We start from the raw sequence: 279,440 nt of genomic DNA on the forward strand, positions 1-279,440 counted from the left end.
CTAGAATATACAACTATGTACTGGGGGGCTTTGGGGAGAAGAAGAAGAAGAATTAAAAAGGTTGGTAACAGATGTTAGCTCAGGGCCAATCTTTAAGAAAAAAATAATAGAAAAGATAGATAGATGATAGATGGATGATAGGTAGACCTACACATTATATAATTAATAAGGATATGAGTAACTTCTCAGTCTGGGAGAAAAAGAAAGCATAGTGCAGAAAGTTAAATATAGAAAACAAAGAAAACAGCAGAAAGGCACAAAATGTAGAAAATGGTGTATCAGACATGGGACTAAGCATATTTACATTAAACAAAAATGGATTAATCTTCCTTATATGAGAAGACTATTTTGAACTTCTAAAATAATGACAATTTAAACACAGATGTTTGATCTTTCTTCTATTTTTAACTGAAATGACCAAAGGAATATAGATCAAAGGAGAAGAGAAGAAAACCTGCAGAATTCCTAAATATTAGGGAAGAAACAATTCAACATCCTTAAACCTTGAAGAATTTGTGCCAGATACGTACAGAATGGGACCAAAGTGAAGAGAGAACACAAGCGTCCTTGCAGTTTACTGTTCAAACAGCAGGCAGAGGAGATTTTGAATGAAGATTCCTTAATTCTTAAGAGTAATGATTGGTTGTAAGGGCAGGTGGGATGGACAGATGGATAATACTCCCATCAGAATCTCTTTAGAGACTGCATCTCAGTGATGTTCGGTGGCAGTCATCCCAGGAAATCCAGAAATAGCCAGGTACGTCCAGTCCAAAGCCAGCACAGATGGTAAAATGGGTTTATTCTAATAAAACAAGAGGACTCTTCTCTGTTGTGGAATATGTCAGCACCAGAAAGGAAGCTGACTACAATTTGGGGGCAAAACCCTCTCAGGCCTTGACACAATTGGTTAGCAAAAATACATAAGGCTGGAAAGTCTTAATAATGTAATAACATTAAATTAATAGATAGCTTTCTACCCTAAAACTTCACCTTCTTTTCTAATATCCTGAACTATTTTAAAAAAATAATCATATGTTAGGCCACAAAGAAAATACCAAAAAATACCCCAAATCAGAAATTGTATAGTCCATATTCTAAAATGATATTAGAAAAATAGAATTAACAACAAAGTTATGAAGTAAAAGTCCCCATTGCTTAAAAATTAGAATTAGAACTGGAAAGCAGACTAAAAATACTTGGGTCAAAAATGCAAAACCAAAATTAAGAATATTATGTGATTTCCATGGCTAAGCAACAAAAACTGATCACATTAAACAAAATAGAAAGACATATTGAAAGAATGTTGACATAAACCAAGAATTCTCAGGAAAGCTGCACCAGGTCATCCTAGGACTGTCACAGCGGGAGCTAATGGCGCCTCAATAAGATGGCTGCTGAAATGGGGAGAAGTAGGTTCAGTAGACAAAAACCAGAGTTATTAGGATTCTGGAGATGAGAAAACTATAATTTAAAACCAGGGAGTCAGAGTCAAATCTGTATTCAGAGAGAAATTAAATAACATTAAATCATTTCATCTCTTTTTTATTTTATTTTTTGGTGAGGAAGATTCGCCCTGAGCTGACATCTATTGCCAATCTTCTTCTTCTTCTTTTTTTTTTTGCTTGAGGAAGATTTTCTCTGAGCTGACACCTGTGCCAGTTTTCCTCTATTTTGTATGTGGGTCGCTGCCACAGCATGGCTTGAGGAGTGGTGTAGGTCTGAGTGGTGTAGGTCTGTGCCTGAGATCTGAACCTGTGAATTTGGGCCACTGAAGTGGAGCCTGCTGGGCTTAACCACTACGTCATGGGGCCAACCCCTAAATCATTTCGTTTTTAAGAAGTAAAAAGGTAAATAAATTTCTCTTGAGTTAAAAAAGCAAACATCACCACCACACTATCCCCTAAAAGGATAGAAATAAGAAAGTAAAATGATAAAAGCAAAACTCTGAAATTTTAATAGAGAATGAATAATAAATCCAAGAACTGGTTCTTTGAAAAAAATAAAGAGCCAAATTATTAAAAGTTACAACAACAACAAAAAAACTGAATTAGACCACAAGAAAAAAAGTAGAAATTGTATGTAATTCTATGCCAATCAACTTGAAATTCTCAATGCAATGGTCGTTTATGTAGAAAAATTTAAAGTAATAAAATTGACACAAGATGAAATAAAAATCCTTAATTAATCAATAATATGGGTAAAACAAAAAAAGCTGTCAGAGAATTATCTCCAACAAAAGCTCCAAGCATAGAAGTTTTTATGAGCAAGTTTTAAATTTTTTTCAAGAAAATTCTCTCCTGCTATGTCAACTAGAAAATAATGACTGGATTTCAATTTATTTTATGATTCTACATATCCCTCAAGAACACAAGCTTGGTACTTCTAAAAATGAAAAATATAAACCAATCTTACTTTTGACTTGACTACAAATCAAATCCAGCAGCTTATTTCAGTGAAGAACACAGCAGAATCAGGAATGCAAAAACGGTTTGATGATAGACGATCTATCGATATGATTCATCATCTTTATAAATCAAAGGAGAGTGAGTCACATGATTATCTTACTAGATGCCAAAATACATTTGATAATTTCCAATATCATTCTTGATTTTTAATAAAAATTTTTAAAAAGAAATTTCTTAGCAGCAAAGAATAGAAGACTTCCTTTATCAGATAAAGAATATTTATGTCAAATTGGCCAATATCATATTTAATGGGGAAACCTGGATATTAAAGTCAGACCCAGACATGTGAGCTTGCTAGCATCACGACTTTTTAATATTTTCCTGGAACTCTTAGTCAACAGTACGTCAACAAAAAGAAATATGAAGTATAAATATTGGAAAGGAGAGTAAAATTGTTATTTGCCTCAGACGTGACTAGAATAATATCCTTGATGGGCTTGGGCTTTTGGAAATCCAATTCTCCTTATTTTCTGCTTCTGCCCAGTCTCATGTCTCCCCTGAGGCAATGAGCACACCACCTTCTAGCTACTCTAAGTAGGGAGAGAAGGAAAAAAGAGAGATGTAGCGGGAAGAAAGAAAAGAAAAACTGAGAGTAGCTCAAAAATATTACTGTACACACACACACACGTAATACACACACAAACACGCATACACAAATACACACACATACGCAGGAAACAAATTTGGAGAAAATGATAACAGGGCTTATTTCTCCATGTCAAAATAACAATTGATATTTTTCTTTATGCTTTTCAACAATTTCCAAATTTTCTACTTTTTGGACACTTATTATTCATGTAGTAGAAAAAACATTATTTTTTCAAAGCAAAAGGCAAATAAGGGGAACGAAGGCTTTCAATTGTACCAGAGACGTGGCTGGTGGGGAGCCAGGGAGCAGAATCAAAAGGGGACGGCCACTGGGATGTACTGAAAGGACCGGGGCTCTGCAACCAGAAGACCTGGATTCATTTCTGGTTGCATCACTTACAAGCATGTTAACTCCAGACAAATGACTTAACTCTCTGAGCCTTGATTTCCTCTGGGGGAAGCTCCTCTCCCTACCCCTCATGTTCCCACGTGGAGGGGCTTCCCTGGAGAAATAGGGCTTTCACCTTGCACACAATGGAGCTTCTGGCTCAAGTGACCACACGTGACAGTTTGCCTGGGACAGTTAACGCTTTTTGTCTCATAGTATTTATTCACGTCTTCCCTTTTCACTCTCAGAGGTGTCCTAGCTTAAGCAATAAATGAATGTGGTCACCCCACTCCTGGCAGCTTTATCTGTGGGAAAATGGCTATTTTGGTACAGTTTTAAATAAATGTGGACTTTAGCAAACTCTGGCTGCCAGACTGGAGCGAGCAGGCTGCTGGGGTCTGAGTGACGCCCACCTTCACGCCTGGCTGCTGCAGCGTCGCCTGGAAGTGCCCAGGCGCAGCCTGGCTGTTGGGCTTTGGGCACTGGCGGCAGATCTGTGCTTGCAGCTTTGACTGTGGCTCTTGGTCAAGTCTGCAGGCCAGTAGTTGAAATCATGAAGTCAGCACCTGAGCTACCGAGCACGAAGGTGTCTCGTGCCAGGCCTAGATAGAGCAGGGCGATATCAGATGTCCTAGACGTCATCTGTCTTTGTACTGTTTGGAATCTCATTTGGTGCTGAGGAAGAGAACCCTGGAGGGATTAAAAATCTAGTTGAATTCATGTGGCTTGTTCACACATTCCAGAATTCACCCGAGTTTGGCTCTGAATTTTTTAAATACTTAAACACTGACCAAGATTGTAGATTTCAGGACCCAAACGGTGACCTAACCTGTAGATTTTCTCCTTCCGCCAAATATTGCTGGGCCTCTGGCAATGCTAAATATTGGGTTCTGAAAAAATAATTGTGCTCAGACAACTTCTCTGGTGGCTGGAGATTTCTTATAGTTCTAAATTTTGTGGAATACGGGGCTGATACGATAACAATCTTATGTGTTCTAGTAACTTTGAACACTTTAAAAAATGGGGCTCCTGAGAGGCCAAGAAGGAGCCACACCCTGCCCTTGGAAAACAGCCCAGTCCGCAGCTGCTGAAGGCCAGGACCCTCTGGTCGAGGCTGAGCAGGACTGGAAATTGGGAAATGAAATTTTGGACATGAATTTCTTTGCATATCAAGTCACAGGAAAAACTAAAAATTTGAATTAAACTTTAATTTCTTTGGACTTTTAGCTGCACAAGTTAAGGAAATTTAACTTTGGACTTTAATTCATTTGGACTGAAACTTCTTTGGACTGTCCTTAGAAGAGGATTATTTAACTTTTGGATTTCAGTATCTCCCTTGGAATTTCTTAATGAGAGGGAGTTTATATTCAAATTTGGCCCCCTCTGTGCTGCTGGCGTTTTGTAATTGAGTATCTTTCTACTGTCACTGACCGCATGCAGAACCTCTGAAAAGCATTGTATTAGAGAACATGGCTGAACAGTTTTGCAGGGAGGAAAACGGAATAGGGAGTGAATTTGCACTGAGAAGATGAGTGTACCCTTCGGATCCATTCAGAGTCTTCTGAGGGCAAATTCTAAACTGTCCACCTGTGATCCCAGAAGAATTCTCTGAAGGAGCTGTGGCTAGTATGGAGGGGCTGGCCTCATAAAGTGGGAGTAGTAATGCTATGAGAAAAACTCCCTCAGGAAAAATAACCACACCTGGGATGACCATAAGCTTGATGGTTAAACCTAACGTGTTAAGAGAACAAAAACACTGGGATGTGTTAGGAGAAATCACTTCCCCTCCTCTCCTGATGTGTCCATGTGAGTAACATTCCTGGCTCTCCTGTCCCCCTCACCCATTCATGTTCGCAGAGGAGGCAGTTACCCCATCTTGAAATGGCAGGCTTCCGTAGATGCTTCTCAGTTGGGCGGAGCTCATCTATCAAAAGCCTGAAGGCACGGGGGATGTGCTCTCTTCCCTCTCAACCTGGATTCTTGGCAAATAAATCTGCTGTGAAGACTCAAACTTGCACGTGAATGTGCTGCCTCAGTGTGTACACTGATGTGTGTTCCGTGTGCCTATGGGCAGTGGGGCATGAATGTTAACAGGCTCATAGCCACGCTCCCTAATAACTCTGATCAGTAATAAAGCCAACCTTGTCCTCTTCGCTAGCCTAGCTCCTGTAGGTTCTGAACTTGGGCCAGAATAGGGCCATTATTTTTTTACGCTGTCGCCCCCAAGATATCTCATCTTCAAAGGGTGAATATTAAGCACCCCTATCAAATAAAGTTGTACGGAAAGGTTAAGTAGATAATGGATATGAAAATGTTTTGTAAACTGCTAATCATTACATAGTTTGGCCAATGATCATTGTTCCTTTGACTAGTTCTAAGATAATCATCACTTACTTTGAAATCAGAATTGGAAAGGGCACTGCTCGCTGGAGCGTATTAGTAAATGGTAGCCACTGCTGACTCCCTATTCTGAGGGGGGCGCTCCGGACAATTTCCTACTCTGAGCATTCTTGCTTTATTGACATTACAACTTTCCTCAGACTGTTGGGAAGAATAGGAAGTTCCTGGGAGAACGCTGTAATGTGTGCCAACAGGAGTCCCTGGATGTCATTTCTCATACATACAGAAAGGAGTCACATTTGTTACCGCTACCGCCTTATGCAAGAAGAGTCGTGAAGCAGCTGCCCCTGCTCTGTGCTCTTCTTCAAGGCTGAAAGGGGGCATAGGTTACCCACTTCCTCTCTTCTAAGTTGATATCTTTGTGTGTCAACTTCCCATTAGCTATTCTGTCGACACCCCGTACAGCCCCAGCTGCCCGGTGAACCCTATCCCCCAAGCAGAGATAATGAGATAGTGCTACTTATATAACCTGGTCTGATTAGAGTCTCAGATCTTTGCACCTCAACAGCTGTGTGTTGTCACCAATGGAAAATTTTAACTCGTCTGCCAATTCCCTGGTTGCCCAAATAAGTGGCTGAAAGAGTGGCTGCTGTTTCATCGTTTATTAGTACAGAATTTAGGTTCTGATAAACCCTAATGCTGAAAATTAGCTCCGAGGAAACTGCTGCTGCAGATCTTGGGCTCAGGCTGATAGGAACAAGTAGAATTTATTCAGGTGGGTTTTTTTTATCCTGTAGCCAGTTCAGCACACAAATTACTTCAGAGCTATTTTTAAAAACGTAATAGGACCAATACTTAAGAGAGCCACACGCAGTGTGAGGAGGATCAGAAAGCATCTATTACAGGCTCAACATTAGCTCTCCCTCAAAGCCTCGAATGATATTGAAAAATCTCTTCTTGGTCTTCCTGGTGGCTTAGCCACGTCGCCGGAATCCTCTGGGTGCTGGCAAGACTTGCCGTGGGTGCAGAAGTCATTTTAGCCTGCAAAGTCACGTTGGAATTAACTTTTTGATATGGGCAAAGTCAGGGGCATTGTTGGCTTTTCAGATTGTGAGTTTCATTGAGAAGTCCCCCCTGGGACTACAGAGCTGCCATCTACTCATTCAAAACTTTGGCACTTGAACATTCTTTTCAAGGTGTGCAAAGAAAGAATCTTTGCATCCTTGGTGCTGTGTTCAAGAGTCTCACACTCATTTCAGATAGAAAATTGTTTTTCAAAAGTGTTCTAGAACTTTCCTTCTTGTTCTGACATCATGGAGCATAAACTCTCTTCATCACCACTCCCCCTCTTCATCACTACTCTATTACACACAATTGTTGGAGATTGTAACGAATTCCATCCCCTTGGTCTTTTCTTTTTCAGATTGAAATGATCAATAGATCAACCAGAATACACTATGTTCCCAGCTGGGAACCTCAGAGGAAGAGGAGGAGGCCATTGAGTGAAGCTATGAGAGACAGTTCCTGGCCTCATTGGAACTTACCATCTAGTGAACAAATTCTTTAATTTTTCCCTCGTCAGGAAAAGATTTCTTGTTTCTCTCCCAAGCTTTTGTTTCTTTTGGCCATATCCTCCCCAAACCTTTCCAAGTTCTCCCAATTCTTTCTTCGTTTCCAAGGCCCAGCTTGAATCGCGTACAGGAAAACAATAATCTTATTTTAAAAGATTTTTAAATTCAAAAAAATACAACATCTTGCTTATATTATTTTAAAATTCAAATGGGAAATCAGGGGAATTAGAGGCAGGGTTGGATTCTGGCTCTGCTGCTGCCTTGCTGGGAGACTTCTGGCGAGTCCCTAACTTTTCTCAGCCTCGGTTAAGTCACTTCTCAACTGTGGACAGCCATAGTCAATTACAGGCTTGGTAGGAGTATTAGAGACTAGATAGAGAAAGCTCCTTATACTGATTTCTTTTTGTAAAGCGAAAAATTAAAAATATCTGAATCTTAGTGCCGTTTATTCCACGGCTCACAGCATCTCCTCCATGACACCTTTCCCCAGAGAGAGCTGGACCTGCCCCGCCGGCTCGCACAGCCAGTCGTTCATGCCTTTCCTACCTCGCACATGGTCTTGGAGCTGTGTGCCTATACACCTGCCTCTTCGGTGAGTAATGAGGCCCACAGGGCAATGGGCAGCGTTTCTTCACCTATGTGTCCGCAGCACATTTGTACTTGCCTCCCAGTTTAGAAAGCACTTTCACATGTACCATCATATCTCACTTAATCCTTTCAACAATCCTGTGAGCTAGTTACTTGGGCCCATTTTGTGATGAGAGAATATGCTCAGAAAAACCAAATAGTTTTTCCATAGTCAAAATGCTCATCAACAAAGTAACTTAAATGTGAATCTGGGACTTCTGATGGTAAATTTTGTGTTTCTGCAGCCTCTCTGTCCTAATGCCCTGAGGTCCTGTTTCCCACCTTCAGCATTGTCCCTTTTATACACACACAGACTCAACACCCTCGTCCGTGGCCTGGAGCTTAAACCACCCCCAGGTAGATGAAAGCTCAAGTAATCCTGGGTTTGTGAATTCCAGTAGCGATGCTCAAGTCACTTGCCCTCTCCAATGGAGGAGTACACGCATGACTGTGACCCATCCAGAGCGTGCCAGACTGTCCCCAGGAGTTTGTCCTCCTCTGTTGGCTTATTCTGGGCACAGAATCTTGCTTGAAATAGTTCTGTAGTTCTACGAAAACAGCTTGAGTAGTTTTAAACTCCAGACATCATGTGGACAAGAAGGGTGTAGCTGAGAATGGCTGTAGAGTCAATGGCTATAGAGACCTTACGGTGGCTTCTGATATTGTCTATTAAGGCCTGCTTCCTCCTCACCAAAGTGCTTAGCAAGTGCAGAGAAGGCGGGTCTCTGTGCTGATCCTGATCAGATTTTTTCCTGGGTTAGTATGTTTCTCTGTTGCTCCACCTTGTCTATCCTGGGACATACCCAGTGCTCTTCCTCAGCCTCCACCAGTGTACTTGCTCAAGGCTCTTACTGAGCCGAAGCTCGCTCCTCCACCCCCAGCCCCATATGCTTGTCACAGTGCTTGCTGCTTCCTCCTCTTGTTAGAGGAAAACAGCTCTTTCTGTTTCCTGATCCTGTTTTCGCCTCTCAGTTGATTCTGGAAGCTCTGTGTTTTCTGACCAGCTGTGCTTATGCTGTGGTGCGGGGACAGATGCTCTGTATTCCACTCCTTTTGGACAAAACATGGGTTCCACGATGAAAATGGATTCCCTAGTGGACAAAGCAAGGACAACAGGACACTTTGTCAACAGCCTTTCTGATTACAGCAGACTGGACTTTTACAGTTTTTCTGTTTTACCTCCAAAAATGAATGGGCTCACCGTGTGTCCAGGGAGCCGATCTTTGCTGGCATCTTCTTCTGAATTAGAAGAGGAACAGGATGCCTCCAGAGTCCTCGAGCGTGGCGGAGAGAGTTCCTTTTCATCTCCTGTGTTCCTTGTACAGCTGAGGACACCCACGTGGGGGGAGCAGGATGAAGGGAGAACAAAATAGGCAACACAGCCCGTGCTTTCCGCCTTAGTTCTTCTTTTGGATTTATTCTTCTGTGTCTCTCTTTAAAAAAAACACTTTATGAAGGTACAATTGACATATAGTAAACTGCACATATTTAAAGTGTGCTCTGATAAGTTTGACATGTGTGAACATCCATGAAACGATCACCACAATGAAGCTAGCGAATATCTCTGTCACTCTCCAAAGTCTCCCCACGCCCCTTTGCAACCTTCCCTCAGCCCCTGGCAACCTCTCATCCGCTTTCTGTCACTATAGGCTAGTTTGCAGTTTCTAGAATTTCATAAAAATAGAATCATACAGTATGTAGTTGAAAAAAACCAATTTTTTGAGATATAATCTACATATAATAAAATTCACTTAAGTATAAGTTCTCTGGAGAAACAAAACTAATATATATATATTAGAGGTTATATATATAATATTATTAATATATGTTAATTATATATTATATTATATTATAAATATATACTATTTATAATCATTATAATTATATATTATATATTAATGTTATATATATTATAGGTTAACCACATCTCCAAAATACCTTCACAGCAACACCTAGATCAGTGTTTGATTTAATAAATGGGTACTATAGCCCAGCCAAGCTGACACATAAAACTAACCATCACAGTGTACAACTCAATAGTTAGTCTATTTATTTACTAAAGTTGTGGCACCATTACCACGGCCTAACATTAGGACTGTTCCATCATCCCAGGGCCTTAAACACTTTTCCTTGGAGTTGTCTCTCTCTGTTTCTCTTTCGTCATCAAGGTCATCAGAGGAAAAGGGACCAACGCTACCTGTAGTCTCATTCTTCAGATCTTCTAATCTAACAAATTTAGCAAGCCTTTTCCATAATTGCCTAGTCATTATCAATTACTTATCAATATATTAGAACTGCAAAACTGTCACTCTCTAACATGGGCCAGCTCCTTGATTCACGTTCAAGAGCACTGAATTCTACGGATGGGTACGGAGTTCTGCTCTGTGCTGGGGGCATCCACAGGAGTCATCTCATTTGATTCTTACCACAACCCCACAAGGTAAGTGGGATTCGGCGCATTTTGCAGAACAGAGAATGGAATCCTGGAGAGGCCAAGAGCTGACACAGTCAATCAATAGACAAACCGAGATTCGAAAAGAGTCCTTCCATTGCAGCCCAGCTGCCCACTTTAAACACCACTGGCCCTATGTTCTTTAAAGAGCCTGACCCAGCATCATATGCACATGACTAAACCTTGCCAGGATGAAGAAATTCCTTGTGAAGGTCCTGAGTGCAGGAAACTTGGCTGGGACATGAGAATCAACAGGCAGCGTCACCTGGCTTTTCCACCCACACTTGAGAAAGGACACCACAAAGGGGCACTAGTGTATTTATGTTGTTTTCTTTGTTACAATTGTCGAAGTCCTTGGTTTTTAGAAAACTAGGTTACAGCATGTTGGGGAAAGCATCTTTCCCAGATTTATTCCCACCATCTTTCCATTGCCAACATCATCTTCTATTCGGCAGAAAGAACCCAGTGCTTATCTGAGGGACCTGGAGCATTTGGCCTAAGGCTCTGTGTCTCCTTTGCTCCTTCCCTGCCTCCTCCACCTGCTGCCTCTGCCACGGGTTCCTTCTCCTCTGCCACTCTGATGAATGTCAAGGTGAGGCTCCACGTTCTGCTGTCATTTCCCAGGAATGGATGCCATCAATCATATGTCCTGTGTTCTCACAAAGGAACAGCTGCCTCTTTACTCCCTACATCAAAATATGTCCTACAGGACAGAATCTTGGTGTTACTTCCTATTTCTCTTTGACTGCTTCTACTTGTGCCTAAGGCCTCTGAGAATTTACTTGACTGAACTTTTCTTCAGCATGATACTCAGTTCCATGCTAATACACATTGCTATGATAGAAAATTCTTTTCTGTTCTTTGTTTTAAGATCAAATACGTACTGTACTGCATATTTGAAAGTTGCTGAGAGAGTGATCTTAAAAGTTCTTGTTACCAAAAAAAAATTTTTTTGTAGCTATGTACGGTGATGGATGTTAACTAGACTTGTGGTGATCATCTCACAATGTGTACAAATATTGAATCATTTCATTGTACACCTGAAACTAATATAACGTTATGTCAATTATACCTCAATTAAAAAGAAAGATCAAATACATACTGTGTTTTCTCTCCATTTTATTTCTTTTCCACTCTCTGACATACCTACTTACAACAACAACAACAACAAAACCATCAAACAATTAAGTAGGAAAGAGAGTGGTAATTAAAATGGAAACTATATGCCATGCAAATCATCACAGGCTCACAAACCTGGAGCCTTTGGCCAGTATGATATGATTCAACATAGAAGAAAAATCTAGCCTGATTCATGAGCATTTCCCCAGGCTTCTGGGCACACCACTTTCTCTACCATCAATATGCCAACCCTGCTAAACCTGAAGAAAAGGCCAGTTTTTAGAAGGCTTGTACTACAAGAAGAGATTTCTTTTTGGTTTCCCTGAAAAGTCAGGGTGAGTTTCCCAGAAGAGCTGGTTTGATTTCTGTTCTCTCCTCTTGCATACTCAGTGAACTCAGAGAAGTGATAGATTCTTGGGCCTCAGCCCACACATGGATAAGGATGGTGGAGACAAGAACCAGTTGCTTTAAGTTCTCAAAAACAAGAAAGGGAAGGCACCAGAGCATCTAGTAGATGACTCTTTTGGCTTATGCCATAGAACTTCTGTTTGTCCTGGATTTTCCAGGATAACTCCAGTTTCAGATACATTTATACTTGTCCAATCATGAGTTCTGATTTTTGGCTAATAAAATATGATCACCTCGGTTATAGGTGAGCCTGTACTATGTGAAGTTATGGTGGTAACTATTTTGTCTTGGATGGCATCAAAGATGACACTGAGTTCTACCAAACTGTACACTAAATGAGTCATATTATTGAGATGATACAGTGCAGTTACCAGGTGGTTCTGCTAATAATTAGAAACAGGTTTTATATTTCATAGAACCAAAGAAAGGAAAACATCACCAGGAAAATGTTACATGTGGGGACAATTATTCAATAGGTCCTTGGCTGGGGTTTGTGGATATGAACATAATTCAGAGGCAAAAATGAAATACTGGAATAAAAAGGGAGATTTCTTTTATTGATGCTGAATTACAGAGCACAGGAATTAGCATTCAGCCAAGTCTCGATTATTCAAGGAATCATGACCCAGTTTGTAGATTACCAAGGCTTTTCCTCCCCTTTCTCATTGCCATGGTCCAGTGCTTCTCAAATTGAAGTAATGAATTTAGAAAAAAATCCTTAAAAGGCCACAGTGTTTCTTAAATCATTTATACTATAAAATTGTATTAAAATTTGCACAGAACTAAAATTTGAGATTAAATTCTTATGCTTTCATGTATGCTTGCTTTAAATAAAATAATTCATAATGTAAAAACATTCAAAATCACAAAATCAGTAAATTAAATATTAACAACATTAATTTACAGTGATGGGTGATGCTGTTTTGCTGAAGCAATGTGGGACAGTGCAATCTTTCCATGTGACCAGAAGCAGATGAGAACCAAGTATTAGAGATCAGTGGTGGAGATCACAACTCCCAACTCCTCCCACAGGACATCACGCTCCCAAACCCCCATCCCTCAAGATTTATGAATCCTAGCTTGAGGACTACTGCTTTTGTACGTGTAGAATTGATTTTCTTTTCCTGTTCCTGTATTCCAAGATCTGCAAAGTCAAGGAGACAACGTGAAACCAAAATGGGTAAGATAACCTTCTTGTTGGTAACAGTTGTCACTGAAGGGCACTTAGGGTGATTTGTAGATTTCAATTAAAGAAACTCTTGCCCTCCTTTCATTGGTTTCTCATTGCCCCGGCTATTAGAGGATTATCTATAATATTGCATCTCTAGAACTGGCTGGAACATGGCAGGCAGACACATGCCTTTTCCAAAGACTCCTGCACTGATTTTCAAATGACTGGAACACATCTATCAGGACTCCCTTATGTTGTAAGTAGATCCACTTGAAGGAGCAGCCAAGGCCTGTATTGTGATGTAAATGGTGATGTTCCACACCCCGCACTTTCATCTTCTAAGTGTTTCACAAACACTGACTAATTAATAATCTTCTTTTCAGTGCTGCCAGGGAGGAATTGTAAGGAAAAAGTGATGGGCCGTCTTCCAGATAAACACATGTTAATTTTTATCCAAGGCTAAGGAGGAAGGAACAGAAATGCATAGAGCTGAACAATTACTGTGTCTACCACTTTCACATTAATTAATTAATTAATTATTCTTTAAATAAACTTTTTTTTTTTTGCTGGGAAAGATTCACCCTGAGCTAACATCTGCTGCCAATCTTCCTCTTTTTTTTTTCCTCTCCAAAGCCCCAGTGCATGGTTGTATATTCCAGTTGTAAGTCCCTAGTTCTTCTGTATGATCCACTGCCACAGCATGGCAACTGACAGACAGGTGGTGTGGTTCCCTGACTGGGAAGTGAACCCTGGCCACCAAAGTGGTGAGAGTGCCAAACTTTAACCACTAGGCCATCAGGGCTGGCTCTCATTATTTTATCTAAACCTCACAACAATCTTGGCAGGAAAAGAATCTTGGCATAAAGGTCTCTCTATCATTTACAGAGGGGGAAATTGCAGCTCCTAAACATAATTTTCTGATAGTTATACAGTTATAGTAAAGGGTGGAAGTGGGATTTGAACTCAGGTCTGCTAATTTCCAGTACTCACACTCTTTCTTCTCCTCCACAGCGCATAGAATGGAAGTTTAGCATTTTCACTGTATTAGTCATTATAATTTTTATTGTTAACAAGTGTTATTAATATTTAGTGACTATAATATTTCAAATTGATGTAGTCACAATCTTTGTGGCACTTAGAGTTCTATGCAACTATTCTGCTCTTACTCAGTTCAGAAATAGTAAATATTTGGATTTGATATTAGAAGTCATCCGGGTCTCATTTCTGTCTTGAGAGCAATTTTTCATGGGTTCAAACTCTTGGACTTGCAAAAATCTGGAATTGAAAACAATGCTTGCTTTGTCCTCAAAAGTCAGATTCACGACACACCAGATGTTCTGGTCCACGATAAAAAATTCTCCTTAACTTTTATTGGAAGAAACATAGACTGGTGATTGGGACACATCCTTTACTCTTTTTTATTATCACTTACAAAGAACTGGACTGTGGCTTCTCTTGGGTGTACCACTCCCAAGTACGCAGAGTACTAGAGAACTATTTCCTGGGCATGGGGCCTGTTGTTCTATGCTAATTTCTACTGTTGGTTCAAAGGGTATCCATGGCCAAATAATGTTCCCATTGCTGTTCGCTCTTTTAACCACAAAACAGACTGGAGTGAGCCTTGTGCTCTGACAGCTTGCCTTTTTAGCACCTGAGAAGCAGCTGGGATGGTGTCAGAGGAAGATGTTAACCGACCCCACGGCAGGACCAGGCGCTGTAGTTCTGCTGTCTCACAGATGATGAACTAGAGAATGCTCAGTTTCAGTGCTCATTCCATCCTTGTACTGGCAAGTAGGAGAGCTGGGATGCAAATCTGAGTCTGTGGGACTCCAAAGCCCATACTGAAGCTGGCATTGAATTTACTGAGCCTCTATCACATGTAGGCAGTTTACATATTCATTCTAGCTGGACGATCACTTTTAATAGCAGTTTTGGAAATTATCTGTATCTTATTATTTGTATTTGGCAGAATCCGGTGGAGAAAGTGAAGAATGTAGCCACTGAGCTGGGCCACAGGAGCTGGTCATCAAGGCTAATCTACAAGGTCAAAGGTAAAATGGTGGTAGAATGAAGGAGTTCATGGCACTACACAGCAATCCTTTCTTCTTGAGTGACCATGGTGCAATGCAGAGAAATATGAGGACATCAGATTAAAATGCTATCATAAGATCTTTTCCATCAATTCCTACTCAGAAACACTCAAAAGAAAATAGGGAAACGAGAAACACAGGCACGAATTTCATCTTTGATGAAACAAGGAAAATTGGTTACCCCAAATCACAATTTATGAGGGAGGGATGGCAATGGCAGTGAGAATCACACAGGAATGTGTAGGGACTGAGAAAGGATGCTTCAGCTGCTAATGTCAGACAAAGCTGGTGGGATAAAACGTGACTATCCTAAGATTCAAAATCAACAGTCTGTAATTGAAACAATTGGAATGAACACATAGTCTGATTGTAGACATATCTCTGGACCCCATTTGGCAGAGACATGAAACACAGTAGGCAAGACTGATGGTGAGAGAGTTACCCAAACAAACCACATGTGTAAGAAGCAGTCAGTCAGTGAGGAAGAGTAGTATGTATTGGGAGCAATTGCACAAATGCTGGTTTATTTTGCCCAAGAAGTAGTAAATGCTGAAAGAAGTGTCTTTTGCACTCTCTCTCTCCCCCTCTCCTCTGGCACACACACACACACACACACACACACACACACACACACGTCTGAAATAAGAATTCCTGCTAGCCTGGTACATGGTCCTAGACCTTCCCTTCTCAAACTTCTGGCAAATAGCTGATCCAGGAAAACCTCATCTCAATCAAAGATGAGTATTATCAAAGAGGTATCAAAGTATGATTTACAAATGTATACCATGAGGGAAAAAGAAAAAGAAAACCAATGATAGATGAAGAACACTCACCAGAAAAAAAAGTTTTCATGGAGCTGAAGGTAATTTTGATCAAGCTCATCATCATCATGATCATCATGATCATCATCATCATATAACAAAATAACTTCTCTGTTAAATAGTAGATCAAAGCAGAGATACAATAGCTCAATGAAAATAAGAAACACTATAGAAACCAATGGGATATAAGCTGGCACATCTCATGAAAAAGTGAAAGAGAAAATAAAACCATCTGAGAAATTAAGACCACATTAGAAGGCATAAAAAGGAGGACGAGAGACAGAAAAGGAAGCATACAAGTGCACTAAGAGACAAGAGTGGCTAGAGAGAATGTGATAGCTTTGAATGATGGATACTAGAGATCTAGCATATGCATAACTGGTGTCTCTAGCAAGAAGAACCAAAATGAAGGAACAGAGAATATATTTTAGTATTATAATTAAAGAAAACTTCCAGAAATAAAAGAAGGCTTCAATCTACACATTGAGGGGGAACACTGCATCCCAGGGGAAAAAATTGCACAGAACAATCAACACCTAGACAAATTACTGGATTTCAAACACAAAGACTCTTTTAGGCAGGCAGACAAAAATATCAAGGGTGACCAACTGCCAGTTTACATCTCTTTCCCAGGCATAATTATTTATTGTGCCCCCTTTCACTCTGAAAAGCGTCATGACTTAGCAACAAATTATACGATTTCCTTGCTTATATAAGAGGACTAAAAGAGGAGAATGAGAAAGAGAGCCATGACTTCAGACATCATCACAGCAACATTTATTACTAGAAACTAGTGAAAAAAAAAACCCCACAAATAAATAAAAACCTCCTATGAAGCCCTCAGAGAAAGTGTAACCCCAGAAATTTTATACCCAACCAAATAGCTGTTCAAATAGAAACAGGGCAATCATTTTTTTGAACCAAAGAGTATAATTCTCCTGAGTTCTTCTTGAATAAATTGCCGGAAAACAATCTTCAGCTGACCAAGAGAGAAAAGGAGGAACTGTAGCAGTTGTGCCCCAATTTAAAAGCACTGTATCTTTCCATCTCTCACAATATGTTCTTTTATTCCCTACTTCAGTTCATGTTATCACAATATCCCATCATCTAACTAGCAAACTGAGGGTTATCTTACTCACGCCATCTCCCTCATTCCTACATCTGATCAGTCAATAAGTCCTGTCAAACTGCAAAGCTTTCTCTCAAATCTTTCCTCTACTTTCCATCTCTATTGTCAATTCTTAGTTTAGGTCTGAGTGTCCCTCGTCTGGACTATTGCAGTAGTCTCCTAATTGCAGGAATACTTTAAAAACATTTATCCACTGGATCGCACAGACCCTAACCAATCAGAATGGATACCAGTCACAGACACTGTAGAGCCCACTGGTCTTATCAGCTGTCTTTGATCCCTTGCCTAATTGGTCTTCTGGCCTCAAATATCCACTTGCTCCAATCCATAATCCACACTGTAGTTATTGTGATTTTTCTACAGCGTGAAGTTGATTGTGTCATTCCTTGGCTTAAGTTCCTTTAATGGTTTTCCATTACCTACAGTGCAGTCCTACAGATGAAGTCTAAATCTGGCAGGGTGGACAAGGTCCTTTAGGACCTAGTCCCTGCCTAATTCTTAAAGTTTCAAATCTCATCACTCTCTCACATTCAGTGCCCTACAACCGCTTTGAACTTATTGAAGTTTGGCAAATGCACTGTAAGCTCTTTGAGATTCAAGTGTGCAGTCAACAAGTCAAGTGTTGTATCTGGAATAGGAATGGAATGTACATTCCCCTGAAAGGCCCTGATTCTGGTTCTGGAATTACATCTGAGCATCATGAAAATCCACATGGGATAACTTTCAGCGCCAAGGGGCAAAGCAACCTACCCAACAGGCTACTGGCCTGTGGTCTCTTCTTGCTCACTTCCTCCTATTTTGAGTTTCCTATGTTTATTAAACAACCAGCCCCTTTACATTATAGACACACTTCATCATTTGTTTGATTAGTTGACTGACAAGATAGTCCCTAAGGAATGGATTCTCCAAGTGATGCTATTTCCTATCATTTGTGACAGATCAGCTACCTCTCCCACATGACAAGGCAAAGCTGCCTCTAGGGATCAGAATTCAGTCTGCTCATTCACTCATTTAACATGTATTTGTTGGGCACCTCAGGCACTGAGCTCAGTGCTCCCCATACAGTATTGAGACAGATATGGTCCCTGTCCTTGTGAGCCTTCAGTCTAAACTGGACAACAAATGAATACAAATTACCACAGGGATACAAACAGAGTTCAGATGAGGAGAATGAGTGGGAAACCTGCTTGGTGAGAGGTCAGCAAAGGCCTCTCTGCATAGAAGATACTTAAACTGAGGCCTGCAGAATGAGAGGCGCCAGGAATGTAGAGATCAAGGGGAAGTGCAGTCCAGGCAGAGAGCTAGTCTTCACAGACAAAAGAAAAACCACAACGGCTTTCTCAGATTAGTGCTTAGAACAACATCTCATCCACTTATGCAAGGAACACAGTTTATGTGGTTTGTACTCCCTCGTAGAGAGAAATGAGATAATCTAGTTATGAGTGTGCCTGTGAATAGTCTTGTTGAAAATCACGTTTAGGATCACATTCTCCCCAACGTGCCTTGTGAATTTCCCTTTATGCATCTTTGCTCCCAATGGCCTTCCCATCTGCAGTGCTCATTACCAACCTCTACTGCAAAATTCCTACCATTCCTTAAAGGCCCAGTCCAGCCGTGCCTCCCCCATGGAACCTTCTCTGACCACTCCGACCCTGTGATTGCCTCTGTGAAAAAACCTCTGTGATTGCCATCTTCTCTGAGCTCCAAAGCCCTTCTTATCTTCCTGTAAGAGCCATTTTCTATTGATTATTTCCTTCCACAGGGCATGTGTCTTGCTGTCTTCTATGATTTAAGAATAGGAATAGGATTTAAGAATAGGCTATATCCAGCGTCCAATTCTTCACCCACTGTCTGACGGGTCAGCTCTAATGTTTGTTCAACATGCAGTTTCAGATTTAAGTAGTCTACCCACCAACTTCAACAATTTCATACAGCCAAAGTCCAGCCTAGCAAGTAGGATCCTCTGAGTTCTTACAAAGAAATTTGACCAGATGGATATATAGATAAATACATACTGAAAAGTGACCTAAAGGAGATTCTCTCCTTGAAGTGAGCACCTCAGAACACTTTCTATGTAAGCAAAAGCTGTAGTAAGATTTCCTCGACCAGAGCTCAGGGACTAGCACTTATGAAAAAATCCCCAAACTTAAGAACAAATCCCAAAGCAATTTTTCTCCACTTGAAAAAAAAAAAGGCAAAGTTCCAATCATTTTTACAGTACAAAAATTTTATTTTTTGTTAGGATAATTTAAAGTTTAAAACTGAAGTAGACATATTCATTTTACAAACAAGATATTCTTTCATAAGTAAGACCATTAAAAACAGTAAACAAAAAAGCTGTCTTTACAAAAAGCTCTGTGCATAGCAACTTTATACCGTATATAACTGACAATGCAAAACAATAAAATGAAACTATACAGTTTGAAAATGAGACCTTACTGTACAAAAGGTAGAGAGGATAATGGTTTTTAAACCATGCATATTGAAATGTGCAAAGAAAAACTGGGAAAAAAATACAATGCTATAACAAAAAATGAGATAAATAATGAAGTAAATTGTCCCTTTAAATGAAAAATCTTACACAGCTCCTCTTACAAAGATAGGATAGAATTTGTAGTTACCTATAGAAATACTCGTCTTCCAAGTGGCACAAAAATAACCTGGGACTGGAATGATTCAACAGCAATGACCAAAGAGGACAGAGTAGCTTTGTTTTTAATTTATTAGTACACTAAAAATAATCCTTACACACATTTGTACAATTAAATAGATCTGCTGCTGCCAAGGTTCCAGCTGTATGGTCAAGGATGTCTGGTATTTAGTTACATTTTTCGATGTAAAGCTACCAAGAAATTCTACAATCATTTTGAAGACAGTACTGCACTCATCTTCATGCAAGAGTAAAATTCACAGATTCTAAAAGCAACGCTACTTAAAAAAACATTTCCTTATGTTGGATTGGCTCAAATCCAGGTCTAAACATGCTTAATTTTGTTCTGCCTTCACTTTTGGGTGGTAATGTTTGTGTTCCACACACTCGTCCCCTCCCATCAGATTTTTCAGCAGGGAACTTTCTCTAGTGTGTTTCCCCTTTTATGATGCTTTCAGCCCTATGAGGGACTGTCAGCAGTAATTATAAGCATGCCAGGTTTCTAAAACCTTGGATTCTCATGTGCATAGAAATATTTGGGGCATACTGGGTAATTCCAGAATAGATTAAAGGCAAATAAGACCGTTGTGTGTTGAATAGTTTTGGGCATATATCAACAGGGCAAACGGAAGGGAGGCAGAATGTATGATGTCATCTAAAATTGGCTCAGATGCACTAAAGATGTTTCTCCATGAGAGCTACACCAATTTCTAATGTTAGAACCCCAACCAGGAACCCCAAACCGAAGTCTCTGTATAGACTTTACTGTGGTGCCAATGAGTTAACAGGGAGAACCCTGACCTGAAAAAAATTACATCCTTATTGGCAATCCAAATAAATCTGGATACACCTCCAGGGTCAAACAGGCTTTCAAGACCCAGCCAGTTGCCAGCTCCTGCAAGCTTTCTTCCCCTAAGAGCTAGTCCCAGAACTGCGGCGAGCCCGTCGCAGGCCTAGGTAACTGTGCTGCTTGGAACACAGATGCCCCTAATCTCTGATGCTGCTGAGAATCTGGATTTCCATTTCTTTGAACATCAGGAGAGGGATTTAGGGCTTTTAACATTCATCTTCCACACCCTATCCCATTCTTGCCTGGAAACTGTGTCAAGTTGGATACATAATTTTTTTCAAAAGAGTTTAATGCCATGAAAGGGGAAATCTGCAGAGAGAAGAAAGGATGAGTCCAAGAAACAGAGTCATCTTCAAACCCTGTTTCTGAAGTTCTGTGGGCCTTATATCTCTGTGCTGAACCAGGTAACCAAAGAGGAAGGAGTGCGCGCCTCTGTCAGGGAAGAATTCCAAAGGGGCCACTTGATTGGGAAAGTTACGTGGCTTTGGCTCTTCTTCAAGGTGAGACACGTCTCTCCCTGGGACACAAAGCTGAGGGTGCACTAAAACGTGGGAATGCTCTGCGCTGCTCAGGGAGAACTGAAAGCTAATATAAATTTAAAAAATATATATTCACAAAGAGTGAATACCAAAAGGGCCATGTAGACTATTTAGAAAGCAGACAGAGCTGGGAATGAATTGATGGGCTTGAGCATTTGTGTACGTGCGTGGACTTGAACCTTTGTTTCTGCATGGCATTGTTCTGTAGGAATTTACATAAGGTACATGTTCTTGCACGTGGGTCAATAAAATGATGGAAAAAGAGGGGGATGCGGGATGGGGAATAAGAGTCTAGTAAGTAACTGCAGTAATAATCACACACCTTTTAAACTTGTTACTACATGTTTGCATCATTTTCATTTTACATCAGGAAGAGAAATTCCACTCTTCCAAAAAGGTCTTAATTTCTACCTCTACTTACAATAAGTTACACGTTTATTTATTTAAATAATTGTAAAACATTTTAAAATTTTTCCCTTTTTTTGTTTTTTTGTTTTTGTTTTTTAAAGAGATTAAACTATAAGCAAACACACATACAACAACATTTCATCATTCAATTCAGGTTTTGTTTTAAGAAAGTCTTCCATGCTGGTACCCTGTTTTGTTCAATTTTTTTTCTGCATAAACTAAATTGGTATCTGAAAGGCTTCATAGAAAATAGAAACTTTCAACTTTTTTTCCTACAAAGAAAAACAAATAGTATCCAAAATATTAAGCATGAATTGTTTGCCAATTTTTTTTCTTAAATATTTTACAAACATAGGAAGGTGGTTCTCATAATGTTCATAACAAAGAATTGCATTTCTGCTCTTTGCACTGACTATGTCAATGACATCTTTTGTCCTTGTCCCCAAGAGGGTCAGTTTGTGTAGCCACCATCAGAGCTACACAAGAAACGTGAGACCAGGTAAGACGCAGCTCCTTGCATACCCAAACCTGTCCATCATGTTCATTTGGGGGTACAACTCTCCCCAAAGAGCTTATAGTGCTTTCTTCATCATTGGTCCACAGAGTAAGTAGTTTTGTGCTATAGGAAAGCAGTTCGTCTTCTTTACATCGGGGGCACGACAAGTCCGGTCATGGCTGCAAGGAAGGAGTGACACAGGAATGAGACTCGGAGACTTTTTACATTAAAGTCTATAACCCAGAGAAAGGGGCAGGGGATGCGAGTGACAGAGTCTGCTACAATGCAGGGAGATGGAGCCCTCGGCTGATACGGGAAGCCATGTTCTCCAGGTTGGGTCGGTCTAGCGGGCAGCCTATGAGAGGCACTGAAGCTTCGCTGAATCCCCAAAATACAAACGAATCTTGGGGAAGTTTTGCTCCGGAGGCCAAGAGTTAGGTTTTGTCTTGTTTGATATTAGTGGGTTGTATTCAATACATAATAGACATGAACATGTAAACTAAACGGTAATATATGTGTGATATATTTTTCATTATTAGACTAAAATAATTTCTAGATTATACAGTTCCAAATCACTTAGTTGGAGAAGGAAAGAAAGCTCCAGGTGCCGAGCCTACCGCGTTACTTAGTAGGCATTGTCTATAACAAATGAGACTGCTATCTGTCCCAGGTTTCCATCCATTCTAGCTGAAATTTGATACACTTGTTTTCTTCTGACCAGCTCATTTTCTTTTGGTGCTCACTGCTGCTAGGTGATGCTCACTCACTAATGAACGCTGATCCATTGGAAGGGAAGACCTAATTCAGTTCCTAATTTGAGAGTCACCCCAATGTCCACTCTTCAAGCGCAGCACCCAGCATCTCCTTCATCTAGTCAAAAGGATAGGGACAATGCCTGTCTGGGTGGCATCAGATCCAAGGCTTCCCCTTGATATAGGAAATAAAGCAGCATCAGCATATTGTGGAAAAATCACACAGCAGAATGCACGCCTCTAGCCTTGGCATTCAGGTGATGAACCCAGAGAACTTTCAGATTCTCGGAAACTGGGAGAATAGTTTCTTTGCATCAAAACTTCAAACCATGTTGAGAATTTGTTCCTTTGAGTTTTGTTGTCTATATCTCATCTAGGGCTTAGTAAATATCATAGAAGCATTTTGCTGAGTGGGACTTACTAAGCTTATAAGCAAATGGACAAAATTCTTTCTGCTTCCCCAGCACACCTCTCTCTGTCTCTCTTTCTCCCCCCGACTCCCACCCCCGATTCCCCTTCCCCTCCATGACAGCTAGTCTTCTTGGGCAAAATTGACAGCCCTCTCTTTCCCTGCCCATATAGCCTTTATTGAATGTTTGTGAGATCTGGATTAAGGTCTTACACAGCTAGCAAAACCTTAATTATTTTTGCCTGTATTCCCATATATTGAATCGATGTAACTTTTCAATAAAGGCAGTTCAATTCTGGACACTCCCTGATGATTTGGAGATCTAGCAACCCTGGTAATTATTCCAGAGTGTAGGAGGTTTTTTATTTTATTTTTCTTCCTAGAGGGAGCTGGAAAATGAATCAGGCACATAGTGCATAATATGATCTTGACAATCTATACTCATCCACTGTAAATGCCTGATAAATGAGGTAGGAGGTGGGACAATGAATGCTGCACATGAACTCTCTGGCAGTAGGAGTCTGGCTCATATCTTCAACTTTGACTTGTCTGTTACACTTGAAACTCCTCAGCCCCTTCCTTCTTCTGGGTTCTCAGAGAGTTACCTAAGGAGCTTACTAAAAGGGCAGAGCCACTCAAAGAACAAGATCCACCGCATGCTGGAAGAACAACAGATCTCACATATTTTCCTTCTTCCGAGTCTCATATTGGGCACTGGGCGGGCTGGATCTCTGCTCCGTTGTGACCCTGACTTGTTGTTTGTAGAAACCATAGCCAACAGACAGAAAGCAGAAGTTATTTGGAGAAAAAGTAAGCATTTTCAGTGGGGGAAAGGGAAAATGCCTAAGTGCACTTTGTCCAATTTCTTTTTACCTTTGGCATTTCATGGGAAAGCAATCACGCCCCCTTGTGCCAGGTGGCAAGTAGGTATGGGTGAAGGGGGAAGAGAGGAATTGCACTATTCTTGTCCCTGAAGAGACAGCAGGCTGTCAGAGCAGAGGCTCTGGAGTCAAAATGTCTGAGTTCAAGTCATTAGTCCCTCGCTGTGTGGCTTTGGGCAAGCTACGTAACTAATAATGGTGGTGACAGTGTGACCTTCCCCTTTGGGTCACACGTGAGGCTTCAACAAGAGAATTCATGTAAAGCACTTGGCTCAGCGTCTTGCCCGTGGTGCTCAATAGGGTTAGCTAGTCTTAGAGAGAGTTGGTTGCACATGCCCTCTGCAGACAGTTAAGACCATTTCACCTTACAAGTTGAGAGAAAAACTTGTCCATCAGCCTGTGATCACCCAAGCACCTCACCCCACATTGTCACTCCCCCCACTGTTTGTTTCTAAAGAGATGGAGCTTCCTGCTAATCAGTCCCTGCAATCCCAGGATTCCTTCATTCAGAGACTGTGGGTAGCACATTCAGTGTCAGCTTGGTTTCCTCCCTCTCTGCATCAACGGGACACTTCATAAAGTTGGGCCTTGAGCTTCTATTCACCTGGTCCAAAATGGCGAAGAGTGCAAGTCAAGGCCTCTGGAAGGCATCCTTTGTCAACTCCAGCCTTCTCTCTGCCGGGCTTTTTACCTCCCCCAGTTCTTCACGCAAATTGCCTCGCTACAGCCTTGGAGAGAGCCATTGTTTCCTATTTATCAGACTAGGAAACTGAGGCTCTCAGATGGTAGTGACTTGAACAGGTTCACACAGCCTGGAAGGAGCTGAGCTAGAACTCCAGCACACGTCTGGTGAAGCCAAGTCTAGTGTTCTCCCAATGGTGGATACTCTGAGGTTCTCATCAGAATTCTTTTATTTCTCCACACATTACCTTACATTTTAATAGTTCCTTGTAATTTTTTGAAGTCTACAATTAGGGGCCAGTCTGGTGGCACAGCGGTTAAGTGTGCACATTCTACTTTGGCAGCCCAGGGATTGCCAGTTCGGGTCCCGGGTGCCGACATGGCACTGCTTGGCAAGCCATGCTATGGTAGGTGTCCCACATATAAAGTGGAGGAAGATGGGCACAGATGTTAGCTCAGGGCCAGTCTTCCTCAGCAAAAAGAGGAGGATTGGCAGCAGTTAGCTCAGGGCTAATCTTCCTCAAAAAAAAAAAAAAATACAATCCTAATTTAAGTGCTCCTCTTCTCCTTTCCTCCACTTCCTTCTTAAAGTTCAAATGGCCAGGGAAATTTGGAAGGAATTGTGGGATCCAAAAGAAGCTGGAGACTTCACAGTGATTCTATAGAAATGAAACTAGAGCCCAGCCTGTGTCTTCATGCAACCAACTAAACCATCACTCGGACAGACACATCAAGAATGTGCAGCTCAGCCACTCTCTCAGCCTCAGTCGTGGGGAAGGGGAGGCTACAGTAAATATTCAGCAATTGTTTTCATTTCCCAGTCTGGAGATGAAGCCATCATGGAAAGAGTTCTGAGCGTATCCCCTAATGATGGATGGAAACCACTGGTCTTTGATGAGAGATGGGGCAGGTGGAGACACTTAGCCACAGGCTGAGCCTGTTTCTCTATGGATCAGACATCTGGATGAAAACCAAGAAAAAAAAATCTCGCTCAAATATACAGATGTTTCCAACTACTCACATGTTGGGTGGCATGTAGACCCAGCTGCTTTGTCTAGTTAGAAGTAAAAGAATTGTCAGGGACTCTTCTGAGTTCTGGGTTTCAACTCATTTCACAGTTTCTCTGTCAAGACACTTGACTTCAAGGGGTCACCCTTGTCTCTAATGATAGGATGGGACAGGAACATAACGAACCTCCCAGAGCTCTGCTCAGCCACAACTGGTAAATGAACCCTCACAGGTGTCCCCAGAGGATAGGAACCCATGCACAGTCATAAAACCACTTGGCAGATGTCGTCCCAGGGACAGCCAGCTCATCCAAGGCTCTGCTGACCTCAGAGGCTTTGGAACCACAAGGGGTTAACTCAACCTCTGCCCTTTTGGGTTTCATTCAACATTGCTTGTCATGAATGTTTTTATATCAAGATGCCACGAGCAGCCTAAAAATAATGTGGGGCATCAGGATCCACAGCGTTCAGCAGTTTCCAATCTGCTCTTTTGCCATCAGCTGCCTCCCACTCACATGAGATGATTAGATTCTCATGTACTCATCACGTTTGTGTTACGTCATGTCATATTATATTTTAGGATACTGCTCAAAAGTGAGTTTGACAGGTGATATTAATTTTTGTTCTTAGGCACAGTATGTCTTTTTAGATTTCTTCCCTGCCCCACCCCTGATCAGGCACCTGCTATCAATTTGACTAGCATGTAACCAGAATTCTCAGAACTTGCTGGTTGCTCCTGATGGACCCTATCCACTTATGCCAGGGGAATGTGTGTGCACTGCAGATGGCAAGCCAGTTAGGTAAGCAATAATCGCCATGTGGCATCTGATGTGGTGGCTGGGCACTGGGAAATAGTGACATGGTCTTGTAGAAAGTAATGGTCTGGGGAGTCTGGACACTCCTGGAGGGTATGTATGGCTCCACCATAGTTAATTCTGTGACCTTGCAGAGTTGACCAACTTCTCTGTTTCCCCTCATTTTGCTCTTGGATGGAGTACTAGCCCAGCGATACAAGCCATTTGTGCCCCATGATGAAAACACCAAAGCATGTACACAAAGTTGTAGGTAAATGGCTAGAGATACACAATGATGCTGTGTGCTTTGCTCTTACTTTGCTGGCTCTCTGGCACTTGTATCATGCTTACTCCCAAAGTGGTACCTTCACTTACCTCTGAATCCATTTCCGTTGCCACTGGAGCAGGCAGGCGAAGGGGAGCCTTGGGGCCTGATGACAGGGGCAAAGGCACTCTTCTGTTTGACAGCAGGAAAAACCGAAGAGGAAAATGGGAGGATGGAGGATGTGCTGGAAGATCCAACAGTGGGACTCGATGACATGACTAGAAAGCAAATATACAATCCTCTTTTAGAAAGGGACATATCTAGAGTTAAGTTATTTCTTCAGTACATACAACCTGTACTCATTTATTGAGAAATTGCAAATTTGTTCCAGGCATTGTTCCAGATTCTAGGGATTAAAAAAAAGTTAACGTGACAACATCCCTGCCCTGTCCAGTGGGAGGAATAGACAAATGAAACAACCAACAGTAATAATCCTATTGGAGGAATGTACACAATGCTAAGGAGACCCAGCAGGCAGAAGCTTCTTCTGCCTGGGACACCAGGATGGCATCAGCAGGAGGTGACATTGTGATAGGTCTTAATTCTTGAGAAGAACCTTGACAAGAGAAGACTAAGACCAACATCTGAAAAATCATCGTCTACTCAAGAACAGAAACCTCTTCTTCACCCTAAAAAGAAGTCCTGTGTGGGAGTTATGTGCTTCTCCAGCAAGTCTTAGGGCTCTAGGGGTTTGATCTATAGGGTTAACATCTTCTCTGAGAGTGCCATCTCTATGGGCCACTTCCTTATTACATGTAAAAGTTTATTAACATTTAAGAGATTACCTCCCTGTCCCTCTATTTTCAGAGCTCCTGGGAAATAAAGCTGCAAGTCAGCCTCCTCTGATGTAATGTGTAGAAAAAGGACCAATATTAACAATATTAACATTAAAGTTACTTGAAGCCAAAAGCTAAGTGATACAGTTTCCAAGAAAAATAAAGGCAATTTACACAATGAAGTGCCCCACCTCTTAATGTCAGATACTTCTCCAAGTGACATCATACAAGGAGATAATTTTATCTTCTATGTTCAGCTTGCTCAAGAAAAGGGTAAACTAGAGTTCACAAGGGGGTAAAATTGTTAGAGATAGCATGTTATAGTAAAAGGTCAATTTTCAGGGACTCATTTTAGCATATTCTCGAGAGACCTGAACTGTTCAAGTAAAAGAATTGCTGGAGAGATTCAATGGAATCCCAATCAGAATCCCAATGACATTATTCACAGAAATGGAACAAATAGTGCTAAAATTTCTATGGTACAACAAAAAAGCCTGAATAGCCAAAGCAATCCTGAGAAAAAAGAACGAAGCTCGAGGCATCGCAATCTCTGACTTCAAAATATACTACAAATCTATAGTAATCAAAACAGCATGGTACTAACAGGAAAACAGATACACAGATCAATGGAACAGAACTGAGAGCCCAAAAATAAAACTACCCATCTATGGACAGCTAATCTTTGACAAAGGAGCCAAGAACATACAATGGAGAAAGGAAAGCCTCTTCAATAAGTGGTTTTGGGAAAACTGAACAGCCACATATAAAAGAATGAAAGTAGACCATTATCTTACACAATGCACAAAAATTAACTCAAAATGGATTAAAGACTTCAATGTAAGACCTGAAACCACAAAACTCCTAGAAGAAAATATAAGCAGTACACTCTGTGACATTAGTCTTAGCAGTATCTTTTCAAATACTCACATCTACTCAGGCAAGGGAAACAAAAGAAAAAAATAAATAAGTGAGACCATATCAGACTGAAAACCTTCTCCAAAGCAAAGGAAACCATCAACAAAACAAAAAGACAACCCACCAACCAGGAGAAAATATTTGCAAATCATATATCTGACAAGGGGTTAATTTCCAAAATCTATAAAGAACTCACACAACTCAACAACAAAAAAACAAACAATCTGATCAACAAGTGGTCAGAGGTTCTGAACAGATATTTCCCCAAAGAAGATATACAGACGGCCTAGAGGCACATGAAAAGGTGTTCAACATCAGTAATTATTAGGGAAATGCAAATCAAAACCACAATGAGCTATCACCTTACACCTGTCAGAATGCCTATACATAACAAGACAAGAAATAACAAATGTTGGCGAGGATGTGGAGAAAAGGGAACACTTGCACACTGGTGGTGGGAAGGCAGACTGGTACAGACACTATGGAAAACAGTATGGAGATTTCTCAAAAAATTAAAAATAGAAATACCATATGATCCAGCTATCCCACTACTGGATATTTGTCCAAAGAACATGAAAGCAACAATTCAAAGAGATTTATGCACCCCTGTGTTCACTGCAGTATTATTCACAACAGCCAAGATGTGGAGGCAACCCAAGTGCCCGTCAATGGATAAATGGATGAAAAAGAACTGGTATATACAATGGAATACTACTCAGCCATAAAACAAGACAAAATTGTGCGATTTGCAACAACATGGATGGACCTTGAGGGTATTATGCTAAGCCAAACTGCCAGACAGAGAAAGACAAACACTGTCTGATTTCACTCATATGTGGAAGATAAACAAACATATGGGCAAGGAGAAGAGATTAGTGGTTACCAGAGGGGAAGGAGGTGGCGGGGGAGGGTGAAAAGGGTAAAGGGGCACACAGGTATGGTGACAGATAAAAACTAGGTTATTGGTGATGAACACGATGCAGTCTATACAGAAACTGATATATATAATAATGTACACCTGAAATCTACACAATGTTATTAGCCAATATGACCTCAATAAAATAATTTTTAAAAAAATAAAGAATTGCTGAGACCTAACGGCAAAGCACATGATAAAGCCCAGGAGTGCTAAATCCTGCTTCGTACCTTCAGTGGCCCAGCTACTCCTCAAAGTAAATTTGAAAGTGAGGACACAAGGGTGACTTACGGTTCAAAGACCAAGTATAGAATGAATTGAAGGTCAAACATTCTGAGGTCTTGTTGAAGGCTCCTTCCCTGTTTTTCCCCTCGCCCTAGAAAGACACACTTTGGGCTCTGTTCAGGCAATTGTGGATATAAAGCAATCATACAGCAGACCTCCAAAGGGATGACTTTTACAGCCAAACTACAAACCAAAGGCTTCAAAGAGAGAGCCTTATCTAAATACTACTCATCCTTAGGTAGTCTGGATTTAAAGAGCCGTTGATAAGGAAGCACGTGAGTACATCTCAGTCTTCCCTCAAGTAATATTAATCAAAGAAAAAACTCGAAAGAGGATAAAGTCCTGGAAGAATCTCGTGCAATATTTGAAGATATGAATGAAGAAGAAATTGGACTAACTCACTATTATTATAGGATAGGAAACAGGGTTCAGCACTGGGAATGGATCTTATTCACAGTTCTAAGCAGTCTCCTCTTCTAGCCTTGGTTTTAGCATCAAGGAAATGTGTGTTGGGGGGACTATCTCCCCTTTCTGTAAGGCAGAGAATTGAGGCCAAAGAAAGGCTGAGACTCAGGAGGCCCTGATTCTGAGCACAGTCCCTTCTCTACCATACTATGTGACCTGTGCTGTCAGCAGAATGGCGCCGGGGTTCCTATGTCTGCAGCAGCGGAATCTCCCTCGTACGCCGTGATAGAGGAAGGTTTCTAATGTGAATTAGGTACACTCGATTCCATTCACATCGAGCATTTTACAAATATTTACTCACTTTTACAAAATTCCAAAAAATTTAAAACATCTACTCACTTTTACAAATATTTCTTTTCTAATAACAGATTCCAACTAAAGGGGCTCATTAGATCAAACGTGGTGGCCTCTCAGTGGAAGAGGAGTCACCTCAAGCTTTACTCAGTGATATAAACTATCATTGCTGTGTTAGATAAGCACAGAGCTACAACATGTCCATTTAAAATATTTTTTACAAAATTTTTGTAAAATGCCAAGTTACATCCAAATTAAAATTTAATGCAATTATAACGAAAATCCTAAAAGGAATTTTAATTTGTGTATGTCAACAAACACAATTTCTGTGTTTATTTAAAAAAACAACAAAACTGTAAGAGCCAGAAAGTTTTGTTAAGAAATTTTTTTAAGTAATAAGGAGGCATCTTAACAGTTATTAAAACTGAAGAAAAATCTACATCAATGAAATCAGTGCTATCTTAGCATAGAAATAGGCAGATAAATCCTTGGAGAAAATAGAGTCCAGAAACAGACCTGGGTATATATGAGAATTAAAACTTAATAAAGGTGACATTTCAAATTAGTAGGGAAATAAATGCATGGGAACAATACACTCACTATTTGGAGACTAAATTTAGAGTTCTTCCTCATGCTAAACACTAAATCTAAGTGGATTAAAGAGTTATTTGTAAAAACAAAATTATAAAGGTGCTAGTAGAAAAATTAAGAAGGTTATATAATTTACACAATCCTTTCAACCCTAAAACCTAAGCAGAATGTCACAAGATCAATTTGCCACATGACAAAAACTTCTGTAACACACACAGAAAAAGCAAACCACAAATTAGGAAAAATACGTGTGATAATTACCTAGAGATGTTCATATCCTCAATAGCTAATAAGTTTTCATAAATTAATTAGAAAAAGAAAAACCTCCCAATAGAAATATGCACAAAGGACACGGCAAGGAAAGTCGCAGAAGGAGAAACGAAAATGACCCAAAGACCTTCATAGACCTATCAATGTTCCAACCGATTAGTAAAGTGCAAATTAAAACAGTAATGAGATGGTATTTCCCACTTACCAAATTGATAAAGATTAAGGAAAAATGAACAGGGCAGGAAACAGAGAGCCTTCCTTTTCTAGGGGATTGTTAACTTGTCTGGAGGGACTTTGGCAATAGGTATCAAAGGACTTGAAAATGTGCATATTTTTAACCCAGTAATTTAATTTTTAGAAATTAATCCCAAGGAGATAATCATAAATGTGCAAGAAAAAAAAATCCAAGGGCATTTTTATAATTGTGAAAAACTGGGAAATAACTGATTGACCAGCAATAGGGTAAACTATAGTAAGTCCATAAAATGGAACATCATGCAAACATTAAAACTAATACTGGAGAATATATTCAATGACATGGAAAGATGTGCCTCCTTAGATGAATAAAGCAGATCACGGAATAACACATACATCAAATCCAATTTTTTTTTTAATTTTTTCTGAGATCCACCCTGAGCTAACATCTGTTGCTAATCTTCCTCTTTTTTTGCTTGAGGAAGATTGTCGCTGAGCTAACATCTGTGCCAGTCTTCCTCTATTTTCTGTGGGATGCTGCCAGAGCATGGCTTGACGAGTGCTGCTAGGTCCGTGCCAGGATCTGAACCTGTGAACCTTCGGCCGACAAAGCAAAGTGTGTGAACTTAACCACTACGGACCCAGGCGGATGTCATATACATCCAAACTTTTAACAATGTTACCTCTGGCTGATGGGGAATATTCTTAAATTTATCCCTTTTACTTGTCTATATTTTCAAAATTTTCTACAATGAACTTGTATTCCTTTTGATGTAACAGAAACCAGCCAAAGTTGTTAAAATAAACAGAAAATTTCTATTTCTTGGGTAAAAAATAATATGATCCCTAGCAATAAGCATAATAGCTTTCCTGGGTGTTAATATTCCTCTTCACTTTAGGGCTTTCTTCCTGCCTGTAAACAAGGTTGTCTGTTAACCTTTCTGTTACAAAAAAGCAAAGACTAAGAAATTCTTAAATTCCTGGGAAAAGTTTGTTGATTGTAGTTGATTTTGCAAAGCAAACGTCACTCCTAATATCTCTTCTTCATTCTTAGGACACAGGTCTGCAGCGTAGACAGATTTTAGGAGCCTAGCTTCAGAGCTGTGACTTAGGTAGTTTTGCCACTTTTCTTCTACTCTCTTTCACTGATCTCAGGGCAGAACCCCAATAGCTGTGCATCAGCACAGACGCTGCAATTTCCAGAATCCATCTAGCCATGATTGTAAGGCTATACTGTAAAAGTCAACAACGGTTATCTCTGCTCAGAAATAAAGTGTGTCCGCGTGTGGTGATGGCTTCTAATTAGTCTTTGGGCGGTGAACGTGATGTAATCTACACAGAATTTGAAATATATTACAATGTACATCTGAAAGTTACATAACGTTACAATCCAATGTTACTGCAACAAAAAAATTTAAAAAGGGAATAAAGAAATAACGAGTCATTTTTTTTTCTTTTTTACATACGCATGCTTTTCAACTTGTCTATAATGAGAATGTTACTATGTAATAGGATTTTTTTTTCTTTTCTGAAGAAAAAAATCAATAGAAATATATCAAAATGTTGGTTTTTTAGTGGGAGTGGGCTTTCTTTTTAAAACTATTCTCATATGTTCTAAATTCTCTATTATAATCATTTAATACTCCACAATAGAAAATGCCTTGATATTTCTTTTTGAAAGTCTAGAAATATTGAGGGTCTACTCTAAGACTGTGAAAGTGACGTAGGAATCGCTGAGGACCCGGTGGATTCCCATCTGTGTGGATTGTGTTCCAAATCTTGCATTGGCTTGGTGGCTATTCGGCTTTGGGAGCAGTGGTTCCACGGGTGTTGCAGGCTTCTTGAGTAGACCATCTTTGGGGACACCGGAGTGCACCATTTTAGGAAAGTTGATGATACATACTTGCAATTGAGAATTTCTCTGGACATCTCTCTCTATGGAGAGAGGCCAAAGTCAAGGCAAGCACGTCTGGCCCAGAAATCTCTGTGAGCATGGGGAGTTAAGGAAAAACTACTTTTCTTCTTCTAAGGATTGACTGGCTTGCACAGTCCCAGCTGGAACTCGCCGGGCACACATCCTCCTTTGCATCGAGCCATTGCATTTGTTGGCGCTCAGGGGTCTGTCAGCATTTCATTATAACCCCCTATTGTCAGGGGTTTAGAATTCAGCCATAAAAACTTGCACTGAGCTGGAACTTGGCACACACTGCTACCGCCAGGAAGTGAAGTTTGTATGTGAAATTGAAAAAACATCTGTTTGGCCATTTTTGAAGTGGTGCGAGAGCAAAAGCAGTAAAGATGCAGGTTTTTGATACTCTGTGTTGGCCATAATGCAAGTCAACTTGACCGAGAGGCTTGGCTTTATTTCTTTTTAATGTCTCTGGCAAGTGATTGCTCCATGGCATGGCCTGGCCACATCAGACTAGTTTAAAAAATAAAATGAAAAATCATAGAATGGTGTTTTCAGACACAAGCAACTGAATTGATGAAATGGTTTCTCCTGGGCTTTCTTTGTATTTCTCAGAGAAGTTAAGACTTAGCTGGTTAGAAATACGGTCAGATGCTACTGTAATGAACTCCTTGGGGTAGTCAGTATTTTTGCAGTTGTCGTTAGTGCCGTCAGGTAGACTCCTGGTGGGACCCTGTGCGCAGCAGCGCGGAACCCTGCCCGGTCTTTCTGCGCCATCCTCTCACCTTCCAGACCTATATCAGACAATGCTCTGCTGTTATTCACAGGGTTTTGATGGCCAATAGTTTGGAAGTGGGCGGCTAGGTCCTTCTTCCTAGTCTGTCTTATTCTGGAAGCTCCACTGACACCTCTCCACCACGGGTGACCCTGCTGGTTTTGAAATACCAGTGGCATAGCTTTCAGCATTACAGCAACTCGCAACCACCATAGTATGACAACCGATAGTCGGGTGGTGACAGGTGGTGTGGTTCCCTGACTGGGAAACGGTCTCAGGCTGCAGCAGTGAGACCACCGAATCTTGACCACTAGACTTCCAGGGCTGGCTGTTTTTGCAGTAGGGGATTTTATTGTAATAAACGCACTGTTTGGAATCCCATTCCCAGTCTGTAACTCCTTCAGAACCTCCTTCAGAAAATGAAGGCGCGAGGGATCACACTGACCCAGCAGGACCAAGGAGGAGGCTCTGTGCTGTGCTGCTTTGTCCCGCTGGGCAGGGCGCCTTCCTCTTTCTGTTGTGTGTGCTGTCTTGTTTGAATGGGTGATTTCAAGATTGGGGGTGTTAGTATTTTTCCTGTGGCAGTGGGATTGAGTGATCAAGAGAGGAGATTGGAAGGAAGTTGCCATTGGTTGCAGTGGGAAGGGTCCCTCCCTACCAAATGAATTATCTGGTAGGAAACATCAAGCAGCTAACACCCAATGGGCATTTTCATTCATCTATTCTTTCTCTCTCTCTCTCCCTCTCCACCCGGCCCACCCCTCTCTGTCTTTTTTGTTCTTTCTCTCTTTCCTCCATCACCACACTACACACTGTACTATTATATTGACTATTTTTGATCTACAAAAATGACAATTTCATATGGTTCAACCGAATACACACATTTTATTACAGATGCATGACTGAACATATGGAATTGCCATTTTTAGAAATCAAAAAGAGGTAATTTCATATGGTTCAGCCTATTAATGTATTATAAATATATTAAATATTTCTTATATTATTGAATAATTTTAAAACATGGTATTTTGAGTCTGCTGACATGTATTCTAGTCCCATTTTTACTATTTACTGGCCATGAATCCTTGAGTAAGTTATTTAATAACCCTTCATGTCTTAGAAGGGAAAATGATAGTAATAATAATTATTATTATTATACCCACGTCATAAGATGGTTGTGAGAATCTGACTAGACTCTATATGTGAACATGCTTTTTAGGCTGTAAAGTGGAATTCAACTGTGAATTATTTATTGTTGTCACCATCATTCTGTGACATTATTTACACAATGGCTCTCTTGCTGGGGCTGTTGAAGATGTGGTCCTTTCTGCATACAAGGTACCCTCTCCACAAGCATGCATGGGAGAAACCTCTTCAAGGTCTCAGCAACAGAAAAATCAGGTTTCTCCTGAGCTACTAAAAAATAATAATGATAATAATGTGTAGATGTAAAATCTTATATAACAAATAGTGTTTCTCCCTTTGCTTTCCCATCTTGTTTGCCTCTGAACCAATTAATGGCTCCCTTGAATAGACTGAATGGCATTTATACTAGCCCTTGGATTCATCTAATTTTCTGATCCATATTTTTTTCTTTCATCTTAGTTTCTTATACTTTCATACTACCCATCCGAGTATTAATATTCCCCCAAACATTTTTGCGACAAGATAAGGTTAGAACAAGTAAAGAAACAAATAGTTCAAGAAAGCAACAGCTTGTTTTCCGAGATCACTCTGATCTAATTGATCTGGGCCATCTGACAAGACACAACACAGAACTCATGTCTTTGCAGCAACAAGATTTTAGTTGTACCAGAAGAACCAATCTCTACTACCTCTGCTACTTGCTATCTATGTCCTCATCACACTAAGTAAAGTGTGAGTGTGACAAATCGAACAGATAACCCAGAAATAAGTCATAGGTGCGTGTCCCCAGGAAACCACAGGCCGGGAGAGTGAGAGAGGCAGCCTCCAGGCCTTGGCAGGTCACTTCCCGAGCTGTAGTGGAAATGGCTGTGGGTCCTCCTTGACTCGCCCTTGTTCCTGGCAGGAGGGAACCACTCTGGGTACACAGAGGGCCTGCTGCAGAGCCTTGCAACAAGATTCAGCATTTCAAGAACACTCCACTCAATCACTCAGACTATCCATGGTGGCTTCTCCCCTGGCCAGCAGTGTTCCCTAAGTAGGTTTGAAAAACATGTATTCTCTCAGGCTCTTGGGACCATTGTGCAAGTTCCTCGCTTAGTCCCCAAAGCACACTGAATGAGTTTTCATAACTCCCTAGAACATCTAGCTTGCTGCTAGCCCACAGATAGTGATTAAGAGGTTCTGTCTCCATAGATCGCACTCTCACAAGCAGTCAAGTTCCATCTCTCTGGAGGTACACAAAGGAGGGGAGAGCTACGTAACCAAGTAAGAAGGGAGCATGGTGTGATACACACAATAACTTGAAGTCATCAATTCTGGGTCCAAATTATGGCCCTGCTCTATCCTAGCTGTGTGATCTTGGGTAGGTCAGTTAACTGCCATGCATCTCAACCTCTTCACCTATGACAGGAGATGATAATACTGACCTCAGAAAGTGCTTATGAAAAGAAAATAAAATGCTACATCTGAAAGCACCTAACAAAGAGTGTACATGATGTTAACTGAAATGGAATCTCAATTCCGCTCTCCCATCTACACAAGCCACATACGTTCCTTCTCTGTAAAGGAAGTAGCGTCATTCCTTTTCTTTCCCCCAGAAGGCTTTGAGTAATCAAATGAGTCCAAGTCCAGCTAAGGGATGAGAACAAAAGGTAGGAAAGACATTTCATCAGGAAATTGGGCTACTCCTCCACGAGTCAGTAAGATGCAGGAATGCAACTCTCCCTCACAAGGCTTAATAGTAAAACCCAAGGGAAGAGGGACAGGGAGAGCCAGACAGAAGGACAGGGCACTTACTTCCATAAGGGGAGCCAGTGGGGGAGCCATTTAGAAATCCTGGTGACCCTGGAACACCCAGGTTGGCCATAGGGACATTGCTGTAGCCATTCATGCTGTTACTGGAGGTGCTGTAATTAGACTGCTGAGGGGTGGAGCTGGAAGAGTAGCCCCGTGGAGAGATGCTGCTCGTGTTGCGGATGTATCCTGGACAACAAAGAAAAAGGTCAGACAAATGACCCAGTGCACACACACACACACACACACACACACAGTGCGGGCCAAATATGACAGCCCAGGTCCACATGGCCCCAGACTATAGATACCCGCAAGTTGACCCTGGGCAGTAGTGGCAAGTCTGCAGTTTGTCTTCAGCCTTTTTATAACTTCCTCTCCCTTCCCCATCCTACACAAGGCCATGTCCCTGATGGTCCCTCCTTCCTCCTCTTCCACATTTGCAGTTAACATCTCTAAGTCATGCCAAGGAATAAATGACTAATGGCAGTGTGCAGTGACATCTCCCAAATATTTCATAGAACACCAGAGCCCTACGAGATGTTAGTGTGTAACACTCAGAAGAGCATTCTATGGTCAAAGAAAGCTTGGCAGATGTTGTGTACTATAGCCATTCCTTGAACATTCGCTTATGAAGAGCCTAGAGCACAAATAAACCAGGTTAACTTTGTTAACCTAGAACTGTAGTGCAGGAAGATCCAATCTGCGAGTGGGATGGGGGAAGGGACGATGAGCCCTCTCCATACTTCTGAAACCCGAGCACAGAGACGCCACCTAATCTATCCTAAAATAAACCATTTTAGATAGCTGTCTCTAAAGCTATTTAAGAAATGACCCAAATTTGAAAAAAAAACAAAAAGTAATGATATGTCCCACCCATCTTTCTGTAAGAAGAACTCACCCTGGGCATGAGAGTGAGGAATTCCCTTGCAGAGGATGAATGAAATTAGAAATACAACTATCCCAAGGTTAGGGACATCATTAGGAACATTTAGTCCTTTTAAAAAATGATTTGTGATAAATTTAGCACCTTAATAAAATCAACGTCAGTGACAAAAATCTTTACACAGTATACTTAACATGTAAAAGTACAGCCAACTGTATGAGGGTGTTGCTATATATTTGTATATTAGATGGCACACAAATAGAAGTTACCAAATAAAAGCAAGCCATTCACCCTTGGTTACTAGAAATAGAAAGTTGGGTATAATAAATGATAACAGCAATAACTCAGCTTCCTTCCATTATTCAATCTGATGAGTACAATAGCAGAAATGTACATTTTATTCAAATAATACCTGTAAATCTAGTTTCAGTAAGCCTAAACCCTTATAAATTCATAATAGCCAATCTTGTTCTTAAATATTTCTAATTAAAGAGATTCTGCCTGGTAGCTATAAAGCTCAAAGTCTAACAATACACCACCTATAATGTTAAGATAATCCATTATATGATTGCATTGCTTATCTGGGGACACACTCTTTTGACGGCATATGAATCAAGCTTTAACTCCTTCCATTCCAGGAGAACCAACCTTATAAATGTATAAGATGTTTGAATTTTGACCCTGAGAAAGGTAATACCTTGATTATTTCCTTGTGTTGACTCTGAGATGCTGACTCCAAGCTGGCTGCCATAAGAATTGATGCCCATCATGCCACTGTGAGCCGGAGAGCTAGAGAGTGCTGGGATCTGGCTGGGATTCCTGGGGACACTGTAGAGAGCTTCAGCAATGTCTGCAGCTCGCTTCAAAATGATGTCCTACAAAAGGGCAGGTTGAGGTGAGCATTTTTCTACAGCATGAAGAGTCAAACTCAATAAAGTGCAAGATGTGTGCGTCTAACCTGGTTATTGTGTGGTGTGCCATAGAGGGCCTCCACTAGATCTGCAGCTCTTTTCAACAGCATTTCCTAGAAAAAGAAAAGAAAGGGTGGGCGTATAAGCAAAGGTAAACCCCAAAGGGCAAACACAAAGGAAAACTACAGATAAAAATCCAAAGTCCCAGGGCTGCCCTGTGGCATAGTGGTTAAGTTCGCACGCTCCACCTTGTTGGCCCCGGGTTCACGCGTTCAAACCCCGGATGTGGACTATGCACCCTTATCCAGCCATGCTGTGGCAGGCATCCCATGTACAAAAATAGACGAAGATGGGCACAGATGTTAGCTCAGGTCCAATCTTTCTCAGCAAAAGGAGGAGGATTGGTAGCAGATGTTAGCTCAGGGCTAATCTTCCTTAAAAAAAATCCTAAACTCCAGACAACCCCCTAAAAGGTAAAGAATGAGCCAAGGGGTCCTATATTTGTCTTGACAGGTAGAATATAATTATATACATAAATCCCTCTATAAAGACATTTCTACATGGAATTCATCTTGATAAAATGGCTCCATAAATGGTTGCGCTACCAAAACAAAAAATAACCAAATGAAGGGTGAAGTTGGTTAAAATTAATAATGTCATGGAAGTTCCATTAAAAACTACTTTCAGACCATTCCATTAAAAAATCTGGTACTCTAATTAACCAAACATTCTTTACATGATTGATTGACCTGAGTTTAGCTGCTTGCCAAGGAGTTGTCCAGAGTACTGAAATTATCTTGGCATGCCTTCTGCAAAATTTTATTCTAATAAAGATGAATTATTTCAATAATATTTCCCCCGTTTACTTTAACCAGAGAGAATTAGTAATCAGTAATCCCTTTCCTCTCATTTTGTCTTTTCCACCTCCTGTTTTTAACAGCCTTTTAAATTGCTATTAACCTACTTTCCAGATATCATCTAATTTAATGGTGGGGCTGGGGATTTTTCCAAGAGGAAAATAAAGGTGTGATGTAGAAACAACTGTAGTACTGGAATTTTACTCACAGCACAGAGAAGAGAACATGACATTTTATAACGTGCTTACTTGAAATGCAAAAATAAATGTTAACATTTAATAACATTAATTGAATACCTTATAAATTGATGTATTTTTAAAGCAAGCTAAAATAATAAGCCAGATTCATGACATAATTTCCACAAGCAAATTCATTTAAAAGTGACGCATTTCACTGAAGTTTTATATGGAAGTGTTTTTCACTTTATTAAATATCTGTGTGCACAGTAGGCCCTCAAAGAATACTTGATTGTGGATTAATGTGTCCCCGCAATTTTGGGTAATTAAATTATATTTAAATACAAAGGAGTGGGAACTCACACTTTTAAGCAATTACACAAATATTTATTTTCGTAAAGTTGGCAATGTTTTATAAGCCGAATACTCGAAGTGTATCTGTTGTATAGGTCCAAATTTTCAGATTTCATATTTCCTCAGAGATTAACCATAATATATTTCATAGTTAGCAGGTATTTTATGTACACCTTGTATCTAAAGCTTAGCCAAATTTCACAGCCTAATTTAATTTTAAAGAGACTTAATTGCTGGATTTATCTAGGTTTGCTGAAATCCTACAAGAAGGTTACCACATGTCACTTTCTAAAGCGTTTTACCTTGGCTAATCTCTCCGGGTCTCCGGGATGCCTCGGGATGACTTTCTGCAGTCTCTGGAAGCCATAGTCTATGGTGGGTTCATTTAATGCTGAAAAGTAAAAGTCCGCTTTTTGAGTATGTATCCTAGCCATAAAGCAAATTTCTTTATTAAATCTTCCTCAGGTAATAGGAAGGTTCTGATATTATCTAAGAATTGATACATAATGGATACAATCTGTTAAGGAGTTTTGCTATTGGCGTTGGTGAATTCACACTTATAAGTTTGGAATTAATAGTAATTTGGTGTTTTTCCACTGGAATGATATTTCAAAATTTCAGTATTATTACAATTATTTTATCCTTCCTGCCTTAAGTGCACACACACATAATTCTCTGCTCACCCTCAAATAACCAGAAGTATTATACAATCAACCATACCCGTTTCTTATGAGGAAAATAAACTACCTTTATAAGCTTTTCCTTTCTTCCTCCTCTTCTCTTTGCCAAGTATGCCTTTGCCATCTATTAATCCTTTTCTTAAATATCACTTTTTCTTAATTATTTTCACAAATATTTACATTCATACACATATAAACCTTCTGTGAGTTTATTCTCATAAAGCCCCATTCTTATGTGTAATACACTTTCAGAATTTCCAATTATATTTCACTACATGTACACCATTTAATGTGAGGCTCCACCACACACTGCAAATTCCATAGGAGCAGAACTCATACCTATTCTGTTTTGTGTTCGCATTGTTGAAGACAGTGCCTGGCACATAATAGGCACTTAGCGTCAGCAACTGTGAAATAAGTGAGTGAGGGAGTGACGGACGAATGAATGACATAGTCCAGCATCTCTACTCTGCTAAAGAGCTTTCAGAGCTGATTCTTCTATCCTGTCTCCTTCTTCCTCTCTCCTTTACTTTTCAGAAGTTTGTTGTTTAGATTTTGTGGTGCTAAGATTAATGCATGATCGAAGTAAAGAAAAAAGATACAAAGAATAAAATAATCACCTTACTCCTACTAGGAAGCCGTAAACACAGGAGGGAGTTTTTTAATTTTCCTTTTTGCATATATGTTTTATGAATATTTATTGCTATTATTCTAACTATCAAAGCAACACCTTTTGTTTAAGAAATTATAAAAAATTTTATAAAAAAATTTATAAAAAATATATAAAAAATTTTAAATATAGAAGTAAAAATAAAATCCTTCATAATCTCAACATTTTAGAGATGATCTGGGTTAACATTTTTGCTTATATCCTTCCAGATTTAAACACACACACATAACTTAAAATTATTCAGAGATATACTATTCACACTGTTACATAACCTACTTTTTATCCATTTAACAATATATCAAACTTTTCCCCAGGTTATTAAATATTCTTTTATAACATTATTTAAAATTCTTGCATATTTTTCATGACATGGGCTATAATTTATTTAAGTGGCTTCCTAATGTTTGGCATTTAACGTAATCCTAATTTCTCTTTATTATAAAAATCAGAGCAATAATTATCCTTTGTGCATAACTTTAATTATTTCAATTGGAAGATTCCAGGAATTAGAATTACTGGACCAAGAATTATGACTTATTTTTAAGGCCTTTCACACATACTGTCAAATCATCCCTCAGAAGGATAGACAAACTTTTACTCCCTCCAGCAATGCATGTGATCATTTTAACTTACGTTTCTGTATTCATGAGTGAGGTTGAAGAATTTTTCCGTATATTTGCTGATTATTTTAATTTCTTCTTTTATGAATTGCTTATTAATACTTCCTGCACTCTTTTCTATTGGGGATTAGTCTTTTTTTGCTTGTAAAAACATTTTATTAATATTTTTAACACTCTGACTGTCACCATGTTACAATATCATACCCCAATTCGCCCTTCGGTATTACGTATAGAGAGACCATCCCAACTCCAGGATCTGGTACGTACACACACACACGTGTGTGTGTGTTTGCAAAAACAGACATATACATACAGATATGAATTCTTCTTCTTTCAGTCCACCAATAAAATGTGTACTGCTCATCACATAGGTAATAAGGTTTTCGTTTTTCATTTTATTTTTCGTATGCATCTCACTTTTTGTTGTTTTTCTTGTGAATATGATTACTCCCTCATCACATTTTCTAAGTTTTACTAGCACCAAGAAACACTTTGGGCTTTTATATGTCTGTGCAGGCAGTGTACATGAGGGTAGTACGTGGTGTAGCCATTAAGAGAATCAGCTCTAGAGTCAAATAGATCTTGGGTTTGAATTTCAGCTTCACCATTAATTTCCGTAAGCTTCTGTTTAAAATCCTTCTCATGGGTTTGCTGTCAAAATTAAACAAAAACAATGTATATAATGCCCTCAGCACAGTTCTCGGCACATAAAAGATCTTCACCAATGGTAGCTGTCAGTTATTTTGTAACCAAACCCCTGACAGAAGTCACTATTTTTTCTGTTCATTCTTAGGCTTGCACACTCATGGCATCTATGTATAATGAGCATTTTGTCTCCTTTTGACAGGTATATTAATCCCACTTAGTTCTTTTAATACCATCTTGTGTTGGCTAAAACATCTAAGTGTCTAAAATGAGGATCATGGTGGATATTCTTGCTGTTTTTCCTCTAAATGAGAATGACACTAACATTTCATCACCAAACGTGGTGTTGGCTATTTGAGATAGATATTGTTACTATCCTTCAATAAGGGCTTTTATCAGGACTTGTTAGAATTTTTAGAAAATTACAATCATGAATTTTCTCCTTTGACCAATTTATATTGTATTTTATAATAGATTTCCCAATATTTCAAAATTAAACGTTTACTCATGGAGGCAGTATATAATTTGCCTAGGATATTTCTGGATTCAATTTGTTAATATTTTCTAAAGACTACTGATATGAGGATTAAATCAATTAAGTTACTGAGAATTGTGCCTGGCACATATTGGGCACTCAACAAATGTTAGTTATCATTGTTGCTGGGGATTTATGTGTTCATATTAATAATTGGGATTATGTGCGTGGTGTTGTCCAGCTTCCGATTGATTTTTATTTCATACTAGTCTTGAAAAACAAATTGAGAAGCCTTCTATATTTTATCCAATGCTCTATAAAACTTATATAGCATGGATGTTACCTCTTGACTAAAAGTTTCAAAGAACTCCAGTGAAATTGCTCTTGTCAAGATCATCAATAACATTTTAGCAAAATCAAGAGGAATTTTTCCATTCTTATCTTAAACTCAGCTTAGCACTTGACATTGGAAATACTCTCTTGCTGGAAATACTTCCACCCATTGGCTTTCCTGAACTCGCAGTGCCCTGTTTCACTCCCACCTCTCCAGCCATGCCATCTCAGCCTACTTTGAGGACTGCTCATCCTCTGTCCATCTGGCAAATGCTGATGCTCCTCGCTACTGTTGCCCAGGCAGTCTTCTGCTTGACATTCTCCCTTGGTGACCTCATCAGTGTCCCGATGATTTCTATGTCAAGCTACATCCTATCACAAATCTTCATCTCCAGTCCAGACAGCTTGCCTGAGATTCAGGCTTATCTATCAACTATTGGCTGAAACCTTGCACCTGGATGGCCCACAGACTCCTCCCACTTAAGATGTCCCGAGTTCATGTGATTCTCAGTGAACAGCTGTCACCCACCAGACTGCCAACCAGAAACCTTGGACTCATTCTTTATTTCTCAATATCATTTGTATTTTTCTAGAAAAATTGTGCATTTCATCAAGATTTTAAATGTTTTAGCATAGATTCTGCATGGTACTTGTTTAAAATTTCGAATCTCCTATTTATGGCTCACCCCTCCTCCCACCCTCACTTGGTTATAACTTTCTGAATAGTTATATTTATAATTTTGTCTTCCTTTTGTTCCAAAGAAAATATCCTAAAATCTCTAGGTGGGTTTGGTATTAAATTGTTAATTATTTATTCTAGTTAATTGCACTATATTAAAAAAGGTGGCCTACAGAATGTCTGCCTTTTGGAATTTATTAAGTTCTTTGTAAATTAACACATATTAGTCTTGTGTGTGTTCCATGGGTAATGCTTTAAAAGTATTATTTAGTATATCTTTTGATCATATTATTTAACATATTTTATACCTAATTACTACTATAAATTTATCCCTCCTCATTCTCCTCGTATTTCTAATAGTTTCTTTTAATGCATATGCTTTTCTCTAATGATAAGGAAGACATTCCATTTTAATTTAAAGCAATACCTTTACATTTCTCTAAAAATATTTTATTTTTTCTAATTATTTGAGTCTGTCGAGCACTCCACATATAAGGAATTTTGGCTACCTTTAATTTCCCCACCTCATACCCTCCCGTTTTACATTTCTGTTTATAGTTTATCATCTTCAGCTAATATTACTTTTATTAGATTTTCTATGATCTGTATCTTTTAGACATTAATTTTCATCTTTATCTTAAGCTGTATCATCGTATTAACAATAATTTAGATACTCAATATTAACTCTGCTGACCAATAGCGCTGTGATACCGTAACTTTTCCATGTTTGCATTCTTCATTGACTCAATTCTCCAGCAGTTAGGTGACATCAGTAAGAATAAGAGATGAATTCTATTGGTGCCCTTGAAATAAATCCCCAGCAACGATGGTAACTGACACTTGGTAAGTGCTCCTGTGAATAGGAGCACATCTTCTGTTTTCCTCACACATAAGTGACAACTTTTCTGGATACAGAATTGTTAAGTATATTCTTTTCCATTCAAGATCAAGTTTCTGCTCGTGTTGCTTATTCTCACTGTTTAAGGTGGGGACAGAGGAGGCCGAGGGGTTTGTCAGGGTCTCCTCCATCACTTCCTGGCCCTGCCGTCCTTTCTCAGGAGGGAATGACAAGTCCAGCTTTCGCAAGTCCTCCAACACAACCCTGTCTGCACACACCAGCTCAGTGCCACAGAATTTCTGGCATATTGATGACACCACTGAGCTTCAAGCATGAATGTCAGATTTCTCTTTTTCTTTATGTTTTCTTGAAAATACCCTCTGCTATATTCTGGGGGTGGGACAGCTTAAACACTTGCACTCGCATTACTATCTTACCCAGAAACATGTGAGAATAGCTGGGTTTGTGAGGGAATTATTCTGTAAACATTTTTTCCCACTTAGCATTATAATGTCAGCAATTTTTGAAGTGTTTTTCTTTAATAACAGGATTTTGAGTGGCTATAATATTCAATAATGAAAATCATGGTTGCCACTCTTCGAATTTACTGAAGGCGTACTATACTACGGCCATGATGGTAAGCCATTTACATACATTAGCTCATTTAACCCTCATTACAACCCCATGACATGGGTTTGCTCCCCATTCTAAGCGCAGTTGCAGGCAGTAAAGGTGAGATCTGCAGCCTGGTTTCCCTAACTCCAAGGCCTGTGCTCTTGACCTTTTCTGCTGTAGAACTAGAGATGCTGTTCCAAGCCCCAGCCGGAGGTACCAGCCCCTGAGCCAAAGGCTGCCCCTCTGGACTTAGCTACTGGCCTGGAGCTGGTGAACAGCAGAGAAAGTGTTGAAAAGTGGCCATGCCACTCTCTGCTTCCTCTCATCCCCTCCCTGCACCCCTTTCCAGCCCTCCGTGTTCCCCCCCCACTGCCCCCGCCATCAGCTTCTAGCTAAGGGCCGCAGGTCTGGAGAGTGAAGCCGGCTGCCTGGGTTGCCTGACTTCTCAGTCATGAGTGTGGGGGAAGGCCCCATTTGGTATCAATCAACAAACATAAACAGCTGCCTGGTGCCGCAGGGCGAACAGACTTGGTGACAAAATGTTCTAAATCAATCATTGCCTCATCTTTTTTCAAATATGCAGCATTTTGTTACCTAAGGTACCAATTTTCTTGAGAATTTTCTTGAGAGAGAGGTTCTCTCTCACCAGAGCTCTAGTGGTCCAACCGCAGGCCCACCGCTCATCTCCTTATTCCTTGCCCTTCCTTCTGCTCACAGAGGAATTCTCTAAAGCTGGGCTCTCATCAGCACACAGAGGTGGCATGGAGATGGTGGTTTCTCTTTCAGAGAATTTCTCACACATTTGTACCCACTGTTCTCCCCTACTGGGAGACAAGACCAGGACACAAGAGTAACGCCTGGCTGATATTGCCTACCCTCCCCTCCTCATTCTCCCCATGTTAGAAATAGCAGACTATCTTGACCACCGTGGGTTAGCAATTCATGTTTTAAACTGAATAAGCAGATTAGGCATACCCATCTATTCCTTATGTTGATTGCTTTTTGGCAGGCCCCCACCAGACTTCACAGGGATAAACTGTGGGATAAGTTATGTGTGCATGCAAGATGAGAAAGACTGTAGTGGAACACACTGTCGTCTGTATCACACGTGTACACACGCGCGCGCACACACACACACACACTTTCATTTAGCAGGAGCACTTCTGAAGTAAAAGTCATAAAGTCGAAACTGTTCAGACAACACCAAATTGTAATAGGAAAAGTCAGTCAATCCCTCAAGTGTTCAACCTTCAAAACATCAAGGTTGGGTTAGACAACTTCGACTTTGGTTCCAAACTGACTTCCCAACTGATCAGTTGTTTTTACATCCTATAGCTTCAGCCTCACCTGGAATCCCAGCGTCCCTGCTCCCTACCTCCCTGGGTGTTCTCTGACTCTTTAGGCCTGGTGTGAGCCAAGTAAACCTCAATTAGCTAATGAGGTGCCCAAGACCAACACCAAGACTGTCTCTAAGGGCCAAACAGATCATTAACCACCATCATCAATGTGAATTTACAACCTCTCCTACCACATGGAGTGCGGGGGTGCTGTGAAGTTCTGCCAACCCCTCAGCTGGCTGACAGGGACACAGAGAAATGCTGGCAAGGCAAAAACAGAGTAAATTAAAAATATGCTTCGATCTATAGGCTCTGTTTATCTATGTCTTTCTTTAGTAACATAACATTAAGGTAAAAGGTCATTTCCCCACTGAAATATAATTTATATTTACCTTTTATTAAATAATTATGGCATGGCATGAAGTTAAATATTACAGAAGCTAATCAAGGGGGAATTCAATAGAGAAAACTCAGACATGAGAATTTCGTCTTTGCTATACATAGAATGTCTTAATCCTCCACTGGGAGTCATTCGGGTTTGCTTAAGGAGTTTAATAATACACATTTCAACTGCCACAGAATCTAAATCCCATTTGGATCAGCCTTGGAAAAACTTTCATCAATACCTTGAGATTTCATAATATTTCTCCTGAGAGCCTGGATCTTATGTGTCATTTCTCATTTTGATTGCGGGTGTAATATACGAGGTTACTTAAATATCTTAGACCCAACAAATAGATATAAACTATAAGCAATGTGAGAAGGTTTTCTTTTATAAGTAAATAGTATTAAAAAAATATCTATTGGGAACTACTCATTAAAAAAAAAAGGCTGGCTGGTGCTCAGTATTAATTTTCCCAAAGGGTTGGTGAAATGTAAAAATTCTATATGATTTTTTCTTCCCTTCAGAGGGGGCACAGGGACCAGATAATGCTTACTCCAGCTTATGCCTCTACTTCTGTTTCCCAAAAATTTACGGGACACTGGCTAACGTGGAAAGGGGACTCTTTGATAGAGTCTTGGTCAACCCTCAATAAAGTCAGCATTGACATTGCAGGCAGGCGGTCATTTATGCCCTTGACCAACAGGAGTCCTGATCACAAAGACGGCAACGTCAAGGGCCGGTAGAGTTCCTTTGCAGAAATTTGAGAGGAGATGAATAAGACAGTGGGGTGAGAGAAGATCTGAGCGCTCTTCTGGCTGCTGCTCTGGGATGTTGGCCTGGGGTTCAGCTTTCCTCACTAATAAGTCTTCAGTTGGAGCCTAGGATCATTGTGGAGTCTGTGGATGGCCATCAAGAGGCTGATAAAAGTCTAGAAAGTCTGAGCCTAGCTGTGTATTTGCACATATGTGCATTTGTTTGCAGCAAAAGCTTTTCACTTTTACCAGATGTGTACAGAGCCAACAGAACTAGAGGATCTTTCCAGTACTAACTCTAAACCCCAAACTTCTCCAAGCATAAAGACAATAATGGAAAAGAACCCTGCTCAAGAAACCTAAAAACTATGTAATGTGACTGCCAGATAAACAGCAGATCAGAAGGTGGACTCTGATGTGCAAGCAGAGGAGAAAACATGCCTCAGAAATACCTCTCCATGTGGCTCTGGTCAAAGACACACTGTCTGTCAACAGGACAGGAAGGTGTCCTAGCTTGAGGAGGAATTTAGATACATGCAGACTGGTCCCTGCCCTCATGCCCCCTTTAGGACTTCTCCATGCTGCTCTTCCTTCACAGTGTCTATGTTCTCAAAGTGCTGTGATCATACGTATTGGCTCCAAAGGGTCTCCTCCTTTGTGCTGTGATTTGGGCTCCTCTCTCTTCTTTCTCTTTCTCCCAATTTCCTGGTTCAATCATCTACCTTCTGCCCTACTCCTTATATCTCCAACATTCAAAGGCTATGTTCAATTAGCATTTAATGCTCCCGAGTTAAGTTTTTTCACAGCGTTTGAGGGTGTGATGGAGATAAAGCTGGCCTGGCCTGGGATATGCCTTAGTTCCCGTCCCTGGCCAACTACGCCACCTTCAGGGCTAGGTGGACTTTGGCGTATTTCTCTGAAAAGACAAAAGGTCAAGCTAAATGGCCTCCAAGACCCCTTGTAAGCTCTTGCATTATATGATTCTAAGACTATTTATTTGGAGTGGTCAATGTCTGCTTTGAGAAGTAGAGATGGGTAGGGTTGAATCCATGGGCTGTTGAATTCAACAGTCATTGCTACATTGAAATCTCTCCCCACATTCATTTGTTTCAATGAAGCAAAAGTTCAGTGTCACCAATTAAAAAAAAACAATGAACAAAGATAATATAGGAACACGTTATGAAGAGGTGGTACCTGCCTTTGTGGATACAGGAACCAGAACACGCAGTGAGAACTAGCCGTGCACAGTGAAAGATTAGACAGAAGCCTTTGATATTTAATTTTAAATGAAATATTAATTTAATATTTAATTACGCTTTGGTTTCAAGAAAAACTGCAGCAGCAAGACAGATTGTTTGAAGAAGGGAGTAATATACATGGTTAAGGAGACAACTGTAAAAATTAAAGATAAATTTCAAGGGTAAATCTAAATGCCACAATGGAGCAGTTATGAATATGTGCACACTCTCTGTAATGTGTATTTAGAATATTATAGCTGAGAGCACCGGGCCATTAAGGGGCTGGGGCGTCTCTAGCGAAACAACAGCCCCGTATTGCAGGGCTTCCAACGGAGACGTCGTTCCTCAGACTCAGCTGAATGACGGATCTGAATTTCAGGAGAGGTGGGGCTGGAGGCAACTTCAGTAAAACTACAGGCTACCAGGAGGGCCGTTGATTCAATCTGTTTCCAGTGTGAACAGGGAACAATTGTACTCGGGCCAGTTTTTGATGTCTGAATAGGGTATTTTTAACTAAAAATCAGATTCATTTCTTAAATGGGATTTTTTTTTTCCAGGATAATGCTATTAAAAAAAAGAAAGAAATGTGAAGTGGATGAGCTATTAACATTTGCGATCCAGCTTGCACATCTGTGCAGTGCAGCTTTATGAAAGGAGGACCCCACACCCTGCGCTGAGCCTCAGCAAGGAGACTGTTCAGGTATGATTTGGGGGTTTGTGGAAAACTCTAGGCCTCCCATTTCTCCTCCCAACTGCTGCCTGTTCTTGGTCATTTTCTTGTTAACACTGTCTCCCAAATAATGAACAGGGTATGCAGTCAAATGCATTTATTTGTGCTATAGTAAAAGATAAAAGTGTTCTGACATGAATTCTTTGGTTTCTCAGTGTGTCTCGATTAGCCAGGCTGTTTCGCCAACTGCTAAATTCAGCCACACACCTTGCGAAGCAGCTCCTCTGCCTGCACTGAGCCAGCCGGCCCAGTCTCTCTTCTGCTCTTCCTCATCCTCCTTTGAAACTCTGCTGCCCCTGCACCCCACCTGCAGAGTCCATGTTCTCAGACTGCCTCCGCCCTGTCTGTCACCTATAAAACCCTGATTTGTCAGCTAGACCCAGATATTAAGGGCAGAACGTGGCAGGGCTTAGAAAAAGAATTTACCTTTTACAGAAGAGAAGACATGCAAAAAAAGTCCACCCTTGCTCAAACAGCTGTGAGGGAGGGAGCCACCCAGAAGTTGTCCCAGACTTCTACTACTGTGTGTCCCTCTGCCAAATGTTTACAAAGAGAATTTTGCTTATATTTCTATACAAAACACTTTGCATATCTATATCATTTCATCTTTCCAGTAAGATAAAGTCTTCCTATTTTTTAGGTTAGAAAACCGAGGCCAAGAATGGTTAAGTGATTTGCCGGAACATTGGGTCTCAACTCCAGGCCTCTAAACTCTGTGTCACTCATTGCCTGTGTCCCTCAACGCTAAATTCTCTCAAGTGTAATTACAAAGTGGAGTTTGTACTCCTTTGCCTTCTGCAACTTCAGTTTCTCATGGAGAGGATAATTTCTAGGACTTCTAAGGAATTCAAAGCCCTTCATAGGCTCTAAGCCTGTCATATCACACTGAAATAGAAATCTCCCATTTTGTCATCTGGAACCCCAGGGTGAGGGTGAGGCATCGTCTGAGCCCCCTCCATGCTCACTGGCCAAGCCTACCTTCTGCATGCTTCCTCAGAGTAACAGCCAGAGAGCCAAGGCCATCGGCATCTGCCAAGTAAAACTACCAGACGAAGCCAAACACATGGCCTTGGTGTAATTTCTTCAAAGATGCTCTACAGTATAGCTAAGTAGTACAGGTTAGTGGTTAAGAGCACAACCTTGGAATAAGTCAGCTGGGAGAGGACCTAGCTTGCTGCCTTAGGTGGCCAGATTCTCATTTGTAAAGCTGAGCTACTAACAGAACCATCATAATGGCAAAAAGTGGTCATTATAGGAGTTCATAAGACAGGCATGGTCCTATGTGGTCAGTAGATGACAGATGTGGTAACTGAATTATCATTTTTTTCTTACTAGTTTTATCAGATGGTAGAACTTATAGGAGACTTCTTAATGAGCAATCAAATGTTTAGCCCGGATTCTGCAAAGAGCCACAGGAACAATGCTGACAAGGTGTTCTTATCTACCCCCACACCCTCAATGACTTGCCATCAGCTCTCGCATCCTGACTTTTCACTGGTTTCTGTGGATGGTGCAGATTTTACAATTATAGACAATGGCAATTCCGCCCCCAAATGCCTTGCTCCAGACATTCTCTCCCCTCATCCTCAAGACAGCCAAGAAGTTCCTGCACAACCAATAACTGTGGTCCCACTGGGCGCCTCTAACAGAATTATTTTTTCTGCACTTCCAGTTCTCTGTGGAAAAATCTGTGAGAGGAGTAGAGGATCTCCTCCCCTCCAAGCCTGGGCTGGCACACCGCCTCTAGTTCTCAAACCAGACAGAGGCAATTGGACCCTTCCTGATGAGCTGTATTCTCATGTGGATCTCTCAATTCTGCAGCAGCAAGCTACACTTTAGCAAACGACGGTTAGAGGAAAATAGACCTGCAAAGTCACACGTGTGAAGAAAATGTGTTGTTTTTCAGAGCCCTGATGTTGTTTATGCTGTACTTGGCAGCAACAACCATGGGGAGCTGATTACTGCCTTTTGGATAATTATACCAGGTAAGTTAGATCTAATAGGCTTGGGTTTATTATGCTAGTGCGTCCTTGGATACGGGAACCGTCAATGGTTGGACCAGGAACCACAGCATGTGTATGGTGGAGTAGGGGCTAAAGGAGGGGAGGTTGGCTACAGCCTCTCTTCCTACCTCCTGCTTTTTGAGTCTCCTTCTAGAAAGTTCCACCTAAGAGAAAATACTGTTGTGTTCATGGTGTGATGACTCGGTCTCATAAGAACTGCCCCATGTGTGGAGTACTTTACAAGCCAGAAAGTCTCCAGAGCAACCTGGTGAGCAGAATCCAGGTTTCCCAAACTCATTTCTTTGTTTAAAATACAGATTCCCAGACCCTCCCAGAAGAGCAAGATTCAGTATGTCTGGAATGGGGCCAAGCATGATTCTCAGGCTCAGCCAAATTAGGGAAACACCTATGGGTAATAGTATAATTAGTACCAGAGCTTAACAGATGAAGAAAGCGAGGCTAGATAGGTTAGGTGACTCGAAGAAAGGACAAACAAGTCATTGACGACACGGCTGGCGTCCAAAAGCAGGTCTTCTGGCTGAGTCCAGTGCGTCTCCTCTTAGACCCCATCCTACGCTGGGCGCTCACTCTGTCCCCACTAAAGTCCTCTGGGTTTCGAGTTTTTCTTTTCCTCTGGAATCAAGATGATATTCTCCACCTCCGCAGCAGAGCTGAGCATTTTGTCCAGGCCTACGGCGGTCTCTGGTACTCTACCCTGCAGCTAAGCACTGGATGCGGGACTGGAGGGGCTGATCCCCAAGATGCTCAGGAGGCCAGGATGGCTGGAACGCGAAGAGGTCTCTGTGTCGCCTCCCAGGGAGAAGGCTCCCCATGATCTCCAGGCTCGCTGCAGGTAGGCCTCAGCTCTGGGCAGAGAAGCCGCAGCTTCAGTCACCCGGTGAAGCCACGGTCTTTCCAGCCGTTGGACTAAGATGCCCAACAGGTTGTAAATTAGCTTTCCACGTCAGTGGCTGCTTGTTGAGTGGGCAAGACAAGAGGCCACCAATCTATTTCCTGTGATGTCTAGAACCCTCCATGGATAACATCAGCCACTTGTCTTCATCGGCCTGAGTCGCATTGGGCCCAGTAACCTCAACGTGGAAGTTTTTAGAGAAAGTGACCAGCCTCCTGAGCCATCCTGGACAGTGTTTGTATTTCTGTCTCTTCTCTGATTGTGAAAGAATGTACTACCACCTCCCCACCCTTCTCACCCCATCTGCCTCCCAAGGTCCTTCCTTCTCAAAGGCAGGCTTCTGGGAGAAGCTTCACTGCTCCCCTGGCTGTGAATACTTTCCTTGTACCTGAGGGATCAAGTTTACCAATGCATGCTGCTTCAGTATTTAAACGTGTGACATTAGATTTTTTGTATCATATTTTCTTCATTTAATTTTTAATTAAAAACTACTTAATTTTATTAGAAAATAATAAATAAAAGTAAGCAAAATGAAAAAAATTAAATAATAACACCAACACCCAGAAACCACTATTGTCATCACCTTGGTATGCAGCCTTCCATACCTTACTTGGGTTTTTTACACAACTATTCTTTTTTCATATATATAAAAACTGGACCATACTGTGCATACAGTTTTGAAGCTTTTTTTTAACCTGTGTCACAGACATCTTTCATGTAACTAAATATCCATCCACAGCATTACTTTTAATGCCTAAAAAGTGTTTCAGTGTAAGGGTGTTCCATTATTTATTTAACGAGTTCCCTAATGGACACTAAGGATGTTTTCAATTTTTCACTACTATAAAGTGTTCCAATGAACAGACTTAAGACAAATTCAGTCATGTCCTAAGTATACATTCCTAAAAGTAGAACTGTTGGCTCAAAGGGTACATACATTTTTAAGGTGAGTACCATCAAGTGACTCTCCTGGAGCCACCTACCTTCCTACAGTGTGTGTTAGGAAGTCCCCACTTTCTTCTAGTTTTGCCAACCTGGGTATTTTCATTTGTTTAAAAAAAAATTGTCAACTTGCTAGGGAAAAAACATTATCCTACAGTTGCCTTAATCTACATTTATTTGATTATTAATGTGCTTGAGATTTTTGAAAATATGTTTATCGTTTACTTGTATTCCTTCCTGAATTGACTCCCGACATTCCTCGCCAGCTTTTAATTTAGGTGTTTTTCTTTTTCTCCTTAATTTGTAAGATATCTAACGTTCACCTCTTTATCCACAATGTGTAACCTAGTGGTTGACAAGTAGTAAGCCTAAAATAAACTTTTGCTGAACAAATGAATGAATCTCTTCATCCATAGATAATATGTCATATATAACAATATGTTCCCAGTCTGTCCTCTTCCTTTGGATGTAGGGACCAGCACTTCGACATGTGAAAATTCTCTTTCTGTAATCACATATTTATGCTTAATGGTTTCTGTCCTTGGGGTCAAGATTAGCAAGGCTCAAGATTATAATAATTTTTTGAAATGTCTACATTTTTAATAAAAATATTTAATTCAAATATGTTTCAGTGGACGATATGAAATTTGATAGCTAACCTTTTTTTTCATACTTAACTCGTTGGCCCAACACCGTGTGTTAAACCGTCCATTTGTTCCACACTGACTTGAGATGCTCCTCACCTGTCCAACGACTTGGTTATTCACACTATTCAGGTGTACAGACTGCTTATTTTTAAATGTTCTCTTCTGTTGCATGACATTTCTGTATGTTCCTGGAAAACCCCATATTCTTTTAATTACTCAAACTTAAAATAGGTTTTAATGTCTGGTAGGACAAGGCTTTCTCATTTTTCAAAATGAGGGGGCCCATTTTAGCACCTTTACTTTTCCAGGTGACCTTTTGTAAAGTTCCCCCAAATATTTTGTTGGTGCTTTGATTGGCATTGTGTTAAATTCATTCATTAATCGACATCTTTACAATATTAAATCTGCCCACCTCTCCGCCAGCTGGAAGTATTTTGTCCTTCCTCTGAACTCCCTTAGCACTTTATACCTTTTTAAAAATCACTTTCTAAACTATACCCACCCAATTTTTCAAACCTGAAACCTGAGAGTTGTCCCCTTCCCTCCCTTCCTCAACCTTCACCCCATCCAATCCATCATCAGGTCCCGTCAATGCTACCTCCTAAATTTCATCCACTTCTGCCTGTCCCCACTGCCAGCACTCTAGTCCAAGCTGCTATCATTTCTGACCAGGGCCACCACAGTGGCCTCCAACCGACCTCCTCGAATCCACCCTGGCTTCCCAGCCATTCTCGACACTGCAGTCAGAATGATCTTTAAAAGGCAAATCTGATCATGGCACTCCCTGGCTTTAAAATACTCCAGTAGCTCCCCATGGCACTTGGGGTCAAGCCAAACATGCTGGCCCCACCCTCCCTTCCAGATGGAACCCAGCCTCTCTTTAACACATTCTTTCTGCTCTGTTCATAGTGGCCATCAAATATATCCCATGTTCTTTCCCACCCCAGGGCCTTTGCACATACTGTTTCCTGTGTTTGGACTGTTCTTAGCCTTCCCTATCATCTCAGTTTAAGAAGGGTCGATTTCCCTGCCATATATTCCCAGTATCCTATACAATTTCTTCTTAGTATTCATCACATTGGTAATTCCTGGTTTAGGTCAGTCTTCATGATGAGAACACTAATGGTAACAATAAGAAGAATATTAATAATAAATACCTTTCAAATAATAAGATGTAGTTGCTCTCTGTCCCAAGTGCTTTACATGCAGAAGTGTTTTAGATGTGGCTCATACCAGCTCGTGAGAGCAAGTTCTTAAACATCCAGGAATTTTGTGAGTTGGTCAATGTCATATTGATAGCTTGAAATCAGCCATGCTGGGAGTATTTGCACGATGGGAATCAGCAAATGCTACAAACCAATGCTTGCTTCCTCCCTCTCCCGTCTTTCCCTGGACAGCTGGTTGTTAAACCTTTACTAGCACACCACTGTTTCCATGCACTGTATGATTTAGTCTGTGGGGTAGGTAGCCCATTTTATAGATGGGGAAAGAAAGAGGTTAAGTCACTTAGGCAAGATTTAAGAACTAGTTAGAGGCCAACCCAGCTGTGCGTAGTTCACTGTTCTATCACCACACCAGAACGTGAGGAAGGAAGGATCCTACTGGTCTGACTTGTCTGCAGTGTCCCCAGGACACAGCACAGTGCTGAGCGTAGTGGGTGTGCTCAATCCATGTTCACCTCATGAATTGGTCAGTACTGTCTCAGCACATCGGGAAATCACAGCTATTTGCTGACGCTACATTGCTAAATCAGAGACCCCAGGCAGGATGGCCAGAGACCCGAGTCCTTGTTCTGACTCTGCCTTGAATTCAGTGGGCAATTGTGAGCAAGTCACTTCTCCCTGGGTCTCGGTTTTCTCATCTGCAAAAGAGGAAGTTTGACCAGAGGATCCTCGATGTCTCATCATCTTTAAAATTGTTTGAATTTACACGAAGCACAACATATATTATTTTCACAGTGATGTGGGCTCCGCTTTTACCAGGACTGTGTTTCCCCAAACTGTTCTGCCTGGCCATTTCCCACTTTGCTTTTGAAATGTCACTCTATTGTCACCTCCTCTGGAAAGGCTTCACTGATTCCCCAAAGTCAGCCACTCCTTGCTCAGTGCTCCTCCCACCCTTTCTGCTTTTACATCTCTGGAGACTCAGCCCAATTACTGTAATCTGCAAGTGTCTCTCTCCCCTTCTAGGACGGTGAGCTGCTAGAGGCAAACTGATATTACTGATTTTGTGCCTTCAGCATAATTTGGAGCTGATGTTTCTTCAATGAATATATGGGTTACTGATCCCTGGGTCGTACCTTCAGAGATTCAGATCTAATTAGTCTGGGGTCCAGCCTAGCCGTCCGTGATTTAAAGTGCAGCCCAGGGTGAGAACCTCGGCTTTCAGAGGAAGTTTACACGCGTACGCACACTTACACACACATGCATGCGCACACCACACCTGACTCCAAACGTCTATAGTCCCACTGAGTATCGAGCTTGTTTGACACTTTGGAAGAGAGCTGCAGATGGTTGCAGTGTGATTGTTATTAGTCCTGTCCATCTCCTCACAGGCCAGACCTGCCATCCACAAACAGTGGGTGCATTTGAGAAAATAGAGACACCAGAGCCCTCTACATGGGAGCATTGAGGAGTGAGACCCGTTCCTCACCTGACTTCAGGGACAGCCCACGCTCCTGGTTTCCTCCTACCACTGACCACTCCCTCTCAGTCTCCTTCTCAGGCTCCTCCTTCTCATCCTGAGCCCTAGCCATGTTGGTGTTCCCGAGGCACCATCTTTAGACTTCTTCCATCCTATAGCTATGCTCCCTTCCATGCCATCTCATCAGCTCGGTAGCTTTAAATCCTATCTGGATGGTGACTGCTCCCTTGTTAACATCCGCAGTATCTTCCCATCCAAACCCCTTGTCCTTCCTGCCTCTCCTACCTCATGTCCCATCGTTCTCCTCCCCACCGACCCCACTCAGGCTACACTATCATTCCCGCTCTTCCCCATCTACACCAGGCTTGTTCCCACATCTTAGGCTGTAATCTGTTCTCTGCCTGGGACCCTCATCCCCAGTTCTTTGACTGCCAGGTGCTGCTCTCGCAAATGCTGTGAACGAAGCAGAAAACACAGCCCCGAGGAGTTCCAGGGACAGAGGGAAGGCAATGCGAGTGGGGAGGAGAGGTCTGAGGGATATGGAGGAAGGGGACAGATTTCCACGCCCGTGATCCAGTCTCCACTCAATGTCCCTTCCTCAGAGAGGCCCTCCTTCATTCTCTATATCTTCCTTATCACTATCTGAAATTATATCATCTATTTTCTTTGTGGTCTGTCTTTCCCTCTAGAATGGAAGCTTTGTTAAGACGAAGGCCTTTATCCTGTCCCCTTCCATATCCCAGAGCCTAGGGCTTTGCCAGCCCATGGTAGGCATGCAATAAATACCCATTTCAATGAATGAATAAACTGTGTCCCTTTGGGAGCCAGAACAGTAAATATTTCATTGTGACTGCAACAGAGTCTTCCACAGATTCACACACACAAAAAGTAACCAACCAAGATGCGCCTATCTCAAGAGAGGAAATTCAAAGGTGAAATTTGAAAAAATATCCCTAAAAATTATCCTTTTCTATTACTCCTAGTTGATATCTAATCAGACATTTACACTTAAGCAAGAATAGAAGGCTGAGTACAAATGAGAGAAGAATACACTATAAAATAATATTAACAGAAATTCATAATACGCCTGATACATTTTCTTAGTTCATGTATTTTTTCTCTATACTCCTTATTTCCTCTTTCAAAGTACAATATCCTAGTTGTTCTCCCCGCCTGCAGTTGTGCCCCTGACTAACTCAGTCTGTATAGCAACAGCATCAGTTTCCCTAAGGGAACACCTTTGAGTTACTCTTCCTTGCACGGGAACCCTCAATGTCATCTTACATCTTGCCAAATCAAGTCCAAATTCCCACACAAGGCTTTCTTTCTTTTTTTCATTTTTTAAAATCGTGGCAAAATACACACAATAAAATTTACCATCTTAAACCATTTCTAAGTGTACAGTTCAATAGAGTCAAGTACATTCATATTGTCATGCAACCAATCTCCAGGACTCTTCATCTTGCAAACATGAAACTCTGTACCCATTGTACAACTGCTCTCATTCTCCCTTCCCACAACCTCTGACAACCAGCATTCAACTTTCTGTCTCTCTGAATTTGACTACTCTAGGTACCATTCAGGGCTTTTAAGCTGTTTTATGGTTTCCTTCCCTCCAGTGCCCAGCTCATCTAGGCTAAGTTCTGGTTTAAGTTCTACCCAAATGCATTGCCACAGCTGTTGAACCAGCCCTCTCTCCTTCAGACACCTGCCCATCTCACCCTGTGGGCCTTTGCACGTGAGATTCCCATAGTTGGAACATTCTTTCTTCTTTTCTTTGCTTATCCAGATGTTCCCCATCCTTAAAAATAGTCTTCAATTTCCATCTCCTCCTTGAGATCCCATCCCACTACTCCAGTCCACACTAAACTCTCTCTTCCTAGAACTCATATTCTATTCATTGGAAATACCAAACATTTATATTCTAATTCTCTGGCTATTCTGTGCAATATACTGTTACCTCCTTCAAAAGTTTCTAAACTTCCAAGTAGGGACCACGTCTTATACATCACTATAACTTCCACCTAGCAAAGTATTAGAAACAAAGTAGACATTCAACAAATATTGAACTAAGAGATAATTTCTACTTTCATAAAATTTTAAAATAATTTGAATCACTCTGCAGTATCATTGCGCAACTTTCTTGAATCCTTTTAGACAATTACACTTCGTCTAATTTTTATCTCATTGCTTGGATGGAAGTCTGTTCCAGCATGATTCCAGCAGAGTTAAATTTACAAGGATGCATTCCTGAAATGAGCTGCAGAGACCATCTCCCAGACTACACAGAAATTGCTTAAGCAAAATGCAAACTTAGAATCAAGTCTACACTTTCCCATTCACTGCTATAATCATCAGTCCACTCTTGCCACACTACTAGAAAGACCTGGAAAAGTTGGCGTGATTATAAAATGGGAAGACTGGGAACTAAAGCAAGGGTGAAGCAGGAGCCAGTCTCCTTTGGAGTCATTTTCTCACCCACCTGTGTAAATGAACCTCCCTGGAGCTCCTTTGCAGAACTGTTTGGATTTATAAGATAATGTCACTTCCACTACTCCGGGGATGTGTCGAGGAGGAGTCTGCACTCTGATGGCATGGGGAGTTATTAGCTGAGGAGTGAACGGGCAGCAAAATAAAATACCTGTTATACAAGTTATCACTGAGGATACTGCGGACATGAACACCTCTCACTACCACCCCCCTGGAGCAAACTAGCATCCTCAGGGTGCCCCGAATGCCCTGAGCGCGGTGTCTCTGTGTCTCACGTGTTTCTTTCTCTCACTTTGGAATTTCCTCTCAACCCAGCCTCTCCAGGGTCCTGTCCTTCCTACTAGCCCAGCTCAAGTCCCTCCCACCTCCTGTGCCCACCCCACTCCATCCCTGTAATCACTCCCTCCCTGATCCCTACACTGCTATGACCTCACATATTGATTTGGCAGTTTCCATATCCAACTTGGCACCGCTACTCATCTCTTTGTAACGTGTCTTGTTGGTTTTCTCATTATGAAAGTAGAACATATCCACTTTATAAAATTTGAAAATTATAGAAAAATATAAAGAAAAATACTAACATTGCATAACCCGAAGAAAACCAATATTAATCTGTGATGTGTTTCCAGTGCTTTTCTATGGATGTGTGTTATATAATTAGATTTTACATCCATACACACTGCTGTCTTGATTTTTTTCATTTAGGATCATAGTGCAAGCATGCTCCCTACTCCTGTGTCATTAGAACTTTTTCAAAACATAATTTTTAATTGTGGAATGATATTCCATTATTTATTTAACCATTCTCCTATTATCCAATATCTGGGCTATTTCTAATTTTCCACAATTATAAATAATACTGCAATGAATATTTATCTTTTTAAGGGATCCATGCCTGCAATAAATTGTGGTTCACATGTCTTTTAATCCTTGGTGCCCTGCTCAGAGTAGGTATTCAATAATGTATGTTCATGTTGCTGATGCTCCAGGAATTACTAGTTTTTCCACATCAAAACAATCTCTGGGCCAAAGAAAATTAGGGAAGCAAGTGCCTTTACCTACCTCACTCCATACAAGCATGGTCCCAAACACCACTTGGAGGCCATCAAAGAAGTTGTCCCCAATGATGATGACCATGGCTCCTCCTGTGGTCCAGCCTTCACTGGGGCTAATGGCTTTGATGCAGGGAGTAGCTAAGCAGATAGGAAAGAAAAAGTCAGGTCTGCCCATTGGTAGTTGAAGTTTGGAGTTTTGGGGACTGGCTGCTCTTGAAAGCTGTTGGTCATTCCAAGAAGTTCAAGTTGAGCTTTGCTGACTTGCCATCATTCCCTAATTGGTTGTTGCTTTTCACCAGGTCATTAAAGCCTAATGAGTTGACCACTATGTATGAAAACATGGAACACTTAGCTAATTGTGCAAAGGGTGTTTTTAAAACTCTGTTGTTTTTCCCCATATTTTTATAAGTTGATCACACTGGAAATGTGTAAATCCCTTTTCTCTCCCCACCTCCTCTGCCCCAAGATGTTAAGATTTACAAGGCCTGTTAATGTGCTAGAGAGAGAAGGAGAAAGCAAAATCTATCATAATTGAAGGTTTTTTTCAACTTTATCAAGAGACAATTTCTAATCACTTTCCTAACTGTGTAGGAAGGATTTTCCCCCTTTCTTCCATATGTTCAAGGCCTCTGGACTTTACATCCCAACAGGAACCAATATGGTTTTCAGGCCATAACTAAAGTCAATCCATCACTCCATTTCCAAAGTTGACAGGGTCAAAGGTGGAGGAGAACTTTGGCAGGACTCCAAAAACATGAGCCCCCTTTGAACAGCCAGTCAATCACATCCAATCAGTCAAAAGAAACTGGATGGGTTCCTAGTTCTGAACCCTGGGATTTTCTTCTCCCCTTTCAGTGCCCACTGTGGGAGAATTAACACCACTCCAAATTCTTTACTGATTCAATCATTTTCTTTCAGTTCATTAATTCCTATTTAAAATGATACAAGACACATTTCAAGGGCCGAGTTGGGGTGGGGGCTGGTGGGCAGTATTTAGCAAAACATCACACCAAAGTAGTAGCCAAGTTTAGTCCTTCATTGTCTCTTGCAAGGCCTTCCTACAGCAGTGAGTTGGGGGCTGGAGGGAAGAAGAACTTCGATGGAATTTATTCAGGTTTGTCAGTTATCATCCTCGATATACTTTAATTTTTCGGACAACTTGAAGTTTAACAGTTACTGTTATTTCTAATTACTTTAATGCACTTGGAAAACTACCCAGAGCAGACCAGGATTTCTTCTTGTCCAAGCAAACAAAAATCAATTAGTGTCAGTTTCATTCTGTACATTGTTTTGTCTTGCCCACAATCTGTTTAAGGGCACATCTGACACTTATTCATACACGTCTGGCCCTGTAATGTTCCTGTTTAACTAAGATGTCATAGGCCTACATTTGCCTGAAATGCCCAGCTAGCAAAAAGAAAACCACAGAACTGAATGGAAGAGACAGTGGGCACAGGGGCCTGAACATCGGCTGGGAGATGTGTGGGGGTTACAACAGAGCTGGCAGGAGTCTGTGTTTATAGCTTTCTTTTAAAACCCACATCGTCTTGTGTACTTTCTCCACTCCCACTCAGTGACATAAAGTTGAAATTCAGACAAGGAAGTTTTTGGAGAACTCATTTGTCTGCCATTCTCAGCCCAGACAGCAGACAGCCTACCTTCTGATGGGTCCAGTCTTCTTGCTCTCCGCCCGTGCTTCGAGTTGTTATGAACAAACATATTGTCGGAAACAGCTAGCACATGTCCATCCACATTCACCGTTGTTGACAGCACAACCTGCATATTTAAAGTAAAAAGGAGGGGGTGGATTTAGTTTCACATAAAGTAGTAAAAGTGGCAGAATTCTGTTTTGCCAGACATCCATATGGCTAATGAGGGACGGACTAGAATTTGGGGACAGGGCCATGCTCTCGGTATCTCAACAGGTGATCTGCCTCCTGTAATTATGGCAGAGTTTTATGGAAAAAGAGGCCACCTTTCGCCCATTTGTTGCCATGTATTTGTATTCAAACTATGCCCAGGTGATGAAGTGGGGAAACTGGCCATCTGCCTGTTGGCTCTAGAAACCTACGTCTCTATCAAAATACTTGGACTATCACTTCAGCTGACTTTCGAGGGGTAGTCACAACAAGGAGGTGACTGTGCGTGGGTCAGGGAGCTGAGATCTAAACACCAGCTGGGAGGTCATTTCTCCAAGCTCAAGAATGGGTTCTTGCACTTCTGCCACGTGCTAGAGTAATGCTGGGCATGGAGATGCTGCATGATGCGTTGTTTGCGGCATCCCCATCTACTAGAAAGCAGTGGCAGAGAAGCTCAGATTTTGAGTGAGAAGATAAGGTTGCTGGAATTTGGTGTTGGAAATGAAGGAAATTTAGTATCTCACCAGAGGGAAGAGAAGAGATGGGTGTGGAGTAGTGAAAGAGCATGGATTTGGAGTCAGACAGAACTAAACTCAAATTCCACAGCTGCTACTTCCTAACTTGTAACCTTGGACAAATTACTCAACCTTTTCGAATCTCCATTCTTTCCTTATCTGTAAAACATAAACAATAATGCCTATCTCAAGGGCTGAATGAGATAAAATAAGGATAAAATGAGACTGTCGATGTAAAGCATTTGGTGCAGGCCCTGCCACGTGCCAAATTAGGATGAGTTCCCATCCTAATCGCCTCACCTCTGCCTTGTTGGACCAGTCAATAGGACAGATTACAATACTCATTGAGCCGCTCCCTAGTCTAAGCTCTGGGGGAGGCTCTAGAAAGGGGAACACAGGGGCTACATAGGTACCAAAAGTTACAAGCTATGGCCCCTACTTTGAGCTTACTTTCAGGCTGGAGACACATGGCTGACACATAAAACAAGCAGCACACAGGATGGGATCAAATTGAGTTCTGTGTGTGCTGCAGATCAGGAGTGCAGGAGGTTCAAAGAGGCGGAGATCAGCCAAGGCTGGAGCAGTCAGGAAAGCGCAGCAGAAGTAAGTGGACTTGAACGTATCCAGTACCTACTTATTTGACCCAGGAAGATGAGCAATCCTAGATATGAGTCTACTTGTCGGGTATGCATGGCAATTATTTTTTTGAGAAAGGAACTTGTTATATATATATATACATTCATACATATGTATAGGCTTTTTGAGGAAAGAGATTGAATAGGTGCATAATGAGGAGCTGTGTTTAAAATGACTATTCCTGGGGCGGGCCCCGTGGCAGAGTGGTTAAGTTTGCGCGCTCCACTTTGGCGGCCCAGGGTTTTGCCTGTTTGGATCGTGGGCGAGAACATGGCACCGCTCATCAGGCCATGCTGAGGCGGCGTCCCACACAGCACAACCAGAAGGACCTACAGCTAGAACATACAACTATGTACTTGGGGCTTTGGGAAGAAGAAGAAGAAAAAAAGAAGAAGAAGAAAATAAGAATGAAAAAATAAAAGACTGGCAACAGTTGTTAGCTCAGGGGCCAATCTTTAAAAAAAAAAAAAAAGACTCTTCCTGTCTACTCCCCAATTAAATTTGCTGATATTCTACTTATAATTTTTCTGCCACTTCTTCCCTGCTTATTCAATGAAGTGGGGAAAAGTCTTGATCCTGTCCTACTTTCTAACATGAAATAAGATTCATTAGATAGGCCTTAAAAATTTTTCACTATGAATAATTTCAAGCAAACAAAATAAACAGATTAGTATAATGAATTCCCCACTTTGAGGTGAAATTTACACGTATTGAAATGCATAAATCTTAGCTGCACAATTTTGACAAATGGATACACGCAGGTAATACACACCATAACCCAATATAGGACATTTCCATCTCCCCAGAAAGTCATCTTGCGTCTCTTCTCAGTCAATCCTACCCACTGCACCCAACCAAGGCAACAGTCTTCTGATTTTTTTTACCTTAGATAGAGTTTTAGGTGGTATCTTTTAAATGTGTGTGTATATATATACACATATTTTAATATAATAGGGGTTTGAGAGAACCCCTAAAACTATGAGTCCACAAAACATTTCAACTAGCCTAGTCCATGGGCATGACAGCAACATACAGGAAGTTTTACACGGACGTAAGTGGGCTTCAGTCAATCAACCCAAAAGCATTCATTGAGCTCCTGCTACGTGTCAGGTATTATGTCAGGCCCTGGAGATTCAAAGACGACAGAATAATGTGTTCCTAGCCAGCTACGTGTCTCTCACACTTCAGTTCCTCACTTGTGAATGCACTACCACTACAGTATTCCTGCCTCTCTATGATATCGGAACGAACTTAAAGGAACCTCAGTTGTCATTCAGAAAATTATCATCAATACAATTGCTCACAATTCAGGGATGCGGCCTGTCTAGCTCCAGGTCTTTTTGAATTGTATCTACGTTAACATGTTAAGAGTCTGGGGAAAGTTCTTCCAGAAAGCTCCTGTCATGTGGTGACCACCATCAGATGGAGACATCCATCGCTCTCTGCAAGTGTACAGAGGAACGAGTTCTTATCAGGGCCACCCCAGCAGAGCACAAGATGGCATCATAGTCAAAGGGAGAGCGAGGCTGAGTCTCCTGGTCAGGCGGTTAAGGTGAACACGAACATTGCAAGTGCCCACCTCTGTCAATGCCCCCTAAAAATAATAGGGGAACGGGGAGAGAAAGGAAGAGTGAGACCACATTTATGACTTGTGTGTGTGAATGGACTTTCAAAGACCTAGCTGTCATCTCTGGAAAAAACCAAAAACGAGAGGGCGTTTTGGGCTTTAATTGCTAATGGGCTGTCCGCGGCACACTGAGGGGACCCTCGGCCTGCCTGAGGATTCCAGGGAAGTGAAGCACATTCTCCCTGAGACCACTTTAATTCATCCCACAAGCTCCTTGTCCTACTGTACTTTAAAGTTCCTTGTGCTTTCCTGCCACAAAATATGGGGTTTTCTCGAGCCAGCTGATTTCTTCATTGTCCATTTGGGTGGAGTGAGACTCAGTTCCAAAGGGAACATTTCCCGAATGACATACCCTGATGGTTCAGATGCACTTCATTATTTTCTATTAACAATGGAAATAAATTTTAATCTCTTGCTGGCTAGCAATGCCCTCTCATGACAGCAAGGGAATTAACCTGAATTATTTCAGTGTCTGCAAAATTTATTACAAGATTTTAAATTATGTCCAAATGTATGTGCATGTGTGTGTATATATATAGATATGAGGCAAGTTCTCATTTTTAATATCCCAAATATCTTAGACCGTGAGGTATCTAGAAGAGACTGCCAATTAAACTGAATTTGCAAAATGTAAGGGATTTAATTCACAATCTCCACCACGTGAAACTAGACGTGTTTGGTGTTGTTCTTACACGAGGAGACACATACAATATTGACTTTTACATACATTCACTCTATTTCTGGAAGGATTAACTGCATTACAGAGGTGAAGATACACTTGGTACATTCAAAGCTTCGAATTTAACTTCCTTCACTGTTTTCTGATGAACGACGACAACAATGATATTATTCTATTCAGAGAAGTTAAAGTTTCTGAATGTTTGAAGACTAAAGGAAGTGGAATGTGCATTCCAGCATCGTCTCACTCCCAGGCCTTCCCCTTCCACAAGCCAACTTCTTTCCCCTAGTGAGTATTTCCTGGGTCACGAAGGCTGACCTTTTCCATCTGGAATCAATCAGTCAACTCCTGACAACTTCCTGAAACACCTCACTCCATTTCCTGTTCTCTCCCCCTTCTCTCTTTCCCCCTGGTTTGCTTCACTCTTCAAAACTGCAGGCCACAGCAGCTTAATGTTAGAGGGTCAGACACAGTTAGACTCCAAAACACTACACAAGGACACCTTTGACCTTCAAAAATCTTTACATCTTAGCTAAACAAATCAAGGTCAACATTTCTTACCATTACCTTATTAACTATTTGTATGCATCTTTGCCAACGATCTTCTCATCATATAACCATCAATACCACTTGTTCTCCTAAGATCATAAACTGATCTGTTTTAGAAGTAGTAAATTTAGTATTGACAAAGGGTGCCATGGGGGGGGGGGTACCTGAAACTAAAAATCATGAGCATTATAACAAACATTTGGACAGTATTACATACAAAAGAACTTCTATGCCTCATCAGTGTCTCCTATCACCCAAACCTGATCCTTAGGCATTTCTAAAGCTGTCAGACTCTCTTGGCACTGCCATTCTGCTGGCACAGCCCAAAAGGATGCCAATTAGGAATACAGATGTCCATAATTTGTGTGGGATGGACCCCCGGTTTTTGCTGCTGACACTGGTGACAGCTTTCATTTGTTTCTCATAGTTGGTGTATCTGTATTTTAGCTCAAGCTCCAATAAGAGAGCCTGTAGACCTGAAAACTAAGTCATCATACATTACAGCTCTCCTCAACTGATACATTTCAATTCAATACAAAAGCAACAACCAATTATATTCATGCAAATATTATTTATGATGTGGTACATTTAAGCCAAGGTTCCAAGAAAGAGAAATAGGGATCAAATGAAATTGCTTGCATTTTTTTAAGTGAAAGTAGTTTTTCACTTTTTGCAACTCCTTATTTTGCTAATGCAGTCTCTAATTTTTGGTGAGGCCAGATCAATAAAGATAGACCAATTGGAGAGTGACGGTGCAGCTTCCATTTTGAATCATCCAGTAAAACAGCAGTTTTAGCTAATTATACAGAAATAGAAACATGAATGAAAAGTTTGTATCTCCCCTTGAAAAATACAAGTTTTAAGAACAAAATCTACAAGTGTGTTAGCAATCTGCTAAAAGTACTCAACACAACTCATTGGCTTCCTCAAATTATATTTTTCTTCTCATTACCCAAAAGTACTCCCATGTCCTCACTCTAATAATTCATATAAAGCAGGAGCTGAGTTGTAAGAGCTCTTTCCTGCCTATAAAAGGCCACAGTGGGAATTATCCTTTAGGTGGACACATCCGTTAATCTGCCTGTACAACTAATTTTCCAACAGAGGAATTGTTTCTTTGGTATCAGAATGATAGCATGTGGCATGGAGACTTTTACCAAACCTACTTATTCCCACCCTTGGCTTATTTTTATGGCTCACTCTGAAATGTCTCTGGCTTTTTGGAACATCCCACTTTTTTTTTTTAAATGTCTATGTTTCTCAAGACTCTAACTGTATGATTTAGTTGAGTTATGTAAGTCAGAGGAATGACCAGCTTGGAGCCCACTCCCAGCCAGCCTGTCTCAGCTCATACCCAGGTGTTCCTACAAAGACCGTAAGTCTCACACAGGAGGCTAAAAGAAAAAGAGAAGTCCAAATGAAAAATGTGTGGAATGACTAAAAGATCTGCTCCTTGAAACAGACGAGAATCCCAGTGTCTCTAGTCACTGGAGAATAATTACATTGGTTAGAAACCTCCCCATACAGATCAGAGTTCTTGCTTTGAAAACACACCAAATTCTCCCACTAGTCAGACACATTTCCCCTCCATTTCAATGAGGATCATGCACCTCCCAGCTGACTGTGGGGCCTTTGGTAGTTTAATCTCGGTAAAGCTACAATATGCAGCATTTATAACACTCGGTGGAAGACTCTCTGATACCTACTTACAAACACACGTATACCAAGCTAAATAAAATGGTCTCAAAAATTCCTGTTATTTTGCCAAGTATGGAAAAAAATTCTTTATGACATTTTACATCTGGAAATGGAATTAAATTCATGATGTGCTTCTCCCTTATAACTGTTCAGTTGCTATATATGTTATTTCAGCTTTCCCCAAGCATACCTATTATGTGGGATTTTATTTTCCACCTGTGGACGGAGGAAAGAGACACAGAGACCATTAAAGGGACAGAGAAAATCAAGACAAACTTCTGGTTGTTGTGGGCAACCAAGTGTGGAGTCCATATCACAAGAAGAAACACCCCGTTGGTGTTTTTATGCCCTGGCAAATTCTCACAGTCAAGAAGGGGAATCTGATGAAACAGTTTTGTCTAAGCCTCCATTAATTCAACCCAGGCCAACTACAAACAAATTGGCTACTGTGAATTGTTTCTCCCTACCACTTCATTCTTGGCACACTTCATATTTTCAGACCAGATTTAAAGCCCAGATTCTTCTTGGTTACTGGACTCCAGAGTCTCCAAAATTACCTTTAAACACCTACCCCACAAGTATGGATTTTGTCATCTTTTTTTTCTTTTAAAGGAATTCCCAGAATTCTTAGCAAGCGCTGTTGTTTCATACTCCCTAAGGCTAAACTTTCTTTTCAGAGAAGTATCAAGTACCAAACGAGAGAACACAAAGTTGATTGCTTTGGGGACACATGTAGGGCATTCTGCAGTTGCTCACACCAAGGAAGGGGGGGCCGTGGCATTAATGATATAGCTCCTGCAAAGATTTTTTTTTTAATTATTTTATTGAGGTCCTATTGGCTTATAACTTTGTGTAAATTTCAGGTGTGCATTATTATATTTCAGTTTCTGTGTAGACTGCATCGTGTTCAGAATATATTTTCTACAGTAACCAGACAGCACTGTGTTTCAATCAGTCAGAGGTACTCTTGACACTCCCAGGCACTGTGCTCCATGCAATGGAGGCTTACAGAAACAGTCACCACCTCAAGGAGCTTAGCATGTAGGTGAGGAAGCACAACAAACACTCTACATAATCAGAAAATACTACTATACAGTAACACATAATCGAGGACTCAGTTGTGTGGCCATTGTATACTCTAGGAGTCCAAAGGTGAGAAACATTAACCTGAACTGAAGGCAGTAACAAATATTTCCATCACGGAAATGAGATTTGAGATAGACTACAAAGAGTTGAAAAACTTTTTTTATATAACTTGAGGTTACTGAAATGATTATTCTGGCACTTAAAAAAAAATTCTAATTGGCATAAGTGGAGTAGTGTGCCAAAGAGCATTTCTACTGGCATATTTTGGCAAATTTTGCTTAGGACGGATACCTTTTAGAGATTATTTTTTAAAAAACCAGTTGAATATGTTCAGAAACCAAGTGGCAATTTTTTTAAACCAGACTTTCATGTCATCAGGGAGCCCAAAGGCCATTAACCTGCTTTATAACTAAATTTCCCTTCATCCCAAAGGCCGTGGACATTTGCTCCTTCCACCTTACCTCATTTTTTCCATCGAACCCATTGCTTTTCCCATCTAAAATGTACGCCAAGCGGGATGGTTATGGTCAAGGGCAGTCTTTTACTAGCAAACATTCTGAGAGCCACAGGTGCGCCTTAACACATCTGACACAGTTCTAGATTTGGCCAGGCCCTTCTCTCCCACTGAATCCACCCTCTAGGGACCTCGGGAATCACCTGTCGTTCATCAAAAATTAGGAGCATGAAGAAGCAGTGTAAGAATCTATGCACTCTCATTGCAAAACTGAGAAAGCTTTGCTTTCCAGGAAGCTCTGCATCTGATGGTTCTGGAATGTGTTCAGGGATAGGTTTTAGGGCTCAAATGTGAGTCTCCTAAAATGTTTGAGCATTTAGGCTTTGTTTCCACCTAACCGAAATTCGACATAGCCTTTCCCAAAAGTTATGTAGGCAACTGCCTGCTTTCACTTCTCTTCCTTCTCTCTCACAAACAGCTCAAAACACATTCCTATGTGAGTTGGTCAAAATTCTTATCACCTTGATTCTTGTTCCTATTTGAGACACCAAGAGTGAGGGAGTGGGGGTGGTAGAAGGGTCTACTGCCAGAGAAAAGCTTGAAGTGACTGACAGAAAGCCTTCCCCAAGCTTCAGCATTACACTGAGTGAAAGATCCTCAGACCCTTGGAGGTGTGCTTCTGGCTCCAGTAGATAATTACTGTTTCTTAACCTGGACTATCTGGTTTGTTTTACCACCAGATAATGGACTCACCTGTTGATCAGAGAGGCCACAAGTCAAGTGATTTTCACTATGTGCTTTAAAACCACTGCTCGGTAGCACAGCAACCTTCAAACGGTGCATGAGATCACAGAGCAGCTGGAGTAGCTCTTGAACTGAAAGATTGGAACTGAAGAAACCTGCAGGCAGCTGGAGCTGTATTAAATTTTTACCATTTGGAGTTAATTTAAACTCTTGTTTCCCTCTTCAACCGGTGTGAGAGAAACATTCAACATTTTTTATTTAAGGAAAATAGACGGTGGTGCTATTAAAAAGTTTTATGTAAGAGCTGGGGGTTTAAGAATCGTACAGGTTTGTTGGCTGGATCTTGGCCCCGTTCCAAGACATGAGTAGCCCTGCCCTTTGCTCTTGCATCGTTTAGTCAAATAGACTAATGGCTAACACCCAGCTGTGTGGACTAGGTCTCTTTGTCATCTGCATTGATTCCTTATTGTTCCTGAGCATGTTGCATCCAGCATGTTGCATTAACAGGCTCTAGGCCTCTCACATTATCCAGCTACCCCGAGGATGTCAGCCAGTCCTCACATGGCCTCACTTCCTTTCTTCATTCTAATAGAGGACAGCTTTGTGTCTTCTGTCCCCTTCTCCACCACTGTGCACTTCTTCTCTCTTCCTCAGAGGTCTGACAGACCTGCTAGGTGTGTCCTCTCAAAGCGCCAACCCTCTCCCTCACCCCCTTCAAGTTCCCTCAAGACGCCCTCCTAGCAGGCCCCCCCCGGGGTGTGCGCAGATCCCTATAAGCAAACAGGAATCACCTCAGCACTGACGACTTTCCCAACCCGGCCCTGAAATGACTTTTCTTTCCCTCTCCACACATCTTGACCTCTTATCTCTTGGGGCAAAGGATGGCAAGACCTGTATATGAATCTCGGTCTTCTCCCTAGCCTAACTGTATAAAAAAAACCCAAAATGATGATTTGGTGGACCTAATCTAAAGAGGGAATAATTTAGTGGGTGAACTTGAGATACCCAAGAGTCACTCAGAAAAGTTCAGCAAATGGCAATAAGACTCTTTATCCTAATTACAGGAAAGCTATAAGTTTGAATGAGGGAGTTAATTTAAAATGATTCTAGGGTTGGAGATGTGTCAAGGCACCTGCTACCGACTCCAGAATTACTAATGTACAAGTTGGAGCTGCCCATATGATAGAAAACACCCCAGCCCTCTATAGTGGGGTGTTTAAAATAGAGTCTTTCCGAGGCGGAGGAGTAGGGGGATTGGTACCCAGGCCTCTAAGCATCCCAATCTCAAGTAAACCATCTGCTCACTTCAGCGTCCTATTACAGCTGACACTGTGGAAAACTCTGAAAACTATTCAGAAAGAGCATCCACACTTACTATTGTTTTTTTTTTTTTTTTTTTTGAGGAAGATTAGCCCTCAGCTAACTACTGCCAGTCCTCTTTTTGCTGAGGAAGCCTGGCCCTGAGCTGACATCCGTGCCCATCTTCCTCTACTTTATATGTGGGACGCCTACCACAGCATGGCGTGCCAAACGGTGCCATGTCCGCACCGGGGATCCGAACCAGCGAACCCTGGGCTACCGAGAAGCGGAACGTGCAAACTTAACCGCTGGGCCACCGGGCCGGCCCCCACACTTGCTATTGTTATAATGGTGGGTGTCATTTAATTCCCACATTTCCTGTACTTGAGCACACCACCGAGTTCCAGCAGGCAACACAGAGACAACCGGCCCCACGCTGGGCCCCTGTGCTTCCAGGCAGGTCACTTAAAGACCATAGAGAAGCAGAGCTCAGCTATGTAAATCACTCATTTATCTTATTTTCCTTATCTCCCCACTACCCCGGAAGTCCCTGAAGGGTAGGGAATTTTATCTGTTTTGTTTGCTGACGTATCTCCAGCACCTAGGATAGTACATGGCACACAGAGTTTCCTCAGTAACCTTGGTTGGGTGAATGAATAAATGAATGAGTGCATCCATGTTTTCACCGTGACTTGCAGCAGACCCAGGTAGCCTATCTAGGAGCGTGAGCTGGCAACAACAGCCCTGATCATTGTCAACATCCACTGCATTTTAGAATTTGAATGTGGGAAATGACAACATGGCTGACTCCTCCTTTTCTTGGCTTGATTTTCTTCTGGATTTTCCAACTACCTGATCTTTACTCACAAGACAGAGAAATAAAGACTGGGGTTCATTATGTCTTAACAGGCCTGTCAGCTTCAACTAGACATACATTTCTTTTCCTTTCCTTCACTGAGCTGTTAATCTGAGAGTTTCACCTAATTATTCGACTTCAAGGAAGGCAGAAGTGATTTTCTGCATTCACAGTTCATGGATTTAGATACGTTGGGGGTCCTGGAAATCTTTTGTTTTTTCCCTTCCTTCCTTTCTTTTTCTTTCTCTTTCGTAAAAATTCATTTAATAACAATTTATTGAGCTCTGTAGAGTGGCTGGCATTGTTCTAGGCATTGAGGAGAAATACAAAAATAAATAAAACATATCAATTACCCTCAATCAGCACATGGTCTATTGTATAAACAATAACTGCAAGACAATGTGCTCAATGATGTAGTCAAAGCTTATGGAGAATGGTATGTTGGCACAGAAGAAGGAGCCAATAGTTCTGCCAAGAAGAGTCAGAATATGCCTCACAAAGGAGGTGACACTCAGGTGTAGTCTTGAAGCATAAGTAGAAGTCACAAGTTGCAGAGGGGTGAAGTGTTCTCAGGCAGAGGGGCGACCATGTGGAAAGCTTCCAGGTAATATTCCATGTAGTAGAAATTAGTGAGGTGTGCCTGGTGAGTGGGGGGCATATGGAAACATTTGGAGATGGGCGTGGCAGAAGCGTTGCCGGGTGTGAAGCTATTACCAGCCAGGCCTTTTTAAATATGAGCTTTTGTTGATGGACAGTAGATATTTATAACATGTTTTAAGCAGAGGAGCGATATGTTTTAAAAGATAACTTTGGCAGCCGCGCTGAGGATGGATTAGACAAGGAGTAGGGGTAGGGCCTACTGCAGTTTTCAGGAGAGAGAGATGGATTTAACAGATACTTAGGAGGAGGAAGTGACACTTTGACAATAAATAAGGAGGGCAGGAATCAGGGAGTAAGTATTGAGTTCTGTTGTGAACATGTGCTCATTCATTAGTCATCCAAGGGAAGATGCCCAGGAGGGAGGTAGAGCTGTATGTCTCCAGCTCCAAGAAGGGTGAAGTCTGAGGATATGGATCAAGGAGTCATTTGAGAATAGATGGCATTTAAAGCCAAGAGAGTAGGAAGATCATCAGGAAAAGTTCTAAGTGGAAGGTCGCCATCATAAGGGTTAAATTATATGGCGGATGCCCGTTTGGTGTTGGATGAATTTCACTTCTTTAAATCAGGAGTCCATGGAACCCTAAGAGATGTTTCAAGAGGTCTGGGAACCCCTAACATTTTAAGTAAAATTTTGTTTAAACGTAGCTTTTTGTTGGCACAGAGACTCTAGCTTTTGCCAAATTCTCAAAGAGATCTGAGCCAAAAAAGGGTTAAAACCCACTGTGTTTCAATAAATATTTTATATGTCCATGATACTTAGAATTAAATTGAATTAAAGAGAAGTTTTCAGCCTGCAAAATAAGTGCTATATAATGGTTTTGTTCTCACTTGATCATTTTTAGGAAAAGAATCTAGGTTCCACCAGTGTTTTGGGGATGGGGAAAGTGGAGGGAGGAGAGAGGCAACAGAGTTTGGTTAGATTTATGATTTGGTTAGAAATATTTCATATTTCTATTTTGTTCAGATCAAAAAACCACAAAAGAGTACTTCAGATTAAATCTATGTTTGATCATAAAACAAAAGTGGACAATTGAAATAATTACCTGTGTGGTTTAAAATGATTACCTTTGTCATTCTGAATGAGAAATACATTCCAGGAATTCCTACATTACCATGCCTTCAGATCCCTCTCCCCACCACCACGACTACCTACTCTCTCTGGTTTCGTTTCATATTTTGAACTTGATCCATGTTTCTCATTTGACCATTATAGCACATAGTCAAGTCTTTCTCCATTTTAGCCTTCTCCATGTAAGAGAGCTTTCAGTGAAGGTTATATTCTTTTTTCAAAAACTTTTTTTTTTAAAAGATTGGCATCTGAGCTAACAACTGTTGCCAATCTTCTCTTTTTTTTTTCTTCTCTCCAAAACCCCCCAGTACCTAGTTGCATATTCTAGTTGCAGGTCCTTCTGGCTCTGCTATGTGGGACGCCTCCTCAGCATGGCTTGATCAGGGGCGCTAGGTCTGCGCCCAGGATCCGAACCAGCAAAACTCTGGGCTGCCAAAGCGGAGCGTGAAACTTAACTGCTTGGCCATGGGGCTGGCCCCGAAGGTTATACTCTTAATAGAATCTGAGTACAGTATAAAAGTTGCCAATTCTTTTGTGCACCAAAGGACATTATTAAGAAAGTAAAAAAGACAACAATGGAATGAGAAAAAATATTTGCAAATCACTTATCTGATAAGGACCTAGTATCCCGAATATGTAAAGACCTCTTACAACTCAACAATAAAAAGATAAATAACCCAATCTAAAAATGGGCAAAGGATTTGAAGGAACAATTATCCAAAGAAAGCATACAACTGGCCAATAAGTACATGAAAAGGTGCTCAACATCATTAGTCATTAGGGAAAGACAAATTAAAACCACAATGAGATACCACTTCATACTCTTAGGATGACTAGAATTTTAAAAAATTAAAAAATAGAAAATAAGAAATGGTAGAGATGTGGAAAATTGGAATCCTCATACAATACTGATGAAAATGTAAAATGGTGCAGTCACTATGGAAAACAGTTTGGCAGTTCCACAAAAAGTTAAAGATAGAGTTACCATATGACCCAGAAATTCTACTCCTAAGTATATACTCAAGAGAATTGAAAACATATGTTCATTAAAAAACTTGTACATGAATGTTCACAGCAGCATTATTTATAATAACCAAAAAGTGGAAACAATCCAAGGGTCCATCAACTGATAACATAGATAAACAAAACATATATTCTTACAAAGGAATATTATTCAGCCATAAAAAGGAATGAAGTACTGATACATGCTACAACATGGATGAACCTTGAAAACATCATGCTTAGTGAAAGAAACTAGACACAAAAGGCCACGTAGTGTATGATCCCATTCATACAAAACGTCCAGAATAGACAAATCCACAGAGGCAGAAAGTAGATTAGTGGTTGCCAGTGGTTGGGGAAAGAAGAGAATTGAAAGGTAGGGTGTTTCTTTTGGGGATGATGGAAATGTTCTGGAATTATATAGTGGTGATAGTTGTACAACATTGTGAATATACTAAAAGCCACTGAATTGCACACCTTAAAATGGTTAAAATGGTGAGTGGTACATTATATGAATTTTATCTTAATAAAAAATGCAAAAAGGGCTGGCCGAGTGGCATAGTGGTTAAGTTTGTGTGCTCCGCTTTGGCGGCCTGGGGTTCACCAGCTCATATCCTGGGCGCGGACCTACGCACCGTTCATCAAGCCATGCTGTGGCAGCATCCCACACAGGAGAACTGGAATGACTTACAACTAGGATATACAACTATGTATTGGGGCTTTAAAAAAATGAAAAAACAAATTGCCAATTGACTTTAGCTCTACCCCAGAAATAAGACAATCACAGAACCCACAAACTTTCTTTTATTATCTTTTCCATTGTCTTTGTAAAAGTCAAATGCCTTCACATAGGATGAGTATTTCTCATTTGAGGGCAGCAATATTTATTCTAACTGTTAAAACCTCAGCACATGGGAAACCTCACATGGTGAATACCTGAAGAAGCGCAGGCAGTACTGGGGCGCATTTGCTGAGTGAGTTCATTTCTAAAGTCGGGATAAATCAAATGACAAGGCATTTTATTAAACGCTTCTCCAAATTTATAAGAGTATTCTCAAACTTGAAACTCTTTGGAAGTGATGCTAGAGAATAAGGAGGGTAAGAACCCAAACCGCCAACTTCTCTTCCCGGCCTCCATTTCTTCTGGAAGGGAAAGCTAGCCTTGGTCATGGAGGCACTCTGGGATTCTCTTGAATTTCACACTCTTTGGGACTGAGATTATTTACACTCCCATGTGGAATACTGAGTACCATAAACTTCCACCACAGTGTTCCTGCTTGATCCCAAGAAAGCTCATTCCTTTTATTTCTACTTGTCTTCACATCGTACAGCAAAGGGGAAATCCGTGTGATGGAGAGGAGGGGCTTAACTTTTTTAAGAGAGGCTGGTGACAGTGCTAAATAACTAACAAAAAGTGTCCCGGCCCCAGCAAGATTGATAACCATGATGCGGTTAAAAAAATAACAAGAATTCCTTTTCAAAGTCGTTCTCCCTGGCCTTGTCTGTGTGCCCATCTTCCCTATTAACTCTTTAATGATTCTGTTCCTAAACCACAGAAGCTCTCTGAGTGACAGGCAGGAGCAGCTACATAATTTGTGGGGTCCAGGGCAAAATGAGTATGTGCGGCCCCTTGTTCAGAAATTATTAAGAATTTCAAGAAGGCAAGGCAAAGTACACACGTCGCAGACCCCTGGTCTGGGGGAAGGAGTTTGATCAGACAGATGTCCTGGCTCCTGGCTCCACCACCTCCTTCCTGTGATTAGAGGTGAGTTACCTAAACTCCCAGAACCTTGCTTTCCTCACCTGAAACCGAAAGCTAATAATGCCCACCTCTCTCATTGCTGCCAGGATTTTTCTTAGGGTCTCAAGCTTGAACACTATTGTTTAAGATGTTTTCAATTTTTCTATGGGGAAGGGAGCACTATGTATTTCGATTGGGCAGGAATGGCAGGAAAGCCATTTGGTGGATTAAATATGGGTCCTCCAAAGATTAAGGAAGGGGGCCAAGCGGGGCTGCGCTCCCTCTCATCTCCAACCTGACACGCTTTGCCTCGCCCTGTGTTTTTATTAGCTTGTATCCTCGGTACATCAGTGGCAAGGGTGATGAAACCGGTGGCAGATTTAACTGCCAGGCAGCTGGGTCACCGTCCCGTGGGTCTTGTTGTCATGCTGCGATCTTAAAGCGAGCACGGCTGTTTGGGCCGTGCTTTCCACAAGACTCCGAGAGAGCCCACTGAATAGTTAATCGGTGGAAAAGGAGAGGAAGAAGCTGTTGCTTGCAGAAAGCACAGAGAAGCTGCTTTGAAAAATCCCAAGGTGGCTGAATATCAAGAACACGGTTCCTGCTGTGGGCAGCTGTGTGTGCAAACGGCAGCCTGAGGGCTTAAAATCAAATCTCCAGCATGGGTTGGTGCCCCTCCCCTGGGGCTTTGGCAATGGAAGCAGAGGTCTAAACACTACAAAATGAAGAAAGCCTCAGCGCTATGGAGGAGGGTGATCATTTACAGTTAGCAGCATCACTGAATAATGTTTTCTAAAGGAAAAAAGAAAAAGAAAAAGAGTGCTGAGGAGAGGAAAAACTGGATGGCTTATTTAAAAGGAAAGCGCTGAGGGCCCCTTACCTGAAACCTTCTCATGTCCCTTGGGTTTCCCGCTGTTTTCAAACAATTCTGATTGCACTTGAGGAAAAATTTTAAAAAGAATCTGTGAAGAGAAAGCAATGTGTTACATTTTTACGTAAACATTTTTTCAGAGAGAATATATCTGCATTATATTAGATCTGATTCGAAAGTGATTGTGTTTCAGGTCTGGGGAATTTCAGCCGCCCTGCCTGTGAAGCAACACGGCTGACCCTCTGCAACTTGAACTTGTAAATGTGGCTGTTTTCAGTCCCAAGTCCTGCGCCGCCTGCTTCATGACTGTTGAGGACTGTGAACTGGTTCACAAGCTGGTCTGGTGCGTACGCCCACCCCCAAGTTGCTAGAGCATTCTCTCTCTCCAAAAAAAGCCTTCAAAAGCAGCAGTGACTCCTGCCGTGCAAAAATGTCTTACTCCAGAGGGTTAAAAATGGCACGATTAGCCCAGAATCCTAGCGCTCCTCACATCTGTGGCTTTCCGCTGGCCACACACACCTTCGTGCTCACACACCCTCATGCTCACACACCTCACATGTACACCCTCACACACAAAGCAGACCTGAGATTTTCAACCAATGTACATAAAGTCAGAAAATGGTACGTTACCATCCAAAGACAGAGTCTTTCTGTGAAGGCGTACGCCGGGGTTGTTATGATTAATAGCAAGTGTGAATGTCCTTTCAGACCCTCTATAGATTATCCAGAAAAATACAAAGGCACAGAATAACTGTGTGAGGTTATCATTCATAAGACATATTGTTTAAGCCAACATTCTCCTAAATAACCTGTTTGTGCAATTTTAAAATTAGGTATCTTGAATCAGACAAGTACATCAGCCAAGAAAAATGGCAGAAGTGGCCTTTTCAGCCACTTACCTATTTAATGTTTGGAATTTTGTTTCAAAATACAATAAGTTTTTCATTTATTTCACTTGCAGAGTCCTTTCCCTAAAAAAAAAAAAAAAAAAAAAAAAATCCAGCTTTTGCAGTGTTAAAGTCCCAGGTGAGCTAGGCCTCTTTCCCTTTCTGTTACTATGACAACGAAATTTTACCGCAGTCCCAAAGTCCCTTCAGAACTCTCACATCCATGCCTTGAATTAGAACTTTAAAGGAAAAGATATACATTTTCCCCAGGATTTACCAACAAAAATAAGGAGAAATCAACAATGCTTCCAAAAATTCTATTTTAAAGCAACGGTTGGTGAAATGCTCTCACGGTGATGGTTTATTTTTATTTATTTTTTTAACAATCACACAAAAGAATTAGAGAGCACTCCAATTAATTGTATTTATCACTTATAACAAAACCTGCTGGGAAGATAAACAGTAAATGATAAAGGAGGGGAGAAGGAACATGGCACTCTCCAGAGTGTTTTCGGTATCTGAGGTTCTTTAACACCGGATTTGGTAAACATATTTGGCCACGTGCTCTTGACCCTATCTATGAATGAGATTGGGTGTGAATTTGGAAATAACAGCTAAATATTTTTTGTTATTTTATAACATCTGCTTTTCACTTCTTCTGGGGTGTGTGCGAAGGGGTCCAGGGTCTGCATCTGAGCGACCTCCAGAAGGACGAGGAGCAGGGAGGGCTGTGCACTGCTCTTGGCGGTGTGCGCACTCGCAGCCTGCCCCCATGTCCTAAAGTGCAGTAAACGTCTGCCCGAAGCAAGCGGAGCGCCTTAGAAAGGACTGCAGCTTTTATTTAAGAGAAGATTGACCAGAATTCAAACATTTTATTTTTTTAAGGGGAAGAGTCTTCCATTTGCACATTCATAGCACAGTCAGCTATAGCCACTTACAATGCACAGAGGATCTCTCACGATATACTTAGAACTTGCCTTTTTCTCGCTTGTGTTTCTCTCCAAACAATAGCCCTCGACCCCACACCACATCTGTCCAACACCCCCGTCAGTGATTTACTTCTTTTCCTCTATTAAAACCAAATCGAGTTGCTTTTTCTCACTAACTCCTTGAGTTTGGGAAAGTTCTGCCACACTGGGCTCCTCATAATGCATTCTGTGTGTTATAGCCCCCCTTACCTACCCCATCCCTGCTCCAAAACGTATCTGGTGAAAACATTAATGTTCACGAAGGCACTATTATATGAATGGTGTGGTGGGTGGGAAAGTGCAAAGGAGATAAATGTTTACATAAAACAGAATTGATTTAAGGGAACAAGGGGCCTGCTGAAAGCCTTTATTCATTTTAAATTAGGACCCTTAACAGTTCTTTGGATGGGAAACACCCTGTGTTGACTGTTTCGCTGGCCTGAGGTCTGAGTTTGTAACCTACACAGCCCCCTGCACACTAAAGAGATACATTCTGTTCACAAAGGGGAAGAGGGCGATGGAAGAGGGTGGGAGTAAGGGAAGAGGGAGAGAGAAAATTCTCTGACATTGTGTGCTACTTTCTAAAAGAAGGCACAGCCACTCCTAAATGACTAGCAACAGAAATTAAGGCCTGGATATTTTATATGTGGGCCTAAAAATTAATTGAAAGAAATTCTGGGACTTTTGACATCTCTAATTTTTTGTCTCTTCCTTTTACTGATGAATTCCACCTCTCTCCCCATCACCCCCTCCACCCACTGTGCTCAGGGTCTTGGTGCAGAACCCTGTACTAACCATACCATTCATTAACCATGGGGTAACTTGCAGGGAACAAATCCCCTGGGTCTGGATCCCTCTGAAGCCAGAGCTGCCTGGAAAATGTCAGCTCTCTCCACTCAGAAACGGGAAACCAAAATGAATTACGAGATTCAGACCAAATGCGCAGATCCTCATCAGCATGGAAGTTGCTATTTCCACTTTCTCCAAACAACGTTGACTACATAAATATTATGACCACTTAGTGTGGTCCACTTTACAGGGCTTCTGATCCCATCCCTTAAGAGTAAACACTAACAACTCTCGGTTTATCCTTGCTTTACAGATAAAGAGGAATAGAGAGGTGGGGTCAAAACAGGAACTCAAGCCCTTAGATTTCAGTCTGGTTCCTAGGTCAACCGTGGCGATATAATGTACCAAAAGGCATTCTTTCATTCCACAAATATTTAGTAAATGCTGACAGTGTGCTCGTCTCGACTTGCTACCAACTAACTATGTAACCAAGTTACCTCACTTCCTGGGGCCTCAGTTTCTTCAGCTGTTAAAAAGAGGGTTTAACTGGATTATCTCTAGGGCTCCTTCAACATTAATATTCTATGATTGCAAAGAAAAATGTGTAGAGTTGAGAACCTTCCAGAAATGGCTACATTGGGGGAAGAAATCACTGAAGACAAAAAGACTATTTTTTACTTATTTTGACTATTTTGAACTTATTAAAGCTCAACAGGGGTGTGTGGGGGGGGGGTTTCTGCAATAAGTCAAACCCACTGACTGAGACTGAGAAAGAAGAATCATCAAGGATAGCTGATTGGTGGAAAACGGGGCATCTTGGCTGATGCTCTGGCCAGAGCTGGCATTGCCTCAGGGTTGATGGGCAGGTTATTCAGCGAGATGCACCATTCCCTTCGGATCCTTTCTCTATGCTTCTGAAGTAGGAGAAGGTGGCTCAAGAATATCACATCAGAGCCATCTCTGTCCCTGCTCACCAGCCTGTGTGCTCCAGCAGCTGAAGGGTACGGGGGTCACAGAGGGGAGGGGAAGAAGGCTTGCCAAACATCTACTCTGTGCCATGCTCCAAGCTATGTGCTTGATACACAATGCCTCATTTATTTCTCACAATATCTTTATGAGTCCAAATCATCTCACAGCTGGGAAAAACAAAGGCACCAAGAATTTAAGAAATTTACCCAAGCTCACACAGCTTGTAAATGGCAGAGACAAGGATTTGAACCTGGGTCTCTCTGGCAGCAAGGTCCATCTGGTGTTCTGTTCCCTGCACCAATTAGATTATGGTGATAGTTGTGCAACTCTGTGAATATACTAAAAACCAATGAATTGCACACTTTGAAAAGGTGAACTTTATTGGATGTAAATTATATCTCAATACAGCTATTTAAAAAAAAATCTTCAGAAAACATATTCTGAAAAAAGAAGAAGAAAAAAAATAAAAACCCAAGAAGGATTCTGGTTTCTTGGAAAGTGAGAGGATTATAGCAGCCCAAGAGGAAAACATTAGGTCAAAGATAGCTGCATGACAGTAAATGCCTACTATTGAAAACCCCTGCTGAATTTATTTATTTGCTCATTTGATCAGTTATTAAGCGTGTAGTAGGTGCTGTGAAGCTTCAGGCACCATGGCAAACGAGATGGACAAAATCCTCGCCCTCATGGAGCACACAACCAAAGTATTCAAAATATGCTTCTGTAGATTCCGATATGAATCTGGAGACCCCTGAACATGGGTCGAAGATCCCAGGGGATTACCTAGTACCCCCAAAATCTCTTCTGCTCCCAATCTCTGGAATATTGGAAATTCAGCACTGTTCAAGAACAGAACGAAAGCTCCTAGATGGCTCTAGATGCATCCTCAGCCCATTCGACATAGAAACTGAGATTCACACTAGATGCACAGATAGGGTGCAGAGTTAAGGCTCAGTGGTGGGGCAGCGGGGGTCTCTAAATCACAGGATGGGTAAGTACTTAATAGTCATGATAGACTCCAGGATCATACCCAATGATCTGACTAGTACAAAACCCAGCATAATCTTTCTCCAGATTTGTGGAAGAGGCCACTCAATTTTATCTCCAATTTGAAATCCCAGATATAGGGCATTCTAAAAAATTATAATACAAAAAAATCTTTAGGAAAAGTCTGTGGAGGGCATGGAAGCTTCTTTCAAGAAGAAGATTAGACAGGGATGTTTATCATAGGAATGTGAACTTGGCACTACTAACAGCTACCATTATGCAGAGCCTTACTCTATGTAAAATAGTATGTAAAATACCTTTCACTTGGAAACTTCTTCCCTTAAAAAGAATCTAATTCTGCCTTCTCTGGAAACAACTCCTGCAATGACATGGCCACATCTTATACATGTGGAGATGAGAACATTCCACACTCTCCAAGGGCCAAGAGCAAGGCTGCTCTATCTGGTTCTTTCTCTCTGCCACAATGGCCACATAAGCAGACTGGATCACTAAAGTCTGAGCCATCTATAGAGTTGATATAGTTTCACAAACGACATAGATGCTTAAAGGTCTATGTTCATTCATTTTTTAGGAAGACACACATTTTATCTGCATAACTGGTAAACCTCCTTTTCTGGAGTCCAATAAATTAAAATACAATTGGTTTCCACTGTCCGAGCATGCTTCTGAAAAGAAGATAAACCCGTTCCCTCAAAACACTCTCATATCATTTCTGAGACCTACCAAATGTAGGTATAGGCTGGATCATAAAATCATATTTGAAAGGAATTGGCAGTTGCTTCTCTTCTCCCAGGATACTCTCAAGCTTACATCCTTTGGGGGACTAGGCAGAGTGAGGGGCTGTGCTGGATGGACACCCATAAGGCCATTTTCTCACCCTGAAAATGGCCCACATGGCGGCTTTATATGGTAGGAAAACCCCTAAGTAATTGGTTTCCACTTGAGATCAGTGAAAAACACAATAATGATGTTCCAGCCTTAGTCTAGGTCTTAACTTTAATATCCTCTTTGAACCTTCTGACAACAGAGAGAACACATATTCCTCTCCCCAAAGCCTCCAACAGAATCCGAATCCAGGCAGCCCAAGTAAGGTGAAGGGCAGCAGTGGGCCCTGGCCTTGGACTCAAGACGTGCCCTTGATAAATCTGTTGATTGTTCAGGTGTCAGCCCAGAGAAGAAAAGGCCTTGATGCTCTAAGAACCTTGTAAAGACTCTTAATTGAGTCCACAAAATTGAAGAGATGCTGAGAGGTCAAACTCCCCATTGGCTCTTGCTACATCCTAAAAACTTGACAATGGGGCATCTGAGAACACCTGGTACTTGAGATCTGCCTGGTAAGATGGCCGCTGGCACAAAGGTCCAAGAAGATCCCTGCAAAGGGGAGACGATTTAAAATTTTTGACTGACTGGCTTCTTTAGCTTTATATCAAATACTCCCTTTTATAAGCTGATTTTCTATGTAATCCATTTTTTTAAACAATCCCTTAAAGTACAAATATAAATATATGGACAGAGTATATATAAAATCTTTAATCTCCATTGACATTCCTAAGGAAGGACCATATTACCATTAAAGCTTATTCAGCTAGGCTATTTCCAGGAAAGTCCATTTCAGATTCAAAAAATTTAAGTTTACGGAAATTTTGTAAGCAACAAACTTTCTTACTTCCAACTATGCTCAACTCCCCTTGACTAAAAGATTAATTATGATGATTATAATAATAAATAAGTAGCCCATATTCATTGACCTCATATTATTTGCCATGTATGACTTCCCTTAATCCACCCAACTCTGAGAGTAGGAGAATTAACATCCCTATTTTACAGAGGAGATGAATAAGGCGCAGAAAGTTCAGATGACTTGCCCAAGGTCAAACAGCTAGTAAGTGGAAGAGCTAGGAGTGGAACTCCGGTTTGTCTGACTCTTAGAAAAACATTGCTCTGGGGGGAGTTTGGCCAAACCTCTTCTGAAGGAAAAGGTGGGACAGACTGCCAAGCATCTCGGTTTCAGGGGACTAGTACCGCATTGTTCTACACGGGGGATCATGTCACATCCTTCATCTTACTCTCTGGAAAGGAGAGTAGAGTCATTCTTCATGTTATACCACAGAACAAACAAACAAAAATGTCTATCACTCCTATCAGGGACAGCATCTCTAGAAATTCTGTGGCTATTTTGGAGTGTGCAGAGGAAGATAAGCAAGTCCATCAGATATCTGGAAAACAAGATGTCTCAAGAACCCACATGGTCCAAAGATGGCACGGCCCAAATAGCTGCAGCCTGTCTCTACAAAGAGAATGCAAAAGTGCTGAAGTGGATGAGGAAGATTCAAGGCCATTTGTCCATCAACACTAAGGAGAAAAAAAATCCAGAACTTCAATGTATAACACAAGAAGTTGAATTAAATCTTGAAAAACATTTTTTGAGAATCAAGTCACTAAATACAAACTTTGAAAGCATTGCTCAAATGACAAAGGAGACTCTCCTACATTGGAGATTTTGAAATACACCAGCAAGCTAATTTCTTTGGAAGTAGATAATTTCAGTCCTATATGTAGCAGCTCATTGCGGGGGTTGGGGGGTGGGTCGGTGGGGGAAAGGAGGTCTTTCTACCAAGCCATTTCCACATAGTGTCGAGGCTTCTGCAATTATTATCTTTTTTGCTTATTATTTATTGTAAAACTTAGGGACCTTTAGTTTCTTCCTCTGTAACATGACCTCCTGGGCCAGTAGTGAGGATTAGTTACCCACGCAAAGTGTTTGGGTAGAAGCCCAGTTCATAGTAAGTTAGCTCGTTCACCTTTTGCAATGGATGCTTGTACCCCTCTCCCCTGAATCTCCTTCTCCCTGACTACATTTTAAAATGGCCCATTTTCCAAACAAAATTACACCAGAGGGAGTTGCCACAAATTCAAATCTGGTTCTCTCTGCACTGCTTCCCTCTCCAATATTAATATATATTCCACTTGAAGATTGTCCCTTAATTTTTAGGGATATTTTAAAGATATTTAAAGATATTTTAAAAAGAAAAAAAAGAACATGTAATTAACCTCTTACAACAGATTTCAGGAAAAGAACAACAGCAACAAAATGGGGGCGCGACATCCTCATCACTGTTTTCAGTAAACTGTGCTCAGGCAAAATAATGCAGAGCTTTGGTTCCTAACTGGCAATGGACCCATCGAATCATTTTCTATTGGCGTTCACTCCAATTACAAGCTCCTGGAAGCGGCATTTCAGTTTGGCAATAGATCCTTCGTTACCAAACACACTGCCGTATTCATTTAGGCACCAGGAGGGAGCGACTCCCCCCCGCTGTGTAATTCTGACTCCCGTATTGACAGACTTCCTTTCAAAGCCATTTCTTGATTTCTCCCGAAGTGAATGTCCCCATCGCTCCCCCGGCAAGCAATCGGCTGTAAACAGTCACAGAGGTGCAAAAACAAGGGGCCACTGTGATTCTCCACTTATTTCTGACACCACAGTTTCTGAGGACCTCGGGTTGTATGTTGGGACTTTTCTTCCTTCTGTATTCAGACACATCTTCACTCTCCTGCATTCCATTTCTTGGCACCATGAGGCTCGTAGGGAAGAATCTCTGAGGAAAAGTCCTGTTTTTGCACTCGGATGAAAATCTGACACCATTAATGAAAATAATAATTGAACACTTTGGGCTTGAATTGGAATGAAACCCAACACTAAGAGCAGGTTTGTAATTCCAATTGTTCTCATCAAATGCCTTTGGAGGGTTCTTTGTAATCAGCATAGTTCTATCTTTTCCTTTTTTGTTTTTGTTTTTATTTTTAACCTGCATCCTCTTTTTTGCCCTATCCTTTCTCTCCCTTCTCATCAAGAAAAGGAAAAAAGACTGAGTGAAACCGAACACGTAACAGACTGACTTCAGAAAACATCTTTCAGTGAGACTTCAGAATTAGAATACAAATCTATTTCCCTTTCTAATGCCATGACTATTCGGGTGAAGGAGAGAAATGAAGTTATTAGCCAGCCATCAGCCTAATGGGTCCTTCCCGTCCTATTTCCTTAGCGCCCCCTCCTCAGCTGCAGCCTTCCCTCCCCCTCCCATCTCTGCCCTCCCTGTGAAGCTCATCTATGCTAGGCTGAGCAGTGAACACCAATTACACCAAGAGCCCTTTGCTGCTGCCTGGTCCGCTGGTTTTACTGTTTTGCCAGATGGTTGAGGCCAATGTGTAAAACTCTCTACCCTACCATTAATTCATAACTCGGTAATAACTTTCCCACGGCTCCAGGAAATTGAAATGAAGTGCAAATGTGAATATTTGGAAAGGGAATCAAGGTTGGACAACTCTTTTACACCTGCCAGAATAGATACCAGTCAGCCAAAAAGATACCCGTCTTTACACAGGCTGGAATGTGACTTTCCCGAAATGAAGGCCGACTGACTCAATCTGCAATACCAGATAAAGTGGCAAACCAAGTTCAGAGTTTGGGCTCCTCCTATCATCACTTTCTTTCCGCAGTTTCCAGCTTTATACGTATTGTACCTATGGGTCCCTTCACTAATGACCTTGAGTTTGAACATCTATGTAACGCTATATTCTTATGACAGAGTCGTAGATTAGCAGATAGGAGTGCATTCTCTTGCTAAGACAGGACACCATCCAATGTTTGTTAGCATCATTAAACTAAAACTGACTTTTCACCTGCTCCCATACCATATGCAGCTGCAAATTTTTAAATTAAACTATGAAGCCATGCATAAATTTACATATATTACAGACTAGCCTCTCCATTTAACATGCAAATGTACTCCAATGTTTCAGAACACCTTCTGTCGCTAATTAATTTGCTGAATTATAATTAGACTAATCCTGCATAATTAATAAGCACAGATTTTTTTTTAATTTGTAAGCAGCTTGAGGAGATCATTCACTTCCTTCTATAAACTGCTAAGTAAGTGTTAAAAAAAATCTGGAAAGAACATGTGTGAAAAGGTATGTTTGATGTCGCATACAAACTCAAACTAGCGTGTAAGATACAGAAGTCAGTATTGATAAAGGTACATATTTGAAGCCAACATTCAAACAATCAAAAAAATCACATTCAGAGGATGGGGACTAATTCTCCCTTTGTCTCCTTGTATATAGTGTTTTATTCTTTGCTTTCTATCCGTCGGATCTTCCAAGATCACAGAGGCGGGAGAGGATTAAAGTAACCGTATGTTGTATTAGGAGAGATAATGATATTAACACTCCACTGTATATCAAAACACTCGTGCATGCTGGGTGCTTATAAGCCCCTTTGATGGTATTTGGAATCATTTTCATTTTGGCTGCCAAAAAACACCCGAGATCTATCTAGTGGAAACAATTAAGTTCCATTAGTACTGTATCCATTCGGTAATGATTACAATGAAGGGTCCCTCTTTAATGCTGAAGAGCAGAGTCTCGAAGAAACATATGCAACTGTGCACTTGAAAATGTGAAACGATGTAGTTTTATAACCAAGCATGAAGCTTAATTTTGACCCAAAAAATAAATCCGGATCAGGAGAGTTCAAGGTATGGGTAGATGACTTGTTAGAAAATTTGAAGCAAGGCGGGAATCTGGAAGGCCAAGGTAAGCTTAATAGATAGTCATGCAAATTGAGAACAAACCTAGAAAGATGAAGTGAGAAATGCACGTTCTGGCAGAGGAAGTTATTAAACCTTCAAAGAGAGGAGAAATATCATTTTAGAGAAAATAGAGAGCTCCTTGGCCCTTCCACTCAGCTAAATCACTAATATCAGCGGCCAAAAGACTGTTGGGCCAAGAGGATAGAGCCACTTGAAATGTGCCTGGCTTCCTGTCACTGCAATTTAGTTTTTTTATGGTGACGCTGTACACAGTAGAAACTTCTGATGAATGGGAGATGATTTTCCCAGGTTCATTACCATACCAAATGTACCTTTGCACTACTAGTCAGCCAGTATTTTCTTGACAAACTTAGGACATAAGCTAGCTTGGGAGTTGAGAAGAAAGTTGCAAAGGCCAGGAGCACCTCAGAGGCCTGTGGCCATAGCTGGGAGCAGATGCCAGGGGGCCAGCCTGAGGAGGTGCTTCCGCTCCTGCCCTGAGAGGTATTCACCTTGGCCTCCATCTCTTCTTATCTAGAAGGAGAACGGGGACAGCTGCCTTATGGGGCTACTGCAATGACTACCAGACTGAGAAAAATATTTTGAAAGCACCGAGAAAAAGCTGCAACAATTTTTCTGAGCTAAGCAATGTTGCTACTTGGATGGTTTGGAAACATAAGATATTTGGATAGTTTTCTGAGCCAAACCATAGCTCTTGCCTTTGGTCCTCATCTAAGAGATTAAGCGGTTCAGGAAGATTGTTAAAAGCCTAACAGAAAGGGAGCTTTCTGTGCCTTTTGTAGTTACTCAGAAGGAATATAACAACAGCTGGAATAATAGTACTAATAAGAGGCTAAAATTATTTTCTTTCAAAAAATATGAGAATGGCCACGGAAATCTTGAATATTGTCTTCACCTTTCAAGAAAAATCATTTTAATGTATTGTGCTTCTCTTTAAGACTCCCCATATCCCATTCTGAATGGTTATAATAGGAAATTTGGTTTCTCTGTAGTCGGGAATGTGTGCAGGTCTGTTTTTCTAAAGTAAAAAAAGTGCTTAATGGTTAAACGCAGAGTGAAAGGGAGGGTCTCCCCGTTCTTCTTCCCGTAAAGTGTTGAACTGAGCGCTCTACATACTATCCGAAGCAGAGCTTAGAGATGGAAAAAGCTGGACAGGTCACCCAGTCAAGTCCCACATATTGATAGGCAAGTGGTTTGGTTTTGGGTTTTTTGGATATTTTTTTCAGCCTTGTCTAGCCAATTTCAAAATATGTACCAGTGCAAGAGAGTAGAAAGGAAGTAATCGTGATCTTCGTGGAGTCAGCTTTTGAGAAATTCCTGACAAGTTATTAGGAAGAAAGAGAAACGACTTTGTGGCATTTAAACACTAAGGTGTAAAGCAGTTAGTTAACAATCATATTTTGGGGTAATGGGTACTTTCCCTTATGTATACATTCCAGGAAATTTATCCAATTTTATTTCTTGGCAGGAGGATTTTCCTCCAAGATCACTCGTAGTTTATTTTTGTGATTCTCTCTCCTTCCCTCTTTGTCTCTTTTCTTCTCTCTCTCCCTGTTCCCAAATTCATGATGCTATGTTGTGCTTTTTAAGGGCTACATAAACGTTGGTGGGGATAGGTGGATTGGGAAGAAGCGGGGACTGAAGAAAAGAAACCAAGATGATAATTACATCAAAGCTCTATTTCATCTGAAAAGTATGACGGCTTGCCTCCACCCTAGCCATGAAGACCATATTCACAGTTAATGTAACCTTCATAAGGAAAAAGGAAAAAAGAAAGAATGTGTAACCTGACAGGTAGCAGGTGGTACATGTGGAATTATCATTGACTATTAACACCAGGTCAGGCGTCATATTAGCCACTTTCAGACTACATTTGCCAAACCCACGTAAAAATATAAAATCAGGTATTTCAATATTCTGTTGCTCCCTTAGCAAAACAGATTTTCTTATATTACTCACGGTAAAGTCAGTCAGCTTTCATTAGAATTTTTTTGTAACTTTTTTTTTCTTAAAGGAAGAACTAAACCTAGATGATATAAAAGAGAAACTGGGACAAAAATCAGGTCAAGAATTTGATAAAAAAGGCATTCGGATAAAGCTAATAATATTCCAGAGTGTTGTCAGTTTAGCAGACTATGATTACACTAGTCTAATCTCAACCCAACCCCTGTATCTACATGAGGTTCCAGGAATCAGTCATTATTTCCAATGGTTTTTTTTTTTTTTCATTCAAACTTTATTGATTCTAAAAGCTCTATTAACTCTATGGGAATTGCTTACGTTTTGGACATTTCCAAATCTTAGTACCAAAAATACAACCTTCCTTTTAAACGCCAGTAAGAGATTTTTCTCTGTTCCACTTTTCTTCTTTACCTATAATACCATTGCATTTGTTCTAACTCTGGTCATTTCACACAGACCACTAACTAGTCAGTTTTCACTTTGCCCATGAGTAGATAACCAGAGCTCTTCTTTCATTTTCTCTTTAAAAACTGACGCTCCAATGAAAAGTCTCATGATGGAACCAGAACACACCTAGACCCGAGCACTTGCCAGTGGGAACAGAAGCAGTTCCCGGCACTTCTCTGGGCCCATTCTACATTTCTCTTTAAAGATTAGCACCTGAGCTAACAACTGTTGCCAATTTTCTTCATTTTTTTTCATTCTTCTCCCCAAAGCCCCCCAGTACATAGTTGTATATTCTAGTTGCAGGCCCTTCTGGTTATGTGGGGTGCCGCCTCAGCACGGCCTGAGGAGCGGTGCCATATCCACTCCCGGGATCCAAACCAGTGAAACCCTGAGCTGCCGAAGCAGAGGGCGCGAACTTAACCACTCGGCCACGGGGCCAGCCCCATTCTACATTTCTATACCCTATCCTACTCTATCATAATGTTGCTCAAAAATATGCTGGATTACTAGAACGAGGTGAAACTGAGCCACTTTATTTCAAAAGTGGAGGCTAGGCATAAAATCATCCATCCCATTTGAGTCACTGGGATTTCTCACCCCAGGTTCAAAGAAAGGCTAAACGTAAATGGGACAGATTCATGCGACGTCCATAAGTCAGCTCCAGTTTGCTTAAAACAAGAACTTGAGTCCATTTTAAGGTTTTGAAAGTCCTTGACTCAGCCTAGCAAAAATTCAGCTTTCCACATAACTTCCAAACTGAGATTTCTTTTTCTTTTTTTAACCTGGTTTTATGTTACACAGTGTTTTACAAGTCCAGACCATTTCTAAAGATTAAAGTTGATTTTAGGTACTTATTCTTGCCCTTCATTAAATGCGATCTCTCCTTAAAGATGGATGCATTAGAGTATGTGTCTACACAGTCCATTCACTTTAGACCATGTAATCAGGATGACTCAAATAAAGAAACCTTTCTTGAGAAAGAGAATGTGGGGGTATCGGATATCTATAAAGATCTCAAACTTTAAAATAATTCAACCACTCATTTCCCTTGCCAGAGCAGATATCATTGTTGTGTCAACACACACAGACACACATATAAAGTAAGAGACAGGATAGCACAGAAAAACACACAAAAGTTGCATCTAGTCGCCAAAAATCAGTCAAGACTTTCAGAGCCACTGGCTTTCTCACCCTCCAAAACGCCTTTGAAAGAAGTGCTGATGAGCCAAATGATCCTTCTCAAGTTCTTTTTGTAATACAGAAGAAAATCAAATAAATGACTAAAATGTTATCATGAGGGAAAAGAAAGGCCTGGATAATCAACACGCTCAATACCGAAGAATCTACAAAAACCAGAGACTTGGTTTTACCCAAATGAGCCTTCCCTGCCCTGGAGTTTAGAGTTGGGTTCGTGGTTTCTCTCCGTGCAGTGGATAATGGAAAACAGCCATTAAAGAAAAAAATGACTTCCCTTGGGAAGTTAGCAGCTGACCTGGAAGTAAAACATCTTGGCCCTTTACTCAGAGGCCACAGAGCCTGTTCTGCTTTCTCAAGAAACTGCCAGGACTTGAGCGAGCAGCAGGACTGGGTCCAGGAGCATGGGAAAGTGATGGCCACAGCTCCCTGGGGACGATGCACAGAAGGTCGTGCAGCCACGCTGCGGGAAAGGCAGCTCGGGCTCTGTCCATCCCAGCATTCCCCGCTGACTCGGACACCAAGGATCTGATTCCAGCCGCTCCCTGGCAAACCTGTCGACAAGATCGCCACCCCCAGAAATGGCCCAGAAACGCCTCTGGCCCAACACCATCACAAGGAAGTCATCTTGGCTCATACATGAGTCAGAATTTATTGGCTGCTCATTCAACCTGAATTAAAACTATAATTCCACCATTCCTCCCGGTAGAATCCGGCCTTAAAATATGACAGAACCTCAAAAATCAGGCCCAATTTTTTTCACCATCCCTCAGCTTGCCAAGGTGATTATGACAAAACCATGCTGAACAAACGGCTAGGCATCTCTTCCACGTCTCAAATTCTTTATTTTTAAGGGGCGAAAAAAAAGATTTTACCACTTTCAGTAACATGACTATTCTAAGTTTTCTTTTGATAATGCAGGTTCTAAGCTGATCAAAATGTGTTCCCGTCTTCCTGCTTTGTTATCCAAGGTCTTGAGTTGGGAGTGAGGGAGACGTTCTTAGTTCAAGTTTGATATAAGTCAACTGAAAGGCCCAGTGAAGTTTAATTCATGGTCTCTCACAGTTTGTCCTAATCTTTAAATTTATTATTTTGTTGGGAATATATTCTACCTTGAGGCTAGCCATGATTATAATAACACTGTTTTTGGTGAACGAAGCTAGGCAAATTGACTTTTACATTATAATTTAAAATAAAACAAGCAATAAAGCAGTTAGCGGACTAATTTTGTTCTAAACTCAACTATTTTAACCTCAGATGAATGTTTACCCTTCTCCTAATAAGACGACTCATTGAAAAGTGAAGATAAATGTCATCTACTTTTCATGTGATCTATAAAATTAATCTCCCATGCTTATGTTAATACCGATAATGTAATGTAGGAGGCAGTGTGACCTAGAGGATAAAACATAAGAGTAAGGGGATCATGTTCAATTACTGCCTATGTTATTGACAATATTTTCACCTCTCTCTGTTTTGCTGGCTACTCTCCCCTCACACACGTTCCCTCACATACCTTCCCTGTGAAATTGGGTAATACCTCTGAGAGATGCTGGCAGAATTACCCAAGTGCTTTGGGAAACAAAACGCTTTTTAGAACTTCCCTGTGAAATAGCAGATAGTGTTAACATCCCTACCATAGCATCAGCCTTCTGGTAAATAACCACGACACATTGAACAAATTGTCTTTCTACTCAATAAAAACAATCCCCTCGCAAGCTCACACAGGTGACCCTCCACCTAAAGGGTTCCGTTTATTTCCAGAGAATAAATTACACTGAAGGAGGGCATGAAGGATAGTAATTAAGTCACCAAGTTAAGAAGGGATCAATGCTTACACTTCAGGGGTTAAACCAAAAGCTGATTACATCGGGAAGGAATTCATGTTCTGTATTCAGCTGTAAAATAAACTGGGAGTTCTGTGTTTGGTGTCTGAAACATCTTTCGAAACACTAAATCAATTTAATATCGATAATTGCCAGATATATGCTAGATTAAATGAACCAACACAGATAGCTTTGTTCACAGAGAAAACAGGGCCAAATGGCTTTCACTGGTACGAGTAATCCCAGAGTCCTGTGGTTCGACAATCAGATGTCTGAGCCTGAATTTTGACTCTTGCAGCATGTAGTTTGGCACAAGACATTATAAAACCCAGCCATCCTCTGCCTTTAACATACATGCTGAATACCAGAGCAGTGAGGGGACATTTAAAGGGCCCATATTAGCTACAACTGTGCCCACTGGTCCTCGGAAACACACCAGATGCACAGAAAGCAAGGAACCTGCTCACCGACGCGGGGCTGAGGCTTTTCCCAGACCTGTTTCTGGGTGCTTTAGAAACACCTGCTTTGGCCTTGAGGGGACAATCTTAACAGTGGTTTCAAAAACCAGGCCTGTTTTCATAGCTCTCCAGCAGCCCCATAACGCTGGTCATTTTCCTATTGTTGCAATTACAGGACTGAATGGGGCCCAGTAACTTGGAAGGTTGGTATTTTTTCACCTCAGCCCCTCAGAATATTTCCCTTTTTTGGGAATTCTGACATATCTTCTTTCCTTGTAAGTCTCTCAATTTTGAAAAGTTACAACAAATTCTATCCCTAAACAACTCTGTGAATTTCAGAATTTCTCTCAGGCTCTCTCAACTAGAAAAGAATGGGCTTTTCAAAAAACCAGGGTGTACGAAATGAGCCAAGGAAGGTCATCGGAGTGACTCGTGAGGGTGGAAACGGGAATCGTCAGGGCCGGGTTCCGCCGCGGACTCGGCACTTCCACAGCGCGTCTGCAGATGTGCAGGAAATTATTGGCAGAGCACTTGGAACCCTGCAGAAGGGGGCTCTGTGAACGTTATCATTTGTCAGCCTTCAATTCTCTAATTCCCAAGTCCACCCCCTCACCCCCTAAGCCACCATTACATCACTTCAGCCAGTCCTTGTGAATACACTTCATCAGTGGCCTTTTGAAGTGTGTGTGTGTGTGTGTGTGTGTGTGTGTGTATCAACTGCCAGAAACACAGAATAGCTCTTCAGGGCCTAATCACTGGGCGGCCAAGCCTCTGGACAGGCTCCTTTGGAGGTCTGTGCAAGCCTCGGTTCAGAGCAGCTGCCTCTGAGTCACGATGGGCTGTGGGGCCCCAAATCCCTTCATAGCCGATCTGGGGAAAGGGAGAAAGTACTCAGCTTTTCATTTCCACGATAGAAAGGAAGAGTTTTTTGCAAAGCCCTTATAGTCCATACAGGGAATACAGTTTAAAGTGAAGAGTGACCATTCCTATAATTTGGTTTTAAAATTGACTGATTATAAATGTTTCTGAAGTGCAACTAATAGCTGAAAGTACCAGCCAATTCCTTGCGGGCTCTACTCTCTTTTGCTATGTGTGTGTGTTTGTGTGTGTGTGTGTGTGTGTATGTGTGTGTGTTGCTGATTTTAATGGTTCTCTTACTTTCCCAATTTACATGATTTCAAACTATTCCTCAACTCCCCTCAATCCAACAGGTGTTCTAAGTAGTCTTGACTCAAGCATGCAATCAGCTCAGAGGGGTGAAGAGAGTTGTCAGTCCTTCTACTGTGGAGCAGGACCATCAGTGAGGGCTCCATGTCCCCAGGTACCAAGATGCAACTGTGTGAGGAGGACCTCTTAGTCCTCTCCACGTGGTAGTCTGATTGGGGAAGTCAAGGGCTTCTGTGAGTTCTCTGAGACTAAATCAAAAGCTGGCTCACCCACTGTGGAGGCCGTTGAGAAAGAGAGGTATCTAGGAAACATCATGTCCAGCCTATGAAGTCTCTCCTCCCACCCACACCTTTCCTGTCTTTCTAATGTTCTTCCCAAGTCTTGCTAAGAAATAATACCCTATTGCTTGGATTGGATGGTGATCAAATCTCTTAGGAAATAGCCAGAAAGATGGAGAGGACTCATGCCTCTGTGAGTTGAACTTCAGTCTAATTTTTTTTTTTAAAGATTGGCACCTGAGCTAACCACTGTTGCCTATCTTCTTCTTCTTTTTTTTTTTTTTTTGCTTTTTCTTCCCAAATCCCCCAGTATATAGTTGTATATTTTAGTTGTGGGTCCTTCTAGTTGTGCTATGTGGGACGCCACCTCAGCATGGCCTGATGAACAATGCCATGTCCATGCCCAGGATCCAAACTGGCAAAACCCCGGGCCGCCGAAGTGGAGCGCACAAACTTAACCACTCGGCTACGGAGCCGGCCCCCAGTCTTTCTATCTTGACTTTGACAAAGGGGACCTAGTTTTTTCTCTAGGCATCAGCTTCCCTGATTCAGAATGTGCCATATTAAAGGTTTTCCTTTAGTCAGAAAATCTGCATTGGTCCCATTCTCCATGACGCGCACTGATTCCTCCCACAGGTTCCACTTGTTGAAAGTTGAGGCATAAAGATGGATGGCCAACTTGCAGAGGCACAAGTCCTCCCACGTTTCTGGGATATTTTCTAAGAAATTTTATCACCATTCAACCCAGGCAATAGTTTATTTTTTCATAGCTAGATTTGAGCGGTACACTAGAAAGTTCTATCCATCACCTTTGAAGCAATCTAAATCCACCAAACTACATGGAAGATATGAGAAGAAGACATTGATAGATCAGATGATATCCTGGGATCAAGAAGAAAGTCCATGATCTTTTGGGGCCAGCAAGAGGATTTACAAGTCCCAGATTCAGGAAATGGAAGGGAGGCTCAGGACTGTGATGGCTCGTTCTGAGTGTTGACTTGGTTGGGCTACAGTACCCAGTTATTTAACCAAACACAAATCTAGGTGTTGCTGTGAAGGTATTTTGTAAGTGTGGTTAACATCTACAATCAGTTGACTTTAAGTAAAGGAAATTATCCTTGATAATGTGGGTGGACCTCATCTAGTTAGTTCAAGGCCTTTAAGAGCAAAAACTGACCTTTCCCAGAGAAGAAATTCTGCCTCAGGGTTACGGCATCAACTCCTGCCTGAGTTTCCAGGCAGCCAGCCTGCCCACCTGCCCGATGGGTTGTGGACCTGCCAACGCCAACCCCACAATTGCATGAGCCAATTCCTTAAAATAAATAAATTACACACACACACACACACGCATGTAAAATTTCCTATTGGTTCCTCTCTAGAGAAAACTTCTGTCATTACAGAAACTTGAAAACACAAAAGAATCTAATAGTACCAAATAGTAGACACTTTCTGCCTGGGTGGAGAAGTCCTGGGTGAGCTGTCCTGTTCTTGGTGCTTATTAAACCTCCTGAGACATTCCTTCTGAGTGTTAGAAGACGGAACGGGAGAGTGAAAGATGGACTATCACTGTGATTCATGCTGCTGTGGCCTTACAACACTTATTTTTACATATCAGACTGAAAAGTACTCAATTAGAACTTAACTCCTAAACACAGCCAGTTTACATGATGTTGCTATTGCTATTGCCCAGCTATAATTAAAGTGTGTCAAGTATTGTGGGTTTTTTTTTTCCCCTTCCCTGAGAGATCCTCTATTTTTCCAGAAGGGTTACACTACTCTGATAAGGAAACCTTGTCAAGAATAAAACCTGGCCTACATAGCCTCAGGAAAAGCTCAGAAGGTACTTACTCCATTCAATGAAAATAGAAATATCAGGAATCGTGCTCATTGTATAAAGGAAGATGCTTGTCCCCTTTCCTCCATACAACTGTAGCCAAACTTTAAGAAACTGTCAGAAATGGTTTCCCCTAATTAATAGGGAAAAGAAATGAGTTAAAAGGTGGTTGGAGTAAATGTTTTTCTTTAGGGTGAATTCAGTCAGTAAAAAAAAAAAAATGCACTGCTAGCATGGGTTCCTGCTTTCTTGGGCATCTAAGATGCACACACTGAATTTCCACATTCTGCAGGAAGAGAAGAACCTCTTCGAAACCTGGTCTTGATGAGGTTAAGTCTTATCTATGAAAGAGTAAGAAGCTCACACATTTGCTCCCATCTGACACATTCCACCATGGAGACGGAGGGTAGAAATGAACTAGAGGATGTCACTTTTCCTCTAGGAAGTGGACCAGACCTGGCCAATCTACAAACAGACCAGGAAGTTTTCTCCACTTTCCAAGATAAACCTGCTACATGGGGACATGGGAGGCCCTTACTACACAGATGCTCAGCGAGATGCCTCCATATCAACAGTTAATACATGATAGTTTTTAATATTATTATCAATTCAGAAAAAACTGCAGAGAGAGTTCAACTGAATACAACTAATGCTTACTGAGTGTTGACCAGTGATCTGCTTGTACTAATTTATTTGAATGCTCACAACGATCTTGTGAGATATGTAGCATTAATATCCCCATTTTACTCAGATGGGGAAAGTGAGGTAGGAAGAAGTTAAGGCACTTGCACAGGTCGCACAGCTTTCAGATGGTGGAGAAGGGATGCGAGCCCTGGCACTACGCCTCCAGGGTTGACTTAACCACTGCACTGGCCTAACTCCCATTAGGGGAGAAGTGATCAGTGTGATTTCTCTTTTTCTCTGAAGCATTTTATCAGGGTCTATGGTGACTTAAAGCAGCTAAGATGATGCCTATTGAGAGCAGACTCTCAATAAGGCTATTTATTGTGTGCTTATTCTGTTTTTAAGGCAGAGAATTTCTCTATTTTAACATTTATTCACTTTGTTCCTTCATTCCTTTCTTTGGTGCTTTTGAAACCGTTTAAGTTCTACCCATCTTTCAGGGCACACATGAATGTTACCTCCTTTACAAATCTTGATTCTTCGGTCCACAGTGTTGCTCTGTCCTCAGCATATCTATGCACACTCATGAAGAAGGTTAATACTGATCCCAAGGCAGTCTTCACAGCTCCTTTCTCCATCCCCTACCCCACCACTAAAGCTCCAGGCTGTATCTGGATCCAAATAACTACAGACGGTCCTTGATTTACAATGGGTTCAACTTATAATTTTTTGACTATATGATGGTGCGAAAGCAATAGGCATTCAATAGAAACTGTACTTTGAATTTTGACCTTTTCCAGGGCTAGCAAGATGCAGTATTCTCCTCTCTCGGGATGCTGGGCAGCGGCAGCGAGCTGCAGCTCCCAGTCAGCCACGCGATCACCAGGTGAACAACTGACACATTGACAACCATTCTGTAACCAGACAACTATTCTGTTTTTCACTTTCAGTACAGTATTCAGTAAGTTACATGAGATATTCGACACTTCGTTATAAAATAGGCTCTGCATTAGATGATTTTGCCCAACTGTAGGCTAACATGAGTATTCTGAGCACGTTTAAGGTGGGCTGGGCTAAGCTAAGATGTTCGGTAGGTTAGGTGTATCAAATGCATTTTCAACTTACGATAGTTTCAATTTACAATGTGTTTATCGAGATGTAAACCTATTGTGAGTCAAGGAAGATCTGTAGTGGGAAGAGGAATAACAATGGTGGAGTTGTGTTAGAAAGGGCTGAGGTTGGGGCCAGCTCAGTGACATAGTTGTTAAGTTGGCGTGCTCTGCTTTGGTGGCCCAGGGTTTGCAGGTTCGGATCCCAGGCATGGACCTATGCACTGCTCACCAAGCCATGCTGTGGCAGCATCCCACATACAAAATAAAGGAGGATTGGCACAGATCTTAGCTCAGGACCAATCTTCCTCACTAATAACAACAAAAAAGAAATGGCTAAGGTTTATGAGAGAGGGTAGGGGTGGGAAGGGAGAAAGAGAGAGAGAGGGAAAAAGCGAGAGGGGGGAGAATTTAGAAGAAGGGAGAATGAGGAGTGGGGATACAGACTTTATGGTAGATGAAGATAGGAGTGGGATGGAGAACAAAACAATAGACAAGATCTTATGAATTGAATTCCCTTTAATTATTTTAATGTTCTTTGAAAGATGCTTAGAAAAAACCCCTAGAATTGCTTTCAATTACTTTTGGCTACTGAAATGTTTGGATGTGACAGCATGCTCAGACAGGCACACATAAGCTTTTAGTTTTATTCAGATCACATCTCCAAGGCTCATCCAATGTCACGTACACTTCTTGACTGTACTACTTATTTGTTATTTAATCTTACTCTGACTCACATTGACTCAAGCAGTGTAGGAAAAAGTGTTCTGGAAGACCTGGGCTAGAGCCATTACTTCACAGCTGTGTGATTATAGGGACATCCCTGAAATGCTCTGAGCCTCGCTAATAATATCTGCCTATAAGAAGCAAGCAAAACAATATATATGAAAGTGTGCTGGGAACCGTAAAGTGTACATAAATGTTACCATCGCTCAGTGCCTAGCAGGGACTCATTAAAATCTTGTTGACTGATTGACTGATTGATTAACTCTGGCCAGCTTCCTTAAGTTTCCTCATTTAGTTGAGAAGTGGGATAGCTATGTAAGTCAAGCGACATCCAAGAAAATCTACTTGGCTTTATAGCAGCCTAGTCCAAGGGATTTTTAAGTTTTTAAATTGACTTGCAAACAAACCTCTTTCTGTTGTTCAATGACTTTCACTTTGGTGGGATGATGAGATCTGTCAGAAGAAATAAGGATGTCATTTTGGCTAAATGCACATTTGAAGTTGGAAGAACTTGAATTCCAAAAATCTAAGTGGAGAAGTCAGGGAAGCCACCCCCCAGCCCAGCTCTGGACGCACCATAGGCATTTCTAAGAACACTGGGATTGGACTGAGTCTTAAACCCAACCATCCATCTACTCCTGAGTACACGACAGCCTGGTAAGGGTTTTGTGAAACATCTCAGCACTTACGTGACCCCGTGAAAACAAAAATGACTTGAAGTTGAATAGAGTTGAAGCGAATGAAACTTCAAACTAAATTTTTATTGAAATTCTCCTCATTGTCAGCCGACATTTTCAATTTTCATTTCCCTGCCTCAGCCCATTTTGCCATAGAAACTTGGATGTTTTCATTGAACAGCAGCCAGTGAACATTGGACTGAAGGGGCACACTATAAATTTGGAAAAATAAATAAATGCTTCAGAACTTCCACTTGAAAACCACAGCTAAAAATGAAATCAAATCTGACCCACCCCTTTTCTTTTAAATTGTGGGAACAGACTTAGTCTGCCTCAATTTTTAAGCTCATATTAAATTTTACATAAGTACCTTGGAGATCGATGCATGGCCTGGTCTAAAGCAATGTGGAACCTCTGGCTTGTACAGCAAGGTTTGGACAACTTGAACCAGAAGTGTCATCCCTACTACACCATGTTCCTTAATAAACATGTGTGCTTAAAAAATAAAAAGGCAAGAAAAATCGGTTTATGGGCATAGAGAGAATAATTCACTCCAAATTGCTCCTTGGATGAATGTGGACAAAAGAATAAAATTTGTCACCCAGCTAATATTACCATCAATATTTTGTCCAGCTACATTCCTTCCAATTTAAAAACAGTTCAATATCCCTTTTACCTTCAAGTAGCAGCACTTAATAAACAGTGATGGATGGTTTTTATTTTTCTTCGCATTTCAGTCTTCCCTGCTTCTGTTACAAGGGGACTATTTTGCTTGGGGGAAATGTAGATCTTCCGTCTTTCTTGCATTGACATGCATCCCTCAAGGAAAGACGGCCATATTTAATTCATAAACCCCATCGGCTACACAAACATACAACTTCCCATCAATTAGGCAACACAGAGATGTTGTTAAAAATCAATGAGCTTATTATTAAATATATTTTTTTCATGTAGCAATAATAGTTATTGCCGCACTATTGTTATTACTGCAATGTCAGCTGTTTAGGCAGCTTTCAGAGAGTTTGATTGGTTTTGATGTTGCTAGCAAGGCATTCTATAAAACGAGGGATCTGGGTTAGGCTTTCCTGTTCTGCCTCCTGTCATACTTAGAAGCCATCAAGAGAAGGGGAGAAATGAATGCTGTAGTGGAAGGAACCTTGGAATGGAGGCAGAAGATGTGGGTTCTAGTCCAAGCTCTGCGCATAACTAGCAATGTGACCTTGGGTAAGTCCCTTCTCCATTCTGGCCCTAGTTTCCTCATTTCTAAAAATTAAAAGGTTATCCTACAATGAGCACTGAGGTCCCTTCTATTCCAAAATTTAGGATTTTTTTAATAACTGTTGTTTTACTGGCAGGGGGAACAGGAAGAAATTGGTTCAATTCAGCAACTCTCAATTGTCCCTTTTGGAAAGACTATTGATTTTTTAAAAAAGAAAGGGATAGAGTGGGAGAGAGACTACTGAATCTGGAACAGACGTCAAATTGATCCAAAAACCAAATATGCCCATATTTGTGTTTTCATCCTCGTTGTGTGTTTATTAAAAATAATTTTGATATTTTGACACATGCCACTACTGTGGGAGCCTCCTGCCTACAAACAGAGATGTTAAAACTGTGCCAGCACATGCAAAGGTTAAAAACAACATCGCACAGATTTTGGCAACTACATCATATGCTGTCTGGCCGCAGCTGATCTGAACTGAGTCCCCCGTAATTACAGGAGAAGGTGGAACAGGTTTGCTGCTAATTGGAAAATTCTGCAAATGGCAGCACTGAAGTAAATTGACAGTCGTTAGAATATTAGCAAAATGAGAGTACTGATTAGTAAAAAGCTCAGATGCAGACTTTTTTTTTTACTGCCAGATTCTACTGGCAAATTGATAATAAAAGCTGAACTTAATAATAACAGCTGTTATTTGACCTGGTAATATTTTTTTTAATCTGTTGCAGTTCCCAGACCAATAACACATAAAGAAGGTCTGTATCCACTGTTGCAAAATTATTTTGAATCCCAAAAGGTATATTCAGACTCAGCGAAGGAAAACTGCGCTTAAAGGGGCAGCCCATCAATAGTCACGTTCTAATGAAAGTGCATTCACTTGAAAAGCCGTAAGTTATCTTGTTTTTGCCACCTTCCAATGGGTCTTGGTAGACATGCTGGAAGTTCATGTGTCCTTTTCAGAACTGAGCCTGAACTCTATTTCCAGTTCACTTTAAATCTATGACTGGTAGAAATGTCAAAAGTTAACTTACTTTTCACTTTAAAGTGGACAGGAAGGAAAGTTGGATGTTGCCACTCTGAGGCTTCCATCAGAACTTAGCTGTTTGTACTTATTACTTTTTGACCCTTGCAGGCAGAGAAATACAGATGGGAAGGGATTTGGGAATGGAGATATTAATTAGAAATGCTGCCATGAATCTATGGAAATGGCACCATAACTTCACCACACATAGTTCCACATTATGCGGGGACACATGAATATGCCCAGAAGCCTTCTATTTTTGGGTGCTCTGATCCACTATTGGTGGGAGTATAAGATGGTACATCTTTCTGGTTGTATGGCAATATAAATCAAAAATTATAAAAATACATATGGCCTTTGACCCAGAAATTCTATTTTTAGGGTTTGCCCCAAAGAAAGAGTCAGGAATATGCCTAACACTTTACCTATAAAATCCATTCCTTGCACCATTGTTTATAATAAACATAATAGTGGAAACCACATTTGTCCTATAATGAACAATTGACTGACATACAAAGGAATACTATATAATTATTTAAAATAAGTTGTAGAGTAGTTAATGATACTAAAAGATAGTCTAGTAAGTTAAAAAATAGACTACAAAAGAGTAAACATTGGATAATCTCTCTTTTTTTAACCACAGAGAGACAAGACTGGAAGAGAGCTAACCGGGGGGGAATAATGGTTATTCCTGAGTGGGGGGTGGATGGGTAGTTTTCACTTTATTCTCTCTTGTTAATGATCAAGCATTGTTTCAGTCAGAAGAAAATATATAAATTATTTTCAGAAATAAAAAAGTCTCTAGAGGGTCCTGGTTGTTGTTTTAAGTAAAAATTCAACCTACGGCAGTGGGAACAACAGCGCTCCTGAAGGGCAAGTCGGCTTCTCTGACTTTAAGGCTCTACTGCCTTATACGACGTAAGTCCACTTCTGCCCCACGAAGGGGAAGGGGCAGCTGAGAGCAAATCTTAACACTTCAGGTGAAGAACTGGCCTGCTGATTATGGGTAATTTACACACACACTCACACCCCAGCCTTCTTTTTGAGATCTGCTCTCTGAAAATAGGTAGGTCAGCAACACTTTAGGCCCTGATAGAGAATGGATTTCTTTTCATGACTTTGGACTTCACAGTTTGGTAATTTTGCCATTTTCTTTGCCTTTACTATGATAATACAGAACCTCATTTATTTTGAATCAGTGTAGGAGGGAGTCATTGCAATTTTCAAATTTTGTCTATCCACTAGTCAATTGGAGGGGAGAGAGGGGTTGGACCCACACAAATCCAAATCCAGACCTGGCCTCACAAAGCATACTCTGTCCGTGCATTACAACAAGTTCACTCCTAACTAGATGCAGTCACGCTGCATGGGGCCCTGTCGACCGACCTCTGCGTATTTCACCGCAGCAGCAAAATGTTAGTGGCTTGAGCTCTCACGACACTCCCTGTACTTGAACATCAGCCAAGAAGTTGAGTGAGGCTGCAGGATTTCAGAGCTGGCCTTAGAGTATGTGTACATTTGCTGGGGCAAAGATGGATGCACTGTATTTCTTAACAGGTCCACTTTTTTAAAAAAATTCATATTAACATCCTACGGCACCATGGCCAAAAACATAAAATTCCAAAGGCAATCCCCTAAGTTCGAGCCCTGCGAGAACTGGTCCGACTAGGCTCTGCCCAGGGACTGTAAACTGCCACAGTTGTTGCTAGCAAGGAGCACAAAGCCCACCCCATTAGTTTCAACCACAGGACCAAGCGACTCTCAAGCTGTTTCTCGCCAGGAGTGTGGGTGGGCAGCGGGCTGGATCCCAACGCGACAACTAGACTCAATTGACTGTAACCCAGAATTTTTTTTTAAGTGGCTTTTTTGGACGCTGGTACCCAGGCCCCCCATCCTTCATTCTTCCTAACAGTTATGCATCGGGAAAACAAAGCGATGAGGAGGGGGGAGGTGGGGTGTTGCTGCAGCCAGTGCGTGCCAAATACAGTTAAGGGTGGAAAGGGAGGTAGGATTGTAAAGGGGGGTAAAAAATCAAGTCACTTTCAATCAAGTGTCACACCTTTAAATAGTGGTTAAATCTTTGCATTATGCAGCTCATCCCTTTACAACATGGGGTTCCCTTAGAGAATTCCCTGTTTACACTGGGAATTCCTCCAGGGCCGCATCAATAAAGCTGAACAGATGTCAGGGTGGAATGCCAGCGGCAGTGGCTGTTGTCAGGGGTACTGGGGAGGGAGGCACAGAACAATGAGAGAGGCATCTGCTACACAAAGCCCTCACGCGTGGGTCAGGTTCTGCCAGTGTGTAGAGATTCCACCCTACCCTTTGTCTGGGCACATTGCCTTTCTTGTTTCTCGATGACAAGGGTTGACACATGTCACCCGGCCCTATCAGGAGTGTTATTTGTTTGCCACTTGCATATGCACCAGTGTTTCTGACCTCCACCGCATCTCCGTGGCATGCATTGAGCAATGCTGAAACTCTCCAGTGCTGCCCCAATCTACAATTTCATTATGCACTTTGAGTCGAAAGTGGGATGTAGATGTCCTTCTTTTTAATTAAAAACATGATTGATGAGACTTAACTGACAGTAGGAAATGCAATTTAAATATTCCTTAAAGAGGCACTCACCCTGTTTGTGTGGCGCGGGTTGTGTTCCTCTCCAAAGTTGCAACCAGCGGGAGAAAGGAAATTAAAATAGAAGCCCGTTAAAGTCCGCTCGGCTGTGCGAGGGTGGTAACGTTAGACAGCATCTGCAGCCGTGTAACCAGAAACTTACGCGCATTAGGAGCTAATGTGAGGTGTTACTCAGTAATGGTAATGTTCAGTGTGATGAAAGGCAGCAGATGAGTGGAGAAGAATATGAAATCATGTGGAAGCAGAAAACAACGAATTCACCGAGTTTTAAGGGACAACCAGCTTGTGAAAGACCTTATACCAAAACTCTCCATTTGCCTGTTCTGCAAATGTGGTTTCTCCCCTTGCTGCTGTGTTGTTGGATTTCTCCAGCGTTGGCTTCTCTCTTGAGCTGCTTTCCCTACACCATCCTTTTAAAATACGGATTGTAAGAAAAGTCCTCAGTACCCGGGACCATTCATCTGCAGCCTGGACCTAGGCTGCATTTCGAAGGCAAACAGGAAAGCATTCACAATTTTGTCTTAAAGGCCTTCTCAGATTTATTCCCTCGGTGACTGCTAAGTTATTAGGGAAAATTATTCAAACCACAGAATACAGTAATATACAAATCACGGGAACCCCAAAACTCCATAGTCAGAGGCAGGAGTAAGTTTTCCTGATTACAGGACATCAGCATTGGTATTTTCAATCTAGAAATAATGGATGAATCTTGGTCTGTACCTAAATAGCGTCACTTAAATACCAACAACAATAGCAATTTAAAATTTATTTTCAAAATAAATCTCCCTTCTCTTTCTTGGTGTCATTTACAAAGAGATTTTTGTTATTGTTGTTTCAGGATGTTTTGTTTTGTTCTCCACGGAAATAGTTATTTCCTGAGAAACAACAACTTTGAATTAAAAAAAAGAATCATACTTTCTTAAATGTATATACAAGAATAACCAAGTCCACACTCTGGGGACCTACTAAGAGTATAATCTTCATATGTTTTTCATGCCTAAATATTTTATTCTAGGTTTTCAAAATCCCCTTAAGAGCAGTAGATACCCCACAGTATAGCTCTTTTCCACTTAATTCCTAATTAAAGACTGATAAAAAGAAGAGCTTTTACTGAAATGCTTGGATTAGAGGAAAGGAGGTTACAGTGGGCGTTGATTTTTGGTGAGTATTTAATGAGCAAAGGTTAATTAGAATTGTAGCAATGAGATGTAAAATAGCAGATTCTGATCAATTGATTAATGAGATGTCAGAACATACAAGAATTCACCTTTGGGAGAAACATATTAAAAATGAAATATATTTGCAAAACTATAATGCCTTTCCTCTTATTTAGTTTATTAACACTAGCAGCAAGTGTGATGTTTTCCCATCTCTGACAATGTACAGAAAATTACAGTGCCCAAAATCTACCAAAAGTAGTACCAAGATGTTATCCAGTTTCTCCTAATGCCTATAAAAGTTAGCAAAGTCTCTAGAAAGAGGCCAAAATCTTCAGCTGTCCCCGCTTCTGTTCCTCTCTGTCCTCTCCCCCCATTCCCTCTGTGTTATATATTCAGATTAATTTAAAAGATAAGTGGTCTTGAAATTCTGGATTTGAAATTATTAAAATAGGGCATGTTATGCCCATTCTGGATTTATCGATTCATTAGCCCAGTATCAATTTCACTGTTGACACGGGTGATGGGGGCGGGGGGATGGGGGAAGAATCTCACGAACGTTTTTCCTTTCTCATTTGATGGCACTGATGGACAAACAGATCCCCCTATTTGTGGCATAGACGTTCTTTGTCACAATAAACCACACTGTATTATGTTTATATATGTCCTTCAGGCATGTCACAACAGTTTGGCATTCTGCGCAGCTCTACCACTGTGTACATTAAATAGTCATGTAGTTACATTAAACAGTGGGGAGTTCACACTTCACAACCACTCAGTGTTTTAAAACAGATGTGGGCTGTCTGTTGTCAGACTCTAGTGGAAAAGCTCAGAAGGATCTTGGTGGGAATGCAATCTCCAAATGATTGAGGGCTCCCCAAATATTCCACCCAAGTTCCCTCATCCCCCCATACTAAAGGGTGTGGGGGAGAGAGATTTCAGGGAAAGGAAGAGAAGGGGGGCAACAACTTTTATGTCTTCTAGTACAGAGATCTGAAAAAAAGAATTCAGAATTCGGAATAGTTTGTGGCATGGAATATTTTGAGCGGGGTGGGCTTGCTGGGGTATCGTGGGATTTACTGACAGGAGAATTTTTGACAGTTGATGGACAGATGAATTCCGTCATGGAAGCGTTAGTCGAAAGCGGCAAGGCCAGATGGAAACTCACAGCTTGTCTTTAATATTAATTTTCTTTTTTTTCAGGAGATCAGAATTCCCTAATTCCCTAAAATGTTTCAATGCATCTTGAGGTATTATTTTTCAGATGCCTTTCTCCACCTACTCTTAGTAAGAGTGTTCCTTTGTGTTAGTGTTATTTTTCCTCCCTTACTTTGAAAAAAAAAAAGGCTAGTTCATTTTCTTTCTCTCTCTCTTTCTTTCTCTAGTTATACAGCTGTTAAAATCCTTCCTTCGTTGATGGCAAATATAGAAGACAAATATCTTAACCTTGTAAGATACTAAATCTAAATATGAGAAACGCATCCGAAGCAATTGTGACTTTGAGCTATGATAATTAAAGGAGCCAAGGATAAGATTTTCTTTATGGCTGAATGAAAGGCATAACTTTCTATGCTTTCTGAAGGATGCAAGGGGCCATTGTTTTTAGGGTGTCCATCTTCTGGACAGTAAGAATTAAGTCATCTCCTCTGTTTGGCGATGCAGTGGGCAGAGTGCGCACTGAGCTCTAGTCTTGGCTCTGCCTAGTTCCCTGAATGGTGTTCGAGAGTCATTACAATTTCCTGGGCCTCGTTTTCCTTACTTGTAAAATACGGTTGGTATTTCGAGGATGCAGCGAGTCCTAGATGATCTCCATGTCTCCCTTTAGGATGCTGGGAAAGTTCTAATGGAAAAGCTCACTATTTACCAAGAAGTCACAGATGCTGGTCTCCTTCTCTCACCCAAGCTTCTCAGAGACCCAGGCAACCCCTCCATGGAAGCTTCGGAATTGGGACAGTGCCCCACCTTTATCCTCGCCTTTTTCCTGCTATTCCACACAAAACATAACTGCTGTGCTATTTTCTGATGTGGTGACCTCACTCTTAAGACAAATATCTAAAAATAAAAAAATGAGTGACCAAGGGTGATTTTCCATATTCCAACTAAATAAGGCTCAACTGCTCCTAATGTTTCTGTCATCTTTTTTCACTAATTCCTTTATTTTACATCACTGGATTCATTCAGATTGAGAGCATTACTTTAAAACTCAGAAATATTTCGTCTATGTCTGCGTATTATCTATTTTCCTAATATTGTTTCAAGTCTAATGTAAAAATATTAACATAGGACAGCTTTCCCCCAGAGTTTCCTGACACATCACTTTGGTTATATATGTTGGTTCCCTCTATGTGTGTGTGTGTGTGTGGTTGGATGCACATGTGTGTTAATGAGTTAGTCTTGGTCAACTGGAAGAACCATTTACAATTAATGTAATGAAAACATCTAAACAAAAGAATCCAAAACAAAGCAATGGCTTGTGGTTTGTTGGTAAAATGAAACAGGGGCTTCCCCACATCAGTTGAAGACCATTTCTCTGTGGCTGAGGAGGGGTAAACAGTAGGTGTGAAACCCACGTGCAGAAAGCTCTTATCATACTCTGATGTGTCCCACTGTGTAACCAGGCACGAGTCACTTAACTTTGTTCTTTCTCCTTATCTGTGAAGCAGAGAGAAGATTATGAACGTAGACAAGAGAGGAGCTTGAAATAGAACTAATACAAATAACTTTAAAGGTTTAAGGATTCCAGAGGACAGGAAGTAGGACCAAGGAGCGGGATTTACCAAGGAGCAGATCTGGCTCAATATGAGAAAAACTTGCTAAAGTACAATACTTCTCAAAATCAAAATCAGCTCCCTTGTTAGGCATGATTTCCCTATCATGATAACTAACCCACTGTCAAGGATACCATAAAGACAACTGCTGCATGACTTAGCAGGGTGGACCAGATGACATCTAAGCCCCTTCCAATTAAAAATATGTGTGTATTTGAGATTCTAAGATACATAGCTGACCAATAGGGTGTTCTGCAAAAATACTTGGAAATATCATCATGAAAGAATAGACTATTAAAACTGAAAGAGACTTTGAGGGAAAAAACTCTGGGCCGCCCCTACATTCCACTGAAGCTGGTGGCAGAGAAAGGGTTAGCAATGACTTATATCTGAGAAGTATTTTACAAAATATTTTTTCATATACTTCTTTTGAGCCTCACAGCAATCTTCTGAGGTGGGACTTATCAGCCATACATTTTAGTGACGTAGAAACCAAAGACAGGGAGGTTATGTGTCCTGCCAAAGTACAGGCAGTTAGCAGGTGGGAGAGTTGGGGCTGGAACTCTGAGCAGGTTCCATCCCCAAGCTGCTCCCTTGTTTCTTTGGCACTTTTCTTGCAAGGATCTCTGAACATTTCTTTCTTAGTTTCATTATTCCCCAAAGCACCCAGAGATAATACTAAGTATTATTAGGTGCAGAGACTCATTAATTACCAGAGATGGAAAGGAATCTCTGTGGTCATTTCCCTCCATTCTTTCATTGACAAAAAAGGAAACTGAGGCTTAGAGAAGGCATCACTTAGCAGGCCATTGAAATGAAAACCTTGATTTCTGCTTGGTTCCTCAAAGACTTTAAAATAGGCACCCGCCCCCTTGACCAGGCAAGTAATGATTCAAACCAGGTGAGTGCAAGAATGATTTCATTCATTGCATTTTCCATGTGCCTCTTGAGGGAAGGCATGTGGAACATGTATACATAGAGAGAAACCCGCAACCACCGTTGCCTCCCCCTTCTCCCACACATAGTAGACTAGTAAATGTTTGCTAGCTATTTGTAAGGCTGACAGCAGGCATTATTTTTCCCATGCTCCAAAGAACTCCATCCTAAAGGAAATATTTTACTCTGGCAAGATTTAGTAACAATCATAATGATGCTTTATACAGCACTCTATCTCTCAAATATTTTTTCAAGCATTATTTCATTGGTTAGTTGATAGAGTGTGATGCTAAACCTCATGGATGTGAAGAGTGGGGTGGCAGTAATGACAGGGGTAGAGGCTGCCCCTCTCCGGTCCCTGCAGCCTCCCCACCCTCATGCTTCCACTGCTACTGAGCTGGACGACAAATGCTATCCCCAAAGTTGTTGCTGCTCCTCTCCTTTCTGCTCACCTGTCCCATCTGACTTTTTTTTTGAGGGGGTGAGAATGGGACAACAGTACCACAGAAGAAGCAAAGGAGTCTGGGAAAAGAAGGGGCAATAGAAACCATGACTCCTCCATCCTCTGACCCCCTAGTCTGTGCCCTATGTCATGGAGAAGCATTAAAGACACCCAGGATGACCAGAAGGATCCAACTACAGTCCTGGACCCACTGGCTGCAGTCAGAGGAACCAGACCCACATCCGCATCACCCACTGGTCCGGTCCTCTTTCTCCCTTCTTTACAAAACTTCCCACTCTCACCAAACCATTATTTATAACACTCAACAAACTTGTTAAAATGCAAAAGAGGTGTCGAGAGTGCCACTTCCATTCCTCAGATGGCCTGGGGTTTTAGTCCATTTGAATCCACACTGTGGCTAAATTATGGATCACTTGTTCATTCAATATATATTTATTGCTAAGCACTGTTCTAGAGGCTGGAAATAGAAAGGCATGCTCCTGCCCTCAAGAACTCATGGTCCAGTGGAGGAAATGAACACCGGAGAGAAAATTTAAGATGATGTGTTGAGTCCCAAGATGGAGGCAGGCCCAAGATGCTTTGGAAACACATAGGAAGAACGACGAACTCCACCAGGGAACACAGAGTAGTTCTCCAGCATACCTGCCAGTTTGAAAACTAGGCATATAAAAGCCACCTCCAACCAACCTGCATTCAAAAATAACTTTTTCCCCGCTGAATGTGGTGTGCGTCTTAGAGGAAGGAGGTCTGGGTAAATGGTAAGCTAAATCAGGCACCTTTTTTTTGAAGAACGTGCAATGCAGTCTCTTTCAGTATAGTTGGTCTGTTATCAGTCCTCAATTTGTGGAGTAAATGAAGCCCACGAGAAAATGAGGTATTTCCAGAGAAGTGGGAAGCAGAGGACTGGGCATAAATCCTATCATTATGCATTCAATTTCTTTAACCTTTTTAAGATGTTGTGTATTTACGTTTGGTTCATTTGTAGGATATTTTTTGGACACATTCACAATTTACAGTTTTGAAAAGTGGCAACAAAAACCATTTTCATTTCATTAAAAAGCCTTCTGCCCCGGCCAGTGGGGTGATCACCAGCTACCAGAACAGTGCAGGCCTGCAGATTCACTCCTTTGCAGTCACCCTGGGCACTCATTTGGGAGTGTAGACACTATGCAATCTGACACCATGAATGGCTTGCAATTCATGTCTGTTAATATGCACACACTTCAGTCCTGGGAAATGTTGAAGGAGTCTTCTGAGTTTGTTGGATTAATAAATTCACCAATATATTAATTAATTGTAGCAGCTCCCTTTCCAACACCTTGGATTTTGGCAGCAGCTCTGACATAGAGGATCTTAAAACCATCTCCTCCCTTTGCTTGCTTTCTTGGATTCTCAATGTTCCTCTAAATTCTTATTCTGAATTCTTCTCCCCATTCCAGGGCTGACTTCTTTGTTATCCAGAAGTTCCTTCCTTAAATAGTTTGAAAACTGTTCCACCTAATTTTGCTTCAGGATTGAGAGAAGCTGCAAATTCCTGCACCCAGTGACGAGAAAGTCTTTAGGCTGCAGTGTCCTGGAAATACACTGTTTTCCTTTTCCCTTTGCTGGAAGCAGCATTCCTCCAGCACTTGGGGGTTTTCAAAGCCTTTTACAGTCATTAGTAAACTGACACAACATCCCTATGGGGCTCATCCCCCATTTAGAGAGGCTCCGTGGAGATTAACTGCTGTCTAAGGTCACACAGGGCAGAGTCTAAGCCCGAGCCCCCTCCTCAGGCGGCTTCAGACATACATATATGGCAAAATCACTCTTGAAATGGAAACTGAAAGCCTTTTCTATCTTGACCTAAGCCTAAATTGGAGATTCTACACATATCTCCTTTCCTTGATAATTAAGTGAGAAGGTTGGGGCTGCAAGGCCCAGAGCAACCGTGAAAACTGGAACACCCCTTCGTCCCTGCCCCCAGACCACTTCCCAGGCCACGGGCTGCTTCCTCTTGGTGCCACAGGGCTTGATGACTATTGGATACGCTCTTCTATTGGTCACAGGTCGCTTTGCAGACTTCTGTGTGGGATGGGTCGGAGGATGGACATTTTGTAGATGTGTGTGGTGTGTTGTACACATCCTACCTCAGTGAAGGGCTAACTTCCTTGAGCACAGGATTTTCCTCCTTGAAACTTGTTTGAAGACTCAAGTTCGTCTTCAAGAGGAACAGCACAGGGCTCTTTTCTCTTCAAGCCTGAGCACCTTGTCTCAACTGTGAGGGGATGAGTGAGACTAATAGCTATATATTTGTTTGTTCTATGGAATAAAATTGTCAAACTAGAACAGACTTCAGAGGCCATCTGGTAGAAACATCTCACTTAAAACAGGTTTCCTGCCTCCTAGCTCTCTGTCCTTTCCTCTCTACTGTTTTGCTAGCACACAATCTTACACATGGTTGGCCTTCAAAAAAGTAGAGGGTGAAACTGCCTTAGTTCTGAGACCTGTCTCATGAGTTAGGGGACAATTCTTCACCTCTTGGAACAGGAACAGCTGTGTGTAGCTAGAAAGCTGGACAGCCCAGAAAAATGCAGTTCTTTCCAGTATAATTCCCAACCAAAACACTATGGAAGGGGCCTATTTTGACTGGGAATATTCTCCCCTCTTTCCCATTCCTTGTTGGAAATAGAGCAGAAGAAGATACCAGAGAATGCCACGACTGCCCTCAAATCTTGAGGGATCACAAATGTCCTTATCAGCTTTCAGCCAGAGGAAAAAGACCTAGAGGAGAATAGGACCCAGTGTGCTCTAGACTCACGGCCACAGCCACATCCCAAACAGGCTCTAGTTCCCCTTGGAAAAAGTCTCTCTGAACAGATGAGCTTTAAAAAGAGGATATCTCCATAAAAAATTCATCTCCTTAAAATGTTTGATTTAAGTTATGCTAAGCACTTGTTATTTGCTTGGCTCATGTTGGGTACTCTATGGGGATAAGAGGAAAGCAGAAGGCAGGGTTCCAGCTTTCCAAGGAGCCATAAGCTAATGTGAGGAAAAGACACAGACGACAGAGAGGTAGAAATAAATTTATAACCTAGAGTTTATAAACAACTGTGTATCCTAGCATTCAGCTGAAATGATCTTTCTCATCTCTAAACTCATAAGAGCATCTACCATCCCCATCTCTCTTTAGACCTCTAGTATATTGCCTACTATAGCTGGTTCGTTCTCAGGGGTGTCAGTCTTCTTTCCCCTGATAAGACAAGCAGCTTTTTCAGGCAGAGGTCAAAGTATGCTGTTTGAGTCTCCCTTAGCATCTAGCACAGGACTTTGTACGAGGTTGGCCTACAAACAAACACGCATTGGCTCAATTATTAAGTTCAGTGGCATACGCAGCCAAGTGATTGTTTCACTCCGTGGGCTTCAGGTCTCAAATGTAACACATAACAAGGGACTAGATTTTAAGGCTGAAGGGTTTGACACCTGTCCTTATTCTTGTGATAATCCTTCAGGCATGTGAAGAGTGTCATGTTCTCCCCTCTCCTCCCACCCTAGACTCCTCTGCTCCAAGCTTCTCCAGGCCCTATGACCTGGGCCGTGGGTCCTGTCCCCTGTTTTCATGGCCTGCATGATTCTAATTCTCTCTTTGTCAGAGACCCAGTTTGTAAATATTCTTCTGCTGTGGCCCCAAAGCTGAACTCAATACCTCCGTCTTATTTCACACGAGTTTCTTTTAGGCTGTATCTCCCTCGTTCTATATTTATGTGGTGGTTTAGACCAGGGAATTTCTAACATTTCTTCTCCTCTATAATCCTGTGGGTTGCTGACTTTGGGACAGCTGGGCTACAGGAGCCCAGGCAAAGATGCCACCCTCTTCTGTAATTTTCCTGCATTTTGTTCAAGCTCTTGGCCTGAATGAAGCTTCTTGCACAACCTGGTTAGAGGGAAAAAAAAGAGTCGGCCTACGTTCATCCAATACTGAGTGTCTCCTGTCCCAAAATCAAGATGTGAGAAGAGTGGCATTATTTAAAAAGAAACAACTATTTCTTCCTTCCTGTACTTTACGTCTCCTTCAGCTTAAGCTGTGTTTGGCTTCAGGGGCACAGTGAAAGCCTGTGGAGTTGGTTTCTGATAATGCAATCCTTTGAGGGCCCCTGAATATTGGGTCTATAACTGGGGTTATGGGAGAAAACGGAGAGAGTGGGAGGGAAGGTGGTTCTGATTCCAGCTCTAAGTTTTTAATGCTGCTGGAGGATAACTCAATGGATTGGGGAAAGGGAATTTGTATTCCTGGTGCTATGTAGGATTCAGGACTCCTAAACCTCCTGAAATGGTCTTTCTTTCATTACAAAGGTGGGAGAGCCTTTCATTATTAATAAATGCTGACGTGTGGTCTCAGAATGGGCAAGGGGTTGGAACTGGAAGGACAGAGGGCAAAGGAAGAGCAGTGGCCCTCTTAGTGGTTTGCCTGTGGAAGCACCAGGAAGTTCTCACAGACCAAAAGCATTAGAATGAATATTCCTGAAAAGGAGTTCTTCAACTTCTGGAACCTCCAATTAAAGTTCACCCACTTAGAACAGCCAAATCTCCTAAACCTTTATCGGCACTGTATTTGGAATGAGGCAATAGGTAGGAATGACTTCCCTTTGGGAGTGGGACACAGGAAATATGAGCACAGGATAGGGCAGGCCAAGGAGAGTATATATGAAAGAGGCCAGCATGTAAACATCTTGGGAACGGGACTTGTACCTCATTCATGACTGTATCTCCAAGGCCTAGCATGGCATCTTATACCACATATAAATATGCTTGCTGAGAGAGAAGTGACTGAAAAGAAAATGGAAATGTTCCAAAGACTTCCCAGTTTTCCCAACAGTCATCTGGAATGGTGGAGGAGGAGCAATGCCCTAATGGGAAAGATTTATTCTTCTGGATTCTATGGAGATGGCATCATTTTCATCCTTCTGTGCCCTCCCACCTCATCTCCATTACCTAAACCAGCAACGTACTCCCAAACTATCCTTACAAGTGACACCACCCTTTACATCCAATCCATCAACCAAGGCAGAAACCTAGAAGGCATCCCAGACTTCTCCCTCTGCTTCGCTTTCACATCTAATCAAATCTTGCTGACGACCTCAAAATAGCTTTCTCGTCCCCTGTTCTCTATAGCCACTGCTATCGCCTTTGTTCAAGCCTCCATCACTTCTAACCTGAATTATTGCCAATGGTCCCCTAATTGGTGGCTCTGTCTCCAAGCTCTCTCCCCCATGTGTAATCCACACTCCACATTCTAGTTCTAGGCAAAGGCAAATTCAGTCCGGTCCCACCCCACTTAAAAACTTTTAATTCTTTCCCAACCATCCCCAACCCCACTGTGCTCAGACCAGAGTCCATACCCCTCTGCTTGGCCTAAGAGCCCCTTGATAATCTGGCACCTTTCTCCCTCCCCAGTGTCAGTGTGAACCCCACTGGAAGTTTTTCAGTGTAGCACCCTTCCCCTTACCTGGATGCTGTTACCTTCTTCGCTGCCTTGATAACTCCTCTTCATTTTTCACCCAGCCTAGGCATCACCCACTCTGGGAAATTATCCAAGATTCTACTTTTTTCCCAGGCAGAGGTAGGTAGATGCCCTTCCTATAAATTTGGTGCAGACCTCTGATAAACACTTCCATGCTCCTCTGTCACGTTTGGTTTCCTCTTTTGTTTCTCCAGCAGAACTGGGACGCTCTGGAGAGCAGGGACCGTGACACTCAACTCTATCCACAGAGCAGAGAGTCTGTTACATGGAAGAAGTGTAATAAGTCTCTCTTAAGGGCATGAGTGATGCCAGAAAGTTCTTCCAAAGAGCTTAGTTGGCTGAGCATTCATTCATTCATAGAGTCATTCTAAAGGCCTCCTTTACTTTGGAGGTAGGATCTGATTAGAGGTTAATCCTAAGGGAACTAGTTTTCTAAGTGATTTGATTTCTCCTTGGCCTGTCTTGAAGAAACCAAAAATGACAATGTGTAGCGTCTCTCCTACCAAGCACACTCCCAACTCAGGGGTTCTGTAGATGAATGAAAACTCTAAGGTATTATTTCTCTGGAGATCAAGCGTTGTTACTCTGGGGAAAAGAACCAATTCTATGACTTGGAGCAAGCAACCACATAGAGCAGCTCAGAAGATGATCGGAGACAAGGCACTCCTTTTTCAGATACCCCTCGGATCCAGAGGAAGCAAACTAGCTCATTGCTTCACCTTCCCCAGTTACAAGGCCTTGTGAGGGATGGGCCCAGAGTCCCACTCTAATTATACCCTGTTTGACTAGAAAACGAAGCTCCTGATCGCATTCCTAAATCTCAAACGGACGCGACATTTATAACTACATTAAAAAGGAAATGCTCTTTGCTGTGTGCCTTCACTCAAGATAATTGTACAGTGATAACACTGGTGAGGGGCCTGAGGCCCTTCCCAAAGTGACAGAACAGATCCAGGACTCATAAAGTAAAGGAAATAGTAGTTCCCTCCTTGAGCCCCTGAACACAAGGGAAATAAACGGAGCCTTAAGTGAAAGATGAATGTATCTCACAGAACTCAAGGGTTTGGAACCCTGGGAGCTCCGAAGTCTAATCCTGCATTGGCTCTGACTGCCTCTGCCTTTCCTTATCTCTGCTAAAGGAGGCCAGCCAGGGTGTGACTTTAATCCAAACCCCAACTATGGCTGCAGACTCCTGTGCAGCCAGCCGTTACTGCAAGTGATTTAGGAATCCAAATGCATACAGAAATCATGGCTAAATAAATAATAGGTCTTGCTCAAATATACCCTTCTACTTTTCGAATGTTTGAAGTTATCATCTTCATGGGTCTCCCCCTCCGCTTCCTCATCAATACCACGTATTGAGCGCTTACCATATGCCAAGCACTTTCCAAACACTGTCTACGTATTAACTCATTTAATCCTCACAACCACCCAGTGAGGTACATTACCATTATTGTTCCTATTTTATAGATGGGAAAACTGAGGTACAGAGAGGTCCAGTAACTTGCCCATGGTCACACAGCTAGAAAGAAGTGGAGTTGTGATTCAAGCCAGGTCATCTGGCTCCAGCATGCCTTATAACTACTACACTATGCTGCCTCTTCCATTTCTCAACTAACAGTTATTAAAAGTAACCCCATAATCAAGTTTGGAGTCTGATGATATTTCTGTATATTTTTCTGTTTAACAAGGGTCCTCATGTGGTTTGGGCTGAAGAGAAAGGTTGCAAGAGCTACTCCCTGACAAAACATCCCCCTACTAACGGCTGAAACAGTTAACCATTGGAGATCGTTTCCTCAGGTTTAAAGGTGGCTCTCTTCATGTCCTTTTAAAATGCAAGTGTCCTAAGAAGGGTAATATCAGAAGTCACTAGTACCTTCGTACAAGCGAGGTTTCCAGATCATTCCTTCATTAGCAGGAAAGAAAAATCAAGGGCATTAGAAGGATATTATTAGACGTGAAGGAAGTGGGGCTCGAGAGTGGGTGAAAAGGAGAAAAGGGAGATGGTCCTGAAAAGGATGGAAAGTGACCACAGTTGGAGGCAGCCAGGGAAGTCGAAAATAAACTTGGCCTACTTCACAGTTTTGCCTAGAGCTGGCCTAGGGGCATTCATCAGTACCACATGGGATGGCATTTTTGGTGAGACATTTTAAAATCAGTTAAGGGCTAAATCATTATTTCTAGAAATACTAACCTCAACATCTTTTGAAATAAAAACTGTACCAATAAGCAAGAGGCCAAGCAGATATGGGATTTTACTTGAGGAAGACAACAGGACACAGCTTGTCAGTCTAGAAATGTATTGATGGACATTGTCTGAAGACCAACTTTGATAAAGGGCGGCCTCCTTAATCAGAGCATCTGCAATGAGCCACCCCACTGAGCTGGCTGTTTTCTCTTTTATCACTGACTGACAAATAATAGAATGCTAAGTTCCATTATTTTTGCAAAGACCCCTCTTCCTTTAAGCTCATGCAACGGCTTCTCAAATTCCATAGTTGGCTAAAAGAAGATGGCTGCCATCACCAACGCCCACCCCATATCAGATTTACACTCTTCTATTAAAAGGAATAATGGAAATATACAATAAAATTGGCCTCGTTTTTCAATTACAATAAAAGGCCAGAAAGCACATGCAAAGTCTTTGCATAAAGGATGCATTTGCAACACACAGGTCCTCAGAATCTAAATGCTCCTATATTCCAGAACGTTTCTGGCTGCTGAGGCAGGTAGGCAAGTCACCCTTGGCCACTGTCCTGAACATCTCAACCAGTTTCGTCAAAGAGGGACAAAAGTAACCATCAATGACACCTTATCCATTGCTGCATCTGAGTATTGATGCACAGGAATAAGATTTACCAGAGCTAAATAAACAACGAAAAGATTGGGTCTCCTTCAGGGAGGAATGGGTTAAAGTTTGTTAAATCGTTGACCCAGGGTCAAAGATGTCATCATAATTGTTCATCATCTGCCTCAGGCATGGAACCACAATCTCAGGGTTTGGGCAACCTTCAGGCAATCTTTTAATGCCTCAGTGCTCTAAATTGTACCAGAAACGCATAATTCACAGGCCAGTTAACAAATGAGACCAATCCACCACAATTTTAACACAAATTGATAAGAAGAAACCAGAATAAAAATAAGTGCAACTCAGCAATGAAAGTAAAAGGGTTTTTTTCTCCCCCTAACCTCACCCTGGGCTGATACTCCAGCCTAGGATAGAGTCATCTTTATAGATTTTCAAAGAAAAAACAATCTCTAAGCATGCTATATGTCTTTCTCTCCAAATGAAAACCAAAAATAGATGCTGCTTCCCTAATCTATCTGATTTGGAAATTATTTGGCATTTTAGAAATTAATTTTTTCAGGCAATTAAATTAGCCAGTAATTTGATACCACCATCTCATTTCATTACATAGAACACGTGCTGAAATGACACACAACCTCATTTTCATTTATTATTTTTGCAAATCTAGTACTCATAAAAAGGTGTTGAATAGACAGCGCCAGCAACTAGAATCTTCCCTGCTGGCTGGAAGAGAGCCTGAGGAGTGGTTATGTGAGCTGGAGCCCAGGCCAGTCCAGGCTGGGATTACCAGCTGTGAGAGCAAGATCAGGTCCCACATCGTACGGCCCTTTATTCTCTGCTCCAGAATCCTAGTTGGCCCATCCAATTGAACATGATAAATGGCACCACCACGGGATGGAATCCACCCCCTCACTTCCCAATAGCCACCTGATATTTCTATGATGCCTCTGTCCAAAGAATTTTCAAACCCTTTCCAAGTCATCCAACTCAGTTCTCTAACCCTTTTAGACAAAGACAGATCTCTGAAAACCTGGAAATTCACTTGGGAAGACAGAGGACACACACACTCGCTAGCACGGAAATGAGTGAGTTTCTACTTCTCTGCAGCTTCTAAAGGTGAACTGTTATGTTCTGCAAAGGGGAGAATGAGGTTGAAGATTTCTTTTGGTTCTGTAGGTTCCTAGAAAGAAATGAAAGAACCAAGTGTTTCATGGGTAAGCGGAAGCACAGAAGGGAGAAGCAACGGCTTCAAGTATGGACCCTAAGACACAAAGGCAAGGTCAAGATTAACACTCAGGGTTTATCAGATATTATACCTTTGCTTAGTTATTTTTAACATGAATATTGTGAAGAGTGTTCAAAGGGGGCTCTGTTAATAATTACTCCAGGAAAACAGGCAGGGAAAACAGAACCGTCCAGGACTACCTGAGATATGTGCTCACCTTGTGTGCACGGGAATTTACAAACTAGCTGGACAATCCTTAGATTAAGAATTATTACAAATCATTTCAGCCTTTTGGCTCTTCCCCAATCTGCCATGTTCTCTCCTTCTTGCAGCCTTTGTTAATCTCTCCCCAACTGCCATGCCTAGAGTATAATCCCCAACCTGCCCTTCACCTACGCAAATCTTACGCTTCATTAAAAACCCACATGATTGCCCATCTCTCCTGCACAGCTCTTTCTGCCTATTCCAACTCAGTCTACTCTTTTCCCTTTCTGAACTTTTTAGTATTTATTGTATATACTATATAACATTATATTTTATATGTTATATAGTCTATATGACTGCAGAATGCTTTGGATTTTTTTCCTATTTGTTCTGTAGGTATGAAGTTCTTTTCCCAGTTGGGTTTTAAGCCCTTGGAAGGCTGAGATCTGTCTTGTGCTTCTCTTGCTTCCTTCACAGGACAGCCTCACACCTTATTTAGGATGTTAGGACAGGAAAACAAACAAGCAAGCAAACAAACTTTGCAGAGACCACCTAACCCAGTTGCAGATCAAGAACTGGAGGCCCAGAGAAAAGTAGCCTTCTAGGCCCAATACAGCCTGGGGTGGGATCCCCTGCTCTGTGCCCCCATGGGACATTGTGTGCTTAACTGCACATCACGCACCACTGTAGTATTTATTTATTTTTTTTTAAAGATTTTATTTTTTCCTTTTTCTCCCCAAAGCCCCCCCCCCGGTACATAGTTGTGTATTCTTCGTTGTGGGTTCTTCTAGTTGTGGCATGTGGGACGCTGCCTCAGCGTGGTCTGATGAGCAGTGCCATGTCGGCGCCCAGGATTCGAACTAACGAAACACTGGGCCGCCTGCAGCGGAGTGCGCGAACTTAACCACTCGGCCACGGGGCCAGCCCCCACTGTAGTATTTCTTTACCGTAATAACTGGACCGTAATGACTTGTTTAGGACTTAGCTGTCCTTCCACGATATCAGAAAGCTCTGGAGGAGATGAACGCTGTTGGATTGATTATTATATCCTTAATACATATTTACAATACATAATAGACACAGTAAATGTTGGTTGAATGAATGATTGAAGAAATGAATGAACACATGGTTTTCCTTAAGGTAGTAATATGGACACTAACTGGATTTAATCAAATTACTAAAACAGGAGAGAGGAGATGAGAAATATTCTCTTCCCTAGAAGAGTCATAGGAAGCCGATGGAGGTGTCTGATTCCTAGCTTCTCCTTGCTTCCCAGACTGGCTGGCAGAACCCATTTCCAATGGCCTTCCAGCCCCATGCCATGTAAGGGAAAAGGCACTGAATTCAAAGTCAAGGCAGGGGATCTGGGGGCTGCCCTTCACTCAGTCTCTGTATCACCACCAGCAAGACTGTGCTTTCGGCTTCCGACTCCCCAGGAAGGCTGGCCCCAAGGACTGCAGAGGCTCCTTCCAGCCCAAGCAGTCACTGACTCTGAAGCACACTCACTGAGTACCCCTCCAGGCAGGGCGACACACCCCTGCAGGGCTGGACCACAAGGGCTCCTGCTCTCCACAGTCAGAGATTGACAGCTTAGCAGACAGATTCTCTGATTCTCCCTTCAGCTGCTTCCCAGTGGGAAAGTGAGCCTCACAGTAGCACATTAGGTTGCATATTAAACAGATGGGACACAGATTTGAGACCTCTTAAAGGTTGGAGCTTTTCCATTTTTTTAAAATTTAAGCTGCTGTCAAGGTGTGTTAGTATCTCTTTATTTAAACAACCTCCTTAGTCTTGGTACACAGAGCTGGCACTCAAAAAAAAAAAAAAACTGAGTTCATGCTAGCAACATAATTATAAGAACATATGTTAGCACGAACTAGCTATATTCTAGTCATATTAAGGGTATGTGTGGGAGAGAGAAAGATAGCAGGAGCGTCTCAAAATAGTTCAGGCGGAGGAAGAGTGATATCGGGCTGCTCGGAAACCCAACCTGCTTTCCCGGAGCCTCCATCTTGGCATCCACAGCGTCCCAGAGGGTTGTGCTTTGTGGTTGCCTGCCGTTGAATGCAGCCACCTGAGTCTGGAGCTCCAGCCGGCATGTCGCTGCTCCGTGGCCCCACCTGAGCGCGCAGACCAGGAAGGGAGACGAGAGTTCCTGCTTCACCTGGTCTCCAACAGATGCAGAGATAGCACCAGTCCAGGAAGAAAGATCCCCAAGACACAAGAGCAACGAACAGGTCTTGGTTCTCACAAATGCCTCATGCTCTGAGGCGCTAAAGAAAAAATATCCACGTATTTTGACAGCCTTCGTCAAGGGAGTCAACAGGAAAAATATGTATCATGTTGTTTCCACCACCATTTCCTCTCTGCTCATCTACATTTCACCCATACTGTTCAAGACCCCGCACAAATCTCGCTTCTCATCCCCACCCAGCCCTCCCCCTAGGGAACTCTGGCTCAGCTTTCAGGCCTCCTTTTTCCCTTTCCTCCCCACAGGAAGCCTTTCCTGCTCCCTACGCGGGTTTGGGTCCCCTGGCTATTTGCTGCCATAGCACCTTGCAGTTCTAGATGACACTAATACTCAGTGCACTTTTAATTGTACCATGTCTGTCTTCCCCGAATGGATTGCTGCCTCCGTGAAGGTAGGAGCTGTGCCTAATTTGTTCACCACGGTGATGGTTGCGCTGGCTCTGGGACCCGGGGTCTCTGCTCTGAAGACGCAGACACAGCATGCCAGCCTGTGAGACAGCTGTAAACAAGGTGCCCTGAGAACTGCCCTATGCTGGGAGGATCAGAGAAGGCTTGCAGAAGAGCACCCGGGGCACGTCCCAGAGAAAAGCATGGTGCTGCAGCAAAGTGAGAAACCTGGCAGATGACTGCAAGCAGAGCGAGCCACAGCTCCATCCAGGGCGGGCAGTGTGGGCTTCCCTTGCAGGCACTAAGGGTTGCTGCTAGGTCCTTAAGCAGAGGGTAAATGCCGAGGCTTGTGCTCCAGGAAGTTAATCCTGGAGCAGAAGAAGGGCCTGGAGACAGGAAACCAGCTGCAAGGCCATTATATTTGCCGTGGTGAGAGATAAGGGCCTAAATTAGAGTGGAGGCCATGGGAATAGAGAGGAGGGAGAAATTCCAGAGACATTTTGTGGATGGGATTTTCACGTATTTTCTGAGACTCTAAGCATTTAGGGGGCTTAAAAAGTTAAGGACATAATAGAGATTCAATAAATATTTGCCAACATGTAAAATATGTATACTCGTGTGTCCAGGAACATACAAAAATGAAAACAAATTTTTATAAAAATATTTTAAAATATTGCTATTTTAACACATTTTCTGTATTTTTAGATAGTCTCTTGATGTTTTTAAAAGGGGAAGAAATAAAGGATAGGAAGGGAGGAAAAAGGAGAGTGCATGGGAAAGTCAACTGCTTATACTCTCAATATTTCATGCACAAGCCCCGTTCCACGGCCCTTGGCCCTAACTGTTCCTGTCGAGGTTGGAGCCCTTTGAAAGCTCTCATTTTGGCTACACTTAAGTGCTCCCGTCTGTGTTTGGTGAGTATAGATAAGAAATTGAGGTATTAATGTACCTTTTCTCCCCCCAAAAAGCATGGTACCATGTGGTAGGATGTGCAGGTAGGTCTGCAGATGCATGGGGAAGGGAGAGCCATTATTTCTGATCCAGGAACATCAGAGAGAGGGGAAAGGCAATGGGCAGTTGGTACTGCTGTGACAAGGAAGTTTTAATGGTCACCCGCCCTTCAATTCTCACCTAATTTTCATTTTTAAATGAATGCTAACATTTAAACAGTATTCTTTCCCAAGATGATACACAATCAGCATTGACCGTAATCCAGACTATTATGTCAACAGCACTGATATAGAACAAATGACATTTGTGCTTTTCCCCAAGGAAACGCCGCTCATCAAGTGGAGGAAAGCAGGAAGTCCAGGCTGACATATTAGCCACCGCTGTGCATTCGCCAATATCCACATTAATAGATTGGAAATTTTGGCAGGGACCTCAGTTATTGCTACATCCACCACTGCTCTTAAAACACAGACAGAGGGGTCAGAGCACACCTCAAAAAGCACTCTTTTCACTCTTTGAAAGAAACACGGCAGCGAGATTTCTGTGCCCGGGCTGCCTTCCTGCCTTGTGACGCCTCCCCTCTGCTAAAACTGCCGTTTCACCGCCAAGAGCAAACCTTTCTGCCCCTGGGTGATGAAGGTGTACTTTGCATAAGGAATACTCTGTAAGACACCTTCATACATACTTCCTCACAAGCGTCTCACCAAACAAAGGCTCTGAAATACACTGGGTGACTATTGTTAGCCCTGTTGGGAAAATAAGAAACTGACATGTAAGGACGGCAAAGTGACTTCGTCCAGTGTCCCCCCTCCTAAGAGTCAGAGACCTTTCCACTCCCCGACGAGCCGCCCCTTCACCACTCCCACTGCATCCCATCCCCACAGCCTATGGAACACTCGTATTGGGCTGGGTCCCTCACAGGATTGAACTACACCCAAGGTGATTAAACTCAAGGATTGTCCTGCAACTCATGGACTGCCTTCAGCCAAAGAGGGGTTCAACCCAACACTGCCAAACGGGAGTGAGAAAGGGGGTCAGAACCAAACTGGTCAGGCTTCCCTCCACAGCCAGCGGAGAGGGTCCGACTTCCTTGCTGCATGTCTTCCCACGAGCTCCCCAGAAAGAAAACTATCCTGCACAACGATTCAGGCTCTCCAGAGATGCCCAAGTCATTTCTAACTAAAGAGGAACTGACGGATACAGTTCCTGAGCAGACCCCAAACGGTAACTCCCACCTGGATTCAGCCTGCCCAGCACGGAGAGAGCCTCCCAGCAGAAACAGCTCAGTCAGCCCAGAGCAGGAAAAGGTAAAAGTAAATAAACGTTGCTTAATCTCTCCTGTAGATTGGAACAATCTGAACCAACCTGTAATTTCATCCAGACATGCGGGGAGAATAATTTTTAAAGCTTTGCTAAACATTAATGCACCTCCACTCATTACAATTTCCCCGGCATTTTTTTTCTTCCTGCCCCCTTCTCCATCTGCACTTTATTCAATGAACACATCTGCATTCCTTCTCTCTCTTTTTTTGGCCAGAAACTCTATACAACCTTATCACTGACACCTCTCTGCAGTTTCAAATTCCAACTTTGTGCCAAATCCCCATTTCCTGCTGCTTAATTTCCATTCATTTACTCTTGTTTTTGCTTCTTCTGCCATTCCCAGCATGGACCAGCTCCAGCCCAGCTTCTTCTAATTTTTTAAGGAAGGCTCCCCATCGAGTGCTATTGGAATCTGAGCCCACGCTCCATGCCAGTGACTAGCCATTGTTTATACTACCTAACAACAGTTGCCAATAGAACTGCTTCTTTCCTTTTCTTTCTTTCACTCCCTGAGTGTGTATACTAAGGCCCAAGAGAACTTTCCCCACATATGGTGACCCAGTAGGTCTGGTTTTATTATTATTTCAGTAGAATCTGAAGTAGCCTCTTTCCATCTCTTTTTTGAGAGGAAAAATAAAATAAAATCGAGTCTGGAAGCATTGCTTACCCTGCTCTTAGCGGCATGATCAGCCTTAGCCCGTGCTAACCTGCTATAAGGACTGGGTCCTGGGGAGCATCATCAAGTTAGGCTCAGGGAAAGGACAAGAGAAAGGCAGTGGCAGAGAAGAAGCTGAAGCTGAACTTTACAGAGAAGTAGAGGAACAGCTGCCCAGTATTTCATGGGCTCAAGGATGTCTCAGATTTGTTAAGATTGTTCTGCAAAGCCAGGAGCACCCTAGGGTTGGTTTTCTGGCTTCCAGGGGGAACAATTCATGTTTAAAATACGCTCTTATGAGCAAGTGAATTGTGGTATGAAAAGGTAACCAACACTTTTTTTCTCACAGTGGGATTAATTCTAATCTGTTGTTTGGAGAGGTTTTGTATTTTATTTTATTTTTTTTGGTCTTCGTAAATCCATAGCTTGGTCCTTCACACCAGAGCCATTTCACCATGACTGGAAATATCTCTGCCCCAGGTCCTGACATCTCTGCCCCCAAGTTCTGTCCCCCTTCCTTTCCCTCTGGGTTTCAATACTTAGAATTACACCCCTGAAGCCCCAGCTAAAACATGGCATCCAAAATAGAAGGGTTAAAAGTCAGGAATAAGGATGCCTCAGAAGCAAATGTCATGGAGGAGCAAAAAACGAAAATCGTTAGTGGTCACAAATGCTTAAGGGACGCTGACACCCCTGCTCATCTCTCCTCCCATCTGTCTCTGCCGCAGACCCTACATTGTGGAGCGGCTGAGGTCTATTTGCGCGTCAGGCCTTTGGCCTCCTGATACTAAGGTGCTCCCACGTTGTGTTCCTTCTCTGAACCTTTTGTATCTGAGAGGAAACTCCATTCCACAAAGGCTGAAATGTTCTCAGACACATTCTCTCACCCTAGCTTGCATGGAAACATTACTTCTCAGGAGACAAAGGGAAGCACCTTCTTAGATGGTTTTATGGCACAGACGTGCCTCAAAACACTACTTTTTGTTGGTGTACTTCATTCGCATTTTGAAAGCAAAGCCATTTTCCCCATCGAGCAGTTGGGTTATCCTCCTGACCCAACTCAGGCCAACAGTCTCTCAGGTGATATAATTCACACTTGTATAGTGTCAAAGACCTGAAAGCACATCTCAGATTTTTTAAAATGTGTGCGTGTGTGTGTGTGTGTGTGTCTGGTCAGTCCATCTCAAGAGCAATAATTAGGTAATAATGCTCCACTCTGCAGATAAGAAACCAACAGTTCAGGGTCGCACCCAAGGGCAAGTCTAAGGAAGAGTAAACATAAATGATCCAAATCCCAGCCCACTTGTCCTTCCTGGTTTCTGGTAGGGCTACCCTCTAGCCCACCTATTACCCTGAAGCAATGCCTTCAAGCCTCTAAGATGGGAAGAGTGGGGAGAACTCCAGAGACTATGACCATCCACTCTCACTTTGTTCTTCCAGGCCTGCGATCTCCAAACCACGACAGGCAAATTCAGCCTTGCTCAGTGATAAAGGAGTACTCAACATCATGGCCTTATCTGAGTTCCTGAGTGGAGGAAAATCTTTCATCAGATGGCAGTCCATTTTTTTAAGTAGTAGGATTCCAACTGGAAGGACTAATTCTGTGCCTCAGGGACAGCTGTGGCTCTCCTCACACAGCTCAGCAGAGGGTCCCTAAAGCTAACTTGTAAAACAGGCAGTACTTCCCATTGTTGCAACAATGGGAGGCAAAGCAAAACCACTGCCACTGAGAAACAACTTCATGTACAAATAAACAAGTAGAGGGCCAGAATAAATATTCATGAGATCTCATTGGTGTGGTAAAGTAATGAGGAATTAAAATTGTGGGGGATCATTTGTCACATCAATAGTCAAGATGAACCCCACTTGGAAAGGTTCAATTTACTGTAAATTTTCAGCTTTGCTGGGAGACTCCTGTAGATGCTTATTACACTAAAAGAATCACTGAAAGAAGAAATGGCCCCCTGAAAATATTTTGCATGTTCAAGAGTCTTTATTCTTTGACACTGTTCTTTCTCTAAAGCATCATCAAAAGGTCTCCTGAGAGCTGGAATTGTTGGGTTGGTCAGAATTCTTTCTACCAGTGAAGAATCACTGGTAGATTCAGAAAGATGGAAAAAATATGTAATCAATTAAATCCATTTAAAGGTATCTTCCCCACCTCTTTCAATTTCCCAATTTTAGACTCTTAAAACTATGGGTGAGGATAAGGCTACTGGTATATGCAAATATACATAAAATAAATTCAATTTCCCTGGAGTAATTAAAATGAATTTTATAATTTATTATTTCTAGGACATTTTGAGTAATCAACAACATGGAGACTCCTCCTCCTTATGCTGGTTTTCCTAAACTGCTCCAAATTATTTCAACAGAAAAGAGAAATGAGTCTTTTTGGAAGGGGTCCATGTACAAGGGGAGCATACACTTGCAAATGGGTGGGAGATGAACCAAATGGTGGTGTGTGTTCTCCCTCAGATGGAAAATGCATTCACCATTATTCTTATCAAGTTAAAAACTCATTTTTAAAAAATCTTTGTCCTCTCTCCAAATTGTCCTTAGAAAATGTATAAGCCAAACCATAGTTTCCGTAATTCTAACGTTCTTCCAGCCATTGCCCAACTGACCTGGGCATAAAGAATACAAATTCATTGGAGTAACCAAAATTACACAATAAAGAAGGGGGGGGGAATGTGCACTTTGAATGCCAAATACAAATCCTACTTGTTTTCTGCCTCATTCAAACATGTACTGTGAGTTAATGTGTTCCTATGCATGACAGGTACAACAAAGAAATGAGAGAATGGTCCAAATTTTGATTCTAAATCCTATCCAAGACCCACTTTCTTGAGGATTGTAAGCAATCTGAGCATAGGGTGTTGGTGGTGGTAGCTCTCTGGTGCACCTGGTTTCCCCTGGACCCCAGCTGTGAGAGGGCTGTCTCAGATAATAAGTTAGTCCTAGGATAGCAGACCCCTCCAGAAGCAAGAAGCATTGGCCCCAATGTAAATATGCTGGGTCCCAAGAGACGGCAACCCCTTCAGATCAGCTTCTAACTATTATCCAGACATATTTGAATCTGGCCTCTGAACCAAAAGCCATCCATCTATCATGGGTCACACCACACACTTTCTTGGATCCACATAGCCTGCTCCCCCAAAAAAAATCCTATAAGTGTGTGACATCAACATGTTTTCCTCAGCTAACAAGCTTCTCTATTCACTAGCAGCCAAAAATTTTAAGTGGCTCCTAAACAAAGACAGCCCAACGAAGAATAATGATGTCAAACCCAAGCCTTAGTTCCGTGGTGTGAACACAAAATCTACAGGACCCAAGTTAAAAATGATTTACAGAGTTTGATCAGAGTCAGATGTAACACGGTGTCTTACTGGAGACAAGCCAGTGGCTATCAATCCAAATCCCCTACAACAAGTGATGTCATTAGTCAGAATCAATACATTATGGAGACAATTTTCTCTTTTGTCTCTTGGCCCAGGAAATTTTCTGAGTTGAGTTTCATCACTAGATTGCAAGGCACTCATATTACAAAGTGGCTGACAGGAATTACAACCAGGACTCCCTCACGTGGCTCTTTTGAAGGAGCAGGGGAAAAGTTTAAGGAATAAATCCAATTAGACATGGGAGACTCAGAATAACAAGTCCAAGGTCTTTGTTGGCAAGTCTACTTTGAACTTGTTTAGCCCGTTCCTGTTGTTTATGTCCCTTTTAAGGTCATGATTTGGACTCTCAGGTGTCAGAACAACATGAAGGCAGATGCTAAGTTCTAGGTCTCCCCTGGAGGGAACCACCTGACCACCTTGGCTTAGCCAAGACTTAGGGAAGATGACTTGGTGCTGAAGGCCAAGACTTCTAGCCTTTGGCCTCTCTGCCCTCAGTTTTCTTCTCCCTGACACCAGATAGCCCCCATTTACCTGTAAGATCTTCATGTCCCCACTCTCTTCTTAAACCCTAAAGAATGGCCAGGGTACGGCATTTCACAGGAGGGCAGTCCCGTAAGATCCTTCCCAAGCATCCACATGTGGACAGTACTTTTTCCATCATTAATGTTATCAAGGATATTTTGCATCATAGCCTCAGTACTGTCTTTTAGGATCTTCCAAAGTTCTCTTAAGGTGTATGATAGAGAATAGGAATGAAAACATAGGAAAATTAAAGAAAATGAGACTCTCATTTTCTTATTGCCTTCAAGCTCTTCCTAAAGAAAAATTCTCTAGTCAGTCCCATGTGCGTCTCCAACACAGGATATTTTTCCAGCTCACTGGTATTTCATAAACACCATTTGTTGTCATGTGGTTAAATTAAAACTGAGGATATCAAACATCAAACAGTATGTTAATGTCAAGTATGCTTGAATAAATAGTAAGAGTTCAACTGAATGGAATATGTGGATTGCTAGCTAATTAAGCAAGAAGCAGGTGTGAAAAAAATCTAATTTAGGCAATTTTTTATAATTAATAATGTTTACTTGTAGTACCCTTCTAATGGGGCTCTAGTTTAGCCTCTTGTGAATTGCTAGGAGTTTACTCCAGTATTTTAAAATTATAATTGAATGGAGAATTTTATGAGATATCAGGTTTCCTTGCTGATGATGAAGCGCTATGTACATAGATGGTTCCTGACAGTACTTTGTATCAATAGGATCAATTAGCAAATCACCCACAGCAATTAAAACTTAAAACACACACAGGCATACATCCACACCTAAGAGTTCTCTTGTAAACTCCAGCACCAACTGGAGGTAGAAGCGAGCCTGGATGAACCAACTTGAATGAGAATACCATATTGTTGGACACGGATAATGAGGGCTTTGGTAAGTGTCTGCAAAGAGCAGTGACAAAGAACATTTTGTTACAATTAGGAACAAAAAATTAAGATCATATCTAAACTGTCCTGGCAAATTGCATACCACCAATCAATTAATCCATGTATACGTTTAGGGTTGGTTTTCTTTCCAAGAAGCCAAATGGAAGTAGAGCAGGAAAAAATGTCCACAGATGTGAAAACAGACCTGGACTATTTCATGGACGTGACATATCTACTGTATTTAATTAAAAGAAGAATGTATGAGAACAATGTATCCTTCTCAATCTGGGTAGAGGGAACAAAACAGCACTGGATTAGATAGGACAACTGTAATCTCTAGAGACAGTCCCATGTTTAATGGGAGCGCCACATGTTTGATATGTAGGGAAGTAAGTGGGTGTCCTGGACACAATCCACTATTCATCATAATACCACAGCCCTGTTCATTCCCAGAGAGGAGACTTAAAACCATGAAACCATATGTAGAATATTAAAAATCATTTAAGGTTAAAATGCACATTATGAAAGCATTCACTTTGGGCAAGGCTGCAGTCCAAGAGAGCTCTGAGAAATCTCCAGTCCAGTAGATAATGGTTGTAAAGGTAAACTAAGTTGTCCACACGCACACGCACACACACACACACACACACACACACACAGGGACTCTCAGAGAAACCTGGTCCTCATCTCTGCAATGCTGCCTTCTATCACTCTGTTTTCCTTACTGATTTCTGTAGCGAGGTCAGTATCAATAATTGATACCTAGAGCATAAGTCCATTAATTTATAATTAAAGATGAGAAACACCAGTTCCTATCCCACCACCCATCATTTGGTATTAAATCATATATATATATATGGCAGATATTAAATTGTTTCTCAAAAAGAGTCAATAACCTTAGTATATTTTCATAGTCTTTTCATTGCCACTGAATTAATCACAGCCCTGCCCCTAACCACATGGAATTTTATTTCCCATAAGAGCGATGTTTACTTTGGTTTACTTTGTTGGAACTCAGAGTACTTACTTAGTCTATAAAGATTTAGTGTAACATATTCTGTTAAGCAACATTAAAAGCGCTCACTGACAGTTCTTGTCTTATATTGCTTTGCTTATATGCAGATTCTGTGTGCTTTTGATCTCATCTAGCTCACCAACAAGGGCAACGCCGAGACTAGCTCCAGTGTGCATGGAAATACTAACGCCTTTGGAGATTGAAAGTTCTATTTATTTTCCTCAGTTGCCAAAAATAATATACGAAGTGAAAAGTGAATGCCACGAACCTGAGCATGTACCCAGGGAGAAATCCTATTTATCTGCTTTTAGCAGATGACAGACATTAGAGATGGTACCAACTCAAACTGACTGTCAGTAGTTCGATTCTTATCATTCCAACTGAAAACACAAGGACAGACAACTGCGATAAGGGCCGCCAGAGAACATGACTGTCCCCTGATGAAGGGGACCCACCTCCTTCCCCATCCCACTCACAAACTCATTGCAGGGCCCTGAAGTCGCCTCTTCTGACAGTTGTCTCAGTCCCCCAGGGTGGGGGATGGGAGGACATTTACTAGAATGGCAACCCTCAGATCCAACGAAGCAGAGAGAAGCCCAGAGGCCTGGACCTGACCAGGGGCAGCAGGCCTGATTCCTCTGACAGGGCATTAGCAAAGCGTTTCCTGCCCTTGGTTATACTGACTGCAGTTGACCAGTGCCCTCTGTGAACACAGCACGACTCCTTCAAGAATGACCAAACGTGGAGGAAGAGTGTCACCTCCCTGACTGATAATCTGAGGAGTAGGTTGAAACAGTGCAAGATGGGAGAAGCCAAAGGGAAATATGGATGGGGAACTTCTGGCCACTCAGACATGGGCACCTATTCCACGCCACTCCAGGTCGGGCTGGCTGGCTCCTCATTAAAGGGAAAGAGGGCTTTTACTCAAGGCCTGAGGCCTAAGGGAAAGCAACACGTTTCCAATCGGGGAGGGAGCTACATCGGTTCTGGAGATTTTGATTAGTAGCCTGGCAATATAAGAACAGGTGTATTTGATGTAAGTCTCAAACCTGCCCCCGGTCCCAAGCAGGGGGAGAAAGGAAGGTGCAGCAATGTGGTGTAGGGCACCGCTCTCCCTCCACACTCTTCCCACCCCAGCCCAAGCCTGTTCCTAGGAGACTCTGGGACCCAAAGCAAAACACTTCCTGGACTCTGCCCTTACCTGCATGACTACCAAACAAGAGCAAAACATCAGCCTAAGAGAAAGAAAAGGAACAGTTGATGCAAGAAGGTAACTGCGGTCTGAGAGCTTAGCTGTAAACTACAGGGGGGCTGAATTCCATTATATAAAGTACGAGGTGGAGGTTTCTGAACTGTCTTTATGAACAAACCTGAGTTCTTTCTCCCCATCCCGATGGGAAGTTGCCTTGGCCCAACTCCTCCCTGAATTCTTGAGAAAAGACTGACCCTATTCTGCTCCCTCCTGTTGCTTCAACCTTCTTGCCATTTGGGTGATGAGAGAGTCATTAAAGCAAGGCTACTCACAGACCTTCCTCTGCAAACCCAGACAATCAGCATGCTGCAGTGTACAAGGAGACAAGGGGGAACCCTCCAGACCAAGACGGTGAAGCTACAATGAGCTTGGCGCCCTTCCTGGCGCATGGTTAGCCAGGGATCTTTTCCTGTGGGCTGTCAGTAGATGGCCTACCCAGACACTATCCCTGAATATACATAATATCTTGAGTCAATATCAACAACGGGTGGGAGGCATAACAATGAATAAGCTGCAAGAGCTACAGTTACAATAGATGGGGAGAAGGCTAACCAATAAATTTATCTTCAGTGATGATGCAAGAAAATGCAGATGAGTGTATATTTTGGGGAAATCAAACCTCCAGTTAATGGTGCACACAGCATGTTGCTGAGTGGGAGCTGACATTGGGTGGAGGCTGGAAAGGAAAAGATGATATATGTTTATTAAATCATTGCTAAGGGCAGAGGCTAGAGGCAAGAGCTCAGGAATCTGTTGTTAAGTCTTGAAAGTAAAAACAGAAAAATAGAGCTCTTTCTTGAGCAGAGAATTGGGATGAACGTGTATGTGTGTTGGGGGTGGGTGGACACATTTGATGGCTAGGATCCTTACCCACTATCCACGAGAGGCAGCGGAGAGTAATTAATTGTTCAGACTGCAGCTCTGGAGGCAGACTGCCTGGGTTCAAGTACTGTTTCCCCATTTACTAAGTGGGGCAAATTTCTTAATCCATGTAAGTCTTAATACACTCCTATGTAAAATAGGAGTAATGGCTAATAGCATTAATGTAATTAATGCTATTAATGGCTAATAGCAGAACCTGCCACATAGGAGTGTTGTTGTGAAAAGTAAATGAGGTAGCCAGTTAAAACACATCACAGTGCCTGGCACACAGAGTATGTACTCATAGTATGTACACACATACAGTATATACTTAGAGTAAGCAGCTTAACTGAAAGAAACAGGACAAAAGCTTTTTTAAAAAAATACGTGGGCTGCAGGTGGTACTTTTTCTGTACACTGGTGGTCTATTTAGTGAAAGACGGGGCACTTGAAAGCTACTTAAGAATTTCAGCAAATCACACGATCAAAAAGTGCTCTTCAAAAGAAGATTATGGTCATTGGTCTCTGGATTCTCCCTGTATCAGTGACTCCTTCTCCAAAGACATCCCAAAGTCAAACCTTGGAGAATAAGGAACTGTCTAAGAAGATTTAGGTTCAAGTCTGGTTAACAACAAAATCTATCACTGAAGGTTGGCAAATTCCTCTCTGTCCCATACATGAATTGCCTCCCTGGCGTCTAGAACAGGGTCCATTTCTGGTGGGCAGCCTCGGAATCAGGGTAAAAGAATTCATCAAGCAGCATGAGCTAGAAAGGGAGCTCTGAAATCAATCACCTGTTTCAGAAAACGGAAGACAATGGAGACTCCTGTCTCTGGTGGTCTCCCCGTGCTTCCGAGGGCAGGGCAATGGGCCAGCAGACCCCTCCGAGTTCCAGCAGGCCTGGGGCGCCTTCATGACTGGCAGGGAAGGCAGTATCAAAATGTGTGGAGCACCCATCCTGGGAAGACGCTTTCTAAACTGAGACTGTAAAAGGGCAAAGGAAATTTTAAGAGAGAACCTGTCTGCTTAACCAGAGCGTACCTCAGGACAGAGTAAATTTATGTTGCTGTTGTAGGATTTGGAAATTCTTTATCACCCATGAGTCTCTCTTGTGGCAGGACAGTTAAAACCTCAGACTTGACACTCAGATGGATCCGGGTTGCTGAGCAACCATGGGCAAGGAATTTCATCTCTCCTGGCACCAGTTTCCTCATCTATAAAATGTGGATGACGACATTATCTATTTTTTACAGTTGCAGTAAAAATTCAATGGGGTGATGTGTAAAACAGGCTTAGTACAGTGCCTAATACATAGCGAATGCTCAGTGAATGTTGGCCATTATTATTTATTATCCTCACAACAGACCTTTGAAACGGATTTTATCATCTTCCTATTACCAAGAAGGAAGCGGCCACACAGAGGTAAGTGACGTGGTTAAGATAATGCCATCCCATCTGCATCATCCCTTCTCCTGGTTCCATTCTTTCTGGCCTGCTTTCAAATGAGAAGAGCCCATCGGATACGTGGGCAGGGCAGGCCAAAGGCTGTGGTTTCCAGGTAAACTGGGAAGCTGTCTCCCATCTGGGCTGCTGACTTTCCCATCCTAGGCTGGTAGCACAGCGTAAGTGACATGCTGTGCCCTCTCCTCTGTCCTCCTCAACAGGAGCCTTCATCTGCTCCGCCTTCTGGGAGTGTGTGTCGCGCTTGGAGCCTGGCGCTGAAGCAGGTGCGGGCATATTTTAAGCGCCAGCAAATAACTTTAATTGAGCTCTCCTTAGACATATGAACCCACAGAGCGATTTTTTTTCTCTCTTCTAATAAAAAAAGACCCACAACAAACCAGATGGGTCTTGGTCCCTCCCCAATACTCCCTCCCCACTCTTCAGGCTCCCCTAATAAATCTTTTAACTCTAAAGAAATTACCTTGCTTGAAGTGGGTATTTATTTGGTTGCATGTGTGGACCCAAGCTGCCTCTGGATGGAAATGTGGGTCAGAAGGATACAGGCTGCAGAAATGAGGCCTGCTGGCTCTGGCCAGGTTGGTCCTTGTATTACTCATCCAGAACTTTCTATCACCAATTGCTTCCCTGTGCCTGCTCCCCTCACTCCTGGCTCGCTGACCACCACTGTTGCTTCCCCCATCTCTCCTCAGATTTGAAACCTTCGCCTTTCATCATCCTCACCTTGGTGTAACACTGCTGGATATGGTGGAAGGATCTAGACGGAATTCCCTCTACCAGAAGCCAGCTTAACTCCTTGGCAATGTGTCTAGAAAGAGTGATGAAAAAGGCAGCCCCATACCTCCTGTCACCAGAACAAGGCAGCGTGGGGCACAGAGCTCTGTCTCATTTTGCAGATGTGTGTTCCCTTTTAATGTCCCATGCAAAGATGGCAGCAGGACGAAGAGGGAAATACAATGTGAATGGATTCCAGACCCCCTAGAAAAAAGTCTTCAAGAATTGCCCAGGGCAAGAGAGAGAGAAGCAACACGCTTCTGGGTTCTGATTTATGAGCACTGAATTATTGGTAGGAGGGCCCAGAAGGAGTCGTTTACAACAGAAATTATTGCAGGCAAATGTTGGTTGGTATTTTAAATCACTCACTAATATTGATAGGTTAATGCCTGTCACACTTGCTTAAGGGTCATGGAGGAAAAAAAAAAACTTTTTCTTCAACTTGTTCCCGGCTAAGTATAATGATAGATACACCTTTTGGGTTTTTTTTCCTCGAGCACAGCCTGCTGTATTATTTACGGTTTTCTGAGCCACTGGCTGTAGCCTGTATCTGGATTTTAAAAGGCTGATTTGCAAAAAAACAAAAACAGAACACCCGTCTAGTGAGGCTGGTGGGAACGCAGTCGCTGCTCACAGCGGCCCCTCCGAGGACCCTGGGCTGCACAGCGGCTGAGGCGGCTGGGGCGCCTCGGGCGGCCAGGTCCAGATGGCGAGGGCGTATTGTTCCCTTTTTGGTGATAGTCCTGCTGTGGCAAATAAAGTTAAATCAAAAGGTTAGTGCTCTGCAAGAGGGTGGTGGAGCTGGCTGCAGCTGACAAGGGCCAAGGATGCCGAGCAGCGAGGACGCAGCGGCTGTTTCCTCAGAACCCCAAGGAAACGCCTTGGCTGCACAAATGAAGAGAGAGGAGAGTCATGGGTCTCAGGGTCCTTTCCTTTGTGAGGCCTGAGAAGTAGCCAAAAGATACAACCTTGGTCCAACCAGGACCAGGGAGGTGCAGCCCCTCTCCGAGAGTCTGAGGTCAGAAGAGCTACCCCTGTCTTGCCCCAACAAACTGTACATTACTTTGGGGGCGATTTGGTGGTACTGGGGGGGGGAGCGGCGGAAGCACGGTTTGGGAAGGTCAAATGGTCATCCCCTGTCATGAGTGGAACAAAACTGTGGAATCCAGGTGGGCAGCGCAGGCCACTTCCAATGGGCGCGCAACGCTTTATAACTCTGACACAGAATTCACAGATTATTTCATAGAGGGTCAGAGCTGGAAAGGATTTAAGGGACTACGGAAACCTCCCCCGAGCCTGCACCCCACCTCTGCGCTCTCTCTTTACAGACACACAAAACGGAGGCTGCAGGGGAAAAGTGATTTGCTCAAGGCGCAAGGTCACGCAACAAGGAGGTGGAGCCAGGACCAAGGGCCGCCTACTGCTGCAAACCACCTAGGGGCGCACTAAAAGGAGGCCGGCAGGGCAGGGGGGTGAAGTGTGCCAAGGATGCGCAAAACCACAGAGTCCATGTAGCATGCGAGTTTGAAACAATTGGGAGATGATGTTTTCCGTAAAAATAAACAGATACAATATGCAACAGAATGCAATATTGGTGGTGTTTTTTAAATCACCTTTCTCATAAATGATGTTTGAACTTGCCTTACATTTCAAAATCTGCTACCCTCCCCCCAACTCCAAGGGCGCGAGATTCGGAGCTTCGTCTCCTCTCTTCCACTGGACTCCGCCCTGCGCTCTGAGGCACATCTTTATGCTCCTTCTCTCCTCGAGTTTTCAAAGCACACCATTTGCCCGCGAGACCTGCAGTTTCCAGGGTCTGGAACACAATTAGGTGGGCTGCAAAGCGTTTGTTATTTACCTGTGAGACCCAGGCCAGCCTTCGGTGCCAACTGGTCTCTCAGGTAAATACCAACTTGGGCAGACTTGGAAAAAAAAAAAAAAAGGCACACATTGAAATATTTATTTAGGGATTTTAAAATGCTGATTCCATTCTTTTTAGTTAAGTACCTTTCTTTCTCCTTCCCCACCTCAGTGCCCCAAACAGAATATTATTTATGCAACTCAGTGCTTTTGGCGCTGTTCTAATCTAGCCCATATTCACGGCAGAACTTGGTTTCCTAGCACACTGGACTCTGCTTCTGTTAAGCGATACTTTGACTTGCCTTTGAAAATTTACTTAGGAGGAGGTGGTATTTCCAATGATATGTAAAATCATTGATAAGACAAATTTAACATTTTTAAAAAATGCAAGCTATATTTCCATTCAAGCAGATTTAAAAAAAAAAAACAAAAACTCTCAAACCACTACATTTCCACCCTCAAGTCTGTCTGCTTGGTTAGATTCTTTGACCCCCTTGAAGCCAGTCTAAGGTTTTCACTTCCATGAGGAAACCTACGGGGCTCTGCTCCTTTCCAGAGAACCTGAGGTCTGAGTGTCACATCTCTGTCAATTACTGTTCCAAATAGAAACTGTTTAAGAGATTTTTAAATTCTTGCTAAAAACAAGAACTTCAGAGTCGGAAGAGGCAGGTGAGATCAGTTGTCAAACTCGGAATTTACAGATGAGCTCACAGACACCCAGGTGAGCTGGCGTGCGTCCCAGATGCAGTGGGCAGGACCCACGTCCAGGACTCCTCACCCTGCCCTCCTGTCGGTACCTCCACTGACTTCTTATCACCCCACTCGTGATCTGAGCTACTAGTGACTTCATCCTGCAGGCCGAATTGTCACCAGAAAACAAGAGTAAATATGAGATTTGATCAAAGTCCAGGGCATCCCTTGTACTTACTCTAAGCTGAGATCGCTGCTGGAGAACCATCCTAGTCACCAGAGTGAGCTCCTCCACCCTTATGCCCACTTGGGAAACTCTCTGATTTGGATATTAGCTAGTGGGTAGAGCCGGACACTAAGATCTTAGTTTGTACTTTTAACATTGTGTGGACTAAACAAACTGAGTTAGAATTTGGTTATGCAACTAAGTATTTTTATGTACACATTTTTAAAAATATTTCTCTGACAATACAGAAATATATTATCAGTAAAGTAAGTAGGACTTGAACTACAAAATATTATGAGCCCCTGCTCGCCTTCTCCTCCCCTCCGCTCTCCACTCCCACCCCAGTCAAAAAAATACAGTTTTCAAAGAACTGCATTTTCCTGCCATCTTGTGCATTTTGAGGTCCAGGGAGACTTCCCATTTTCCACACTCAGCACTTTGAGGGCCATCGGGGTCAAGGCACCAGTATTCCCAAAAGATCCCTGATAGTTCATCCAGAACAATCACGCTGCCGGCTGCTCCGCCCCTCTTGTTCCTAGAAGAATCAATTTCTCAAAAAGTGTTACCTTTTTGTTGTTGTTGTTTTCTACCAGAAATACAAAGCAAAAAGGTTAATCAGAGAAACCACAAAGTTATAGCAGTTCCAGGCTCAGCTCTAAATCCTATTCCTTAAACACCAGGTGCTCAACTTAGAAAAAATAAAATGAAACTTTCCATCATGGTCGCAGAAGCTTCTGTTATCACAGGAACTACTAGGCTGAACTGAAAATCACATCTTCTGCTCAAGTCTGTGAGCAGGGGCTGCACACGAAAATGAAAGAAACAATGCATGTTTCAAATTTTACAGCAGTTTACACCATGCAAAACTGAGAGGGCCTTAGTGGTTTCATTCTCGATGAAGTACGGTTGGTAGGGAATCAGCGAGGTCTCAGGAAAACAGGCCACAGGCACATAATGTCATGTACGCAAACACAGAAAGCAGTATCAGTCACCACTCCCACCACCTCTTTATGATAAAATTCAGACGCACATTCGTACTGGTTAAATAATGTGACAGGGTTAAATAGATATCCAGGCACTCATAAGTTAAGTAATATGCTTTATAGGTTGTTAATATGCCGATCATAGGCATTGGCTTTATTAAATGAAGTATTTGAAATATAGAGTCTGCTTTTTATTTCATTTTTTAAAATCGTGCTATTTTATATAAACAAGATATATAAATTGTTACATATTTTTATATAAACAAGATTCTAAGATTCTTTCATCTTTTCTTGCCTAACCCAAAACTGCAGGATTATGTTAAATGAATAGAGCTTTTATATTTCCAAGCAACACTTAAAAAAAAAAGTTTTCTTTTCATTTCTACAGTAACTCAAACTTATCCTGAGTTGTAAAAATTGGCATTGTGCACACAATTACTGAGGAGAATTAGTAAGCAGAAATCATCATAGAATCTGAAAATTCTGTTTAAGCAGAGATGGTGACTGGTGATTTCAGATCTGAATTTGCACAGCTGCCAAAGGAAAGTTAAAAATTACATCTAAAGGACGAACAGCTGTGGTCAAAATTATGCTGCAATGTTAATCTTTATGAGGTTCTTTGATAGGATTCAAACCAATGCCAAAACTTCCACAATGATTCCTCCCACAGAACGAGTCAGAGGGACCATGCTCTGAGGTTTTGGTTTTCTTTAAAATAAAATAATAATAACTTCAATTACATTAAAACTCTCCTCAGATGAAAATTAAAAATTCAACTCTGTTGCATCATGCTTTTTATGAAGATGAATTAAAATGTCTTCATTGCTTTTAAAGGATGTGGTTAAAATTATTAAATTATTATTGAATCTAGTTCTCAAAACCCACTTGCAGCTTTTTTCCATGTTCTTCCACATGTTATAATGGAGATCCCTAAAATTTTGCCAATTTGGCAAAGGGTCCAGTTGATGGTTATTAAGCAGTACTGGGCTGTTAAGCTTTCTAACTTCCATAATATTCTGTCCTCTACAGAACACAAACCACCATTCGCCATCTTTAGAATCACTCATAATGTTCTGGGCAAAACCTTAGGAAAATGACACAGTCAGAGTTAGCTGCCAAGATACAATATATTTCAACTGAAGACTAATAATATTTGGAAACGATTTCCTGCATTTCTTCTCAACTTATTTGTTAATCTGATAGAGTTTCCAGGGTCTGTAATGTTCATGCCTTTTGGGTTCTACAAAGAGATTAGGGGCTTCCTGAAAAAGAAAATCAACTTACTTTAGCCTGAGTCTCAGTTAATGCTGAAGGTCTTCTAACCCTTCTAAGTAAACATAAGTGTGCATACATTAGCGGCGCTGGCTTTGAAAGAAAAAAAAGAGGAAGAAAAAAAAGGATTGGCCTTTTCCTTGTAAATATGGACTCTTAAGCCTCTAAATGATTTGCCAAACCGAATCGGATAATAAAGGGTTTAAACTTTGCCACTTTGGGGTTAATGTGAAAGGCTTGTCAACATCAGATTGTTTAGACATTAAAAGGAACGCGCTGTGCGCCTCCTTTAAACCCCATGTTCACTCGAGTCGCAGCTCCCAGTGAATTTACCCAGCTGTAAGTGATTCCAGATGCGCGGCAGTGACAAGCTTCAGTCTCAGGGTACTTATTCATTTCACATTAAAATCTCATGTTCCCAGGTCTGAGCTGTTATCTGACTGAGATCTGATTAGGGAATACAGCAAAGAGGCATTTCCAAACCCAGAGCCTGCCCTAGCCCCCTGGCACGGGTCTCTGACCATCAGGCACCTCCGCGCAGGGAGAGGCTCCGCGAGGTGCGCGCACAGGGAGGGGGGGTGGGGCTCAGGTCTAGTCTTTTCATACACATCCCAAATGCCATGGACTTACGCTAGGCTACCTTATTTAATCCTGGACGGAGTAGTAGACATCTCAGCCTGGCTAATTCCTCCACCAAACACAAGCGTTCTCCCCCTTAATTAAAAGGGCAGGGCCTGTGACCGTGCACACTGTCCAGCGCAGCATCCGCTCACAGAAGGGCGCTCAGTCAGTGATGAATGGTTTGCCAGGTCCACGAGCCTCCACTTCTCTCTCTTGCCCTCAGCTATGTTCGGACCACGACAGAAGAAGGAAAGTAGAGGGCAAGGGGAGGAGAAAGAAACAGAAAGGAGGTCGAGGGCATGGAGAAAACAATGAATTCACACAAGATGGTTGTGCCTTTGTTCCGGCGGGAAGGCAATGATGGTCCTTCCTGAGCTCTGGCACGCACAAACTGGGTGCTTCCTTCTGAGTCGGTTTTTACTTCTTTATCCAAAGTGCAGAAGTACAAATGCTATTGGATAGCAGTTTCTTCCATGACATGTGTCAAAGACACATTTTTTGGGCTACAGAAATGTAAGGTGAGTTGGGGAGGGTGCCAAGGATAATGGCATACATGTGGGGAGAAGGCTACCTCTGTGATGCCCACAGAAGGGAACAAAATTAAGGATGATTATTATTTTGTGATTTTCCCCTCTAGCCAGATTTCGAGTTTGGCTTGGGCTTTACTGTTTTGTTTTGTTTTGCCCACCCTGGTGTCACTTTGAAGAGGTAGAGAGCACACGATGAACCCCCAACTGATCGGCTGTGGTCACAGGCTGCTGGGCAGCCCCAGAGCCCGTCAGAAGCTCCTGTCACCGGACTCTCGTCACACTGGAAGCCCCAGAAAACATGCATTGAATACTGTAACCCCCTCCCTATGTGCTCAGTCTCCCCCAGGAGGAACAAGAGAGAATCACTCAAACCCTAGATTCAGAATGGAGAGGATTCAAAAGTGGAGGAAGCCCAGCCGCTGTGGGGGCTTGGGTGGAGGGAGCTAGCCACACGGAAGGAGAGCAGCGGTGCTTGGTTTGGTGGCGGGCAGAGTTTCTTTTATGACTGCTAAACGCCAGCCTTTCTCCCCAAGCAATTACAGGGCTGTTTCCCATCAAGACGGCTGTTAGCAGTGGATCTCCAAGCTGCCGCAAATAAATTAAGAAGGCTATTGGCAGCTGTCGTGGAGAGCGGCCTAGATGGTCATCCTGGCCACTCCAGGATAGCGGTGAGGGGCCTCGCGGCCATGGTCTGAGCTGAGCTGGATCTTGTAGCTAAAGAAAAGAGGGCAGCAGCCCTCCCGAGCCCCAGTGGGTAAGGGGGAGATGTACTGCAGGCTGAGAACTAGAGGGCACCTGCGAACTTCAACTCTCCGCTAGGACACATGCTTGCCCAGGGAAACATAACCAAGACAGCCGCCTCCAGCACACGGAGTGGAGCAGATGCTGCCTTACAGTTAATGAGAAGCAACGCAAAGGGGCAATTCGGTACACGGTGGACACAATGCACGTAGTAATGAAAGTTCTTGAAAGACGACGCCAAAGATGCATGTTAGACACTGAGGGCGGATAAGGGGTCTGACATTAGGGGGATTTCACTCTACAACTTGCGCTGCCTTCAGGCTGGAAAACAGGCTCCTCCAAGCCTGGCGCATTTTTGATCTTCTTGCGACACGGAGAGTTCTCAGACTATCAGTACCTGTCTCCGTGGGGAGGAACCCACACCCACACGACGGACCCACAGAGGAACACTGGTGACTTTCTTGTGTGGTTGCACAAATCTCTCTGCTCACTCTCTCATTTTCACATCCATATCCCACAGAACCATTACCAGCAACTTGCTGTATGTCCCACCGATGCAGAAAGCATTTCCTCTGTGACAGCCTTTGGGGGTGAAACGAGAGTAAATGATTTGGGAAAGCTGCCAGGGGTGTTTGGAGGCCAGGTGGGCCATGTCCTCAGAGGGAACTGTGTGCTGAGCTAAGGAGCAGCCCCCACACTGGACAGGCTCCGTGTGCCAGCTGCAGACCCAGGCTCTGCCCCCGGCCCTTGAGTCACATTGTGTCACGCCACGCAGCATTTGGATCAGGAGATGGCTGTGGCGTGCTGCGTCATATTTTTAAAAGCCGATTTCCCTGTTCAAGGGGGAAGCAGGTGGAAAGCAGAACCCCTGAAGGGCAGATACTTTGAAAGGCCCCACAGGCAATTCTCCAATAAAAGAGCCAGCAAAGCTGGCATATATCCCAAACTTTCAAATTGACCTTCTCTCTTGATCTGGGACTTAATGCCTCCAAACCAAACTAACTCCAAAAGTCACCTTCTCAACTTCTCTGCACAATGTTTTTTTTAAACAAATGAATGCTCAGGTACAGGCTCCCCTCACAGCCCTTCTGACGTCCTTAGCTGCTCAAATTAAATCTGAATGGTTCGTCTCTTTTTATTATACGATGGGCCATATGTCACCAAAATAAAAACCCAGCTGAAATCCCAGTACAGAGAAAGGGCATGAAAGGCTGTTCCGGCCACAAAATAGAGACCCTGCTTAAATCTTATTAAACAATAACACCCACCCAACCATCCCCTCCCCCCTCTGGAAAAAAATTCAGGAAGGAAATTGTGGTTAAATCATCTCATAGTTTGGCAAAAACTTCTACCTCTGAAAAATGAAAAGAAAAAAACCCTTCATTCTGTGCTGGACTCACACAGGCTAATAAAAAGCAGGACTGTATTGCTTTGCACTGTAGCTGTCAAATTCTCAGCAATGAAATACAGAGCCTGACTCTCCCGCTCCCTGGAGTGCTACCCCCTCAGACCACCAAAAAAGGAACAGCCGGGTGGGGGTGTCACCCAGCCTCTCCCACTCCAAGTGAATCTTGTTTGCTGCTTTGTTTTATTTTTAATTTTTGTTGTTTGGCCCGCACATCTCTTTTTCCTGAATAAAGTTTCCACTGTTCTCATAAACCCAGTTAGAGAGATACGCAAGGGGTGTTTGGGGCTGCTGCTTTAAAGAGCTGTGATCCTACTGTCCTGCAAAGACTCTACGCACTTACACTCAGAGAAGTCCAGGCATTGCCACAGTGGTATGTGTGTCTTTAAATTGAGAAAGAAAGAGAGAGAGAGAGAGAGATCAAAAAGAAAAAACATTTCCATTTCACAAGGTCCCCTAGTGGCCTCAAATGCTCCTCCTCCACCATCAAAAATTCATAAAGGGGATCAGCATTCTTTACCGAATGGATCCCAGTGGCACCATAGACCTTGTTGGGGAGAGAGGTAATAAATATCGAATTATACACCTCATGGGAAGAAAGGACTGAAGACTCGGCTTCAAGCCCTCCACATGGTCCCTGGGGGAACTGGGTCCAGACTCAAGGTCCAGCACAGAAAGGAAACGGGTCAAGTGTGTCAATTTCTAGACCGATGACCTTTGACTTGCTTAATGACACTGGGAGGCCACCACAAAAAAAAAAAAAAAAAAAAAAAAGATGCCAAATGCCTTGGAGAAAAGATGTGGGGGGAAGGGGTGCAGCTGGGGGCCGCAAGAAAATGCAACCACAGCATTGTGGGATGACCCCCAGACTCCCTTGTTAACTGCGATCTGTCCTTGGGAAGATTCGACCATCTGAGTCGTAGAAAGCCCCTGACCAAAGAACTTCAATTACCGCCTATTTTTGGTTCCCAGACCCAGGATCGGCTCATCTTCTGCCTGAGAGTCAAAGAACATTTCTCGCTCGTCCACTGCCATGCCTTACCAGTGCAGATCCCTCCGCTCTCCCAGTGTCATTCCTCCGCACCCCTACTGACGACCCTCGCTTCCTGCTGCTGCCACCGTGTGCTCAGCAGCACACGTGGCCTCAGGGCTTGGCTATCTTGCACCGCTCGCTCCCTCTCCATGTGTCTTTTTGCCATCTCCCTACTTCTAACTCCTAACTAGCAGGAGCTCCCTGCCCCCATCCGCCCTCCCGCTCCTCACCCTGTGTCACGGATACTGAGTCGATGCTCTGTCATCCATGTCGATCGCTGCAAAGCAAAAGGAACAGCCTGGGTTCCAAACTGAAATTTATAGGGCAACAAAAGGGGGGAAGCAGGAATCTGTATTTTCCCAGTTTAAAAATGTGTACAGTTATCCATTCAATAAGCAGTGCACAGGACAGGCACCCAGTACTCTTTTCCTTAAATTGAAGGATCTAGAGTTAAATGCTTAAATTAATCTCAGAGCTAAATGCAAATTAGGAGTCTCATAATTGGTTAATAAAATAGAATAAAATTTTGTAAGGACCAGAATACTTTCAAGTAGTCTAATATAGATCACGGACCAAGCTTTAAAAAGAAAAGCACTGGGCTGCACTTGTCCCAGAGGGCGGTCTCAGTGGCTCCAGCCCCTCATGTTATATATAAAGTTGACCCAACTGGAGTTTGGCTTTGGATGGGCATTTTTAGCTCCAGCTCTCAGACACCTGGGCTGAAGTTCACACTCAGGCTTCAAAAACACTTGCAGTTCTTCTTCGGAGTCTAGCTTTCTGATCTCTACTGCCAATTCTGTGAGCTAGTCCTTCAGACATTTGCTAAATGGTAAGTGGTGAGAAAACGGCCCCAAACACCCACACTGAGCTGTTCTTTCTCCCTCGTCTCAGAATGCGGGCTGCATGGGAGGGAGCCTGAGCCCTCTGTCAGCTCGACTCACTGCTAAAGCTCCCAACCCAGCGAGCCATGACCCGCTTGTGCAGTCCTCCTCCTCCTCACAACTGGCTCCTTCCTCAGTGCGTCTGACCCTCCATCACAAAGTGGGCATGGGAAGTGAAAGGTGAAACTCAGCTCAGTCCCAGGGGAAGAGTTGTAATGCCAGGTTCCATCGGGGAGGAGCCTGAAACAACTGTCTAAAAGGAGGCTGGGGGATTGTGTGTGGATTTCATTGATCTGTGTTTACACTGCCCTCCAAGACTATAAAGAGGCTGCTCAGTGGCCCCTAACCTTTTGAGGTGGTAACACACTAGTGCTGTCAGTTTCACCAGCACCCTTCCTGCTCGCCCCTCTGCCTCCAGAGGGACAAAAAGTCTTCTATTCTTCCTTTAAAATTAAAGTTGGTTTAAATTATTTCAGTTTTTAGAATATGCAACCAGTTTTTAAACTGAACAGGAACACACAAGGGTAACATATTATATCATGCCATTATAATATATGTAACATGTATAGAAATGTATAAATATCAATATATTATATTCATATATTATTAATATGTTATATTTATATATTTCTATTTATAAGGTTTATATATATAGGTAAGATAGGTATAATAATCTCAATTCTATGGTGAAAAAAATGAGACTCAGTGGTTCAACGGCTCCCTACAAATCACGTAGCTAATATGGGGCAGAACAAGGACCCACACTCTCATCTTCTCCATAGGTATGAATACGTTCATCACAGCATTTTTAGAAGTAAAAAAGTTAGAACTCCTATATATCTAAAATAACATTGAAATGCTTAAGTAAATTATGTCACATTCATTCACTCCATTGAATAGTATTTACTCATTTAAAAAAGGATAAATAATATACAAGAGCATGGAAAATGGTCATCACTCAACGTGAAAGTTGAAATAACAGAACACAAAATCGTGTGTACTCTAACATGCGTAAAAATACGCCTATAAAAAAGACTGAAGGGAACACAAAAGTGGAAATAATTATGCTAAAGTGCTGAGAGTTATAGTGATGTTTTGTCCTTCCATTTTCCAGACTTTTTGATTGCTTTGCAGTTTCATTGTATAAAAACTTGAACCACAAGTCTCTCCATCCCAGCTCAGTGCTGCCTCCAACGAGAAGACACTTTTCGCTTTCCATCCTCTCCCCGGGCCGCCCAAAGGAGCCCAGTTTGGAGACTGGGCTTTGGGTTCCTGCCTCCGCACAGGGAGCTGGAAGGCAGAAGAAAGCCAGGGCTCCCGAGTTGCAGCCTCCAGCGTACACCCGCAGCCCCAGCTTCCCCAGCACAACGCTCGGCTCTAGCAGTGCGTCGCCTCTGCACGTCAGGGGCCTCTCGGCTTATGAATTATGAAAGCTCGCTGGGAGTGCCCACTGGTGCATATGGATCAGCTGAGCCCTGAGTGCTGGAGACATAACAAAGGATTTCCCCCCTTGGTATCAATGGCAATTTAAAAATCAAAAACTTTGCTTTGTGAACTTTATCCTTCCGTGTCAGTGGGGTGTTGTTTAAAAGATACCCCAAGATAAGCATTCAATGATTGCTTTAAAAAAAATGAAATCGAAGCATTTCTTTAATGGTAGATGCGTTCCCCTCAACATGTGCCGTGGTGCCATATCCTGGACCCGCTCCTCCAAAAGTGCGCGGTGGACACCAGGGTCAAGGAGAGTGAAGAGTAAACCACAAGGCGTGTACCTTTGTGGGTTTATGCACGTACTTCGATGTAAACTGGAATCCAAAACCGTATTCCTGGAATGTGAAATTGAGGAGGAGCTGGGTCTCCAAATTTATAAAGACTGTAAGATCTTGAGCATTTCACAGAGCAGTGCAAAAAAAACACAGCTATTTCACTGGAATGATCTTGGCTGACTTAATTTGAGTGTCAGTTTCACACACAGTTGCATTAACCATATAATTAAAAGCGTATGTAAATAGACCCCAAAATCTAGGTTTGCTGACATTTACAAGCAAACAAGGCACAGAGCCTGGGAAAACTCAAGGAACTCCATCAAGCCTGCTCACACCTCAGACCGCCCTCCCCCCACCCCCGCCCTGTTCCCAGGCGATGAAATTTGCCCAATGTTCCTTGATGTCTACATTTTGGGAGCAGCCCAGGGTGCTTTCTTCGTGTAGAGGCTGTTAGATTTTTACAGAATGAGATCTGCAAAGCTCAGATTTGGAGCTACCCGTCCTGGGTGTTCTCAAAGATTTTTACCCACCCACTCCCTGAAACTGAGAAACTTCTCAAAAAACGCAACTTCTGCCAAAAAAAAAAAAGCACGCCTCTACAATAAGCAAAGGAAAAGGTATCTTTCTTCTGCCTCCAGATCTCAGGGACAGTAAACTCTGCTCTTAAGGCGGAGAATTGTTTTATATTTGAAAAGTGACAAAACAGACCTTAGCAAAGCATCAGCTGGGATCCGCAGGGATGTTACCAAGCTGGGAATTAACCAGTACAGTTCAAGCCGCCAATGAGTTCTCAACGTGGGCTCCACGTGGCCGGTCCCTTGCTTCTCTGCCAACCCCATATAAGACGTACCCTTTAAATTGGGAATTTAGCTGCAGTCTTCCGTGAAATACCCAGTGGCTACATATAAAATATATAGTGCCACAGCAGGTTTCTTCACACATGATATACACATAAAATTTCAGCATTCTCCATCAGTAAACCCAGGTGGTAGGCCCCCAGAGAGCAAAGCAGGATAAGTGGTCCAGGGGACTGGAGAGGTTTCCTGAATCAACTTGGCTCTAATGAGAAAGCCAGACACTCATTGAGAAGCCAGACTTCTGAACAGAAGAAAATGCCATAGTGCTGCCACTAACTAGTTGTGTGACCCTGGGTAAGTCACTGAACCTCTCTGAGTTTCAGTTTCCTCCTGTTGTAAAGGTATATACTAAAGGTCATTCCCAAGTCCCTGATATTCACTAAAAGGCTATTCTTGGTCCAGCTGGGAGTGGAGAAGTTAAGGGGGAAGTTATGGGAATCTTGCTACTGAAAAACAAGGTGGGGTGTTGCAAAACTTTCATGATCACAACGGTGACGTTACATAGCCCTAAGATATGCATTCATTTATACAACACATATTTATTGAGGAACTATTATGTGCCAGGCACATACACTGGAATGAAAAAACCATGGTGCCTGCCCTCACGAAGCTTACGGTTCAGCACGGCAGCTGTCTCTGGGTCTACCAGACTCCGTCTCAGATGCTGATACATGACTGGCTGGGTCCACTTCCTTTGCCTTTGTTCGCATTGTAGCCCCGTCTGCCGTGCCCTCCAACTACTTAAATTCTACTTGTATTTCAACTCCCAGCTCCTTCGTGGAGACTTCCTCTACTGTTACTGCAACCTGTGACTCCTCTCTTCCCTGGGCTACAGTACTCGCGAGAGCACTGTTGAATATGAAATCATATCATTTGTGAATCGCTGTTAAGTGCTCCAAATAGTTACCCTAACTAGACTACAAATTCACCGAAGACAGGGGCAGTGCCTTCATTTTTGTCATGTCTCCCATGGCACCAAACTTAGCAGGTTCTCAACACATACACCTTGATCGATGCTCAACTGTGTGGAAATCTCAATTAAGGGGATGTTTTCTGGTTATCTGAGAGTTAATTTTTATTTCAGTCTTTATTTTTTAATCCTTTTAAATCAGATTAGTAGTCCACTTGCTCAATGTGGCACATCAACAAAAACAATTTCTAAAAAACTAACGTCTCTGGGTTTTGGATGGCACGTTACTTTGTGGTTCGTCAGAATCACCAGCACTTCTCTGTGAGCTGTAAGGGAGACGGGTGGAGAAGGCTCCTGACACGGGAGCTGAGTCTGTGCTGGTGCTCAGCCGGTGGTTTCCAACTTTCTACAGCAGCTGAACTCATGTCAAATAAAATCGTGCCGAGGAGCCCAATGTGGATGAAGGCTCTGCCAAGCCGAAGTGGGGAGCCCAGGCGCTTGCCCCGCTGGTAACCCCATCAGCTCTGTCACACTTCTCTTGGACCCTTCAAGGTTCTGCTAAGTGTGACCAAAAACCACTGCTCTAGACTTTACCCTGGAATTTAAAATAGTCCATGATAATTTTCATCTTTCTCATTAAAGTCAAAGAGGGAGGATAAGGCCGGACAGGTAGGAAGGGACAAGGACAGAGAGAGCAATGATGTGGGAATCCCATTTACTAAAGGTTCTTGTTCATTGGATAATAATCTAAGTTATATATGATATGCATAATGTATGTATATATACATCATATATAAGTGTTTTATATCAAATAAAACATTTTTTTTCTTCTTCTCCCCAAAGCCCCCCAGTACATAGTTGTATATTCTAGTTGTAGGTCCTTCTGGTTGTGCTAAATAAAACATTGATTGAGACCTGAACTGTGTGTTCAGGCACTATTATTTTCCCCCATTCTACAGATGAGGGAACTGAGGCACAGAGAGGTTCAGTAGCTTGCCCAAAGTCACACAGTTGGTAAGCAGTAGAGCTGGGAGTTGATCCCAGGGAGTCTCAGGAGGCCCTTTCTTAATCACTTTACTACAGCTGGCCCTACAGGTCATTCAAGCCTTCAAAAGCCAATAATCATACCACCTTCTATTTGCTCCACACTTGATAGAATTTTCTAAGACCTTTTATGCAGAGTGTCCCATTGAGTCACTCAACTATCATGTATGAGGATTACTGCCTCAGTTCTTCAGCTAAGCAAACTGAGGCACACAAAGGTTAAATTCTATCCCAAGTAACACAGCCAAACTGAAACCTAGGTCTCCTGACCTCTGAGTTCAGTGCTTTATAGCACACTGCTCTTCTCTAAACCAAACTTCCCAAGAATCCCACACCCATTCAATGCCCCTCTAGAAAGCTTCTCCTGCATTCCCTAGGAGCCCCTCCTCCTAGGGGTTCCAAGCCTCACCTGGGCTCCAGGTAGCAGCAGAGTCTACAGACACATCGTCAGCCACTCACGTATATATTACAGCAACACACACAGAAACAATAATTTAAAAAAATCTCTGGAGAACATTTACCAATTGGCCAGGTTTTTCTTTTCGTTTTACAGGGCATCTTACAATCCACTGAATTCTTTCATAACACAAATACATTCCAAGGACAGCTTAGTGGTGTCCCAGGGTTTTGCAAGAGACCTACTACCTCAGGATTGTCGGCCCCTCCCAGCCTGGCACTTCCTGTCCATAAATCTATTTGGTCAGCCATTGGATGGGACACTGGGGAGTGTGGATAGGTGGGCAAATAGGGAGTTGGGGTACATGCTCCCACCCTGGGGCCCTGACCATAGCTCTGAGAGCCCTGGATACATCAGAGCTGCCCATAGAGCTCCAACGACCAGACAAGCTTTGATCCTACGAAGACTCCATTAGTCCCCACGCATCAGCCATTAGTGAGCCCCCCCCCCACTAATGGTGAACTCCCCAACCACGTGCAGAAATACTCTACATGATCACACCTGCACACATTTAAATGAATTTTACAAGCCCATGTACACACATATGAATGCTGATATATACATGTACTAAGAAACATTTTTCAATCTGCCAAAAATTATTTCTGGGGTGTTACTATTTGAATGGCAACATATTATGCACTGGGGAAAAGAAACAAAGGAATGGGAAGGCATGATCCAGCTTTCAATCAATCAATAAATCAATCAGCTTATATTTATTGAGTAATTTCTATGTAGCTGGCACTATACTAAGTTATAGAAATAGAAAAGCAATGTGACAGTCTGGCAAGGAATGTACAATCTAGTTGGAGAGAGAATTATAACAATAATTTTTTACATTTTGCATAATACTTTATGTTTTACAAAATGCTTTGTCAAACACCATTCCCTATGCCTCACAAAACATCTACTACTATCCCCATTTCTCAGCTGAGGAAACTGAGGCTCAAAATTGATTTGCCCTGGGGCTGGCCAGTGGCATAGCGGTTAAGTTTGTGTGCTCCTCTTCAGTGGCCCAGGGTTTGCAGGTTCCGATCCCAGGCACGGACATATGCATGACTCATCAAGCCATGTTGTGGCAGCATCCCACATACAAAAATGGAGGAAGACTGGCACAGATGTTAGTTCAGGGACAATCTTCCTCACCAAAAAAAAATAAAAAAATAAAAATAGTAAGTTGATTTGCCCAAAATTGCATAACTAAAGAGTGGAAGAGCAAGAACTTCAACTCAGTTCTTAAAACTCCAAACACATAGCTCTTTTCAAGAAACCACACTGGTTCTGCAAAGCAAGATGAGTACATGAAAACTAAACTAGCAGCATCATATAACCCAATTATGCTAAGTTGATTGTGTAAGCCGCAATTGTGAGGGACAGCTGGGGTGTAGAGAGACCAAGGCTGGACTTAGAGTCAGACAACCCAGCCTGTCACTTGCTGGTAAAAATATATGGCTTCACACAAATCCCTTAGCCTCTTTGAGCCTCCGTTTTCTGTAAAATGGGGGTCATGGCAGCTACCCCAGATGGCTGTTGTAGGAAATAATGTAGGTGGAGCTGCCTTAGAGACAGAAGAGGAGCACTGACTGTGACTGTTGGGTATGGGTGGCAGCACAGAGGAAAGGGGCTCCCTTGGCTGGGGATGTTGACGGATGAAATGCTTATCCCATGGGTCAGGGCCACATTAGAACAGGTTTCACTGCCTCCCATGTGAGATTCAGGGCAAGGTTTTGGATTGCACACATTCAAATCTGGGTTGTAAAGATCTGTGTTGTAGCCCACGTGTGAAAGAGCAAGACCTCATCTGATCCACTCCAGAAGATGAAAAAATACACGATTTGCAAAGCACCTTATTTGGCACATGAAACTCCGATTCTTTAAACAAATATCCAACCTAACCAGGGGGTTTCAGAAAGCACAGACATTATACCATTCAGCCTCATATACCTGAGGCACTTGGGAATAAAAGTGATTCAGATACACGACAACCCAGATGCTTGCAGAGAACTCTCCCTACATTTGCAAGTGCTTTGAATTTCTGACCCAGTCTCTTTCCAGCACTCCTACAATAGAACGATACTGTATTCCATGTGAATAACAGGGAGAAGGGTGTGAGCGGCTGCTCTCCAGTGGGTCGCCTTGTTCGTCTACTTACCAGCAAGCAAACGTGATACGCAGCAGCAGGAGCAGACTTGCCAAGAAGCCTTCCACTGAGGGTTAATGGTTTTCCTCTCCACCAGTTCACTTGGCCCAGGGGTCAACTTCTAGAGCCTAAAGCTGCATTAGGATTAGCTTGGGAATTCAGCCCCTGGTGGCTCTCTCCTGTCATCTCCTCTTCCCAGCCCCAGAGGTTGCAGATAGAAAAGGAAGCCCGAGGTCAAGAAGCAAGATCTACATTTGTCTGCACACAGTAGACGTCCAATAAAATCTTACTGAAACCACAGTTTTACAGTCGTATTGTATAAAAAGGGTCCTTATACACACACATACATATAATACAGTGCTCTGGGTGTATACCCAGATATATCCATATGCACATGTATCCACACACATATAATCATTAGACCCATTTGTACAACAGTACATCTTTCCTCTGAGTTTAAAATACCCTACTTATATATGCATTGTTATCTTAAATAATAATAAAAAGGTCTATAAGTAGAAACCTTAAAAGATATCATATAATATTGTTTTAAACAAAAAGCTTAAAATGGATATGTTGAGAATAAATCAAGAACCCTCCTCAATGTCAATCTGGAAGAAACATAAAAAGCCAGATTCAGTCACCTTGGGGCCAAGCACTCATTTCAGGTCCTTGAAAAACGTGCTGTAAGAAAATAGTCTGGCTTTATCGCAACAAGATCTACCCTCTCCAGAACTGAATTCAAATCCTCTGCATTTTTAGGCCAAGAAAAGAGAAAGGGGTTGTCTTTACCACAACAACAAGCTAGCCTGGAAATATTAAATTGACTCAACCCATGTTTTATTAGACACAGCTTAACAACTCTGAGTTTACAAAACTCAGCCAAACAGCATCAGGCTTCAGCATAAACTTTTGCTAACTAGCCCACATAGTTCCCATATGCTATGAGACGTTGTTTGAGCCAACGCGGTACCTTATAATTATAAACACACGTCTTTCAGCTCTTCTGTGTATTCTTCCCAGGCAGAACGGAAATATGTCACTTAAATTAGCACTTGGAGTACAGAGTGGGTGCCAAATTTGGGTTAGCACAAACAGGGTAAATAAAGCAGCACCAAATTAAAATGGTAAAATAAACTTCTTTATGCTCCAGTGGAAACTGCTAAGTCCTAGCTGAATGGCAGCTAATGGGTCTGGGAAAAGGATCTCCCTCAAACTGTAGCTCTTGGCTTTTGAATAAGGTTTTCTCATCCAACGATCTCGAAGCAATTTCTTTCAAAACTCAAGTAGTGTGAGAAAAAAAGGCAGATGCTATTTCTTTTGCAAACTCTTTTGCCATCATTTTTCTTCATCGTTCTCTTCCAATAATACTGAGAAGGTTTATATTTTTATCCTTATGCAACTCATGAGGAAAAGGAAAGATTTTAGAGGAATAAATGAAGGCAGGTATATATGACATAACTTGGCAAGAGCCACAGGGCTAAAAAATAATGCAAAAACTCGATCATAAAACATCTTCCAACTAGAAGCCTTTGTGCCTGTGCTATATAATCATAACTATCACTTATTGAGTACCTACTGTATACCAGGGACTAACTTGGAAGCCTTTCATACATTATCTCACTTTCTTCCCACCACAACCCTGTGAGACAGGAATTATTCTCTCCATGTGACTCATGCATCCTGAGTGTGCTCAGGACCATAAAGGGGGAGACATGGGGGCAGGAAATGGAGGACAGCAAGAACAAAAGGGAGGATTCATAGCAGCTTTATTTCTAATAGCAAACACTGACCATCAGTAGGAGAAGAGCTAAACCAACCATGGTATGTTCATACTGTGGAACACTACTTGGCAATAAAAAAGGAAAAACTACTGATAGTTGGACAAATCTTAAAAACATTTTGCTGAGTGAAAGAAGCCTTCCGGAAAGGAGTATGTTCTATTTGGTTCCATTTTTATGAAGTTCTAGGATCGGCAACACAAATCCAGAGTGGTAAATTATCATAACAGTGGTTGTCTCTTGAGGGGTGAGTGGGGACAGGGATTGGTGGAGAAGGTGCACGAAGGAACCGTCTGAGGTGATCAGAGAGTTTTCTATCTTCTCAGGGGTTGGGTTACCCAGAGGCATTCATCTGTCAAAACTCATCCAATGGTATACTTAAGATTTGTGCAGTTTATTGCATGTAAATTGTACCTTAAAGGAAAAATGGGAACTGTAAACAAATATGGAGTTCTAGTTAATGATACACATGCTGAAGGACTTCGATGGAGTGTAATAATGTCTGATACCTAAAACTTCCTTTGAGATCATCAAAAAAAAAAAAACAAAGACCAAACAGACTGCTGGATGAATAGATAGATAGATATACAATAAAGCAAGTTTTGTGAAATGTTAATAGTGGAATCTGAGTGGTGAACACACAGGTATCACTGTAAAATTCTTTTAACACTGTATGTTTGAATATTTCATAATAAAATGTTGAAAAACAGAGGGAGAAATGAAGGAAAATGAAGAAACGATAGTAGAAGAGAAGGACAGGGAATGAAGATCATGAAGAGAAGTCTGGGAAGGAAAAGTAGAAGGAAATCAAGTTGGAGGAGTCAAGAAAATATGAACAGAAATCACAGGAGGAAAATATAAAGAAAAGAATAAATATGAAGAAAAGGGGCAATACCTGTTCTAAGAAAGGCCCTAACTAAGGGCAGGCTCCGTGAAAGGAACAGGACAAGAAAGGAGCAAGGCGGCGTGTAAGCTGACAACAGATGCAGCCCAGGTCTTTCCCAGCCACCTCGCTCAGGGAAGCTCAAGTATGACTTGTACCACTTGCCTCATGACTGTCGTGCCTCTTCCATTTGGCGGTGCACTTGGTCAGAATCCAGATTAAGAGCAGGGAGAGGATTCAAGCATCTTTTGTATTAAAGCCACTGACCCATCAAGCCCAAAGACTAAAGGCAATGGTATCCTAAAATGGTTTTCAAACTTTATTGTTTAGCAAGAGAACTTTTTTAAATAAAAATTTCATATTTATACATTACAAGAATATAACAGGCAAAAGGGGCAATGCTCTGGTCAACGTGGAGGACATGGGGTCCAGGCCCTGTGTGTCGAGTTGATCTGCCACCTCCCCCTGCCCCTCACCCCACTTCAGTGACAATTCCAGAGTCTCTTCAGATCCCCAAGGCTCTGAATACACTAGCAAAGTAGAAAGTCCACTGCACTAAAAAACAGATGAGAAGGTCACACTTCTGCCACTGACTAACTGGTGACTTTGAGCAAGTCATTAAACTGCCCAGCATCTTCATTTTATTATCTCTATCTGTACCTTCAACTGCTCCAGGGTAAGAGGTTCAATTAAGGCATTACTGTATACATTTTAAAACATTTTGCAAATGACCAACTCTTGGGACTCCTCTTCCCTGTAAATTTGCCACACACACACATCGAGAATCTGTGAGCTAACTCTGCTTCAAAATGACCTCCAGCTAAAGGATTCCTATGTCGTCTCTGCTACCTTCACAATAGAAGACGGGGGGGGGGGGGGGGGGGGGGGGGGAGAGGGGGGAGGAGGGGGAGGAGGAGGAGGAGGAGGGGAGGGGACGGGGAGGAGAAGGAGGAGGAGAAAGCTCACAGCAACATAAAAAATTACTTCTCAAATGTATCTCAAATTTATTTGCTTCTTTCCATCTATACTGCTGCCCCCCTGGTCTGAGTCTAAAGAGCCACCTTAAGTGCTCTCCCAGCTGCCTCCACCCCAAACTACCTTCCAGTCCATTCTCCACACAGCAGCCAAGGAGAAAACTGAAACCATTATGTGGACCGCAAAGGTGAGATGCTCTCATAGAAAACAGAGGGAAAGGACAGAGAAATGCAATGGAAGACACATAAAAAAATGCGATAGAGGAATATTTTCTGACTTGAAGAAATGTATGTAGGTTTTAAAGACTCATTATGTACCAGGAATAATCAATGAAAATCAAGGTATTACCAGACATTTTCATTTCAACGTTTAAATGCTGGGCAATGTCTGGGTAGTTTTAAGAAGAAAAGAGTATGACCCAAGAGTTTTATAGCCAATATTTTATAAATGAAGACCTCAGAAAAAGACTCCTAGATATGCAAAGTGTCAGAAAATACAGCACCTATGCACTCTTCCTGACAAGATTATTGAAGATGTAATCCAACTCCTGAAAAACAAAGCAAAAGTAAGAGCTCAGGGGCCGGCCCTGTGGTCAAGTGGTTAAGTTTGCGCACTCCACTGCAGGCGGCCCAGTGTTTCATCAGTTCGGATCCTGGGTGTGGACATGGCACTGCTCATCCAGCCACGCTGAAGTGGCGTCCCACATGCGGCAACTAGAAGGACCCACAACTAAGAATATACAACTATGTACCGGGGGGCTTTGGGGAAAAAAGGAAAAAATAAAATCTTTAAAAAAAAAAAGTAAGAGCTAAAAAGTGCAGATATTTATAACATGAAGGAACTAGTGGGGATGCTGAAACCAATTAAAATAGAGGTAAGCCTAATAATAATCAATACAAGTATCACTACAAAACTTAAATATAAATGCTAAAAATAGTTATTCAAAGGGAGGATATATATAATAAAAAATGCTGATATAATTACATGAATCTGGTTATGAAAGACAAATTTATTATTTCAAATTTATTATTTATTGATTTTAAACTAAGAAATGGCAGAAAAAGAAAGGAGAAAAAGGATGATGTAAAGGCAAAATTGCACTAAATTACTGCCATCAAATAGAGAGAAAGACACATTTCACTCATGGCTGCCAATAATAGAAACACAGGTTAAGAAGTGTTTTTGAAAAAATTTTAACCAACAGTAAAACTAAAAGAAGATATGTACCTTTGAAAATATTCAAGATTAAAAGCAAAGAAAATAAGGTCTGTATACAAAAAGACAGCAGACAAAGGAAATGGCAAAGAAATAAAAATGGAACAAGATGACAGATGTATCACCAAAAATATCAACTATAACAATAAATGTAAATAAGTTAAACTCTCTTATTAAAAGGGGATTGAATGAGATAGTCACATTGAATAAAAAATATATCCACCTGTATGCTGTTTAAAAGAATACTCAGATGTTCCATAACTCTACTAATTTATTAAAAATCATAAATTATACACTGAAATGAAAGAAGTTTATGGTATGTCAACTCTACATCAATACAACTGTTTTTATAAAAAGACTACTCAAGTCAAAGATTAGAAATAAAAGGATGTGCAAAGGATTATGAGGCAAAGGTAGACAACAATAAAGCAGAGTTCATAAAACTAATAGCAGACAAAATCAAGTAAAAGACAAAAAGCACTACATTGGATAAAAAAGATAAGATAAGAGCTAACATTTATATTGATAATAATGCATAGCGAAATGAATACAAATATGCTACATCAAAATCTATAAATTTTAGAAGTATTAAAATTCCAAGGATAAATTCTCAGAAAGATCATTACGGCCAGATTTTTTAAACATAGCCCTCTTGCTCTTTAGTAGATAAAACAGACTAAAAAATAAGATTGGAGAAGATATAAATAACATCAAGACGGGTTTTTCTTTTAGGGTTCCAAAAAGTAGAAATGATTCAAATCACATTTTCTAACCACAATGCAATAATTCAAGGTAATATCTTTAATTTTAACAAAAATAATTCAATCACTTAGAAATCAAAACTACAATTTGAGGGAACCAGCCCCATGGCCGAGTGGTTAAGTTCCCGCGCTCCACTTCGGCAGCCCAGGGTTTCGCCAGTTCGGATCCTGGGCGCGGACATGGCACCACTCGTCAGGCCATGTCCCACATGCCACAACTAGAAGGACCCACAACTAAAAAAATATACAGCTGTGTACTGGGGGGCTTTGGGGAGAAGAAGAAGAAGGGGAAAAGCAGATTGGCAACAGATGCTAGCTCAGGTGCCAATCTTTAAAAAAAAAACAAAAACATTACAATTTGAGTACTTATAAATAAACAACAATTAGAAAGAAGAACATATTAAAAGTCATGGAAACTCATGACTGAAACTGTACACAGAGGAAAATGCACGACCCCAGATGCTTTCTCTGATTAAAAAGAAAGAAAGAAAGGAAAATTTAAAATAAACTAAAAATTCAATCAAAGAAACTTGAAATTGAAATAATCCCATAGAAAGGAGGAAGATGGAATTTACAGAGATGAAAGCAGACCATAATTAAGTAGGACTAATAAATTTAAATAAATAATTTAAATGCAAAATAGAAAAACTTCTGCCAAGGAAAATGAGAAGAAGACAGGGTAAGAGAGTGAGAGAGAAAGAGAACACAATGCACCTGCCTCGTCAGGAGCAGGGAGCTCCAGGAACTGAACCACAGCTCAAGTGGAGATTTTAAAAATTGTAGAACACTACATACAACTATGTGCTAATAAGTATGAAAACGTTGACTAAATCCACTACTTATAGGAAAAGACTGAATTTTAGAATGAAACATGTTCCAGTAAAAAACGTAAGCTGACCGACAATTGTTATAAAACTGAAAACGTTTTGGGGCTGGCCCCATGGCCGAGTGGTTAAGTTCGCGCGCTCCGCTGCAGGCGGCCCAGTGTTTTGTTGGTTTGAATCCTGGGCGCGGACATGGCACTGCTCATCAAACCACGCTGAGGCAGCATCCCACATGCCACAACTAGAAGGACCCACAACGAAGAATATACAACTATGTACTGGGGGGCTTTGGGGAGAAAAAGGAAAAAAGAAAATCTTTAAAAAAAAAAAAAAAACTGAAAACGTTTTCAAAGGCATCCTTTGAGCAAAGATGTTCTTCCGAGCGGTCAGGAACACACTGGAGGCGGTGGCGATGGTTCCCACGACATCCTGGAGACTGCACAGCTGGGGCAGAACTTCCAGGCTGTGTTGTGCACCCCACCCCTGCTGCCCATCATGTGTATTCTGTGCATATATTCGATGTATACATGCTATGGTTTCACTCCTCTCAGGTTGGAAGGTCCCAGAGCTACATTCTCTCAAGTTATCACCATTATTCACACAATTAAAAAAAATTTTTTAATCTAACAGACCAGTTCTAACCATCTCCATGGAGATGGGGTACAGTAGAAAGATCATTCAAACTGGTGCCCAGAAGTCTAACTTCTAGTCCTGCTTTACCACTAACTACAGTTTTAATACTATCTTGGAGAAGGCAGTTTCTTTCTCTGGCCCTCAGCTGATACTGAGGTTTGAATATGCTGTAAGGTTCAGTTTGAATATGCTGTGATTCCACAGAGGTAGTTTTCAAACAAACCTGAGTGACAGCTTGGTTCCAAAAGCAGTTCCCTATGCATATATATACACGTATATCTGCGTATATATATAAGGTATATATATATATACCTTCTTCCCCACCCCTCCTCACCCTCCATCACCATCACTGGAAAGACTGGACAGAACCTAGAAACCCCCATTTGGAAATCAGACACCTACTATACAAAATAAAGGCAAGACGTAATCCTACTTGCAAGAGGCCCACAGTGTCATGAGGGAGATAACGACTGACAACATCAAGCAGTAGCAGAAGAGCTGCAAAAGTAGCAGAAGAGAATTAAGTGACCAAGTGGAAGCTTCAGGCAATGAGTGTGACAGCAGACAGACAAGGACGTCAGTGCAAAGAGAAGTGAGTGAGGCTGACTCCACAGCAGAAGCAAAACTTGAACTTCTTGCAATATTTCAAGCAATACATGAAGAAGGAATGTCCAGACTGGAAGGAGTCACAGGCAACATGAAGAAAGATTAAGAAAGTATATTTTAAGTGGATATGTTAGAGCAAAATTGCCATAATTTGAATAATCTCTGACTCATGATTCAGAGGGATCATCCCACATAAACTCCTCTTGGAGATGTGCTGCTTTCTTCCCATTTATTTGTAGTTCTTTCTGGGTTGTGTTTCAGAGTGTCATTTAATGTCATTTTATGACTCCCTGGTTGTAAGTGTCTGAGTATTACCAGGGCTTAGAGATTTACAGCCTATTTTAAACTCAGATAATGATGTTTAATTTGTTATTGGCTGTGTAAAGGTTAACACAGAAATAACTCAAATCATCATCTCAGGGATAACACATTACAAGAGGGCAATTAAGCACAGTACCTGGCATTACACAAAAGATTGACATCTCTTTACAAGAGCGCGGATGAGTTCCGATTTCACAATGCAGGAAATACACTCATCACCCCCACCTCTCTTTGAATAAACAAATAGCGGGTCCCACTTATCAGGACCACTGAGTAACCAGTAGGGGAAGAAAATACTTTTCAAGAAAAGGGAAGATTGACATGCAGCCAATTTCTCGTAGAAGAGCTGGAGAAGAAAGAAAGAAACTCAGTCTCCTAGAGAAAATGAGGTTGATCTTACTCAAGTGAAAGATTAGGTTCCCTCTTAGTTGTAAACAAACGATGCTAAGGGGCAAGCAAAACAGACATGGATCCAATAGGCCCCTGAGAAGAGGAAGCAAAATAAACAAAAGCATCAAAGCCAAATTGTTATTGAATTGCTTCTGAAATGGAAAATGAAAAACAATCTATTGCAGCAATCGTTTTTGTCTCTTTTCTTCTCCCCAAAACACCTTTCCATGATGATTTGGTTTTTATTCCATGGGTTTTGGTGCCAACAAAAATATAAGCAAATAATATTTTTAAAAACTCACCAGATAAAGGTCTGTTTGCATTTCTCAGCCCTCTCCTCCTGGAGTCAACTAACAAATGTAGCATGTCGCATAGAAAGTCTCATCTGACTAACGCTCTATTTATGTCCCTCAGAGAGGACTTCCAATTTTCTTTTCCTACATTCATTTTCCATCCCTTTCTTTCCCTTCTTCCTGCAGTTGTGGTCTCTCTAGATCCGGGTTTTCATTTCCTCTTTCATTTCCCTACACATCTTCCGCTTTCTGTCAGGTTCACTCTAGATCTCACCTTTCCTTTTTTTTCTGTGCCTCTCATGTCCCAGACTTTCCCCCCGTGTGCTCACGTGTTCCCTTCCATGAGAGTTCCTCCTCTCTAGTCCCTCTTCCTATTTTTCATATACAATCATCCCACCCAGTCCTTCTTTGTCTAGTTTTTCTACCATCTCATTCTTCAGCATGTCTCTGTTCCCTAACCTTTTTCTACATTTCCCACCTCCCAGCACATTTCTCCAGTCTCAGCTGTGTGGCTCAGATCTTCTCCATTTGAACCAAGACCTCTAAACAAAGTCTCCGAAATGGATGTTCCCCCAGTTCACTTGACCTCAGAACTGACAATACCAGCAACTCAAAAACAACGAGTCTGCCCACCATGGCTGAAAACTCCCAAGCAGCTAGAAACTCATAAACAGGCCATGAAAATTGCAGAAATCACAATGTTATTGTCCTGGTATGTTTTTGGAATCCTGGAACCTCCTAAGTTATAGTCAAGTGAGAGCCTGGCATTTTGAGTCCTTACTCCCAAATCATACTACCCCTGGGGATTTGGGATAGGCCCAACCTTCTGTTTTGGCCTGATGTTGTCAAGGGAAAGAAACAAGGGGTGGTGTATATGGTTTGCCACCCGGCCTCACAGTTTTGGAGTGCCCAATGGACAAAGCAAGGCAAATGCTAGCTAGCTACGCCACCGTCATGGACATCATCAAGTAGTATTTTGAAGCACAGACATATTTTGTGTCTAGTTCCAAGTCTTGTGGAAGATGGAGAGACGTGGTCCCTATTGTCTCAATGCTCACAGCCTGGAAACGGGCACCACCGGCAACACTCACCACTGCTGAGGCCATATTGTACGAGAAAAATCAGACAAATTCAATAACTAGCCTCTGTTGACACATAAATAAATGCACTATTCATTTGTTCCTTTAATCAACTGGCTGTACCTTGGTTCTGTAACCCCTAGTATTTCATAAGGATGTGTACATTCTAGCAGTCTTGAATGTCACACCAGGGAGTCAAGCCCAGACAACACCGTCATATGGAAACACCTGGGTTCAAGGGATAACGCATTAGTTAAGCAACCTAACTTTGAGCTTTTAGAACTGAAATATCAACAAAAGGATAAAATAAATGTGCAAATTGTTCTTCCCTGTGGACATTAGCCAGGCGTTTGTTCTTTAGCCAACAACAATCAACAGGCACAACACAACCGTAAAAATGCCAGCCGAGGAGCTAATCCAATAAATAAAGAAAAATCCTTGCACTATGGTAGGCCGCCAATGGTCATGCTGTGGAAAGTGAGCAGAGAATTCGAATAAGAGCAAGGAGGTGGGAGTAAAAGTCAAACCTACCTCTGGGAGGGACCCTGACTGCTAACATAAATTTCAGATTTAATGCTTTCTTTAGCATGATTTCTAGCATGCAAAGCCACCATACTGCATTTGGGATACCTACGAAGTTGCAAGAAGCCATAACTCAATGAGCACCAAGTGCATACGAAGTGCCAGGTACTATGCCGGAATGGCTTGCTGGGCCCTCAAAGGGCCAATTCCTGCCAATCTGTTCCTCCCAGACTGGAAGGGAAAGGGAAGTTAGACACGGATCAGCACCTTCTGAAACTGGCTCCCACCTTTCAGAGAACTTACATATATGGAGAGGAAAGGAGGGAGGAAGGAAGGGAGGGAACAAGGAAAAGAGGTTGATGGAAAGAGATCTAAGTATCTAGAAGGATATTTACCAAATGTTATTAGTCATTAGTCCTAGCTAGTTGGCTGTTTTTTTTCTTACACTGCCTGTGATTTCAAATAATCTTTCTCCATTAAACACGGAATGTGAATAAAACGAAGTAAGTTTATTTTAATTTTTAAAAAGAACAGTTCTATCTGTTTTCCCTTGCCCATGCCTGTTCCCCAAGCAGCCTCCAGATCCTAATGATGCTGTTCACATGGGGGCACCAGAAATAGGAAGCATGATGGATAAAAGTGACCTGAAATAAACTGAACGCACTGAGATAATTACAAAAAATAAGAGACTTCACTTTCTGAGGCATAATAACTTGAGAACCTCAGTACCACCTGACTTCTGCACAGCTGAGGCCAGCGAAGTGTTCGGAAAAAGGAAAATATGGATTCAAGGACCTTTACCTGAAAGCTGTATTCAAGGTCCCAGCCGGCGCCAGGAGCCCACTTCTGAGCCTGTGGCCTCCTTGTCTGAGGCCACGGGAAGAAGTCTGCTGGGGGTGGGGGTGGAGGGGCAAGACAGTGCAGAGGGGTGGGCTTGAAAGGAGATGGATTTTATTTTGTTGTTTGGTCCTTGGATAAGGGTGTTAGGAAAAAAATTATTGATGAACTACTTTGTCATCGTTAAGAGTATTGCTGACACGCTCACAGCAGGCCCACTGCGAGGCAGACAGCGCCAGTCTACCCAATGCCTTTTGTAGCCGAGACATGTGCTGTGCATTAGGCAAGGTGTGTAAATTATGACAGCCCACGTTCTTCACGAAGGCCCGGGTCTGAGCCCTCCTCTGCCTCCTTCTCCCTTCTGTGTTCAATTTCCCCATAGCACTTGCCTCAAAGCAAGTGGCACTCCTCAGAGAGAACATTAACAGGCAGAGGCTCTGGCTTGGAGTAAATATTGCAAGATTGAAATGCGGAGGGAATTATACTTCTTTCCCTTGCAGACTTTGGAGTGCTGGGTGAGAAATAAATAATGAGAGTAATAATGGGCCCGATTCTTCCCGGCTGCGCCTCTCCCCCTGGGTGTGGAGCGTCTTCTAAAGTCAGAGTGTGGCTGCTTGCGGTGATGGATTCAATCTCGAAGCCGACGGGATAGCCAGCCTTGGTCAGGAGAGCAGGTGGCTAGAAGAAGCCATGCCCCGGGACAGTTCCCAGACAGCTTTCATCTGGAGAGAGTCTCTGCCCTGCTCCCAGCCTCATTTTGCAGACAAGGAGCCCAGAGAACAAAGAAAATCCCTGATTGTTTGGGGAAAGGAATATGGTCTTAGCCTGGACTCCAAGAGACTATTCTGAGTTGCTCCTTCCCTCCCACTCTGGGAGTTTCTGGGAACTTTGAATAAAAATGGAGCTGGGAGGGTTTGAGTGTCGCGTGTGATGGACACATAAGTGGTATAGCATATCCGTGGGCACTGAGCCTACATGCAAACCTGCTAGAAAGTGGCCAGAAACTTCCAGGCCCTTTTAGAAAGGCTCTGCATGTCCTCCTGCCCCTTCTTCCCCACCTCTATTCAATCACTGCTGCTAAATTATTTTCTGTGAGTGAGAATTTTCAGAATTCTCTGATAGCTCTGTCTTTTCCCACTACTGCCCAATCCTTTCCCCAAAAGAGGGCGACAAATGTCGTTTGCGATTGCATACATGCGGTTAAAGCAGCAGACGGATCAATTTCCTGTACTTGAACTTCCAGAATCAGATCCAGCCTAGGAGGATGGAGACTGCAGCAGCCGTTTCTATGGTGAGCACCTATGGTGCAGGGGTCCGGGAGGGGGGCCTCTCCCTGGTCATGGGCAAGCTCAGGTTGAAATCTGAAGCACTCTAAGAAGTGACTGCAGGAGGTACTCAGGCCAGTCATACTGCGAGGAGCCTGCAGGTCCATAAGGAAGCAGGTCTTCGAACACTGGGCCATTAGGACAGATGGGCAAGAGATTCCCTTGCCTCCACCCCAGACACAACCCCTAGGAGCAGGTGATGGTCAGATCTGCTTCTAGCCGCATCCTGAGAGGGCAAAAGTTATTGACCCTCCCCACCACCGAATTCTCGAATCCTCTGATCTGAACCCTTACATCTTCTCCTGAAAAAATCATCTCTCTGGCGAAGCACCAAGAGAACAATTAGGGATTAACCAAAGTGCTCTCTCTTGCCAGCAAGAGTTTGGCCTCTCAGGGGACTGAGGGCACTTTGTACCGAAGCTCTTTGTCTCTGGAACTCCCTCATCTTTGTTCTCCATCTCGTTAGGAGAGGCGTTTTCCTTCCACTGTGCGGAGGACTTTCGTTTCTAGGTGTCATTTAATTGTTGAATTAGTATTTTCCCTATGTCTAAAGGCCTAAGGACAATAGTGACATGTTAAAAAAAAAAAAAAAGAGATTAAAACTACTTAAAATAAAATCAACATGTACAGTTTGTTGTTACTATTGGTTTCAATATTTATAAATCCATTACATACTGGCTTTTCCTAGAACACAATTTTAGCCCCAATCTCTCTAAACTGGCATACATTTGGTAAAATTATTGCGAGAAAAATTAACATGATAGAATTTTTTCATGATTTTTATTGATATCCAACTTCCAAATTGTACTCCAAGTACAAATCACTTCGACTATTAAGATAGGGCTAAAATCACAGTGGTACCTTATATGATGCTACCTATAAAAACTATTCCACCAAAATTACAAACACCATTTTTTTAAGCATGACAGTCAACATTCCAAATGATAGCTCCATAACCAGAGCTGAGAGATGGCTGCCATAGCTCAAGCTGAACCTCACCTCACCCCGCGATATAAAGTCCATTCATAAAAAGCAAAATTGAATTATTTTTAATTTCTCCATTTATCTAGAACAATGGGATCATACACAACAGTCCCAAGAGGCTGCTGGTATTCCTTTGAGGTAGATGAGAGACATGAAGGAGATAATTGAGGCATGAAGAAGAAGAACCACCTGCCCAGAAACACAAGTTTAACAGCAAAAATCAAATTAAACTGGAAAACTTCCTTTCCTTTATCTATTGTGCTTTCTACCGGGTCATGAAAAGCCTACGGAATGTCGCTAAGGAGTTACTTGGGTGTCAGAGACCAGCTGGGCTATTTCTTTCTAAGAGGTGTTTCGTACACTGATGTGCACAGCAACAACTCTATGATGAGACAGAGTGTCCTGTGTATCTTTTTTTAATAGAAAGAGTTTAAAATGCTATCAGGAAAAGGACCATTGGATAAGCAGTGAGGTCAAAGCATGAGTCTTTCCCAAAGTAGCCACAGTTTAGTCTGCCATCTTGAAACGGTCAAGGCCTCCATCTAGCACGTCTCCATTGGCATCCATTCCTCCTGAGCAAAAGAAAAAAATTCCCTTCCTGCAGGGTAAAGACTCATTTTCACAAACGGCTGGCATCCTTGAACATGGACGAATCCAGAGTGGGAATAAAAAGTTAAAACATACTCTGGGTCAAGTTATCAAAAAGCTGGTCCAGGTGATCCTTCTTAGGAACACGGGTTGTAACTTCACTAGGGAAGGAGAATAAAAGTAGAAAATAAAAAACAGATCCAGAGCCATAATCATACCACCTGGACCACTGACTATTTTACCTTCTCTGCTTCCTCCACGGACACATGCAGGCACATTTTACAGAGCAGCAATCAGTGTATCTACAATATACATTCTATTTTTCACTCAACATTTTATCCACATTGCTACATGGCCTCTATAATTCTTTTCAGTGGCTGTGTACTATTGCATCAAATCGCTGTGCCATCATTTGCTTAGTCATTCTCTTCATGAAATAATTCAGGTTGCTCAGGTCTTTGCTATTCTAGATAATAAATAATGTAATGAACATCTTCATGGATGGAGGGTTTTTCCCTGTTACATTATCCCCTCTGAGTCTATTTTTAAATAAACAACCTCCCATATACTTCCTAGTGAGGAAACTACATTGTCCAATTAATTACCTTTTCTTGACACCATCACTTTGCCAGGGCCCAGCAGGGGTGCTTTCAAAGCAAAAATCAGAAGCCCACTAGCAAGGCTGCTGCTGGCTTTACTGGGACGTGGCATACTGCCAAGGCCTTGTCCCTCTGCTTCTAAGAAACTAGAAATAGTATTTTCGCTTCTGAGTTGTGTCTCTTCAGAACCAGAGCAATCTCTTTTTCCCTTTAGAGGTCATGGGACTCGGCAATATGAATACAGCAGTACTTGCTCAGCACGTACATTTCAGTCCACAATCTACCCTCAGAAAGCACTCCTCTGGCCATCTTCATGTCGTCACCTTAAGCGGCCCAAGGCAAGAGCACAGCCTTCCTTACCATGAGGGATAAATAAGTTTTTCTTCTACTGAAGGAGCAGACCTTTCCAGGAAGCCATAGCAGCAAAGAAATTGCTTGAGTCAAGGTACAGAAGCCCTACGAAATATTCTCAATGAGAAATGAAGTATGACTTAAAGAGGACTGTGGTTGATCCTTGCTCCTCTAAGCTGTGCTTCCTCAATGAAGGTTGCTTCTGTGATCTGACCATTTCAGATCACCATGTTTTACACGACTGGCCCCACAGGAAGAGAGGCTGGCCTTTTGGTGAGCTGTGGGGACGCCAGGCTTTGTGTCCTGCCTTCTGCACTGCCTCACTCCAAGACCCTCAGTGAGTCCCGGCGCACGCCCTGTGGCCTCTGACACTCTCCATTCACAAAATGTGAATCATTTTGGTATCAGTTCCCTTTGGGAAAATAGAGATGCAATGTACTTCATCATGTTTTCCTGCCCATATTGTCATTCACTATTTGTTCTCTTCTTCAATTGAGCTGTGTTTTGAAAATCATGTAACCTGGGGTCAATTTGTGGGGGAAAAAAACAAAAACAAAACCAAAAAAGAGATGTAAAGAAATGGATACTAAAACAGCTTCATTTAAAAAATAAAAGCACAAGTAGAGGCTGCTAAGAAGGGTTACCCTGAGAGTGTGGAGAAGCGCAAAAGCACCAAGACTTCCACATCCCTGCATGGAGGTCCCCGGCTGACGCTGGGCCTCCAAGCCAAGGAGCAGAGGCTGGGCTGCAAGACTGGGATCGTCCTGGATTCCTGGATCAGACTCAGATCTTAAGCCCCTAAAGGACCATCACTTTCACATATGCTTGCAACTTTTTGCACACAACACCCCCCCCCCCCGACACACCCACCCACACACACACATATCACGGAGAAAGCAGCTCCTAATTCCACACCCAAGCCCAGCCTGGTATAACTTGAAAAGCACAACACACAGGTTTCCCTAGAAAATAATTTTACCGGATATCTCAGCGTTTTTCCCTGAAAAAAGAAGATATCACCGCATACTTTCCAAGTGAAATCGTTTTAAATGTCCTACATTTGGGCTGTTCACAGAGGCTAATATTTGAATCCACTTGGGAGACTATGTCCCCAATTCCAATGCAATCGTCATGACCAGCAGGGCCTGGGAGATCTTCGAGGTCAATATTAGTTTTCACAAATTACGTACCAGATGGACTGCAGCGATACACGGGTGTGGGTCTATTTTTACAATGCAGCATTTACAGCCCATGGCAAGAGGCAGGCAACGCCTGGCCCTCAGGAGGTATATGGAAAACCACAACGTGCTGAATGGCTACACTCACACATTTTCTCCTCCTTTTACTGCAGTTCCCTTCACACGCTTCCTATTCTGCGTTTGACTAATAATACTGCAAAATACATCTGGCTTTATCACTGTGAGAAGCCTCGCTTGAGAAGCACCTACTGAGGTCATGTTCTATGCCCATTAAATTGATGTTTAAGCTACTGTTCAAGAGCAAAAAAGTCACCTGCTGGTGCCACAGAGAGACCGCCTGGGTATTCAGCACATGAACCTACTAGTTAACCACCAAAATACTCACGGAGACAACTACAATTAATAAGGGAAAACCCTCTGTTGAAAAGTGCAGGAAGTGCAGTTAGGATAAAAATCATCGCTCCACATTTTATTTTTCCCTTTTGTCTAAAATTGTAATACCAGTATTAAATTAGCAGCATTTTATCCTCTTTGCTTTTCACATACCAGGCATTTGTTCTCTTAGAAACTAAACAGAAAAAAAAAAAAGTTGCTTTATATAGAAATACATAGTTAACTATCCATTCCGAGAATAAATAAACTACACTTGGCCCTATTTGTCAACCTCTCAAAGGAAAAAACCTAAAACAAAAATAAAAACAACACACTTTGTGCGTATAAAATTGTAGGCAAAAGTACTTAAGCCAAAGAATTTGTGATTTTATACAGCATGCTCGCAAACTGAAAACAAATTTTTGATTGCTTATATATTCTGAAGTGTTTCCTGCCTACATATCCTCAGAAGTCCCACGAGCTTTCCTGGACACATGGAAAATTTCAAGTTGAGCCATTTTTAAGTTATCCATGAGTGAAGGGGGAAAAAAAACCAGCACATGGAGTGGGAGTTTGAATTTGTCATAAAAGAAGAAAAAAGTTATTTTGTTCTTTCTTTCCCTTTCTTTGAGTTACTCGACAATGGCTGAACATACTTTGCCCAAGTTTTTTATTTTTGCAGCAAGAAAAGAATCACCTTTGTGCTGAAGCCAAGTATGAACGTATTCAGCATGTTCTATACAAGTGCACACCAGGGAATTGCTAAGGCACATCGACGTGTAACCGTAAAACTAGCATTACCAGACACAAATCAGATCGCACATCATAATGACAAATAACCACAAGAAATAGTAAAGCAAGCATGTACTTAGTATCCATCATCCAAAAAAGAATTAGATGTTTTACTTTATTTTTAAGGCATTTAACCCAGAAATAATCATCTAGTAGGTAGAGAGAATTTCCTGAAACACAAACACTGCAAAACCCTGGCAACTGGGTGTTGACCGGGTTTTGCCTCTTCCAGCTGTGACTCTCTAAGAAATATTGCCCCCAAATTAAAGGTTTCCGAGATTCTTTACAAACGGCATCCATGTGGTATCTAGTATAGTCTAGCAATCGTGTGCCAAAAACAGGCGGGGCAAAGAGGTACAGAAACTCTGGAATGTTTAAAGTAGGAGAGTTGAGCAAGCTAAGTAGAGGCTAGGAGCCAAAACCGTTTTGCAGGGAAACACCCCACTCAGAAATTTAGTGACTGGCTTCATTTCATGAATCTCACATAAATATCTGAGGAGATTGCCGACAGCCTAGAGCCAAGAAGAAAAACATGCACTGAAAGAGGGAGCGAGAGAAGCCAGAACATGGAACGCTCATCTCACTGGACGCCCTCCACTTCAAATACCGTTGGCTGAGCCTCCTGCTAAGAAGGAACGGAGAAAATGGACGGGAGATACTGCCCAGCCAGGGAGGGAAGAAACTTTGCTTTATAAATAAACTTGTCACGGAGATAGGCCACACATCAGAAGGGAAAGTAGGGGGGAAACCTAAAGGATGGGGGTGGGGGTCCTGAAGTAATGGAGCCCTCCCGTCTCCCCTCGGCTGGTACAGAAGGCAAGGGAAACCCAATATCAGCATTGTCTGGCTGGGGCGATTTCTTCCCTTCTCATAATATAACTTTGTGAATATGTTTAAGAGAGTGTCTGCTGTTATTGGTCTAATGAGCTAACTCTGAAATCTGAGCTAAAGACAGCTCCCTAGTGGCTGCTCACTGTTCCACAGACCGAAAGGAGACTCCTTTCAGGGGCCCATCAGGGCGAACCACTGCTGACAGCTTGGAACGGCACAACACACAGATTTATTTCACAGACAGCCACAGACAGGAATTTAGCACCCTGTGCTGCCCTCCTGCTTAGTGGAGAAGGTGTTAAAATGCAACCATGCAGAGCTCTCCCTTGAACAAAACCCAGTAGCGACTAATCAAGCGGTCACCCGTCCCCGGCAGAAAATTCCGGGCGCCGAGCAGCTGAGCGAGGGAGCACCATCCTGACAGCTGCTGCTCGGGCGCCGCGGCAGCTCCAGAGCCGCCTCGGAAATCGCTAAATATTTTGCATGACCTTTCAACTTACAAATTAATTGATTTATAAACAACGGCAAATGTTATTTATTTATTTATGACATCTTGGAATGCCTTCCCTCGATTTAAGGGCACAGCGCTGACGAGAATATTCCCTGAGGCCTGCTGCTGTATCAGCCCCAGAGAGGGGTGGCTCTCCCTGTCCCTGTCAACACCCCTTCCCTGAACGTATAGCTGAGAGGCAGGGACTAGAGTAGGCACTGATGCGTGGACACTCACCTGCCCACACGAAGCAAGTCCACCCCATAGTATCACCTACATAAAATAGGCACGTTAACTTTGCTTTATGCATATACATATGTGTGTTTAGGTATTTGTGTACACATGTGTGTCTATATGTGCGTGTGTATATGTAACATAAACATATACACACGTACATATATGTCTCCAAGGTAGCCTTTACTTCAGATTTGTAGCCAAAGTTATTAACTCTCTCCCCACTGCTGCAGACTCTAAACAAGTGCTCAGCAGTTGATCAGCTGAGCTGTTTAGGGATAACGGCAAACGACATTTATCAAAGCAATTGAAATTGCATCCTGGTAACTGAGGGGTGTTCCCAAGGAAATTGCATCCAGTTGGTAATATTGTTTATATTGATTATTTTGCTATTCTTGCTCTCACTCACACATGCTATGGTTTCTTATTTTTAGGTTGTTTTCATGAAATAACCAACTTGTTCTGGTAAAAGGAGAAGAAAAAGGAAAACAAGGAGAAGAAAGTGGAGGAACAGGAGAAGAAACTTTTTCGTTTCGTATTTTCTGTGCTGGGAGCAAACCCCTCACCCTCTTATCTTGAATTCCATTTTGAACGGCTTTCAATGCTGTCCTCACCTACGGTATTCCCAATAAGCATATCTCTTCAGATCATTTCTCTTTCTCCCCACCTCAACTCTCAAAAGTTTGCCAATCAATAAGTAATAATGCCCAGGTAATCCCTCAGTCCGATGCTGTAACCACGCACGATGCCAAAGGCAAGACACGTCAGTTCAAACAGCAACCCGCTTCCCAGAAGGTCTTCCACCGACTGACACGCGAGCAAACATGGGATGGTACCATCGAGGGAAGGGCTCTGCCCGAGAACCTGAAACGCATCTTCACAGAATCAAGTCCACATTTGTCGCTACTTCTCTCCCCAGTGTGATTCACCATCCCATGAGCATTCTTAGGGGAGAGTAACATTTATTTGGACTTTTTTCTTTAAACCAACATGTTATCAAATTTCTGGGACATTTACATAGCCAAAAAAGGCATAATATCAATGAGAAACTGATGCCTAGGTAGGCACCCCCTCTCGGAGCTCCTCCTGCAGAGCCCTTAACCTTTTCCCACCTCGCTGTGGCACCTTTACCAAGGGAGCCTTGAGAGAACCAAAGCCCCAGAAAACGAAGCGGGGAAAGAAACCTCGTCACCTTAGGAGGCCAAATCCGTCTGTTCCTATTCCAAGACAGAAAAGAAAAATTATGCCCTGTTTATTTTTCTACTTCTTTGCAAGCATATCATTTTCCTTCTTGTATCACAGATTTTGGTTAAAGGAATGAGATTTTATTTTCGTCCTTAAAGTCAAGAGGTGTGTGTATAGGGTGGGGGTACTGGGAAAGGAGGAAAGGAAGCCACAGGTAAGACATGTCAGAGGGACTTTCTGTGGAAGGTTGCCTCTGCTTATATGTGTAAGTACATGTATGTAAAGTTCATATCATACTTACTGGTATAAAGAACATTAGGATAAGTGTATTTTCACTTATATGAAAATAGTGGTTTGTAGGAATACTATACAGTTATGTGCTGCGTAATGATGTTTCAGTCAAGAATAGACGGCATGTATGATCGTGGTCCCACAGGATTAGTACCATAGAGCCTAGGTGTGTAGTAGGCTTTAGCATGTAGGTGCGTGTAAGTACACTCTATGATCTTCACACAACAAAGTCACCTAATGACATTTCTCAGAATATAGCCCCGTTATTAAGTGATGTATGACCATACAAAGAAAAATGCAATGAAAAATAACTAACTTGAAATAAAGAAATTTGCCTTATCCCCAAAGTGAAAATCATCTAAGAGATTCCTGAGGCATCCCAAGCTTGTTTCTGTCACGCTTATTCTCACTCTTGTGCTCCTCCTAGAGCGGGTATCTGGGATCCCAAACAGGCCCTTTCATTTCTATAAGAGTGCTTGCACTCCAAGGTGAAATATCCTAAGACAAAGAGGAAGTGTGAGCCAAGACGGGCAGACAAGGTTCTTACCCTTCCACTAATGGACATAGTCACAGTTTTTATTCTGGCAGTACATGTCTGTCTTCTACCTTGGAGACATTTCCCCTACACGTGGTGTGTGCCAGATTTCAAACAGGTGCTACCAGAGAGGCACCCAGGTAAAAGGAAAGGTCCCTGTGTCCTTGTTCGTGTGCAGTGTAAACACACAGAGCATCCCACTATCCCTGCCCTTCCCTGTAAAACACTAACCCAAGTCTTCCCTGATGGAGGTCTTCTGTCAGTCAGGCATTAACCAAACATGCATTGACAACTGCTATGTGTTAGGCATTATTCTAGATGTTGCAGATAAACCACTAAACAGAAAGATGAAAATCTCTGTTCTCTTGTAGTGGAGGTCAGGGAGGGCAATATGGACCATTAACAAATAAATGAGTAAAACACATATCACATTAATTGGTGAACAACATGTGGAGAAAAATCTAGTAGGGTTAGGAACCTCAGAATTGGGGAGGAGGTGCTTCACTGAGGTGACATTTAAGCAAAGACCCAAAGGACATCTGAGCAAAAACTTCACACTGAAACGTACAGTCCCAATTATAAAGTAGATGTGAATTAACTGATGACAACGATTTCTCCATTAGCTTTTATCATTCCAAGCACAGCCAATGGTAAAACGGCTGTATTTCTCCGCATTTTTCTTCCAGAGACCAGACTGCGCTTTCCCGCACTCTTCAGCTTCTTTTCCCACTGCACTGGCACCATTTGGTTCCTGCTGTCTTAACAGTAGGCTCTGCCATTCCTTTAAGAAATACTTGTGGATTTTTACTCTATATCAACATTTTGAGGAAGAAATATCAAGATGGTATAAAAGCAGCATCTATGATGTCACATGACTCTCCCCACTGCTCCATCATCTGCCTCCACCCTATCCTTCTTGCTCTCCTTTCCCTCTCAAGGCAGAAACATTCAGGGATCCCAATTCAGTACCTGGGATTTTTAATTTCACACACCTCCAAATTGTAAATAGAAGTGCTCCAGTTATGACAATTCAGATTCCCTGGTTTCCTGGCACACACTGCCTAAAATCACATTTCTACTCACTATTAAAAAATCGAGGCAAGCCACAACAAGATGACTCCGTGCAATTTTGTATCACAGGTAAAAGAAAACCTTGTCGATATGAAATCAGACAGTGTAAAATTCTCTCCCAGAGGAATCTGGCATTATTACATCCCCCATCAATCATGGTATTGTTTCTCCAACAACTGTATCAGATGCAGCATCCAGATATTGCTATGTCATCCTACCAATTCAGCAGGGAAGTCAGATACCATTACAAACAGGTCCAGGCCCACCAAAATCTAAACTCTTCCAGGAGATTTCAAAGTCCTCATTTGTTTCCAACAATTATCAACTCTCCAAATTTCAGGACTTCAGTGTTGGGTGAAATGTAATTTGACCTAAACATTTATGTATAGCCTATATATATACACTTATGAGAAAACACTAGGAATTTGACCTAGGCATATATGAGGAAACGCCATATATACACTATAATATCATATGATGATATATTATTGGATGGTGTATATTTTAAATCTTAACTCATCAAAGACTAGTTCACATTCTGAACATTCCCTTTAGTGACAGGCAATAATTCCCTCCAGCCCATATTATGAATCACCTATAGATAGTATAGGCATTATTCTAAATATCTAGGATATAATAGATAAATACAGTAATAGATCCAGCAAAGTCTCTGCCTTCTGAATTTACCTTTTTTTTTTTTTTTTTTTTTTGGTAGAGATGTTTGGTTTTTGTTTCATCAGATACTCCCAGTGTGGGTAAAAATTACAAAACCAAGCTTAAGCTTAAGTATAGATACTGGCTGAATTTTGAAATTGCTTTTTCTTTATCCCCTTGCACCGTTACAAAGAAAACACTTCCCCCTCTCCTCTCTTCCGCTCTCTTATTCTCTCTCTCTCTCTCTGTGTCACACACACACACATACTAAGAAGTTGAAATTGAAGGTTTCAACTTCCCTTAACATTTTCCATTTGTCCCTGCAACTGATAACCCAAGGCAAGTGAAGTGAGGACCTTGCCTTGGCCCCTGCACAGCAAAGCCCTGCACTACATCCACCTTCTGTACCTTATTTATAATCCTCTGTAAATTCACCCAAAAGTCATGAACTACATAATACTAATTCTTATAGGTTGACATATTTCCCTGATCTTTCATGAGCCACCTGGGGAAACAGTTTTCTCCTGATCTGAATGAAGAAGAAAAACAGTGATCCTAATCAACCATTTGCCCTGAGTGGCTTCCCTAAACAAATCTGGGAAAGTGCTTAAAGGCTTGGGAATAACCATGACCCTGCTTGATGCACTGTAATAACCCTACCTAATTATACTGATATAAAAACTAATTGGAAAGATAGCAAATGTCAGGGTAAGATGCAAATCGTAGGGTGTTAATTGCTGAACAGGTGCTGGAATAGAATTAAATGAGCATTCTGATTAAAAGAGTGGAGGAAACAAATGTGGACCCCCGATACAAACTTGGCCATGTGACTTCTGCAGCGGTCCATTCCACCAGGAAAAGGTCATGGTGCTCTGACCTCTGTTTTGTGATGGGTAGACCAAGAAAATAATAGTGACCACAGAAGAAAAAACAATCGAGCAACAACATCAACATGACTTCTAGAAGTGACTGCTTAGTTTGAGCCCAGGAGACATGCAATGTTTTAAGAGGGCTTAGATACACGGATAAGCTGAGATAGCATCAAGAATGCATAAATGCTCACCTTTCCCAGCCACAAGTTCTTGCCCTGCCATCCTGAACCAGAAGTTCTCCTACCCCCCAACAGCACTGCCACAGTGCTGAGGGTTAGTAGGTATACATTACACACTAGGTTGACCAAGCGCTTGATCAAGTAACTGAGCCAACAGTACTGCTTGCCTTCAATAAGTTGAGACAGTATGTGGTGGGGTGATGTGATATGGAAAATACATCGAAGGCTCCAATTACTATAGCCAGCTGTTGAAAATGGTATTTATTGCAAACTTTACACTACAACTATAAAGGGGATTTTTCTCCTTAGCCTGGTGTATCAATGAAGAATGCATCTGCACAAACTCCTGGTGCCTTGGTCAAGCTCTTAAACAACCATCATTAAATGTCTGTGGCAAAGCCTGGATTCTGAGTCCTTCAAGAGAGAAGAGACTCTGAGGACAGTGGGTATAGGTGGATGCTGGGTGACAGGAGATAGCACCTCCTAAGCTCTGACTTGATAGGACCCCTTCCCAATACCACAACACCCTCCATAGTTCCACCACCTGAAGAAGGCCCTTACTTCAGCCCCACTGGCCCCCACACCAGAAGAAATGCTCTATGTCAAGGCCCTAATATTTTTGCCAATATACTACCACAAATAACCTAGAAGAGAATTATTCCATTTTCAGGTAAGATGCTACAGTGTAAATGTTCTTTCTCCCAATAGTTTGCAGGTCTTTGAGATTTATGATGCCAGAAAACCACATGTCTCTGCAGCGTAGGGAGGGTGAGGCAGCACAGTCTGGCTCTATTTTCCTGATACTGCTCACTCCACCCTGCCCCAGGGTAGAATAGCAATTCATTTACTGTGCTCATTCCACGTGGGGGTCTCTGTAGCAGTGTCTGCCAGTTGCACACCACTCCGCCTACTTCCATTTGGTTTTGGTGATATGGACTAGGAGCAGCAGGGGACAGATTGCAGCAAGGTTAATTCATCCAACTCAGACCTATGTCTACCAGAGAGCAGAGACCTGATCAACCCAGTTTTCTTCCTTTTATTTTTTTATTTGTATTTAATCAATCTGGCCTCTACTTATATTGGGCAAAAGAAAATAATATGATGGTTACATTAGACAATGCATCAACTCAGCCACCCAATTTCAAAGTGCAAACAGAGGAGCTCCCAAATGCTTCCAGAGGGAAATGTGGCTGCAGGAGGCATGGGTGAGAGTCCACCTTGTTTATTTATGCTTTTATAAGGACACTGAGAATAATAATAAAACAGGATGGGAAAGAGAAAATTTTTGCTCCAGCTTAGAGATGGGTGGGTATAACTTCCTTGCTCTTTCTTTTTCTTTGATCTTAAGAAAAGCACACTCTCTCTTGTTCACTCCCCTTAAGGAACAAAAATAAACTGTCTCCTGAGTAATAAAGTCAAGACACTTGCCAGTAAAAATTGGTTAAGGTCATCACTTCTGAAGGTCAAACGAGTTTTAGACAAGATGTCATGTGGGATCACCATTTAGCACATTTAGTTAAATGGTTAAAAATAATAAAAATAATGACAGTAGTGGAGTTATTTAAAAAAAAAAAAAAAGCAGAGAAGTCAGAGAGAAAATGAGAGAACCAGATGTCTTGAAGGAATGCTGGGAAATGCTTAAGAGAAAGATTTCTCCCACCCCAAACAAAAGCTTCCCCAAGGATCTTTTGAGACTCGCTGTCAGTATCTGATGTCAATGCAACATCGTATATCTTTTTTGTGTTTTGCTGGGGGGTTTTCTTATTTATTTATTTTATTTTAACAAAGACGACACTATAGGGAAAACTTTCTTAAAAGGATGGCAATTCAACTTGACCCCAAAGCAAGCATTTCCCCAAGTCTCTTGTGCATCTGCTTTGTCTAAAGATCCAAAAAACACCCGAAGTTGTATTGCTCCAATCCTAGATGGGAATAGAAAGAGGCCAGCTTCATACTCAGCTGTTCTGCAAATGATACCGTCAATTTACGTGAGGAGAAGATGCCACAATCTGCCAAGGCTGCTAAGGAAAATCACTGCTTTTTATAAAGTAGAGCATGAACAGGTCGAAGTGGAGAGACTGTTACGAGATGCAAATGAGCTCTCATGGGAGGCCTCCATGGTTCCAAAAACAAACTCGGAATCCACTCTGACAGTGCCACCGAGTTCCAGGTTATGTCACATCCTTTCACAGGGCGATGTGGGCAGCCAGGCCTGGTGCTTTTTACGATCCGTTTGCTTTTACAGCCACAGCTCACCCACAGAACCAAAAAGTCTCTCATGCCAAGGGATGCTTTAAAACTCCAGTGAGGCCACTGCAAGACTCAAGTTCCAAGTATTGCTCATTGCCAGTGACAATTAGAACAATCTGAAAATGTTCCTCCCAGAAAAATACACTCTTTTTTGTTGTAACAGGGGTGTAAACGCCAGCCAATCTCTTTTGGCACCCAGCGCCGTAAGAAGTGCTTTCACCGTGCCACCTCTCGACAAAAACGCCCTCAATGAGCGTCCTCCAAGGACCGCCTTTGAAAAGGGGTTTCGCGTATCAGGTTAATGCATGCACTTGGCACGGCCCAACTTTTGCACCAAGGCTCTGGGGTATGGGATGATAAGAGCCAGGTTCTGTTTGTTAACGATAAGGCAATTATTTCTTTGGTACTTCATAGGAGAAAAAAAAATCTTACAGTGAAGATTCAAACAAGGATCCCTAGGGAGACAACGGAACTCGAAGGTTGGAAAAGTTCTTTTTTTTTTTTTTCCTTCACAGGAGCAAACAAATGGGCCATTGAGAGCAACAGAATGCTAAAACGAAGAAGTTACGACAAACACGCTGGCAGTCAGCTCCCACGGAAGTCCTGGATAACTTAGGGAGGGGAAGACAGGCAGCGAGAGGACGGAGAGACAGAAAAAAAGACAGGCATAAATGAGAGGAAAGGAGAAAGGGAAAAGGAGGGAAGAGCAAGAGCGGGTGAAAGTAAAGAGGCAAGAAAGAGAACAAAGTGCTGGTGATGGGAGGAGAGAGAGGAAGGAGCACACAGAGTCATCAGCAGCACTTCCCATGGGTTTGGAGATTGAAGAGGTCCATGAACTTGGGTGGGTAAACATTGCATCTTTATTTTTGCTGACTCCTATGCAAAATTTAGCGTTTCCTGCCATTTTTTTTTCTTCCTCTTTTCCCCGAAGCCCCCAGCACATAGTTGTATATTCTAGTTATGACTGTTTCTGGTTATGCTATGTGGGACACCGCCACAGCACGGCCTGATGAGCGGTGCTATGTCTGTGCCCAGGATCCAAACTGGTGAAACCCTGGGCTGCCGAAGTGGAGGGTGCAAACATAACTACTTAGCCACCCAGGTGGCCCTTCCTGCCATTTTTTTAAAATTATTTTATTGAAGTCACCTTGGTTTACAACATTGTGTAAATTTCAGATATACGTTATTATATTTCAGTTTCTGTATAGACTGCATCATGTTCACCACCACTAGTCTAGTCTTTATCCATCACCATACACATGTGCTCTTTATCCCTTTCACCCTCCCTCTGCCCCCTGCCCCTCTGGTAACCACCAATCTGTACTCCTCATCTATGTGTCTGTTTGTCTTCCACATATGAGTGAAATGATATGGTATTTGTCTTTCTCTGTCTAACTTATTTCACTTAGCATAATTTTAAACATAGACAACAAGCCCCAACAGTGTTACAGATCCACAGGATTCCCTGGATGGCCAACAGGGTCCAGGGTTAAAAAAATAAAAAGGAGGGGAAGAATTCCAAAACCCCGGGAATGTATGAGGCGTCCTCTCCCTTTGCAGGCATATTTCAGCGGACAGGTCTGTGTGATTTTCAGTTCCTTTCATTTGCTCCCTGGGTCGGGCTTTCTGCCTTTAGGCCAAGGTTTCCTAACCATCCCTGGACTCTCTAATGTGCAACAAGTTTAGATTTCAGATGCCAGGGAGCTTTCTGGAAGTATTTCTCAAGGTCATCACATCTGATTAACAGCTGAGAGTTAGTTCCACAGCTTTGCAGGTCAGGTCCAGCACGACAATTTTTTCTGACACAATTTTGCCCAGCTGGTCTCCACTAAGCTCTGTAAAACTCAAAAAATGGTAGGCTGTGACTTCTCAAGGAAGCATGTCATTGAAGCCTCAGTTTTAGTTTCCTACTAGCAAAAAAAAGTGCTGAAGACACCAAGATATTTTACAGACAGAATGGGTCTCAAAACAATTGGCCTTCTTCTCATCCCTCTTCATCCTCAGAATTACATCACAGAATCCCAGTCCCATGAAACCGCAAATCCTGCTGTCAGGGCAGACTAGCATCCAGAAGTTAAGGACCATTGGCCTCGGGACCTATGTGGTAATCTACTACTTATGGCCTGTTCAGATGTGAGTGGGAGCAGCTGAGCCCAGGGCCTTGGAAATTCCCACCTCATCTTCCAGTATCACAGGTCAGCCTGGCCCAGCTGGTAGAAATCACGCAAACTCATCAAACTGCTCTTTCTGCCCTGGGCTGCAGGTCCTCGGGTTTCCCACAGAACCTGGACTCTGTTTCAGAAGTTTCTAAGCCAAAGCACTGCCCTCGCCATGAAGCCAGGAGACCTCACACCTTGACCTGGGGCTTTCTCAGTGCTGGGTTAGGTTGGAGATCCAGAGTCATACTCAAAACCTCCTGCCTGACCGCGGGTAAGAAAGGAAGAGGCCACTATTTTCAGGGCGGAGCCAATTTTGAAAAACTTCAAGCATTTCTCTCATGTAAGGAGGGGAAGGTTTAAAAGACAGGGAGGGCTTCTCAAAAAGGAGCCCACCACTACACCTCCCCTTTAGAGAAGGAACATTTCTACCAGACAGGAAGAGCTCAGGAGCCTCCAGGTGATAAGTTTGCCCTGTGTAGGCAGGTGCCGGCCATCAGGGGTAGCAGAGGTCAGACGCAGGGTAGAGAAAGATGCTAAACAAGACACATCCCAACCAAAACCTACACAGGATTACCTCACTGTCTGGTTAATTTGCTTCCAGTCTCAGTGATGGGAATTAGACAATTGCCTTAAAAACTCAGAAGCCTCCGTAAAAATAGAAAATTATTGCTTCCTGTCATGACCAAATATTAAACACAGTGCACACCTAATGACTCTATCCCTCCCCAGGGAAGAAGCTTTATGAACAATAAAATCCCAGCAGACTTCCACTGTTTGGGTTTGGAGGTCTCATTATGGGCTCACTGATCCAATACAATTTACAAGCTCAATGGACTCCACTTGAAGTGAAAACCCCCAAGCCGGAGTTATAAATGGAACACCTACAGTGAAACCAGCATTTCGTTCTTCATCAGGGAATGAAAAGAAGAAAGGGAGGATTGAGGAGAAAGGCATTAGGGTACAAGTTGCTCATGGAAACGTTTCTGACGGCCCGTGTTGGAATCAAAGTTAGACACCTCATTAGAAATGCAAGACAAGCGGGTAGAAAGCTAGGGAGACCCTAAAACTGAAAGCAGGAAGTGAAAAGAAAGGTGAACTAAGGAAAAGGAGGGAGATAGGGAGAAGTGTGGGGCGCAAAGGAAGTGAGGGAAGAAGGGGAATTTTAAAACCCGCCATCCCTTTGGCTGCATAGGTTGACTCGACATGACACCAAATTTTCGAAGTTTTTTTTAAGTTCACTAAATTACCCAGATATATATCTAAATGGTGGATATCCTTCATCTTGCGACTCGACATCTGGATGATAAAATGCATTAGCCACTCTGCATTTACTCGGGCAAGCATCAAGTGGACTGTTAGCGTTAAACTGAAGTAAAGTCTGGCTCTTGTTCAAACGTCAGCTAGGACCAAGCGAGGAGAGAGGAGCTTCCTCTTTACCTTTAACTCCGTGCAATTTATCACCCGAGCCTAAACAATCCCACATGTTGGAAGGGCTGAAGAAGGAGACATAGGGACCGCTGAACAAAGGCTTCAGGCAAGTCAGGAAGAAAGCAAACGGAAGATGGACAGTGGACACTAAGCAAAAACAATGCAGGGGAGGTGACAAGTCTGTAAAACAGGGTTTAGACAGCATGAGACCAAGGTACTGAGAGGTGACAAAAAGAGAAGAGACAGAACGCTGGTGGGGGTGGAGGGTGCTGGGCAGAGAGACTGGCAGAGACGAGATAGGCACAAAAATGCTGATGGTTCCGAATAATGCTTTCTGCTCACCTAACAGCCCCCTAAATGAATCTCCTCCATCTGAGTCATCTTCCACATAGACCAGAGGACAGAACCACGTGAAGACAGAAAAACACTAAAAGGAAGGAACCAAGCACATGCCGGTTGGCCCTGGGGCCAGTCAGGGCGCAGGACTCTCTCACACCTCATCTCTCTGCCCCTCCCAGTACTGCAAGGCAGCACTTGCTTTCCTAGTCTTCACATAAGAAACTGGGACTCAGGAAGGGTTGCCAGATAAAATACAGGATGCTTGGTTAAACTCGAATTTCAGATAAACAACGAATAATTTTTCAGTATAAGTGTATCCCAAATATTGCATGGTTGCAAAGGTTTATACTGAAAATGTATTCGTTTATCTGAAATTCAGATTTAACTGGGACACACTTATACCAAAAAAAAAAAAACCTCATTCCTGTTTATCTGATATTTAAATTTAACTGGGCATCCTTTATTTTTATTTGCTCCATCTGGCAACTCCAGATTTAATGAGAGGGAGGAAACAAATGAATGGGTGAAGGCATGAATGGCAGAGTAGTTGAACCCAGATCTGAAGCCAGATTTTACTACAGTCACTATCCTAGTACAGGAATAATAGCCACTTCAAGTATTCAACCCACGTCATTAATCTGCATCCTATGCACAACCTTGCTTCTTCTGAAGTGAGAAAAAGACTTTTGCACAGAAGAAACTGGCTACACACAAAATTGGTGATTATAGTGAAGTCAAATGCATCGGTCTGACCCAAGGCCCCCTGCTTGGAAGGTGAAGAATCCTCCGAAGCTTCAGTCCAGTTAGAAGCTTCGCAGTTCAGCAAAAGACATTCGCCTGAATGCCATTGTTTCTCCTGCCCCCTCCTGGCATAGACCATCACCGTTTTGTCCTGGGAGCTAGAGGTCTAGTCTCTAATCCCAGGTGAGTCTTTGACCTGCTTGCTACACAGCCCGTGACGCAGTTGCTCTTCATTTGGGTTTTCTCATCTGAAAAGTGGGATGACAGCCCCAGTATGTAGCTAAAATAAGTCGTGTGCATAGCTTTAAATTAATCTGGATAATGTCCTGTGCAATTGTGCAAATCTGGACCCCAAACAAACAAAGAGCTCACCCTTTGTCTCCACAGAGACCCACCCCGGGGCTTTGTTGGAGGGGCTATGTGTAACAGCATTCAGAGGTACAATGACCCTGAAGTTACCACAATTTTATAAGTTCTCTTTCTTGGAAGTCCTGGCATATTATGGGCCTTAAAAATGGAGGTGTTGACCCCAAAGTGCTGGCCTGAATCCAGTGGTTCCATCCCTGCAAATTCTTCCATTCCTGCCATCATATCAGCAGGATGAGAAATTTCTCCCTTATTTCCTTCTCAAAAGCTCCTGTTATATGGGAGCGGCTGCAGCATTTCTTACCAGGTCTGACTCCTTGGTGGTCTTGAGGGGGCCAGGAAAGTTTGCCTTCACTGGAAACTGAGTTTAGAACCAAACCGTCCTAGAGGACAAGCATTTAATTACCTGGTCCAGACTGATGAAATGCTGACTCCTGGAAGACTTGGCTGCCTGAAATGCTTTGAGCCTCTTGTCACTCAACCACTTTCCTTTCTGATCAAATACCCCCTCCAATTGCAACTCTAGGTCAGTGTGAAGAACAGAGCAACACAGAACAATTCTTACAAGATTTCAATCAAGACATAACCTAGTCAAGCCCTAGTGGGTAGAATCCCAAATGTGCAAATCATCTGTGATAACTTTCTTCTCATCTCCTTGGGATATGGGTCCCATTTCCCAATCGTTTGGCCTGTTAGCCTCTTGGCTGGGTCAAAAGTAGGCCCAGAAAACTTATCCAGCCCCAATTACTCAGAAAAAGAAAATAACTAGAAGTTCTGGAATGTTCTCTCTGGGTGAACATGTAGTTTTATCAATCTTTTCCAAGCCCCAGGTCCTTTTTTTCCCCCAAAAGCCAGCTAGACAACTCTGGAAAGAGATACCTTTTCTAGAAACAAACATCCATTTCTTATTTTCAGCACAGCACAATTTTAGAGTACTATTCTATTCCTCTTGACTCATCCACTTCCTGGCAAATGTGCTATTTAATCACATCACACAATTTGATAAGGAAGAAGCTGGAAGTTGAAGCATACCATTATCTGTTCTGAATAACCTCATTCACCCAGTTGGTCCTCTGATTTTCATTGAGAATTGATCCAGGGGACCTACGTAAGCACTCTGAGAGAATGCTAGTAAAGGTGAACTGGTTTTGGTCTTCCTCTTTTCTAAGGAATTACTTACAAATGGTTTGGATTCTGGCCTCCTATTTCTGCTTTCTCACAAACATCCAGGCTACTAAAAAATTCACAGATTGCCAGATGGTACAACAGCAGTTTTTTGCAAAGGATCTGAGCTTTCCAGTGAACAAAGGACGTGTAGTCATGGGGACAAGTGGCAACATCAGCAAAAGCTTTGGAGTGGGGAAGTGTATTGGGGGAGGGGAAGACGGGTATGGTGAGGTGAGAAAATGGGCCTTTCACCTCCAGAGACTGGTATTTGGCAGGGAAAAACTGACTCCCAACGACTGCTGGTGGTAGAAGAGGGCATGTCCAGAAGAAGTTGATAAAAACTAAATCAGAACCTAGGATATTTTTAAGTCACAAAATTTGAAGTCTGTGCCCATCTTCTCAATTCCTGGTGGTAGAGGGTGATGGAAATAATGCCCAAGCTTTGACAGGTAAACTGATAAATACCCCAAAAAGCCACAAAAAGAAAAGCATTCGTGAACTACTATAACGTCTTCCTAAAAGATTCCCGTATTTCCTTTCTCCATTTTCCAATTCATCCTCAAAATTATCTCTCCAAAATATTGACCTGACCATGAAATTGCACCACCCAAAATTCTTTGATGTCTTCCTATCACCAAGAACATAACATCAAAATACTTTCGTATAGACATATAAAATCTTCCAAAATCTGAACCCAAATAATCTTTCCAACTTCTCCTACTGTCCCCCTTCCCATATCCATGTACTTCTAAAACTACGAGCAGATTTAGGAAATTCTTTCCTTTCTCCATGCCTTTTCCTACACACTTTCCTCCTCCTAGAATGCCCTTCGACCTCAACTGCATATGTCCAAGTTACAGCCGTCACCCCACACACCTCTACCTATGTGAAACTCATCTCCCCCTTTCAGATCTTCCAGAGTTCTTCTCTCCAGATTTTTCATGGAACTTTTTACATTCCACATTGTGTCACACTTATTTCTGCACACCATTTGTTTTCCCATCTAAACTATAAGCTCTTTATGGGAAAGCTTTGTGTCTATTCAATCTTATTATCCCCAAGAGCACCTTGCAAAGGCCATGACATAAGAGGTCCTTGATAAATATTTACTGAATGAATAAGGATTCTTCCTGTCTTTCAACCCTACATATCTGTTCTTGGCATTGTTTTGTACTTATTTGTTACTAGGGGGTAAGATTTCTAAGCAGTTGTCAAATACAAGTAGTTACAGGAAAGGTCCCATATGCAATGGCAAAGGACCCAGTCATCCAAACTCTTCGATGCTTGGCAGTCAGAGATTAATATGTCAATTAATAACTAACATGTTATTATGTTAATTAATATTTACCAAGTGTCTATAATATCTAAGACACTGGACAGACACTGTGGGAGACAATAATTGCTATGACTTTTTTAAAGCATCTATTCCATCACGTACTATGTGGACACCTTACAAACATTAACGTATTAATATAACAACTCAACACCATCACATAGTTAATAAAATTAGAGTCAAGACTTAAGTGACATATGGTATCTGACATCCAAGAATTACAATATAGTTGGAAATGTAAGGCAAGCCCAAATAGGTAAAAAACAACAAAATCCATACATCCTAACAAGAGCAAGCATATGTAACAGCGGTCAAGTGAAAAAGACTTTGGCTACAAGAATTGATATCTTTGAGGAGGTAGAATCTGAAGCAGGTCTTAGAAAAGGATAGGATTTATATAGGCAGAGAGTTTGGGGTAGGTATTCCAGGTGCAAAGGGAGAGAAGAGGAAATATTCAAGGTCTGTTTAATGGAACAAATGTTTTGGTTCCATTTTGATTCACAGAGAAGAAATGAGGGGACTAGAAAGTTCAAACTGACCTACCATCCACTCACCTTGTCTTCAGAGCACTTTTCACAGTTTGTGAATATACATTTCTTTGTGTGATTATTTAAGCTGTCAGCTCCATGAGAGTAGGAACCATGCCTGTTGTATTCCCTGATGGTTTCTCAGGGCCAGGAGTTCATAAATATTTGCTTAATAACCGAACAACAGAAGAAAATTACTAAATGAATGAATGATGGAGTGAACCAACATATAGACGACTAAGCTAGTTTGGGTCAATTCCCTGAGCTCTGCAAGTCTAGGAAGACTGGTCAGTCAAGTGGAGAAAGTATAATTCTTAAAAACTAACCCAACTACAGAAGTGAACATCATAACTTTTCAGCCCCACCTCTTTAATCAGGAGAAGGAGAGTGATTTTCTCAAAGGAAATTTCATTTCTTTTTTACCACTTGGCTCAGGCTGTCATTGAGTGAAGTGCTTTCAACCCAAAGGGACATTTTTTTCTACATCAGCAAGTAGAAGAGTCCCTTCTCCTACCTTTGTCTCCCTGAAATGACCAAGAAACTTGCAAGGTTTCACTAGAAAACAAAGGAAGGAGAACATGAAAGAATATGACATTTGCTTTAGGTAGATATTTGTGTTTTTAGTGAGAGAAATCTAAATCCTCCCTGAAGGAATGAAATTTTCACTAAAAACAAATAAAATAGCCTGGAGCCAGGCTTTTGTAGGTTCTTCACAGCCCTGGGCTCCCCTACACTGGAGATGGGGAGTCTGGGCAGAGAAGGCACATATTAATAGCTCCCGTAAATTAGTGATGAGCAAGGATGATGAATTAGGATGCCTGACACCCAAACCTGGGCCCTCAGCTAGAATCCGAGAATTTGGAGCTGGAAGGTAAGGTTAAGGTCACCCATTAATCCAAAGCACTTAATTTTACAGATAGGGAAACTGAGGCTCAGAGAGGCAGCTCATGACCTCCATAACATTAGACAGCTAATTAGTGAACGATCTGGATCCAGAAGTAAGTGTGTCTTGAGCCTAGTGCAGGGCCATTTCTCCTACACTGTGCTGCCTCTCAGTCATACTGGGGACTGATATTCCATCAAACCTGCACACAGTGGAATGTGACTTGTACAATCTCAGAGTTATATGACATTTCAGGAGCCAACAAAGCCCACCACTTCCCAGAGAACAGATCCCCTCTCTAATTCTCCCATCAGGAGTCCTTCCAGACCATGCTCACCAGGCCTTTCTACTCTGTAACAGCTCTAAATTCTGGAAAGTTTCTCCTTCTGTTATACCAAAACCTTTTTCTCTGCAACTTCCATTCATTGACTACAGTCCAATTTCACCACTGAAACTGGCTATGGGACCTCACCTGAGTTATCTAACTCCTTAAGACTCATTCTTTTCTCTGTAAAATTGAGACTTTTCTCAACCATTAAAGATTAATTAAGAAGATTATTTAACTAATGAAAATAGCCAAGCACGATGCTCAGTACACAATAAGTGCCAATTAAATGTTAGATAAATGTTGAGTATTATTCTTATTCATCCTTCTCAAAGCCAAAATTCTTCATTCGGGAGGTCTCACTACTGATATATCTGGCTTGTCTATTTCCAGGGAAATGGAGGGAGTGGTCACAGCCTGAAAACTGGCCTGAGTGGCCTAGGATGGCAGGAATGTGCTGGGCTTTGTGAACATAAATCTCAATGAGAGCTCAACTCCAACTACTACCCAAATATTGCTCCTATGCTGAAGGGCATGGTTGGGTTAAAAGTAGAATGGACACCACAAAACAAGAATAGATTAATAAGGCATTCATTTGATAAATTAACAAAAAAAAATTTCTAGTGTTCAGGATTAATGCAATACCCTCTAGAATCCATGGAAGGTGGTAAGAGTTTTACTCCCCACAGTTATTCTCTGAAAGATCCCATCACACAAATAACACTCTTCTGGAGTTAAGTGATACATTTGAGAGAGAAATAACAAGCATAGCCCAGAGGAAAGAGGAGCCAGACACTGCTCCCATGGAACAAAGTAATCAGCGAGGCAGAGAGAGGCAGGAAGAAGATGTGCCAGACGGCAAGGGAAGGGCAAACAAGAGGCCTGAACCAGAGAAGAAAGCAGCAGGTGAAGAAGTCTACCAAGATGGCGGCAAGAGAAAATTTCATTTAGAAAAAAAAAGTCATACCCATTAGGCTGGCAACTATCAAAAATCAAGAAAATAACAAGGCGTGTGAGGATAAGGGGAAACTGGAACCTCTGTACACTGTTGATGGGAATGTCAAATGGTGCAGCCATTGGAAACAGTGTAGGGATGGAAATGGTATGGCAGTTCCTCAAACTACCATGTGACCCAGGAATTCCACCTCTGGGTATGTACCTAAAAGAATTCAAAGCCGGGTCTGGAAGAGATATTTGTACACCTATGTTCACAGCAGCATTAGTCACAGATAGTCGAAATGTGGAAAGAACCCAAGTGACCATCATCAGATAAATGGATAAACAAATGTGGTATATTCATACGATGGGGTATTATTCAGCCTTAAAAAGGAAGGAAATTCTGACACATGCTGCAACCTGGAGGAACCTTGAGGACACGATGCTAAATGAAATAAGCCAGTCCTAAAAGGACAAATACCATATAATTCCACTTATATGAAGTACCCAGAGTAACAAAATTCATAGAGACACAAGTAGAATGGTAGTTTCCAGGGGCTATAGAGAGGGAGGAACAGGGAATTATTGTTTAATGGGTACCGAGTTTGAGTTTTACAAGATGAAAAGAGTTCTGTAGATGAATGATGGCAATGGTTGCACAACAATGTGAATGTACTTAATGCCACTGAACTGTACACTTAAAAATAGTTAAGATGGTCAATTTTATGTTGAGTACATTTTACCACAATTAAAAATCTGTTTTAAAAAAAGGAAGATAATACCAGGAAAACCCCTAATGGACAACCAACCACCAGACATTTTTGAGTAAACCTTTTGAAAGAGGGTTATTCTGTTGTTTGTTTGGCTTCTTGGAAAAGAAAATAAACAAAAACACATCAAGACTTAAGATGATCCTCCTGGGAACAGGGCTCAGAAATATAGGAGACCAATGTCTCAAGATGGAAGACTGGGATATTTAGCATGTGAGAAATAGGGTGGACCTGCCCTTTTAATAGAAAATATCCTACCAGTATGCTCAGGGGCAGGGGCAGCCTACAAAGATTCAAAAAGAAATCTTGCCCTCTCCACCCATTTGACTTCTTATGGGGCTGCGAGAATAGGAACAGTGGGGACTCTTTTTCCTTCCCCCACGTCAGTGAGACTGTCCCTAAGATTTTCTTCTCGTGGACCACCAGATTATCCTGAGCCCCAGAGATTCAGTAGATATTCAGAAGAAGCTTCCAGATAGAGAAGAGAGTCTGAAGAGAACACAACCCATGAGAAACTAGGTTGAATTAGAGCTTCTGTCTGAAACCACAAACTGTAAATCAGTTTGAGCCTTTTTATTTTTATTCACCACACACAGATCTTTATAGGCTGAAGACCGAAGGAAGGATCATGTTTTCGATGTTGTTTTTGTTTTGCTCTGTTCTGTTTTGTTGGTTTTTTTCCAAATAGGAACTTTGGATTTTTATGCTAAAAATGAACAAACTCTACTCACACTCTACATGCACACACATTTGTACACAGAAGGAAGGCTCTGCTGGAGGCCCAGGATTCAGGAGCAAGTCCTGCTGGGCTATGTGCTGGCCTGGTCTTTCGGAGAGGGGTGTGGCTGCCAAAGAACTCAAAAAAGCATGCTGAAAAGACAACTAAAAATAAAAATTAAATTTATGTTTATAGAGAGATCAAGGCAGGGAGTAATTTAGCAGAAAAGAAAAAATTCCCAGTCTGGGGCTAAGTCTTTGAAACGGAGAACAACGTCTGTGATGGGGGATGCCCTATTGTAAAACCCAATAATTTTTCAATTAAGGGGCCACAAGGTAGTCAAAGCTATTTTTCATATTTCAAGCAGCCTATTGGAAACTGAATACCTGCCCAGGATGTGGTCACATGGACTATGTGAAAGTCACGTTGTTTTATATTTGAGCTGGAAATCTGTTAAGTCAGTGTGGCAACATTGGTTGTCTTGTCTTGATCAAAAACTCTGATTGGCCTTTGATAAGAGCAAGGGCACTTCTGGAACCAGATTATTCCTTTCCATTCTGTCGTATGTCTTTGATTAATAAAAATGAAACTCCGGCTGAATTATTACTTGTCAATTGCAGTTTGGCAGGCAACATCTTACAAAACCTGGTTCACCAAGGAGAAAAATAAAAGAGGTCCTTGGTGGTGAAAAGTTTGGGAACCGCCCTTGAGCCTCCTCTTCCCCTCCCCCAAACATGCACAACTCCAGGGGAATAAACAGACTTCCCTGGAGCCAGAGTGGAGCGTGCCTGTTGTGTGAGAAAACTGAAAGACAGACAGTGTAAATTAACCGCATCTGGTTAGACTGAGCAAGAAGGGGGAGGAGATAATTAGTTGGCATTATAGGAACAAGGGCAAAGAAAGAGAGTTCTATATTTACTCAGAGGAAATTCAAAATAGACTACTTTGCAGCCATTCGGTGCTGGTGGACGATTTCAACATCTCCAGGTCGGCAGATGTTGATCCCAGGGACCAGATGCACAGCTCGACCACACCCCTGGATGACACAAACTACCATCCCACCTCCAACAACTGGAAATCTGGCTTCATCCCCTTTTACTTCCACAAACGAAGGGAAGAAGACTAAGGGAAACCTAGAAGACATTTGGGGCAATAACACAAGATTCCGGAGAAGGAACAGTATCTTCAAACAAAAGTCCTACATGAGTAAGTCAGACAAATGCATCTGTTTATAATAAAACGGGCTCTCTAAAAACCTGATATGCTCGACTTACAGCAGCCTTTGGTACGTATGTTCCATGTGTAGATGCACAACATTTCGGAAGCAACACATATTTCAAGTAATGCAGACACATCATTGGGCTGTTTTATTGTGCATAGGATAGTAAAAACAAATGCCACAGTCAGATAAAGCTCCATAACATGCAGCCAAGATATAATTTCCACCTTCTCAGAAGAATTTAAGGCATTCTAGCAAAAACAATGAAGGCTTCTAATAGGAAAATCTTTTCTCTCCATCGATGCAAAAAGGCTACTTTCTTTTGTACATGTAACATGTGTGTTACATAGGAAGAAAACATGAACATATTTGACTTTATCCAGGGGTGCAGGTTATATGTGGTTTCTTAGAGTATGAACTGCTGCTAAGTGCAGAGTCATTAGGACATGAGCTTACAAGATGTAAGGTACAGGTTAGCATTTACGGGTTTGCAAACATTTCTAAAGCTGTTTTATGGGGAGTTTATTACAAGAAAAGATGTAGCAATCGTGAAGTTAGAGCACTTTCTTGAAAGGGGAGCAAAAGTTAGTGAAAAAGACTAGATGAAGATTAGTGAGCTCAGTGTACACACTGGCAAGGACTGGATCTGTGTCTAGGCTGCACTTGTATGCTTCAAATTCCCTCAGAGGATCCCGAGGGTATCCTGGGAAGTTAGGAAATGATGTCATGAGCAATCAGCGTATCCAACTCACGTAAGTTAGGACAGAGAGTGCTGGGAGGAAGCTGTGGCAGGGAGAGGAGCACAGTTTAGAAGTAAGCACAACTCTGTTCTAGTGCCAGCTCTGCTCCAACCAGCTGTGCAACCGTGGACAAGTCATGTCGCCGTCGCCAGGTGCAATCTTTTCATCTATCAAATGAGGAAGATGGATGACCTCAAAAAGTTCCTACTACTCTTTAATTTTATGCTTCTATGCATTTTCAGAAAAACCAAAGAAATTCCAAATAGCTCCTTAAAATTGGTCTCACCTGAACGTCCTAATCTGGCAAAGATAGCTACACATCCAACAAACATTTTATATCTGGTTATCATCCTCTTCCAAGCATCTCAGAGAATACTGCAAAACTGCCATGGATATTTCAGTGGCCTCCTGAAACCTACAGCAGCAGGCAGTACACTCCAGCTAGCCGCTCCATTATTCCACTGGAGAACAGAGATGCAGAGTGCTTTGTCTAAGGTTAAAAGCTAGGACCAGATCAGAATTTCAGCCTCCTCATTCCTAGGGCTATGCTATACTTTCCACAAAGAAACCAAGCTGGCTTTCTGGGAAGAATGCCAGAGGTTCCATTCTCCCAACTGAGAATTCATTGGAATATTGGAATAACAACTTTGGAGACTGTGGTCTCTCCAATCCATTTCAAGACCTGGCTAGAAACATGAAAACCCAAAGAACGAAGCAATAGGGAATTATTCCGTTTTTTAACGAAAGAGAAAAAATTAGGGGTGGGAATATGGGATTTCTTAAAAATTACATGATTGCTGGAAGTTAATTTGGTATTTCTTCATTGGTTTGTAAGTTCTGTTTCCAATCACAAAAACAGACAGCTGAGGATGCCTAAATCACATTTCAGTGAATTAGCAATGTCCCCAAGAATCTTTCCCACTCTGGATATAGCATAGAACTCAGAATGCAATCCTCTGTGGTAGAAAGGAATTTCCCTCAATGCAACAGAGAGGTGGTCATAATCCCCTAAGCTGGAGTCTAAGTTGATAGTCTTCTAGCCTGACAGCAATCACTGAGAAGGATAAAGGGGTTGCCATTTAACTTGGGGTACACTGCCTCTTGTAGGAAACTGATTGAGAACCCACCCTGCCAGATAGGAGAGAGGGCATCCTTTACCATCCACATACTCCTTATTAGGCTGAAGTCAGTGCACCTGGAAAAGAATCCCATCATAGATTTACAGACGTATGTCCAAAAAGGAAGATTCTGACTTCTTCCAAGAAAGGCCAACCAGAACAAGAAAACACATGTTGGACTAGCTTCATGCCTTGAACATGACATGAAACCAACCTCACAGCAAAGCCCAAGTGGTCAGTACTCAGAGGTGAGATTCATAAAGGAAAGAAACCAGAAAAGATTTTTTTTAATCGCTTTTTCTCCCTACCTGTCGATGATGACAGGGTCTGAAGGAGTCTCATTTCGGTTCCCACAACTTTTCTTTTCGCAACATCGACTGTAGATTGAGAAGGAACCAAAAGAGTAAAAAAAAATTGTTAAAATCAAGAAAACACAATGAGCATATAATGTAAGAATATTCACAAAAATTAATATATCCTGGGTAGCCTCTTCATTATCAGGTACATGAGAGCAGAATTTATGGCCATGTTTAAAAACAACACTGAACTTGAGGCCCAAAGATACTCATTCAAATTCTTACTCTATGACTTATAAACTATGTAATTCTCAGCAAATCACAACTTTCCCAAGAACCATATTTGTAATCTGAACCAGGGGTGGTTGGATTTTAAGATCTATAAGGTCACTTCCAGTTCCGTGTTGAATGATTTTATGATTGTATGTTTTAGATCTTTGTATCTTAATAAATATTTGAAGAAGGGGGGGAGGAAAATGTATACACTAGACCCCAAGTAGCTGCCTGGATTATTATAAACCTTATTAACATAAAGTCTTTCTCCAGAGGATTCGCTATACTTCATAAACATTTATTCATTCATTCATTTCCATCCTTTTCTAAAGATGAAGGAGGAATACCAGAACTATGGGGTACATTGTAAAATAGGAAGAAATGAGGCAAGGAGCTGTAGAATGATATCTCCAACAATTTTCACCAAGTCCAGGATAGAAATGGGACTCGCCGTGTAAGTCCTATCTTGAAAACTCTGCTTCCCAAGACTTCTACCTAGCAAAGTGCTGGGTACCTGTAGATGCTCTAGAAATGCTTGTGGAATTATCTGAGAGGAAGCGAGAAAGGAGAGGCCCCAGAGCAATTACCACAGATAGGTAGGACCTGAGCAGAGAGGAAAACACTCCAATCCCAAGGTACCTGTGTGAAAGACCTAGATGAATGTGAAAAGGGCAAAGGAAGCTTGGCGGCAGGAAGCACTGGAAAATCACCTCTCCATATTGTTGTCTGCTGCCCGTCCACACCACAGACTTCTGAACACCTTTCAGCCCATTCAAGCACAAGGTCCAGCATCAACAGTAGTTGATTAAGGATGTAGCCTTGACATGGCTTCTAAGAAAAACATTATCATGCACACTGGTTGGAGAATACCTCTCAAGTGTTAGCAACAACCAAACTATATGTAAGCACTGCCCTTCCGATGCCAGTCTCTCTATAGTTTAAGATTGATGTGGTGCACGAGAAAGACTGCTGAAGCGGGAATCAGGGCTCTGGTGTCTAACGCAGCTCTGCCGCTAACCCAGAGCATGAATTTAGTTAACTCTCTTTAACCTCTCTGGGCTTTGCCTACCTTACATATAAAATTAAAATGTTGGACTAGATAACTTCCAGAGTCCCTTCTCTGAAGTCTATGAGACTATGAGATTCCCTGAGCACCCTTAAAAAGCAAGGACAGGATAAGGCAAAGAGGGAAGCCATGTGGCAGCAGGGACCAAAGGCCTGACCCCAGCCCAGTCCTAGATTTGCCTTCTGGCTCTCTGTGGTCCATCTCTTCTCTGATCCTCTACAGAAGTATGAACAAATGAATGAAGAAAAGTCCATCTCTCTCAAGCAGGCATGTGTGGATTATCCAGTGAACAATTCTGTTCCCAAAAAGTAAAATACACTTGAGAGATGCTAAAAAACTTTCACCAAATGGGCACAATGAGGTTTTAAGAAATTTAATCAAATTAGTAGGAAGTAAAAGAAAAATTGTCTCAACTTTTTTAAATACCAGAGTTTGCCACTGGGACTTTCTAAAATAATATTTTGCCTTTGAAATTATATTAGGTCTTAACTTTTAAAATTTCAATCCATCCCAAGATTAACACCAATAAAAATGCTGGCCAGCTGCTCTCTTACCTCCCAAAGCCCTTGTCTCTCTTCCCAACTCCTTATCCCCACGCATTTCTGTCTCCTACCTCTCCTATTTCTATTGCTTACGTCAGCGGAATTCCTTTGCAGCTCAGGCAAACTTTTCTTCTTAGCAACACAGTTTCAGAAACCCCATACATGCTGGTTACCTGAAGACCTTCTAGCTAGACTCTTTGACATCACCAGCACGTCAACCTAACCCAGATATGTGTGCAATGCTGGGTTTGATTTAATTACAACAACACACTGTCAGAATACGCAAATCTGCTTAGTTTGAGTAGGAATGATTCTGAGGAGGCCGAATAAGTTTGCAAAATTGCTCAGCTGAATTCAGCTGCTTTCCATGGGGATTTTCTCTGGAGGAAAAGAAAAACAGATAAAAATGTAAGCCCGGTGCCAGCTTAATACAATGTGGGGAATCGACACAGGGAAGGAAATGATATTCAACGAAAGGTGCAGAGAAACTTTAGGACCCAATCTATTTTCCAACAGTAACATATTTAAGGATAATCTCTAATGTTAATATTCAGCACAGAAAAGACGTAGAACACTCTCGCTTGGCTGTTAGACTATAATAGTAAAAGTATAAAAATAATAGGACTTGGCTATATTTGTCCCATTTGAGCCCTTAAAACTTCTCTGGTCTCTAAGACAAAGCTAATTCTTTTTCTTTCTTCCTGTCTTTTGAAAGAAAAGGTCTCATCAAGATGTCCTAGTTATTCTTTATTCAATTTCTTTAATGACATTCAGTCCTCACACCAGCCTCATAAGCAAAGGGAAGTGGAGGGTGAGAGAGGTTCCTGAACCCACCAGGGTCCCCAAACAATGGCTCTGGAATCAGGTACGAGGATAGTTGAGGTGAAGGAACTGGGTCCCTGAGTTACTCAGATAACCAACTCAATTCTCCTTTCCCTTTGCTGTATAGACAAAGCCTGAGTGACCAAATCCAGGTTCAACTACTTTAGTTAAAAGGCTTTTTATGGTTATTTCCTAACAAGCAAGGCTCTAAGTCTGAAGTTCCGGATAACTGTTTTTTAAAAACTGAACAAGACTGTAAAATAGAAAAAGAAGGGAAAAACCAAACAAAGAGAAAAGAAAACTGAATTTGGCACTAGGTTACGAGTGTGCTCCTCACTACCGTGGAGAGGCTCAGAAGTGCCCTTTTTTCCTAATGAATGAAAATGAAAGTTGTTCCTCTGCTCCTCAGTTTGGCTTAGTTTGGTTTGTTTTATTCTAGTACTCATTTGGAGAACCTTTTACCAGAAATACTCTCAGTTTGCTTACAGGCCGCTTTCATCCTCCCTATCTCCTCATGGAGTCTTTGGAGAGAGAAAGAGAAAAAATAAAACAAGCTGGGCATGGGGGGGGGGGGGCGCGATATGAGAAATTTTATCCCAATCCTGCATCTCACCTGCATTTTTCAGAAAGGGGGAAAGACGAGGGCTGAGGGATGGCTGGGGAAGAAAAAAAGCCCCAGCCTTGGACCCTGGGTGTCCAGTCAGCCAAACTCCTGCTCAAGACAAGCAAATGTGCCCTTTCCCCTCCAAAATCGTTTTTAAAATTCAACCCTCAACTTTCAAAAATCTGTCTCTAATTTCAAACTCAAATAAGCGCACAGCATGGTGGCTTTTGTTTTGTTTTCTTCTCCCCAACTCCTCCCTGCGATTGCATAACAAAAGTGTCTAAATTCACACCATCTGGCCGGTAAAGACACTGGCCCCACTGCCCGGCTGGCCCATCTGATCAGGGCCCTGTCTAGCCTGCGCCTTGTGGCAAAAAGTCACAGCTGTGGGGTTTGCTCGCGCTCAATACAACTCTGTTATTAGCCAGCTGTAGGCCTTGAGACGACTTCTGTTCAAATTATAATATCTTTTAACCCTCTGAGCATTGAGGGCACAGGGGTGGCTGGCAGCAACATAACAACTAGATTTCTCCTTGCTAATAATTGGCAAAATGAACTAACGCAGGGAAGGGGAGAGCAGAGACAAACAGGGAAGGGAGAAAAAGTTATTCCTGAAGAGATTTATTTGTTCCTCCCTCAAAGCTAAACAACAATTTATGAGCTTTTTTTTTACTAAAGATTACAGAAAATAAAACCATTCAGGGAAATTCCCAGGTATGCCCAAGAATACCATGCAAATGAAACAAAGTATCTGCAATAATCATTGAGAAACAGGGCATCGGATTCATCCCTCAATCATTGACTGCTATAACTGGCTCTTAAAATGTGGGAGAAGGAACTTTTTCCCCTGCAGGAGAATCAACCAGCTCCGACTGACAGATTGAATGAGAACTTCCCTTTAGATACATCCAAAACCAGCCACCAGCCCAGCTCATCTCCCAACACACACACACATGCACGCACGCGCGCTACAGACATGGTACCCATCCAATGGATCATTTACCCATAATTAATATTTGTTTTAAATTCTAGTTTTGGAAGAAAATAGCAGAGCATCTTCCCAGGTCTCAAATGCAGAGAAGTTACAGTACATTAAATTTTTATATTGTGTTACTAATGCAGGCTAAACTAGAGGCTTTAAAAATTGATGCTGCTACTTAAACAGCATAAAATGAAGAGGATTTGATTGGGCTTAAAAATAAAAATGTCAGCCTTAACTACAGCTGGAGGGGGCTTGCGAGTATTATTTAAAGTGATAGGTATAATTCATCAGACAATGGGCCAGTTTGGGGTTTTCTTTGCTTTTCTTTTTAAGAAGATTGTCTCTCCAAACAAAGACACTTAAAAAGTATAAAGAGGAATAAAAAACTGCCCTTCAATTAGCCAACCAAATTAAAGTGTTCTGACTATTTATAATCTAGGTATTACATGCATGTTCATCTGGGAAGTGCATTTTTCTTTCTGAACGAATCTACAGAGGGGCCCTGGGATAATGAAGCAGCTCTCTGCTCACTCCATCGCCCGGTGCCTCATCCGGCAAGGAAGCCTCCATTCCCCTCAGCTGAGGCCACTGGCAGAGTGGAACTTTGCATTTGGCAAAGCTTGTTTTTCCAATACTTGGTCAAAACCAAAACAAACATGTCTGATTGTTATGGTTTCTTCCTGACTGGGTTGAGAGGGAGACCGGCTGCGGGGAGCTCCCTATAAAACAGTCCAAGCTAAATCAGACCGCCTGCAATTACCCGAAACTAGCAAAGTCTGAAATGAAAGACATTCACTGAAGCAATAGCAGAGTAAGGAAGAACTGAAGCTTTCTCTCCAATCAGAGATTCTGGAGGAAGAAAAAGGTGTATCGAATAAATATTTAAATGTTTTTGGTAAAATAACCACCCTCTTCCCAGAGTTTCCTTTTTAGGTCCTTCCTCGTTTGCTGTGGGATCCCCGATACCCGGCACATTCTAGGCACTCAATAAACATCTGTTGAGAGAATGAGTAAGTTTATGGATGAATTTCTTCTGATTTTTAATTTTCTTCTAGTCAAGCACAAGAAACGACTCAAAATGGAATGGATTAGTCTCTGAAAAGAAAATGGGGAAAGGCGTAGGAGACTGCACCTCTCACGACCTGGCCGTCAGAACCCAGCTGTTGCTGCAGACCGCAGAGCTCCCTGAGCCGGGCCTCGCCCCACCCTCCCACCCACTGGTGGTGAACCAGACTGATCTTTCTACCCTATCGGTCGGGCGTTGCTCCTGCCTATGAAACTCCCCGGCCACGTGAAATCCTGGGAGAAGCAACATCCCTGCAGGAAGAAAACGCTGCCGCATGTAGACAGGTGCCTCAGCTAGGGGGAAGCGCCCCGAAAATGGGCCGCTCGACCCTCTGGTGGTCCCTTGCCCAGACTGCGAGTCGTTCCAGCGCCTGACTCAGTAACTCCACAAGTGGCCCCTCCCGGAAACCTACCGCGAGCGGCCGGATCGCCGGCAACGGAGCAGGGCCGGCCTCGGGTAGGGGACCGGTTCAGGGAAAGTCCCGATGCCAAACTTGGCCGGGGGCTGTCCGCCCTCCCCGCGCTGCTGCGGGCCCTGGACCACAGAGACCTGCCACGTAGCGGAGGAAACTCCTGAGACGCTAGGGGGGTGGTTCTGGCTTTTCTTCCCGAGTCCTAATGGATATACTCTAAGAATCTGGCCTTTAAGAACGGGTCCTAGGGACTCGGCCCCGGGTCGGGCTGCCCGCGAGGCTGCCTCCCGCGCGCAGTCACTCCGGACAGCCAGCGCCCCGACGCCCGAGCGCGGCGGGTGCAGCTCCCCTGCCCCGCTCTCCAGCGAAGCCTGCAGGAAAAGGCGGCTCTTACCTGCACATCACTTCGTGTGTCAGGAGAACTCGGCACATTTCTGGATTCTTATTCTGTCCCTCGTAAGCTATGGGCTGAGAAGGAGGGATGGGGGGAGGGGAGCAGGAAGGGAAGAGATGAGGGGAGTGGAGGGACAAAGAGAAGGGGACTTCAGAGCAAGCACAAAATCGGTTCCTCGCACTGCCCACTACTGCATTAGGAGTCCCCGCTCGCAGCACAGAATCTGAGCTGTGGCCTGGTTAACTCCAGCAAAATAATAATAGAGAAGTTAACCCCAATGAAGACATATTTCTTGCAAAAGGGAATGTTTAGCGGGGCTGAAGCTCCCAATAACTGCTTCCCCTCTTCATTCCTTTGTTCGCTTCCCCCCACCCGCGGCGTCTCCCCAGGCTGAAAAAAACCAGGACAATTGTGGAGACAGAGAAAAAACTTTTTTTTCAGAGTGGACAAGGTGCGGGTTGACGTGGAGAGAGGCAAGTGAAGTCTGACCCAGGAAAAAGTGGAGGGTATGGGGCGGTCAGGAACAGGCGGGGGGCAGGGGACGGACAGGGCCCCGTGAGAGGAGGAGCAGAGTGGACCGCCGGGCTCACCTGCTTGGTCACCGAGTCGATGAGCCTGACGTACAGGTCCTGCTCCGTGCGGACGCCTGCGGGGTGGGGACGGCACGCGGTCAGGGACGCGGAGCTGCTCCGGGCACCTAAACCCGTCCCGCGGGGGTGCCAAGGCCCAGGCAGCAGCTCCGGGCGGGAGCGCAGGCTGAGCCGTCCTCGGAGCAAAGACCACCCACCCACCCCCTGGCCCTGCCCGCGCCTCCCGCAGCCCTCCTCTCCCCAGGTCTAGAGGCCAATGCAAACGACCCCGACAAGGTCAACCGCCTTCCTTAAAGGAGACCAGGGAGGGCGCGGCGGCAACCGGCAGGTGCAGGGCGCTCACCATTGCTGTAGAGGAGCTGTAACTTGTAGTGGGTGCCATTGTTGGTCTTCTCGTTGCCTTGTTCCTGAAAAGATAGGCGCCTTCGAGTCCCTTTCTTTCCAGCCCCCCCAAAATGAGAGCAAGAGGAGAGAGCACATCCCTATACCGTCTCCCGCTGCCTTTCTCCCCCTCACACTGGAGCTTTGAGCAACCCCCTGCCCAGACCCGGGTCAAAGGGCAGGAGCGTCTGCCACTGGCCAACCTCCCAAACTTGCCAAAGCTCCAAGCCAGTTGACTGTCTCCAACCCTCTGTCCCTCCCCGTTAAAGATGTCCTCAAATGTGTGACAACGAGCCAGGACAAATGGACACCGAGTCAACGCTGCCTTTAGACAGACCCCACCCAACCCATCAGGTTCTGCCCATCCTTAGGAAGCCCAAGGCTTCTCTTGGCAGAAACGTGAAGAGATCTACCACTTGGAAGGGCAACATTCGGCCCTATCCTGCCACCACTGGAGCTTCCGGGGCGCGAGCTCAGGGACCAAGGCCCAGGTTCTAAAGGGGCCTCTGGAAGAGCCTGCTCTGAAGCTCGCATTGTACAGCTGAGGAGACTGAGGCTCAGAGAGGGCAAAAGACTTTCCTTTCATCACACATCGGCTTCATCTGAGATCAAATCCAGCCCCTAAACCCAGGCCTGGGTGGGGAGCAGGCGCTGCCTTGGGGAGCCAGAGTGGGAGAGAAGGCTGGGCTTCGAGTTTCCACCTAGTGCCTATTTAACCCACCCTGCTGGCGCTGGCAGGTGCAAAATTATAAAAGGAACCCGGAGAAGGCGAGCGCGGCGACCTTGGATATACTTTTAAACTATGCTCTAGTCGCCGCGGTCAGTCCATGACCAGGCTCTGCCAAAGACCCAGAGGCTCAGTGCGCAGAGCCGCAAGCGCCCCCCGCAGCGCGTGCTGCCGGAGTGGGGGCGGAAGGAGGCGCAGCGAAAGAGGCTGATGTAGAGGCTGGGGGTGAGAAGCCTCGATTTATCATCCCTGTTGATGTGAGCGGAAAAGTGTCGCAAGTGACAGATGGAATCTCTAGTGCGTTGCAAGGAGGTAGTTATTAGGCCGCGAGGGGAAGAGGGGACTCCGCTTACTTTGTCGTTCTCCACAAAGTCTACGAAGGCGGTGCGCTCGATCTCCACCGGTTGCCCCTGCCTGTCGTAGAGCGCCAGGACGAAGTGAAAGAAGTTGGATTTCCTCAAGTTGGAGGGAGGCTGCTTCTCAAAGTGGGCCCGGGACAGGGCGACTCCGCTGCTCAGGAAGAGACACGGGGGACACCGGACACGGGGAAGGAGAGAAAGACACGATGTTACCAACGCGCCCACGCGACATTGCAGAAGGTTAAGGGTCCAAGTCCTGGGTCCAGAATTCTGGACCCCTCTGGCCTTTTCCCACTTCGGATTGAGAAGCGAGGACTCCTTAGAGGAGTCGCAGTAGCCACGGGGATCGGGTGGCAGGGCCGATGCCGCTAGCCGCTGGCTGCCCCTGCCGGCTGTTCCAGTCTCCAGGTGTCCCAGAGCCGGGCAGCTCACTGTCGGGCCTTCAGAGGAGACCAAAGGATCTCGGCTGCGGACCCAGGCCCGGAGCGGTCCCCCGAGGCGGCAGCCCAATTTCTTGTCCCGTCGGGCCGCCCCAATCTTCTCCCTCAGGTAGCCCCGCCAATTGGGTCAGGATTCGGAACTGGGCCCCTGAGGTTAGGGGAATAAGTGCCTTTTTACTTTTGAAGTGACCCTTTCCTTCACTTTCATTGGAGTTACCCGTCCTGGCGTTACTGCCCACAACGCCCCCCACGCTATTTCCGAAAGACTGTGGGCGAGAATCCCCTGGGGGCGGGCAGGGAGCCCAGAGCCCAAGTCTCGGTGCTGCGCCCCGAGGCCTCACCCCCGCTTCCCTCGCTCTTCCGAAAAGTTACTCCTGGGACAGCGGCAGGGAGGACTCCCCGCGACCAGTACTAAGGACCGCGGGCCACGGAGGACAACACGAACTGGGGACCCCGCCCCCAAAATCGCTGAGCTTGAAGAAGCCAAAATGTTGCTAAGAAACAGAAGGTGTCCTCGCCTGGGGCCTAGATCCCCGCTCAAGCCGCATCTCGGAGAGCGGCCAGCCGAATCCGCGGACCTCGAATCGCACACTGGAGGACCCGGGAGGCGCCCTCGAGCGTAGGGAGTATGTGCACACACCTCCCTGCCGACCTGTCGCGGCCGGGGACAAACTGGCCGCCAGATCACACTTAACAGGAGACTCGGGACCCAGGCGAGCGCGCATCTGCCCCAGCTGCCCCGTGGCGCTGGGGTCTCCGGGCGTCTTGCCCCAGGGCGTGAGCACTTACACTCCTTTGAAGAGTGTGAAATTTTGGCTAGAATCCCCCACTCAGGCTTCCTGTTCCAATTTTAACAATTATTTGATCCGGGGAAAGAAGGAAAGCAGGGGAGGTGTCTTTAAGGAAGCTCGGCTTAGGAAATGCGCCGCGGAGCCGGCTGAGCAGCGCTGCCTGATTTCTCTCGGTCTGCAGCCGAGCGAGTCCCCAGACGGCTGCGGAAAGCCGCCGCCGCGGTGAGCCGTCTGCCGAGGGATACTGGCGCGTCCCAGCCTCGGGCAGGAGGGAGGGAGCCGGCGCCCCCCCCAGTTCTCCGGAGCGAGGCGACTTTTGCTTCCTCTTCTCCAAGAGTGGCGGCTGGTTCGCTCTACCCGGGACACCTGGAGACGTGGCCTGTCTGGGAAAGGAGGAATTTCTCCGCGTGGTGTCGGGACTTCGAGGGGGATAGCCAGGAGAGCGGATAGGGAGGCAGAAGTCGTGGGAAGAAGTTCGTGGGTTCTTTGGGGTAAGGGGGCTGTCTCTCGAACACAAGGACAAGGCGACCACAAACTCCGGCTCAGCAGTGGTGATGAGGGAGGGGGACCAGAATGTCTTCGTGGGGTGGCACTCTGGGCAAGGCGTTTAGCATCTCAGCACGGGGATGCTTAGAAAGAAAGTCAACTTCAGGGACTCGCCAAACTACAGGCTGGCGATGCCTGCGTTTGCGGCGCGTCGCCTTTCCTCGCCTTTCTTCTCCTGCGGCTCCTTCTACTGCTACTCCTTCGTCTTTTCCCTTTAATCTCTTCTCTCCCCTCAACCCCGCCTGCTTGCGTCTGGCCCACTGTTTTCTCTCTGCGCGCGGACCCTCCAGCCTGCCCCCTCCCAGGGCTCCCGGCCGCTTCGCCTTCCCAGGCAGCCGCTCCAGCCTCTCCCGCTCCTCCCGCCGCCATCTGGCCGCGGGGCTCCTGGGCTCCGGGAATCGCCCGGCAAGATGCGGGAGGAGAGGCGCTCGCAAGCGGCGCAGGGAAACCCGGGAGTGGCGAGGAAGCCGGCTCTGCTCCCGCGGCCGCCGCTGCCAGCTGCGGCCCGGGCCCGCCTCGCAGGACCAGGGGCTGAGCTGCGAGCCGTAGGATACTACTTGGTTGTTTTTCCTCCTAAAGACTGTTCCGTGGGGAAGTAGCAGGGGAGAAACACAAACTACCCGGGGAGTTCAGAAACTCGAGTGTTGGCTGCGGGGCAAGGGTTCCCTGACTGCAGCGACCTGCCGGCCCCAGCGCGCGGGGCCAGAGCGACAGATGGGGGGAGAGCGAGCGAGCGAGCGGGGTGGGGGTGGGGGGCACAGAGAGACAGAGACAGAGCGAGAGAGCGAACCAGCGAGACACTGCGAGCATAACTGTTCGGCCGTCTCGTTACCTCTGCGCCGCGACGTTGGCATCCACCACGCCGACATTCCGGACCCAGGACCTGACCGAATCCATCTCGGTCCCCAGTGATTTCTCTTTCAGAGCTGGTCCTCTTCCTAAAGTATCTTGAATCCCAAACATTTAAAAAGTCTGCTCTACTATCGGTTTAAAAATAAGAGTTACAACACTGTCCTCACTGTTCCCAACGCTGTCACGATACCGTCTCCTCCAAAGCAATCCAAGAAAAGGGATCAAGTGCCGAAGTTTCAGACTCTCTTGGGGGGAAAAAATAATGATAACCCGTCCTTTGCTTCACGCGTGAGGTGCGGACCGATGTAGTTAAAGTTTGGGTTTAGCCTCCGCAAGTTCAGATCTGCCGCCTCAGGCCCTCCGCCCTAGGTCGCTCGCATCCTTCCAGCGGCAGCGCTGCCTCCAGAAAGTGATCACAATTTAGAAGCATCACCTGTTCTGGGAGAAGCAGGAGGAGATTGATGGCTGCCTAATCTCTCCCCTTCCTCCTGGGCCCCCCCTCCCTGCTCCTCCCCACCGCGCCAATTTAGAAAAAAAAAAAAAATCCCCAACAGAATCAGTTGTAAAAGGAAAGGGAAGACCCGGAGCCGAGCGGAGGCGGTGGCTGCGAGCGCCGCGGAGCCGGGCTGCAGCCGCGCGCCGGCCCCATGAATGGGTTACTACGGCCCGGACCGCGGGAGGCGGAGCCGAGGCCCGATAAGGAGCCTCATTTGCATGGACGCTCGGGATTGGCCGGCGCTGGGCAGGCCGGGCCGACGTCCTCAGGCAGCGCGCGGCGCGCTCGGCGTTGCCGGGAGGCCGGGAGGTGAAAGGGGACAGAAAGCTGCAGGCGCTGCGTCCTCGCCCCAATCCCGTGTGCGTGCGTGGGATGGGGGCCCCCAAATCCCACGCTGAAGCAGGGTAGACGCGCCCGCGCGCTCTGGTTGCGGGAGCGGGAAGCTTCGAGGGCTCCTGCCTCTAGATGCAGATTTTTGTAGCCTGCGGAGAGGCAGGCACGTTCATTCCCGTGGCTTGGATCTGTGAGCATGTTTGTGGAGAAGCGGAGAGTGTGACCACATGTACTTATTTTTTGTGCAAACGTTCCCCAGTGTAACCCAGTTCCCTGAACGGCTCTCCTCAGTCTCCTGGAGTTACATGGTGACACTTAGATTTTGCGTGCGGTTTACAAGTTGTTGAGAGAGGAGGATGTATGAATGAAAGCGGGGGTCGGGTAGGGGCTCGAACATGGCTCATAGTGCTATTCAAATAAATAGAGGGTCGGGGAAAACGGTCAAGGAGCTAAGGAAAACACCCCCGGGCGGAGGGGAGCGGGAGTCGCGCCCTGCAGAAGAGAGGTTGCTGACAGATCGCGGCAGGCTGAGTCCGAGAGCGGCCCGGGGCTGTCCCGGGAGCCCCCTCCCCCTCCTCCCTCGGGGTCCCCGAGCCCGGGGGGCCTGCAGAGAGCTGCGGGGAGGCGGCGGGGGGTCGCGGGAACTTTGCCCGCGGCGCGGTGCTGGCCGGGGGCTGGTGGCCGGGAGGCGGCGGCAGCTCGGCCCAACAGCTGAAACCCTAGACGGCTTTTTAACTACGCCCGGCAGCTCGCAGTGCCTATTAAAAATCCTCCTGGCTGGGTGTTATTTTCTTGCTTCTCCTTTTGTATTCTGATCTGTGCGTAGATCTGCTGCTGAAATCTAGAACACCAGCGCGAAAACAGATTTGAAGACAATGAATGCAAATCTGTGCTCAAAGACCATCTGCCGTGGAGGAGACAAATCAGCTGTTCCGCAGTTCGAGCGACTGCGCCCGAGCCTCCCGGCCTCATTACCGAGGGGACCTTGGCGAAAGCCTGGATTACTTGCAGGACACTTTCCTCCCACTTAGGACTCAAATTTGAGCCTGATCTGAGTCCAGACCAGATCCCTTAGGGGTAGGTGGGTGCTCACAAACGAACTGCAAGAGTTTGCCGCTAGAGGACACAGCGCCTTACAGCTCGTTTGCCTGGGCGGACAGGAAGCTCGCACTTTGGGAAAAGGCCGCTCTCTTGAGAAAGGACCGGTCCGCGCCTCCACTCTACCCCGGGGGCAAACCGCGACCCTAGACTGCGCGGGCGGATGGTGCTCAGGAAGCGCAGGTCACTATTGCGGAGAGACACCAGAAAACCGATGGGGAGAGGGGGAGGATGCGCGGACCCGTTCTGCACAAACCTCGGGTCCAGGGACTGGAGTAGTTGAGTACGGGGGGAGGAGCGGCGGAGAACCTGAAACCCCAGCCTCTGGGTTGTGTCGACTGGGCATCCCGACCCCAGGGCTCTGGCTTGGTCCTTTTGGTTGGACAAGACGGGCAGGGAGAGCAATGAAGGGCGATTGGGTATCAGAATATGGAACGGGTCTCTCGCAAAAGCCAAGTAAGATAAGAATTGTCCAAAGAAAGAAGGAAGGTGAGAGAGAAATTTGTAGGAATGAAACTTACCACCCCATTTTAACTCGACTATTCTCTATTATACGCAGGTTTTATAGATAATTTCTGTCCCTGCAAAAGCTAGGTACCCAGAGTCTTCTATCCTGGCCCACTCTGTTTAGAAATCTCTCCGAATCTCACGTAACCACCCACCCCTATCCTCGCCCGCAGTCTGTGCCCTGCGGAGCCAATGCCTCGTGTTCCTTGGCAGAGAGTGTGGAACAGCCCTTGGGCCCCTCAAGACTTGTAGATGAGCCCTGAGATTTTTTTTTTCAAGGGGCCTCTCATCTACTGCACCTCGACGCTGCCCAGGAGAGGTACCGAGCGCAGCCCAAGGAGCGGCGAAGCAGCCGTGGACCCGGGCCTGCCCCTCGGCCCTGGGTTGGCTGGGGTTAAAGGGCAGAGCCAGGGTCGGGGACGCTGGTTCTTCTGTCTCGCAACAGCTGCCACCCAAATTTTGCCCCTCAGGAAGCGAATGAATTGGTCCTTTCTCCTGCTGCCCGCCCCAAACGAGACAGCCGCGCACGGCGGGTGCCCCCGCCCCGCCTCCCGGAGACAAGTTCAGAGGCCGTGGTGCCCTGCGGGGAGGCAGGTAGCGCGAGCCGAGGCCAGAACTGCGACCTGGGGCGGGGGGAGAGCCGCCCCGCTCCTCGCCCGCCGCTCTAGGGGCGCCCTCCCCGAGGCCGCGCGGGACCCTCGGGGCAAAAGTCCGCCACGCTGCCGGGGGCCCTGTGGACTTCGAGCCGCGGGCGCCGAAGTTCCCTCTTGGCTGGGACGAGGTCCCTGGGCTAGCGACCGGCGCGGGGCGGAGGGGGCAGGGAGGCGGGGGACGCCAACTTGGGGCCGGCAAGGCAGCGCTCCGGCCTTCGGGGAGCAGGGAGCAATTCTGTCCACTGAGTTGGGTGTAATTAGGTTTGTGGAGGTTTTGGGGAGGGGTGGGCGCAGAGCCGGCCACCCGCGCCGAAGGAAGGAGCGTCGGTTAGTGATGGCGCGAGCGCGGCGGCTGCGCCTGGAGGGTCGCTCCCATCTCCATCGCCTCCGGCTACCCGCAAACAAACCTGCTTTCGAACACGCCGCACAAAACCCGCCCCGAGCCGCACGGGGGCCCGGCAGGCGCAGCTGCGGCCCCGGGAAGCGCGGCGCGGCGGGGGTGCCGAGTCCGCGCGCGCCTCCCGGGCTCCGGGCCCGCGAGCTTCGTTCGGCCCCGAGCCGGGTCCAGAAAAACCCAAGATGAACAGTGAATTCTTCACGACAATCTATATTCACAAAACAGAGCTGGGGGGGGGGGTGGTATTCCATCTTGTACTCTGTCCCCTCCTTTGTTCACTCTTCCCAAGGAGCCCCGGGTTTTCCCCGTTCAGGTTTCACATCTGCCTCTCAGCGCGATGTGCTGGGTTTCCTCTGGACTGGTTTTAAGGCCAGTTTCCCCAGTCTCGATCGCTCCAGTCTCCTAGGCACCGCGTCTCTCCTCTGGGTCAGAGGTTCGGAAATTTTCCTTAGAAAATTGCTCTTGGAGCCTCAGCCTCGTTCTCGACTGGCAGGGCCCTGGGTTGAAATCCGAGGTGCGAGAATAGCCCCCCTACACATGCACAACCTGACCTTGACCCCCACCCGGAGACACACTCTGCGGCGCCTGGGTCTAGGCAACCAGAAGAACAGAGCCCGGCTAGTACCCAGGGAATTCGATCCACAGGGTCAGTCTGGGTTTTGTAAAAGAAGTAAGTGGCGATCCCCGTAAGCCTCTCTTCGGACGTGAATTTTCCAATTTGTTTGTTTTAGTTGGAAACTTTGCTTTTTATTTGTCTGAGTAGAAATAAATGGATTTGTTCGCCATCTCAGAACCCTGCCGAATATTTAGCTCACAATTCTTCGTGAATTAAGGTTTTTTTAAATATCCAACTCCACTAACTCCCACTCCAAATTTCAGCTTTGGCGTTTTTCTTACGGAAACTGGACTTGTGTGCTCCATAAATGAGACTTCCCTGGAGAGGGAGGGAAAAGGAAACTACTTTGTGCACTAATGGGCCACAAACACTTCACGAGGACTCCACCTTCCATACCGAACAGTTCCCTTTAGGACAATTTGGGAAGAAGTTAGATTCGCTTCTGGATTTGTTTTTACATAGTGAAGGGGCTTCGAGCGGGAATAGCTGCAGAAATACTGAGGAAGGATGTTCTACAGACACATGGTGCTGCAGCGAGGCCATTCGGGTCACTGAAATGAGTTTACCAAAATGGACTGAAGGACCCAGAGTTGGCTCTACCATAACACTTGGCAACTCCAGAAATACTCTTCCTCCTCTCTCCTCTTTCTCCTCCTCTTCTCTCGCCTGCTCCCTCTCCTTGCGGTATTCCCCCAGGAAGCACCCTTCCTTCCCATCCCCTCATTCTGGGTACAGAGCCAGTGAGTGAGCTCGAGCAGGCAGAGAAGCGGAAAGGTCAAGAGAACAAATTTTCGCGGCGGTAGCCGCGTTTGGGGGTTTGGAGCGCGGCCGTGGGATCTGGGCCCGCCGCCGCGCGGGACTGGCAGCCGGGAGGTGTGCGTGTTGGGGACAGGCGACCTGTAGAGACAGAAGTGCCTGGTGCGGCCTCCACGCGAACCTGGCGACCTATTCTCTGGGTGGGTGGGTGTCGTGCGCGTCAGGCCCGGGGTTGTAAGTCGGCCGGTTAGAGCCCCTCTAGGTACCTGTGCACGAAGACGTTGGCATCTCCGTCGCCGCGGTATTAAGGCGCAGCGATCTCAGGGCAAATTGACCCGCATTAAGAGACCCACTAGAGAAGGTCTCCACGGAGGACAAGGCTGAGAGCAAAGGACAAACGGACGGAAGCAGGACGTTCGTCCAGCACTTCCTGGTGCCAGGCGCTGCCACACACTTTTTTACTCGTAAACTTGACAGCAACACTTTGAGTGGGATTTCTATGCCCCCATTTCAGAGATGTACAAAATGAGGATAGGAAATGACAAATGGCATCTCAGCTGATAAATAAGGAACAAAGACCCAGGCGGGTCTTCCACTTTCAATACACCACAATGGAGTGCAATTTAAGGCCTTGAAACAGAAAAAGTTAATTATGACTTTCCCCCCCGTCTCCTTTTTTCGGTTTCTCAGCTCAGTTTAGGGGAAAAGAAAATTGAAGAGCGACTCTGAAATGACCCCCCTCTTTTCCCGGTGGTCCCCGCCCCCGCCAGCCGGCAGGGGAAAGCCCCCCGGGACCTCCAGCTCCCTCCTGGCTGGCGGCCGAGGTGTGAGCGATGTGTTGATTATTCATATTTCTGCAGAGCGTACGCTCCGCGCGCCGGCGCCGCCACATTTCACACGTACACTCACGCGCACACATGCACACGCGCTCACCGAGGCCCCGAGCTCACAAGGTGCTCAGGGACCGCCCTCCTCAGAGAGCGGAGGAGTGACAAAAGGCGCCCCTTCACCCCTCCACAGGTCGCCTCTTCATCCAAGACCCTAGAAACACATCCTTGGCTTCCAGATCCAACTTTCCTCTCCATAATACACTTGTCTTCCCGGTTCCCCCCTCCTGGATTATGTATGTTGGGGGGTAGAGGGGTACAAGTACAAACATGGCACCAGCTAGAATTTCATTCCATTTGGCACTAGGCGATCTCTTCCTCCAACACACACACACACACCACCACCGTCACCTCCACGCACACCGCACATCTCAGGTGGCAACAGAGAAAATCGGGAAGAGGCACGAGTAAAATGCATGCTTTCAAGTTGTCTTCAACGGTGTAAACTGGACTTCAAAGTGTGCGATCTCCTGAAACACTGCCCAAGGCCTAGAAATTCTATGTCTGGCTGATGGGACACCGCTCCCCCCCGCACCTCGGTGGATCAGGACGCGCATTTCGAGGCTAGTGGGTCCAGGGCGCACGCGACGTGGCGCCTGAGGAAACCCGTGCAACAGCTGGGAAAACAGAGCTAGCCCGCGAGGCTGGGCGGCTCCGTCCCACCCTCAAAGGGGGACAGAACTTCCAGTTACTCTAGTTTCCCGAAGGAGAGCACAAGGGCTCACGGGGCTTGGGGTCCCCATCGCGGGAACAGTCCAAGGGCCCGGAAGCTCTTGGAACAACGTTTGGGGCAATGCTGGCCGCGCCACATAGGGGGCGCTGGACCACAGGCCGCGAAACGCTCCGGCTCCCGCACTTTCTGCAGCTCTGAGCCGGGGGAACTGCGGCGCTCCAGGTGGTCCACACCACGGGCAGCGCAGCCAAGAAGACACTCTGCAGCTTTGGTGGCCCCAGACCCGGCTAGAGCCTCGCATTTACTGGTGAGGTCTTGCGCATTTGATCTGACTCCTCTGAGCCTCAGTTTCCTAAGCAGTAACGTGGGGGTATTGTTCCTCTGAACTTCAGTTTCCTTAGTGGTAAAATGGGGATACTGGTTCCCCAGAGCTTCACTTTGCTTTGCCGATAAGAAGACAGATGAGGTGAAAATGCTTGGCACGAAGTAGGTGTTCAGTAAAACGCTTGCTTCCCTTCGCCGTCTGCGTCTGTAAAATGAGCACGACAGTATTTTCTTATTGTACCTCACTAGGTCCTAGGAGTCTCCTAAGGGGACGGCTCGCTCCCGACCCACTCCTTTCCCCACCCGGCCTGTGAGCTCCGTGAAGCAGGAATCCAGCTGGCGTGTCCTCGTAGCTCCTGGGCCTGGCACAGGGCTGCTTCCGGCAGTGGGCGCTCCGTACTTTTTGTTAACCCCGAATTATGTCTAGGAAGATGCTTTGGCACCTGTTTGGTGCACGCAGGTGTCAGAAAGCACGGAAGGTAACCGGGTGGGGGGCCTTTCCCGGGTAGGGCATGCGACTTCCTCGGAGTCTGCGTTCGGGCTCAAGCGCTGCCTTTTCCCGCCGCAGGTGACAGGTCGCACCCGGAACGCGAGGGCGGTTAGCTGTGGGACCGCTGCAGGCGGGCGGGCATGCTGGGATCGCGGAAATCACCAGAGAATTGAAGAAAATCGCGAGGAGTTCTGCAAAGGTCCTACGGTCAGTTGCTCGGAGGTTCACAGAAGAGGCGGGGGTCCCTCGCTGCCCCCTCACCCCCCCCGCAGGAGACCCGCTCTCCTCGAGCTAGGGGTCTCGGTCCCCGCAAAGCTGAGCTCTCGGAGCAGCGCTTTCCAGAATCCGCGCTACACGAACCTGGGGGACAGAGAAGCAGAAGCAAGAGAACCGAGACGGAGCGAACGTGGAGGGTAAGGGGCCAGGGGAAGACAGAGATTCCAAAATTTTGTATTCGACAGGAATAAAGGCTTCTAGAAGCCCCTTTTTAATTGCAAGTTTTATTGCAATTGCAAAGAAAATGCATATTTCTTGCAGAAAAATATATATAAAAACAAACAAAACCAACAACAAAATAAATTCGTAACCATCCCTAATCGCATCAACATAAAAAAACCATTGTTTTATTTGGGTGGATTTTTCTCCCAATCTTTCTTCTACGCGTATTTCTATATACTGACTTGTAACTTTGTGGCTCACTTAATATAGCTTATTTTTCCATACGATTAAATATTTTCCCACGGTAACATTTAATATTGGCTTAGTATTTCATTATCCGGAAAAGATATACCAAGTTGTTTAACCAGTCTGCTCTTGTTGAACGTTTAAGTTGTTTCTAGTTCTTCACCATTATAAACAATACTGTGATGAACATCTTTGTAGTTGTAGCTTTTCACATAACTGTGATTCTGTCCTTGAGATAAAGTCCTAGAAGCAAAATTGCAAAATCAAGGCGGTGCATATTTTTAAGCCTTGATACAGATCGACAAATCCTCCTCTTGAGAGGCTAAATTTACACTCCCTTCTCCCACCCCCCCCAAACCTTCCTTAATCCTTGAAGTTATTTTCTTATTTTAAAAATTTGCCGATTTGATAGGTTGGAAATCTTTTTTGGTATCTTTGTGCGTGTTTTACTTCTATTTCATGCATTTCCAGTAAGGGGAAATTGTTTCTCATTCATTTTTTGGGCACTTTACATCTTTGGAGAGTTGCAAGTTCTTATTTTATTAAGGATATTTCATTTTAATTTATCGAATATGTTGCAAATATTTTCCCCAATCTTTGTTTGCCTTTAACTTTATTTATGGTAATTTTTTGTTGTCAGATATAGATGTATTTCATTTAGAATGTTTTCATCTGCAAGTAACAAAATAAGTGACTAACAATGGCTTAAGTGGTAAAGACATTTAATTTTACCTGACATAACAAGAAGTCTCGTGGTAGATGGCCCCAGGTGAGGTGCTGCACTCACTGATGCCATAACTACCCTGGTTCTGTTGCTCTTCACCCCACCACCCATTGCATGTTGAGCTTCCAGTCTCAGGTTTACTGTCTGAGGTGGTAAGATGGCTGATGCAGCAGCAGCCATCATAGCACACACTCAAGGCAGGAAGCAAGAGGAACAGAGGTCCCAGAAGATTCTGTCACTTTGTAAAGCAAAGCAAAAGCTTTTCCAGAAACAGCCCAATGACTCCTATGCTGTAATTAAGTCACGTGGCTATCTAGAGTATCAGATGGGTAGCTGAGAAAGCAAGCACCTACTTTCCATCCTCTATGTGACAGGCCTCAGAGATGGGGGTTGTGAGTGGCAGGTGGATTAGACAATTAATCAAGCCCACCACAAAAAAAGTATCTTTAAGTTGTATGTAGTTAAATCTATCCATCTTTTCCAATATAATGTCCTCCTTTTGTGTCACTCTTAGGTAATCCTTCCCCATTCCAAAATAATTTCAATATTGACCTATATTTTCTTATGATTTCTGTTTCCATTAAAATTTTTCCCCTCAATAAATAGATTTGTTTGTTATGGTCTTGGCTCCACTTCAACAATAAGCTCCAAAATTTTAGAAGACTAATTTAAATAGAAGGTTAGTTATAGATATATTTAAATACTTAATTTGTACATTCTTCTATTCAAAACATATTTGCTGTTCATATATCAAATACAAGCCATCTGGAATTTATTTTGGTTTATGTTGTGAGGTGGAAATCAAACTTCTGTCACCAAATGGTTAGCTGTGCCAATAGCATTTATTAAATAATCCATAATTCCCCCCCAAAATGTGAAATGTCATTGTCTATCTACCTATTAAATAAATATTGAGATTTTTAAATGAGAACTGGAAATTTATGATACATTTGGAAACTAGGAAAACTACATGCTCCTCAGTTTATTCATTTACATTTTTCCTGCAGTAAAACTTTGTAGCATTCTTCATAAAGGCCTAGCAAAATTTTGTTTAAATCATTCCTAGGTAGTTTGTGAATACATTTTTTCAACTGATTATTGTTGAAATATAGGGAAGTTGTTTATGTGTTATGCAATCGGTCATCTTACTTACCTCTTATCACTTGTCATTTTTTAAATGATTCAGTTAGACTTTCCAAATAGACAATTATATCACCTACTTAGTGATAATTTGGTCTTTTTCTCTTCAATAAATACACTTGATTTACTTTACTTGTTTTATTGCATTGGCTAGGGCCTCTAATGCAATGGCAAATAGTAGTGTCGGAGATAAACCTTGTCTTGTACCTGAATATTATGAATATTTTGTAATATACCATTATCAAAATGAGTTATGCAGATATTGTTAAGTATTTCTCTTAGGTTACTAGGAATTTTGATCACAAATACATGTTGAATTGTATCAAATATATTTTTAGCACTTATTAGGGTAATTATATAACTTTTCTCCTCTTTCTATTACTGTGATTAATTATATTAATAATTTACTAATCTTGGCCTATCCCTTGAATTTTTATAATTAACCCGAAGAGGGCCAATCATTTATTCATTCATTATAAATGTATCAAACACTTACCTTGCTGAAGACACCGTGGCAAACAATGCAAGTCCATGTCTTTGTGGAATTTACATTCCAGTGAGGAAGATGGAACTTGATCTACAATTTTCTCTTGTTAATTCTGTCTTGGCCAGTGTGTGATGTATTTGGTTGCTTGACACCCGTGCTTTATTCTCACCCCCGTGCCTTCCCATCCATCCTGGAGCTTACCTTCTTTGCCGTTCTGTGGCTTATTCCTAAGGCCCTGCTTGCAGTTTGCCTCTCCAACTCTTCCAATAATTTTGCAAGCTCCAGATTTCCTTTACTAAATCCCTTTCTGCTTATGATGTTTGAAACAGTTTATATTTCTTGCACCAAACTCTAGCACCTCAGGTTTTGATATCAGGATTACAGAAGCTCTGTAAAAGTAATCACTATCCTTTCTTATGTTTGAGATTAGTTTCAACAGCATAGGATCTACGTTTCTTAAAATTAACAGAACTTGCTCTTAAGGCATGGAGGCTTTGATAACTTATCTAATTTATTTGATGGTTAATGATTTATTCAAATTTTCTATCTCTTGGTGAGTATATTTGGGTAATTTTTATTCTCATAGAAAATTCTATCATTGGTATTTTAAAATTTGTAACCATAGAGCTGTACTGCATTTTCTGATAATTTTAATTTTCTATATCTGAATTTATTTTCTTGTTTCCATTATTGTATATTTGAATTTTGTGTTGTGTTTTGTTTTTTTTCTTCAAGGCTATTTCAGCCTACACTTCCATCAACAGTGCATCAAAAACTTGGTATTATCTGGGTTTTTAATCTTGGCCAATCTGATGGATAGAGTTATATCTTACTGTTGTTTTAATATGTATTTCATTAATTGCTGGTGGAGTTGAGCATCTCTTCAGATAATTTTTAACCATTTGGTTCCCCCTCCAGTTAACCACTTCTTCAGAGCATTGCTCATTTTCTCATTGGATTTTCAGCCTTGGAGACTGTTGTTGCTAATGCTTCTTGTTGCTGCTGCTGCTGCTGTTGATGATTTGCAGGAGTACCTTGTGTGCTGAGATGTTAATCCACTGTCAGTTTTAGATGTTACAAATATTATCTCTCAATCTGTCATTTGTCCATAACTTTGTCATTATTGTCCTTTTTTGATGAGAAGTGCTTCATTTTTATATAGTCAATTCCATCCATTTTTGTGCTTTGGGGTCTTACTTAGAGTCTTTCTGTACCTGGAGATCACAAAGAAATACCCCTACGCTTTTATTATAGTTTTATCTCTTTCATATTCATGTGCTTCATATCTCTCGTGTTTAACTTGTAACATGGTCAAAGATAATGGTCCAGATTTTGTTTTCTCCATTGAGTGAGCCACAAAAAATGCGTGATGGTTACATTCTAACATGATAAGAAAGAAAACTGTCCTAAATCTGGTTTGGGACAGAACTTTCCTTATGTGTGTGATGTAATTTACAATTCCTTCAGGGAAAGGATTAACATTCTTAAGCAATTTTTTGATAGACTTTACTGAGATTAAGAGCACCTTCTGAGAAGTTGTGAGCCTTGAGAGGATTCTGATAATATTAATTGGCACTCCTTTATTGTACTACCTTCTTTTTTCTATAAATTTCTCTTCCAAGAGAAAAGTCTTTGAAATGACACTCTTCCCTCATGGCAAGTTTGAAATAAAACTTTGACATGGCTCAGAAAAGTTGCCTTAACGATAGTTTATACTGTCTTCAGGTACATTTCTCAGTTGACCAAAGTACCTCTTTGAGTAATTTTTTGGAAATGATATGGGGATATTCTTATTTTTCACAACCATAGCACTGCCTCCATTACAGTTCTGTTTGATAATAATACCCAAGAATTGTTTAGAATCCTTTCACAGAATGTTGACACTAGGTGTTAGCTCCCAGTGAGTTCCCTACTCTCTTTATGATGACAATTATTTAAAAGTTGTTTAAAAGCATCCTTTTTCCAGTGATTCTACACTGGTTCATAAAATTGATCTCCTTTTTTTAACTACAGATTCTCTTTAAATGTCTCAAGACTTTGCATATCTAGTGGTTGCTCTTCCTATCGAGGGGAGTCAATTTGACTATCCTGGGCAAGCTACATAACATTTCTGTGCTTCAGTTTTTTCATCTATAAAATATGATAATGATACAGTTTAGCTATTTTTATTACGTTTTCAGGTAATGGGAGTTGAGATGGAGTCTTGTATGCCTTCTATTCAGTCCGTCCAGAACTCAATGAAGAAAGAAGAGAAATGCTTAGAATTATTATACATTTTACTTTTCTGGATTTAAGCTCCATTGCTGGAGGGAGAACAGGAAGGCAGCTGGAGCTAGGGGCAGTGTACTAAAGAGCTTCATCCTTATGTCCAGGAGTTCTATTTTCATGTTTATTATGACAACCCATGTTAACAGGGGCACTGACCTTTATTTAGGGGTTCCCTTGCCCTCGTTAGGGCCAACCTGTGCAGTGTCCACTCTGTGTTTAAGACACATCCCCAAAAAGATGACTGCTATAAGTGCTGGAGCAGTCCTCTCCCCCTGAGAATCCCTCTGTGCCCCCTGCACAGCTGGGAGGCACAGGAAGAACCAAGAGCTCCCCTACTTCGTCTCTTGCCCTGACTGCTTTGAGTTAGGGCACGCTGGTGGTGTGACTTCCGTGGTCCCTAGGTAGTTTTTCATCTGAAGAAAATGCATGAAATGAATGCAAAGGAAACACCTGTCTAGGCAGACCCTTCCCTCAATTCAGTCTCACCTGTAATAGATCTTGGAGAAATTCCTTGAAGTTTATTGTATGAGAATGGCATATTTCTCTAGTTTCCAGCGATAATATGTCTTTTTATTATAATATTCTTGTGACAATTTCAATAGGAATTTGGAGCTTGGGCTCAGAGGACTGGAATCTCTTACTCAGTTGTGTATTCCCGGCACCTAGTAAAATATAATAGGTGTAAACAATGTGTGTGTGATGAAGAAGAGATGAATTAGATGAACTCTGGTCACACAATTTATAGTCTAAATCAGGATCCTTTTGAGAATTAAAGGGGATACTGGCCAGAGGGGTTCCCAGATTACCAGGAGTAAAAGAGGACTGTGCACAGCAAACTGGCATATATGGTCACCCTATGCGTAAAGGAAACTGGGAAGAAAGAGGAGAAAGAACGAGGGAAAATGGTAGGGTGAAAGAAGGAGAGAGAAAACAATTTGCTTAGATTTCCTGAGAAGCCGACTCTGGGGTGGAGCCTGGGATGCAGGAAGTTGGCTGAGGAATGCTCTGGTCAACAGTAAATGAGGGCGAATGAAAGAAGTAAGACTGGGCAGAAGGAGAGGTTGACTTTGATGGGCCACAGGGAACTCTGAAACTGAGATGGCCCTTCATAGATGTCTCAAACCGAGGCAAGAAGCCTGTGCCTTTGTGCTCCAACATCAACTGCTCATGGGATATGTGCTGACCTTGGGAATGTGCAACAGTGGTCCCATAAGATTGGGACCATATAGCCTAGGTGTGTTGTAGGCTTGTGTAAGTATGCAGGGGAGGAAGAAATTTTCCTCTCCTCTTCTAGGTTCTCCTGGCTGGTCTCAGATTTAAAATGACATGAGATAGATTAACAGGAGAAAAACAAACAAAAGTTTAATAACATGTATACATGGGAGAAACCCAGGAAAACTGAACAACTCACCAGAATGGCCAAAGCCTTCACCTTAAATACTACCCTCAGCTAAAGACAAAAGAAGATGTTGGGGGTGCAGAAAGTCCGGGACTGCAAATGGAAGGAAGGCAATTCACAGTTAGGTGAAAAGGAGCAAATGTTTGGAAAACGAGTGTTTGGCCACACAGAAACAGAAGAACACAGTGGGGAGCTCAACAAACTGGCTTTTCTAGGTTCCTCCCTGTCTCCCACCTAGTTCAAGTGATGCTAAGGTGATAGCTCACTTCCTGAGACAGGTTTGTTTTGTTTTGCTTTGTTTTTAAAGACTGGCCCCTGAGCCAACATCTGTTGCTAATCTTTTTTTCCCCTCTTTTTCTCCCCAAAGCTCCCCAGTACATAGTTGTATTTTCTAGTTGCAGGTCTTTCTAGTTTGTGGCATGTGGGACACCACCTCAGCATGGCCTGATGAGTGGTGCTAGGTCCACACCCAGGATCCGAATTGGTGAAACCCTGGGCCGCCGAAGCAGAGCATGCAAACTTAACCACTGGGCCACAGGGCCGGTCCCTGAGACAGATTTTTTAAATCTGAATTCTTGGAGGCAGTTAAGGGAGAGAGAATGAGAAAAGTTTTCTGAATCTTTTGTTTCTTAGAAATAACCAGCCTAAAATAATCCTCATGTTAAAGAGAAACATTTCGGGATGGCAAGTTTTGTTCCTCTTCAGTACACTCTATGATGTTTGCACAATGACAATATTTCCTAATAATGCATTTCTCAGAACATAACCCTCCTGGTAAGCGACACATGACTGTACTTACCACCTCTTGTTCATGTGGTCTGATTAACGTGATGTCAATAGAGTGGACTAATGCGATGTTCGGAGGGATGTCCAGATTGTCCTGCTCCCTTTAGCGTATGTTATGACAGAAGATGAAAAAGCAAACGTAGCGCTGGAGGAATATCATAAATGTGTACACTTGCCTGGCCCATATGAATGTGAATTATGTCTGATCCTCCTTTCTATGGGCAATGGAAAAGAAAGCATTTGCTAGATTAATGGCCGCATACCATGCCTGAGACTATCTCAAATTGCTCTAGCAAAGACTCTGTAACCAGTGCATCAGCTGTAATTGGAACTACTGTTTGTTTTAGTTTGTGATTGTCTATTGTTGTCCTGAAAGATTTGTCTGGTTTTTGTAGGAGCTTGGCGGATGTGGATAAATGGGGATATAAAAGGAACCACCATCTCTTTATCCTTCAGGTCTTTAAGAACGGCCTTAATCTCTCCTCCTACTCCTACTCCTATTCCTACTCCACTGCCAGGATGCGATACTGTTTTTTATTTGCTCTCTTGGCTAGGGGAAAGGAGAAATTTCAGAGGCGCTATTCAGCCTTCTCTGCTGCAGTCCCTCTCACTCACAGACCAAGGAACGAATGTGAGGGTTTCCAACTACCAAATATGTCCTTTCTGATAAAACATTTGGAGACAAGGGAGATGACACTAGATGGATGATGGGCGCAGTGGGCCCACTGTGAGCCAGACCCAGGACAGAAATCCATATATTATCAGGATCCCATATGCCCTGTCTTTAACAGGGGCGCCATGATGACACTTTGGGTACCCAGGTATCAATGTCACCTTGGAACCTGTATCCAATAGTCTTCCAAATGTCTGAATTATGACCTTTCCCCAGGGAGCAATTACTCAAAGAAATGGCCATAGGTTGCTTTAGAGAAGGACTTTGGCAATGATAGTAGACTCGGCACAGTGTTGTGGGGCCCCAGGACCCTTCCTCTGCTTCATTCAGTAGGTCCCAGGTCTGAAAACTGCTCAGGTGTGGAAACTGGGCAAGGGATCATGACTTTATCTGGAGGGCTGCCCTCAGCCTCCTGACCCACTCCTCCTGGGTTTCTGTTTATGCTATAGATTGAGCAATGCCCTTGTTGGCTCCTCATCTGTCTTGTCCCTTGGGGTGCCTGTAGTGAGTTGAAGGATTTCACGGCTCTTCAAGGACAAAGATATGACCATAAGAGGGCAGTAGCACACAATGAGCTTGCTTAGGTGCTTTGACAGGGAAGTCCCTCACTGCAGGCGCCCTTCCAGAGACAAGGGGCCACCATCCAGAGGGGTAGAAGGCAAGACGACTCCCAGAGGAGAGGGGAAGGTGGGGAGGCTTAGGTGTCTGGGAGATGTCACTGCAGCAGGGCAGGGAGTCTCTGGCTGGGGAGAGCTCCAAAGGGCAGCAGGCCTGGGAGTGTTTGATAGCCCCAGGGTTTGTCATGGCTATGGCTAGCAGATGTTGGGTACAGATGTTTTGCAGGGTATGCCAAGGAAGCAAGCTCTAAGTGGCCAGAAATCCATTTGGGCTATGTTTAAAGCAATTGGATGCTTTAAATTTAAAATTTTGGGTTCGACCTTGGCGGGCTCATTCTGCTACGAAGAAGTAAACAACTTCATGGTAATAGACAGGGGCTGCCTTTGGGTCAATTATATAGCACTGCCATGTTCTCTGTCACTGTCCCTGGATCAGGCTCCCTGGGTCAGGCCCCCCGGCTGCCACTCTGACTTTGCTGCTAATTATGATCATTGCCTCCACCTTGCCTCTGCTAGCTAAGTGCCTCCACGTAGCCTCTGTTATTTAGGATCTTATCATCCCCATTGCTATGGAAGCCCAGTCACCTAACAGCATCTCCTGCCATCTGCCCCGACCTACAGGGGACAGCTCCCCTGAATTTCTCAGTGGTGCTGGTGCCCCTCTCACCAGCTCATTTCTTATTGCTTTGGTGAGCAGAATGCCCTCCGTGTTCTCTTGGGAAACAGGGTTGACTGGTGAGTTTCCAGCCTTACATGGTATGTCCTCTTCACTGAAGCTTTTGGTTCCTTCTCTCATTGTCTTATACAAACTTTCCCAAACCATCCTAAGTATGATAGCAATGTCTCCCAGGATCTCAGAGTACCAGGGTTCCAGGGTCCTTGCCAAGGTATTAAATACTGCAGTCTGTCTCCATATCCATAACCTCTCCTTTACCTGACTTTACGTTCTGCCCCCTTTGATCCAGTGCCCTCAGCATCCATCCTCATATAAAGTCTCCTGGCTCTTGCTAGTACATGGTGCTTAGGTCCTATGGCATGTTCAGGGCATAGTCCTTAGCAGGCCCAGCACTTCCCTGGTTTGGTTATGTTGGGATCTGGCCTGAGTTATTGTCCTGATGGCCAGGACCAGAGGTAGGGTTAGGTGCTACCTTGAAGGATTGAGGCCTGTGCATTGCCTTCAAGCAAATGGAAGCTACCAGCCTTTAACAGAGAGGTGTGGCCACTTCTTCAGGCCCAGGATGTTCAAGGGACTCTGGGAATTTAAGACGTTGAAATGTGGATGGCACCATGCAATCTCTCAGGGTCCCATTCTTCCTCATCAGGACCCTTGACATCTGGTGCTATGTTACTCTTATAATTCAGTCCCAGTCTGATCCTTGGCCTTTCCTGTCTTTGATTTACAGGATATGAGTGTCTCTGTAAATGCTGCCGGGGAGGCCTCTGGATTCTACACTGAGCCTTTAGCTGGTGGTTAATCTCCCTCAGCCTTTCATTTTCTTCTCTAAGGCATCAATTGCTCTCAGCAACAGTGATCCAATCCCGTAGAGCTTATCATTACTACTACCCTGATTGTTATTGAACTGATGTCTGTCCCCTCCCCCCAAATTCATATGTTGAAACCCTAACTCCCAATGTGATGGTATTTGGAGGTGGAGCCTTTGGGAAGTAATTAGGTTTAGATGAGGTCATGAGAATGGAGCCCTCATCATGGGATTAGTGCCCTTATAAGAAGAGACCAGAGAGCTCTCTCTCTCCACGCTGTGAGGACACGGTGAGAAGGCAGCCATCTGCAAACCAGGACGGGGACTCTCACCAAGAACCAAATCTGCTGGCACCTTGATCTTGGACTTCCAGCCTCCAGAACTGTGAGAATAAATGTCTGTTGTTTAAGCTTCCCAGTCTATGGTATTTTGTTACAGCAGCCCAAGCAAACTGAGACGCCAGTTCATCTCAAAGGCCTGAGTTATTTCACCCACGAGTAATATTTTCTCCCACCATTTTCTTATATCTTCACTACCAGTGAAAGTTTTAACAATTGTGTAACTACAGCAAGACCGGGCTTCTCCATGCTCCCCTTGCCGTCAGTGTTGTGGCCCTCACTGCCAGTCTGCCAGCAGGTGATCCAGCTTCAAGATCCCATTTTTAAAGGTCCTTCCTAGGACCACTCCCTGGATCAGCTGTTATGGGTTGGGTTCCCAGAGAAACAGACTCTGAGACTCTAACATTTGTGAGCAAGAGTTGCATTAAGGAGTGCTCTCGAAACCAGAACTTGTGAAATAGTAAGGAAAATAGAACTGGGCAGCAGGAGAAACTGATCTGCTTCAAGGAGCACTGAAGCTGGGATGGCCCTTCAGAGATGTCCAGGATCAAAACAAGGGATTGGGCCTTTCCACTTTTGTATCAATCAGTCATGGGATGAGGGACCCCTGGGGAGGGGGCCCAACCTTGGGCAAGGTGGCTTCTGTTGGCCAAGAACGATTCACTAAGGTCACAGCTATGAGCTATCAGCAGCCAGCCCTCCAAGCAACTGGGGACTGAACATCCAGGTGCTGAAGGACAGCACACCACAGTACCACTCCAGCCCGAATCACAAGCTTTCCTGCAGAGAAACCGCAAATTCTTTCTCTCTTCTGTTCTGTGGGGAACTGCTGGGGGGCACATTAACATATCCTCTAACAAAACAGGGCCCCAAGCCCTGTTCTCTGGCAGTTGGCCTGTTCGCCCCTCTTTCCCCCAAACTTTCCTTGGGAAAAACAACGTCTCTCATACTGCTTGACTATATTCCTCCTCTCTTTTCTTTTTTTTAACCTCTCACACCCACTTTCCTGATACACGCTATTTGCTTGAAGGCAAGTATTATGATTTGAATTGTGTCCCCCCAACTCCCAATATGTTGAAGTCCTAACCCCCAGTACCTCACAATGTGGTCTTATTTTGAAGTAGCGTCTTTGCAGATGTAATTAGTTAAGATGAAGTCACTAGGATGGTCCCTAATCCAACATGACTGGCATCCTTATAAAACGGGGAAAGAAATTTTGGGACACACACAGGGAGAACACCATGTGAAGATGAAGGCAGAGATGGGGATGGAGGTGATGCGTCTACAAGTCAAGGAATGCCAAGGATGGCCAGCAAACCACCAGAAGCTAGGGGAGAGGCATGGAACAGATTGTCTCTTACAGCCCACAGAAGGGACCAACCCTGCCAACACCTTGATCTCAGACTTCCGGCCTCCAGAACTGTGAGACAATATGCTTTTGTTGTTTAAGCCACTCAGTTCATGATACTTTGATACAGCAGCCCCAGCAAACTAACACAGCAAGACTGTGGCAGATAAAGCCAGTGTAGAGCGTAAGGAGTTCAGCAGATTTGGTGTCCCCCCAGCAAGTGGCCCTGTCAAAACTGGAGACCAGAGGGAAATACTCTACTTCCCCAATTTCATTTGTCTGGTCCAAATTGCCGAGCAAAGTTCTCCTAACTGTGCCCAGGGTGTTCGACAAAGTGGACTGGCCTAGTGAGTCCCTGAGGGGTCACTCTTGGACACTTAAGTGATCCTTTGGTGTGCTGTGAGAAATCGGACACCCCTCACAGAAATGCAGGGATTTATGCAAAAAAGAGAGAAAGAGATAGAAGGAATGGAGGAGGCAGGGGTGGAGAATGAAAGAGAAAAAGAAAAAGAAAGAGAGAGAGAGGGAGGGAGGGAGAGAGAGAGAGAGGGAGAGACAGAGAGAGAGAAAGCAAGAAAGCAAGAAAAGAAAGACACAGGATGGATCTTCTCACTCATGTCTCCAATTCCTTCTTGCCAAGACATCTGTTGCTACCTTGGAGAACCAGGCCCTCAGGGAGCCCTAGAGGGTGGAGTTTGCACACAAGCCATATTCCTCTGCTCTCCCCACAGGATCTCATTGAGGCAATGACATCTGGAGGCAGTGGTTTTGTGAAGCTCAGAGCCAATACCAGCTCTTCATCTGTCAGAATGAGAAGGCACCCTGCACCACCAAAGCTACTTCCATCTTCACCATCTCCCAATTTTTTCCAGATATAATGCATAGCCCTGTTCAAGTAGCAGAAAGACCGCTTCTCAGATTTCTGTTTGTTAAATAACCAAGAAGAGTGGGTTATAGTACAAAGCATAGAAAATTTGGAACAAACTTAAGTTGTATGTGTGTTGCATGTTCTAATGTTTTCAGCGCACTTTCTCATGTATTATCCCGTATTTGACTTTGCGACATCCCTGTAAGGCACAGAAAGAAGAATTATTCCCATTTAGCAAATGAAAAGCTAGATCATAAAGAAGTTAGAGGGGTATGGCAAAGCTAAACAACCAGCAGAAATAGGCTTAAAAAGTTGGACTTTTTTTAGATCAGTAATTCTACAGACCAAAGTGGATCAGAAACATTGTATTATGAAATAATGGCTGTGAGATTCATGTTGAAATGTTTGTGCTTTCCATCAACCTAGCAGATTTCAGATAAGAAGGTAAGAGGACAATTAATGATTTTCTAAATCTATTACAAATTAAAGGTATATTTGTTATTTAGAAGATATGCTCAACTCAGTTTTTATTTCTAAACATTTATAAGCCTTTAAAAGCCGTATATGTAAAATTTTTTGTCTATAACAAATATTGCTAACACCATGATTTTAGTTATGTGGTTAACTGCACTGTCACTTTTGTTGTTGCAACTGCTCTCTTTAAAAAAAAAAAAAAAATGTGGTCATTGGGAGCTCACGGAGTATACGAATCTATTTTGAGCGTTTTCCAAAGGTAATGAAGAAAGCCAATGTTTCTTCAAACTGCCCCAGCTGATCTGACTAAATAATAACCAACAGCCAAAAGAAACACTATTTTGTTCCAGAATCAATCAGAGAGAAGATTCCCCTCACGGCAACCATGCAAATAAACCCTGGCCCACAATTTATGTCCTGGATGAAATTGGGAAGTGGTGTGGATATAGTTTAACAGCAGTTGAAACACCACATAGTACTAGCCCTGTATTTCTTCACCAAGGTGTCCTCACAGCAACAGTAATGACTCCAGCAGACTCCTGAAATTCACTGGCTAGCCACACGCTGTTCAGAGCCTTCAGCAAAATCATTCTCACTTATGGACTGGGTAACAAATGCCCAATTATGAGTGGGTAAGGGGATGGCTATGGTAATAGTTTCAGACTGCCACCACTCGGCATTTGTTTCACTAGCATGAAAGAAGCAGAAGGTCCATGGGAGTGATTTAAATAAAAAAACTTGATGATTACAATTGGTGATGATAAAATGAAGATGGCAGTTGGAATGATAAGAACATCATGCTCATGAAGCCACAGTCCTGGATTTAACCCTTGTTACACCAGTTAGCTTTTTCTTTCTTCATTATTGCTTGTAACACCCCAGCCTTGCTAGCCAAGTGAAAATGCCGAAGGGTCTGGACAAGAGGCTACAGGGAGGTCAAGGCAGACCTATCAAGGTCCAAATCCTACTAGCAATGGCATCTTCCCATTCCAAGGGGAGTAGAGCTCAGCCTTTTTAATATTTTATACCTATTATGGATTAAGACTCTATAAAAAACATAAATCTTCCTTACAGGATCCATAAATGGGATAGGAAGCAGAAGAGAGAGGGAGAACATTTGTATTAAGAGGCAAGGAGTATTTAAGCTGCACCATCCAATATGGTAGCCATCAGCCACTTGTGGCTTTGAGTGCTGAAAGTGTGGCTGGTGCAACTGAGAGACTGGATTTTCAATTATATTTCATTTTCATTAATTTAAATTTAAATAGCCACACATGGTGGGACAGCACTGAATTAGAGAAAGAGAAATAACAGAACCAGCAAAATAGTCCCTATTTCTCAGTGATCTTTGATGTCGAGTTTCTCGTTTGAGTCCCAAAACATTGCACATTGAGCAGGATGAGCAGGTAATATCCTCTGCATTTTAAGCAGACATAAAAAAGATAAGCAGACTCGCTTAGACTCATTAGGTAGTTTATAATAGAAGCACGCCTCCTACTCACAATTTCTGACAACTAGCTCAGAGCTTTCTCCTTGATATCTGTATAATAATGATGACGATAATACATTAATGGCATAACTAATATTATGGACTGCTTGCTACATGCCAGGAGGCTCTTTACATGTGGTGCTCGGTGCTTCCCAACAGTTGCACATCGTGCCGCTCAAAGAAAACTCAAAGATACTGCAGGTATGGCACATGGGGGTGGGAAACTGGGACAAACAACACCCCCCTCCAGTGTGCCGTCTGAAACAATCCATTACACTCAATTCACAGTTTATGATGAAGATAGAGATAAAACACAAAGCAAAAGGGCAGGCATTAAATGTTGATTTTGTGTAAAATTTCCATATGTTTCATGAAAAACTCGAGCTTCCTTCTTTGATCATATCTTTTAAATATCAAGTTTTTTGCTCAAAATGGCTAGTCACGATTTCCAACGAGACCTTTTTAAAGGTAGTCTCTTGGATGGCAAATGATGTTCACCATTGAAGAGACATTTATTTTGTTCACATGAATAGGTCACAAAAATTTTAAACCATTTTTACAACCATTCAAAAATGTCCATCAGTTGAAATTATATTTAAAGAATCTAGAAGGTCTTTCGTTGACATTTCTAACAATAATGTCACTATTTTGAACCCAGTCAAACTTTTTTAATGGCAAATATTTTAAAATCATGATGAGATTTGAATTTGTAGAATGTACATGCATTGTGAGAGCAATCACTCTGCAGCTAGCTTAGACAACACTGAAAATGGACACAGCCACAAAGAGACAGAAGCATCTAATTTTGGTAAAACAGAAATTTTGACCCTCGCCTGAAGCTGGCACACCAGGAACACCTGCATCCCTACCAGGCCACCTCCCCACAGCACACTGGGCATCTGGGACATGAACACCGCCACGGCCCGTAGGCCCCTTTCCCTTGGTGAGCAGAGGAACATTCGGTGGGTGGCTACTGCTGTCAATTTCAATCTCAAGTCTTCAGACCAAGTGACTGCCCTCAGCACGTTACACTGGAGCAGGTGCCTATGTCACCCTTGCTCAGCATCACTCATCCTGCTCAATGCCTGCAGGCGGGGCCCACTTCATGGATGTACTGTCAGTGCAACCGCACTGGGCCATGTGCACAGAAGGAACCCCCCACGCCCCCCCGCCACTTGGTTTAATGCTCTGTGCCACTTTCTTGACATTTCTAGTAATTTTTTAACAAGAGACCTTGCTTTCTCTTTTCACACTGGGACCCATCATTATGTTGCCAGCCGCCCTCCGGGCAGGGCTCATGACCTAAGGCTGGTCGCTGGGGCCTCATGGGAGACTTTCCTCTCCCTTGGAGGGATTCAGTATCTCACAGCAGACTGTACGTTGGCACACAGGTTGGGAACCTTGGCAATATCTCATTTAATTCTTACAGCAATCCTATGAGGCCATTACTATTAGCATCCCCATTTTAGAGATGAGAAACTTAAGACTTAGAATGGCCAAGTAACCTCCCAAAGGCCAAACACCTCTAGGGAGCCTCTAGATTCACACACAACTCACAGATTGAGTTTCTGTCTGCCAATTTTTAGTCTTAGGCTTCATCCACTGAGTCGCCAGTATTAACACTATAAAAATCAGCAAGGAAAGCAATGTGTCTATCAGCGAGAAATGTAAGAAAAGATTCGGAGGGCTACTCTGATAAATATATTTTTAAAAACCACCTTGATAATATGAAATTCAAAAGACTTTCCTAATCGTTGTAAACACAAAATACAAACTAAAATTTGTTTTGGCACATTCATGCATCTCTAAGATTGTAAGCACAAAGAACTGACCGGCTTGGCTGATTTTTGGCTCATGAGAATGGAAAGGTTGACCCTGGAACCTTCCACAGAAGTGGCTGCAGGGATCTGACCCACATATGGCAGCCCCTCTTCACGTCCACCCAACACACACACACTATCACTCACTGCCAGCACCTCAGTGTCAGTGATATTTGCTGACCTGAGATAAGGCATATGGACATGCATGTGCCCTCCAGCCATCCCCATGTACACATGCAAAACCGCAGGTATTTGCATACATATGCACATATATGCACATTCGTGCATACGCATGTGCCCGTATGTATCCAAGCACATACATCTGCACACATATGCACACTTGGACACATGCACATTTCCGTGTACATGCACACGTGCATATGTACATGCACACGTGCATATGTACACACATACACATATGCGAATGTGTTCACACACGCACAAATATACATGTGTGCATGTTTTGTGCACACATCCATGTATGTGCGCACATGCACACATACACATTTATCTAGACACACAGACATACGTGCACACGTACATGATATGCCCACACGTGTACAAACACAGATGCACATGTACACTTGTATATAATACACCCACACACGTCGACTTAGTACACACTCATACCCATACACACACAGCTCTGGGGCAGGCAGGCCTCCGACGAGCTGTCACAGCCCAGTGTGAACACCACAGAATACGGCACTCTTTCTCTGACCATTGTTCTCTGCACAAAAACAAGCTCCCGGCCAAGTCTGGGCGTTCTCTCCTGACGGGCATGCAACTTCCGAGTGCTGTTGGAAAGACTTTTGGACTAGACAGATGAAAGTGTGAGAAGCTGCTGTCACTTCTGTGAGTTGCTGCAGACGTCCTGAGCAGGTCAATGGTGAGGGACGGACGCCACAGGCCGGAGCTGCCTTGCCTCTCACACGGGTCCCCTGTGAGGGCCTTAGCACAACCTGCCGATGCTGGAGGACTCAGTTCTCCACTGTGGCGCTCACCAAGTCAGCCTCGGCTCTGCAAAGAGCCCTTGCCTTCCTGGGCTGTGTCCACAGCTCCAGACCCTCTCTTTCCTGGACCCCCAAGCCTTGGGAGAATAACGACTTTTATGACAAGTTTTATTAGCCATGCCTCCTGTGCTAACTCTCTGGGATAGGTCAATGCTATTAACCCCATTTCACAGAGAGGGAAACAGACCCAGAGAGGTCAAACGCTTCACTCAAGGTCACACAGCATGTGCAGGGCAGAGGTAGGACAATTAGCCTGTCTGTTGGTCTGAGGCACAAGGATTTGTGATGCTGGACTCCAGGGAGGCTCCTCTGAAGATCTTGGAACTCAGAATTCAGGAAGCCAGAGATGGGCATGGGGGCAGCTTCCAAAATCCTCTTGCTGTGTGACCCCCTCACACACACACACACTGCCCCACCTCCCACCACCAGCTCCCATCTTCCCTTTGTTCCCCTTGCTGGGTGAAGTATTCCAGTTGCCCAAATGTAGCTAGTTATGACTTAGAAAGAACTTCGGCAGCTAAAGGACCTTCTGGTGTCATCAGCTAATACACGAAGGCAGAGCAGAAGGAAGACGGATTATGTCCTGTCTTGATTTTTCCTCTAATCGATGCTGAAACGCACACGTCTCCCCAGCTAAACCCCTGGCCCCTCCCAGCGCGAGGCGGGGGGCGTTGCCTCACCGGCTCTCTGCCCCTCTCCTTAACTCCCCCAGCGCTTTGCACGTGGCTGGACGTAAACAAGAGCCCGGTACCCACTTGTAAAAAGGAAATGAAAGAAGGCAAGGCAAAGATGACAGACGCGCAAACTGGGAAAACACAAATCCAAAGGCCACAAACCTCAGCTCAGAAAGTAGGTCCCCTCAGCTAAAGAGCGTGTTTACGCCTGGCTCTCCCAGGGAGCTTCACCACAGGCCGGGCGGCCGCGTGCGCCGGGACGGGGCGTCCTGGGACGGAGCCCAGACTCATGGTGTGCGCCGTGAGCTTGTGGAGTTCGGCTGCCAGAGGCGCGCGCGTTTGCCAAATCCAACTTGGCCCTGCCAGTTTTGGAGGTTTCCGAGAACACACAGACCCAGGACTCCCAGGCTTCGTACTGTGATTGAAGGAGACAGGAACGTCGCCTACAGGGAGCCCTCGATGTCTTCCTACCTAAGACGCTGTTCTTCCTCATCCTGCAGCCTTTCTTCCCAAAGACCCCACTTCAGCAAATCTTCATCCGCTCTTGTGTGTGACACCAAACAACCTCAGGCGAGTTGGGGTGAGGAGCACACAGGGCGGGTTTGCCATCTGTTTTGGCTCTTCAGCATCCCGTTTCCTTCTCCTGGTTGGACACTTCCCCTCTGCGTTAGTCTGCTTGGCTGCCGGAACGAAATACCACAGACTGGTGGCTTCAACAGACATTTATTGTCTCAGAGCTCCGGAGGCTGGAAGTCCAAGATCAAGGCGTCGGCAGGCTTCTCCTGAGCCTCTCTCCTTGGCCTGCATGTGGGTGCCTTCTCACTGTGTCCTCCCACGGCCTTCTCCGTGTGTGTGCGCCTCTGGGGTCTCTCTGGGTGTCCAAATTCTCTCCTCTTATAAGGACATCAGTCAGGTTGGATAGGGGCCCACCCTAACAGCCTCATTTTCACTGAATCATCTCTTTAGGCCCTGCCTCCAAATGCAGTCACATTCTGAAGTACTGGGTTAGAGTTTCAACATAGGAATTTGGGGGGGACCTAATCCAGCCCATAACACCTTCTTGGGACTCTGAACCGGAGACAGAGGCTGATGTCCAGTGGAAGCTGACCGTGTCCTACTCCCTCCTTTCCCAGCCTCCTCTGTGGCTGGCCAGGCCTGGGACTCTGTCAATCAATGCTGGAGCTCTAGACTCAGGGGCTGGGGCAGAGGGCTCCCTGTGCCTTTGGTGCTGGTGGCAGCATGGCAAGAGCAGCCAGCCCATGTTCCTGGCACAGAAGAGGGGGTGTGGCTGGCAGGGGAGGCCATTTCAGTAAGTCTGTGTTCCTGGCACAGAACACAGCATCAAGCACCCAGCACTGTCTGGTGCTCACTTCAGCGGTAGATGATTCCTGTTGCCACAGCGTGGTTTTGGGCATGGTTCCTGGCTGCTTAGCCTCAAACTCTGGTTCTCTAGCCCTCTATGATTCTGCGAGCTGCCTGATATGCTTTCTAGTAAGTTCCTTTTCTGCTTAATGCAGCTAGAGCCAATGTTGCTTGCATTTAAGATTCCCAACTCATACAGAAGGGGAAACTTTTCATTTTATAATCAGATCTCCATCTGACTGTAAATAAAATAAAGAAGAGAACAAAGTCAACTTCTATTGTGATTCAAGAACAAAAAAAGACTTTCAACGTTAATTGAACTGCATAAAAAAATAAATGAAAGTCTCACCTCCAGACCAATCTTTATAAAACAGCCCCCTCAGGAACCTATGGTGGCTCCCTATTGCCCATGCTTTCAATCTTAAGCTCCTTTGTCTGGCTTTTAAGACCCTCCATAATATGATTCTAGCCCGTCTGGCCCATCTCACGCCCCGCTGCTGAGGTCTTCTGCAGTCAGAAGGGCCTCCCGCTTGATGGTGAAGTGCACAGGCTTTCTTGTCACACTGCTGGGGTTTGAACCCAGGCCTGCCACCTTCTGGCAACGTGAACTTGGACACTTAAAATCTCTCAGCCTCCGTCTCCTCGTGTGTACAATGGAGATGATGATGGCCCACAGAAGGCATTTAGATTGACCTCTCAACATCTGGACCATCGAAGTAGAAGAGTCTGAACCAGCAGTTCCCAAGTGTGGTTGCAGGACCGGCAGCAGCAGCAGCACCTGGGAACTCATGAGAAATGCCCATCTCAGGCCCCTCCCAGACCTGCCACATCAGACACTCGGGGTGGAGCCCAGGGGATCTGATGTAGCCTGCTGGAGGATCACCACTCTAGGCTAATACTGGCTCCATCCCCACTGTTAGCAACTGGTGTAAGGATAGCCAAGACTAACACCAATGATGCTCAAGGAAAAAGGTGCTGCGGCTTCTAGAGAAAAAGTGCCTTGGCTCTTAGGAGAAAGCCATGGAACGCCAGCCCCTCTTCCCGGGGAGCATAGAGGAAATGTGTTGGTGTCATGCGGGAAGATGATGCTGAGGCCTGGGGAGGCAGGACTGTGAGGTGCACTGAGAAAGGAGAGACGGAGCCAGAGCAGTGATGAAACTCTGCCTGCAACCCACCCCTCCTCTAGATATCCAGGTACGCGAGCCAGGAAAGTGCCTTCCTTTTCAGCTAATTGGAGTCAGGTTTCTGTGACTTGTGGCCAAAAGAATCCTAATGATTTACCTCCTAGGAAAGCTAGGAGGCGAGATTACACACGTGCAGCTCAGTGTCTGATACCCTGGAAACACTGGATACGTGCCTATCATCATTATCCTTAGTATGCCTACTGTTATTAGTATTAAATACATTCCAGATGCATTAAAATAAACTGCATCTTCTAACAAACTGCAATTCTAACTCACCAGCCGTGCACACACACCGCCATATGCTTGAGCTTTCTAAACCCCACCTCCCTGTTCAAGGCCCACCTCAAATGGGACCTTTTCTGAAGTGCTTGGGAATTTCTGAGGCCTCTGCAACCTCTCTCCCCTGGACTCTCACTGTGTCCATCTCCGCGCCTGTCTTACCTGGGGTAGCATGTGACTGTGGTAAAATTGTGTCATCCGGGGCTGTGTACACATTGCACAGCTGGACACTGCACAGCCCTCCCTGCCACGTGGAGTAGGCCTGTGGTCAAACCTTTGCTTTCTCTTCCAAACTAGAATGCAAGCTCCTTGCAGGCAGAGCCCCTGTGTCATTTCTCTTGTTTCTTTACAAGACCTAGTGTGACGCTGCATGCTCGGGCGGAGGGAGCTGATATTTACAGAGCACCCTCTAGACCGTGCAAATACCCTACCGTGTTACTACATGTGACTCCTACAAACGTTCTACAAGGTAGTTATTTGCTGTCTTCCTCAGGCCGCACCTGTGTGACAGTAAAAATGGTTGCAACAGGAATCTTAGAAGACTATATTCTCTGGCTTCAACCTTCCTGGGACTTCCAGACCATCTCAGATACCCCCTAGTTGTTCTGAGATCCCCAAAACGTGGCTCACCTGAGCTCTGTGGACCATACTCTTGGCTCACCCTTGGCATCTGCCATCTTCCTCCTTTCATCTTCCCCCAGCTTCACCCCCGTGGCCATGCTGTCCCTGTCACCACCACAGTCCAAGTGCCAGGCTTCCTGGCGTTGGGAGCCCTGTGCCACATTGGAGCCCCAGATCCACGTGCTACAGACGGCACACCACAGACCTGCACCCTTCCTACCTTCTCACCGGGATGATGTGCCATCTTCCTTCCTGTAGCTTCTAAGCACATCACTCATATTGTGAATTCACTCATGTCTTCCTTTTTGATGATTCCCAACTGAGGGAACGCTACACCGATTTTCTCCATCCCCTCCTTTCCTGCCGCTGAGCACGGTGAAGAAATCCAGAGATCCCGCTGCCTGCGTCCGTTCCCACTGACACTTGGTAATTCTTGGATTCATTTCCTGCAGACTCTGGTCGGCTCCTCTGGAGATGCCTGGCCCCTGTCTGCTCCTGACTCGTATGAATAACTTCATTTCCTGTTTCAGTGGGATCACTGACTCTTGTTTTCCTCCCTCAACCTTCCAATCTCTCTGAATCCTCACCCTCCTCCTTCCTAATGTTGCAGACCCTGTAAGAGACCAGCTGTCCTTTGTGCCAAAGCCAACCTCTCACCCAGTACCTCTCACCTCCTCTGGAACCATGGGTTGTCAGCTCTTGCCTTCCCTCTTGACTTCTCCTCTCTTGATTCCACGCCCTTCCCCCACACAGGAGTGTTTACTCTCTACTAAAATGAATCCAGAGCCAGCCCAGATGGCCGAGTGGTTAAAGTGCAGCACTCTCACCCCTTTGGCACCCGGGTTCATTTCCCAGTTGTGGATCCACACTACCTGTCTGTCAGTAGCCATGCTGTGGCAGCGGCTCACAGAGAAGAACTAGAAGGACCTACAACCATGATATACAACCATGCACTGGGGCTTTGGGGAGGAAAAAAGAAGAAGAAGATTGGCAACAGATGTAAGCCAGGGTGAATCTTTCCCAGCAAAATAAAATAAAATAAAACCAAACACCTTTCCTTGCACCTGCTCCTTCCACGAGGCTCTGCTTACTCCTCTGCTCTTTACCACCCAGCTTCCGGAAACCACAGGCACCTTCGCTGTCCCCCTTTCCTTACTCACCTCTACATTCTCCTCCATCCAGCCCCTGCCCCTGCTATCCTGAAATTGCTTTCTCAAAGGTGACCAGTGACCCTCCCAGCACAGTCTGCTCACGTATTCTTGGTGGACCTGAACACACAGGATAACGTCTCCTTTGTGAACTCTTTCCCTCTGCACCTCTCTCACCTCCCTGCCTTCCTGTGAGCACCTCTCGTTTCTGCCCTCAGCCCTCTTCCTTCTCCTTCCATACTCTCTCCTTAAGTGAACTCACCCCGCCACAAGTGGACTATTACTTCTCCTTAACAAGATGAAGCGCCGTACATATGTCTTGCCTGACCTCCCTCCGAAGCCCCAGAGCTGTAGACCGGCTCCTCCTGGAAGTGATCACACTGGTTTTGTCTTCCTAAAGCTGAGTTTAACCTTGCCACCCCCTTGGTCAATGACATGAAGCTCTATTTATCCACAGAATAGAGTGGGTCATAGAGTCTTAAGTTGGAAGGACATTAGGATTATTATCTAGTCCAGACTCTGATCCAACTTAGGAATACCTGCCACGGGATTTTTGGACAGATGTCATCTGGTCTTTGCTTAAATGTTGGTAATGATAGGTGCCTTCATGAGGTACTTGTTCCATTTAAAAATAGTTACTAAAAGGTTTTTGAGTTCATCTACTCATGGGTCCTATGAAATAGACTCCTTGGCATAGTATGCTCTTGTTTTGCTCATATCTTTCATAAACCTTAATCAAATTGGAGTACTCACTGTTGCCTTGACTAGTCCCTTCTCTCCCGCTTCCACACTCTTGCTTACGTGGATTCTTGTCAGAAATGTCTTGGCCCCTCAGCTCAGCATTTCCATCCTGCAAGACAGTGCAGGTGCCACATCCTCCAGAACCATTCCTGATCTCACCAACTAAATGCCCTTTTTCCTGTCTTGGAGACCCTAAAAAAACTTTGTTTATACTTCTTATGCACTTATCTCACGTTCTATTCATTCATTCATTTGTTCCGCAACACTTCTTGAGCTCACACGCTGGCTGAGACTTTGTGCCGAGCACGGGAGACCCGGCAGGGAACAAGGTCCAGGGAAGCACGTGGACACCCAGGGAAAGCAGGCATTAAACGCTAGCCATCAAAAAATGCAATGAGTGTCCGAAAAGGAAGCTCAGGATGCTTTGGGAGGGCGTGGTAGGAGGATCCAACCTGGTCCAGGTCTGGAAGCGCGCCCCTGTAGATGCGCCGCTGGCTGAGCCCGGAGCACGCATGCGCCGCGGTTGCCCAGGAGGGAGTGAGGCTGCCCCAGGAGGCAGGAAGGAGCCCGGAAACACAGGCCCAGAGACGCGGCAGCGTCAGCAGTCAGGGATCTGAAATTTCTCCACGGCCTGTATTCAGAACATGAGAGGAAATAGTAAAAAATCTTGGAGGAGTTTGGAACGCATGCGAGGAATATTGTTTTAATCTTGAAGATAATTATTGGAAGCCTCTACAGGGCTTTACAGAAAAGTGGTGCGATCAGTTGATCGTTTTTGAAACATCTCTTGTGTTCTGCCTTTATGGTTATGTTTATGATTCTTTCCACCGCCCACCCCGCCACTCCCATTCGGTTCTAACTTTCTTGCGGACGAGTCTGTGCCTTTGTAGCCCCAAGAATGCCCAGTCTAATGTGGAGGGCAGAGCAGATGCGGTAATTAGCAAATGCGTATAGAGCTGAATGTGGGAAAGAAAATATCTTGCCACTATATTCTGCAAGGTGAAAGCTATTAACTGCATTACTATAGGCTATAAAGCCAGAATGGGCAAGAATAAGTTAAATGAATGCTATTTGTTCATTAAAATATTAAAAACTAGGAAGCACTCCCTAAAACCTAAAGGGTACTAGGGCGCATGAGTTCACCCTTGGAGCTAGAGGTCTGGGGACAACTTCTGTCTGAGCATGAGGTTGGATGGGGTGTCCATGTCTGGCCCCTCCTTGGGGCAAACAGAACTAGGCTCTAGACTGGGTGGGCATCTCCTGGGGTGGGGGTCAGAAAGTGGGCAGGCCTATCCCCTGGGGCTCAGGTCAGGGAGGAAATACTGTCCATGTCCCTTGTGTCTTAGTTTTGACAAATGTGATGTGATAACGTAAGATAACAATAGGGAAGCTGAAACTGGCTGAGGAGTACACGAGAACGCTCTACTTCTTTGCAGCTTTTCTGTAAATCTAAAATTAATCTGGAAAAAGTTTATTTAAAAGCAGCAGGAGGGAGGGCAAATTGGAGACCCCAAATGAGGGCAGAGCAGCACTAAAGTCATCACGTGTGAGGTCAGTGGGGCCAGGATATGCAGTGAAGGGAATCCCGGAGAGCTGGGTCCCCAGAGGCACAGAGCAGGTGAGGAGCTGAAGAGGATGGTGCCACTGAAGCTGGAGCCGGCTCAGACAGCTGGATGGTCTGTTCCCACCTTAAGAGCACTGCAATTAGTATTTAGTTCTCAACAGCTTAGTGTATCAGCACCTGTGTATATGTGGACCCAATTGTGCCAATGGTATAAAGTAGTTATTTTTTATATGTCTTTATTGATAAGAAATAAAGGATTGAACAAATAAATAAATGGGGAGAAAGCACACATCTTGCTTAAAGAAGAATTCCAAGTAAGGTATGTAGACATCACCCCACTCCAGGAAATGAGCTTAACCCTCCACCGTTTTGAGGTTGGGCTAAAATTAGTGACTTGCTTCCAAAGAATAGGTAAGGAAAGGGAAAAATCAAAACTGCCATGTGGAGAACCCTGGCACAGCTGACCTTAACAAGTGGCCAGGTTATCATCCCCCACGATGTCACATGGCTGTCACACATCCCAGGCACGCTGTGGTGAGAATGGCGCTTCATCTCAAGGATATTCTTTCTGAAATCCCATGACCCCAATCTAAATGTACAGAAAACACTGGATGGACCCAGATTGGGGAGCATCCTAAACATGCCAGACCGGCTCTTCTCAAGATGTCCAGGTCATGACAAACAAGGAAAGACTGAGAAGCTGTCACAGCCCAGAAGACACAAAGGGGACATGACAACTAAATTCAGTGTGGTGCCCCAGACTGCATCCTGGAACAGAAAGGGGGCAGAAATAGAAAACCAGTGAAATCCGATAAGGTCTGGAGTTTGGTGAATAGTAACGTGCCAGTGTTTGTTTCTTCGCTTTGACAGACACACCCGGCAGCGGGAGGTGATCACGGCAGGGGAAGTCAGGCGAAGGGTAGAGAGAACTCTACCTGCCTCAAAACTCTTCTGTAAATCTAATTAATCCAAACAAATTAATCCAAAACAAAAAGTTTATTTTAAAAACGCAAGATATGGAAGAAGACACAAATAAGTGAAATACAAAGCTAAGCATTACTTTAAGTTGTGACAGTGCCAATGTTTGTGATCCTCGGTCTTCGTCTTCAGAGGTGACCCTTTGGAGTCTGGGGGGTGCCCTCCTCTAACATCCTGGTGGCCGAGTGTGAATCGGCCCAGGCTGATTGGTCCCGTTTTTGAGTCTATTTTTTCATTCTTCTGATGATCTAGATTCTTGGTTACACACATTCTACAGTAGGTGAGAACAAACAGGACGGGGGCTTCAGGCATGGCCACGGTGTGTTTCTGCAGCCTGGTGTCACCCCAGATGAAGAACATTCTGGTTCCTAAAGCACAGCTGAACTTTTTAAGGTGCTCACGGCAAGGAGAGGCTGACAGGGAGGGACAACCGGCATCGTTCTTTAGTGACAGTGCCCCTCCACCACTGCATGTGCCTTCTGATTTAAAACTCTCTGTTCTACATTTATAACATTTGCAGTTCAAAGAGGACAAGTCTAACCAGCAGAGGGACTTTCCTCTACAAAAGAACCGTAGAATGCGTGCCTCTAACGCATCCAGGAGCTCGTTCACAGATGCATTTCGCCTGTGTTTCTTGGTGCTCCTCTGTGTGCCAGGCACCGTCCCACAGTGTTTACATCCTGGCTGAGGCGTCAGGTTAGAAACCTAGAAATAAACAAGAAAATGATTTCCGGCGATATTAGTCTGCCTGGGCTGCCGTAACAGAATCCCACAGACTGGGTGGACTAGCAGCAGAAGTTAATTTTCTCACAGTTCTGGAGGCTGGAAGTCCAAGATCAAGGTGTCAGCAGGGTTGGTTTCTCCTGAGGCCTCCCTCCTTGGCTTGCGGACGGCCGCCTTCCTGCTCTGTCCTCACATGGCCTTTCCTCTGTGCACAAGCATCTCCAGTGTCTCTCCCTTTTCTCACAAGGACATCAGACCTATCTGATTAGGGCCCCACCCTTACAATCTCCCTTAACCTTAATTACCTCCCTAAAGGCCTTGTCTCTAAATGCCCTCACATGGGGGTTAGCGCTTCACCATGTGACTCGGGGGGGGGGGTGCACAGTCAGTCCATAATGCTGGTATTGATAAATACTATAAGGAAAATAAATCTAAGGCTGAGGGTGAGGTCATAGGGCCAGCATTTAGATAAGGTGTCCAAGGAGGGGCTCTCCTAGGAGACCTGAGGCCTGCCTCAGGAGATGTCTGTTCCTACACGTGTGCCACTTACAGGACAGGTAGCATTTGCCATTCATAAAAATTTGATGGTGAAAGGATATTACAGTTCAGATATTACAGTCCAGATCCCTCGTTTTACAGACAGTTGAAGTCCAGAAGAGAGAAACAGTAGTTTATAATCGCATGGCACATACAGCATCTCACTCCATCCTTACCCCAGCCTTGCACTGGAAGAATTGTTCTGCCCTTTTACTAGGAACCATTTTAAACATCTACAGAAGTAGGTACACTGGCATCACGAACCCTTACCTCTCTCCCAAACTTTCCTAGTCTTTCTTCCATCTCTCTCTCTTTTTTCCCCTGGAGTATTTAAAAATAAATTCCACATCTGGCTTCATTAGTAAATATTTCAGGCTGCATTCACGGGTCATTGTTGCTGTTTTTTTATAACTAGTAAGGTAAGTATTGTCATCACATCACAGGAAGAGTAAGGTCCCAGAACTGCCTTTTCCAGCTCCAAATGCAGCGCCCTTTCTGCTACACGGCTCAAGTGGTAGCACTCACTGCCAGTAACTTAAAAATCAATTCCCTAAGTGCGTAACGTAATTAATGAGTTCACACACGGCTTTTTAGGAACACAGTTAAATGAGGAAACTATTTCCTTTTTGCTGCCTGTTTAAAAAAACAACAACAACTGAGTATTGGGTGGCAGAGACAAGGGAATTCTTCTAGTAGAGACTGAAATATCTAGGTGAAGAATCAATAGGCCTTGTGTTAATTTGCCTCCAGGATATTGGCATTAATACCAAAATGAGTCTCCTTGCCAGGACTGGGGACGATTTGCCTGGATTGGGGTGCCATCTAGTGGACATTTCTACATCCCCTTTCCTGACACTGAATGCAAGATGGCCTGTGCAATTTCTCAAGATTTCTCCAGGCAGTTCCTTTGGGGTAAAAACTGATTTTAATAGGAAAAGCCTCTTCTGGCATTTCTTTTCTTTATTTGGAAGATGCATCTGCATATTATAGGCCACTTGGCTTTGCTTTCCTCAGAACTTCAATTATGAGTTCTAATTCCTGGGTTTTGTTCTTTTTTTTTTTTCTAATAAGAAGTCCCCATTGTTCCTGGTACAGCAGTCGCCAGGCAAGTCTGGGTGTGTGTGTGTGTGCGTGTGCAGATTAGTGATTGCAGCATGACGGGGAGGTCACCACGCCCAGGGCAGCCAGTGCAAACGGGACCACCCTGAGAGAGCCCACCCAGGATGGCAGGTCTCACCCACGGTGCGCGTGGGCTGTGAGGCTGTGATATGCCCGATTTTCTTAAGCCAGGCCTGACGTGTCCCGAGCCTGATCTTTTCCAGAGGCTCACACTTCCCCCGCAGCGGCTGGGTCACTGCCCGGGACTGTTCCCACGGAGGCGTGTGACCTCAGAGCGCAGTTTCCGGACCTTTCTAACCCTCAGGGGCAGTTAACACAGCACACTGTGGAGTCACTCGGAGCACACGAGGACAGGTGATGCTTCCAGCCGGCCACTCACTTTGGCTGATTTTATTAGTACGTCCGCTCCATCCGGGGTTCTAGTGTACCAGTAACCTGTGAAGCCCGTGGGAATGGGAGGAAGCATTTTCTTCAAGCTCCTTGAAAGAACCGAGTCATATTTCTCTGCTTAAAAAATATGCCCACTGGGGCTGGCCCCGTGGCCGAGTGGTTAAGTTCGCGCGCTCCGCTGCAGGCGGCCAGTGTTTCGTTGGTTCGAATCCTGGGCACGGACATGGCACTGCTCATCAAACCATGCTGAGGCAGCGTCCCACATGCTACAACTAGAAGGACCCACAACGAAGAATATACAACTATGTACTGGGGGGCTTTGGGGAGAAAAAGGAAAAAATAAAATCTTAAAAAAAAAAAATATGCCCACTGCCTTCCTGAAATCTAGGTCTTAGAGAGTGATTAAGTGAACAAAAGTTTTTTAGCAAACTCCTATTGACGAGGATATTTTAGTAAGGACAATGTTTCTTATTTGGGGGAGTGTTTATAGACTCTTTTCAGAGTTTGATGAAAAATGTGAATCCTCTCTAGAAAAATATGCTCAAATGTACAACACTTTGATTCACTGCCTCCCAAAGAGACTTAAAAGCCCCATCACTCAGAGAGAGGGAGTGTGTAGTGCTGTGTGCACAGCCTGCTCAACATCCAGAGTTTCTGGTCAGTTCCGCATCATTCAGTAATGACTGGAGTGCCTGTGAGGTGCCAGCACTGGGCTAGTGCTGAACACGCGGAAATACACAGTCCATGATGTCAAGAAACATCACAACGTTTTCTCATTTTATTACTTTTCCTCCATGGACCTCAGGTTTTGAAAGAATTTATTCATGAAACTTCAATTATTGGTTATTCTGTATTTGCCTTTCCATGAGAGAACCAATGTTACAACCATGAAGACTCAGGACTCTGCATGGAAGCTGGTACCAAGCACAGCTCAATGAATGCTTGTTCAATTATATTGAATTGAGTTGATAAAACTCTAATCAAAAGCAAAAAGGAAGTTAATAGTTTTAGTTTTATCATGGGTAAACTTTTTTCCCCCCAAAGGATAAACTGATTTCTGATAGGCTTTTTGAAATAGTGAGACTAATCTCTGAGCACTGTTTAACTTCAGGACACTGGTTTCCAAGAGCCGCAGACTAGACACTCAGAATCTACTGTCTTTAAAAAAGCTCTTGGGGCCGGCCCCATGGCCGGGTGGTTAAGTTCACACACTCCGCTTCAGCGGCCTAGGGTTTTCCTGGTTCAGATCCTAGGCACGGGCATAGCATCATTCATCAGGCCATGCTGAGGTGGCGTCCCACACAGCACAACCAGAAGGACCTATAACTAGAATATATAACTATGTACTGGGGGACTTTGGGAAGAAGAGGAAATGAAGATTGGCAATAGATGTTAGCTCAGGTGCCAACCTTCAAAAAAAATTTTTTTACAAAAGCTCTTCACCTTTTAACAATTTCAATTATTAAATTAAAGTCACTGTAGGGCCAGCCCATGGCTGAGTGGTTAAGTTTGCGTGCTCCACTTTGACAGCCCAGGGTTTCGCTGGTTCGGATCCCGAGTGCAGACATGGCACCGCTCATGAGGCCATGCTGAGGCAGTGTCCCACATGCCACAACTAGAAGGACCCACAACTGAAATATGCAACTATGTACTGGGGGGGTTGGGGGAGAAAAAGCAGAGAAAAAAAAAGGAAGATTGGCAACAGTTGTTAGCTCAGGCGCCAATCTTAAAAAAACAGTCACTGAGAAGATGTTTGGTTAACAAAAGAAAAAACTCATATGAATCCTTCTCCCATATCATAAATCAAAACTAATTCTGGATGGATTAAAGAGTTAAATGTTTTAAAATCAAAGACAGAGAGGGAAAAGAGGGGAACGGGAGAGAGAGGAAGAAAGGAAAGAAGGAAGGAGGGAATATATAAATGAATATCTGATTTCTGAGTAGGAGGGAATTTCTAAGCATAAACAAGTTTTTAAAATTCCAATTAGGGGCTGGTCCAATTGTGCAGTGGTTAAGTTCATGTGCTCCACTTGGGCAGCCCAGGGTTCAGGGGTTTGGATCCTGGACATGGACCTACACACCACTCATCAAGCCATGCTGTGGCAGCATCCCACATGCAAAATAGAGGAAGACTGGCAAAAGATGTTAGCTCAGGGCCAGTCTTCCTCACACACAAAAAAGTTCCAGTTAAAAAAATTCAACATTTGATTTTTCAAAAACCCTAAAAGGCAAGGAGCAAACTGGCAAATAAATTTACAACAAATATAGCAAATGATGAACAACTTAATCAGTGGATCGAAGTGTATTATGAATAGAATATATAATCGGGCAGAGGGGGTGTCCAGGTGTGGCAGACGCGAGGCTTCACCTGCCGAGCACGGACTCCCGTTCCTGAGTGCCTTCCTGCACCACAGAGGCTGGCACACTGAAGATAACTGTTCCCTGCCTCCCTTGCTGGAAGGTGTTCATCTCAGCTATATATATATATGTATATATATATACAAGTAAAACAAGGCGAGTAACCCAAATGCTCACCATTAATGGGAGAGTTATGTAAACTCTAGTGAACCTGTAGAGATTATTATAGTCATTTCAAAGGATGTTTAAGGAAGGTTTTGGATAGCTGGGATTAGGGAGAGCCCCAGGAAAACGACGTCTGTGGAGATTCTGACCCTCCCTCAACCCCAACTGCAGAACATAAGCATCTTTCCTTCTCTGGAGAATCGAAGTTGACATTAATAAGGCTGTGAATATCGTCTTTTGTTCTCCATCTCTCTCCTGATTTACTGTTTCTCCTTCTTTATTTAATGGAGAGTATTCATTTTCAAGAAACTAACTCATCTTGTCATCAGTGGTGGAGGATTTGTACGTATCGCTGTTGATGTGAAGTGGGAAAGAGTAGGAAAGCAGACCCATGCTCTCCGGGGTTTTAGGACTGAGACTTTGAGACCCAAACCCTTGGCAGGGAAGGAAAGGGGATGGCCTGATCAACAGTCTAAGTTATTACTCCTTGTTCTTAAACCAGACAAGCCAGACCGAGGGCCCTTTCCACGAGATAAGCTTTATGGATAGATAGATGGGTGGGTGAAAAGATAGATGGATAGACAGTCGGTAGACAGATAGGTAGGTGGACAGACAGACAAGTAGACACAGATATATAAAAAATATTACAGGATATACACATATAGTTGTATATATTATAAGATATTAGAGGAAAGGTTTTCCTATCAACATCTCAAATAAGATGAAAGATCATAATTAGGTTACTGTATAGGCTGTTAATTTTTGCCATAAGTGAAATAATGAAATATTTCAAGGTATTGCCTCATCTTAGAACACTCACCCTGTAGTACTTGCAGAGATTGAGCTGAAGGTTTAGGGTAAAACCCTTCATCTGCCCCAATCACAAAATGAATGTCCTGCACCAGTTCTGGGGCTCAGAGACTATTTGAATGAGGGTCGATGACCAGTCACGGTCAAAGGGCCAGAAGTATGGGTTGTATCTGGCATGGAAAACAATAGGAATAAAGGGCTAGTCTCCTGGTGTCTAGTGGCTTCTGTTTTATTCAAATCAAAAGAATTCTTAAAATAGTCTTGTCCAGGGAAGAAAAGCCTCTGCTTTAGACCCCGAAATACATAATGAAATATATAGAATATATATTCTATATATAGAATAGAATATATATTCTATATAGTTGGGTTTAAAAATCAGGATACTGAATCTGTGTATGTATAGTATGACATCAACTTTCTAAACTAAAAAAAGTAAGGATGCACATCTAATGAGCCAGTGAATGCAGGTATGTAACACAACAGTTGATAATATCCCAGAAAGAGAGCCCACCAAATATTGTGTGCCTCCTGATAGAATAACTCGCCACCACTATGAAATACTCTCGCCAAAAATATCAAAACCGAACCTCATCAAGTGTCTAACTCAACTACCAATTTACAGAGAATCAGAAGCCATATTAAGTGACACATTAGACATGAAAATAGCAAAATCCAGAATATTTAAAAAATCAGGCAAATAACACAGTTCCTTCAACAAACAAATTGCAGAGCAGGGGTGGAGTAAAAAGATGGGGGGAGCCCCTAGATCGCAGTAGGCAGACAGGACGTATCAGCTAAGGACTTCCACTTTAGACAAAAAGGGAGCAACTAGAATTGCCTTCCTAAAATAAACAACTGGACCAAATGTATGAGGCAAGTATTCTTAAGTATGGACCATGGACAGAGGGAGACTGTGATCCCTGGGAAAGGAAATACATAAGGGGAACCACACATTTGCCCTGGCTTTCAGTTGAAGGGAACATTCTGGACTATGGTGCAGAGGATGGAGCCTGAGCAGAGCATGGCGGTCTCATGGAGCTGAGGAGGCAGAGATTTGGGTTTAGGGCTCTGGCAATGGCTATGCTGTTCAGGGTAAAGTCCGTGAGATGAGGAAGCTCATGGGGGGTAGGGGGGCACCAAAAGTTTGCATGGGGCTTCCCTATGGATACTTGGCTACCCTGTGCATGTGCAATGTGAGATTCCATTAGGCTTAGCAAAGAGTAGTTGGTATGGGACTGAGAGCTGAATGGATACCAGAGTTTGTAGATCTGAAAAATGTTGGAATTTTGCCCTATTACAGGATGAAAAGACCTCATTGAGCATCTTGGGCATTTAGAGAGACCCCAGAAAGGCCATACCTTGAGAAAAAGTCCCATACCCTAGAGTTGTGGTTGGTAAACTTTTACTAGAGAGGACCAGATAGCAAATATTTTAGATTTTGTGAGCCACATGGATCTTCTTTTTCTTTTTCTTCTTTTTTAAAAATAATTATTTAAAAATGTAAAAACAATGCTTAGTTCACAGGCTGCACAAAAATAGGCCATAGGTTGGATTTAGTGCCTAGGCCAAAGTTTGCTGACTGCTGCCTAAAGTAAGGGCAATGCTCTACAACTGAAGGCCAAACCAATATGAGCCCAGCCTAATAAAGAATAAAGACAGCCTGGCAGGATGTAAAGGATGCACCTGCTAAAACAAAACTCATCAATCTAAAGGTGGAGAACATAATCCAGAATCTGTGTCGTATTATCTACCAGGTCCAGCATCCAACACAAAATTACTGAACATACAAAGAAATGAGAAACTGTGACTCATAATTTTTAAAAAAAGAGTCAATAGAAAGAGATTCCAAGATGACTCAGATGTTGGGATTAGCAGAAAAGGACCTTAAATTATTATAGTCCTATTACAAATGTGTTCAAGAATCCAAAAGAAAAGACAGACGTATGAGTGAATACATGGAGATTCTAAGCTGAGAAATGAAAATTATGAAAGGGAACTAAAGGGAAATTCTAGAATTTTTAGAAATTCTAATATTTTATAATATCTGAGATGAAGAGTTCACTGAAAGGGCATAATAACAGAAGAAATGGTCAATGGACTTGCAGATAGATAAATAGAAATTATCCAAACTAAAAAACAGAAAAGACATTGGAAAAAAACACATGGAACCTCAATGGTTTGTGGGAATATGAAGTGATCTAACATATCAGTGACTGGAGTCCCAGAAGGAGAGGAGAGAGAAAAAGAAGCAGAAAAAAAAAAATGAAGAAATAAAGGCCAAAATTTGTCCAATATATTGAAAAACATCAATTTATAGATCCAAGAAACTCAGTAAACCCCAAGAAGAAAAAATACAAAGAAAAACCACCTAGGAACATCATCATCAAACTCTTGAAAATGGCAAAGAGAAAAATCTAAAAAGTAGCCAGCGGGAAAATAGACGCATTACATCCAGAGAAACGATAGTACAAAATATGACTGATTTCTGCAAGAAACGATGGAAGCCATGGCAATAGTATAACATCTTTAAAGTGCTGAAAGAAAATCATCTGTAAGCCTAGAACTCTATATCCAATGAGAATATTTTTGAAAAATGAGGATAGAATAAAGATTTTCAGATAAACAAAAGCTAAAATAATTTTTGAAAGTAAACAGTCTCTCCAATAAATGCCAAATAAACCTCTTCAGGTTGCAGGGAGCTGATTCCAGGTCTCCAGATTATGGATTTACAGGAAGGAGTGAAGGATATTGAAAATGGTAAATAAGAGTATAAATATAAAATGTTATCTTCCTTTCCTTCTCTTAATTTCTTTAAAAGATGACTGCCTGTTTAAAGCAAAAACAAGAGCAGAGTATCGTGGGGTTCATAATACATCCAGAAGTAAAATGCTTGGCAACAATAGCAAAAAGCACAGTTAAGGCAGATTGTATTTTTTTTTTTTAAAGATTTTATTTTTTCCTTTTTCTCCCCAAAGCCCCCCGGTACATAGTTGTATATTCTTCGCTGTGGGTCCTTCTAGTTGTGGCATGTGGGACGCTGCCTCAGCGTGGTCTGATGAGCAGTGCCATGTCCGCGCCCAGGATTCGAACCAACGAAACACTGGGCCGCCTGCAGCGGAGCGCGTGAACTTAACCACTCGGCCACGGGGCCAGCCCCCAGATTGTATTTTTTTAATGTCCACAACAATATTAGTCCCACGTTCTCTTCCAAACTCTTGATATTCCTTTCAGCTGTTGGAGTCTAATTACCCTCTTCTTGAACGTGAGCTGGCCTTTATGACTCCCTTAATAACTAGAATGTGGCAAAAAATATTATATTAATCATGTTTTTTAAATTTTATGATATTTTGACATCCTGGGAGGCCTTTCTGGCTGAGGAAAGACTGCTTCTCCCAAGGCTAGTTAACTCCTAAGATAATAGAAAACTGATGTGGGAACATGCCCTTCATATGCAAACCAACTAACCCTGAGTCCATATTCCCAAACACCCCCTTTATCTGACTCTCACACACAAAGCCAATATCTCCTCTGCACTAAATCACCGCAGGGCCAGGTACCAGACACCTAGAGACCACCCTGCTAGCCCGGAGCCTGCTGACATTGTTCGAACTCCCCATTCCTGAGTGTTTCTCCTGGTCTGCTCTCCCTTTCCTACAGAAAATGCAATACAATCTCTCAGCCACACTTGCACATGGCTCCTGCTTCTGCCTCCTGGCCAAACCTGGTGCTTCCCCAGGTGGCCCTCCATGGCATGGCATGCTTTCTTCTCTTGGAAAGTGTAAGGAATAAATTCCTCTTTCAATGGCATTGACTTCTCCAAGTCATTGCTGAGTCACTTCTATAAATTAAAATCCTGTGGGTACAATGATCCATACAGATATGTTGCAAGACTTCCAAAGCTAAATCATAAAGAGCAATATGGCCCCCACATGGTTCTCTCTCCCTTGAGAAGCTCACACGTGAAACCCTTGAAATCATGTTGTAATGAAGCCCAGCCCACTTAAAGAGCCCACATGTAAATATTCCAGCTAATAGCCCCAACTAATGTCCCAGCCAAGAGCCAGCATCAACTGCCGGGCATATGAGTGAATGACCTTTAAGCTGTTTCCAGGTCCCAGCTTTCAAGTCCTCTGGCTGAGTTCCCGACTCTGAGCAGCAAAGACAAGCTATGCCCAGCGTGTCCTGTCTAAGTTCCCAGCCCACAGAATTCACGAACACAATAAATGGTTGCCTGTGCCACTGCGTTTTGGGTTAATTTGTTATTCAGTCAAATTAACTGGAACAGAGAGTGGGTGCTTTGTATAACAAAACAAACAAACAAAAATTAAACTAAAACATGTGGGAGTGGCTTTGGGACCAAGCAGTGAGTAGACACTGGAAGGACCTTGAGGAGAGCATTAATGAAACTGTAAAGGGCCTCAAAAACACTGTTGACAGAAGTCTAATGACTCTTCAGGAAGTGTCAGTAAGGACTTAAAGAAAAGTGAAGGAAATATTATGGGAAGTTAAAGCAAAAAGACTTTTTATATAATGGTAGAAAATGTTGTAACAATGTTGCCTGTGGTAATGTGTAAACTGTAAGATATAACAATTGAAGAAGACACAAATAAATGGAAAGATATTCTGTGCTCATGGACTGAAAGAATTAATATTGTTAAAATAGCCACACTACCCAAAGCAGTCTACAGATTCAGTGCAATCTCTATCAACACTCCAACGGCATTTTTCACAGTAGAACAAGAAATCCTAAAATTTGTAAAGAGCCACAAATGACCTGAATAGCCAAAGCAATCTTGAGAAAGAAAAACAAAACTGGGGGCATCATGCTTCCTGATTTAAACTATATTACAGAGCTCTAGTAATCAGAACATTCTGGTATTGTCATAAAAACAGACAGAGATCAATGGAACAGAATAGAGAGCCCAGAAATAAACTCACACATATTAGTCAATTAGTCTATGACAAAGGAGCCAAGAATACACAATGACAATCTCTTCAATAAATTGTGTTGGGAAAACTGGACAGCCACATGTAAAAGAATGAAACTGGATCACTATCTTATATCATATATAATATTAACTCAAAATGCATTAAAGACTTAGGACCAGCCCAATAGTGCCACAGTTAAGTTTGCATGTTCCACTTTGGTGGCCCGGGGTTTGCCAGTTTGGATCCTGGGTGCACACCTATGCACCACTTGTCAAACCATGCTGTGGCAGGCGTCCCACATATAAACTAGAGGGAGATGGGCGTGGATGTTAGCTCAAGGCCAGTCTTCCTCAGCAAAAAGAGGAGGTTTTGTGGCAGATGTTAGCTCAGGGCTAATCTTCCTCAAAAGAAAAAAATGGATTAAAGACTTGAATGTAGGACCTGAAACCATAAAACTCCCAGAAGAAAACATAGACAGTAAGCTCTTTGATATCAGTCCTGGTGATTTTTTGGATTTGACACCAAAAGCAAAGGCAACAAAGCAAAAATAAATAAGTGGGACTACATCAAACTAAAAAGCTTCTGCACAGCAAAGGAAACCATCAACAAAATGAAAAGGCAACCTATTGAATGGGAGAAACTATTTGCAAATCGTAAATCTGGCAAGGGGCTAATATCCAAAATATATTAAAAAAAAACTCACACTACTCAATAGCAAAAAAACAATGTGATTAAAAAATGGGCAGAGACTCTGAATAGACATTTTTCCAAAGAAGACATATAGATGGCCAACAGATATATGAAAAGATGTTCAACATCACTAATCATCAGGGAAATGCAAATTGAAACCGCAGGGAGATATCATCTCACACCTGTTAGAATGGCTATTATCAAAAAAGACAAGAAATAGGAAGTGTTGATGAGAATGAGGAGAAAAGGGAACCCTTGTGCACTGTTAGTGGGAATGGAAATTGGTGCAGCCACTATGGAAAGCAGGATGGAGGTTCCCCAAAAACTTAAAAATAGAACTACTATATGATCCAGCAATTTCATTTCTGGATATTTATCCAAAGAAAATAAAAACACTAACTCGAAAAGATATATGCACCCCAATGTTCATTGCAGCATTATTTACAATAGCCAAGACATGGAAACGACCTAAGTGTCCATTGAATGATGAATGGATAAAGAAAATGTGGGGTACACACACACACACACACACACAAACACACGATGGAATATTATTCAGAAATAAAAAAGAATGTAATCTTGCCATTTGCAATAACATGGATGAAACTTGAGGACATTATGTTAAGTGAAATAAGTCAGACAGAGAAAGACAAATACGGTATAATCTCACTTATATGTGAAATATAAAAAAAGAAAAACAAGCTCATAGATACAGAAAACAGATTGTTGGTTTCCAGAGGTGGAGGATAAGAGGTGAGAGAAATGGGTGAAGGGGGTCAAAAGGTACCAACTTCCAGTTATCAAGTAAATAAGTCATGCGGGTGTAATGTACAGCATGATGACTAGAGTTAAGACCACTCTATTGCATATTTGAAAGTTGCTAAGAGAGTAAATCTTAAAAGTTCTCATCACAAGAAGAAAACAAGTCTATAATTATACATGGTGATGGATGTTAACTACAATTCTTATGGTGATCATTTTGCAGCATCTACCAATATCTAATCAAATGTTGTACCCCTGAAACTAAAATAGTGTTGTATGTCAAGTATATCTCAATAAATAAATAAATAAAATATAAAGGATACTTAGTAATCTGGATGATCTTTCTAAGGAGAACTCCAGGTAGGGTGTTGGAGGTGCTGCCTGGATTCTTCTAGCTCCTGTGGGAGAGGAGAGAGAGGAATTAAAAATGAATTATTCCATTTTAAAGTGAAATTTCTAGAATATATGAAGGATTCATAACTTACTGCGTTAAAAAACAAATCTGTTTCTCCTTCCCAATCTTTTCAAAATTTGCAAATTTAGACAGGGCATCAGAACAGAGATCAAATTTAGGGGGAGATTATATGATCATGTGTTAAGGCCTCAGAAAGATCAAAGTAGGTGCATCCAAGAACTATTCAGTCAAACCAAAGGCTCTCTAAGGATCTTAAGAGCATGCCACAAAGATCCTTTCCGGTGACAATAGAGTTTCTAAGAATTTTAAGTGTTTTGATCCTCAGGAGTCTTAGAGAAATCCTCAAATAGAGAAGGATTTATCTTGATGAAATTTCAGAATATAGCTTTTGTCTAATAATGTGATCTCTAATAAGTTCATAGAAAGAAAGCAAAGTTTTAAAGAAAATTGTAATAGTGAAAACACTACCAGTTTGAATTCAAAGGAACAGAGACAATACCAAATGAAGAGAAGGCCTTGGACCCCAAACTACGACAACAGGAAGCAACCAAAAAAACTATACCTGCAAACACGGAGCATTTCTTATGAAAAAGAAAGGATGACTTACAGGGCAAAGAGCTGAAGGGTGGAGCCAAGAGCCATGGAGAATTATTCCCAGATAGACGGACTGAGATCTGATCAAGAAACTGGAAACATGTAGCTGGCTAGATTTCAGAACTGCCATGGACCGGTGACTCTGGTGTGCCTCCTGTGTCCTCTCCACTTTTGAAAGGCAGGGTCTGTACTGGTTACCACATGTCTGTCCCACTACTAGTGAGGGGAGCAGATAATTTGTCCCTTTAGTTTATGGGCCTTCAGATCAAGATATAATAGGCTCTATGTGATGTGTACACCCAATGTGCCTGGTCCACAGCTGGACCTGATTTAGGTAATGAGATCCTAGACATTGAGGCTGAGACTGATGCCATAAAAGGATGAGACCTCAGGGAGTCCTGGGGAAGGAGTGAGTGTATTTTGCAGGTGAGAGATGAATTGTTGTGGCCAGAAGGCTGACTGTGGTAGCTTATATTTTTCAAAAAAGGCCATAGCAATACTTCTGGTCCCATAGATACTCCTTGACACTCCTTTCATAAAAAGGGTAGAGTCTGATTCCCTTCCCCTTGAACATGGCCTGGTCTTCACAGCAGCTGCCTTAACAAGGAGAATGTGGCAAAAGATACACTGAGTGGCTTCCACAGCTATGTCATGAAGTGTAGTTTGGCTTCTGCCTGCATCTGTCTTTCTCTCAGGGTGCTCGTCCTTGTAACACAGCCCTCGTGTTGATGCTCAAGCCACTTGGTGAAGCCATGTGTAGGTATTCCAGCTGAAAGATCCAGCTAGGGTACCAACCAGCAGCCAGAATCATCTGCCCAATACAAATAAATGAGCCTTTGAGTAATACCAGCCCCCAGCATTCAAGTCTTCTAGCTGAGTTCCTGGGCATTAAAGAGCAGAGAAAATTCATCCCCACTGAGCTCTGTCCAATTTCCTGACCTGGGGAATCCACAAGCGTAATAAATGTTTGTTTATGCCACTGAATTTTGGGGTTATTTGTTAGACCGTCATAATAACTAGAATAACTGCCACGAAAGGAATTATACTGTTGTAAGATATTTATATTTTATGTGAAATAGTACAATGCTAACTCTAAGTAGACTATGATAAGTAAGTGATGCATATTGTAATCCCTAGAGAAACCACTAAAAAAAAAGTGAAGAAGTGTAAGTAAAAGGCATAATAAAAGAATTAAAATAAAATCGTAAACAAAATTTGGTTTACCCAAAAGCAGGCAGAATGGAATCCCATAATGGATTGAAAACATAGAAAACAAATAGCAATTTTGTAGACTGCAACCTATACCATATCAATTATATCAAGTGTAAATGAATTAAAAATTCCAATCAAAAAGCAGATGTCGTCAGACTGGATTTTAAAAGCCAAAACCAAGTACAAACTGTCTACATGATATGTACATTCACATATAAACACAGAGATAGGTTGTATAATAGAGAGGCTGACTGTATTTTTGATGTCTGACAGCTGACAGTTTACAAGCCTTTGTAAGGCTTCTCCCTTTTGTCCCACATACGGGCAAACCTATACAAACGCCCACTGGTTCCCTTCCTTGGCTCTGAAAGCCAAACCACACAAGCCTCTCACTCTGCCCCACCCTCCAACCACCATGAAAACCAAATCCACCTGCCACACATCTCCCTTCCTTCACTCAAGACATTCTGGACCAGCTTACATCCACCCTGCTCACCCCAGAGAGTCCCATCACTTGAGCCATAAATCTTTTTATACACTGTTGGTGTGTATGGCATCTTCGGTCTTGACGTGCAAACCTATTTTGGTGGGAGATTGATCCTTCACTCCCTGGGGCAACCACAAAACAAATTGAAAGTAACAGTATGGAAAAAAGGGAACAGGCTCCCAGTAAGCAAAAGATGATGAGCCTATTTTGTTATGAGACAAGGTAGACTTTAAGACCGGAGTGTTACCAGGGATAAAGAGGGTCATTTCATAATGATAAAGGGTCTGTTATCAGGATGACATAGAAATCCTAAATATGTATGCATCTGTATCAGATCTTCAAACTATATTAAGCAAAATCAAACAAAAGGAAGAAATAGACAAATCCATAATCACAGTTATTTCAACACGTGTCTCTCAGTAATAGACAGAAGAAGCAGATAAAAATTTATAAGGATGCAGAAGATTTGAATAGCACTATCAACCAATTTAACCTAATTGGCATTTATAGAACAGTATACCCGACAACTGTTTAATATATTTTTTCAAGTGTACATGAAATGTTCATTAAAATAGAATATATAATATTAGGCCATAAAACAAATATTGTTAAGTTTCAAAAGATTGAAATACAGAGTATCTTCTATGACCATGATAAAATTAAATTAATAGCTGATATATCTAGAAAATCCCCAAATATTTGGGAACACATCCTAAATGACCAACAGATTGAATAAGATCACAAAATTAATTGAAAGTATTTTGAGCTAAATTATACTGCAAATATAGTATACTAAAATTTGTGAGTTGCAGCTAAAGAACTAGTAACTGGGAAATTTATAGCTTTAAGTACTTAAATTAAGAAAGAGGAAAGGTTTAAAATTAATGATTTATGTTTCCATCTTAAAGAGCAAGAGCACCAAATTAAATGCAAAATAAGTTTAAGAAAGGAAACAATAAAGAACAGAAATCAATGAAGCAAAAAGCAGACAAAAGAAGAAGCCAAAAATTAATTCTTTAACAGTATCAATAAGATTGATAAACCCCTAGCATGATTGATCAAGAAAATAAGAGAGAAGACACAAGTTATTAGTATCAGGAATGAAAGAAAGGAAGACACTATCAGATCCAACAGATAAAATGAAAATAAGGGAATATTATTAATGGTTATATTATAATAAATTTCACAACTTAGATGAAATGGAGAAATTCATTGAAAAATATGTCACCAAAACTAACACAAGGAGATATTGAAAATATGAAGAGCCCTAATCAAAGAAATTGTGATGAAAAGCCTTTCTTCAAAGGAAACTTCAGGCCCAGATGATTTCATTGTTGAATTTAAGCAATAATTTAAGGAAGAAATAATACTAATCTTAATAACTCTTTCAGAAAAAAAGAGCGGGAGGGAACACTTCCCAACACATTTGGTGAGGCCACCATTGCACTAACACCAAAACCTTAAAAAAGCATTAAAAGAAAATAAAATCATAGGCTAATATCCTGTACGTATGTTTCAAAAAATAAAATTACAATCCAGAACCCTTTTAAAAGTTAGTAAATTGAAGACAGAAATATATGAAAAGGATAATACATCATGACCAAGTGGGGTTTATCCCAGTAATACAAGGAGGTTTTAACATTCAAAAATTAAGGTACTTCTCCATATAGGAATAGAAGAGATATACCATGTGAACACTAAATGAAAGAAAGTTGGAACAGCTATACTAACATCAGAGAAAGTAGATTTCAGAACAAGGAATATTACTTGGGGGGAGACAATTCATACTGATGAGGGGAACTGTTTATCAGTAAGATGTTAAAAATCCTAAATGTGTCTGCACTAAATAACTGAGTTTCAAAACAAATGAAGCAAAAATTGTCAGAACTGAAAGGAGAAAGAAAGAAATCCACAACTAAAGGAGATTTCATTATCTGTTTTTAGTAATTGATAAAGTACCCAGAAAAATGAGTAAGAATATAAAAGACTTAAACAACGCTATGAACCAATTTGACCTGATTTACATTTGTAGAACATTCTACCCAATCACAGAAGAATAAACTTTCTTTTTAAGTACACATGGGACATTAACCAAAACAGAACATATGATGGATCGTTACATGAGTCCCAACAAATTTCAAAATGTTCAAACCATGCAGAATACATTCTTGGCCAAAGCAGAAATAAATTAGAAATCAATAACAAAAAGCTGTCTGTTAAATCTTGACGTGTTTGGAAAATAAATAAAACAAAAATAAAAACACAAGATACAAACTTTATAGGATGAAGCTGAATCAGTGTTCAGAGGAATTTCATAACTTTGAAAGCTTATTTAGGAGAGGGAAGGGTGTAAAATCAATGATCTAAGCTTCCACCCTAAGAGGCTAAAAAAAGAAGAGAAATTCAACCCAAAGTAAGTAGAAGGAAAGAAATTTTTCAAGATAAAAACAAAAATCAATAAGATAGAAAAACAAGCGGCAGCCCCATGGCCTAGTGGTTAAGTTCAGCATGCTCCACTTCAGCAGCCTGGGTATGGTTCCTGGGTGCAGACCTACACCACTCGTCAGTGGCCATGCTGTGGTGGCATCTCACATACAAAATAGAGGAAGATTCACACAGATATTAGCTCAGGGTGAATCCTCCTCAAACAAAAAGAGGAACATTGGCAACAGATGTTAGCTCAGGATGAATCTTCCTCAGCAAAAAATAAAATAGAAAAACAAAAATGACGTATTATAAAGCAATGTTACTCAATAAAAAATAAATAAATAGTGTAAAAAAATCAGTAAAACTAAAAACTGGCTCTTTTTTAAAAACCTCAATAAATTTGATAAACCTACAGGAATTGAAAGGATAAAACGGATAATAACTTTATATCAATAAGTTCAAAAACTTAGATGAATTGATCAATGAATTTCTTGAAAGAAACAATTAGCAAAACTGATTCAAGAATAAATAGAACATCTTTGTAGCCCTATATGTAAAAGAAATTGAATGAAAAATTAAAAATCACAGAAAACAACCTGATTAAAAAATAGGCAAAAGAGATAAATAGACTTTTCTCCAAAGAAGATAAACAACTGGCTAATAAACACATGAAAAAATGCTCAACATCACTAATGATTAGAAAAATTCAAACCAAAACCACAATTAGACATCACTTCATACCCATTAGGATAGCTACTACCAAAAAAACAAAATAACCCCAAACAAAAAGAATCAGTGTTGGTGGGGATGTAGAGAAATTGGAACACTGCATTGTTGGTAGGAATGTAAAATGGTGTAGCCACTAAGTAAAACAGTTTTCAAAAAATATTAAAAATAGAATTACAATGTGATCTGGCAGTTCCGCTTCTGTGTATATCCAAAAGAACTGAAAGCAGAGACTGGAAAAAATATTTGTGCACCCACATTCATAGCAGCATTGTTCACACCAGCCAAAAGGTCAAAGCAACCCGAGTGTCCACTGATGAATGAATAGATAAACAACATGTGGTACATACATACAGTAGAATATTATTCATCCTTTAAAAGGAAGGAAATTCTGACACATGCTACAAATGAATGAACCTTAAAGACAATGTGGTAAGTGAAATAAGCCAGAGACAAAAAGACAAATACTGCATGATTTCACTTATGTGAGGTACCTAGAGTAGTCAAATTCATGCAGACAGAAATAGGATGGTAGTGGCCACCCTTGGGGAAAGGGAGAAATGAGGAAATATTGTTTAATGGATATAGCATTTCAGTTTTGTAAGATAAAAGGAGTTCTGGAGATGGGTGGTGGTTATGGTGACACATTATCGTGAATATACATAATACCACTGAATTGTATGCTTAAAAATAGTAAATCTTACATGTATTTTACCACAATTAAAATTTTTAAAAAATTTTAAACTACAAAAGAACCCTCCAGGCCCGGATGGCTTCCTAGGTGAATGATACAGATGAAACAATACCCATCTTTCATAGGGTCTTCCAGAAAACAGAAGAGAATGAACCATTTCCCAATCATTTGATGAGGCTAGCATAATACATATACAAAAACTTGGTGAAGATTTTACAAGAATAGAAAACTGTAGTCAACATCCCTCATGAACATAGATGCAAAATCCTCAATAAAAGATTTGCAAACCATGTCCAACAATATATTACAAGGAAACTTAATGAACAAGTGGGGTTGATTCCAGGAATGCAAGGTTAGTTCGATGACTTTATAAAATCAGCATATTTTGCCAGAGTAGACAAAAAAAGAAGTATATGATAATCTCAATAGATGAATTTGACAAAAATCAACACCCATTCATTATAAAAACTCTCACAGACTGGAGCAGAACTTCCTCTACCTGATAAAGAGTATCTATGAAAATTCTACAGCTAGGAACATACTTAATGGTGAAAGGCAAATACCTTATGCCTAAAATTGGAAGAAAATTAAGATGTCTGCTCTCACCACTTCCATTCAACATTGTACTAGAAATTCTAGTAAATGCAATAAGGCAAGAAAAAAAAGTAAAAGGACTATAGCTTGGAAAAGAAGAAATAAAAATGTCTCTATTCATAAACGAAATGATGGTAAACATAGAAAATTCCAAAGAATCTATAAAAAGTTACTAATAAATGAGTTTAGCAGTCTCAGGATGAAAAGTCAATATGCAAAAAACAATTGTACTTCTGTATAATAGTAAGAAATAATCAAAAATTGAAATTTACAACAGCTTTGAAAAACGTGAAATACTTGGGAATAAATTTTTTTAAATATATGCACAATAAAAACTACAAAGCATTGTTGAGATGAATTAAAAGCCTAAGAAATAGAAGGATATTTCATATTTATTAATTGATAAACTGAATACTGCTACAGTATAAATTCTCCCACAAATGACCTATAAATTTAATGCAACCCCAATAAAAATTCTAGAAGACTTTTTTCATCAAAATTGACAAGTTGATTCTAAAGTTTGTGTGGAAATGCAAAGGACCTAGAACAGCCAAAATGATTTTGGAAAAGAAGAGCAAAGTTTGAAGATTTACACTACCTGTTTTTTTTTTTTTTTACTTACTATAATCTTCAGTAGTTAAGACAGTGTGATTTGGGCATAATGATACACATATAAATCAATGAAGCAAATTAAGAGTCCAGAAGTAGGCCCATTCATAGTCAATTGATTTTCTACAAAGGTCTCAGGTAATGAAATGGAGGAAAAGATAGTCTTTTTAACAATCTGTGCTGGAACCACTAGATAGCCATATGAGAAAAAATGAACCTCAGTTCATACTTTACACCATACGCAAAACCTGGACTGGAGCTTAGGTCTATATATAAGCTAAAACTACAAATCTCCTAGAAGAAAACATAACCCTATGGTCAGCAAAGTTTCCTTAGATGGGGCACAATAAGTACATACTATAAGAGGAAAAAATTGAATAAATTATATTTCATCAAATTAAAAACTTTTGTTCTTTGAAGGAAACCATTAGTAAATGGAAAAGGCAAGCTACAGATTAGGAGAAAATAGTCATAAATTTTAAAAATTATATGTCCAGAATATAAAAAGAATTTTTACATCTCAATAATATAACACCCAGCTCATTTTTTAAATGGGCACAAATTTTAATGGACACTTAACAAAAGAAGATATATGAAAGGCCAATAAGCACATGAAAAGATGCTTAATGTCATTAAACCATGATGAACCACCTATACACACCAATTAGAATGGCTAAAATTAAAAAGACTGATAATACCAAGTGTTGACAAGGATATGATGCAACCGGAATTATTATATATCACTAGTGGAAATAAAGTGATTCAACTACTTTGGGGAAAAGTTTGGCTTTTTCTGATAAAGGCAAGCACACATAAGCAAAGTATGTAATTGCTTTACATACAGCCTAGCAATTCCACTCGTAGGTATTTAACCAACAGAAATGAAAACATGTGTCTACATGCAAACTTGTACACAAATGTTCGTAGCGGCTGTATTTGCAATAGCCCAAAATCGGAAACAACCAAAACTTGCATCAATTGATAAATGACTGAACAAAATGTGATTTATCTCTATGATGCAATACTACTCAGCAATGATAAAGAATGAAATATTCATACACAAAACAACATGGATGAATCGCAACATAATTATGTTGGGTTAAAGAAGCCAGAACAAAAAAAGTTTATATTGTATGATTCTCTAATATGAAACTCTAACAAAGACAATTCTAATATATAGTAACAGAAATAAGATCAGCTTTTCCCTGAAACTAGGGTTGGGGACTGACTGGAAAAGAGCAAAAAGGAACTTTTGGGGTGATGGAAGTGTTCTATATCTTGATTGTGGTAGTCGTTATATAAGTATTTAAACTTGTCAAGACTCACTAGAATATTAATTTTAAATAGGTGGATTTTATTTTTCGTAAATTATACTTCAATCAAATTGATTTTTAAAAATTACAATGAGGGACCGGCCCAGTGGTGTAGTGGTTGGGTTTGTGCACTCCACTTCAGTGGCCCAGGGTTCACAGGTTCAGATCCCAGGAGCAGACCTAGCACTGCTCATCAAGCCATGGCAGCATCTCACATAAAGTGGAGGAAGATTGGCACAGATGTTGGCTCAGGGCCAATCTTCCTCAAGCAAAAAGAGGAAGATTGGCAACAGATGTTAGCTCAGGGCCAATCTTCCTCACACACACACACACACACACACACACACACACAAACAGTAAAATTACAATGAGATGCTGGTGACATCAGCATCATGATGGAGTGAGTTGTTCCCTTTGTCTCTCTCCTCTAAGTTACAACCAATAGGACATCCATTGACCAACAAAGGACTCCCTGCACAGCACACCAGAACTCCCAAGAGGTCCATACATCTATACATCTGAAGGTGAGTGTACTGGGCCTCTGGAAGACAGTGGATACAAGGGAGCAGCCCCTTCCCCCTACCCTGGTGGTGGCAACTCCAACATGGGCCCTTCCAGCAGTGGGGGCTGCATTGAAAATGTGGATACCCCTGGCAGTGGTAGTGGTGCCTGTGACCCAAGTCTTCAGGAAACACAGCAATGCTGGCAACTCAGCCTCCTCTCCATCCCTGGGCAACAGTGACTCCAATGCTGGCCCTTCCAGCAACAGGGGTGGCATCCAAAACGAGGATACCCCTGGCAGTGGCAGTGGTGCCTGCGACCTGGGGTTTCAGAAAGCACACCAGTGCCAGAGAGCAGAGGCTGCAGGATCATCAGCAGCACTCACAGCTCAGCCCCTCCTCCTCCCTCAGCTGTTGCAGATGGTTTTGGCAACTTGAGGATTCAGGAAATACAATAGCACTGATGGCTTAGCCCCTACCCCTACCCCAGCAGTGGCAGGTGGCACCTGCAACCTGAGGTTTCAGGAGCCACAGCAGTACCCATGACCCAGCTCCCAGTGGCAGCACCCCAACACCAACTATATCAGCAGAGGGGGCTAAATACAAGATCATGGGCCCCTGACAGTGGCACCAACACCTGTGAACCAAGCACCCCTCGCAGCAGTACTACCAGCACCCTTAGATAACCTGGGAGCAGCAGCACAGCGGGGACACATGGCAGCAGCACCAGAGCCCATGAAGAGCCCAGGGAGAGCCGGGGGGAACATGAGACCCAAGTGACCTCGAAGCAGCAGAGGTGCTCACAGCCTGGTGACCCTGGTGGTGATATCTGTGACTACAGTGGCATCATAAGCAGCAAGGCATCAGCAACCTTGGAGGTGCAAGGAACACAAGGAGGGTACCAATGACAACTCTGGCAGAGGTAGTGGAGGGTGGAAAGTACAAGCCCTCAAATACAACCAGAAGAAACTCAGAATCAAAGTAACCAAAGTCTTACCCAAATAAGGAAGGCATTTAGTACCACAAATGCGCTGGCAGAGGAACAACTCATCAAGCACCACAAAGAACTACAGTAACCTGATAGAACAGAAAGAAAATGACAACTTTCCAGAAACCAAACTTGAAGTCATAGAAGATTGCAATCTAACTGACAGAGAATTCAAAATAACTGTCATGAGGTTACTGAGGAAGACAGTTCAATGAGCTCAGGAATAAAATTAATGAACAGAAGGTGTACTTCACCAAAGAGACTGAAACTGAAAAAAAAAAAACCACAAAAAGAAATTCTGGAGATGAAGTACACAATTAATGAGATGAAAAATAAAGTAGAAAGCATTAGAAATAGAGCAGACCACATGGAAGAGAGAATTAGCAAGCTCAAAGATAGAAATACAGAAATGACTCAGGTGGAAAAGGAGAGAGAACTAAATTTTTTTAAAATGGAGAGACTCTATGAGAAATATCCAATTCAATTAGGAAAAGTAACATAAAGATAATGGGTCTCCCAGAAGGAGAAAAGAGGGAGAAAGGAGCAGAGAGCTTATTCAAAGAAACAATAGCTGAGTACTTCCCAAACCTGGGGAAGGAACTGGGTATACAAGTACATGAAGCTAATAGAACTCCTAATTGTCTCAGTGCAAAAAGACCTTCTCTGGGGTGTATATTAAAACTGTCAAACATCAATGACAAAAAAAGGATATTCAGGGAAGCCAGAGAGAAGAAAATAGCTTACAAATGAAGACCCATCAGGCTATCATCAGATTTCTCAGCAGAAATGCTACAGGCCAGGAGAGAATGGAATGATATGTTCAAAATATTGAAAGACAGAAACTATCAGCCAAGAATATCCAGCAAAGTTATCCTTCAGATATGAATGAGAAATAAAGGTTTTCTCAAACAAACAAAAGCTGAGGGAGTTCATTGCTACTAGACCTGCATTACAAGAAATGTTGAAAGGCTCCCTCCTGCCTGAAACAAAAAGGCAAAGGTTTACAAAGCTTTGAGCAAGGTGATATACATACAGAATCAGAAAATTGCAACTCTATATCAGAACAGGTTAGTAAACACTATTATAATATAAAGGCTAAAGGGAAAGAAAGCATCACAAATAACTATAACCACTTCAATTTGGTAACAAACTCACAATACAATAAAGGATAATTTGTGACAACTAAAACACAGAAGGGGAAGAGGAAAAGGATGGAACTTATATAGGCTAATGAAGACATGAAGCTATCAGAAAAAGAGCTATCTCATCTATGAGATCTTTTATACTAACCTCATGGTAACCACAAACAAAAAATCAGGGCAGAGTCACAAAACATAAAGAGAAAACTGAGAAATACATCACAGAAAACCACCAAACTGAAATGGCAGACAGAAATGCAAGGAAAAAGAACTAATGGAAATATAGAACAAACAGAAAACAAAACATAAAATGGCAGTAATAAGTCTCATACATCAACAATCACTCTAAATATAAATGGATTGAATTCACCAATCAGAAGACACAGATTGGCTGGATGGATTAAAAGACAAGACCCAACAATATGCTGCCTCCAGGAAACATCTCAGCTCTAAAAACAAACATAAGCTCAGAGAGAAAGGATGAAGATGATACTCTAAGCAAATAGCAAGCAAAGAAAGCAAGTTTCATCATACTCATATCAGACAAATAGACTTCCAGACAAAAAAGATAACAAAGGACAAAGATGAACATTATATAATGATAAAAGGGACATTTCACCAAGAAAATATAACAATTATTAATATATATGTACCTAGCATAGGAGCACCAAAGTATATAAAGCAACTATGAACAGACCTAAAGGAAGAAATTGACAGCAACAAAATAATAGTAGGGGGCTTTAACACCCCACTTACATCAATGGATAGATCATCCAGACAGAAAGTCAACAAGGAAACAGTGGCCTTAAATGAAACTCTAGACTAGATGGACTTAATGGATATATATATAGAATATTCTATCCAAAAGCAGTGGAATATGCATTCTTCTCAAGTGTACAGGGAACATTCTCAAAGATAGACTGTATATTGGGAAATAAAACAAGGCTTAATAAACTTAAGAAGACTGAAATCATATCAGGCATCTTTTCTGACCACAATGGTGTAAAACTAGAAGTCATCAACAAGAAGAAAGCTGGAAAAGTCACAAATGTGTGGAAACTAAACAACATGCTAGTGAACAACTGTGGGATCAATGAAGAAATTAAAGGGGAAATCAAAAAATACCTGGGGACAAATGAAAACAAAAACACAAAATACCAAGACTTATGGGATGCAGCAAAAACAGTACTAAGTGTGAGGCTTATAACAATACAGGCCTCCCACAAGAAATAAGAAAAATCTCAAGCAATCTAACACTATACCTAAAAGAACTAGAAAAAGAAAACCCAAAATCAGTAGAAGAAAGGAAATAATAAAAATCAGAGTGGAAATAAATGAAATAGAGACTAAAAAGATGATAAAAAGGATCAATGAAACTAAGAGTTGGTTCTGCAAAAAGATAAACAGAACTGATGAACCCTTAGCTAGATTCACCAAAAAAAAAAAAAAAAAAAAACAAGGGAGAAGGCTCAAGTGAATAAAATCAGAAATGAAAGAGGATAAATTACAACAATCATAACTTAAAGAATAAAATACCTAGGAATAAATTTAACCAAGGAGGTGAAAGACCTATACACTGAACACTATTAGACATTACTGAAAGAAACTGAAAAAGACATAAAGAAATGGAAAGATATTCCATGTTGGATTGGAATGGAAGAATTAACATAGTTAAAACGTCCGTATTACCTAAAGCAATCTACAGATTCAGTGCAATCCCAATCAGAATTCCAACAATATTTTTCATGGAAACAGAACAAAGAATCCAAAAATTAAAAGGAAAAACAAAAGACCCCAATTAGCCAAAGCAATCCTTAGAAAAATGAACAAATCTGAAAGTATCACATTCCCTGATTTTGAAATATACTGCAAAACTATAGCAATCAAAACAACATGGTAATGGCAGAAAAACAGACATACAGATCAAGGGAACAGAACTGAGAGCCTAGAAATAAAACCGCACATCTATGGACAGCTAATTTTTGACAAAGGAGCCAAGAATATAAAATGGAGAGAGGAAAGTCTCTTCAATAAATGGTGTTGGAAAAACTGGATGGCCACATGCAAAGGAGTGAAAGTAGACCATTCCCTTACACAATACACAAAAATTAACTCAAATGTGGTAAAGACTTGAAAGTAACACCTGAAACCATAAAACTCGTAGAAGAAAACATCGACAGTACACTCTTTGACATCAGTCTTGGCAGTATCTTTTTGAATATCATGTCTCCTTAGGCAAGGGAAACAAAACAATAAATAAACAAATGGAACTACCTGAAACTAAAAAGCTTCTACACAGCAAAAGAAACCATGAACAAAATAAAAAGACAACCCACTAACTGGGAGAAAATATTTGCAAATCATATATCTGATGGGGGTTAATATCCAATATATATAAAGCACCCATACAACTTAACAACAAAAAAATGAATAACTTGATGAAAAAATGGGCAGAGGATCTGAACAGACATTTCTCCAAAGAAAGTATACAGACGGCCCACAGGCACACGACAAGATGTTCAACATCACTAATTTTTAGGGAAATACAAATCAAAACTACAGTGACGTATCCCCTCACATCCATCAGAGTGGTTATTATTTTTAAAAAAAACAAGAAATAAAAGCATTGGAGAGGATGTGGAGAAAAAGGAACTCTTATATGCTGCTGGTGGGAATGTAAATTGGTGAAGCCATAAAGGACAACAGTATGGAGATTTCTCAAAAAATTAAAAATAGAAATACCTTATGACCCAGCTCTTCTACTTCTGAGCATTTATCCAAAGAACATGAAAACACGAATGCAAAAGATATACGCACCCCTATGTTCATTGCAGCATCATTCACAATAGCCAAGACATGGAAGCAACCTAAGTGCCCATCAACAGATGAATGATAAAGAAGGTATGACTAAAGAAGATATGTAATGAAATACTACTCAGCTATAAAAAAAAGAAAGACAAAGTAGTGTCATTTGCAACAACATGGATAGACCTTAAGGGTATTATGGTGAGCAAAATAAGACAGAGAAAGATAGTTACCCTATGACTTCACTCATATGTAGAAGATAAACAAACACATAGATGTGGAGAACAGATTGGTGGTAACTAGAGGGGAAGGGGGTGAGGGAAGGGCGAAAGGGGTAAAGGGGCACATGTGCACAGTGATGGATGGCAACTAGACGTTTGGAGGTGAACATGATACAGTCTATACAGGAGTCAAAATATAATGATTTACACCTGAAATTTACACAATGTTATAAACCAATGTGATCCCAATAAAATAAATAACTGTTTTAAAAATTACAATGAGATACCACTCACACCCACTACAATAGCTACAAACAGAAAACCTGGCAACACCAAATGCTGGCAAGAATTTGACACAACTGGAACTCTTGTACAATTTTGGTGGGACTACAAAATGAAAAACCACTTTGAAAACAGTGTGACAGTTTCTTATAAATTTAAACATACACTTTCCCTGAGACAGAACCATTCCCTTATTAGATATTTATCCAAGGGAAATGAAAACATATGTTCATAAGACGACTTGTATGGGGCTATATCAATCATAATAGCCCCCAAATGAAGGCTATCCAAATGTCTATCAGTAAAGAAAAGAATAAACAATTGTGGTATATTAATGTAACGGACTGCTATTCAGAACAAAGCTTAGGCCACTGATACACTCAATGATATGGATAAATCTCAAATACATTATATCAAATGGGAAAAAAAGCCAGTTAAAAGAGCACATACTATATGATTCTATTTATAAGAACTCAAAAATAGGCCTATCTGATGTATGGTGATAGAAATCAGAATAGTGATTCCTATGGGGCTGGAGATTGAGCAGAAGGGAACATGGGGAACTTTCTGAGTGATGGGAATGCTTTGCTGTCTTAACTTCGGTGTGGGTTATATGCGTGTACACATTTGCCAAATTCATCAAATCATTCACTTAATGTCTTTGAATTTCACTGTATGTGTAAACTTTATCTCAATTAAAAAAAAACATAACCTCATATCATATATAAAACTTATGTGGATCCAGGTTACTTTTAAATATGTCATTTATGAGGTAATTGGAAATTTGAATACTAGAAAATATGATAATAGTATGGAATTATTGTTATTTGTAGATGTGATAACAGTAGTTTTTTGGGGGGGGGTTGTTTTTTTGGTGAGGAAGATTGGCCCTGAGCTAACATTTGTTGCCAACCTTCCTCTTTTTGCTTGAGGAGGCTTGCCGCTGAGCTAACATCCGTGCCAATCTTCTTCTACTTTGTACGTGGGATGCCACGACAGCATGGCCTGATGAGCAGTGTGTAGCTCTGACCCCGGGACCCGGGATTAGCACCCAGGGTCCCGGGGTCAGAGCGGGTGCTAACCCTGGGCTACCGAAGTGGGGGGGGGGGTAGGACTTAACAACTACCCCACTGGACTGGCCTCCTAGTGTGTTTATATTTTTTTAAAGAGTACTTTTCTTTTGGAGATACATCCTGAAATATTTTTGGATGAATAAAAAATAAAGTCTAACAGAAAAACTAAAGAAAATACCATAAAAAAGACCAAATTCTTTGGGTGATATGATTGTGGGTGATTTTTTTCTGCTTTTGTATTCTTTCAAAATCTTCCACAATAAATATATGTTATTTTGATAAAACAAAAATAAGTAAACAAAAACTAAAACAAGGAGGGATGAATTAGACTAGAAGTCAGTAAAGTTTTTCTGTCACGAGCAGGTAGTGAATATTTTAGGGCTCGTCCATCACAGTACTCAGCTCTGTGGGACGGAAGCAGCATCAACAATATATAAACAAATGGGCATAGCTGCGCTCAAGTAGAATTTTGTTTACTTTGTTTACAAAAACAGACCCAGCAGCTGTAGTTTGCTGTGCCCTGGATTGGATTATTCTTGAATTCCTCCCTGACCTAAAATTCTCTTCTATGCAGGTTTCTGCTTTGGTTTACTAGCTACTGAAATGAAATTGCTATCAAAGCTCGGCTGGGCTGGTGCCTCTTGTCTCACTGCAAGCTCGAGATGCCCACGTAGCCAGGAAACCTGCACAATTTATAACCGAGTCCTCGTACTAATGAGAAGGCAATACAACAAGTTATACCCCCGAAAGTGTGTCATTACAATTGAGTATGTGTGCTTCTCCTGTTCACATAATGCAAAGTCTGCGCTTGAGCATATTTCCCGATAGTCAGAACTGCCAGAAATCTATTCCCATCAGGCACCTCAGGGGCCCCTACTCCTATTTCTTTTCATTCTTTATTTCCTATCTTTAGGAAAATAGCATCACCAGGAATTTATGGTTTTCAAATAACCTTCAACAAGGAAAGCAGAGCTCACGACCACCAGCCTCGTTGCAGTGGGATGGAGGAGCCGGAGGGTCTGTGGACGGGGCCGTAGAGCTGAGAGTTGAGCAGGCCGCTCAGGCCCGGCCTTCATTCTCCCCCGAGAGAGAGTGATCTGCCGGCAGAAAGGCTCTGTGGCTGCTACCACTGCCGCCCCCATTTTCCACTCGGGTTCTAACTAGAAAGAACAGTAGATAGAGGGTGGAGAGGTGAGGCAGGAGATGGGGAGGGAAGGAACTAGAAGCCAGCAGCCTAAAGTGGAAGACCTGTTTTCTCTTAATTATAGTAATTATTGTGATACTCAGAGTTCACCAGTCCTTTGATGTCAGCAGACAGAACACCCTGCTGATAGTTTCTGGTCGTTTGGTCTCTATTGTAGAAATAAAGCAGATGGTAGTGCCTTGGTGGAAGGATTGTGTGGTATCTCTTTTGTAAGTCAGGGTCCAAAAGGAGAAGCAGGGCAGGTGGGCAGGCTGGCCTTTGGTGATGTTGAAGGTCAAGACCCCATCTCCGGAGACAGTCGTGCTCTACCTTCGGAGAGAAAGGAAGACCTTCCCCATGTTTAGGAAGACTTCAATGGACACGTGGTGGATCCAGCGGCCAAACCAGGAGAGGGGAGGGGTGAGAAAGGCAGCTCTGGGACCTTGAGCCCCCTCCTAAAAGACCCAAATTCCAGTATTGTCCTGCCACCCAGGAGGTGTCAGAGCCTTTGAACAATGACAGTTGGGAACACGCATCACTGCAGTGGCTGAGGCTCAGGAGCTCCAAGTTCATTTGCAGGTGGTGCACTGCACAGCTCTAGGAGATGGCATTCCTATTGAAGTCTGTAGGAATGCCACTCCCTGGAGATGTGCAGTGCGCGAACTTCACAGTCATTTGCAATTACTCTGCCAGGGCAGTGGCAAGGGCAAATGCCAGACTAGAAGATCCACCTTTTGGAAGATGGCTTGCTGGAGCAGATGGCCATTCTGTGGTTGGATGTTGGCCTCTGAGATCTGGAGATCTTACTTGCCAGTCTATTACTTACTATAATATGCTGCATCAGCATTGATTCCTTTTATTTATAAGCTATGGGGGCCACTACAAACATGAGCAACATAGGAAGGCAAAACTGGACAGCTGGGGCATTTTACAGGGATTGAGCCAAAAAAAATTTAAGTTAATTAAATAGAAATGGCAACCCAAAAAAGGCCATAAAGATGGCAGATAGTTCCAAAAAAACATGGCCAGCTCAGGTGCAGTTAAGAAAAGCATTTGTATTAGGAGGGTGGGATATGGCAACAAGAGTTTTGGGCAATAATGGAGATGCAGGCAGAGCAGGATAGTCACTCTGGGAGATTAGTCGAGAAGCACCAGATGACCAGCTAATAACTAGGGTTCTTCTTAGTCCTCCTACCTCAGAAGAAGGAACTAGCAGGAACTGGATAGGAATCAGGGCCATCACCAAGTACCTTTGCTTCATAGCAGGACCCAGTTTCCTCAGAGAAATTGAAGTGGTAGGTAGAGAAATTGGAAAAACTATGGACAATGAACCAAGACAGGATCCCAATAGTGTGGACAGGTCAACACTGGGAGAATGCGGTCCTGTGAAATGGAGCTGGGGCTGGCACCCTGGGCTTGCTCCTCATATAGGGAGGCGGATGCTGGGGATAATGTTGTGGATATAATTCCTGAGTTAGGCCAAGAGCTAAGAGAGGAAACCGTCAGTAGATCCAGTAGCCAGGAGCTAGGAAAGATAAAGTTCAGGGAAATGAGGTAACGAATGATACCACTCATTGTTTGGGTAAATCTGCAAATTATGGGCTCAAAATAGGCCTCAAGAGGAAGGAAAATGTAATTCTGGAAGGAGACACAAGTATAAAGGGGAAGTGGAAATATCCATGAGAAGAAACTTGCCCTGTGAGTATTCAGTGTCCTAGAGGACTGAGTAATGAGAGGGATCACAAGGGACTCAAAAGAGGAGTCTGACTGGAGAATGATCCCAGGAATTTCAGTTAGAGGATAAAACGGAGAGAGAAATGGAGGACAGATATCAAAGAGACCAAAAATCTGTTAGACTCTAAAAATCTCCCTCTCCTGAAGCCGTATTGGTTTGGGCACAATTCAATATGGCATTTTGAAATATCGTTAAATCCTTGATTTGTTGATGTTCCTCTCTTTTCAAAGTAATCCTTTGCTAAAGCATGTATTACTACTACTTGCAAGGGGTATGTCCACCCATTGAGTGCAATGCATTTCCCAGGTTTCTGATTAGGAGTTCTGGTCAAGCAAAGTATGTCAGTAGATGCTGTGGCCCACCAGGGTCCTGAAACATGGTGTCTGCTTGGCCAATTGCCTGGGTTTTGGCCTTAATTCCCAGTTCCCACGCCTTTCACGTCATTTTCTCCCAAGACCCATGTCCTGCGCTGAACCTAGCCTGCTTGGCTATATTCCCAACGCCTGTGTCAGCTCTCATTGCCCTGGGTGTCAATTCTCATTGCCTATTTCCTGCCTTCCCCCACCCTTGAAGAGTTAATGTCATGAATTGGACATATGTTCCTCCAGCTGAAGCCACATGGTTGCCTGATGTATGGAATCTTTAGCTGTCATACACCACTCCCGGGACTGGACACCCAAGTTTGGATTCTTAGTAAAGTGAAGCCTAAGCTTGCCTTGCATCTGGGACATTGTGCCTTACATGGCATGTCTACACTTGGCGGAGCAGCCTCTACAACTGGGTCAGTGCTCCTCCGCAAGCAATAACTTATACCTGAGGAAATGGAACAATGTCAATACCCGCTCATCTCCACCTCTGGTGTCTTGTCATCCTGTGCCAGCATGCTTTTCACTTGACTTATGATGGCACAAGGGGTACCAATTAAATAAATGCCTTCTTTAAAACAATCAAGAAGTCTAGCTTGTTTCCGGTTTCACAGTCACTTCTGAGGATAAGAAATATCCTAAGAATAATAAACAAATGCAATTGATAGACCATGAGCATTTTTCCCAATGGGTGGCACCCAACGTCAATTCAGCTCAGTGCATTGGCCAGAGAGTGCCACCTAGTGGGGGCAAAGCTGCTTATCCTGGAGATGCAGAAAAATAAAATGGAGAGAGGCTAAAATGAGATATATTAGTCATATTAGAGATGTTTGGAATCCCACAAAGACAAATTATTCTGCTAGAAACAGGAAATGTGATGAGTCTCTTGAAGATACAAAATAATTCGGGCAAAATTATTTTGATACTTTTTCAGAATAAATACACGAATATATATTTTCAGGTCGACAGTTACGCACTTTGTTAGGATATTATATAACTGAACTTTATACTCCCTATTTTTAGGCAAATGTGCAAATAACAAGTTAAAAACTTACCATAGTTCTTTACTGAAGTAAATTATATCCAATATATGTCAGAAAATCCAAACCAATTAGATTCAATGCCCTGCTTCCTAAAGCTTCCGTACATGTTAATGTTCACAGTGATGAACCTGGAGCAGTGCTGCTCAAGTAGTGCACGTAAGAGCCGTGTTTGTAAACATGGCAAAGTCGTTTAAAGTCCATATTCTTGGTCTCTAATAACAGCCACTCAGACTCATTGGTCTGGACTGGGGCCCAGAGATCTGCCTTTTTCACAAGCACATGAAGTGATTCTAATGCACACGGTCTCTTGCCAGGCTTGGAGTGATGACTTAAGGTACTGTAAAACGCCGCAGTTCCTTCTGAATCGTTAAAGAATAATGAAATTATGTGTATTCAAATGTATTTCAGTGCTGGAAAGCCAGTAGCCCCGTGTGAGTCATGTGTTACAGCTCTCTGCAATCAGTGTACTTAATACGAGACCGCTCCCTGCCTGAGCTCGTTGGGCGACAGGTAACTCACCCCTGAGTGTCAGAAACAGGGTTCTAGATTCAGTGTTCCCGCTGGGGAACAGAGGTGTAGGGAGACTTGTTACCTGCCTGATATCTCCCCGCCCACTAACCAGAGCACATTTCACAGCACGTATGTTCTGATTTCTCCCTACAGTCTGCCTCGCCCCCCTGCTGAGCCGCTGCCTCATCTGCAGGCTCAGCTCTGTGGCCTCCCTAGCTTCACTCTGAGGAGGCTCCACTACCCTCAGAGGAGCCCCCAAAGCGTTGAAAGCCAGAGACGTGAGTACTCCTGACTTCTTTAAACATCTCCCTGAGGCTTGAATAATAAAACTAGATTCTCTCCAAACAAATTAACCAATTCAGAGAGTACCAACTCTTACCTTTAGCCCAATTTTATCACACTTTTCTCAAATATACATGTACAGGTGTCCTCCAGTCCTTCTGCCTCAGCTATTTAGGGCAGTGATTCCCAACCTTGGCTGCCATTAGAATCATTACAGAAGCTTTTAAAAATTCCAATGCCTACCCACCAGCATATACAAAAATTGACTCAAAATAGATCAAATATCTAAACTTAAGAACAAAAATGATAAAACTCCAAGAAGAAAACATAGAGGTGACTCATCAAGACCTTGGATTTGGCCATGGATTCCTAAATAGGACACCAAATCAAAAGCAATGAAAAAAATAGATAAATTGGACTTCATCAAAGTTAAAACCTTTTGTGCATCAAAGCACACTATCAAGAAAGTGAAAAGAGCACCCACAGAATGGGGGAAAGTATTTGCAAATCACATATCTGATAAGGGTCTAGTATCCAGAATATATAAAGAACTCTTATAACTTAACAACAACAAAAAGACAAGCCACCCAATTAAAAAATGGGCATAGGACTTGAATGGACATTGCCCCAAAGAAGATATACAAATGGCCAACAAGAGCATGCAAAGATGCTCACCAACACTAATTACTAGGGAAATGCAAATCAAAAGCACAAAGAGAAACCAATTCATACCCACTAGGATGCTATAGTAAGAAAGAGGGCAGGTAAAAATCACTTTTAGTAAAGATATGGAGAAATTCAAACACTGCTGGTAGGATTCTAATATGGTACAGCCGCCATAGAAAACAGTTTAACAGTTCCTCAAAAAGATGAAGATAAAGTTACCACGTAACCCAGGAATTCCACTCCTAGGTATACAAACAAAAGATTTGAAAACAGATATTCAAAAAAGAATTTGTACACAAATGTTCATAGCAGCATTATTCACAATAGCCAAAAAGTGAAACAACCCAAATGACCATCAACAGATGAATGGATAAGCAAAATGTGATATATCCGTACAACGGAGTATTATTCAGCCATAAAAAGGAATGAAGTACTGATAGGTGCTACAACATGGATGAACCTCAGAAACACTATGCTACGTGAAAGATGACAGATGCAAAAGCTCACACATTGTATACGATTCCATTTACGTGAAATATCCAAAACAGGTAAATCCACAGAGATTGAAAGCAGATTAGTGGTTGCCAGGAGCTGGGGGAAGGTCGTGGGGAGATGGGCAGCGACTGCGTAAAGGGTGCAGGGCTTCCTTTGGAGACGATGAAAATATTTTGGAACTACATGGAGGTAATGTTTGCACAACATTACGAATGTACTAAATACCACTGAATTGTTCACTTTAAAATGGTGAATTTTACCTCAACTAAAAAAAATCCCAATGCTGCACCCCAGACTTGTTAAATCTTGATTTCTGGGGTGGGACCTAGCCATCAGCATATTGTGAAGCTCTCCAGGTGATTTCCATATGTGGGCTGGGTTAAGAGTCACTGACGTAGAGAGTCAATGGCTAATATATATCTCACCCTTCCCAGAGTCCCAGTGGGATTTAGGATTGGTGGCCTACAGGTGTCCAGGTGGCATCTTTGTTGAGCACACCAACGGCCTTTTGTCTTGGCTCCCTTGGCTCTCCAGGGTTTGCCAGTCCTCCTTCCAGGGGCTGGTGTCCAGGAGGAATCTCGCCTGTCATCCCCAGTCAGCTGTGGGCTGCTTTGTTCTACCAGATGGTCTCTTCCATCGAATCCTGAAGTGGAGCACAGACTTGGATGAGTACAATCCTGATATGTTTTCCAATGGTCTGGAAGGAATTCTTACAACGACCAGGCTTTGCAGTTGCTTCCCACACTGTCTCCACCATTTGCCATTTAAGCGACTGTACAGAGTCTAAAGCCTTTCCTTCCAGGAATTCTAAACTTACAAGTCATGAGGAGAGGCAAAGGTCTAGCTTAAAATGCCAGGTACTCCCTGCAGCTAAGGTGTGGGCATGTCACTTGACTTGGCCAATAAGAAGAGCCCATTCCCAACTTTGAAAAGAGCGAGGGATGCAGAGAAGCAGCAGTAGCAGGGAAGCCCCCTGGGCAGTTGCTGGGGTCTCAGTGGTCGTTGTCCAGTGCAGAGGGATCAGCCGTCCAAGCTGTGGGATCTTGTGCTCAGCAGCATGAGCAGCACGGGTGTCCAACCAGTTCGGTGCACGGGTTAGGGCTGGTTTCTGCCTGCATAGTCTCTGATATTTTAATATGTTCAATTAATTCTTAAATAAGTCAGAGTTGATTTCTTGAACTAGAAGTATTATATCCTTTTCGTTTGCATTCAGACATTCCTCTGTTCATCTGCCCCACATCCCTCCCTTTGCCTGCCTGACTTTGGCCTAGACTGACTGGTGGTTCAGGGTGTGGAGAAATACCTTCACACCCTCTCTTTTGTCTTAGCTCCTGCCAGCTCCTTGTCTCCTTAGGCATGGCCCTCCCTTGCTCTCAGCAGGCCTCCCAGCCATGACAGCTGAACGGGGGTGACTTGGATGGGGAATGCTAGCCTTAATTGAACCCCAGAGCCTTGGAGTCCTCTGTGGACACAGTGTCACACCTATATCTACACCTAGATCAACCCATCCCTCTGCTCAGTTCTGTAACTACTCATTCATTCATCAGACATTTTTGAGTGTGCACTCTGTGCCAGACACTGTTCTAGGCCCTTGGAGAAAATGGGGAGAAAGACAAGGTCCCAGAGTGCATGCTTTTTAGACTTTATGGGGAAAAGACAAATAAGCAAATTAATTCAAATGATGATGAGAACTATGATGACGATCAAACAGGACAAAGGGGAAACCATATGACAGCATGAGAGGGTGGGATAGGCAGTATGGCACACTGATTACTGTGGTCAGGGGGTAACACTTGAACTGACGCTTGAGTCATGAAAAAACCAGGCAAGTGACCATCTGGGAGAAGAGCGTTTCTGACTGGGACAAACTAAACAGGGCCACACATTCTTTCTCTCTCTTCCTATTGAGAGATGGGATCTATGAATCTGGCTAAATCTTCTGAATCTAGCTGCACTCCATAACTGCCTTGACCAATAGAATGTGGCAGGATTGACACTGGGGCCAGTTTCCGGGCCATAAGAGACCAGCAGCCTCCATTTCCTGTCCCTTGGGACCCTTGTTCTGGGGGCTCTGAGCTACCAGTTAAGAAATCAGACTCCTGACTCCAACTCAGTGGAGAGCCCCTAAGAGCGCCTGGAGAGAGAAAAGGGCATGGCCTTCCAGAACCTTCCAGAGCCTTCCAGACATTCCTATCCAGGGAGGGATGTGTGAGTGAAGTTATCTTAGACTCTCTAGACCAGACCAGCCACCAGCTGAATACTAGCATATGACCCACATCAATACCATGTGGAATAGAATTACCCAGTTGAGCCCTGCCCAAATTCCTGACCCATAAAATCATGATAAATAATAAAATGTTTGCTGTTTTAAACCACTAAATTGTGGGGTAATCTGTTATGTAGCAAAGGATAACGGAAATTCAGTCCAAGGGAATGGCTGATGCAAAAGTCCTGAGGCAAGAACAACTTTTCGAGTGTTCAAGGGACCAAAATAAGGCCATTGTGGCTGACACTAATGAAAGGATAGAGACGAGTAAGAGGTGAGTTGGGAGAGCTGAGCCAGGACAGATGGTGTGGTGCCTGGTGGTCCATGCAGTGGGTGGCCATTGAAAGGACTTTAGTAGATGAGTGCTATGGTCTGAATTATGAAAGTTCTTTCTGGCTGCCTTGTAGCAAACAGACTGTAATGGGGCAAGAGTGGACAGAGAGCAACCAGTTAGGAATCTGCTGCAATTGGCGATTTTCCTGGTTGGGAATTTGGCCTGATATGTGGAAACTCACCTTGCAACACTGTCATCGACTTCCTGACCTTTGTTCCAGTTCCAGCAACTGGATCTCTGCCTTATTTCCGTAACTTGTCCTTCACATTGCATCTCGGTTCTATCGACGGTGTCCCTGTCATGCTCCTCATTGTCCAGTGTTAATGGAGGCAGCAAGGAGGAGAATCTTTCCTCCTTCTGCTGGTTCTTTATATGTAGAAGAAGCCCTACTGGTGTGCCTTTGGGGAGGAGGGTGACTTATTTGGGAAGAATAAACGTGTTGGGCATTCTCGGCTCAGCTCCCCACTGCCCATAGATAGCACTAGTCCTGATCTACTTTCCTCTGTGTGAGGAAATAGCCCTGTCCCTGTGGAAGAGGCCTAGGGTGGCCAAGTGCTGCTGTGACTGAAGCGTAAGTCCACCTTATTCTGGGATTCAGTATTGGGATGCTCCCTCACCTCCTGACATATGCCACGTTCTTCAATATCAGCTTTATCAATAGGAAAGGTGATATTTTGACCTCCATTGCCTGATTTCTATCTCTCATTTGGATTCAAACTCAGATGGAGAAAAGGGGCACTATTTAGTGGGACCCCAAATCCCTAACACCTGAGATCCTGTGTCAATAATCTGTCTGGTAGTCAGGACCCTGGCCTTGCTCGCTAGTGCTCCCAGGAATTACCTGCCCCAGACCTCTCTGTTGGTAACTACCTGGTCACCCAGCCGGATTTTCACATACTTCCTGTTCCTAGACTTTCCCATTGTCATATGACATCCACTTCTCCCAGTGCTTGCCCGTCACTTCTGGTTTGATTTCCCAGAGTGGACTGTTTCCCAGCCCGTCACAGGTCATCTGACTCTGGAACTGGGCGTGGACTTCCTCCTGCTAACACCACTGGGCCTGCTCCTTTAGGTCTGTCCCCATTTGGGCTGCAGTAGGTGTGTCTTATTCACGTGTCTGAGTCCCTCCCATTGACTAAACCCACAGCCTACTGAGCCACGAGCTCCCATCCTTATAACACAGATAAGAGAGGATAACACAGTGCTGTGAGTTCTAGAGTTCCACGAGGTCCTAACTCTGTGTCCTTTAGCTAGTTTCTTAATCTCTCTATGCCCCAGTTTCCTCTGAGGAGGGTAGTGATTATAGCATCTACCTATTTCTGTGAGAACTGAAATAATACCTGTAAAATACTGAGTACCTTGCCTAGCATATAATAAGAACAGGATGAATACTAGGTGATACTGGACAAGGCCCCTCCTAATGCACGTCAGAGCTGGTTTAGAATCTGAGTGGAGAGAAATGCAGGAGAGCAAGGCGGCCAAGAGCCACTCAAGAAGAACATGAATTTCGCTCTAGGACTAGAGATGAGTTCATTGAAACCGTGGGCTGTGGCTTTTCATTTCTTGTGTCTCTGACACATAGCTTGGTGCCTAGCACAGAGTAGGTGCTCAATAAACGGTTGCTGAATAATTCCAATGAGCATACATCAAAGAATTGGGCATGACTGGGAAAGTCACCTCACAAAAACTCCAGAAATGGGACATTTGACCAGATATGTGTGCCCCGAATTCTTCTCTCTCCCCCTTCCCCTTCTAAGCCCAGATGGGGCAGACCCAAGGGCTTTATTCTGAATTTCTGGGTCATTGTGGTCCTGCATTTATAGATCCGGGCTGAGGCCCAGCCATGTGAAGCCAGCAATCTCCCAGAACGTCAGCCCCAAGCTGGGCCCCCCTGAGGCAGTGCTTCAGGCGACGCTCTGTTCCTGCAGGATGGGGCAGGCATTATAATGAGAAGTGGAAGCTGGAGAAATAACGAGGCAACGCCAGGCCTCCTAATCTTGGAAACTGGTGCCGTTTCCAGCGGCGGCGGTGAGAGGTCAGGGCAAGAATTTGGATTCCTGCTGTGCTTCATTCTGCAAGGAACTGGAGGGTTTTCTGTAAAAAAAATCTCCTTGTAATACCAGATGCCGATGACTATGGTGAACTCAGAGTGGGTGAGTAATTGTCTCTTTTTTTCTTACTGGTTCCTGTTTTACTTGAGCCCCCCTTCCATCAACAGTGCCCCCCACTGATGTCAACAGAAGCACAAATGTATGAAGAGAGGACATTGGGGTGACAGTCTCAGGCTCTGGGTTCTCAGCTCTACAGCCTGCCCCCTGCTGGGGGCTCTGAACAAGCCATTCACCTGCCTCTGCCCCAGTTTCCTTCTCTGGGAACCCAGAATTCATAACACACAGGCCATTCCCTTTGTCTGGGTGAGGTTGTGAGCAGTCTGAGAATGGTGGGCAGAGGCAGGAAGCGGTCTGCCCCGGAGGGCAGCAGGGATAAACGATCCTCCTATTTCTAAGCGCTGCTCTGTCTCTCGTGCAGACCATTTCCTCCCAGTGCTGTGCCATCGTGCCTTCACCCCCTCCTAGCAAGAGGTCCTGCGAGAGCGCTAATGTTAGGATGATAAGGTCCCT

General features: G+C 42.9%; 1 protein-coding gene across 1 annotated transcript; it reads right to left on the minus strand.

Moving 5' to 3' along the window:
* Positions 1-19,464: 19,464 nt before the first annotated feature.
* On the minus strand, positions 19,465-206,661 carry EBF2 (EBF transcription factor 2). The gene is made up of 16 exons (XM_001493943.6): positions 205,969-206,661; positions 203,354-203,510; positions 202,236-202,299; positions 201,893-201,948; positions 201,303-201,376; positions 195,154-195,222; positions 78,518-78,599; positions 62,822-62,939; positions 61,171-61,301; positions 60,101-60,227; positions 40,776-40,864; positions 39,134-39,199; positions 38,873-39,050; positions 37,296-37,481; positions 27,012-27,179; positions 19,465-22,291 (listed from the first exon to the last, which is right to left on the minus strand). The coding sequence occupies exons 1-16, from the start codon at positions 206,097-206,099 to the stop codon at positions 22,260-22,262; spliced, it is 1,728 nt and encodes a 575-aa protein (XP_001493993.1). The 5' UTR covers positions 206,100-206,661; the 3' UTR covers positions 19,465-22,259.
* Positions 206,662-279,440: the final 72,779 nt, after the last annotated feature.

Source organism: Equus caballus, chromosome 2 (genome assembly GCF_041296265.1).
Source record: "Equus caballus isolate H_3958 breed thoroughbred chromosome 2, TB-T2T, whole genome shotgun sequence".
Lineage (NCBI taxonomy): Eukaryota > Metazoa > Chordata > Mammalia > Perissodactyla > Equidae > Equus > Equus caballus.

Excerpts from the sequence above, each read along its gene's own strand:
- EBF2 (XM_001493943.6), bottom strand. The coding sequence starts at position 206,099 with ATGTTTGGGATTCAAGATACTTTAGGAAGAGGACCAGCTCTGAAAGAG. Across the intron at positions 40,865-60,100 it reads AGGGAGGTTCATTTACACAG|CATTAAATGAACCCACCATA; the intron begins GTGGGTGAGAAA and ends TTTACTTTTCAG. Across the intron at positions 27,180-37,295 it reads CACTGGCTCCCCTTATGGAA|TCATGTCATCGAGTCCCACT; the intron begins GTAAGTGCCCTG and ends TTTGCTTTCTAG.